The sequence below is a fragment of the Pongo pygmaeus genome, chromosome 12 (genome assembly GCF_028885625.2).
Source record: "Pongo pygmaeus isolate AG05252 chromosome 12, NHGRI_mPonPyg2-v2.0_pri, whole genome shotgun sequence".
Lineage (NCBI taxonomy): Eukaryota > Metazoa > Chordata > Mammalia > Primates > Hominidae > Pongo > Pongo pygmaeus.
The window spans coordinates 86,631,427-86,848,089 of NC_072385.2; the positions used below are offsets into that span (position 1 = coordinate 86,631,427).

The 216,663-nt window shown below is 49.9% G+C and overlaps 2 protein-coding genes across 16 annotated transcripts; one reads left to right on the plus strand and one right to left on the minus strand.

The window, feature by feature from the left end:
* Positions 1-2,024: 2,024 nt before the first annotated feature.
* On the minus strand, positions 2,025-160,398 carry TTC7A (tetratricopeptide repeat domain 7A). 9 transcript variants are annotated; one of them, XM_063649404.1, is made up of 20 exons: positions 160,199-160,398; positions 127,053-127,216; positions 120,591-120,759; positions 102,291-102,421; positions 98,477-98,592; positions 83,907-83,985; positions 82,921-83,078; positions 82,236-82,299; positions 71,380-71,517; positions 70,717-70,800; positions 66,014-66,118; positions 55,459-55,576; positions 53,970-54,027; positions 53,098-53,170; positions 48,062-48,222; positions 31,006-31,122; positions 27,408-27,505; positions 25,581-25,715; positions 16,601-16,803; positions 2,025-3,887 (listed from the first exon to the last, which is right to left on the minus strand). In XM_063649404.1, exons 1-20 carry the CDS (start codon positions 160,278-160,280, stop codon positions 3,666-3,668), a joined length of 2,475 nt encoding a protein of 824 aa, XP_063505474.1. In that variant the 5' UTR covers positions 160,281-160,398; the 3' UTR covers positions 2,025-3,665. The 9 variants fall into 9 exon arrangements, with proteins under 9 accessions (XP_063505474.1, XP_063505470.1, XP_054328899.1 ...); XM_063649400.1 differs by lacking the exon at positions 160,199-160,398 and adding an exon at positions 135,798-136,683 and having other exon boundaries at positions 66,038-66,118; XM_054472924.2 differs by lacking the exon at positions 160,199-160,398 and adding an exon at positions 135,798-136,413.
* A 1,059-nt stretch (positions 160,399-161,457) lies between these two features.
* On the plus strand, positions 161,458-175,638 carry MCFD2 (multiple coagulation factor deficiency 2, ER cargo receptor complex subunit). 7 transcript variants are annotated; one of them, XM_054473058.2, is made up of 6 exons: positions 161,626-161,734; positions 164,790-164,905; positions 166,645-166,737; positions 168,345-168,499; positions 169,556-169,715; positions 171,911-175,638. In XM_054473058.2, the coding sequence occupies exons 4-6, from the start codon at positions 168,351-168,353 to the stop codon at positions 172,040-172,042; spliced, it is 441 nt and encodes a 146-aa protein (XP_054329033.1). In that variant the 5' UTR covers positions 161,626-161,734; positions 164,790-164,905; positions 166,645-166,737; positions 168,345-168,350; the 3' UTR covers positions 172,043-175,638. The 7 variants fall into 7 exon arrangements, with proteins under 7 accessions (XP_063505475.1, XP_054328987.1, XP_054328997.1 ...); XM_054473022.2 differs by lacking the exon at positions 166,645-166,737 and having other exon boundaries at positions 161,602-161,734; XM_063649405.1 differs by lacking the exons at positions 161,626-161,734; positions 164,790-164,905; positions 166,645-166,737 and adding an exon at positions 161,458-161,480.
* Positions 175,639-216,663: the final 41,025 nt, after the last annotated feature.

Sequence of the window (216,663 nt, forward strand, 5' to 3'; positions counted from 1 at the left end):
CTAGGATCACTTAATCGTAATCCAGAGAGCAGGCACTATTCCACCATTCTTATTGTACAGATGAAGAAACGGCTAAAGAGAGATTAAGAAACTTGCTCAAGGCCACACAGCTTGTAGCGGTAGAGCTGTACCTTCAAGCTCAGACTGGTGACTGCAGTGTCACCCTGCTGTCTCCTTCACGGTGTGTGACTGCTTTGGCCCCAGGCCTGAGCACTGCATTTCCTGCCCTAGGGCTCCAGCGAGCCTCCCTCTTATCTCTTGAGTTACCTTCAGGGTGTCTCTGTTCTTTGCAACTGAAAGAGCTTGATGAAAATTCTAACAAGTTTCTGGCAGGGGACGGGTGGTGGGGGTATCGAGTCAGGACCTCCCTGACCTCTCAGGATCCTTTGGATCAATACCTCATGGGTCGGTTTCACAGGCCACTTAGGCATGAGGCTCCCTGCCCATGGGTCGTCATCAAAGTCTAGGCGGATGGGGAGGTTTGGTTAGTCAGAGGCTTCCCAAGCCCAAGAAATATTTGCACAGTGATGACATCCGAGTGCTGGGTGGGGGATAGGAGTGCAACAATGAGCACTTTGGTACCAGAAAGGAGTCTGGGTGGTGGCGGCTGAAATGCCATTCATATTTGTGCCTGCAGGAAACACTATTAATACGTAAGTGCACAAGTGGGAGCTGTGTCCTGGAAAGTGGCACGTGGGTGGAAGTCTGAGGGGGTGACAGGCAGTCTAAGGTCTGTCCCCAGCCTCTAACCCTGGTCCCAGCATGGTGGGTTTAGACACAGGAGCCAGGTGCCTCACTCTGCAGCGAGGGTTTCTGTGTGAGCACAGGGCCTGCAGATGGGCAACTGGGGTAAGGCAGTGCCTGGGGCCCTCAGCAGGTCTTCACCGCTGTGTGACTCTCCAACATTCGACCACCTTAAGGTCAGCTTGGGAAACCCTGTTCCTGTCAGAAGAGGAAGGCAGAGCCTTCCCTCCTTCCACGTTCCCTCCATTCCCCTCCCTGCAGGATGAGTTTCTAAGCCTCTCCCCGAGGCTGGCAGACACCCCCTGCCACCTAAGGTGGCCTGTACTTCTCGCCCAAGGAGGCCATGAGCTGGGAGTTAGGGTACGTGACAAGAAATTTGATACCAAGTGTTCAATCACTCAAGCTTGTAAATGTGTTACCTTAAAATAAGGCCACAGCAAGAGAAGCTGGGCACCCAAAGGCTGCAAGCAAAGCTCCTCCTTACGGGGACAGCAATGTCTGGCTGAGTGTGGCGCAGAGGGTGGGCACTGCGGGAGGCCAGGCTGCCGGGAGGCGTGGCAAGAGGGAAGAGTCCAGATGGCCAAGAACAGCCCTGGGTTTGAGGGGAAGCCTCAGGACAACTGTCTTCAAAATGAGGTGGCTGCAGCCTTGGGGGTGCCATGGTGATCCCCTGGGGTACGTGAAGAAACAGAGCTTCTGTGTAAATGAGCAGCATTCTTTAGAGTTGTTTTAATGCAGGTTATAATATCCACAGTACGTTGGTATGTGGCATAACTTATTAGGAGTGTACTGGTGTGGACTTCTCAGCAGAGGTGGCCAATCTGAACAAGGCCCAGGTCCCTCCCATGCCTCTTCTCCTAGGCTTCTTCCCTGCAGCTGAAGGTGGCCCATCAGCAATGCCCGAGGGGATCTCTGTTCAGACGTGAGTCCTGCCTTGGCCTCTCCCAGCAATGCCCAGAGGCAGCAGGGGCTTCAGGGGTCTCCCTGGACAGGTCAGAGGCCAGGATCAGCCCTGCCTGGACCCCTCTTGCCTCCTCCTACCCCCTCCAGGCTTTAGCCTAGCCTTAGCAACACTCTCACCAGCTCAAATCCACATTTTCCCAGAGGGTCCTCCCTCCCATCTTTCCTTCCCCACATCCCTCCCCAGCTGGGCCCAGGTCTTGGCTTCGATGACTTCTCTGGCCTCCCTCCTCCTGTAACAGCCCCTCCTGTCCAGGGCCTGGCTGAAGGCTGGTGTGGGAGCTACATGCCCAATGAATACACATGCTGCTTCAGACAAGCCTGCTTCCCCTCCAAGGGTCTCTTTATTCAACCTGCAAAGTCACTGTCAGCAACTTGGCCTGGCCCTCTGCTGCTTCCAACAAGGAAATGCTTAAAAGTCAGGAAATGCATTGGGTGCCTTTCCTAGTACCAAAAATTGACTATAACCTCTTTGGGCACCCTGAAATAAACCAACAGCATTTGCGTTTTCTTTACTTTTCTAACAGAATTCCAGAAAAAAAAATAGATTTTTTTAATATATATATAGATAAAAAACTATATTTATATACACACATACATAGAGATCCTTCAACCTAGAAGAGGCAAAGGATCCAGTGTCCTCTGGGGTGCCCCTTGGCCTGGCGCAGGAAAGCCAGGAGGCACCAGCTGTCTTGGGAATCATCTCGGGACATGCAGTGCTGAGCTAGTGTGCCATGGATGGGGGAGGGTCTCCAACAGCCCACTCCTTCCGAGGAAGGTGGAGCTATGACGAACCAGGGCAGCCCTCACCCGAGCTTTCCACACATCCTGAAATGCAAGCTGTACCTGATGGAACTTTGAAACTAAAACCCAAAGTACAGATACAAAAGGATTCCCTGATAGGCCTGGGGGACTGACTCCTTGGGGAAGAGTTCCAAGAGCATCATGCAGCAGGGGCCGGGGGAGCCAGTAGGGAGGACAGACACCCACAGCCCCCAGGCCTGGAAAACAGGTGTCATGGACACAGAGGTCTGCTCAGCCACAGGAGAGGGGCTGGGCTCTGTCCCCTCCTCAGGTCTCTCTCAGGCAGGGGAACCCAAAAGGCCAGGGTGAGGCTCGAATCGAGGCAAAAAAAGGGCTGTGGGTGGTGAGATGTGCTGGGGACAGTCCTAGAAACTGCCTACCTCCATGTTGGTGGCCCTCAAGGGACCTGCATTGTAGCCTAGGACCTGAAGGAGTAATGTGTTGACTCAGGGTATTAGAAAGGACTGGATCTAGCAACCACAGGATCTAAAGCCTACGGAGGCTGCTTGGGCTGGAGCACATTTCCAGGGAGATGGGGTGGGTGGAAATGGAAGCGTTAGGGCTAGTGCTCAGTACCCCTGGTCAGACCCCAGAGGCCCCAAAGGCACTTGGTAGCAGGGGGAAAGAGCAAAGTGGGGCCCAGCTGGTCTCAGGGGGCAAGGAGGGGCAATGCAGCATCATCTACTAACTCCAAGTCTGAGAAGGGAACCCAGAAATCTTATAGTCTTCCCACTTGCCCACAGTTTCTTCACATTGTGGCTGCCCTGGGCAAGACCTGAGAGAGATCCAGAAGTCTGTGCTGTGCTGAGAGTGGGGAGTGAGACCCCTCCAGACCCCAAGCCAGAGGCATGGGTGAGGGTGAAGGACAGCTGTGAGGCTCCCCGCTGCCCAGCTCTTGGGGAGCAAGTCTGGTCACCACAAAACTCTGCAAAGGCACTTAGGGTTCAAGTCAGACTGTTTCCCAAGGCACCAACAAAGAAATCCAGAAGACCCTCTTGGCCCAGCCAGGAGAACGAGGGCTGCAGCTGCGGAGGCGTTCACTAAAGATGTATTTCCCTGAGGCCCCGCACCTGATGCCACTGTTGCCCCACCCTGACCCACGCTCCCTGCTGCCTCTCCCTCTGGCCGGCCCCTCCCTCCCTGCGGCTGCAGCATCGTCAGAGCTCTCTGGGGATGATGGAGAAGGGCAGCACAGGGCTGCTGGCCTCCAGCTCAAGGGCGGTGAGGAAGCAGTCAACGGCAGCCTCGTTCTGGCCCTGGGCCTGCAGCACCTCTCCCAGGCCCTGCCATGCCTCGTGGCACGTACTCTGCCTCTCCACGGCATCACGAAGCACCTTCTGGGCCAAGCTCTTGTGGCCCAGCCGACTCAGCATCAGACCCTGTGGACCAAGCACAGGGCAAGGTGAGTAGGGGTGTCCCATGGCACAGGCATCTTGGCAACTGGGCCAAGTACAGGTGCACGGGTGGCAGCAGCCATCAGCTCAAGAGGATCCCCGCGTCTCTGGCTTGGGCACTGTCAAGTGACTCTGCCTTTCCCCATGCAAAGCCTACCTGGCCCTGCCCAAGCCCTGCTTTAACCCCAGCCTCCTGGGAAACCCACTGCAGGAGCTCTGTTCCTGCCGGTCCCGAGGAATTGGCTTTCAAGTCAACAGACCTGGCTGTGTCACACCGTTTGGGGGATCCTGGGCAAATCCCAGCTCTCTGGCCCTCAGTTTCCTCATCTGTAAATGGGAAAATCACAGCACCTCTCTCGAGAGCGCGGTGAGGTTGAAAGGAGTCAGGAGGTGTAAAGCTCTGAGAAGTGTCTGGCAGGAGTGTGTTCTCACTCAGTGGGGCCATGCTTCTCAGTCCTTCCTGCTGCCCAGAACTGCCCTTCACCCCAGGGACGCAGAGAGACTGAGGCAGACGCATCACGGGGCTTCGCCACTGCCACCAGGGAGGAAAAGCTCAAGCATGTGTGCGTGTGCAGTGGCTCCTCAGGGGAGAGTCAGATGGCAGGGGATGGAGTGCTGGGTGAATGGGGCGCTGGGTGAACGGGGGGTCTGGGTCAGGCGCAGGGAAGCTTGGCCCTGCTGTTTGGCTCAAACAACCCTGTTACCAAAGAGATAGAGGAACTAACAGGAATTGTCATAAGAGGAGGCTGGGAAGTGAAACTGGCACCTTGTCCCCTCTACATCCTCTTCTACCCACGCTGGGAAGTGGGTAGGGTGGACAGGGTAGTGAGCGGAGGGAGAGGGGCAGGGCCCCCTTTCAGCCTCAGGTCCCACAAAGGTTGCTTCATGCCGTCCCACTGATCCCTGTTTCAGCCCTGAGGGTGGCATGAGATGACAGCACGGGGGGCCCTTCTCTTGTTCCAAGACGGGAGGTAAAGCCCGCCACCGACTTCCTGGACAGGCGGGGGCCGCAGTGGGGGTGGGGAGCTGCCTTCTATGTGCCTGGAGCCCCCTCTCCAGTGCCCGCCCACTGACGGCCATGTACATTTTTAGCTGGAACATTTTCCTCCTCAGCGAGCTCCCCAGAGTTAGGCCCTCTGTTGCTATGGGGACGCACTGGGGAAGATGCGCATGCCTGGTTTCATCAAGTCCTCGGAGAGCTTGGAACACTACCAATTCGGCGGGAGGGAAAGATGGCGCTCAGGAAGCCCTAGGAAAAGCCTCTCCGTCGTCTCCAGAGGCGCTGGCTGGAGATCTTGCGGCCAGGGGGCGGGGGAGGAAGAGGCTGTCCTCACAGCGCCTCTGTCAGCCCCGGGCAAAGCCGTAGCAAGGAACCACACACACGGATGAGGCGTGCAGAGGCCAGGGGACGACAGGGTGGCTGCGGGCGGGGTGGAGCCTCAGGCAGGGTCTTCTGCTCTCGCCAGATGGGAGCGGTGCTGACTCAGGGCTGCCTAGGACCAAGGGTAGTGGCCAGGCTGGCCAGCACGGCACCAGGCCTAGCTGTTCCGCCCACATCAGACCCAAGGGCCAGACCCCAGCAGCTCACAATGGAACACGGCCCACAGGGAGGAGGGAAGGCAGGCCAGCCGACGGGCCGCCAGACACAAAATTAAGCACCAAAAATGGAGGGTTTGAGCCCTGTGAGTTCTGCCCAGGAGGGAGCAACACAGGACAGAAGGGAAAGGCCGGCCAGGCCTCCCAGAGAAGGGCAGGGCCGGAGTGGCTTCCACACGTTAAGTTTTCTATATTGAGCTTCCACATGGGATTTTGTTTGAAAAAAGGGCTCAACTGTTAAAAACAAGTTTGAAAACCCCTGATATCAAGAAGTATGTGGGTGTTTGGGAAGGGGCCAGATGTGTCTGCAGGCTGGTTTGTGTGTGTGTGTGTATTTTATTCTCAGTTTGGGAGGTTTGCAGTAACTTCCTCTGTGTGTCTGTAGAGGAGAAAAAGCCCAGGGCTTGGTGGCCGGAAGCCCTGGCCAGGTTGGAATCCCAGCTCTGCCACTGACAAGTGCTGTGACTATGGACAAATGGCCAGCTTTCTCTGAGCTGTGGTTTCCTCATCTGTAAACCAAAGCAATGAAACGGTCCTTCCTCGCGGGGCTCTTGTGAGGATTCCGCAATGCTCAACTTGAAAAATCACCGCGGGGGCAGAAAGCAAACAGCAGTGCCTTCAAGATGAGCAGAGGGTCCTTCCAGGTGGGGAGCGGGTGGAGTGGCTGATCTCTCTAGAAGCTGGGAGAGGGCATGGCTCTCTGTGGGGGAGGACTGTAGGCTAGGGTGGGTTGGCTCATGTCCCCCCACCCTGGGGTGTTGACCTTAGCACCTGAAAGGAGACACCGGGCTGGGGTCAGGCTGGGGCCCAGAGGCCCAGGGCCTGTAACAGGATCTTCTGCCACCTGCCCCTGACACCAGCCGAGTTCATGTTTGGTAGCAACTCAGCGCTGTTTGCTGCCTGACAACTGGGCAAGACACAGCCCCAGGAAGATGTGAGGTCTCACCTACTCTGGCCTGAGCCCAGCGCTGCACCTAGGACCTGCAGACAATCCTCCTGGCACCCCACCCCTCCCAGAGAACAGGCCTCCTGGGAGATGGTGGGAACAAGAACTGACATCTCAATTTCATCCAAATGTCCCAAGTGAATCCCCCATCCCTCATCCTGGTGAGGGCGTGCCCCACGCTCAGAGAGGAGACCAGATCTGAGAGGCTCCCAGTTTTTGACCATCCCTTGGGAGATGCTACGGCTGTGCTGCCAGCCCACAGGGATTCGAAAGTGATGTCCAAGTTGTTTATGGTGATCAGACATCGTACCTCCAAGGGGGCGCTTTGGGCTGGTTATAGCCACAGACATGGTTCCAGGGAGGTGTAGGGCTCTGGGGGAAGTCCCCAGAAATTCCCACCTCAGGACCCGCCTCCTTCTCTCCCTTCCTGGATGTCAGGGAGTGGGGATGTGTGGCCACATCTCAAGTGCGCGAGATTCTGCTATCCCAAGAAGCCTTCCCTGAGGACGGAGCTCCTCCTGACCACACAACCGCCTCAAGGTCACGCTTAGTTACTGTGGGGCTCATGGATGTGATCCCTGTCCTGCCCCTCCCCAGGCTGAGCGGGACAGAGCCCCAGCCTCCTGCCTGCTTTGTTATTCCCCAAAGGACAGCAGCTCAACAGGGCTCAGAGCTCAGGATGTAGCCCAAACGCAGAGCCAGGGAACCCAGAAGCACCCACACACTTACAGATGTGGACCTCTGACCAGGGATGCTGCCCACGTGGAGCTTGGCAAGCCCTGCCTCTTACGGCCACGCAGGCGCAGAACCTAATGGGACTAGGGTCTTGCTGGGGTCTGGGCGCTCACTCAGTGGGGAGCCTCCCTGTGGGACCCAGGTCATCTGCAGAGGCACAGTGTGTGGCCAGGGGCTGTGGCCTGGGAGGGGATGAGGGGAAAAGAGCCTTGCCTTTTCAGAATTCCACTGCACACCATCCCAGCCCATAAGTTCAGTGCCTGATGATGCCCTCCAAGGGCAGAGCGGCACAAAGGTCTAGGGGTGCGCATGCCTCTTCTTCCTTTGAGGGGGGGGCCTGCCCTGGGAAGCAGCCTTGGCACTACGCCAGCTGTGGGCCAGGCTGAGCCCTCCCTCCCCACCCCTGCCCTCAAGTATTTATAGAAGTTATTTTGGGAATTTTCTTTCTGAGCTCAAGGCACATTCCTGGGATTCTGTAACAGCCTTTCCAGCTGGGAAGCCAGGAATCAGCTGGAAGCTGCAGGAGCCTTCTGGTCCCTGGAGCCTGCGTTTGGGGACACCAGGGCTGCTGGGAGGAGCCTGCTCTACAGAAGGGGCCCTCCCTAACGCCACCCTGGAACATGGACACACCCTTCCAGGGAGGCCGGCATTCCAGGCCAGCTCCAGGCTCTCTGGCATTCCGGATTCTCTCAGGTGTGTCAGCCTCAACCTGTCCAACCAGACCTGGAATGGGAGGGAGGGAGGCGCCTCTCCAGGCTGAGAACCTCCCACTCCCATCACCACAGCCCTCCTGGAGCCAGGGCGGCTCCAAAGCCACAGGGTCCCACTTCCCTGATGTGGGGAGGGGAGCAAACCCTTCCAGCCCCACCCAGTGCTGGGGTGGGATGTGTTCACCCCAGAGCCCCCTGGGCCTCAAAAGAAGAGGCTCCTGCTGAGAAGAGCCCAGACTCTCATAGAGCCCAACCTAGGTGGGGGTCTCCTGGGGTAGTGGGTACCTGTCCCTTTCTCTTCTGGGGTCCTTTACAAGTGAGATGTTGAAGAACACCAGTAGGCCTCTTCAGCTGGGGCTAAGGGTTGTCTGTTTTCAGAGGGGCAGGGACCAGCGGCCAGGGGCCAGATGGGTCACATCCTGGGGGACTCTGCAGCCTGACGAGCCACCAAGAAATGGACTTCCTTGCCAGCCGTCTCCTGTGGCCAGCGGCTGGGCCTTTTCTCCTCCCCTTCCTGGGCTGGTATCGGGTTCTAGGTCTGTAGGGGCCTCTACCCATCCTGGAGCACTGCCTGGCCCAGCCCTCCAGGTCAGTCAAGAGGCTGTGGCTAGGCCTCTGGATCCCAGGTTCTAGAAGTGAGTCCCCGTGATGGGGAGTGAGAAGGGGGCCCAGTCACAGAAGCTCCCCTCTCTGGGTAGGAGGTACAGCCAAAGGCACAGTGAAGGCCAGCTTGGGGAGGGGGTTGCTGGACAGGGAGAAAGGGCCGCATTACCTTCTGTCTCCATGTAGGGTGAGTCTAACTCTTTTTTTTTTTTTTTTTGAGAAAATTGATTCTGGAGCTTAATTAAGCCAGCAGTGCTCAAGTATCATTCTGATCTGAATCTATGACAGGCTTCCTCATCAGGGTTGGTGATGGACTTCAGGAGCCTACATCAACTTAAGGTTTTCCCAGAGTCCTGAGCCAGGGCTCAGCATGTGTGCGTGTGTGGGGTTGTGCCAGCCCAGGGATAAGGTGGGTATGGAGGGGCCTCTGATCCCCATTGAGCAGGTGCTGGGGGACACACCTTCATACCCCCCACACCATGGGCCTGCAGAACCCTCTACTTTCGTCTCCTCTACTTTCCCATCAGGGAGTGTGACCTCAGGCAGCACTGGCGAGGGTGAAGAGAAAGCTCGCAATAAAATCATCTCATCAGAGGCCACACAGCCAAGACGCTCCTATTGAACTTTCCTGCCAAGCAGAAGCAAGATTCCATGTCCTCTCATGGCCTAGACCGCTCTAAGCCACCTGCCACAGCTCCGGAAATGAACATAGAGAAAGAAGCCCAGAGCTGGTGGTGCGTCCTGGACCCTGAGACGTGGGGCATAAGCAGCAGAGGCGACTGGCCCCAGGAACCCGGGACTCTGCTGTTTGTGCAATGAGCCCCGCCCAGTGTCAGGGCACCTCCAAAATGCCAGGCACTGAGTGTCATTCCTCAGCTGCTCGGGACATCCTTCCTCCTTCAAGTCAGAAAACAGATGCTGAACCAGATGCTAAACTGGCATGACGGTAGGCCAGGGCCTCCCCGGAGCCTGCCACCACAGAGCCTCTGCCCCAACGGGCGCATATTACCCAAGGTATCTCCCTCATCTCATTCTCCCCCGCAAAGCAGGCTGCCCTCCCTGTAGCTAAGGTCAGGCTGGGCCTTGCACTGTGTGCACTCTTGTCCTGTCCACAAGGCAGCTAGGGTCTGTGGCCTTGGCCAGATTCCCCTGTGGACTCAGTGAGGACGGAGTGGCTTTACTGCAATGAGTCTCCAGGGCTTGGCACCAGGTTTCCACTCCCCCCCGAGAACCAAGAGCATCTGAACGTGGCCCGGCAGCTATGCTTCAAAGTGAAAAACATAAAAATAATCCCAATGACTGGGCCATTAACTTATGGAATTATTTAACCTAATTCTAACAACAGCCCTAGGTGCTTGGTATAGCAAGCCTCATTTTACAGATGAGAACACTGAAGTTCTGAGAGGTTACAGAACTTGGTCAGTGAGTGAAGGCAAAGTGGGACTCAGGTCCAGGTCAGATGAACTTGAAGGTCCTGCTCCAACCTGCAGATGCCTCCTCCAGAGCCAGCTCTGATACTCATTTTGAAAACCATCCCAGCCAACCAACCATAGGAGAACCTCGAAGGCAGCCTGGAGGTCCCTGTCTCTGCCAGGCCCTCCCCCTCCCTGTCTTCTCAGCACCCTGCTGGCATCACAAGGAAATCTGGGCCAAAGACCCTCAATCTCACACTAAGAATGGTCCAACAGAAACCAGCCTGGTCCCAGGTGGGGCTCAGGCTCGGGCCACATGCCACCAAGTCATCTATGTGAATATAGTGATAAAAATGCCCAATGTTGACTTATCTTTTCACAGCTTTCAGTTCACCTGAGCCCTAAAACTGCTCCTTGAAGTCACAAGAGAGTCTAAATTATCATCCCAATTTGATAGGAGAAAACACTGAGCCAGTGCTATGGTTTGAATGTGTCCCCCAAAATTCATGTGTTAGAAACTTAAGCCTCAATCAGCAGAACTGAAGTGTGAGACCTTTAAGAGGTGATGAGGTCAGGCGGGCTTTGCCCTCCTGAATGGATTGATGCTGTTATCTTGGGAGTGGGTTCCTGATAAAAGGATGAGTTCGGCTTCCCCTTCTCTCACACTCTCTTGCCCCTCCACCTTCCCGCCATGGGATAAGGCAGCAAGAAGGCCCTCGCCAGATGTGGCCCCTCGATCTTTGACTTAGCCTCCAGAACTGTGAGCCAAATAAGTTTCTGCTTATTGTAAATGACTATAAAAAATATATTTTTTAAAAAGGCCACGCATGGTGGCTCATGCCTGTAATCCCAGCACTTTTGGAGGCTGAGGCGGAAGGATTCCTTGAGCCCAGGAGTTCAAGACTAACCTGGGCAACATAGTGAGAACTTGTCTCTATAAAAAATAAAAACAAAATAAAATAATAATAAATTACCCAGTCTCAGATATTCTGTTACAGCAACACAAAATGGACTGAGACACCCAGTGAGGAAAGTAACCCTCAAGTGCCCCCTTATATAACGCAGGGCTGGTAGTCTTAGGTTTGTCACCTCTCATATCTGGTCCAACCCTCCATGATGGGGGAGAGGGCCAGCCAGCAGGGGGAGGGGGTGACAGGTGAAGCTCTGTGTGGCCAGATTTCACCCTTTTGGCCTTAGAGACCAGAGCCTTCTTGTTGGAGTCCCAGAGCACCTAAAAAGGCCCAGCCCAGAGCCTCAGGGCTTGGATGGGCAGAGCTCTGGCCCTCAGTGACTCAGGTCCCGCCTTGGGAGGTACCAGGGGTGGTGGTAGGGAGGTTCTGGGGTCTTAAGATGTGCCCCCTCATGCCGCAGCCTGGGGTGAGGGATGAGAGGCTCTGAGGCCATACCCACGCTCTTGATCCTGCAAACCCACTTAAAGAATGAGGCGGCCTGCTCCACACTGGAAGCAAGAGGGAACCAATAAAGGGAAATCAATCATCGTCACTCTGTCATCAAGAGGAATGCAGATAACAATGCTGTCTTCCTGTCTTTCCAGGGGCATTTGCAGAGAGAAGAAGCTGGATCACATGCCAGGAATGCTTCAGTAACTGCATCCCAGATATTACCAAATTAGCCAAAGCTCATGCAGAGCCATCTCCCCACTACTGCTGGGGTGCCTAACAGGGAGAGGTTCTGGAGAGCCTGGAGCTCCCTCACCAAGAAGAAAGCATGAGGAGGGGAGGGGCTGGGGCAGGGGAGGGACCAGGAAACCCCTCCTCTCCAGAGTCTGCCCCTGGGAGAAGAGGGCAGAGTGCCACCCAGACACCTCGCTTACCCACTCATGCTTGAGGGTGTCGAGTTGTCTCTTGCAGTGCAGACAAGCTGCTCCAAAGTGTCCACACTCTCAGCCAAGCTGAGGGCAGGGAGAGTGGGTGGCTCTGTGGCCAGGGCTAGGACCTTCTTCAGGGGCTGCTGAAGGATAGCAGAACATGCCACCCCAAAATATGTCACTTGGGCATAAGGATTGTTTTGAGCTGAAGGCAACTGAGAAGAAGCAGAGACAAGAAAAGCTCTCTGCCCTCCCCCTATTTGCCTAAAAGCAGGATATAAATTTATAAGGGTGTCCCTCCTCCCCTCTCAATCAGGAAGGACAAAGGTTGATCACAGAAGACAACGTTGGAACCTTATCAGCCTGGAGATGGCACAAAGGAATCTACATAACAAGCGTTGCTAACTGGCCTTTGTCTACCATTAGTTTCCCATTGATTTGTCTTCCCACAATTTGCCATCCCCAGAGACTCCAAGTCCTTTTTCTTTGTCTCATTGCTTCTTTTAAATTGTATGCTCTTGGTTGAAAATGCTATGTAAGCCAGAGTTCTAAGCTACCTCTTTTTTTTTTTTTTTGAGACAGAGTCTCGCTCTGTCACCCAGGCTGGAGTGCAGTGGCGCGATCTTGGCTCACTGCAAGCTCCGCCTCCCAGGTTCACGCCATTCTCCTGCCTCAGCTTCCCGAGTAGCTGGGACTACAGGCGCCCACCACCACGCCCGGCTAATTTTTTGTATTTTTAGTAGAGACCGGGTTTCACCATGTTAGCCAGGATGGTCGTGATCCGCCCCCCTTGGCCTCCCAAAGTGCTGGGATTACAGGCGTGAGCCACTGGGCTGGGCCTCTAAGCTACTTCTTTAAGCTTTTCTCATTTTCCCTGAGTATCTCCCATGAATACATTTTATACATGTTAATAAAGTTCTGTTTGTTTTTCCTTGTTAATCTGTCTCCTGTTACCAAGATCCCAGCTAAGAACTCAGACAGGTAGAGGGGAAATTGTTTTTCCCTTCCTTACACTGGGAAACCAAGTCAAGCCAGTCATTCCCTGAGGTGCTCTAATCTCAGCTTCATGACCAACCAATGACCCTCCCACCATGAAGGTCAGGTGACCTCAAAGGAACCCCCCTCCTGGGAGGGCTCTCAATGACCCAACCATTGCACCAGTCACTGTTGGGGCTCCCTGGTTTCCTCAGGTGCCCTTGGAAGTGCCTGGTGCAGAGGGGATCCAGGGAGGTGGCAGGGCAGAGATAAGCTCCAAGAGGAGTGCAAGCTGCCGGGGGTCCCTTCCTGGCCAAGCCTTGAAGCCCTCTCTGAAGAGCAGTGTCAACCAGCGACTCCTGCGCGTTCTGGGAGGGCCTCTGCCTTCCTTCTCACGTTTCCCCATTGGCAGGCAGGCAAAATTCAGCCTTCTCCTTCTTGGCTAGAATTTTCTGCCAGTGAATTCGGTTCTGAATACCCCAGCCGAGTGGGATTTCCAGCTACTGGAGAGAAGTCTGGGACCACACTAGCAGACTGTCAGGACCTGCTCCTATGATTTCATTTCCACTGCAGAGAGCACACTTCTTTTTCTTTCTACACTTGCCAGTTTCCCGGAGGCCCCTGGCCATCCTTGAGCCTGGCACAGACGGCAGCCAGCAGGACCAGAGCCTGATGGACAAACTTGGGACAAATTCCGCTGGTTCTCTTGCCCAGCAGGGAACTGCCAAGGTGACATCTCCTTCCTGCCTAGTCTGGGTAGAAAACCCTAAGCTGAACCCAGAGCAGGGCTAGAACCACAGAAACATCCCTTATTGCATCTAGGGCACCGACAGGGGGACAGGGAAAGTAGAGAATCCGCTCTTGGCCAAAGCTTATATCCTTAGAAACATGGGGTCCCCAGCCCCTAAGAGCAAAGTCTTCAACTCCCAGTGGGCTTTCTTCAGCCTCTTGGCACTTGCCAATCCCACTCCAAGGACTAGAGGGCCAAACCCAGCACCCACACAGCACACTAAGAATATCTCCACCGACCACTTTCCAGACCTCAGGGAGTGGGACTCACCCACGACCTCAGAGGGCTTGCTCCAGCCCAGGCTTGTGGGTGGCTGTGCCCTCAGGGGAGGGGAGGCTCTCCTTCCCCTTGTACTGATCAGAGGCCAACGTCCTCATAAAGTCACAGTGCCACGGTAAGGCCAGAGTGTCCTCCCTGGGAGCCTGCCCTGACTCCACAGCAAGGATACCTTCCACATTCCTCTCTTGGTAATTATCTAAGGCTGTACCAACCTCCAGAGTTCACAAAGGCTCAGATGACTGATGGACATCTTTCCTCTACTATTTTTACAATGAATCCCTTACATAAATGTGAAACTGACCTAGAATGACAGCTAGTAGTTCCTATCATGTTGTTTCATGTTGAAGAAGATTCCAAGATCACATCTTTGCTCAGTGGGAAAAAGGTGCTGTGATTGCTTAGCAATGTCTGACACTGGTGAGGGACTGAAGGGGGGTGGGATCCTCCGCACTGTGCTTTGCCGTCTCTGGGATTGCACTGAAGATATTTACACTTTCACATGCACCACCTCATTTGATTAGAACAACACTATGGCCCAGGAACAACGAGGATTATTATGTACAAAAGGGGACACCAGGAGCATGCAAGTTAAGTGTGTCTTTTCCTAAGTCCCCCAGGTGGATCAGGGCCAGAGCCAGGATTAGATCCCAGATGTCCTGAGTCTCAGGCCAGCACAGGGAAGACACTTAGATCTGGGAACACTTGAGATCGACTCACTAAAGTGTTCAAATGTCTTTAGAAAACGAGTGCTTAGCAAATCTTCCCCAGGCTGAACATTTGCTATTCTTTATGCATATGTGTGGGATGCTGGCAGGAACAGAGCCTGTAGATGGGATGGGCTGCCCACGCAGAAGCCGACTGCCCCTCTGGTTGCTTGTAACTTTAAAAGAGGGCAGGCCTGGCTCTGACTTGCTCTAATTTCATCAAATCAGCAAGGCACCCCAGGAAGGAAAAAGGGACCATTTCAGAAACATCTGCAGGGAGCCACTCTGGACGGCTATTCAGTTACCATGGAAACCTACCCTTGGAAACTGCTTCAATTTCAGGAAAATAGCTACAAACAATAATAAGCATAAATGAAAAATGGTACACTGTTACTTCAAAATTGTACTTGTTATTGGATTCTGTTGGGTTTTCAGGGCTGAGCCTGCAGGCTCATATCCGTGAACACAGTGGAAGGCAGACACCTCTGCCTGGCTGCAGGCCCAATGATATAGCCCACACCCTCTCTCCCACTGCCCTAATCAAGTTTCTGGATGTGACCTCTGGCGAGGCATTTATCAGAGAAGCTAATGTCTAAATTAAGGGAGGAAGGAGGAAGCCTCTTGTAGAAAGCAAACATTTGCTGAGCTGACTGGAAGGCAATGCAGCCACGTGGGAAGGGACATGGATAAGGGTGTATGGTGGCTGCACGGGCTTTCTTCATCTGAGGCTGAACATTCACACAGACCTAAGTTAGAAATCTATAGAAATCAGGCAGAGGGAATAATAGCTGAGCTGGGAATTTCTGTTGTATTTCCTTTTCAAGGACTGTCAGGTTGGAAAGGACCTTATGAAGATGACCTGGTCTGGCTCCTCCCCCAAGACGTTGCATTCTCTTGGCAACACTCTCACCAGATGATTACTGAGTATGTGCCTAGACTATGCTAAGAGTTATAACGTTTTCCCTGACATGGCTGAAATCTAACTCCCTGTAGCTTCTCCTCACAGACAAATCAGCCCCCTTTTGGCAATGCCAACTCTTCAGCCATCTGGAGCCATTCTCCTGATGCCTCTGTGCTCTCAACGTGCTAGAAGATGTCAGGGATACCCTAATGGCTCTTCTCCTTAACACGCTCTCACAGGGGGACATCCAAGGTGGAACCCAGACCCTAAGAGGGAAAGATTGTTGCCAACTGTGGGCTCCTAGATTATCCTTCAAAAATCAGTTGTGCAGATGCAGGCTTGCAAGCTTCCAGATCACTATATGTATCCGGATACCTGTTCTCTGGAAGCAGCAAAGGAAAGCAGGAAAAAATGATAATCTATAGGGTCTAGTATATCACCTGTCAGAGCTGGTGCTCAATAAATGTTGCCTGGACTAGAGGATACCCACCAGACAGATAATTAAAACTAAGGTTCAGAGAAGGTGGCTGATTTACCCATGATCACCAGGTAGAGGTAAGGCCAGGACAAGAGTATCAGCATCCTGCTCCCCAGCCTCTGAGCTTCCCACAGGGAGGCCACTATGCCCTGGACACCCAAGTCCTGAGCCCATGAATGAGGACCAGGGGCTACTGGATCCTCTTAGCACCCCAGGGACCATTCTCAGTGTGTGCTTGAGTCAGGTCTGACATGACAGCCCACCCCAGAAAACCCCCTGAATCCCACCAAAGAGATATGGAACTCCTCAGAAATGGAGAAGGCAGGGAGGGTCTGGGGACTCCCAGAAAGAAAAGCATTTTGGTAACCGCCTAGAGTCTGGATTAGCCTTCAGGGCAAGGGTCTGATGGGTAACAGTGAGAGCCTTTTGGGGCTAGATCCCTTTGCAGAAACTTACAACAAATGTAAGTCACAAAGAGTATCAACCAAACCTTCTAGATTTTGTCATCAACACAGACCCTGATTGAAGGGAAATGCCCTGTGTCTACAAGAGAAGGCTAAGTATCCCAAGAACTGTCTCTTCCAACAGAGCAGGAGGGAAGCCCCCTCCCCCAGACACCAGGGAACAGCAGTAGCAAGGCACAGGCAGGCAGTGGAGTATGGGGACAAGGAGGGACAAAGGGGGATAAGGGCCCTGAGGCTGTGGGAGGAGGTGGTGGGAGTGCGGGGGGCTCTGACTCACCAGGCTATGCATGATGCGCACGCCATCTGGGTTCACCGTCAGCGCCTCCTTGTACAGCTGCTTGGCCTCCTCCAGGCTGCCCTTCACCTCAGCCAGCCGGCCCCGCATATAGAGTACTGAGTGAGAAGTGGGGAAGAGTCCCGCTGCCTCCTGGATGCAGAAACCTGCTTCCTTGAGGTGCTGCTGCTCCATGAACAGCTCAGCTGCAAAACCAGAAGGGCAGTGGGAGGTGTGAGTGGTGGGGAGTCAGAGGCATCCTGACCCCCTCCCTGCATCCTCAGAGCCGGGGAACCAGTCTTAGGTGACAAACTCTATCCCACCGAATCACAGCATGGGACACACTGACTATGGGATGTAGTGGGAACACTAGGTAACGGTTTCTGAGTGCTTCCTCTGTGTCAGGCACCTTGCTAAGTGCCAGTCAATGGCACCAAGATCGTCCCAGTTAATGCTCACAAAAACCCTGTAGAACAAGCGTTTTTTTTTTTTTTTTTTTTGAGACAGGGTCTCCTTTGTCACCCAGGCTGGAGTGCACTGGTATGACCACAGCTTACTGTAGCCTTTTTTTTTTTTTTTTTTAATTAATTTATTTAGAAACAGAGTTTCCCTCTGTTGTCCAGGCTGCAGTGCAGTGGCACGATCTCAGCTCACTGTAACCTCTGCCCCCTGGGTTCAAGTGATTTTCCTGTCTCAGCCTCCTGAGTAACTGGGGTTACAGGCATGCACCACCATGCCTGGCTAGTTTTCGTATTTTTGGTAGAGGGGCTCAGGCTGGTCTCGAACTCCTGGCCTCAAGTGATCTGCCCACCTTAGCCTCCCAAAGTGCTAGGATTACAAGCGTGAGCCACCGTGCCTGGCCTCACTGCAGCCTTGACCTCTTGGGCTCAAGCAATCCTCCTACCTCAGTCTCCCGAGTAGCTGGGACTACAGACATGTGCCAACATGCCCAGCTAATTTTTGTATTTTTTTTGTAGAGATGGGGTTTTGCCATGTTGCCCAGGCTGGTCTTGAACTCCTGGGCTCAAGAGATCCTCCCACCTCAGTCTCCCAAAGTGCTGGGATTATAGGCATGAGCCACCGCACCCCGCACAAGTACTTTTATTACCCCACTTTAGAGGAGCAAAAACTGGGCACAGAGGGGTCAAGGCATGGGACTAAGGCCACAGTGGGAGTAAGTCGTGAAGCCAGGGTTTGCACTGGGCTGTCTGACTTCAAAACCTCACGTGGGGACATGGCGTCCCCTGAGCTAAGAGCTTGCTCGGGTGACTCCAGACTCTTTTTCAGTATTCCTTCACTTTGTTCATTGCATGTCCAGGGAGAAGGGGATGGAAGCAGACCAGGGAGCTCTCTTTGGGCCCCTTGGTCTCCCAGGCAGGGGCTGACTGAAGATGGGCGTGTGCTCAGAGCCAGGGAGAACCAAATGACCCCGCCAAGGATGGGGTGGAAGGATGAGGGAGAAGAAGGTCAGGGGCAAAAGAGGGCACAAACCAGGCAGTGTCGGTAACAGCTACAGAAACCACCCCTGCGCTGATGGAGAGCTGATGGGCCAAGCCCCGGGTTTGGGAAACATTTTCTCATTAATCCTGACAGCAAGTCTTGGAAGCAGGCAGGTGCTATCATAATCCATACTTAAAAAATGCAGGTAGCTGGGCACCGTGGCTCACGCCTGTAGTCCCAACACTTTGGGAGGCCAAGGCGGGTAGATCACGAGGTGAGGAGTTCAAGACCAGCCTGGCCAGGATGGTGAAACTCCGTCTCTAGTAAAAATACAAAAAAATTAGCTGGGCATGGTGGCGGGTGCCTGTGGTCCCAGGTACTCGGGAGGCTGAGGCAGAGAGTTGATTGAATCTGGGAGGCGGAGGTTGTGGTGAGCTGAGATCGCGCCACTGTGCACCAGCCTGGGCGACAGAGCGAGACTCCATCTCAATAAAAAAAAAAAAAGCAGGCTTAGGAGGTGAGGACCCCACCCCATTCCCTCACTGAGAAAGGGCAAAGCCAGGGCTAGACTCCCCAGCAGTTCTGTGGCCTCCCTCCAAAGCAGACACACACCCCTTTGGGCCAGCAGGCAGGGGAGGATCTGTCCCACAACCAGAGGAGTAGGAAATGGGGCAGTTTCTCCAACCCAGGCAGCCCACACAAACACACATTTCAGACCCACATGGCACAGGCACACCCCACAGCAGGCACTTTAGAAGACGCGGCTCTTCGGCCTCACTGGGCACTCAGGCTTTGTCCAAAGCAGCCCCCGGGCTTGGCTGCCCACTCCTGGGGCTGAGCCTATGCTGACGGCACAGAAGGATCAAGACACAGATGGGGAATGCAGAAGGGCCAGCAGAGTCTGACTTGTGGTTTTGCCAAGAACTCTGCCTAGCAAAAGCTGACAGCTGAGGTTACCCTAGTTCAGATTATGTCTGGGGTGGGATAGAGAACAGATATGCCCAAGGGAAGCTCCCAGAAAGAGCTGGAGAAACCAAGCCCAGACATTCCCTCTTCCTGTCCCAATAGGCAGCAGGAGAGTCCTAACTAAAACCTTGACTGCAACACAGGCACTGGGGTACTTGGCACAAGCATTACCTAAGGTTCATTGTGCAACCCGAGTAGGTTGCCACATCCTAAAATACAATACTTTCTGAGTGAGAGGACTCTTTTTCTCTAGTGGAGATGAGAACTTGGGAGGATCACAGAATTAAACACAGAGAAGCCAGGCTTCCTGGATATGGGAGAGAAATGTGGGCTCTAGTCCCTGGGGACAGCCTGAAATGGAGATTCCCAAGGCAGAGAGCAGAGGAAATGGGGGCTTTGAACCCAGGGGCAGATGGCTGGTGGGGGGAAGGGGTCAAAGATTTGGTTCTCTCAGCCTCAGCTCTCCCTCTCTGCTTTGCTGTTGAGCTGCTGCTGGGGCATCTGAACAGGCTGCCCTCATAACTGAGTGCTTAACATACAACTATTGAGTACTGACTACGTGCCTGGTCTCCCCACAAAGAGGAGAAAGAGTGGGGACAGGGGTGGGAGCAGCTGAGCCACTAAACCACTTCAGAGACCGGGACAGTAGAATGACAAGTGCCACATCTGAGTGTTATGGGCACTCAAGAGGGGCCAGGTCGGTGCTGTTGGCGTGGTCAGGGAAGTCTTCCTGAGGGAGGTGGCATTGGAGCTGGAGCCTGAAGGCTGCAGCGGCCTTTGGACTAAGAGGACAAGGAAGGTGGGCTGGGCTCCACTGTGGCAGAATCCCCCAGGGTCACGAGAGAGGAGAAGCGGAAGGAAGTGTGTGGGTGTGACTTTTGCAGGGTGGCCGCTTCCTCCATCGCCAGAAGCTCAGTTTAGCTGAGGGCCCAGGAGTCAAGCTCCCCACTCCCCTGGTCTACTTGGCCCTGGCACAGCTCATTAAGCTGTTTACAACTTGCTGCCCTGTCTCCAGAGGCTGCCCCTGGTCCTTCCCTTGGGGACCCCTCATAGTGTATTCACGTCAACAGATTTTAATTAGAGGGTACCCCACATAATCCCAATCCCTCTTGCCTTGGGGCCCTGGGTCTTCCAGAGGCCAGGCCTTGCTGGGCTGGCCATACACCAGAGAGCATGTCCTGAAGAACCGTTAGGGCTGCTCCACTGATGGGCTCCATCCCCAGTTAGACAGGAAACCAGAAGACACAGACCAGAGCCCGAGCAGGGAGGCCTCCTGAGGGCTTCTGGCAGCCTGGCAGACAGTGCCCAGCAGGGCCAGCCTCCAGGGTAGGCCTCTGACCTGCACACAGGCCCAAAGGTCTGGGGTGACAATGCACCGCGCCTTGCTAGTCTGTGTCCCTGAGCAGATGCCTTCGGCTCCTGCTCGACGCTTTGCCAGCCGTGGTCAGATAGCTGCAGTAGCCCTGGGGCGCCGCATCCACCCACGGCCCTGATCCTTCCCAGCCTGGCCCTGGCTGCCAGGACCCAGTGGTGCCCACACCCATCCCAGCATCCCCTGGCCAGGGCACCACATTTTCCTTGAATTTTCATTGTCGAGGTCATCATCCAGCACGCGGGGCCTTGCTGCACCCTCAGCGTCAAGGGGTCCCTCCATTCCTTCACGCTGTCTTCCCCTTTCTGATTTTCCCTCTGCTCTCATCGTCGTCCTGCCTACCCCCTGACCTCTTATCTTGCTTGTCTGTCTCCGATTTTCCTCCTCTTCCCTCCATCTCTCTCCACCCCCCTCTCCTCTGTGCTTTCTCTCGGCAGGCTACAAATGGAAAACATCTGTTCCCTGGAGCTTTGCAAGAGGCCCTTTCATTATTTTTTTGAGGCATCCTAGTCTAACCCTGCACCCAGAGCTGGTTCCAGTCTTCCTGCCAAAGCCGAGGCTCTCCTACCCCGGGCAGGGGGATGGGCCCACTTTCCACGGGCTATTTCCACACCCCCCTTGCAGGGAGGGCCTTGCCCGCAGGCTGGCCCTGTGCTGATGAGCAGGGTACAGAGAGCCTGGGCCCACCCCTAAGGCCTCTTAGGGCCTCTCCAGGTGAGTGTGCTTCCTACAGAGACCCTCCCCCAGACTTCAGATAGGTGAGCCCCAGGGCGGGAGAGAAATAGGTTAGGCCCCCCAAAAGAATTCACCATGGCTAGCCTTGACCCTCAGTGGGGGCCGTTTGGGTGACCCAAAGGAAATAAGCATCAGACGCTCAGAGCATATGAATGCCCAGAAAAAGAAGGAAGGTGGAGAGAGGGCAACGGAGGAAGGACAGTGAAGGCCAAGGGGGCTCGAATGGAGATCGCCCAGGCCAACACAGGGAATCCAAAGGTCTCCAGGGAGTTCTCAGGTTGGTCTGAGACCCTCCATCCCTGGGACCCAGAGGGCACAAGGCAGTCAGGGGCTGCATGGGCCTGTCCTGAGAGTGGCCTCGCTGACTCAGGAAGCTGGGAGGAGGGAAGAAAAAGCTGGAGCCAGGGAAGAGGAGGACGTGGGAAGAAGGCACTGAATGAAGACAGGAAGGGGCAGGAAGGATGACAAAGAGTAGAGGAGCATGTAGGACCAAGGGTGAGCGCCAGCTTCTCCCTGGACTATGGCTTCATCATAAACACCTGCTTCAGCCACAGCGCTGGCAACCCCACCCCAGCTCCCCAAGTCTGCCCAGGAGACACCTGGGGTGGCCTCCAACTGCGGGCCAGGGCACCGGCACCAGACCACAGGAGTCTGGCATCAGGGAGCTGAGACTCAGGCCAGCTTCCCCTAAACCTAGAGAAAGCCCAGAGCTGCCCATGAGCCCTTGGACCTCCAGGGCAGGGGCACTCTCCCTACATGCGTCTCCTGCTCTGGCCCACTGTCAGCCCCCAGAGCCGTGACCTGGGATCATGGGGGTCATGGGGGATGAAGGGGTGGTTCTTGCTTTTAGGGAAAGCACCTCTCTCAACACTCAGATCCTGGAGCATCTATGGGACTCTGTGCCTCTCACACTCTCACACAGACCCACTGCCCAAGAGGCATTGCCCTGCAGCCCGTCTCTCAAGTGGGTACCATTCATCAGCTTCTCACACTGGACTCGAATTGGAAGGAGGCTTGAAGAAGGGAGGAGAGGAGGGCAAGAGTTGAGAGAGGAAGGCTATGACAGTCCCTTTGAATTCAACCAAAGAGTGAATTCACGATGGAACTTACTGCCAAACAGATTGGGATGCAATTTATCTTGAGCCAAACCAGGGGGATTAGCTCCTTCCAAAATGATCAAGGCATCTTTTTCCCTTCCTGCAAGTTTGCTGCAGCTGGTGGAGTCATTAGGCGGGGTTTGGCGGGGGGATGCTGATCGTATTCTTAGCCTGGGTCAGGTGGGGGAGGCGGTTTAGGGAGATCATTGCCCTGGTGATCTCGTCCTGGCAGCCCTCCATTCAACAGGTGCTTGGTAGATGCTTGCTAGTGATGATGGCAGCCAGGGGAGGGGAGAGGGCTCAGGGGGTGCAAATTACCCTGGAATTCTCTCATGCTCAGAATGAAAGAGCTAGGACACCTTCTCATGTTCCTTTCCTGGCTGTGGCAGTTGTGCACCAGTCACCAGTGTATTCTCCCCTTCTTCTAGCAGGATAGATCCCCTGACTTTTTTTTTTTTTTAGACAGGGTCTCACTCCCATTGCCCAGGCTGGCATGCAGTGGCACAGTCTCAGTTCACTGCAGCCTCGACTTCCTAGGCTCAAGTGATCCTCCCACCTCAGCCTCCAGAGTAGCTGGGACTACAGGCATGCACCACCATGCCCAGATAATTTTTTTGTATTTTTAGTAGAGATGGGGTTTTACCATGTTGCCTGGGTTGGTCTTAAACTCCTGGGCTCAAGTCATCTGCCTGCCTTGGCCTCCCAAAGTGCTCGGATTACGGGCATGAGCCACCGCGCCCGGCCTGATCCCCTGACTTTTAATGGGACACCCGGAATAATGACATCTGCCAGAGCCCTCTGCAGTTAGGGGCAGTCAAATAACTAAGCTCTGGCCAATGGATCATGAGGGGAGGTGATGTGTGCCAATTCCAGGACATGTCCTTATAGGGAAGGGGGTGCCTTTCTTCCTTGTAAATCATTTGCCTTGGAATGTGAATGTGGCAGAGAGTCATCCTGGACCACATGGACGACAGTGATACCCTAGGGACAGAAGAGTCGCTGTCCCAGTCAAGGCTGTCATCTGTAAACTGTTACATGAGAAAGAAATAAGCACCCACCTTGTGCAAGACACTGCTATTTTGGATCTGCTACATGCACCCAAACTGGTCTCCTAATACTACACTGCCTGACTCTGATGCAGAGCCACATTCAAAGCATTCAGATGCTGTTCTCGGAGTTCTCTTCTGTGGAGTGAATATCTAAGATAATGATCAAAGAAGAAAGGCTCATGTGCGAATGACTGAAGGGCATGTGTTTCTCTTGACATTCCCAAGTCTAATTACTGGCTTCAGGAGGGCCTTTAACCTTACTTGGAGTTATCAGCACATGTTAACATCCCTAGTATAAAGCAATATACAACCTGAGAACTGCAAGCAAGCTTGTGATGATGGTAGTAAACAAACAAGACAAATCAGGCCGGGCGCAGTGGCTCACGCCTGTAATCCCAGCACTTTGGTGGGCCACAGTAGGCAGATCACCTGAGGTGAGGAGTTCGAAACCAGTGTGGCCAACATGGTGAAACCCTGTCTGTACTAAAAATACAAAAAAAATTAGCCGGGCACAGTGGCACACACCTGTAGTCCCAGCTACTCAGGAGACTGAGGTGGGAGAATCACTTGAACCTGGGAGGTGGAGGTTGCAGTGAGCTAGACTGCACCACTGCACTCCAGCCTGGGCCACAGAGTGAGACTCTGCCTCAAAAAACCAACCAACCGACCAAACAAACAAAAAAACCCCACCAAAAACCCGCCCACCAAAACCAAGGCAAATCATTCAAACAAAGGCCTGGGAGCTCTGGTACAGGCAACCCACAACTGCAGAATCTGATCACTGTGTTATGCTGCACTCCTTAAAGCTGGTGAAGCCCCCATCATGGGTGTGAATCTGTGGGGGCTGGGGCTCCATGCGGCCCCTTGGAAGTTGGAAGTCATTATTTTAGAAGTCATTAGAATCTTAGAAGACGAAGGGAACCTTTGCCTAAGGCGAGGCCTTGTTTATTATTCCTCTGGATTTTTCAACATCCCTCTTCCTACTTAAGACCCAACAAGCTGACTGTGGAGCAAGTGCAGCCTCCGCCCACCCCCAGCACCCGAAGGGACCCTGAGATGCTAACTGGGACAGTTTCTGCATTGTTTAACTGCTCCCATGTCTAGCCTTCCTGTGAATCCTATCCAGTGTTTTTTGCAGATTCAGAACCTACAGTGGGGAGAGTGGGGGCATACTGCATACTAATGTGTCCGTATGTGAGGAACATGCAGTGGGAAACCTTAGATTCTCAGCTAACAAGCATATTCTGACTCTGACTTACCAAATCCCCACGTCCCAGTAACAGATCATCAACTTTCGGTTTCTTCTCCAACTCCCCCTGGGGACAACAGCACACCCCCATGATGGGGAAGGAGCAGAGAGGAGGGTAATCAGAGAAAATGCAAGAGGTGCTCCTGGGCCCAGAACTTCACGTGGGCAGCTCTAGGCCAAGAGGGTGTGTTGGCCTGGGGTACTTTAGGGGTCCATTTAGCCTATCCTCCTCCTCTGTCTTCTGCTGCCATTTTATTTCATTCAGGCACTTGTCATCTTTGGCTTTGGCTCTCTCTCTTTCCACTCTGATCTACCTCTCACACCACTGTCAGGGTAAATTTTCAAAACTCTTGGCAGCGAGTCCCTCCCGGGCATTCATAAGCCGGTGTTAGGACACTCGCTGTCTGTGGGGCCATGCTGCCTCTTCCTCCACCATGACTGCCATGGACGAGACGGAAGCCAAACACCTTTTGCTGAGTACTTGTAATGGCCACCCTGACTGTGTCACACATTGGCTCATTTCAGATCAGGGCTAGCCAGCTGTGGGCCGCTTTCAGAACCCAGGTCTGTGGAACTCTGGAGCCAGGCTTCCTACAGCCTGCCTCCCCAACGCTGGCTGGCCTTCAGACTCCTGGTGGCAATGGTATCACTTAGTTACCAAGAGGGACCGTCACCTGAATGGCAACCTCAAAGTTCCCAGTCTTTTCTCCACCTTCAATGAATTCTACCCCCAGCCCTCTCTTTCTTGGGGCCTCCACACCTCCCCTGTCTGAGCTCTCCAGGGTTTGAAGCCTGTTTTTGAGATTGAGACAACAGTCCATCTGTGTGGCCTTTCAGGACCTCCAATCCTCTCACGTTTGGGCTTGCTGCCAGGGAAGCACTCCCAGGCAGGAAGGCAGACACCATCTCCACTGGGCAGAGAAGGAGACCCACAGCCAGAGGCGAGGACTCTGTAACCTGTGTGGGCCTAGCAAGGAGTCCCCACCTCCCCACACTCCCTTCTCCAGGACATGGCTCTGAGAGCATGGGTGGCCTGCAGACGGGCTGTGTGTGTCACTGGTACCAGGGCACTCACCAGCCTGCAGCCAGATCTGTTCCAGCGTGGTCCACAGCTGCACGGGGCCCTGCTTCAGGACCGAAGAGGGCATAGTCAGCTCTGACATGGCCTCCTCCAGCCGGGAGGCTGCGATGGACGAAGCCCGCCGGGAGCCTGCAGAGCAAGAGGGCACGAGCTGAGCAGTGGTCAGAGGTCCACACGTTGCAGGCCCCAGGAGCAGTCATTGCCCAGCACCATGGGGAGACAGGGCACCCTGAATCAGGGTAGGGTGATGTGGCTGGGCAGCCAGAAAGCAGCTCACAGACCCACTAGGGAGGGCCCACTATGTCCTTTCACCCACAGCTGGGGAGGGGAGCTCTTTGGGGGAAAATGAGGCAGAGATCCCACTAGGAATCTATTCCTAGGAAAACAATAATGTCAGCAAAGATGCTCTTTACGTGAACACAACAGAAATGACCTCAGTGTCCAACAATAGGGATTGATTAAAAATAAGTGGGGGTATAATCATCTCAGACTCTGCGGTCATTAAAATAACAAAATACAAATACAGATATCAATGTAGAAAGATGTTCACACTATATAGTTAGGTGAAAACAAGCAAGTTACAAAAGAATAGGACCACATTTTTATAAAAAAGAAATATGGGGATTGAAAAAAGTCTGAAAGGCCATTTATTAAGGTCTAGTGGTGAAATTAGGAATGATTTTTCTTTTCTTCCCTTGGCTATTTTCACTCTCTGTTTTCACAAGTGCATATTCTCATTTGTTTGTAGAAAGGTCCCCATTCAAGGCTGTGCTGCGAAGGACTGGATAGCAGCTCAAGTCAGAACACTGCCCTCTGGAAAACCTCTCCCAGTGGCAGTTCTGGGTGACATGGGCTGCGGTTCAGGATATATAAGCTGTTGACATTTATAATTCCCATGCAGGTGAAATGTGAGCACTTTCTCTCTCTCTGTCACAGACGCAATAAAGGCTCCAATAAACTCAGGAGACCTCAGGGCAAACCACGGATGACTTCAGTTTATGAGACAAGTGTACGTGGAGTCCTAATAACTTTGTTCATGATTCTTCCCTCTTTAATTGCAAGGGAGCTACCATTCCCCCCTCCCTTAACCATTCCCTCCTGGGAGACAGAAGCTCTGCATACAGCTATACACCCCCGAGATGTGCCTCTAAAGTTGGGTGCTAGGTTTGGCTTCTGAAATCAACTCTGTCACTTGACAACAAAGGTGCAAGGCTTTGTCCACAGAAAGGCTCACGTCCACAGAAGTGAAAAAACTGAGCAATTCCACTAAATACAACTCCACTCACACTTTCTTTCCCATGACTAATTCTTGTGTTTTTGATGAAGGTGTTTTGCTTTAAGCAGGTCCTCAGTTAAAAAATGTAAGTCTGCAGTTCCTGAACTCATTTGAATTTCACAAGCCATGGGTTTCAGGATGAGTTTTTCCAGGAAAGAGTCTGCTTTCAGCTTAGAATTGTAAAGAGCTCGGTCCATTCCTTTCTATTTGACTTGATCTGCCAAGGACATTAGGTGGACTGTGGCCTCTGGCTTGAGCCTAAGGGGAAACGGTTTCTGTGCTCCACAGCCACCTTTCCAGCCAGGCTCCTCTTTCTTCACCCCCATGCAGGAGGCAGGGTTCCTTCCCTGCTCACTGCCCACTGTGGGACCAGCAGCCAGCCCCTACCCAGAGCCAAGATCAGCCCTAGAAGTTGCCCGAGCTGGCAAGGAGCCAGTGGTGGGCTTGGCCCGGCCGGGAGGTGCCCCTCTCCGTGTTGGTGCTCTCAAGCTGGGAGCGTGAGCTGTGGGTCCATGCACACAGCTGCCCAAGGAGCTCGTTCTTACCAGAGTCTGCATCATGGGCATCAGGCAAAGTCAGGTGCATGCCACTCTGCTTCTTCACGGTGAGGCCCTCACCGAAGCTGCCATCCTTTTCCAGGCCTCTGGAAGGCAAAAGAGGGCCAGGGTCCGGTTAAGGTAGAGGGCTAGCGTCACAGGGCCCGGTGAGGTAGAGGGCTAGCGTCACAGGGACTAGCAGGGAGAATGGGACAGCCTCACTCCAGGCAGGCTCTGGGGCTGTGGGTTCAGGCCCAAAGACAGAGCTGATGTCACCAACATCACTAGAGAGGCAGGAGGGATCAACATGAGTCGCATGCCACACAGGCTGAGACCTGGAAACTCTCCCACACTCCCTACTATCTTCTCTGAAGTCGGTAAGGCCAGAAGCTCCTCAGGCCAGGGGGAGCAACATCCAGCAGAGTGCCAGGTAGAGAGTGGGGACTGTGGACTGACTGCCAAGGAAAGCCTGGTCTTCACAGGGCACTAGAAGTGCTCCAACCCCCAAACCCCTGTGGAAAAAGGGCCCGGATGTCACCCCCTGCCTCAGGCTTCCATTCCTTGGGCTGCCAGCGGGTCCCCAGAGGAGCCAGCAGAGGCCCCTGGGGTGGCAGATTAAACAGTCATGGAGATCCCATCTTGTCCCCCAACCCTTGTCCCCAATTTCCCAGATCCCTGCTGCTATACTGCTGGCGGGGGAGGGGTTCCTCTTTTCACAGAGTGGGGGATGGGGGGAGCCAGGAAATAGCCTCCAGCTTAAGCCCGCCATGGCCATCCTGGGGCACAAACAGCCCCAGCCAGTGCATTCCCACTGCCGAGGAAGCCCACAACCTTTGACTCTGTCGACTGGGGAAACTTACAGAATAGAAGCAGAAGGCACAGAAGAGGAGGCAGGCCAAGCCTGGGCAAGAAGGTTTCTTTCCTTCAGAGAAGCACCAAGATGATGATCCCACAATGAATACCAGGGGTGTCCTTGCCATCCTAACTTAGGCTCACCCTGGCTTTAACTTAGGCCTGGGAATTTTAGTGGGCATCAGAGGAAACCATCTATAAAACCACAATGGCTCAGGGCTGGCTCCCTTCCTCTCCCACCCCTTCCCATTCCCAGGAGGCACAAAGTGTGGTGCAAAAAAGCCAGAGACAGGCCAGGCATGGAGGCTCATGCCCATAATCCCAGCACTTTGGGAGGCTGAGGCAGGAGGATCACCTGAGGCTAAGAGTTCAACAACAGCTTGGATAACACAGTGTGACCCCATCTCTACAAAAAATGCTTAAATTAACCAGACATGGTGGTAGGCGCCTGTAGTCCCGGCTATCTGGGAGGCTGAGGCAGGAGGATTGCTTAAGCCCAGGGGATAGAGGCTGCAGTGAGCTGTGATCGTGCCACTGCACTCCAGCCTGGGCAACAGGGCGAGACCCTGTCTCAAAAAAACAAAAATAATACAAAACAAAAAAGCCGGAAACACTAGGTTGGAATCATGGGCCACCTTTCTCAGCTTTGTGACCCTTGGCAATGCTACTTGACCTTTCTAAGTCTTAGGTTTCTCATCTTGAAAATGGTCGTTGAGAATGTCCATCACACAAGGTGGTCGTGGGGAGTAAATGAGACAACGTGAGCAGATCCTGGTGCAGGGCTGGGTGCAGCTTCCCATCCTACTCTTTCTCCCATCCCGTGAAGGGGCCTTTCCTAGGGCTCCACAAAGAGTCCATCTCCAGGACTATGCTTGGTTCTAGGCCAATGTACAGCATGGTCCCTACCTTGAAGAACCTTACAGCCCAGATGGGGAGAAGGGACCATTCAAGTTGAGCAGTTAGCAAAAACCCACATGAGAGGGTTGAATGAAGCATTTTAGAGGCTGGGTGGTTGGTGGCTCCATGAAGGAGGGGCATATGGACAGAGCCTGAGGGGCAATTAGAACATGAGACCAGCAGTGTGGGGCTGGCCCAGGCAGAGCAGAGGAAGCAGGTCAGGGAGTTCAGTGGAAGGTGCGGCTGATAGTGAAGATCTGCTAGGCCAGACCTGCAGGCTGTGGTCTTAATCCTTGGCTACCCCAAACTAGATTTTACCCCCAGTGTAGGACAGGGCTATCTGGACCAGAAGCCTGGATCCAATATCCTCCTGGCTTTCCCAGGAGATAGGGAGGATTCTTTTCTAAACTTGGGGCCACAGATCAGAAACCAGGGCTTGTAAAATCTAGTTTGGGGCAGCCAAGGAGAGGTGCTTAGGGGCTTCCCATTGTGACAAGCCCCAGCCCTGCAGTTCTGCTGCTCCAAGGGAGGCACAGGCCAGGTCTTCAATGCTGGGAGACGAGGCTGCAACTCAGAGGGGTCCCACCACGACTGACCACTTGGAGGAAGAGACAAGCAGCCATCCAGATAAGGATGCAGGAACAGAGTGGCCAGCTTCGGGGCAACCGCCTTGCAGGAGGGGAGCCTGGTTGTGCACCTGCTTGTGTGGCCACAGCCAGTGAGTAGGAGAACAAGGCCAATGGAATGCAGGTCCCTTCACCCAGAGTGTGGCCCTTGGCCTCATGCATCCAGCTGCCAGGTGGCTTCACATTCTCATTCTGAAAAGTCCGTCAACCCCAGAGCCTCCTTCCGGCAGCTTCCGCCTACTGGTCCTACTCTGCCCTGGTCTCCCAGGCCTGCAAAGTGAGGGCTGACTCTGCCCAAGGTGTTTTACTCCGTCTGATTACCCTCCTTTGTAAATTTCACTGTTAACAGACGTTCCTCTGGGGAGTCTGGAAGCCTTCTGGGCTCCCAGAGTCTCTGTGAAAACACAAATACACACCAGACTGGGGTCCCCTGAGGCCTCAGGGAGATGACACAGCCAGCTATCCCAAAGAAGGACAAGAGGATCAGGAAAAGGCAGGGCTCCTGACCTGTAGGAGGCCCTCTTTCCCTTTGGGCCGCATAGGCTAAGCCTAGGCATCCCGTTGGGTTTGAGCAAAGACTTTCTGCAGATTCAGCCTGGACAAGAGTGCCCCGCTCTGGCGCATGAAAGACTCAGATCCCAGGCCAGGGTCTCCAGCAGGAGACAGGAGGCATGAAGACCGTGGGTGACTAGGGAAGAAGGGGTGGGGCCCTTCAGGACTCCACCTCCTCCTCCTCTTCTAGACTCCAAATAGAATGAGGAAAGAAGTGACAGGCTCCATAGGCTGGAACTCAGGAGACCCAGGTTCAAGTCCCAGCACTACCACTTACCAGGCAAGTGATTCTGGAAAGCTATATATAAAGTCTCTGTGTCTGAGTTTCCTCACTGGGCTGGGAATAAAATCTGATAATGCATAAGCTATAAGCAGCTGAGGTATAAGATAAAGGAACAAGCCCAGCACCCCAGCTCCAGTGCTCGAGAATGATTTCTCTTCCTTCTTACCACTCTGAACCTCAATGTCCTATGTAGGGTCTCTATGTACTTCATAGAGGACTGTCAGGAGGTTCAAATTGGACTACAGATGTGAAAAGCTCTGTGGGCAGGAAGTTCCACGCTCTCATTCAAAAGACTCACTCTCCTCCCCATCTTGACAGGCATGGTGGCCACCCAGCTGTGGACTGTTGCCCTGGCAACCACCCTCTGGTAACCCAAGAGACAATGACGGCCACTCACCCCAGCTGGGAGAAGCTGTACAGGGTCTGCCACAGCCGCAGCATTTGTCTGCAGGTCACGAGGGCTTCCTCTGGGCCTTTCAGCACCTGCTCCAGCTTCACCTTGGTGAACATCAAGCTGTGGGGAGGGAGAGCGGCCATCAGCACACCCCAGCAAGGGCCCACTTTCACCTGGGGATCCTGCCCCACCAGGGCAGCCCCACATGCCCACCTCCCCAGCTCGCAGAAGGCAGAGTGTCATGAGGGCAGCAGCCTCTGCCATGCCCCTGGACCGCTTGCTTTCTCTCTGTGCCTCAGTTTCTCCCCATCTTGGCTGCCAAAGCATGAAGCACTCCATGAAGCATTGTCAGTGCCCACACTGCTGATGCCCCGTGTCCCCTGACCATGTGCCATCCTGCCCATCTCTGAAGCACTGTCCTGTGAGTCCTGGTCTTGCTCGGTTTGCTCTTCCTACCCACATCCTCCGCTAAGCAACACCCTGTGCCTACTGAACGTGGGACCAGGCTTACACTCACATTCCCCACAGGGCCCAGCATGGGACCTTGGATAAGAGACCCGTCCAGACAGTGACTTAGAATCCGTGAGTGAAGGTAAAGCAAGGAACTGGCAAGGAGGTCTCCTAAGGACAGAGCTTCGCTTCCCACCTTGCCAGCCACAATAGTATAGGTGCCCAAGCAACACCTCCTAAGTGGAACTGCAAAGTTTGCTTCCTGACCCTGGAGATATTCAAAGAAGGCGGTGTTATGCTTTATCAAAGGATTCTTCCTTGGATTTCCCAAAATAGCCAGCTCCCCTTATATAATCCATAGGATTAAAGTGACGTGAAATCCTTTTCAATCACCATTTAGGGACAGTTACTGTGCAATGAGAGCAAGCAACTTCAGAATTTCTTTCGACCTGAAAACCTGAAGTCCTCTGAGGTAAGACCAGTGTGGGGAGTGGCCCTTAGAATGGCTGAGAAGAAGAGCTGGTCCCACCTGGAGGCAGGACCTCAGAGGGGGTGGCTGGCTCCCTCCCTCTGCCCTGGACATAGCAGGCACAGCCAGAATGCTTCTCACAGGCCAGTCATGACACTTGCTTACCATGAGCTGGGGTGGAGCCCTGGAGGCCCTGCTGTGACTGGTGTTGGCCCTTCAGATGGTGGGGAGGTCTGGGGGTTCTGGAGGGGTCCAGGCAGTGGCTATACAGCAACCAGTATGGAAGTCCAGCCATATTTTCACCCTGGTACTGCCAGCAGTACCAGCACACACCAGCTGCCTGGGCAGCCTGCGGAGAGTTTGAACCACCGAGCGCCAGACAGCAGCACCTCCCGCTTCTCACCAGTGGTGAGTAGTGAGGCCCTTTCTTCTCAATATCACTGATGAGCAAGACCACGGTACTGTCAGGCCCTGCACTTGATCACTGCCCGGTGGTTCTACCAGCCCACCTGAGGGTAGCACACAGGCCTGCTCCATCGGAGGGTCCCCACTCAGACTGCGAAGGCTGCAGGCGCCACCTGGCAAGGCCAGGCCTGCCCCTGGCAGCTGCCCCTCTGATCTTCTCTCTCAGTTGGGCCTCTGCCCTAAGACCTGGGCTCCCAGCTTCATGAAGCCCTCTGATGTCCTTACTCTCTGCCCATCTTTCCATACTTTGTCTCTTAGATTGCAACTTGGTAGAGAATGAAGAGGGTGGAATTTGCCCCAGGATTTTCAGAAGAGGGGATTTCTGGACAAGTATTTTTCTTCCTCACTGCATCCCCAAAATGCCTTTCCTGATCCTGCACACGGGTTGCCCCCCAGATACCACCTCTCTTCTTCATTTTCATCCATCCCAAGCCTGGCTTTAAATCCCACCTCTCCCAATTCTTAGGATGCCCTGCACCCATCTTGGAACATAACTAATGACCACCTGGCTTGCCTATCAGGTCCCAAGGGCAGAAACCGGGATCCCCCAGCATGGACTGCACGGACCTGAGTGCACAGCTGGCAGGACACAGCCCTGAGTAGGAATGACCCCAGTGGGCAACTGCTGGGGACAACTGGTCTTGCCACTGTACTCTCCTTCCCCAGGTTTGCAAAGGATCCAACACTCCATAAGTATCAGGGGCCTCTGCTTTCAGGAATATGAAGAAGAAAACACAATGGCTGCCTTCAAGACAATAAATAGAGCGCTATAAATGACACATTGCCCAGAGAATCAAGGGCTGTACTTTTGGATCAGACTCAGTGCAGGGGAAGAAACAGGAAAGGGGTCTTGCTGGAGCTGGTGTTTGGTGAAAAGCAGGGTGGAGTGGGATTTGGTTGGGAGTCAGGGAGAGAGAAGAGGCTCCAGTGTGGAGGGTGGGGCAGCTGGTTGAAGCAGCAGGTGTCAGTGAGGTGGGAAAGCCCCTCCCTCAGGCAGCCAAGTCCCCTGCGCTGGGTTGGTTCCTGGGGACAGCTCCCTGGGCAGGCCAGCCCTGCTGCATTCCCCGGGCCCTCTGCAGGCATCGCCTCTTCAGCACACTTCTCTCTGCCAGAGCCCCCTTCTCATTTTCTTCATCTTTGAGGGCCGGAATGGGTCTAGGGCAGACCCGACCACACCATGTGCCTGGCAAAGAAATGGCTGAAAACTGAGCTGGCATCACAGTAAGTTCTACCAAAGGCAGGCTGTACCTTTGCAGCTGCTGACATTCCATTAGCATGAGTGGCCCAGAATGGATTTTCTCAACCCGACCACATCCTTTCTGGGCTGGGGCAAGTGCTCCACCAGTCACTCTGGTCTGATCTTTCACTCCAGGATCCTGGGAGGATACAGATTTGCTCCTGAGATTTCCTCGGGCTCGCAGGTGAGCGCCGCCAGAGGGATTTTCTTCCGCAAAGAACCCTGCCCCGTGGTCCTCGCCTTCTGTGCCTCTGTATGGCCTTCACAGCCTTCCCACTCTGGCTCCACCCTCCCTTCCTGCCATCCTCCCCATGACCTTGGGCGCTGGTACACTGATCACATGGGTATTAGCAGCTCCCTGAGCCTCGGAACAGGCTCCCGGACTCATCCGTGCTGTGCTTTTGCTGTAGCCTCTGCTGAGATCACCCTTTCCCCTCTGACATTCAGCCAGCTCCTAACCAGATGTCGCCCTCTGGCTTTCTGTGTCCCCATGGGGGCTGTGCACACCCCCCTCTAAGACAGCCTTCCTGATGTCAGGATGTGGTTATCTGTGCCTCTGCTGGCTTGCCTCTAGTTCACTGCAGAACTTTCTCCCACTCCCAACAGGGATCAGCAAACAACTCCACTCCCTCAGAAGGAGCAACTCAGCTGCTCTTCTGACTAAGGAGCACAGGCCCCCTCTCCATCCTGTCCACTGCAACGGGTAGCTGCTGCCTGCTCACCCACCTATCAATGCTTAGCCCATTTCTTCAGGAAGCCTGGCGGAGCCCTGGCATGCTGTCAGGACTGGTGGGTGACATTCTGGGGCCCTCACAGCCAGGGGGTATCGAAGCTGTGGCCACAGCCTCATCAGAACGCTGTGACTCCTGGGGGAAGCTGGGGGGAGGCTGCTGGCAGTCGAGGCTGGGGATAGAGTAGGCAAGCCTGGGCTCCCCTTCCCTTTGCTTACCTGTCTTATAAACCAACTGAGCCTAAAACACCACTTGAATAAAGGATTCTGAGACGAAAAAAACGATTTCAATCCCACGGCTCCAGTCCTCCTCCAAGATGTCCCTATGTGACCATGCTGTCCTTCTCTGAATGTCTGGCACTGTGTTCCATTAGTACTTAATTACATTGTACATATATATATATATATATACACACACACACATATACTTGGGGCTCAGGACACACCACCCTAAAATATGACTGTTTGAGACCAGAATATGCCACCCCAAAATATACTTTGGCATATTTTGAGTTGGTTATTCCGAGAAACTGCAGACACAGAAGTAGCTCTGAAAAGCTGCCCTTTTATAAAAGAAATTTCCTTTTTTTTTTTTAAAGAGACAGGGTCTGGCTCTGCTGCCCAGGCAGAGCGCAGTGACGTGATCATAGCTCGTTGCAGCCTCGATCTCCTGGGCTCAAGCAATCTTCCTGCCTCAGCCACCTGAGTAGTTAGGACTAACAGGCATGGGCCACCACACCCAGCTAATTTTTTAATTCTTTGTTAGACGGGGTCTCACTATGTTGCCTAGGCTAGTCTCAAACTCCTGGGCTCAAATGATCCTCCTGCCTCAACCTCCCAAAGCATTGGGATTACAGGATGAGCCACACTGCCTGGCCTAGAAACTTCCATCTCTCAGGGAATTCTACATTAGTAAAAGTATCTATAAAGAAGAGGGCTGCTCTTGACAACTTTTATCACCTGAGAGATTTTTATCTGCATAACAAGAGGACCTTTATTCATCATCTCCTCTCTGTCACCCTCCTATAACTTGTCTCTACCACCCGCAGGAACCCCAATCCCCTTTTCCTTTCTATAGCTCCAGATGCTATTAAGCTTCAATCATCCCGTCTTTCTTCGAATCTCATACTTGGGACTTCCGTGCATATGTATGTAATTAAATACGTTTTTTTTCCCGTTAATCTGTCATTTCAATTTAATTTGTAGCCCAGTCAAAGCCCTCCTCCCTAGAAGGGTGGAGGGAAGCCATTTTCCCTTCCCCTACTATGTATATAATCTTTTTTTGCCACCTAGGCTTAAGAGTTTAATAATAAACTCATATCAAGCTTTTTTTTTTTGAGATGGAGTTTTGCTCTTGTTGCCCAGGCTGGAGTGCAATGGCACAATCTTGGCTCACTGCAACCTCTGCCTCCTGGGTTCAAGCAATTCTCCTGCCTCAGCCTCCTGAGCAGCTGAGGTTACAGGCATACGCCACCAGGCCTGGCTAATTTTTTGTATTTTAGTAGAGACGGAGTTTCTGCATGTTGGTCAGGCTGTTCTTGAACTCCTGACCTCAGGTGATCCACCCACCTTGGCTTCCCAAAGTGCTGGGATTACAGGCTTGAGCCACCGCGACTGGCATATCAAGCATTTTTAATGTCAGACATTCTAGAATCAGTGTGCAGCCAGCCCGGCCTACAGATGGTGAAACCACCGTTTATCTTGTCCTGTGCCTCATCGTGCGTCCCCACCTGGTCTGCAAGTGCCTGCAGGCAGGGCCCCGCTGCCCTCCCCCAGCGCCTGGCGCAGTGCTGAGCACAGAGTATCTGCCTAGTCCTGGAGCCTGTTACTTGATTCCCCATAGCTGCAGTGTGGGCCGGACTCCCACAGCTGACAAGCAGAGCACTGGCCAATTCCATTCCAAACTGTCCAGAAGCAAAGTTTTCCTCCCTGTGAAAGCAGGACCTGGGGAGGAACAGTGGGCTCCAGATGTGTAAGCTTCTGGCTCCTCCTGACTGGGGTGGGGGTGGAGGGCCTCCATCCCAGGGGACAGTCACTGGGCAAGGCCAAAAAGTATCACTGAGGAGAGTCTCTGTGATCGAAATGCCAGAATACCGAAATCCAGCAGCTTTCAACATTTATGCCCTCCGACAAGAGCCACTCCAGAAGAGCAATGCTCACAGTACTGTCCTCGAGCCCCACACTGTGTCGTTACTCAAAGTGAATACACACTGGCCCAGGAATCAGAAACCCAAGCCAAAGTCCAAACTCTGTGGTCACTGGGCATGTCACAGGTCCCACACCTGTACAACAGGAGTAAAGTCACCTGTCCCATGAACTTCCACCAGGCTGAACTGTGATGACCTCTAAGCAGCAGCTGCATTCAGCTCTCCAACACACAGGGAAGGGACTCCTGCTTTGAAGCCACAGGCCGGCCAGATCCCAAGAAGCAAGTTTCTAGGCCAGGTGCCTCTGAAGGCTCCCAGAAAGCCCCGAGCTTCTTGGTCTGTTCAACTAGGCCCTTCACTCCTAGGACCTAAGACATGCTTATGACAGGAAGATGATGGAAGGAGATGCATAAAGCTACAGGAACTGGGCTCTGGGCAAAGCATGCTCACTGTGACCCCTCTTGCAAGCATTTTCCTGTTTAAGCTGTGGAAGCTCATGTGAAGTAAACACTGAGGTCTTTTAAGGCCGAACGCCCTTGCCACACCATCGGCATCGAAGGATGATGTGAAAGTGAGTGTTCTCTCTGGGAAAGGGGAAGGAGCGTGGGTCAGTGTAAACACCCCATGAGCTTGGTCACACTGCTGGGGCTAGGGAAGGACGGCTGGGTCCTGAGATGTGCCCCATCCTTGGTACTCTCTGCAGCCCCATCCAGGCCATGTGGCACACAGGCCCTGGTCTGGGCGGGGAGCCCAGTGCAGACAGAAGCTCCCTCTTTATGTGCTTGTGCCCTCGTCAGGATGCTGCCAGAGCCTTCAGTAGACCACACTGGCCACCCCACACCCAGGCTCGGTGCTCCCTCACCCACCATCCTAACCACCGGGACCTGCTGACTCCCATGTCATCTGCAAGCATGATGCAGCACCCAGGGGCACAGAAAGGCACTCAGGTGACCTGACAGAGTCAGCCCCTGCTGAACCAGGGGATATCTCAGCCCACAGGGTCTGTATGTCTAGGGCAGCCCTGATTCTGTGGAGGAAGTCAGAGACCAGTGAGGTTGGTGTCTCTGTTTCCTGTTAGAAAATGGCTATGCCACAGGCCACCAGCTTTGCCAATCTCCCCAATCGCTCCAGCTCGGGCTGATGATGGAGGCTCCCAGGAGAATGGTGGCATCTGCTTCCTCTTCCTCCTTTTCTTCCTAGCCATGCCTCACCTGCACTCCTAGGGCAGGATCACACTGCTAATGATTTGTCAAAAGGATTAAGACTTGGACCTGTTCCCATGTGAGGCAAAGATAAACAATTTCTTCCCACTGCTCTAAAGAGATCTTAGGGTGAGACTCTTCAGAACTGAGTAAATATGGCTTTTCCAAAAACTTAAAAAAAAAAAAAAGTTATCTTGTAGATAGGGGATATTTTTGTGGTGTCTCTGGCTAAGCCAAGCACAGTCCTGGGGTCAGAGGTCATCTCCATCCCCTTACCTGGGGGCACCAATCCTCACCCTTCCTGTGTGCCCTCCCTGGCTGCTCACCCCAGCACACCACTCTTGCTGGTGGGGGAAGTTGGCAGAGCAGAGCTGGCTGCAGGGAAACACACAGGCTGTGTGGGCAGCAAGCACGTCGGGTCCACATTTTTACTTTCATGTTCCTGAAAGCAACTCCCTGTAGCTACTCAGCACCTGCAATGAACACTTGAACACAGTAATCACCATGTACATAAGGAAGCCACTTCCCTGTTGAGACATGGCCTTCAGCATCAGAAGATGTGGGTATACTTCCAGGCTCTGCTGCTTCCTAGAAGTGCCTTCACCTCTGATGGTGCCTATTCATTTGCAAGGCAGGACAGTCATGGTACTGCCCAGGAGGGTTGCTGGGAGGACTAAGCGAAAGAGAGCCTGTGCCTGGCGCATGTCACCCCTCAAGAGAGGTTAGCTGTCATTCTCAGTCATCTTTGCTGTTGTCAGACCTGTCTTCCTGTGAGATCCTTCCTTCATCTGGGGGGGAACTAGGTCTTTCTTATCTTTGTATCCTTGGTGCCTGCTCTCATATCACTCAACAAATTGCTGAAGAATGGAAGAGGAAAGTTGAGTCACAAGGGCTCACCAAGGCCTGGAACACTGTGGGTGTTCCCAGGATCCAAGCAGCTCCAAGGAAGTGAAACTGAAGGGCATTCCTGAAACTCTCCATTCTTCCGGGTCCTACTGGTCCCATGTGTGCTCACTGGGCCCTGGGCAGCTCTTCTGGATCCCTCTGGCTCCTGGCCATTCTGGGAACCCTCTGTGTGTTGGGGGTTGGCGGGGTGGAAGGGTAGGAATTGGCAGCAGGTGTGGTGAATGCATAGAAAGGGGCATTATCTCTTAAAAGGACAGTAATTAGTAATTGCAGCTGATGGCTGTGCTAAGCTGTTTTAATGAAGAGTTCTATTTTTATAGAAAACATATAATTGAGTGAAAAAGCAGGCTATTCTCTGAGTCAGGCGGCCACGCCTCTGGAAAGTCTAATTCCTTGGCCAGGAGGCCAGAGCCTGCATAGTAAATGGTCCCCAGCCTGGGATGCACCAAGTCGGACTCAGTGGTGAAAAGCAGGGTCCAAGTCTGATGACCAAAGTGTCCCTCCTTGTAGCCATGTGACCTTGGGCAAGTCACAGAGCCTCAGCTTTTTTCTTTCTTTTTTTTTTTTTGAGATGGAGTCTCGCTCTGACGCCCAAGCTGGAGTGCAGTGGCGTGATCTCCGCTCACTGCAACCTCCGCCTCCCAGGTTCAAGCGATTCTCCTGCCTCAGCCTCCTGAGTAGCTGAGACAACACGCATGTGCCACCACGCCCGGCTAATTTTTTAAAAATTTATTTTTAGTAGAGATGGGGTTTCACTATGTTGGTCAGGCTGGTCCCAAACTCCTGATCTCAAATGATCCACCCGCCTCGGCATCCCAAAGTGCTGGGATTACAGGCATGAGTGACCGTGCCCAGCCCAGAGTTTCAGTTTCTTATCTGTAAAATGAGAATGACAGCATCTATTTACCCTGAGGATTGCTGCAGGACATCGTGCATATAAAAGTCCCAGCAGGGGCTGGCACTTCAGAAAGGGTTCAGTACATGTTTGCCCAAACTTTCATTCTCAGTCCCCAGCCCCCATTACGCGCAGGTGCTTACTTAGGTCCTCCGTGCCTCTGTCTCCTCATCTGTAAAATGGGAATCATGACAGTTTCTATCCCTCCTAGGGTGCTGAGAGGATTACAGAGCTAATGCAGCAAGGTGTCCACAGCAGTGTCCGGCTGGAGCCAGCACTGGGTGCATCATTGTTACTGTTATTGAAGCTCTTGGAGTTCAAGTATACCAGGGTGGTCCTGCCAATCAGCCAGCATGGGTTCTCGCCTCTGCTCCACCACTCATCAGCTATGTGATCTTGAGCTATCATCTAACTTTCACATTAGTTTCTTCATCTTCAAAACAGGGGTGCTGTAAAGACCACAAAATAGAGCAACCAAACCAAAACAACCAAACTGGGTGAGGAGTGTGACAGCACTCTGGCTGTGAGATCCCCAAATCCCCACATGGTTCTCTTCCTTCCAGAAAACAAAACAGCTCCCTCCCATTGTCTAGCAGCTGGAGGGTTCACTGGAGTGTGTTTTGTGCTTAGTGGGGGTTTCCCTACCATGGGGGTAAGCAGGCAGAGGAGAGGCCAGTCTCTGCTCCAAAGGTACTTCCAAACTCAAACAAGACATCCAACGCATTGGGAAACACAACAAGAACAGAATCTGGTACTCAATTGAGTGGTTCAGCTTTGAAGAACAGGGGCTCCGGGGACAAAGTGGACCTGAGGGGGTCCTCTGAAGATGGGCAGGAAGGGCAGACAAAGGTCTGTAGGGGAGAGAGGGGCCAGCCTGACAAGGTATGGATACCCTACCTGCACAGTAGGATGGGGCAGGGAGGGCCCTCTGAGCAGGAGCCAGCCTGCCCCTCACCCCCATTCAGGTGTGATCACTCAGACCCTGGCCAGGATGCAGGGGATGTGCTGAGGGATCTAGGTCTCCCAAACACATGGTCTCTCACCCATGTTAAATCCAACACATGCTCAGGACTTTTTTAAAGAGACAGTTCTGTCACCCAAGCTGGAGTGTAGTGGTGTGATCACAGCTCACTGCAGCCTGAACTTCCTAGGCTCAACCAATCCTCTCACCCCAGCCTCCCAAGTAGTTGGGACTACAGGTGTGTGCCACCACGCCTGGCTAATTTTTAAAATTTTTTGTACAGACGAGGTCTTGCTATGTCACCAGGGCTGTTTTCAAACTCCTAGCCTCAAGTGATCTTCCTGCCTTGGCCTCCCAAAGCCATTGTGCCCAGCCTAGAGGGTATGATTTTTAAAAGGACTCTAACAGGCCTTACCCTCCCTGAAAGGGGGAGGGCCACAGTCAGCCCCAGTTTTATTACCTTCCCAGAGACTAATCCCTAACAGAGAAGGGACATTTTTTAGCAGCTCTTCTTAACCCTAAAACTAATTATTTTTCCTTCAGTCTGGAGGATTAGACTGACCCATGTCCTTTAATCTTATAAGGCTCATGATGATCCTCCACCTCTTAATGAATTCATTTAACGTGATCTCACTTTGAAGCTTTAAAAATCAACAGCCTGAAAGCTTTGGTTTCCTGAAGTTAGCGCCTCCTTACTTCAAAGACTGTCCCTGACCTGGTGAAGGGCCCCAGGGCTGCTCTGAGAGCAGCCTGCCCCTACCCTGCAGCTGGCTACAGGGTTACATGGCATTCTTATCTGTTTCTGGGCTGACACAACTGGCCTCCGGGTCTCGGCTTCCCTCCCTGCAGCTACCTCCAGTAACCTTGAGAGGACTTCCCAAACACAAATTCCTGATCTTGAAAGACTTAAATGTAAACCACACAGTGCCTTTTCATGGCCATTCAGGGGTGGAAGAACTTCCCAAAAGAAGACCCTTAGGTCTTCTTACCTCAGGAGCAAAGGCAAGTTCCCAGCCAGGGCTGAGACACAAAGAAGCAATTGCCTTGGTCTCTCTGCCCTGTGTCAGACCCCCAGGGACCTGAAGATCTCCCACTGCAGAGGAGAGGTCAGCTCTGCTTTGTGGACACGGGCCTTCTCCCAGGGGCAAAAAGGCTTTGTCTTGGGGCTGGGCCTCCCCTGCTACAGAGAACCATGTGCCCTGGGCCAGAATTCCTGCCTCCAGCCCCTGCTGCAAGCAGAGAAAGCAACAAGTACCAGAAGGAAAGGGTTACCACCACCTTTGAAAACAAAACCTGAAAATATCTACGTTCCTTCCTCTTTCCTTTCTTTCCTCTCTTCCCCAGACAAACAAAACAACCTGTGTCACCTACCCTAGAAGTCTGAATGTAGGCAGACCACTAACTGGAGAATGACGACCATCAACTTTCACCTGCACATGTCACACAGAGCGAGGCCACAGAGGTTCTCACGGGACAACCCACAAAGGGAAATGCTGAATGTCAACTCAGCTTAGCTAATGAGGAACTGACCTTTGGGGAAGGATCCGGCGCTGCCAGTGCTTATGACTGGCTTAACACTTCCCTCTGCCACGTGGCTTGCAAGGTTCCCCCATGGCTGGTGTCCTCCTCAGGGGCTGTGGCAGCCAAACGTGTTTAATGAACCCAGCAAAGTGATAAACTATGTTTGTGTTAATACCTTTGATTCCATCCCCTCACTGGAGTGTTGGTATGCTAAGCATTCTTTTGATGTACTACAAGTCCTTAATAAGAACAATCAAATAAACACACTGGGTTTAAGTCAGAAAAGTTAACAGAAGCCCCGGGACTCATCCCCCCTGCTCATTGGAATGTACCACGAGAAATATATAACAAGCGCCACCTGAAAAAAAGGTGAGGCACGCCAGGTAGATCCCAGGGGCGCCCTTGAGCTCCAACGTTAGCCTTAGCTGAAGTCAGCCAAGGTATGGCTCCAGCTAATGCCTGGTTATCAGCTCAAACATTTTCCAAAACAGTCTAGGTTTCCTGGGGCAGAAGGCTGTGTGGTTCCATTTGTTTACAGGCACGTGCTCTGGCTTGTTGGGAGGCCCATATTATTCCTGTACTGGGGAGGGTCTCCAGGGCTCTGAAAGCTTCCCCCAGGACTTTCCAAGTCCCCTGGGACCAGTACTGGGCCAGCAGAAACTCCCAAGAGGGCCTACCCCGACCGACGGAGGTTCCGGGGGGTGGGAGGAGGTGGCCTTGTCCACTGTGGAGAGGGGAAGGGGAAATTGTTTGTTCTTCCCTTGACCTATGTATGGCCTGGGCTTTCAAAACCAGCCTGGCAGACTGCCAGGCCTGGGACGGGAGCCGTGACAGGCTGGTTATTGGAAAGCTCCCATCATGAGCTGAGGAACTTTGTTTGGTTACTATGGTGACCTTCACTACAAGCAGCCTGACTAAAGCCCAAGGAATTTGTTACCTAAAACCATCGCCCCACGGAGCCCATGGCTTCAGGAAGGACGCTTATCAGTGGCCCGTTCCCCTTTACCTTATATTCCTGCCCCTCCCTGGTCGGGCCTCCCAGCTGCCTCTCATACCCAAAACGAGAAGAAAGGACTCACACAGGCATCTCCAAGCGCGCACGGGACCTTTCACATTCCGCGGCTTGGCCTGGAACCCAGGCCTGGATAGGGAGCTGCTGCCCCCTGAGGCCCCCTGCGGGCCTGGCCTCTTGGCCAGGGACAGCCCGGCTGGCACATGTGTCCAGGGCTTAGTCAGAAGCCCACAGGATTTCAGGAAGCTGCTCGGGGTGTCTGGTTCCCACCGTTCGAGGTTTATGCTGTCCCTGTGGGGCTGTCTGTCTCTGCCTCATCACGTTTTTTGCCTTTTCAAACCCAAGCTCCACTAACTAAAGGTCATCCCACAGCACAGAAATCAAGATCCTCTTTGCTTTGCTTTCTAACCCCTGAATTCAGAAGGCTTTTCAAAAGTTCGACTCCACAAAAGCTGGGTTTTCTCCGGGAGCCTAGAGGCTGCCGGTATGGGAGTGGCGACTTCTTGTGCAGCCAAGGAGCTCACTCACCTTTCCCCAGAGCTTCCTTGCCTGCCTCTGTCAGGGCCCAGCCTCGGCTGCCGGCACCTCCTGGCCTACCTGGCCTTCCCCAGGCACTGCCGCCCTGGGGACCCAGGATACAGCCTCACGCTTGTTGGTGGGCAGCCTCCTCTCCCCTCCATACTGCCACCTTTCAAACACGGCTGTCCATCGACTGTGTGCCCTGAGTCTCACAATAAACCTCGCAAGCCAAGAGAGACAGAGCAGGTGTCTGTCTTTTGGCAGATGAGCAAACAGAGGCAAGGGGAAGAAGAGTGAGTTGCTGCAGGTGGCACAGGTCAGTGACAGACATGACTCAAGGGCTGAGACCTCACTGTGGCTCTCACACAAGGACCAGCTCACATGGACAGGGGTCCATTCCCCCACCAGTTTCCTCCCCTGTGGCAGGCCTCCCTGAAAGCGGTGAAACAGACAAAGCGCACGCCCAGCACCAGCCAGCTTCTGCCATCCCCGAGGCAGGCTCTGGGATCCCATGCACAGATGGCCTCTAACACTGATGGCTGAAAGGAGACGCCTCTAATAGGCCTCAGGCACTGGGATAGCCCTCTGTAAGGTGACTTTAAGTGTCCTGTGGATACAGATCTTGCTGGGGACGATGAGGTCAGGACAAAGGGAGTTTGGTTTTTGTTGTTTTGCTGCAGTGATATTTACCGGACTGGTTGTTTAATTAACTGCCTTGGCAACAGCTGGAGCCACACAGGGCTTCTCCTCAAATGCAGAGCAGCTGAGGAAGCAGGGAGCAGTGTCAATCGAAGAGCAATGACATTTTTCAGTGATCCCTGACCTGTAATGGACTCAGTGACATTTCCTGCTAATCCATGGGTTTCTATGCTCTGAGGTTTCATCTGTGGGGAATAGTATTGACTTATTTACAAAGAGATAATGGTCATACCCTATGGTCACTCACCATAGTTAGACGGTACATGGACTTCTCAGCCCCACCCCAGCCATATACATAGTATTATATCTCTATAAATGGTATATAGAGATACAATTTTTTTTTTTTTTTTTTTTTTTTTTTGCTTAAAACAACAGATTTATTCTCTTACAATTCTGGAGACCAAAAGTCCCCGTATTTTTTTTTTCCCGATTAGTTTTGCAGCCTTTTAGGGCCAGCTGGATCAAAACAGAGCTCCTCGGGATCCTGGAGGTGAGGAGCTCATGGTGGCTCAAGATGAAGAACCTACTGCTGCTTCCCCCCAGACCCACAGCCCTGGACAAGCAGACTGAGGAAAGTGAGGCACTACTGGGGGCGGGGCCTGCAGACCCCCAAATGCTTTGCAGCACACTCTACAGTGAGTGACAGGTTGCAGAATAACCTCCAGAATCCCTCAGGGCATGGAACTCGAATGCTTTCCTCTGACCTCAGAGCTGACTCCCCTAGGCCCCACCCTCCACAGCTCCTGAAGCCCTTGCAGTCGCTCTGCGACGTCTGCATGGGTGAGTTGTTCCCACGGCAGAGGTTCCTGCCTGCAGACACTGGCTCTCCAGGAAGATCCTTGCAAGCCTTGGGGAAGCACCCGAGACAGGGGCACAGTTACCCTGCACATTGACAAACAGCACAGTCGGCACCAGGGCTCCTCAACCTTTTTTGAGGTCGGGCTCCCTTTGAGAATCTGCTGAGAGCCATTTCCATGGACTCAGGCTTACATGCACAAAATGTCATAGTTCAGGTCCAGGGATTCTTGGAGACCCAGATGTCCACCCTTGGGCCTCCTGGGGGCAATCACCAACCTCAAGGCAGCCCCTGACCAACGGCACTGTCAGTGAGTGGAGCACTTCCTGGGGAAGGAGTCAGCACCTGAGTAAGCATGGGGGGAAGGGAAGGGTGGAAAGTGCACGTGTCGAGGCAGGGCAGCAGCGGGGGCACACACTGACCACAGGGAGAGGGACAGCTTCCTAGCCCAGTCCAAGAGCCTGGGAAGATGAACGCAGGAGGCACCCCTAGGGTGAGAGTCAAGGAAGCTGATGGGGAACTATGAGTGGGTCCCCCACACTGGGCAGACCCCATTTTCTGCCACACCTCACACACCCTGGGCTGCAGCCAGATTTCCAAAAAAGGGAGTTAGCCTCCCCACAGCAGGCCAGGGGAGCTGCTTTAGCCTGGCAGAAAGCAATCAGCTCAGAAGTCAGCAAGAGATGCTGAGTGGTGAGATGTCAGGTGCTGGGATGGAGGGGCCCCCTCAGCTGGAACTGGGCAGGTACAAATCACCTTCCTTGGCTCCATCAGAGCAGCGGTGCTCCCACCTGCATCATCGTCTCAGTTTCCAAGGAAGATTTCATTAGGAAATTCTGATGCCGAGCTGAGGCAGGCCTCTTGCTTCTCCTGTGCTCCACAGACCCAGGGTGGACAAAGAGCCCTTTCCTTTCCCCAGCCTAAGATTCTAAATCTTTCTGCTTGGCCATTTCAGTTTCCGATGAAGCCTAACTGAAGTGTAAACACACACAGGCACTCAGGCCAGCGGTAGTGGGTCAGACCGTGCCAGAGAGGTGCGAGGATGGAGCTGGGATCAAAGCAAGGTTACTGGCACTAGGAGTGGGGAACCTACATCTTTTGTGCATTTTCATTAAAAATAAAATGTTCTTACCTTGTATTACTGTACTGTACTTGGGATTAACAAGACAAGGCAACTAATCCCTTGTCCACACAGTTTTCTCTGTGTTAGGATTTCCTAAGCTACTCACCTTTGGGGGTGAAGTGACTGGAATTTTAGCAGTCTCTCTGTCTTTTTCTTTTGAGACCGAGACTCTCTCTGTCGCCCAGGCTGGAGTGCAGTGGCGCAATCTCGGCTCACTGCAACCCCTGCCTCCCAGATTCAAGTGATTCTCCTGCCTCAGCCTCCCAAGTAGCTGGGATTACAGGCACCTGCCATCACACCGAGCTAATTTTTCTATCTTTATTAGAGACAGGGTTTCACCATGTTGGCCAGGCTGGTCTTGAACTCCTAACCTCAGGTGATCCACTCGCCTCAGCCTCCCAAAGTTCTGGGATTATAGGCGTGAGCCACTGCGCCTGGCCTTTGGTAGTCTGTTGAATGCTGCTGGGGCAAGGCTCAGAATCAGGGCCAGCCACGAACACAAAAGACAGGCTGTGTCAAGTTGGCCACACACTCTGCTTACACCTGGCTGTGAGCAGTGGGGACCTGCCTAGGCCAGGATGGAGGGGGAACACGCGGGGCAGGGGTTAGTGTGGACTAGGGCAAGCAGGGCAAGGTTCAAGGGTCTTGGGGCTGCAGACCAGGCTGACCAGCAGGATGAACACCCATTGTTGGCCTTGGTCACTGGGGCTCCCCTCTTCAGGGAGGCACATTATGGGGTTTATATTTAGGAAACATTGCCACTCCCAAAGCACCTTTCTTTAGCTTTGGGGAGGAGGAAGCCATCAACAGCAGTGCTCGGCACGCTGGCAAAGGCCACAAGCAGAACTATCTGCTGTCGTTTGAAGGAGGCCAAGGGTGAAGGAAAACCTGAACCCACCCCTGTGGTCAGCCCTGCCTCTGATGGGCTGGGGATGGACAGAGGTGAAAGCCCAGTGACGGGAACCTCCCTAGGCTGGGACCACTGAAGCTTCCCTTCATCACCCAGCAATTTTTTCCTAATCCTTTGTGAACTTATTTACACGGCGTGAGTCACCTATCAGGGCAGCCAGGACTCTAGCTTCTTCCTTGCTGTCTGCAGGGGGACAGCCTTGGGCTGGTTCTAAATTGCCTTCCTTCAGGCCCTAAGGTGGAACAGCGGGAAGTGGGTTACTTAGGGGTCCCTAATCTGGGATCACAGGATTCTGGGAAACAAAGCTTGTTACACTCAGTGTCACCTGCCCTTAGGGGCAGAAGGCAGAAATCAAAAGATGACTCCCCCTAGCTCCCCTGACAGAGCAACACATCCTCTCGCCTCAGTTGGCCCAGCACGGCCTTGTTCCCAGTGTCCTGGCTGGGTGGCAGCAGGTCCTCTGTGTCCTACTACCACTTAGGCCAAGTGCAACTTAAACCCTGCTCCAAGAAGTGGGACATCTGGCTGATGCAGTAAATGAGGAAGGTGGGGAGGTATGAAGGAGCAGGACCACCTTGGAGGGCCATAACCCCTGTCTCCAGCTGCCAGCCCAGCTCATGTTAGAATCCCATCCTTGGCTGACTGTGTCAGGGCTATGATTAACTTAAAGAAGTTATTGTCATCCTGAGGCTCATGCAGAGCCCAGGGCAGGCAGAAGCAGCCCAAACACATGCATTCAAGCAGTCTCCCTTGTGGCCCATGCAGACCCCACCTCATGGGGGCTGAGGAGCAGCATGTGTACCCCATTACCCACCAGGCACCTCCTGGTGCAGAGCACCACAGCTGTCTGCTGACCCCACCCGTCCTCACTCCCGTCTCTCCACCAGGGATTGTGCATGCAGCGGGTGCTTACTTCATGTGTGTTGGCTGACACCATGGCAGGGCAGGTGTGCATGGGCACTTGCTGCAGAGGCCAGCCAGCTCCCCCCACTGCCAGAGTGTTCCCAGGGCACTCACTTGAAGTTCTCAGGGTGCTCGGTGATGGCCATGTTGACAACATCCAGGGCATGCTGGTGGTGCTTCTGGGCAGAGAAGAGCAGTGCCAGCAGGTGGAGGGCGTGGGCATCATCCTTGCATACCTTCAGGGCCTCCTGCAGCTGCTCCATGGCACTGGAGATCTGTTGAAGGAACCCACCAGCTTAGCCTTCCCCAGGCACATGGTGCCCTGGGACTCAGGAGCCAGATGCCAGTCAACAAGGGCACTCACACTCAACTCAAGGGAGCCCCAGGCACTGGGGGCACGGATGCTGCTGTGAGAAGACACCTGCCCCAGATGGCCTGGCGAGGAGGAGTCTGCTGCCACACTCAGGAATGAAGAGAGGCAGGTTTGTGGTGTGGCACAAAGGACCATGGCAGCCACCAGGAAGCACTTCTGAAATGGGGGGAGTGGGAGCCACAGGGTGAGGCAGCCACGTGTGGAAACGTCACCCTGGAGTTCTGCTGATGTATCAGGAGACCCTGACTTCCAGGAGGAGATGATGAACATGGGGTGCTCCAGGTAGGGGGTGCAGCTTGACCACAGGAAGGGAAGTGTGCAGAGGCAAGTGCCTAGATGATAGGGAGACTGGCCTCTAATGTGGGCACAGTGGGAATCTGGGACTAGAATCCAGATTCTAGTCTTGTGTTTTGTTTTCAATTCAACAAATATTTATTAAGCCTGGTTCTGGACAGGTGGGATGAGGCCAGATTATGCAGGGTCAGGAAAGCCACACTCGAAGGGTCTGGATTTGGACGTGGCCTCAGGAAAGCCTTTCCTTCCATGTGGTGGGGAGACCAGAGGTCACCACGGGTCCCAATTTTCACTGGCTTTAGTTTGCTGCCTCCCTTCTCGGAGCACTGCATGAAAGAGGGCAGGCCCCAGCTGCTCCAGTAGCCCAGTCAGTGAGCCCAGGAGGGGCTGGTGTGGCATGGAAGGGCACCTTCTACTGCTCCCGCCAACCCTGCAGGCAGGACTCCAACGTTCTACTGGATCTGGCTGCAGAGGGCACGGGTGATTTGCAGCTGTGGCCAGGGCCCCACCTGCAAGTGGTAACAAGGTTATGGGGTCAGTCGGTGCCCCAGCACATCCTATGGGGACTATTTCAGGGCTGAGACCACACACTTGCTTGGCTGCCTGCCACCTTGCCAGGTTGGGTCTCTGCCCATAGCTGGACTTATGGGAGGATATGGAAGGTTCAAGGAGCCCTTTCCTGAAGAGACCATTCTCGGCACAACACAACACCCCCAGGATGGGTCCCAAGAGTCCCCTGGATGCAAAAGACACCCGAGGCCCCTCTCCTTGCCTCCGATTCTACCTCCCCAGACCCATCTACATTCAGCTGTGGAGGTTACTACCCTCAGAGAAAAAGCTCCCCGCCCCATGGGCCCTGGCCTGCACACTCCTGACAGGGTCTGGGGAATGTTTCCACAAGCATTAAGGAGAAAAAAGAATTCTGGCAGTTACCAACATAAACTCTCTTCTTCAAAAGAGGCTGGCCAGTCCTGTGACTACAGCAGCCCCTTACGCAGTCCCACGTGACCTGTGAGGTGGCCCGCTGTACCCCTTACATCATCTCCTCATTCTCTACAAAACACCCCAGAGTCCCTGGCCCCTGCACCCTGCTGGGCACCCCTGCACCATGCCCTGCCTGAGGCAGCCCCCACCTGCTGCCTGTCATCTGAGCTGATTGATCCTGCTCGTTTTGGCCAGTGGAGGGGTCCTATATTTGTGAATACACAAGAGCTGGGTTCTAGAGTTGGCGCTGCCGCTCACTCGCCTTTGTCCCGCATTCTCTCTGAATTCAGTTCCCTTATCTGCAAATTAGGCATATGCTTTTCCACAGAAGGGTTCCAAGAGCTAATGTACATGCAAAAACGCTATCTTCTATCCCTTCCATTCTTTTCACACAGCAGAGCAAGTTAGCAGCAGAGCAAGTTAGCAGCAGAGCAGGCGCTCCCATGTGGGGGTCCTGACTCCAGGCCAAGTGCTCTTGTGTGAGCTATGCAGGCTGCTAAGCCTGAGTCTGGTGAGTGATGGGCCTGGCCTCAAAGCTGTCGCAGGTCAAGGCCAGCCCTCCTTGTGCTGTGGGTCCAGGGGCACGGCAGGGCCCAGCTGGCCATCTCCTCCTCATCCCTGATTCCTAGCACCTCCAACCTGGCCTGATTCCCCAGGATGCAGGGAATCCTCTCCCCCACACACTGCTGCTTCAGTGAGCAGTGCCCTTAGCTTGAGGTTCTGCACCCTGTAGAAAGGCTGTGACCAGGTCTGGAAAGAGAGGGTTGGGAGAGAAACTTGCGGCAGGCTGGAGGGTGGAGGGCCAGGAAGACCTGGCCCTAGGATAAAGAATCTGCCAGCTACATACCCAGGGCTGACGAGGCCCTCCCCTCTGAACATGTTCACGCGGTGATGTGGAAAGAATCTGATGTGTGGCTGACAGATAAACACCCTCTCCTGCTCAGAGGCTCTGGGGTGAGGTTGGGGTGTGGCTCCCGGCTCTGCCACTTCCCAGCTGGCACCTTAGGGAAAGAGGACTCACCTCTCTGAGCTGCAGTTTCTCTGCTACAAAATGAGGATAATGGTTAAACCTATTTCAGTGTCCATGAAGATGAGACACTATGAAAAATGCCTTGCAAAGTACTGGCGGAAAAAACACCTTTGAAGTGTGAGTTTCCCTCTTCAAGCCCCAAAGCCAGAAAACTAAGGAAGAGGACAGAACCTTCCTTCCAGCCTGAAGGCACGTGCTCTCAGGCCTGGGAGCTGCGTTAGCTCCTGTGACTCTCTCCACGTCAGGGTTCCATCCCTGCAGGAACCCCATGAGTCTCTTTTTAAGAGTCCTGCTCCTTGCCAAACCTCAGACCCAGCCTTCCATCCTTCTCGTGGGGCCTTGGGTCCCCAGTCTGCCTGGCTTCTGTGTTGGTCTCCAGCCTGGCCTCTGTGCAGGCTGTGGGCACCAGTGCCAGGCCTGGAGTTCTACCCTGGGCACCTTACTTTGTGGATAGGTCAAGGAGCATACGAGGACATTAAGATCCGCGGGGCCACTGGCTCAGCTTGTTGGTGGCCCTAAGGCTGCTCCTGTGCTGGTGACTCTGCTAGAACAGACCTGATTATCCTGGGCTACGTATCCAAATCCACAGCCATCACCGTGCCAGCCAGCCAGATGAACTCTTGGCAGGATGGGCTGGCTGGGGGCCTCAGAGACCCAGGCAGGCTAGGACTCTAGCTTACAGTCCATTCAGGGAGTTCTCGAGTTCTCTCCCTGAGGCTGCCAAAATGAGGTCTCCAAGGAAACTGGGCACTAGGCTCCACTGGCTCCACTGGCCTGGCCCGCCATCTCTCTAGGAGGATGGATGCTATTCATCAGAGTGGGATGAATAACTGAACAGGTTAAAAAATGCATCACCAAAGGTTTATCGTTCACTTGATTAGCAAGAAAAGCACTGGTTCTTTTACAGGGTACTAAAAATAAAGTTGGTGTTCCTGGGAGGGGAGGGATGCTCCTGGAGGGGCACAGAGGTGCCCCGTGCCTGTCCAAGACCTGGGGTCAGGAGTGAGGAGTGGGGACAGGGTGGGGGCGCAGCCTAGAGGTGGAGGAGGATGGAGGGAGTCACAGGGGGAGGGGCAGTGCAAGAGGAAGGGAGTGAAGCCACCAACGACAGTGGAAACAACAACCGGAATGACATCAGGGCCGTTGGGGAGAAAATGGTTGAGACAGAAGGACCTGGAGAGGGAGACAGAATGCCTCAGAAACAGAGTGACAATTCAGGTCAGGTCAGGACAGACACAGACACCCGGACAAGGGTCTAGGCATGGGGTGAGAGGGAAGGGGTCCCAGCACTCAGAGTAACTGTGACGAGAGGAGGAGCCAGGCTGACGCAGGGCAGAGCCTGGCTTGCCCCAGAGGTAGAAGAAATGCAGCTCGCCGAAGTGACCATAAGACCAAGCCCCGGCCGGTGAGCATGCTCTCAGGGCCCCATCCCCAAAAGGGTCAGGGGAGCGGGGTACCTAAACCCCGTGGGCTGTGGATCAGAGAGGCCTGGGTTCTATGCTGGCTCGGCCTCAGTGGTGTCCTCCGGTAAAAAAATGGGACTGCTGTGGCCCGCTCCTCAGAAGGTAGGGCTTCCCCAGGCTGGTATAGGGGACACAGCACCATCCCCAGCAGGCAGGGCTGCCCTACACCTGACAGCAAATACATGGGCTTCTGCGGGCTTCCCTCCATCAGCCTGGATCTCAGCCCATTTCCTGGGTGGTGCAGGCGAGGAGAGCCGCACTGTGGGAGCCAAAGGCTTGTCTGCAATCCCCGGGCAGTTAGGCGGGGGCATCGGCAGGCATCAGGGTCAAGCCACCCGAGAGGTCCTGTTTCGGAGGCTATGTGTGTGCCCAGAGCACCAGCCTGCAGGCTGAGGTGCCACAGGAAAGTAAAGGAGGCTCTGAAGGACCTGAGGTGGGGAGTCCTGGACACACCAGCATTCTCTCAGCACCCCTGGGGAAAAGGTGGGTCTGCCTGCAGAGTCATGGTGGAGGTGGTCCTGGGGCTAAGTAGTCAGCAGACAGGAGGTCCCTATGGGGCCCCAGAGGCCAGGGCCTAATGGTGGTGTCCACACAGTGAAGGAGTAGCTTGGGGGTCACAGAGAAAGCCCAACATGCAACAGCTCCATGAGCCTGCCCATTACTCTATCCCCAAGACCCTTGGGGAAAAGCCAGTGGAAGGCGAGGACACAAATAAATAAGTGACAGGTGGTCACTCATCAACATCTCAGTCCACTGAAATGTTGTAGGGGGAGTGAGGGCGGAGAACACGCCCTTCCTGTGTACCCGCCACAGCTTTACCCACATTACCTGACCTCATCCTTACTGACCCCTCTGATGAGGGCTCAAAGGGCTTACATGACAGATAAGGAAACAAACTCAGGGAGGCGAAGTCACTTGCAGAGGGTCACACAGCTGGTAAGCTGGGTTTCCAGGAGAAGATCAGCAGCCCCCGGGGATCTGGGGGTTAGGAACAGGGACAACCCACCTGTCGGACGAGGGCCAGCTGCAGCGAGACATAGAGGATGACCTGGGGGTCACTGGGCGCCAGCTGCTGAGCCCTGTATGGGGAGAGGGAGTGACAAGTCAGGCACCAGGAGTTGAGTGACTAACGTGTGACTCGGGCCTCCAGCATGCCAGCCCTGTGCTGGGCGCTATGAGGCAATACCCTGGGGGATTCTGCCAGGCTCTGCCTCAGAGGGGCATCCAGCTGGCAGATGAAGACCAAGGAAGGTGGCCCACAGGCAGCCCAAGGCAGGGACGGTGGGCCTGAGGGGGCTGGCACCTGCTGAGGTAGGGGCCATCTGGGAGGGCAGCCCTGGGGTGACAGACCCCAAAGAAGACAGACGATGGGATGAATACACATCCCACGGGCAGAGAGGGAGTGACAAGTCAGGCACTAGGGCAGAGAAGCTAGCCTCGCTGCTCTGAGCATCTGCCAGGAAATCCCTGTAGGGGCTGGGGATGGTGGGAGGGGTGGCTTGGGAGGAGCTAGAAGGAGGTGAATGTCATTTTTGAGCCCCTATTACACATAGGATACTGTGCAAGGTGCTTTTTCTGCTTTATCTTCTGTAATTACTACAACAGCAATGGGTTACTATATCCATTTTAGACCCCTGAGCCCTGGGAGAGCAGGAACCGAGCCTCGTGGCTGCTGGAGCACCCCAGAGCTGCAGGCAGGGCTCAGCTGCCTGCCCAACCCCAAACGCCTATCCCTGCTTGCTGTGTGCAGTTTCCTCATCTGTCAAATGGAGATAGAAATGTTTGTTCTGCCCACATCAGAGGGTCTCATGAGGTAAAGCTTGTGAATCTGCCACCAAAGGCAAGAGGGGCCTCTGCTGCAGGTGGGAGCCTCCTCACCTCTCCAGCGTCTGCAGTGCCTTCCGGTGCAATTCATCTTGCTTGGACTTCAGGGTGGCTGCAGGGGACAGGACAGAAACCGAGCCATCAGGGGTCACTGAAGGGCGCCGGCCCAGCCCTGCACCATCCTCAAAGCACACAGCTCTGCAGATAAAGGCCCCACCAGGGTCCCATCTGGCAAACTTCAAACTCCAGCAGCCTGGGCCAATGCCCTGGCTTCTAGCATATTCCTTGGCATGCCAGTTGCTTCTACTGCATTGCCTTCTCCACCGCCTGAACCACCTTAACCCTTTCAAAGGCCGATGCCTACAAGCATTTCACGACATGGGCATCCCACCCAGGAGGCCCAAGCCTTGAGAGAGGGGCCACCACCTCTGCCTGGCCACACACCTTCCTAGGCTTCCTGACCCACTAGGAAGTTTGAACCCAAACCAGGCACCTTTCTGGTAAACTGCATCCCATTTAAAATGCAGCAGGGCAGGTGTTCTTAGCCTTGGCTGCACACTTAACTAACTACCCAGGAAGCTTTAACATGATTGCATTCAGGCCCCTCCCAAACCAGATCAGAATCCCACTGGCGAGGACCAAGCATTGACAGTTGTCAGAGCTCCCCAGATTCGAAAGCTTAGAAAGCAACCGCTATTTGGAGAGTTAAAGGGACAAGGAGGGTGTCTTGCTCAAAGTAGACTTTGACAAAGGGGCTGATGACTCCCTCACTTGACCAGCATGTGCAGACCCAGGTGTTCCTTATGCAGGGCTCATTTATACCCGATGTCACCGTGACTGCCGCTCCCAGCAACTGGCATTTGGGGGAGGTGGGCATGGGCTGATTACTATTCCAGGTTTGGTCTGGGTGGCGGCCCGTCACTCCCCATCCCTCAAGCTACAAGGAGATGAAGGTAGATGGTTGCCTGATAGACGGGGTAAGACACAAGGCTGAGCTGGCAGGGTTGGCAAGAGAAGGCCAGGTGTGGGGCAGGAAGGAGCAGAATCCATTAGCCGAGCACAAGTAGTTACTAAGCACCTGCTGTGTACCCAGCCCTATGCCATGTATCGAGGGGGATTTAAAAGGCTCCAGAAGATCATAGCAGTGCTGAGGTTAAAGGCAGGCCTATGAGAACCAGAATGGAGACATTGTGGGGTGGAGGGCTGATGGCGCATCACAGACAGGAAGCAGGAGTTCCACAGAGAAGATCAGCATGGGCTTTGCTGGAGCTGCGGCTGGGCCTCGAGGCCCATGAAGAGGGGAGAGGAAGGCATGTTTGAGGGTGGCGACAGTCTGGGCGAAACAGTGGAAATGGGTCTGAGGGGTGTGTGTGTGTATGCACGTGTGTATGTGTGCACACATGGGCATCTCTCCCAGAGGAGTGCATGGTGTCTCTGGAGGCATGGCCTGAGGGGAGGGGCACTGGTAGGACAAGATGCCTCTGAGGCAGTTAGGAAGCCTGAGCCATCCCCAAGCAGAGGCCTCCTGGGGCCTGGCACTCACCGTCGGTGGCCTGCAGGCTATAGGTGAGACCCAGAGCCAGGTAGCCCTTGGGGAGGAACTCCCCGGCTTCCTCTCCAAGGCTGATCACCATCATGGCAAAGCGCTCTGCTTCCTCTAGCTGCAAAGAGGAGAGATAGAGGTCATGGGGGTGGGGCTGGAGTTTCCTCTACCAGTGAATGACTCCCTGGACCTGTTTCCGAAACAGAAGCCTTGTGCTCAAGGTCACAGGGCCTTACTCTCACAGGGAGAAGCTTCCCTTGCCCCAGAGATCCCAGCTCCCCAAAGCTTGTTCTGCTGAGAGCATGAACCCAAGACCGGGCCAGTTTGGGCCAGCTCCTTTCCTCCCATGGCCTCTGGAGGGGCCTGTGTCTGTGCCTGTCCTGCTCGGCACATACAGGGAAGCCAGGGCCGGGGCAGGCAGGGGTCTGTGGCTGTGCCTCAGGAACATGTGCCTTGCTGGATGTCCTCAGCCCCATGGAGCAGGCAGGCAGCCACTCTGGCCCCATCCATGAGCTCGCTCCCTCTCTGAAACAAGGAGCTCAAACTTTCAGGGGAAAAAGGCCTGGGGCTGTTTTTGTCCTGGAAGCAGGAAGGACTGTTCCAGTTGGAAATGGACCAACCGGTATGGGTCACATGTGCACACATCATCACACAACATGGGACACAAAGAGAGGGGCACGTACAAGGTGGGCCTGGGGACACTCTGGGCCCCCATAGGAGTCAGGCCGGTTTAGGGGGCAGGGGACAGCCAGGGGCCTTTGTCATGCCCACTCATGGCACACATGCCTCCAAGAAAGGCCCCCTTCCTCCCATCCAACCCAGGAAATGGCATGCCTGATGTGGTAGTGTGCCCAAGTTCATGTCACCGAAAACGCCAGTTTCCAGAGAGGGCAGGGATGCTTCCTCTGTCACTAAGACTGGCGCTGACCCACAGCAAGAGACTGAATGCCATGTGCAAACCCTTCAGTGCCACCCAGACATCAAAGCCCCCAGCCATGGGCATCTCTCCTGGTCAGAGGCTCACAGAGTCAGGAGACCAGGGAATGAGATTCAAACCCAAGTTGGCTTCTGGCCCCAAAGCCAGCGCTGCCCCTGCCTGGCCCCCATCCCTGCTCAGGCCCATCCCGCTAGCAGGAGATGGGCAGCTCTGGGTATCTTGGGGCCTGACCACAGGACACAGCTAGGAAGAGGGGCAGTGGATTCTCTTTCCCTGGAGTTAGGAAGTGAGATCATGAGACAGAGGCTACTAGCCAGGGTGAGCTATGTGCAAACTGAAAGAGCAGAGAGGAGAAAACAACACCAAGGCACAGAGAAGCCGAGGAAGCTGCATGATGACCTGGAGGGAGATGGCGGGAGAGGCTGTCTGCCCACCATGCCCGACTCAGCTGACCAGAGCAGCCCTCCAGCCACCTCATGGGCGAGCTCAAGCTGCCAGCCTGGGCAGTGGGCTGCTTCCTGATTGCTGGGCTGGCCACTAGAAGGATGAGGGTGTCTGGGGAGCTGGGTTTCTGTCTTTGGCACCAATAGGCCCGAGAACCCAGGGTTCATGGGAGGCCATAGTTGGGGAAACCCCACAGCTGTCTACAGCTCAGCCTCAGCCAGCCAGGTGGACCCAAGGCTATAGATGCTAAGATCTGTCTCCTAGGCCACGTGGCAGCAGGACTCAGGAGGGCTGCTGGGGCCTGAAGCCAGAGCCACATGGTGAGAAGAGCACTGGAAGACAAGCCCCAGACAGGCTCCAGTCCTGGCTCAGCACCTGACAGCTGTGGGGCTTGAAGAACACACTCAGTTTCTGTGTCCCAAGGTCCTCATATGCAAAATGGCAGGTTGGACCCCCGCTCCTCCCCTCTCCCCACAGCCCTCCACTGATGTTTTTGTAGCACCAGGCCCTGTGCTAGGCCTGGCTGAGGAGCTGACACAGGAGGCACACACCTGGCAGGACCAGGTGGCCCCTAGTTAAGGCCCCACTGTGTGGTGCTGACATAGGGCTACTGGAACTCCAAGAGCTTATCAGGTGGCTGTGGTTACCCCAGGAGGTGGCAGAGGTGGAAAAGGAGGCAACAAGGGAGGGGAAAGTAAGCAAATAGCACCCTCTTTTCTTCCTAATATACCCCTGGCTAATGAGGCTCATCTCACACACTATCTCAGGCATTATGAGGCTCCATTCAAACAGAAAAAGCTTTCTTATAAACACCAAGCACAAGTTATAAAAAGAATCCAGACACCCGCTGCACTGCATGAATACATGGCCATGTCCTTCTGCTCAGCAAATGCCAGCTTCAGCTCCTGCAACCCAAGCAGAGAGGGTGCCAGGAACACGGCTCAGCAAATACTGACAAAGTATCTGTCCTCCAGTTCATATACATCATATTCTAGATTAAAAGAGCTCATCATCCTTTAGCTTTATAAAGTGAAGACACACATCCTTAATGTGTCCAACTTGTGATCCACTCTGACCCCGAGATTAGTAGCATTCCTTGTCCAGTACTTGCCAGCATTGTCCACGTAGTTTAAAACCGTCTCTAAGCCTGGTGTCAGCATTTGCCTCAAATCAAAATCCCAAGGCTTAATGTACCATCTCCCTATATGGCCAACATAATTTAATTTCTTTTTTTTTTTTTTTTTAAATAGAAAATGGTGTCTCACTATGTTGCCCAGGCTGGTCTCGAACTCCTGGGCTCAAGCAATCCTCCTGCCTCGGCCTCCCAAAGTGCTGGGATTACAGGTGTGACCCGCCACATCCAGCCATAATTTTGATTTCTATTACCATACTACGAGGCAGGCTTTTTGCATGCAGAGTCATAGCAGTGATTAGGAAGGAAAAAAAGTATGATCAATTCTATTAAGTATGATAACATACAATACAATAGCACACAGTATTAATATACATGGGTACTGTAGCTGGCAAAAGGGGAGAATAACGTCACAAGAGTGGAAATCCTAAAGCCCTTGAGAATTTGACTTTGTCACCTCTGTTCTGAGGTACTATAATCCCACCCAACTCCGGAATCAGCCCCACATCCATGAGTAGGCACTTCATGCAAAGAGGCAGGGCAGTCTAGCAGCTAAGAACACAAGCTCTGGGGCCAAACACCCTGGTCCAAATCCTGGGCTGGTCACTTGCTAACCTTGGGCAAGTCACTTTGTTTTGTTGTGCTTCCTTCTCTCTTCTGTAAAACGGGGATAACAACAGTGTCTCTCCCTGGATGAGGTGCTGGGAGGACAGGATGAGATAAGATGGGGCAATGCTCACAGCAGTGCTTAAAAAAAATTAACTATTATTAATTGTTGTAATTTATATATCTATATATTTACATATGTAGATATATAACTATATTTCATATATGATATCTACTTTCTTATATGTATATAAGCTTTAATATAATAATATAAGCTTTTTTTTTTTTTTGAGATGCAGTCTCACTCTGTATCCCAAGCTGGCGTGCAGTGGCACAATTTCAGCTCACTGCAACCTTCACCTCTGGGATTCAAGTGGTTCTCCTGCCTCAGCCTCCCAAGTAGCTGGAACTAGAGGCACACACCACCACACTGGTTAATTTTTTTGTATTTTTAGTAGAGACAGGGTTTCACCATGTTGCCCTGGGTGGTCTTGAACTCCTGAGCTCAGGTGATCCACCTGCATTGGCCTCCAAAAGCGCTGGGATTACAGGTGTGAGCCACTGTGCCTGGCCAGCTTTTTTTTTTTTTTTTTTTTTTTTTTGAGACGGACTCTCACTCTGTCACTCAGTAGGCTGGAGTACAGTGGTGCGATCTTGGCTCACTGCAACCTCTGCCTCCTAGGTTCAAGTGATTCTTGTGTCTCAGCCTCCTGAGTAGCTGGGATTACCAGTGTGTGCCACCATGCCCGGCTAATTTTTGTATTGTTTGTAGAGATGGGGTTTCGCCATGTTGGCCAGGCTGGTCTCAAACTCCTGACCTCAAGTGATCCACCTGCCTTGGCCTCCCAAAGTGCTGGGATTACAGGCGTGAGCCACTGCACCTAGCCAGGCTCATATATATATATCAATTACAACTACTCATATGTACTAATATATATATACATATTTTGTATATGTATTATACAATTAATCTTCCATAGTTTTAAAAATATCTCAGCCTAAGTCTCTGATGGCAAGTGTCATCTGAGTATAGTCCTGGTTCCTCATAGCTACATGACAACTTGGGAAGTGGCATCAAAGACCCTCTGGAATCCAGAGAGTAGACATTACTGCCTGCCTTTTGTCTCTCAGCCAGATCCTTAGCCACAGAGAAGGAGTGACTCTACATAAGCATAAGCTGGCACCTCCGCAGCCCCGCACAGTCCACTATGCTGAGCTGGTCGAGCTTTCCATCCCCTATCCAGGGTCCACTCACCCCACTGTGGGTAATACACTGGAGTATTTCCTATCTTATTCTCTGATAATCTATAGTCTATTTCAAGGTTTTGATTATTTTATTTTTGAGATGGGGTCTCGCTCTGTAGCCCAGGCTGGAGTGCGGTGGCATGATTATGGCTCACTGCAGCCTTGACCTCCTGAGCTCAAGCGATCCTCCCACCTCAGCCTCCCAAGTAGCTGGGACCACAGGCATGCACCATCGCACCAGGCTGACTTTTTATCTTTTTATTTTTATTTTTTGTAGAGATGAGGCAGGGTGGGTCTCACTATGTGGTCCAGGCTGGTCTGGAACTCCTGGGCTCAAGCGACCCTTCCCACTTAGCCTCCCAAAATGTTGAGATGATAGGCATGAGCTACCACCCCAGTCTCAAATTTTTTTTTTTTTTTTTTTTTGAGACAGAGTGTCGCTCTTGTTGCCCAGGCTGGAGTGCAGTGGCATGATCTTGACTCACTGCAACCTCTGACTACTGGGTTGAAGCGATTCTCCTGCCTCAGCCTTCCAAGTCACTGGGATTACAGGTGCCCGCCACCATGCCTGGCTAATTTTTGTTATTTTTAGTAGAGATGGGGTTTCACCATGTTAGCCAGTCTGGTCTCGAACTCCTGACCTCAGGTGATCCACCTATCTCGGCCTCCCAAAGTGCTGGGATTACACGTGTGAGCCACCTTGCACGGCCTCAAATTTTTTTTTTAAGAGTTCTATTTCACAGCCCACTAATGGGCTCCACCTGCGATCCGGAAACATTGCTCTAATCAGATGGCTGCGGACTGGCCCAGCACCTGCCCTTCTGCTCTACTCCAGACGTCTTCCTCCCTGCCTAGCACCTCATGTGCCCTTTCCCGTCTCCAGACACTTCCTCCTTGTGGCCTCCAAGTTAACAGCTGGTGGCTCTGTAGTCCAGGCTGCTGCTTCTGCAGCAAGCTCAGGTTACAGCACCGGGCCCTCCTTGCTCATCAAAATACTTCTAGGGTGAGTTTCCAGAGTTCTTTTCAACCTTCCTTCTCCCAATGATACACTGCTCTTGAATGCCTTCTTTATCTAGGGCAGCCATGGAACCTTGCCACTAAAACCCAGGTGAAGATCTTTCCCCGCCTCGTCCTCTGCAATTCTAGAGTGACTAAGGGCTCCCCTGGCATTTTCACAGCACCATAGCTACCTGATGGCATCGGTGTTTCACAGCAGAAGGCGCTGAGGCACAGGGAGCTGAGCTGAAGCGACCTATCCAAGGTCACCTGTCTAGGAAGTAGCAGAACTGTGTTTCCAACCCCAGTCTCCTGATGCTGATTCACAGCCACCCTCTGTAGGGTTTCATTTTTCTCCTCTCTGACCCTTTGGAAAAGGATGCATTGAAGGACATAATGTTTTGATCCTTTGTTTTTGTGTTACATAAGTAAGGAAAAATTTCCTGTGACTTTACAAGTTCCTCTCTCTCTCCAGTGTCTCGAATTTGGTCCCTACACAGACTGGCTTCTTGCTCACACACTCTGCTAATGCCCAGGACTGCCTTCCATTTCAAGGGTTTCCTCACCTTGCAGTGAGCCAAAGAGGTTTACCCTCGGAATCTTCACCCTCGTTCCTCTCTTTCTGGGAACTACAGAAAGTTCATTTTTGAGCCTGCAGAGTTTTTAACAGCACCTCCAGTTTCTCCTTAGTTCCTTCCCACGAGCCCGGAACCTGCTGTTAGCTGCTCTACTGAAAAATCCCCTTTTTTTCCTCCCTGGGAGGAGTAGGCACTCTTTCTAATTTCTACAAGCTGGTGGCAGGAGGGCTGGCATTCTTTCTCCCCTGCCTCATCAACACTTAATCCATCTTCCTGGCTCTGCCCACCCCTGAATTTGAAAAATGAAGTCAAAAACATCAAGGCGCATCCTTTTTGTGTGCCTGCCATTTTCAAGGGGCTGTAACAGTGATAGCTACCATTCAGGTACCCACAGCGTGCTAAGCAGGGGCACTCTTCATGTCATCTCTGATATTCACAGCTACCCTATAACGGCGGACATGATTGTTTCCAGGCTACAGATGAGGAAACTGAGGCACAGACAAGGTAAATTACTCCCTCACAGTCACACAGCTAGTAAGTGGGAGTACATGGGTAGGCAGAGATTTGAACTCTACTATCTCTGCCTCCAAAGCCTATGCACTTTTCCACTACCCCCTGCTGCCCTCCTCAGGAAGGAGGTGAGAGATGGCGTCAGAGACCTTTCCAAAGATGAGCATGCCCTGTTTCCATTTTGCAACTCCTCTGCTGTCAGTGTGACACCACACATGCATAGCCTTTCCTCTTTGCCTCCTGTAAAGGTTTCAACTTTTTAAGTTAAATGAATTTTAAATAATTGGAGGGATACAAAAAAATATTTACATCTCTCTTTCCTTCTGCTGCAAAAATAGGGACCCTGGCAGGAGGCTGGGCATGCCAAGGCAGGAGGCTGCCATGCAGGCCTCTCTGATTTCAGTGCTGGCGTCACTGAGTCAGAGCCTGGGAAGCCCTCCCTCACCAAAGGGAGCTTCAGGCTAAGCCCCAGGGTCAGTGCTCTCCCATTCCAAACCCAACCCTGCTCAGCTACTCCCATCCTGGTGCAAACCCCCGAATCAGCCAGCCAGCACGTGACCATACACGTCCCTCTGCCTGCCACAATCCCCAAGAGACAACCTTGCTCTCAGACCCAGACCCGGTGTGGGGTGTCCAACAGTGGCTCCTGGGCATGAGGACAGGACATGGGAAGAGCAGGTGCTCCGCCTCTGGGCACATGGCCACCCAGTCCAGCTTCACCCAGCACAACTCGTTTTTCAAATGTCCTAGTTTCAGCCTCCCTTTCTGCAACCCAGGCCAAATTGTCCACCCCCAGATTTCTGTCCCCTGCTCATGGGGCTTGGTTGGGCCTGCTGGGGGCTGACGTGAGCCAGAATAACTGCGAAGGCAGGAGACGAAGAGGGTGTGAGCCGCCTTTTGGGATCCGTGCCCTGTCTCATGCACGAACACCCTCTGCCTGCCAGGCAGACCCATTCTTTTCACTGTGGGCCTCGGGAACAGAGAGTACAGGACTGACCCACTCTGGGCCTCCCTATAGAACTAGGGATGGTGAGGCAGGAAACCAGCAGAAGGATGGGGCCAGTTTCCAGTCCTTGAGAAGAAGGGGCTCAAACACGAAATTTGTGGGGAGCTTGTTGCCTCCCTTCTCAGAACCCTTGGATATCCCACAGCCTGCTCTCTTTACAGTGCCACCTAGGGAGCAAGAATTAGCTGCTGGGAGAACCCCCAAACCAAATACAGATCCCTCATCTGGTCTCTTCCTGGCAGGTTGGGATGTGTGTCGCTTGGTCAGTTACTAGTATAGCACCTACTATATGTAGGCTTCCTGTGGGGGAGAGGGGGTCAGAGTGCAAGACACGGCAAGTGAGCAAGTTCCCCATCTAGTTAGGAAGTCATGCACCACATAAGACAGAATTCATTGCCAAGTGAATGTGTCCATCAGCAAGAAGGAGCCATCCAGCGAGCACCAGGCACTGAACCCTGGGCTGGGGTTTCAAAGAAGAGACAGATAATTCCTGCACTCAAGAAACACAGATGATCACATTGTGATGTGATCTGTATCCAAGACAGGTAGGAGGTGCAGGGGGTGAAGCTTCCAGATCAGGGAAGGTTGCCAGGAGCCCACCCCCGGGCCACCCATGGGACATCACTCTGGCCTGTGCCTGATTTAAAACCTGGCTCAAACTAGCCCCTGAACCCAAATATGCTGCTCAGCTGAAGTTAAACAGCTCACCCTTCTCCTCGATTCTGATGACAAGTCTGCATGTTTAAGTTTCCTTTTGGGCTTTTCTATTTATGTTGTCATTGATTACTTTGCTCCTAACTCATCTGATTTCAATTTGGACTGATTTGATCCTAATTTTATTACCATGTAATCTGAATGCACATAATTACTGTAATTATGCTGCTGAGGGAAACAGCTCCTGCATGGTGGGAAGACCTAAATTTAGGGCTTCCTGGCAAGGGCGGCCGTTGGCTGGGTGGACCCACAGCTACCTCAGAGCTGGCAGCCTTGAGGGGCACAGATGCCCTCCCCCGCTACACCCCCTCAGAGATGGGTATTTTGGGTTTCATCTCAGAGATGAGCTTGAGGCCCCTCTCAGAAGCCCTAGGAGCAAGCAGCGGCCTGAGTTGGGGTCGGGGAGCCCACCTGCTCTGCACACTCTGGCTCATATCTCCACCCTCTGCTGCACGTGCTCAGCACCCATGGGCCACCTGCATCTAAAGTGCTTGCTTACAAGGTCGCCCTACCTCTGGGTGCCAATTGTCTTCCCCAAAAGACCTGGGAACCAAGGGTTCCCTGATATTCATGAGGCGGGGGAAAGCAAGCTGTGATGGAAGGGCCTGGCTTTGGCCCTCCTGTATCCTCCCTTGCCCTCTGAGTCTAGTCTGAGGCCGCCTCCTCCATGATGCCTCCCTGACCTGTCCAGCCCTCTCCCTACTTGGTCATTTATGTCCCACCCGAGGAGGAGACTTACTGTTTCCATTTTACAGATGAGAAAACTGAGGCACAGTGAGGTTAGGTGCCTTACTCTAGGGTACCCAGTGGGTGGGCAGTGAAACTCTTAACTACCTCATTACACTGCTCCTTCCAAAGCCCAGAGCCCATTACAGGATTGATCTCACGTAATTCTCCCCAGCCTAAATGACAGCATAAAGAACACGAGCCAGATGCCACCCTTTCCCTTCCTCCTAATCAGCCACAGAGGGGATGGGGCACTTCAGACACAGGGATCTGAGAACCAGGTGGAAAAGGGGAAAGGTGCTCTTTTCACCCAGCCTCTTTGTGCTTGGGAGGACTGACTCCCTGGAGCAGAGAGAAGGCGAGCCCTGCTGCAATGACGAGGTGGGGACCCAGCAGAGGGATGGGGCCAGTTTCCAATCCTAGGGAAGAAAGGTTGGAACATGGAATTTGTGGAAAGCACATTGCCTCCCTCCCCAGAATCCATGATTTGTTTGTGTACAGGAGGAAAAGTGGCAAGAAGAGTTGTAAAGGCTACTAATTATGAAGCTCCTGCTGTATGCACCCAGAGCCTGGCCCCCACTGCCTTAGAACAAGCTGGGCACACAATGGTGAGGGGGTGGCCGAAGGTGTCAGGCCAACTGGAAGACAGGGAGGCCATCTCTAGGGGAAGGGCCCACTGTAGGAGACCCTGGGCCCGGAGAGCAGATGAAAGAACTGGGGAGATGTGGGTGGGGAGGGGCCTGATATCCATCATGTGGGAGGGAGGATGCACTTGCTCTGTGTTGCTTTAGAGGGTAGAAATAGGCTGACATCAGCAAGCTGATTGGGACTGAAGAAAAGCAAAGATAATCCAGAAGTGGGCTCCCAGTTGAAGAGATACCTGCGCAGAGGCCCCATTGCTGGGGCCCAGTGCCGTGGCCCAAGAGCCCCCATAGGCCTGGAGCAGCATCCGAGCAGACCCAGGGCAGGAGGACTACAGCAAGGCGGGGGACCTGGGCTCCTGGCACTGTTCTCCTTCACTACTCCAAGCTGCTGATCTCATGGGGGTCTTCAGGAGCCTGCAACCCCCAACCGGGGGGTTAAAGGCCTCCAACTGGGGAGAGGGCACACCTGGAGCCATAGCCTCCTAACAGTTCAGCTGCCTCTGCAGAGAGCAGTAAGCAGGCAGCGGAGCACAGGGCAGGGCCCTGGAGGGCTGGAGCCAAGAGGAAGGAGAGGGGCTGACAGAAAAGACCAACTTCCCATTCCGCCAAGAGCAGCTCTGCCCCCAGAATTGCGCCTTGCAGGCCCTTGCAGATTGGATGCTAAGGTCATCTGAAGCCTCAGAAATGATGAGGCTGGTCCAGGTAACTCAAGGTCTTACCTACTACTCTGCTGCTGGGCAGGTGGGGGGCACCTCTACTTCCTTATGTTTCACTCTCTGGAGGCCACAGTTCAAGGCTGAACCGCCAAAACAGAAACCATCCTGAGTCAGGGGACCCTGCCATTGGAGGCTGGCAGCTCCTCAGAGACTTTCTCCCTGCCCAGGCCCATCTGCCTGGTAGCTCCCATCCTTTCCACCTTCCGCATGCACCCTCACATACACATCAAGACGTGCACAGCCAGCTGTTGCCGCCCTCCCCACAGGAGGCCTCTGGGCCCTGCCCTCACAGCTCACTCACCCAGTGAAGGGACCCGATGCAGACCTTTGCGGCCATCAGGGGCACGGTGGGGTCCGAGGGCCGCAACTTCACACACTCCCGCAGCAGGGACACACCGTAGGCTGACTGCAGAAAAAAGAGCAGGAAACACTGTCACTCACAGCCCTGGATCTCAAGGGCCCACAGTGGGGCGAGCTCCCCAAACAACCAAGCCTTACTCTGTATCCCTTTGCTCTCAGGAGCCAGGAAGAGGGCCAGGGCAGAGAAGCCTAGGCAGTGTCGGCAGGCAAATCCCTCCCTGGGCCTCAGTTTCCTCATCTGAAGATTAGAGGCTGTGACCCTTGCTCTTTAGGTAACATGATGACAGCTAACATGACAACGAATGGAAGGTCTCCAAAAGGAATTCAAATTTCAAGCACAGAAATTTTAGAGGTAGACAGGGGCTCTCTAAATGAGGGCTGGGCATGGTGGCTCATGCCTGCAATCCCAGCACTTTGGGAGACCGAGGCAGGCGGATCACTTGAGCTCAGGAGTTCGAGACCAGCCTGGCCAACATGGTGAAACCCCGTCTCTACTAAAAATACAAAAATTAGCCAGGTGTGGAGGCGTGTGTCCATAGTCCCAACGACTCAGGAGGCTGAGACATGAGAATCGCTTGAACCCAAGAGATGGAAGTTGCAGCAAGCCGAGATTGTGCCACTGCACTCCAGCCTGGGTGACACAGTGAGACTGTGTCTGAAACAAACAAACAAATAAATAAATAAGAACTCTGGAGGCATGGTCAATGGCAGGGGTTGGGTGTCGTATAAAGGCTGGGAGAAAGGAAGGAGAGATGTTCTAAACTGGCAGAGCCGGAGAGAACCTCCAGACAGTAATCTGAGGATCCCCCCAGGCTTCAGGGACTCAGACTGGACCTGCTGAGGATGGCCAAGTGTGAAGGAGGGCTGGGGTGGGGGGCAGCCACAGCCAGACACGAATGTTACCAATAACAGTAATGAGAAGAACAGCAGCAGCAAACACTTATCCAGATCTTGGGATGTGCAGGTATTGTCCTAAGTCTGGGGTTGGCAAAACACAGTTCACAGGCCAAATCTGGCCCTCTGCCTATTTTTGTAAATAAAGTTTTACTGGAACACAGCCATGTGCATTCATTTACATACTGTATATGGCTGTTTTCCTGATACAGTAGCAGAGTGGAATAGTTGCAAAAAACTGTTGGGCCTGCAGAGTCAACAACGTCTACTATCTGACCCTTTACAGAAAAGAGTCTGGAGACTCCTGTTCTAAGTGCATTTTAAATACCAAGTGATCTAATTTTTACAGCAATCTTATGATGTAGATACTCTGACTCTACTTTACAGATGGGAAAACTGAAATGCGGAGAAGTTAGGTAACTTGTTCAAAGCCACACAGCCTATGAATGGCTGAGCTGAGGTTTGAACGTAGCCTGGCTCTAACCACTACCCTACACTGCCTCTATGATGACCACCTTGGCCAGAAAGGAGGCCTGTTTCCCTGCACGCCCCCTCCACCGTCCCCCCCCAACCCCCCCCCCCCCCCCCCACACACACACTCTTTCTGGGCTGGAACCTTTTCTAGGAAACTCAGCAGTAATCCTCCCAGTGTGTACACCCCTGTACCTGTGTGACCTCCAGGTTTGCAGGTACCTGTGTGTAACTATGACAATTCCCATGTACTGGGCCCTACTGTGGGCCAAGCAACCCCCCATTAATTAGCTCTCATATCCCCCCAGCAACTCTGGAGGTACAGAAGGAAACGGATGCTCTGGAAAGCTTGCCTGTCTACAGCAGGGTATGAGCAACTGGAAGGTGCACAGCTAGGATCTGAATGGTCTATGTCCAGCTTGGACACCCCGCCTCCCTCCAGCTGGCCTCCCCTTTTCCCCGCCATCTAAGGAAGAGCTTTTCTCAACCCAGACGTGATAGATTTCCCTGGGCTTTGGCTCAGACTTATTAGGTTAATTGCGGGTGTCTTTGCCGAGGGTGTGCTCTGTACCCAGCACTGGGCTAGGGGTTGTGCGGTCACTCAGGAAAGGGGATGAAGCCATGGCTCTTTCCTCAAAAGACCCCACAGAAAGGGTGGGAGAGACAAAAAAGGCCACCACCCCCATGGCTCTCTCTGGAAACAAGAGGGGAGGAGGCCAAGCACAAGAGGGTGTTAGCAGGTGACCAGCTCCTGCAGGCTGGGAGACTCCACAGGGTGCCCAGTGTGGGCAGGTGCCAGGGTGCCTGAGGGGCTTGAAGGCACTGTCAGGCTATCTACCTCCTCCTGAGGCCCTGCCCTGGGAACACCACTCCAAGTCCCTCCCCAAGGCCCCTCCATCCACACCCCAGCAAGCCTCAGGCTTCTCCTCGGCCTCCTTCTCATGGCTGCTGAACTCTGGATCCTTGCCATACAGGGTTCTCTAACCCTGACCCTCTGCATTCCACCCCCTTCCACCCCACCCCCATGTACACCAAAAAACGCTGCTATTTAAGGAGCCATCTGAGGACTCAGCAGCAGGAGCAGCAGCTTTTTTTTTTTTTGTCATGCTGGTTACCTAGCAACACAGCCAATGCAATTGCCGCGCAGAGAGCAAGAGAAGGAACGACCTAAATCATGTCACGGAACTCATCCATTATTCCTGCAGATTCAACTACCCAGACTCACCTTCTGGAAGGCCTTTCGGGCACAATCACAGATACAGGCCCTTGATTCCACCTTAGGCTTTCAGCAAAGGCAAGGTCTGGCCACTCTTGAGGGCTGCCTGGGACAATCAGCCAGACTGATTTGGTGGGCAGGGTTCCCAAGGGGGGTGGAGAATGCTTTCCAGAACAATCTCCTGCTGCACTGAACACACAGTGTCTCCAGCCCATGGAGCCTCATGCATGAGCAACTGGCCAATCTTAACTCCCTGATGCAAGCCCACTCCCCGGGCCACCTTGCTGGTCTGTGAAGGAGCCAAGTCACGAAACCAGCTCCCTGGATGCTGGGATGGTGCCAGGCTGTGTCTGATCTCTCTGAGTCCAGCTAGTCAGAGGCAGAAGACTCCTTACCTCCCAGGCTATCACGACACCTTTGACTGAGCCTGGAGAGCTTCTAGGAGCCTCTCTTGGATTTAAAGCTAACTTGTATGTGCAGTGAATTTTTCTGAGCAGGAGTCCTCAGCTTGCCTTACCTCCTGAAAGGAGTCCATGGCCCACAGAAGGGTGCGAACCACTGCTCTGGCCCTAGGCCTCTCCCACCTGTACTCACTGTCCCAAGATTAGATGGGTTTTCTGTGTTTCCCGGAGGTAGGGAGAACCTGCCCATGACACTGTGAGATGTCTGCCCAGGCTCCATGGAAGCTCCAGCCTCACCTCCTCCCAGCCCTGTCCCTACTACCCCAGGCTGACTGGTGCCTTCAACACCTTCCTGTCCCCATCCCCATGGCTGGCTCGTCTTTTCCAGCCCCTTCACCGTTGCCCACATTATCTCCTTTGCCTGCAGTTCTGCAGGAGGGTTTCTCTCACTCCTTAACCCTTGGAGGGCCAGGGCCTTGCCCTGTGTTCTGAATTCTCCCTGAGCCTTGACAAGACCCTGCTGAGCACAGAGCCAAGGAGATCATGCTGTGACTTCAACATGCTCTGCGAGGTGTCCGATGTGATGGGGGAGAGGACAGAGGTTTGGAAAGACACACGCCCAGCAGATGGGGGCAGGGAAGGCTCCCCAGCAAGCCTCTCCCCACACTCAGGCTGCAGCACCTGCTCCTCTTCCCCCTCCCTGCCAGGGCCTGGCCTGCCTTGGCTGCCGAGGCCCCGAGCTGGCTGGCACGCCCTTGATGCGTGGAGGAGGCACTGGCAAGCCAGAAGGGCCCTCCTCAGAGACGGCTGTGGGGCCAGAAATGGAACGTGGCACAGATGGGCCAGGGGGGCGAGGAATTCCCTCAGCCCCATGAAAGGGCTCTGGATATTTACAGCTCCTGGAACAATCTGCAAGCTCATGCCACCTTATTTCCTGCATTCATAGCATCCTCAGCCCCAACACCCTCAGAACTCAGCTCCAGAAAGGTTTTCCTTTCGTGTCACTGCTTAAAATAGAGGCTTATGTAAGTATAATTCTGATCGGAGCAAAAAGCAGGGGTGACAGCACTGGAGCTGGGTGGATAGAGAGTGAACTCATGCCCAGTGCTCCTTGCTCCGGGCAGCGTCCCGCCAGGCCCTGTCCCCATGCAGGTGCTCCCAGCCCCATGCATCATGCAGTACTCCCTCCGAACTCCCTTGTGGGTGCTGCTGCTCTGCTCCACCCTTTAAGCTTCCCCTCCAAGGCAAGTCTCCAGTCCATAAGCAGGCCATTTCCTGATGCTATGCTCAGTGGACAGGATGAGAGCTACAGGCCACGTGGAACAATGTTCACTCACCTGGACGCACCTCATATCCACCACATGCAGTCACATTATTAGCTCTTCAGCACAGAAGATACAATGCTCCCGTGCATGTACGCACGCTCAGAGAAGAGCATCCACAGACTCACACCTGCACACCGGCACACTCATAGCTCGCACGTGGACAGGAATTCACACAAGGGGTCTGTGTGGCCCACCCCACGCCCCTCAGTCTCCCGGAGGTTCAAACCAGCTGCACGATAATCCCCACCCTCTCCCCTGGCCAGAAAAGCCCCTCTGTCCATCTCAGCAGAGCCCCCTGAGGGTGAGTGTGCAACCCCTAGCGCCCCCTGGGCCTTACCTTCCCACAAGCCACCATGGAGAGGGCCACCTGGTACCAAAGGTGAAATTCTCCAAATGCAAACTTCATGGCTCGCTCCAGGCACTGGGGAGGGGAGATAGTCAGCACTTATCCACCAGGGGTCCTCCCACCCCAGCCATCCGCACCCTTCCAGGGTAGTTACTGCCCAAGTCACTGCTTTTGGGAGGCTGCAGGAGGCCCGCACTTGGCTCCTGGGAGACACCCTGCCGAAACCCAGTTCCTGCCCCTGGCATGCTGTGTGACCCTACTCAAGTCTCTCACCCTCTCAGGCCCTCAGTTCACCTCCTTAACATGTGAATGATCTCACAGGATGATGGCAAAGAGCAAATGGAATAAGATTTGTGAAAGTGCTTTCAAAACGTAGACATGTAATAAAAATAGCAGCGAACATTTATTATTACTGTGCATGGCACTGTTCTCAGCCTTTCACACGCACTCTCCCCAACAACCTTGTCAGGTGAGTTCTCTAACTACCCATATTTCACCAGTGAGGAAACTGAGACTTGTACAACTTGCCGAGGTCAAAGCGGCAGAGCAGCCTGGCAGGGGAGTGACAGGTGGAGAAGGGACAAATGGCTGTCTGATTTCCTTTACAGACCACCTGACTCCGGAGAGTGGGGTGGGCTGCATGGCCAGCCATACCTCCGAGAGCATGACGTACTGTCCCCTTCTGCCCAACGTGATGCTCAGGAGGTCATAGATGGCTGCGGCATTCTGCAAGCTCACTGTCCGGTCCTCCTCCTGCTCCGGCACCCGGCTCAGCACCACATCTCGAGTTGCCTGTGTGTGGGACATTGTTTGGGAAAGAGTGAGGAGAGCAGATAAGCAGGTGTCTGTCTTCACAGGGCCCCCACCTTGCTGGCCCAGCCGCTATCACCTTTTTGCCATTGCCCCAAGCCAGAAAGATGGCCACACTCCCAGAAATGGCCTTTTCCCATCTCCACAAAGGCCCTCTCCAAGACAGAAAATCCTCCACCCTTAGCCCAGTTTAGGTGAGGAAGCAGTTCTGAGGGGTCAAGCTTCTGGTATTCAATTTGTTATTCTACAAAATTTCAAGCCTACAGAAAAGTTGCAAGAATAGTCTCATAACCGAAAACCCTTCCTCAATGTTCCTTTCTCTATATAACTATTATTGTCCAGGATCCAGTCGAGGATCATACCTTGTATTCAGGTGCCATGTCTCTTTAATCTCCTTGCATCTTGAAGAGGCCCTCCACCTTTCTCTCTCATGACACTGGCATTTTTGAGGAGCACAGGCCAGTTGTTTTATGGAACAGTCCCTGGTGTGTTTGCAATTCTCACAATTACAGCAAGAGTTTCGGCTAAGATGTGAAAGTGCCTGGATCGGGTAGGTGGCTCTGCTGCTTGACTCTCGGTGGGGAGGTTGGGCTGTGGCCCCCAGTGCCCTCTTCTCTTCCTCTTCAGCCTCTCAAGTAGCTTTGACAAGGACATTCCCAAAGCCCCCCTTCCCTTCCTCTCTGTGTCCAGCCCGGACCCTCTCCTGGCTCCTTCCAACCATGGAAACTCTCCTTCGTCCCTCCCCAGGGAGAGCTTCCCCACACTCAAGAACTCCGCTCTTGGCGTCCAGCGCCGAGGATTTCAGTAGCTCACAGAGTTGCCAGATGGCTGCTGGGGGTGGGGGTAGGAGAGGGAAATGTGCTGTATGAGCGGGAAATTCTGTCTAATTCCAAGAGGAGAGCTCCTCATCACCAAGCCAGAAGCTCCCCATCAAGGATGTGGGACTCTTGTGTTCTTTGGTATGTGCAGGCAGTCCCACCCCACTGCCCACCTCTATATCCTGGGGGCAACACGCAGGCTGGGGGTAAAAGAGACAGGGTGGAAAGGGAGAAGCTCCTCAGCTGCAGGAGTCATGGGGGCCTCCAAGCAGCCACAGGACAGGGACTTAGGCAGAGGACATTCTGGGGCCAGAAATGGTAACATCTCCACCCCCACTCCAAGGGCTGTGCGGGAGCTGGGCAGAGCTGTGTTCTGGGCAGATGCCGCTGGGGGCCGCCCCCAGCATCCTTCCTTCTCCTGCCCATTCCCCTCTGCCAAATGGAGCTCTCTGCTGCATCTCCCTCCCTCTGTCTGAGCCTCCTTCTGTACAATAGGACTTGCCCTCCTCTGCTTCCATACCCAGGACCTCAAGACCAAGGACTCAGCCTTCCTAACAGAATAAAAAGGAGCTGCCAGCCCTAAAAACCCAGATCTCCCTCATCAGAGCTACCCTTTCCCTCCTATGCAGCAAGTGGGCCTCACAGCTTCCTTTGGGCAGGACTGCTCTCCCCTCCTCCAGGTGAGGCACTGGAGGCAGAAGCCCAAGCCCCTGAGGCCTCCAGACCACAGGCTCTGGGTGTGTCCTGCGGTACAGGGCTGGAGGGTGTCCTCCCAGAAGCCTCCGGAAGCCAAAACACCTCCAAGACCCAAGGAAGTGACTCACCCTGGGGGACAGCTCGGTCACTGAGAGACTGGTGGCCAGGGGTTCTGATGGCTGCCCCGTTGCCACAGTTGGTGAGTGCTGCCCATGCCCCCATGGACTTAGATGGCCCAGGAGAAGGTGCCGGGATGCCCGGAAATCCCGGCAAGGCTGAGCTCTGGAGTCAGCCTGTGGAACAGGAGCCGCTCAGGAGCTCCAAAGGGTTGAAGGAGAGGAGTGGAGAAAGAAGGTGCCAAGAAATCCCCCTCCTTCCCAGTGAAGTCCGCCCACACAGCCACCAACAGGAAGAGAGAAGAAATCCTAGGGAGAGGGTTGGCAGGAGCTAGTCCCCTGAGCCAACTAGGAATACAGCCCTCGTTCTGTCCTCGGCGATGTACCACTCCACTCCGCCACCTCCAGCAGCTCCCCAGCTCTGGCCACCCAGGGTGGGGACCCACAGGGGCAGCCTCCACCAGGCAAGAGTGGCTCGGGAGTGAGAGGACGGGGGCACAGAGGCCCTGCCCATGGGGAGAACAGGAAGGAGCAGCAATATAGGATGCACATCCCCAAGTGGAGGCTGACCTGGAATTCTGGTGGGAGCAAGAGGTTATGATGGGAGCGGGTGGAGCCAGGCAGTCTGCAGGGGTGGGAAGAAGCTTGGCTGGGCACATCCAGGGTCTGGGGACCCTCCTGCCTGTCCGTGCAGACCAATCTTGTTCAGGGGATAGTGGGCCGCAAGCCATCACTATGGCCATCGGGATAAAGTCTAAACTTTCTGGGGCAGCCTAACTGGCGGGCTTCTCTCCAGTGACATGGAACCCCTTGCTGGTCCCTACAGTCACCATGGCCCATCTTCGGTCATGCTGCAGTTCCCTCTATCAACCTGGACACCTTCTACCTCCTCAAAACTCCATTCAGGACCACCTTCTTACAGCACCATCCGTGACTCATCTCACCAGGAGAGGTCAAGCCTCACCTGTCCTCCCCCAACCCAGCCCATGCCTCAGCCCGCACGCCCCCGTCTGGTTCACCAGTTCTTGTTCATGGCTAGACTCCTGGCCCCAGGCACAGCCTCACACACAGAACTTGACTCAACCTGCCTTCACAGGGTGTGACACTCAGGAGAGAAAGATTCTGGGCCTGGAGTGGAAACCTCCCCCTGTCCACCCTAGACCTTGACCTTTAAGAGAACAGTGTCTGAATCTGTGTCTGGCAGACGGAGGAGTGGATTTGCAGAACTGGGCGTTAATTGGGTCAGAAGAATAGGAACAGAAGAGAGGAGCATACTAGCAGCAGCGGCAGCAGCAGCAGCACAAATCCTCAGGCTGGTGATAGGCCCTCAATAGGCAGACAGCCAGGAAGGCTCCTCGGGGGTCCTAGGGACTGATGTGAACTGGGGCCTGTGCAAGAGAGGGCTGTGATTCCCCAGCCAGAAGCAGAAGTGGGCTGAGTGGTTACTATGGCTTTGGGGCAGGGCCGAAGTGAAATATTCCTGGTGGTTGCTGGGCAGTGCCTGTGTGTGTAACCACGGCAACAGGGCGGGGTAGGGGGAAATGGGACAGAGAAAAGGCAGGCGTGGGGGCTGGTGGGTAACCCACAGCAGAATAGAATTCATGTGCAGCTCAGGGGCCGGGGCCTCAGACACTATGGGAGCACCAGTTCCCTCCCAGCACCCCCAGCTGTCCTGCTCCCTCCTCCCTGGCTCACTGCCCTCAGGCCACATGGTGCACCCCCATGCTCTGGGAGTAGCTCTGACCTAGTCCCAGCCACATTCTTTCCCTTCCGCCATTGAAGTGGCCTCAGAATCCTGCTTTCATTAGAAAATCCTCTAGATCAAATGCAGTAACAGATGTGAATGCACTTGTGACCCTTAAAGTAATACATGAACACTAAATCTTCTCACCGTCTCTTCCTCACTGTTTTTAGAATAATGGCAGAATGTTCTCCTCTGGTTTCTCCCTGCCTAGTGTGCACTGCCATAACCCCCACACCCACCCCAAGGCTGCCCAGCGCTGGGGATGCACTGCTCTGTTTAATCCATGCATTTAATCCCAGGATTTAAACCTAGGGCTTGTGTAGTTGTCCTGCTCCTAGCCTTTGTCCTTTCGGCTGTTCTCCTAGGGTAGCCCCTCCTCGATTAAAGAACATTCACTGCAAGCCTTCTGGCAGGTCAGAAGAGGAGAAGCCAAAGAAACAACGCTAGTCCCCATACACTCATCACCCAACAGCTCAGCACTGCTAGCATAACACATTTCTGGTCTTTGACCAAGTATCCATGAAGCAAACATGGGACCTTAGGGAAAGGCCTCAGGCAGGCTGGCCCATGAGAAACCTAAGGCAGGGACTACTCTTGGTCAAATAGCCAGCCCTATGCGTGTGACATGCATTACTCTTTTTTTTTTTTTGAGACAGAGTCTCGCTCTTGTTGCCCAGGTTGGAGTGCAGTGGTGTGGTCTCGGCTCACTACAACCTCCACCTCCTGGGTTCAAGCAATTTTCCTGCCTCAGCCTCCCAAGAAGTTGAGATTACAGGCACCCACCACCATGCCTGGCAAATTTTTTTGTATTTCTAGTAGAGACAGGGCTTCACCATGTTGGCCAGGTTGGTCTTGAACCCCTGACCTCAAGTGATCCGCCTGCCTCGGCCTCCCAAAGTGCTGGGATTACAGGCATGAGCCACCGCTCCCGGCCCGCATTACTCCTTTAGAAGCTGAATTGTCACATCCACCGTCTCATCTGGCCTCACGGTAACCCTGGGCAGGGATGAAACCACTGACAACCCCCCACCCTCTGCAGATGAGGACACTGAGCCCCAGAAGATGAACTACTTTGTGTAAGGTCCCAGGGAGCTGAGGCTGAACCACCCCCCATTCCCTCAGTCGGCCAGTCTGGGACCGCTGCTGCTTGCCTGAGCTCTAGCTGCCTGGGGGCTCCTCTGCCAGCTTTTTCCAACCTAGTAAGATACAAGACTAGTCCTGATCGTTTGGGGCTGCAGGGCCACAGGCAGCACTCCCCTCCTTCTGCCCAGCCCTGTTTCTCCTCTCTAACCCTGGACAGAAACAGGGCTCCAGTCTAAGAGAAGGAAAGGAAACTACCATGTGGAGCACCTTCTGTACGGCATCTCAAAACGCTCACAATAATCTTCTGTGTACTTTCAGCCTATTTTACAGATGAGAAGACTAAGGGAGGCCAGGTAAGCTTTCCAATGCATACAAGACAAGGGGTTGGGACCTAAATTAGAGCCTAGAAATTCTGACTTCACTCCTGGCTCCTTCTCTGCCTCCAGGTACCTCCGAGGAAGTGTCCAATAGCCTCATCCATGCCATAAGAGACCCTGGGCTGGCTCTGCTTATAAAAGAACTGAAGCAAAACACAAGGCCAGGATTCTCCCATCAGGCCCTGGGTGCTGCTCCTCTGCAAAGAACATGCTCCCTGGCCAACAAGTCCAAGGCCCTGATCAACCCCATTCTCAAAAACAGGCTCTCCATTGGCCAAGGAACAAGGCTCAGGGCCTGTTGCTGCCACCCTCAGCCCCTGCAAAATCACCCCGGAAACAAGTCTCCTGGCAGCATCTGTACCCAGCACCTGCCCCCTCTCTGGAGGACACTGTCATGCTCCCCCTGTGCTGTCGTCCCCACCAGCAGACATAATTACCACTGGCTCTCGAGCTGCCAGTCCACAGAGCCAAGAAATAACATGCTCTGTGACATGTCCCATCCACCCAGCGACCCAGGCCAGGCCCACGCCAGCCTCCGAGCTCCTGCTGCGTCAGGTTCCTGCAGCAGAAAAAACAGCTCTTTCTGCCAGTTAGAGAGAGAGGCTCTCCCACCTCCACTGAACCAAGGGCTCTAAGCTGGCAGTGTTATCAGACCCTTCACCGCTTCTGCCTTCAGCAGAGCAGGGCCTTGTGTTAGAACAAACCAGATCCCAAAAGCTGAAACAATCTGTGCTCATCTGCTGAATCCCTAATGGAATCAAGCCCAGGAAGCACTTTTTTTTTTTAACTGAATGGCATCCTTAATCCAGTTTATCTCCCAATCAGACCTGAACATTTTCAAAAATGACTAAGTCAGAATCAAGTATTTATCAGGACAAAATGAGCACATATTGAACAACCAAAATGTACCAGGCACCTTCACGTTCATTTTCTTATTTAATCCACCAAAGTCATACAAGAAAGATCTTATTAGCTCCATTTTACAGATGAGAAAACCGAGGCTCAGGGTGGTAAGAAGCTCACCCAGGCCACACAGATTGTGAAAGGTAAATTCAAGATTCAAACAGCCAGATGCCCAGCATTGGGCATGGCACAAAATCTGTTAATCTGCAGAGTCCCAGGACCCAGAGACTTACCTATCCACCCCACTCTCTCAACACCAGGGCTCTGTACCCTTTCCATTTCTAAGAGCAGCAACTTGTTCGCCAGCTGAATGAAACACGGATCCAAGGGTTCAGTTTACTTTGCACATATTTTTATGTCCCAGATCAGTATTTCAGAAATAATAAAGATTCCTGTATCTCCTAGTTCCCCATCTGTCTCAGAAAATCAGGCTGGTTTGATACATGGTTCTTTCAAAAACAACAATTTACATTTGAGGTTCAGCAGGCTGGGGTCATTCCTTCTGATTTGGGGACCAGGATTTCTTCCACATCCCTGGGTACAAACTACAGTAGATGGGAGTCCATTTGGGACAGGAACTATGGTTGAACTGTTAATCATTGTCTTTACATTGCTGAGCATGGTCCCGCATGCTGTAGTTGCTTGAATAAGATTAGATGGATGGATGGTAGGCGGATGGATAGATAAGAGAATGAATGGATGGATACATGGTGGGTGGATAGACAGATGAATGGATGAATGGGTAGGTGGATGCAGGGTTGGTAGGTGGCTGGATGGATGGAATAGGGGATGGATGGAATGGGGTGGATGGATGAATGATAGGTGAATGAATAAGTGCATAGATGAATGGTGGGTAGATGGATGGATGAAAGGGTGGATGGATGAATGGGAGGTGGATGGATAAATGGATGAATGGGTAGGGGGATGCATGGTTGGTGGGTGGTGGGTAGATGGATGAATGAATGGGTGGGTGGATGGATGGATGGTGGATGAATGGATTAATGGGTAGATGGATGGATGGTAGATGAATGGATTAATAAGTGGATGAATGAATGGTGGGTAGGAGGATGGGTGGATGCAGAAATGATGGGAGGGTAGATGGCCAGAAGGATAAATGGTAAAGTGGGTGGGTGATAGATATATGAATGAATCAATGATAAGTACGTGGATTTTTAAATGCCATTTTGGCTCCAAAGACCCAAAACTAGGTCCAAAACACAAATCATCTTCAACCAGTTATATCTTATATCCCCCTCGCATTCCTGTGAAAGCATTAGTAAGGTTTCTATTTACCTCTTGAAAGACAAGGTCTCCCTCATTCATTCTGATCGCACATAGCTTGTAATAAAAACCATATCCAAGGTAGCAGCCCCACACCACACAGCCACTCCTCTGAGTTCCAAACCACAAAACAAGGAAGCCTGCAAACACCGTTTCCTGCAGCAGCTGCTCTGGATGTCCTGGAGGTGGAAGCAATGATGATGATGCCTCCTGGGTTGGCTCTGCGGAAAAAGCTTTCACTGCAGCATAATGCATTCTGCAGGTATTAGGAGAACCTAAGTAGCAGCCAAGGCCACCAGCTGCTGTTCTAGAGGTTTCTCCCCAAGCCCATCATTTGCAGCCAAACCCAGCCAACATCAAAGCGGGATGAGGAAAACCCTGCAGGTACATGGAGCCTTGGGCTTCAGCTGAGAGGTATCAGGGCAGGAGCTTGGGAGGCTGGTAGAGTGGAACCCATACCCTAGTCCTCTCACTGATCAAGAATGAGATTGGAGGGAAGGAGAATTTAAAACAAAGGCAGGAGAAAAGGCAGGTCTGGCCACTTGGAGAAACCATTCCCAGCCACAGAGGCCAGATCCAGCAGCCGGGGGAAAGGTCACTGCAGATGAAACACTAAAGCTAAGTTCATTGCCAATACTCTCCCCCAAATCCCTCAAGTTTCTGAATGTCTAACAGGCTGGGTGTGCGTAAGGGGAAACAAACCAGCCAACCCCACAAGAGGCGCCTCCTCCCAGCCTCAGTGCAAACAGCGTTTGGGCAGTGCCTCTGTTTCCTATGCCACAGGGAATCTCCCAGGACACCACCTGGCCAGCCAACCCAGACTCACCCACCCCCTAACCCCTAGTCTCTGAGGTAGGCTGCCAGCCACACTGTCTTACAAAAGGGAAAGAGCTTCTTGGAGGAGATCGCATACTCAGGAAAACCCACCTGGCTCCAAGCATGGGCCATGTTTCTGTAAAAGGCCATTCTCCGCTTGGAGGGTTTAGGGGTGGGTGGACAGCCTTAACTGAAAGGCATCTGAACTCTGTCCTGGGGACTCAGATCAAGCAGAGGCTACAGAAAATGACTTGGGAAGACAGAGCTCAGCCTCACTCCTACCAGGAGAAAAATAATGACCATCCTCACCCTGACAGGCTTGTCCCTTTTACAAAGCCCTCTGATTCCCAAAGTCACCTCCTTGGCCTTTTACACTTAAGACCAAGGATTAGAGCACTGGGCAAGGGAAGTACCAGAATGGAAGTCCAGGAGCCCTGCATCCTGGGGCTTGGAAACTGCTGAGGGAGAAGGACGTGTTCAAGTCATGGCTTCAAGGCTTATTAGTATACGACCTTGACCAACAGCCATACCTGTCCTGGACCTCATTTCTGTCATCTGTAAGATGGGAACATACAATATTAGACTGAACTATATGAAACTGTTGTTTTTGCAGGTCATAAACAACTGAAAATTGGCAATTTCATATGACTCAACATAACGCTCACCTCATCAGCTTGGAACCTCCCTAGCTGAGAAAGGACCTAACAGATGACCCCGTTTTCAGCCTTTCACCACCTACCTGTAAATTGCACTGGAAGCCTCAGTACACAAAGGCCACAAAATAACCGGTGTTTAGGCCAGGTGCAGTGGCTCATGCCTGTAATCCCAGCACTTTGGGAGGCTGAGGCAGGTGGATCACCTGAGGTCAAGAGTTCGAGACCGGCCTGGTCAACATGGTGAAACCCCGTCTCTACTAAAAATACAAAAATCAGCCAGGTGTGGTGGCGCGCACCTGTAATCCAAGCTACTCAGGAGGCTGAGACAGAAGAATCGCTTGAACCTGGGAGGCAGAGGTTGCAGTGAGCCAGGATCGCACCACTGCACTCTAGCCTGAACGATAGAGGGAGACTCTGTCTCAAAAAACAACAACAACAACAACAACAACAACAAAAACCCTGTGTTTCCAGACAGATGATTCCAGTGCAGTCTCACTGGAGGGTGAACGTGGTGAAATGGCGGAGAGGGGATGGGAATACTGGTCTGCATCTGGGGTTCCATATTTCAAAACTAGGATTCAGTCTGTGGTCAGAGTAAGGGCCCATTTTAAAAAGTAAAAAGCACACTGTTCTCCCATGAAAATCAGATGTGGCACATGGTCCCTCTATCTCCACAGCTGCTAACCAGCAAGATGGCCCTTCCCCTGGGCAACCACTTATCCACCTCACAGGCAAACATTTTAGGGCAACACCCTGGCCAGCTGGCACTCCCATCCAAATATCCACACCCTACACAGAAACTCTCAGATCCAACATGGACCAGCCCCAGCTGAGGCAGGATGCAATCCCTCTGCCCCACAGGCCAGCGCCTGTTCCTATTTGCTGGGAGGCCTGAGGCACCAGAGGCAATCTGATTACCAATGCTATCTAAGCAAGCCCTGGCATCGCATGGTCCCAGGCATCCAAGGGAACATTCATTTCTGGCTGTTCAGGGATCCAGCTCATGGGATCTTGGTTTCTTAACCTCCACATCCATACACTGCTCTCAGATGCAACATTTTTTAAAAAACCTATTTCTCAACCTGGTGGTTCCCAGCTCACCAGCTCTGATGGGCCCCTTGGTCGGAGGACTTGGACCTGACCACGTAGATGACTCCTGTGTGCTTGGCTTCTGCTGCTCCTGCCCCACTCTTCCTGTGCCCCCTTTGGACCAGTCCAGTCCATCATTCATCTTACCACCTCCTCAACCACACAGCCACAGTGCACTCTCCTTTGCTGAGCATCCAAAGTGCTTAGCCCTGGGCAAACATTCCTTGGTACCATGGCCACCATAAGTGTGCAAGCACGAGTGTGTGCGTGCATCCACATGCGTGTGGTTGCCTCATCTTCCTGCCCAGGACATGAGCAATGGGTCCTGTAGAAAAGTCTAAACAGCCAACTTCATGTGTGCTTTGTCTAGCATGATTTGTCTTCTCCTCTGCGTTCTTTTCCCATAGCATTCACGCGTGGACATCCTGCATATTGTAGTTTTTGATTAATTTACTGCCTGCTTCCCTTTACTAGAATGTAAGCTCCACGAAGGAAAGGACTTTTCTCCATTTTGTTTGCTGTGGCATCTCTGGTGTCTACAGCAGGGTCTGGCACAAAGTAGATGCTCAATAAATAGCTGTTGCGTGAATAAATGAACTCCTTCCATAGGCACGCTTACCTCTGTGAGTACTGTTATATTACAGGGGAGAAAACGGAGGCTCAGAGAAAATAAGTGATGTGCCCCAGCCCTCAGCTAACACGCAGAACTGGAACCTGATTCCATGCTTTCTGACTCTGAAGTACACATTCCTTCCATTCCCTACCTGCCATGTTCTCATATCTGTCACAGCACCCGGCACACAGCTATGTAACATTTTACTGTGGCCTTGTTGATGATCATCTTTTTAATCCCAAAAAAGGTGGGTGGGGCCTTAGGCATTCAGTCTCCACTTATTTGGGGGCAGAATGCAGGCCTCCAAATGAAGCCTTCTACAGCCAATTCCAAACCTAATGAGCAAGACTTGCCGTATGGGGGCCCAGGGCCAAGAAGCATCTACTTTAGGAGTATCCCTGGGAGACAGAGTTTGGCTAGGTCATGGGTGGCCTGTACCTGGGCCCCACAGCCCTTTCCCCACAGGGTCAGAGGGCCAGAGGCCCCTGAAGGACATCCTGGAGCTTACCATGGATTCGCTGATGAGGAGGAGCAGGAGGGCTTCCTCGATGTTGTCCTTGGGGCAGTAGAGGCTGAAAGACACAAATGACAGGCCTGGCTAGAGCACACACCTCACCAGACAGCACCAGTGACCCACCATGCCAGCCTTCTGCCCCGGAGTCAGCACCAGCCAAGTAAGGTGACCTCTTCCTGCATAATTCATGGGCACCGGATACCATATGCCCCAGAGTTATGGATCTGAAAGGCTGCGGTGGGTGGTGGCTGCTGGGCTGGAATAGTACGGATGCTCCCAGGGAGGAAACATTCCTCCCAACACCAGCACTGCAGGGAATGGCTGGGGCAAGGAGCAGGGAGAAGCCAGAACTATGCTCTGCTGGTTGGCGACAGACCGCACCTTCGATGAACGGCACAAGTGAGAGAGAGGTGTATCAGACAAGACTACTGGGAAGACAGGTAACCTCCAAATGATTTCTTTGGTCTCCGACTACCTTATAGGATTATCTCCACAACCTGGACCCCAACACCTGCCTTCTCTAGTTGATCTGGCTCCTGCTGAGACTGAGGAGGCTGGCTGGCAGTGTGCTGAGTGGAGACTGGAGGACAGCATGGGGCGAAGAGGAAGCCACCAGTGGGGACAGAACCCTGCATGAGACGTAAGACTGGCAAGGCGCAGCAGGGCAGGCAGCACTTACTTGTCTCCTTCATAGAGGTGAGGTTTCCGCAGGGCCTGCGTGGCGAAAGAACTCTCCTCCTTGCCCATGAACTCAGGCAGAGGGTGGGACAGGGGGCTCCAGTAGCACTCCTCACTCAGGGAGTGCAGCAAGACCCCCGCCAGGTGCTTGGCCGCCATCTGGCAGAGAGGGAAGCACTCAGACCCAGGCACAGTTGTCAGCTCTACCCCAGCATGACCTAGAACGCCCTCTGCCCATCACCCAGCTAAACCTGCCCCGCTTGCAACGTGCGGACCTTTGGGTAGACCCCCCAACCCCACTCCCAAGGAGCCCCCTTGCTCCTTCAGTCCCTCCAACACTGGGGCTCCCACCCCTCTGCTGGCCTCAGACGGCTCCTACCTCATCTTTTCTCTTCTTTCCTCTCCTAGACAAGAGGAGCATTTCCTCCCTCTCCTGACCCTTTGGAGCCCAGCCCCACTCTGAGTATTCAGCAGGCCCTTGCAGTATTGGGAAGAGCATAATGACACAGGCATGGGCAGCTCTCTCTCTCAGGTGCCTTTCTGATATTCAACGGAGAATTATAGCCTGAGAAGCAGCTGCGGCTCTCTGGTTTGGACAAACTAAGGACTAGGAGGGCAGGCCTGTGTTGGGGCAGGCAAGCAGGGTCAATGTTATTTATTAGGATCACAAACAAATCCCTAAAAGTTCGCATAGCACCTTGCTAGTGGTGGTAGCAAGTTTGTCAACCCAGTTTGCCCAGGGAAGGGCTGGCAGTAGATCTGAAATCTGATTTAACATGAGGGACTATCTGCAATGCTGCGGGAAGAAGGAGGCTGCACCTCCCTGGCTGCGTGGAAAAGGATGCTGAGATTGATTACCAACCTCTGCCACGAGCAGGCAGGAGACCTACTGCCACCCCTGCTTCACAGGCTCCCTGCAAGGACGTCTGTTGTCTCCCACCAAAGCTGACTCCTGAATAAGCCAGCACCGCCAGCACCCCACATTACCACTTTAAAGTTCTGAGTTGCTTTGGTCTCCACAGTCCGCAGCACCTCCCGGAGCTCTCTCATGCCCTTCACGATGTTCCTGGTGGGAGGACGGCAGAAGTAGAGTTGTTACCAGCCTAGCTTGCAAAGAAGGATGCTCTCAGCACACCAGCAGACCCCAGGAGGAGCTGCCTGCTGGAGTTTTATTTGAACACATTCGATAACTGGAGTGAAAAGTTAGAGTTGTAACACCAGGACTTTAGAGGCCCAGGACATCAACAAAAAGTAGGGAGGATCCCTTTTCCCCTAGTCCCTTCCCCTCTTTCCCCCCAGCAACTTGGGCTTCCAGTTTACCACCAAAGGTGTACCAAGACTGAGTATCTCAAACAAGGTGTGACCTTGGCCTAAGAGCCTTGGGCTGGTGTCAGACTTTCTGACCTCAGTCAGCCTCAAATTCTCCAGCTTCACTTGCTGTATCCGGTTAATGCTGGATTCCATCCTCCCCTCTCTGTCCCTGGTACCATGGCCCCAGGCTGGCCTGCCTCACCTTGGGCCTTGATGACCACACTCACCACTTCCAGTCAGCCTTCTGTGCCTTGAAATAGTTTTCAAGCTTTTAAAAGTGTGAGCCATAGTGACAAATACATCTCACAGGGCAACCCAGTATCCACATACACTTCCCTGACATAAAACCGAAGTTTCTCGACACAATACCTATCTCTCCTATGTGCAATCAACACTGAGGTTTTCCATTTTCCTTCTCCCTCTACCCGTTTTGTAACATGTTGGCTGCAGCCCACTAAATAGATCTTGCATTCCCACTAACAGGCTGTGGCCCGCAATGTGAAAAACTGCTCCCACTGCGCCTTGGGGGTCTAGTAGATGCAGGAAGGTCACCTGGATCCTCTCAAGTCCAGCCCTACAGTGGCCCCAGGGCTCACAGAATAAGCCCTCAGCGTAGCTTCCTGAGGCTGTGGCGCCTGCCCCTCACCTTTCTCCCACCTCAGCCCCCAGCACTCGAGCAAGTCCTTTCTGAATGACCGCAGTCCCCTATACCAAGTCTCGGCACTGGCTTCTTCCACTGCCTTACATGGCCTTTCCCCACTTCATCCTTCAAAAGCAAGTTCCAATGTCACCTCCTCCATGAAGCCTCCCCAGACCCCTCCCCATGCTGCCCTGCCTGTTAATTCCTCTTCTGAAGCAAGTAAAACCACTCAAGGTAATTTTCTACCTGCAGGTCTGACCCTCGCACACTGTGGCCACCTGAGGGCCAGGCGCATCGCTCCTGTGTTTCTAAAGCTCTGCCCAGCAGCTCCTGCCACGTAGCACATGCTCAGGAAAGTGTAAGGGCTGCCCTGCTCATCCACTCAGGGGGTTCCCCGGATCACACCACACAAGGGAAAGCAGAGGCTGCTGGGCTGGCGAATTCAGAAAAATTAAGATCACAGAGGGTAAAGAGCCAAAGCTGGCAGCCAAGAAAGTTACATAAGCCCCTTCTTCAATTTCATGCACAAAACAGGCTCCTGGGGGCTTTGGGGCCTGGGAGCCATGAAAGGACACATTTGCAGATCAAGTCCCTTGCCTTCTGGAAAGCTCTGGCCTCAGGACACGCAAGCAAGACAGACCCCGGTCTTCAGAGTTGAGAATGGAGACTCCTGGGGTAGGATCAGAGTTACGATGACCTTCCCTATCCTGCCAAGTGCTCTGAAGACCTGGGAGTGGCAAGCAGGACAGGGAACCTCAGACCCCTTAGAGACCATCAAGTCTGGGTGAGGTCTGTAAAATGAAGACTTCACTTAGCTCAGTGTCTCCCAGACTTCTGTAGACTGCATACCTCATTCATCATGTTTACCACTAGCTGCCTATCACCAGTATTATTATTTACGTCATACTTTTCCTTATATCTTCCTTCTTCTTTTAAGGTGAGTGAATAACTCACCTTCCCTTAGTAATAACAGAAGTATTTTTTAAAAGTTAGTGTGCAGATCACTTAAAATCACATTGTGTGTCACTAGAAGTACTCGTCCCACACTCTAAGAAATGATAATTTATTTTATTTATTTGCAGAGATGAGGTCTTGCTATGTTGCCCAGCCTGGTCTCGAACTCCTGGACTAAAGTGATCCTCCCACTTCAGCCTCTCAAAGTGCTGGGATTACAGGCATGAGCCACCAACACGCCTGGCCAGAAACGATAATTCAGACAAGAGGGCCTCAAAATGTGGTACTTGGACTAGCAGCATCCATATCCCAGAGACTTGTTAGAAATGCAAATTCTGAGACCCCCACCCAGACCTGCTGAATTAAGAACTCTGGGGTGGGCCAGGTGTGGTGGCTCATGCCTATAATCCCAGCACTTTGGGAGGCCGAGGCTGGCGGATCACTTGAGGTCAGTAGTTCAAGACCAGCCTGGCCAAGATGGTAAAACCCCATCTCTACTAAAACTACAAAAATTAGCTGGGCTGTGGTGGCGCCCGTGCCTGTAGTCCCAGCTATTCGGGAAGCTGAGGCAGGAGAACTGCTTGAACCTGGGAGGCTGAGGTTGCAGTGAGCTGAGATCGCACCACTGCACTCTAACCTGGGCAACAGAGCAAGACCCTATCTCAAAACAAACCAACCAACCAACCTCTGGGGTGCCCAGCAATCTGGGCTTTATCAGATCACCAGGGGGGTTCTGATGGACACTCAAGTCGAGAACCACTGGTTTAGGGGATGCCCTGGGGTCTTCTAGTTCTCCTAGTCCAAGAAGTCGGGCTTCAGAAGGGACAATCTGACACAGTAACCCCAGCTTTACAGCCCGTCCCTAAGTCTGTAATCTTGGGAAAGTGAGGCAGCCTCCCTAAGTCCTAGTCTCTTTTCATTTCCTCATAGTGCTGTCAGGAAGATGACATACATGTGGCCCCAAGCACACTCAGGCATGTGGCAGAGGTTCATTAAATATTCTCTTCCTTTCTCCTTCTAATTTGGGTCTTGAAGATCATATGACTTATGTTTTGTCTTATGTTAAAATTTGGAAGTTTGGGAGCTAATGAGTAGGGGGGAGGATACAAGTGCCTGCAGGGACCCTTCAGCTTTGTGACCACCTTCCTCCTACCAGCCCTCTGCCCCACAGAGGACAGAAGAACAGAATTCCTGGCAGATAAGCCAGACCCAAGGACAGGCCCGGGCGCCCCACAAGAAGCTCCTTTGGTTCCACTGAGGCCTCTCTCTCAGGAAATAACCCAGAGCTGGAGAGCAGGCCATAGGCCAGGCCAGCTAAGGGGACAGCCCAGCACCAGCCACCACCAGAAGACAGGAAAAAGACAGACTGCAGCAAACTGAGTAAAAGGACAGACCTCACGAGCTCCCAGAAGACAAAAGAACTGGCTGATTCTGGGACATCAGTCTAGGACAACCCTGGCAGCTGGGCCCAACAGCAGCAGGCTGAAGAGGGCTGGACCCCGGGGCTGCCTAGGGTCCTGTGGCCCAGAGGCGGCTGGCAGGTCCTGGGACCTGCTACCAAGAGGCCAAAGCCAAGAATGACTGTGGCCCCTTCTTTCCACTCCACCGCAAGGACTGTCCTCTCTCTGCATTGTCAAATGAGCTCAGCCATTAGCCTTTACATCATGAACGCTCTTGGACCAGCAGAGTGGCATTATCTGGAAGCTTGGGAGAAATGCAGACTCCTCTCCAAAACACACACACATACATGCGCACACACACACACACACACACACACACACGCACTCAATTAAGGAATCAGCACTGCCCCTTATGCATCTTAAATTCTGTATCTAAAAGTTGTGTCTTTTTACTACTTTCAAATCTATAAGTGATTCCAGCATATAAACTCCCAGGAATTCTTTAGCAAACCAAATAATCACCCTCAGGCATGTTTTGGGTAAATCCCAATATTTATTGAATGCCCTTCAAGAAAAAAAAAAAATACAGAGGTCCCAGTGGCCAGGGCTGTACAGGGAGAGATCTGGGGTCCCAGCTAACACTGACCTGGGAATGCCCCTCTGCCTCAGCTTACTCCTCTGAGAAATGAGAAAGCACACGGGGCTTCTCCAGGGCTCTGCAGATGGCCATGAGCCTGAGCAATCCCATCCCAGCTCTGAAGCTGCCAGTGCCAGGTGGAGCTGGGGCTTTTCCGAGCCATTGCTGGCTGCCCTGCCAGAGGCCAGCTTGAAAGATCTCTTTGTTCTTGTCTCTCATGCTGACCTTTCTGAGCAAAGCTGCCCACTTTTAACAATATCCAAACAGGGCCTCAAACAAACCCTGGCCCAGAAACAGCCTGCGTGGGGAGAAGCCAGGAAGCCATTTATTCCAAGTCAAGTAAAGCCTGGTTGGCCAGGAACAGAAAGAGAGATGTGGGTGTGACGATGGGTCAAGGACACGGCTCATCTTAGGGGAGCCTCTAGGTGGGATGTGCAAGGGGCTGGCAAGCTCCCCAGTCCCCTAGGTGGCAGCAGGCAGTGCTGCACGTTTCGCAGAGCCCTTTCTTTATCTTACTCAGTCCGTGCAGCTTCTAATGAGGTTGGTGAGGGAGGCAGGCTTCATTATCCCAGTACCAGCACAATGTGTGGTGCATAGAAGGTGCTCAAGAAATGATCACTGAATAAATAAATCCCTATGTTCCAACAGGAAAAAGAGCCTGGAAGATACCTGCCTTTCCAGGCTGTCACTTACTCAAAGGGAGAGGCAGGCTTATGGCAGGCACAAAAGGGTTCAGATTTTCCTCTCTTTTCACCCTGAGACCCCTGAGAAAGACAACACCTGTCTCTTGACCCAGCATGGTTACATTTTCTTTTCCTGGCCATGTGAACTCCAGAACTCCTGGGACTCAATTTGCTAAGTCTTTACAAAGTGCCAGCTGCCTACCAAGTGCCTGGTCATCAGCTCTGTTCACAATAGAGATTAGCCAAGTATTCTGCATACAGTTAGTGTTAAAAAAATATTTGGGGAAGACTGGGTTTGAGCTGAAACAGAGAATGAGAAACTACATGGAACTGATGGCTGAATGGAACCTAAACAGATACTAGTGCATATGGCCCTGGCCAGATGTCCGCATTCCAGGGCCAGTACCGCTAACTGTCTATGAAAGGTTACCAGCCAAAGACCCAGAAGAGCATAGCCAGTTGGCAGGTCCCAACAGCTGAACGGGTGAATCAGGGGACAAGGTCAGGTGAAGTTCAAATGGTCATCAAACTGTTCACCCCTGTCGCAGACCCAAATCCTCTGTTTCAAACAGAGGATTCCTCTTCACCCCCAGCCTCAGAATAGGGCTGCGACATTTCCCTCCTGTGGCACTGAGGATGTCATCCAGGTGCCGGGCTCTTTCCTTTCTAGTGAGGCGGGGAATGGGGGTGGGGAAAGTTGAGGAGGTGGTGCTAAGAGTAGACAAAGGCTGTGCATTCAGAGGCTGAAATGGGCCTCAGAGGTTAGCCTGTGCCCCAAAGCATGACACAGAGCACCGGGAGGCTCTCAGAACGAGCTTCACTGTTGGGTGACTGTGGCCCTGGAACCCCAGATTTGTGAGAACAGCCTGACTCCTGTCCTCCCCTAGCCCTGCAGATACCAGGTGGCTGCTAGAACAAGGCAAAATTACTGATGGAACCCCTCACGGGGGTCACACCAAACAGCAGGCTGGGCTTTCTAAGGTGCGTTTGCTGCCTCTCCAACTCGGCATCCAGCTGGAAAGGGGGAGCAAACACACACACACACACACACATACACACACACACACACATACACACACACACACACGGAAAGGGACAGTGCTTTCACCGGCCTGAACAACCTGCCAAAGCCCTGGGGAACTCCCTTAGAAAACACATCCACTCCCTTCTCTGTTGTTTGATTTTGGTGCAGTGAGCACATGTTGCTTTACTAATTAAAAAAAATTAAAAGAACAAGCACAAAACCTGCAGCCCACCTGGTTCAATGTGCATGGCCCAAGCTCACTTTGGGCCCAGAGCAAAGAATAGGTGCTGCCAGGTCTAGGCAGAAGGAAGGGAAAAACCAACTCAGAGAGAAATGGGCTCTTGCCCACTCTGGGTAAAGGAGCAGAGTCGGCTCACATTCTTGTTCTTGGGAGATGCCCAGGCACTCGTCCTAGTGCGGTTAGAGCCACTGACAGGGACAACCAGCTTCCCTGGCACTGCACGGTCCTCCTCCCCTTTCAGGCCCCCGCTGCTTCACCCCTGGAGCTGTTTCATGCAAAAGAGAACCAAGCCCATTTCTGGAGCCTCCCCTATAGTCTGGACCCTGGGCCCAGCAGCCACTGCCCGCCTCCCCAAAAAACATGTCAGAAAGGTGCCCCCTTCTGGTAACCCGGTGGCCGAACTGCCTGGGGCGAGGCTCCAACCAGAGTCCATGGCTGCCCTCTAGTGGCGGTGAGGGGAAGAGACGCCCTCCACCCCCACCCACCACTGGCTCCTTTGCACTGGGGCCTCCCAATTCCTGATGGTCCTTTCAGGCTTGTGCCTTCAGTTCTAGCTCAATTAGGAACCCTGTCATCAGCCACAGAGCAAGGGGCAAGAGCCATCTGGGGGAATCAGCTGCTGAATCAATAGGGCAAGACTCCTGGAGGAAATTAACATCCCTCAGACATCCTGATGAGGAACTGGGCAGCAGTCTCAGGCTTAGCCGGAGATGGGGAGGCCCAGGCTTTCCTGAAGCTCCAAGGAAAGCGTCTGGGGTCCAGCAATCGCAACCCACTGTACACAGTGGACAACAGCACACTCTTTAAATTAGGTCAAGTCCTCAATGGGAGGGATGAGCCGGACTCTGGGGGCGGGCACTGCCTGTGGCCATCTGGCCCCACCCTGTTCTCAGCAGGGTCTCCTTAGTCTTGCTGGCAGCTGGGTCCCCCCAGGCCCATGTGGGAATGAGCTCAGGCAGGAAGCAGGCTCCACCATCCCTCCCTCTCCCTGGGACCCTGAGGAACTGCAGCACCTCTGCTCCACTCTTGGCCTCTTGGGGTGAACTGCTCCTCAGATACTTTCAGGGTCCACCCCACCCCAGGCAGCACCCCCACCTCTCTGCCTCTTTCCCCCCCAGCACAGAGCACTGCCTGACCGTCTCCACCACAGGCTCGCCTCTGGGACGGTCACTCCACGGGGAGAGGGGACATCCTCCTGGCCACAGCTCAAACCCCGCAGTGAGGGTGGGGCATCTGGCCCATAGCAGGCACTAGGAGGCAACCCAGGACAGGAACTGAGGGCCTTTTTCTGGGCTTCATCACCTAAACCTGACTCCCCTCACGGGGTAGTAAGCTCCCTGAACACCGAGAAGGGTTTCTCCCTGCTTCCCAAACAACCCAAGAGGCCAGGAGGGCAGGATGGAACGTAACCAGCAGAAAACGCTGCCTGACTCCGCAGCCCTTTAACAGACCATTCAGAGCTGCCCGAATGCAAATGAGCTGACATCAGTATCGGACAGGTATTCTGCTTCTAGCACCTTAAGCTAAGACAGTGGTTCTCAACTGGGGGCAACTGTGCCCCCACCCAGGACACGTGCCAATGTCTGGAGCCATTTCCGGGTGTCACACTTGGCCAGGGCGAGTGGGGGGATGGTGCTCCTGGCATCTAGTGGGTGGAAGCCAGAGATGCTGCTAAAACCTACAGTGTATAGGAGAGTCCCATGATGAAGTTACCTGGCTCAAAATATCAACAGTACTGAGACTGAGAAACCCTGGGCTAAGGTATCTTTATATTATTAACTTCCTAACAACAAATGCATTAAAAAAAAATACTGAAACTGACGATTCACCTACAAGGATATCACTGTGACCAAGGGACAATGTGGTATTACACAGGCTCACTGATGTAGACATGCCATGGGCAGGCTTTGTGCTGGGCGTGGTGCCATGGGCTGGACAGACCCAGCTTCAGCACCAGGCTCATGGAGTCTACACCTGTGAGCTCTGACTTTGGGCAAGTTACTTAACCTCTCCTTTCTTCAGTAAAATGGGGATTGTATTAGTTCCTGCTTCACAGGATTATACAGAAAGGCATTTGCATTCTATCTGGCATGACGTAAGTATTAAGTATTCAACAAATATTAGCCACAATTACGAGGAAAGGTGCACAGAAATTATTTACAGTCCAGCCACACAGGCCGCAACTCCAGCTCCTCTGGGCTGGATGGGCCACAGGAAACAGACAGAAGGGCTGAGTAACTGCCACGTGTCCTGGGACTGCTACTTACACGCCAAGACTTTCAAGACTTTCAAATGTTTGGGCTGTTTCCTTGAAAAGAAATGATGACTCAATTTCTACCCCTCTTCAGGGTGGTGAGGTTGGGGCAGGGTGGAGCCAGGATCCTGGCTGTAAGGACCAAAACGTGTGCCTCAGGAAGAAAGAAGAGGAAGGGAGGGGGTGGAGCTACAGGAACAGAAAGTGACTGAAAGCACTTGGGCTTTCTCGGGGGTGATGGTCAGTCAACACCTCCACCCACTGCAGCACTGCATACCCACTGACCCACAACCCTCATGCGTGGCCTCAGCACAGAGTGGAGACAGGGGGAAGCAGGCTCTAGGGAGGGTGGGACCACCTGCAAGGAGACATCCTTTGAGAATGGTGATTCAGGGTCCCAGAGGGGTGGGAGTCAGCGCCCTGTGGATCAGTTCTATGCTCCCAGCTGTCACCAGGCCCTGGCTTCTCCCACACACCCACGGGCTGCCCAGGCTGTCCTTCAACGCCCCCAAATTTGGAAATGGCATGAGTTTCCAGGCCGCTCAGGCCCGAAGCTGGAATCCCAGTGGGTGAGCTCGGGCAAGTGGCTCAACCTCTCCAAGCCTCCCTCACTAGTGAATGGGGTCACCTGGCCTTCCCAAAGCACTATACACCAAGCACATGGTCCAGCCAGGCCCCCAGCAGAAGCATGACTGCCGCTGGTCTCTCTCCCTTTCCCTCCTGGCTGTCCTTGACGTTCACACTAAAGTCATACCTGCAGAAAATTCAGTTGTGGGGAAGGGGAGCAGGCAGCCCCTAGAGGTGGCTGTGGGGGGGCTCTCAATGGAGAGGAAGTTAACAGCTGTGAAAATACTCCAGGTATTTTGCATTGCTTCCCTCTCATTGGACCCTCACACCCTCTGGGACATGGACAAACAGAAGCCCCATCTTAGAGGGGAGAAAGCCAACTAGAGGGGCAGAGGGGGAACCTGTTCAGGGCCACAGAGTGGCCTCCAACCCCAGGGCCTCACCCTTACTTCCTCCAGATGGCGAGGGCACCCACCAAAGTTTTCACACCAGAAGCTGGGACACAGCACCTGCAGGGCATGAGCATCCCCAGGGGCTCAGCTCTGTAACAGGATTCCTGCTGTGGGCAGTGTAGCCTATCAGATAAGACCACCAGCTAAGAAAGTCAGCCGGGCCCTGTGCACAGAATCCTGGCTCTACCAAGGACAAGTCACTTTTGTTCCCCATGCCTCGATTTCCCATCTGTGAAGCAGGGATGCTAACTATGGCGCTTCCCTCAGGGAATACTGGGAGGACTAACAGACATGCAAGTGCTTGGTGTGAATTTAGCACTTCCTAAGTGCATGCATTATCCTAAGAAATATCTCTGAAATGGATGAATGAAGGAGACAGAGTATTTTGAAATTAGAACTGTCCCCTCCCCACGAAATCCACTCCAGGAAGCTTTCATAGATAAGAACAGCCCCTCTGGCCTTCATGCCTATACAGGTCCTTGCGAGGGAGGGAGTGCAGGGTTCAGCAAACTGTTTTCTCTAAAGGGCAAATAAAGACAGCAAATTTTACAGACTTTCCCATAAGGTCCCAAATGCAGCTACTCCAGTCTGTGGTGAGATTATACGTAAATGAAGGGGCATGGCTGTGTTCTAACAGAAGTTTATTTACAAAAAAACTGGGAGCAGGCCACCCCTGCCTTACAGGCACAACTGCCCCAGGTCCGCGCCGGGCTTCATAAGTCACTGAGGAGTTAGAGTGGTGACCCCTGCTCCTCTCAAATCTCTGCAGGCAGAGCTGAGGACGGCCTCTCTTCGGGTCCCCCAGACTCATCCCTGGGAGCTCACAACTGGCAGTGGAAGACAAGGGGGCTCCAAGCAGCAGCCATCGGGGAGTGGTGGTCTCCAGCTTCAACTGCCGGGCCATGAAAACAGGAACCAGACCTCCAGGCCACCGTTTCTCTGAAACCAAAGCTCAGCAACCGAAAAAGGATCAAAAAAGCAGGTGGTGGAGGTGGAGCCAGGCAGCTGTGCTTCTCAGTGCCCCTGGGCCGTCCTCAGCCCCATCTCTGGCACAGGTGGTCCAAGCAGCCCAGGAGTCCATGGCGGGCCCTACCCTTGCGGGTGAACTGCCTCGGCTCTCCCAGCCTCCACATCCACATATTCCAGAGACACCATCACCTCCCTGGCCTACCACTTGAGAAATTACAGAAAGAAAACAAAAGGTGACTCATATTTGGGCCAGCAGCCTGTCCAGCTGTGGACTACACAAAAATAATAAAACAAATAATAATACTGGCTTTGATTTTCCTTTTCCTTTATTTCTATTTTTATTTATTTATTTATTTTTTTGAGACAGGGTCTTGCTCTGTTGGCCCACACTGGAGTGCAGTGGTGGGATCATGGCTCACTGCAGCCTCGATCTCCTGGGCTCAAGCAACCTTCCTACCTCAGCCTCCCGAGCAGCTAGGACCACAGGTGCACACCATGATGTCCAGCTAATTAAAAATAATTTTTTTTTGTAGAGACGGTCTCACTATGTTGTCCAGGCTGGTCTCAAACTTGCGGGCTCCAGCAATTCTCCTGCCTTGGCCTCCCAAAGCTGTGGAATTACAGGCATGAATTCCAGGCAGCTGTCATCTATCAGGCACCCTGGTGGATGGGTGGGTGGGCCTTCACATATAATTTGATCCCCACAACAACACTATGAGAAGGCAAGCACGGTCCTTACCACCACCTTACAGATAAGGAAAGCAGAGGTTCAGAGAGCTCAAGGGACTTGCCCATGCACACACAGGCTTGTCATAAGAGCTGGGATTCACTCCCAGGTGTGCTGACTCCACAGCTGTGGTTCTTACTCTCCTGTCTGCCAGGCATGAGGAGAGAAAGGGAGGCAGCCTGTTTCCCAGTACGGGCCCTTCCAACCTATTCTTTTTTTTTTTTCTTGACAGAGGGTCTCACTCTGCTGCTCAGGCTGTAGTGCAGTGGCACAATCACAGCTCACAGAAACCTCCGCCTGCCAGGCTCAGATGATCCTCCCACCTCAGCCTCCCAAGTAGCTGAGACTACAGGCGCATGCCACTAAGCCTGGCCAATTTTGTTTATTTTCTGTAGAGACAAAGTCTCCCTATGTTGCCCAGGCTGACCTCAAACTCCTGGACTCAAGCGATCCTCCCACCTCAGCCTCCCAAAGTGCTGGGATTACAGATGTAAGCCACTGCTCCCAGCTCCTTCCACCCTATTCTTTCCATTTGGAAGATAGGGACTCGTGCGTGCCTGTCCCCACAACCGCAAGGGCAGGGTGGAGAGAAAGAGAAGAGGGCACAGGCCTCCCCTGGGCCAAGGGTCCTGCTGGGGCAGGACTGCCTCCCCAAGGCCCAGGTCCACCTGCCTGCTGCAGTCATCACAGCCACTGCCTCCTGGAAGTGACCTCACCACAGCCTGTTCCACATTCTGGACAAACAACTCCACCTCCTTCTCTTCCAGGCAATTGAGAACTCAAGCTCAAGGTTATTGATAAGCAGCTCCATTGGGCAGGGATACCTGCTAGATGGAAAAGCTGCCTGGGCCAGAACCATGTGCTTTGGTCAGAATGCTCCCCTGGCAGTCCCAGAGCACCTGGAGACCCACTCCATACAAGGGCACCACATCGAACAGTCAGCAGCTTCACAGGCCTTTGCCGCCTCCTAGAGATTCACGGCCCACCTCAGGCTCCGGTTCTAGAGAGTCTCAGAGGTCTTCAATCCATTGTTTCCCAAACTTATTTGGCCATGGACCCTCTCCTGCAGATTCCTACTGTCCTACAATCCTCAGCCTCATCCCACCCTCTCTGCCCCTCCCAGACTCCTCCCATTTCCCCTGCCCCCACCAAGGCCCAGATCAAGCCTGACCTGCCACAGTCCACTATGTGCCCAGCCCCACATAGCTCTGAGCCCACCTGCTCCTCAACCCCCACATCGAGCAACTTTGTGGGGAAGGGAGATAAGCAGGAAGAAAAGAGGCTCACAGCTAAGCCTGGGTGGAAAGAGCAAGCTACAAGCAGTGTGTCCTCTAGGATACTATTTTGTCGTGGTTGTTAAAAAAAAAAATACATCTGTGTATCTACACATAGAAAAACACAAAAGATGTATCAAAATGTTTAAAGTAATTATTTAAAGTGGGGGGGGATCAGCAAATTTTTTCTGTCAAGGGCCAGAGAGGGGCTGAAGGTTGAGCTGATCACCAGTGGCCAATGATTTAATACATCATGCCTACATAATGGAGCAGCCATAAAAACCCAAAAGCATGGGCTTGGAGAGCTTCCAGGTTGCTGGACATGCGGCAGTGGTGCACCCAGAGGGGCCCTGGACGCTCCGCATGCCTTCCGCATACCTAGCCCTATGCGCCTCTTCCACCTGGCTAGGCTGTACCATTTTACGTGGTATTGTACACCAGTCATCTAGCAAGTAAACTGCTCTCCTGGGTTCCATGAACTGCTCTGGCAACTTATGGATCTGAGAAGAGGTCGTGGAAACCTGATTTGTAGCCAATTGAGACAGAAGTTGTTGGTAACATAGGGACCTGCTACCTGTGACTGGTATCTGCTATGGAAGGCAGTCTTTCATGGGACTGAGCCTCTGTGCCCCTCCCAGACTCCTTCCATTTCCCCTGCCCCGGCCAGGGCCCAGATCAAGCCTGACGGTTAGCATCAGAGGTGAATCTAATTGTTGGAAACCCAGCTGGTGTCAGAGAACTGGTTGTGAGTCGTGGAAAAAAAACCCACATTTGGTCACAGAAATGACCTGTGTTGTATTGAGTATAAAGTAGGGCCAGGCACAGTGGCTCACGCCTGTAATCCCAGCACTTTAGAAGGCTGAGGCGGGAGGATCACTTGAGTCCAAGAGTTTGTGACCAGCCTGGGCAACAAAGTGCAACTCCCTCTCTACAAAAAATACAAAAAATTAGCCAGGTGCGATGGTGCATGCCTGTTGTCCCAGCTACTCAGGAGGCTGAGGTGGGAGGATCACCTGAGCCCAGAAGGCGGGAGTTGCAGTGAGCCGTGATCACACCATTGCACTCCAGCCTGGATATCAGAGGAAGATCTGTCTTAAAAAAAAAAAAGAGAGAGTATAGGGTAGAAGAAAACAGTAAGTTTGCTTTATCCGACTAAACAAGTACCATATGCAACAATCACGTATTCAAAAGCATGTAATGAAAAGAATGCATAAAGTGAAATATAACAAAATAAACAAAATAAATCAAACTAAAAATGGCACACAGGCCTCAGAGAACTCCAGGCAGTCAGTGACAAGAAAGCTGTGTGAGCCTGACCTTGGTTTCCTTGTGTGTGAGGAGGTGGTCACACCTACTGGGCCTGACCCATGGCCATGGAAGGCTGAGTGAGGCAGGGTGTGACCACGCACAGGGGATGGCTGCACTTGGCACCTATGGGTCCGCTCCTCTCGTCAGTGATGTCCTCCAGCCCCAGCCCATCGTGTCTGTGAAAGGTTGTAATGATGCAGAGGAAGGGGCCCAAAGCCTCAGCTGCAGAGACAGGCAAGAAACCTCAGCTCCCGCCTGGGAGTCCCCAGACTGGTGGAGATGTTGCCAGCAGACAGGACCAGTTGCGGAATAGCCTTGAAGCGACGCTTGCTGCCAATATGCACTCCTCATCTTGAAGCTTCTCCTTCCCCTGCTACCACCCAACACACCCCATGAAACAACCACTCCTGGCCTAACAACAGCCACCCCCTGGATTATTCAACAAGGCAGGTCTTGCTTCACCCAGGAGCAAAACCCTACGGAAGGCATTCCAGGCACTACGGTTCTTAGGTCTCAGATAGGTCAGTATTCCAGGGACCCTCAAGACAACCCACAGGAAAACAAGCACTTCTACTGCCTCATCAGCAGGGACAGCCACAGCCCCAGCGTGATGCCAGAACTTTACTTCTACCATACTTTCCCTCGTCCCTCACCACTCCTTAAAAGCCGGAATGAACAGGAAACTGCCTTCCCATTGGGTTTTTGGGGAACGTGAGGCTCAGAGGAACCAAATAACTTCATTCACACTGCAGACAACAGTAGACAAAACCAGACCCACTGGCCAGCTCACTGTCCTTTGCTTTTTCAACATCACCTTCCAGATGCCCTCCACCCTCCCCTCTTGAAATGCCCACTCCTGTTTCTGTTCTTGGCAGTCTCCCCTAAGCACACACAGGCTTTATTGCTTCTGTGGCTTCCTGAAGCGTGGCCCTTCCCACTAAGAACGCCTCTGCACACTCCTGTCTGACAAGATGTGACACAAGCCAGTTCCCACCGATCCTCTTGGGAGAGCACGTGTGCACAGGCCAGAGAAGAGGGAGAGCAGCCTTAAGGCCACGTCAAAAGCCCCAGCCCAGGGGAATCGTTCTCCCATTCACTTAACTACCAGTGACCTACCCCTTCTTCAGGTTTTTCACATAGGCGCTCTGGAGGGCGGCTTCCAGGAAGTAGGTGAGCTCATAGTCAACCGGGTGACAGCCTTTCAGATGCCTTGATGTGCTGTTATTTGTGGTCTGGGAAGGGGAACAGAGAGAGAGCCATTGTCTCAAAGTTCTGAGGCAGAGGGTCACTCAGCAAGAGGAGGTGGCCTCATCACCATCCCAGTCCCAGCTGTTCAGGGGCACATTGTTGCATTCTCAGACCAGGCTTAATCTAACTCGCTTTAACTCAAAATATGTCTAAAGCATTCTTTCCCCATCCAACTGTTAGACGCCCACAAACCCTGTGTCTTTTTTTTTTTTTTTTTTTTTTTTTTTAAGAAACAGGGTCTTACTATGTTGCCCAGGCTGATCTCAAACTCCTGGGCTTAAGCAATCCTCCCACCTCAGCCTCCCGAAGTGGTGGGATTACAGGCATGAACCACTGCACTAAGCCCCTAACATTCATTCAACAATCACAGAGCTTTAAATTCATTAGCTCATTTAGTCCTTAGAGCAGCTCTATTAGGTAGGAACTGTCATCATTTCCATTTCACAGGTGAGAACAGAGAGGGTCTCTTCCTGCCCCAAGGCCACTAACGTGGCAGGTGGTGGCAGAGCCAGGCAGTCAGGTTCCCCTCTCCACTCTTACCCTCTACTGCAGGAGGACTTCCCTGTCTGTCCAGAGCCATGCTGAGCACCCACTCTTCAACCAGACAGCACTCACTGCCTGAGCACATGGTAGAGAGACCGCTTCACGCAGCACTGCTTCCCTGTTCTGTGTATGCAAACCTCAGCTCCCACCAGACTTCACTCCCACAGGACAGGAGCTGTGTCTCCTGAGTCTCACCACTGTCCATGCCGCACCTCCAGTTAAGGAAAGAGAAAGGGAAATGAAACTCTTACAAAATCGCCACCCAAGCCCAAATCTTACTTATGCCTCACAACAGTCCTACTGGGCTGGTTTCGTTTGCATTTTACGGATGAGGAAACTGAGGCTCAGAAAATGTCTAAGGTCAAAAGTGTCAATTATAGACGTGGTGGCTCACGTGTATAATCCCAGCACTTTGGGAGGCCGAGGCAAGAGAATCGCTTGAGGCCAGGAGTTCCAGACCAGCCTGGGCAAAAGAGTGAGACTCTGTCCCAATCAATCCACCAATAATAATTTAATGCCTAAGGTCACAAAGCTGGTGTCAGTCTGGACCTCAAACTCAAGCCTAGCCAGGTATGGATTCCAGGCTATTTCTACTATATATCAGTTAATTCATTCCACAAACATCTGAGTGCCTGCTATATGCCAGGCACTGTACTGCCCCTCTCAAGCAAGCATGGAACGTCAGAACATCCAGAGAATTCAGACCCCTCTGGTTCCAGGAAAAGCTGAGGAACAATTACCTCATTAACTGAGCTGTCGCCTAAAAGCCTCAGCTCTAACAGGGTCCTCCAGCCCAACCAGACAGGCCTGCCTTCTGTATACCATTTCCTTTGTCTAATCTGAGGGGAAAAAAAATCAATGAGGCATCCAGCTCCTCTTTCAGAATTCAAAGGAGATTTAAGAGAAGGTCTTAGTTCCTCAGAGGTTGGGACTGGGTCTCAGGAGGGACACACAGTATTTCTGAGGATGTACAAGATTCTGTGGCCTGCCCTCCCTCAACTTAAGATAACAACTATAGGGTCCCGTTTGTCTGCCCACTGCTACCAGGCACTGATTCCAGCCCTGGACATCATCATCAGACCTTTGACAGGGATAGTACAGTGCCTGGCATTATAGCTCATCGCCTTAATCCCCTTTTGAAAGTCCAAAGCCTAGGCTTCCAGCTGAGCAGCAGACTTTATCTTTTCCATGAAAGTTTCCTCCCAACCACATGCAATGCAAATATGAAAAGCTCCTAAAACACTACTACTGTCTAGCAGTGACCCATTCCCCCTTGGTGGAGGTCAACTCAACCATGCTGAGTCTCTAAGTGGCCCCTGCCAAAGAACGGGCACTCAAGTCCTAAACTTGCTGAGCCCATCGGTCATTTCTCCTTTCTTCCTGAAGTCCAATCAAGCAGACATCTTCTAAAGCAGTGGCTGTCAGCAGGGGGGTGACTTTGCCCTCAGGCGACAGTTGCCAGTAACTGAAGACATTTTTGGTTGTCACAACGAGGGGGGATAGTGCTACTGGCATAGTGGGGAGAGGCTAAGGATGCTGCTAAACATCCTATAATATAGACGGCAGCCCCCCGCCCTCACCAACAACAAAGAATTCTCCAGCCCCAAATGTCAACAGCATTGAGGTTGAGAATCCTGCTCTAGGGGAAATGACCTGGCCTGGGGTGGACTCTTCCAAAATGGCCCATCACAAAAACGGGTACTGGACTGACATTTTGGCATCTGCCAAGGCAGGTGAGGTGCAAGTGTCTCCTGGGCTCTAAGTCTCTCGGCCCATGACCACCTCCTCCTTCAGGGCACCAATCCTAATCTATGCTGCTCTAGAACCTTCCATCTAACATGTTAAATTATCTATTCCACAGAACACCTGAGCATCACCCCCAATATCTTCCCCACGAGTATTCACAGCCACACTCCCTGGGTTCAAATCCTGCCAATACCACTTATTAATGAGGTAAACTCTGGGAGGCTAACTCGTCTTCAAATCTGTTTTCTTACTTGTAAAATGGGAATGACAACAGGGCCTATTTCATCCAGTCAGTGTGAGGGTTAAATTATAGAATGAATGTAAAGTGCTTGGAGTTGTGTCTGACACAAAAGCAGGCACTCAAGAAGGGCTAGCAGGATCTCTGTTGAATATAGTTGCCTGTCCCCTTGGCATTGAACCAACGGCCCCTCATGGCATAGTATTAAGATGTGGAGGGAAAAAGAATAAAATGGAGGCTGGGCATGGGCCTGTAATCCCAGCACTTTGGGAGGCTGAGGCAGGTGGATCACCTGAGGTCAGGAGTTCAAAACCAGCCTGGCCAACATGGTGAAACCCTGTCTCTACTAAAAATACAAAAATTAGAAGGGCTTGGTGGCAGGCGCCTGTAGTCCAAGCTACTTGAAAGGCTGAGGCAGAAGAATCGCTTGAACCCAGGAGGCAGAGGTTGCAGTGAGCTGAGATCGTGCCACTGAATTCCAGCCTGGGTAACAGAGCAAGACTCCATCTAAAAAAAATAATAAATAAATAAAATGCATAAGAATTAAAAATAAAAGTAAAAAAAAATACATAAAAATAAACCAGAGCCTCCCAGAAGGGGAAGGGCTGGGATACTTATCACAAACACTGCTAACACCTGTACTTGATACCCTGCAGACAGTTAACCCAGACCCACCATAGGGAGTGGGGAGGGATGGGGATCTGAAAACTGCCAGAGCCCTGCTGACCAGCTCTTTTACCAGCCTCTGAAAGGCTCGGAGAAGGAGTCCCAAGATCCTGCTTCCTCACAGGACCCAGGGAGGAGCTTCTGGGACACCGAGAGCAGGGAAGGATGTCCAACTGCAAGACTCAGGCAGACTCCACCCCTGCCAGGGAAAGAATGGTGAGCAAATGATTCAATCTCCTAAAGCTCATCTATTAAACATCCTAGCAGATGGGCATGGACTCATTTATCAAACTATTTTCCAGTAAAGAGTCTCATTCTAGTGGAATCAGTATACTATAATGGGTTTTCCAACTATGAAGTAGAGTGTCTTTGGGGGACAGAGAAGGTGACTTCTAATTAGCACACAGGTGACGTATGGGTTTAGTGGGATCCATAGACATAGGTGCTCAATAGAGAGCAGCTCCTACCACGGTGTTATTTCCAGCTCACCTTCTCCAATTCCTGCAGGAACACCTGAGCGATCCAGGAGGCCCTCTCAAAACAGGTGATCACTTCCTCCTCCCTCTCCGTCAGGCGGAAGCGGGAGGCGATGGAGTTGGGTAGGCGTTCCAGAGAGAGGCCTGCAGGAGGAAGAGGGTGCCTCAGACCTGCCCTGCTCGGACCCCCTGACTCCAGGCCCTCCCCATGGGTCCAAGGTGGGCTCATCCGAGGGGGCACACACTCTGGTGCAGCCAGGAGGAGGCGGAGGTCTGCGGAGGGGAGGGAGGAAGCTGAAGCAACGGTGGTGTTAGCAGTGGCTGGGAGTAAGCGATGGAACAGCACGTGGGGAATCACACTGCATCACCCCAGCCCAACTCCCCGGGGAAGCCACTCCTGACCCCTCCTCTGTAACGCAGTATCCCCATTTTTCTAAGCGAAAGAGAATGAGGTTTTTAAAAAATATTTATTTTTTTCTTTCCTCTTTCCTCCTTTTCCCCAGTTCCCCATTTCCTACTTAGCTCTTTAGAAATGCAATAACCTTTACCTTCCTTTCACCAGACACTCCCTACACAGCAAGCTTATCCATGTGCTGACTTAGAAGCTCCAGATCCAGAACTTACCCACCAGAAGACTGACTCTAGAGACAACAGTCAATTTACATCCTAATGTGTGACTGAGAGGGAACTCTCTCCCAACTGGAGAGTATCTTGAAGCAACGCTCACTTTACAACCTAGCTCTGCCCGCGATGGTGCCAGCTCGACCACCTGGTAGGTAAGCCACCAAGGCAAGTCATGCAGACCCTGCACTTGCTCGCTCCCTCCTCTGCATGGCATTCATGCCAAGTACCCCTTTAAAAGCCCCTGCTTTTTCCCCAGGAAGTGAAGTGGTTATCTTTAAAGGCAGGAGCCTGTACCTTTTCCCCTAAGCTAAGCTTTGGAATAAAGTCACTTTATTCCAGACCTCGCTCTTGTTAACTGGACTCTGCAAGTGGCGAGTGACTGAACTGTGTTTCAGTTACAATTTTGGTGGCCCCTATGAGGACTGCAGCACACTTTGGACAATTGAGCCTATCAGCCTGGTTTCACTACCAGGCAAGGCGGGGGCTGCCTGGGAGCACCAGCTGCTCCTGGCTACTGGACTCCAGGATAGGAATGTTAAGGGGATTTCTCAGCAGCTGCCAAAATGTTCCTGTTTTGGGGAAACCTCCCTTTCACCCCCTGGCACGACATCTGCTGCCTCCAATGCTTCACTGGTACAAAGAAAGTGACCTCTGAAGAAGCCGGCAACCTTGAAACTGGGTGAGCAAGTTGGACTGTACCCAACTTTTTTCTGTCTCTTCTGGGTGTCCTGGGACTTCATTCTGTGCAGACTTGGCCACTACTGGCACCATTTGGGCATTTTGAGCATTTACATTTGTGTCACTATAGGAACTCAGCTGCCTGTGAAGGTATCTGGAGCTGAGGCAGGGGGTTCAGAACTCCACTCAGTCCCTCGACTGGGGATTTTGTTTGGAAGCACGCCGTTTGTTTGTGTGAATGTATGACTTTGCGTACAGGCTTCTTTCTTTCTTTCCTTAGCTCCCTGCGGGTGGAAACAGTTCACCTCAACCGGCAACCTGTGGCAGTGGGAGGGATCCATCCTCCGCCGCACTGGGCACTGAGGCCCTCCCTGACAGGGGATAAATGAGGGTAGCAAGGGTTTCCCTGCACCATGCGGTGGCTGGAAGGCTCTCGAGCTCCTCTTCTGCCACTGTACTTTTTCCTCTCTCTTTCCATTCTCTCTCTGATGCCACTCCTGGAAAACCTGGCTGCACTGCAAAAGCCAGCCAGATATTCCATACTCTTATCTCCTTCATAAAACGTGACGACAAGTTTCTCCCCTTCCCTTCACTTTGCTGTTCCACAAGCCTTAATTTCAGGGGCTCCATTCTGCTCCTGGGCCTTGGATTTAAAGAGGGAATAGGATTGGACATGGGCAACAAGGTCTCTGTCCCCTCAAAGAGCCCCTCAGGGTGCATTTTGGTTAAATGAAAAGCATACAGTTGTGAGCCCATGACTAGGAAAAAGAGGATATTTTACCATAATACTATCTGGACCCAATACCACCTGGGCCACAATGAATTCTGGCCTGAAGACGGGGTTACTTGGTTACATTTCCAGTTGTTAGAAGAAAAACATCCACCCTCCTGGTGCTCACCACTTTCTACACTATATTTCGGTCATCTCTGGCCAGCTCTTCTCTCCCCAACTAGCTGATAGCTCCATGGGGGCAAATGTGAACCTTTTTGGACAACCACAACCCTAGCACAGCACCTCACATAGTAGGTGCTCGAGTTATGCAGCATTTTACATGCACACTTCCCATGGAACCCAACAGTTCCTCCCTGCAGAAGTTACCCATGCTCAGATCTCTGCCTGCAGGGGACATCCACTTTCCCATTTATCAGTAATAGCACCTTGCTCTCCTTTTGACCACCTCTCTTGCAATCTCAGCTGATCATGACAGCCATGGCAATCAGCTAAGTGTAGGCACATGGCCTAATCTGGGCCAATAAAAACTAGTCTCAGAATTGTCACTCTTTCCACTGGAGTTGTTAAGCTGGTACCAGACATCAGCTTAGAAATGTTAGAGAAAACCTGCCTTAAAACGAAGTCTACACAATGTGAACATAAATAACACTACTGAAGTGTACATTTAAAAATGGTTTAGATGGTAAATTTTATGTTGTAAGGGGCTTTTTCACTGCAATTTAAAAAATTTTTTAAATAAAAGCTTCAAGGCCAAAAACAAAAAGCTCAAAAAATAAACACAATCTGTAAGAAACACAGAAGGGATATAGCATTGTTAGCCTTACTAGAAATTAATGCTGTACAGAAAAACAACTCTATTTGCGTCAGGTTACTTTTTTTTTAAGACAGGAAAAATACTGAATAAACTCTTAGTCATGAAAAAAATGAAATCCATGCAGAGAAAAGGTACGACATGATGGAGAAGGGTGGATTCCTAAAGAGACTGAGTACCTAGATCCAGCTTTGCCTGAAGCTCTACCTGCTGGAACTTTCCAGTGTATGAGCGCCATTAAATAGCTCCCATGTCTCCTCCCTCCCTCCCTGCCTCCCTCCCTTCTTTTTTTTTGTCACTTGGAGCTAATATAGACCTGACTAGAGAGTGTTGTCCTTCTGAACTATTGGTTCCCAACGGGGAGAGTCAATGTCTGTCTCATCTTTGCGCCCACACAGTACTTTAGGTACTTTACATGTAGTAAGTAGAGGCTCAAGATGAACTTACTGAAGGGATGTATAATAGAAGAATCTTCAACTGTTTCCTGCCCTATAAGCCCCAACATCCACCTAATGACCAAGTCCTCAACACTTCAAACCTTCCCTTCCTCTCTTCCTACTACCTTATTTCAGGTTTTATCTCCTAAGTGGATGACTACATAGGCCTCCTAACTGGCTCCCTGCCTCCAGTCTCACTCTAATCCCCAGAGGGATCCTTCTAAAACTCTCCAGGGGTCCACACTGCTACAGGGTAAGGTCCAACCTCTGGAAGCTCCATACCAAGCCCTCCTGGTATCAATTCTCCAGCCTCATCTCTCGCCTTACCTGCCATATCCACAACCAACCTCCTGCTCCCAACTGCTAGGTTGTAGGATGCCTTCTTGACTTGCTCAAGTTGTTCCTCCTGCCTGGAATGTATCCACCCCACCAAGTCTACCCAAAATTACTGTTCACATTCTGACCCACTAAATGCCACCTCCTCTACGAAGCCCTTCCCAATATTCCCTGGTATAACCAAACATTCCTCCTTTAAGCCCCAGTCTATACACATTCCTGACTCACCATTTCTTATACTTATTTGTTCATATGTTTCCCCAGACTGTAGGCTCCTTCAAGACATCAACCTAATCGTGTTTACTTTTCTACCACCTGGCACACAGTAGGTACTGGACAAGCATTTGCTGGCTGGATGAAAAAACACAAGCCTGGGCATGTCTGACAAAGTACAAAGTGCTCTGCAAATATAAGGTAAGGAATTATTATTGTTTTTCTTAGCCACATTCCCATGCACACAGATTCAGTGACCTTGTCCCTTTGCCAGGCTGGGGTGTGACCAGATCCAAAGTTCGGGTGCCTTGGCCTGGAGGAAAGCGGGCAGAGAACATGAAGGTCCTTGCTCAACACAAAGACCCATGTGCCCAGGTCACTGGGTGTCAACGACTGCCAAATGACTCACAACCAGGAGGGGGAGGATCCTTATTCCAGAGGACTAAAGGGGGAAGAGGAACTGAGAAAGAATCAAGGAGGCAGGCCTCGTTGCTCACTGCCAGAGCTGGGTCAGCCCCTGCTCCCCAGACATGCAGCCTATCCACCCTGCAGGAAGGTGGGGCGAACCTATGAACTGTTCAGAGGCCTGGCCCAGGAGACCAACTGCAGGTGGCAGGGCACAGCCAATTCCAGGGGACATAGAGTGGATCTGTTTCAACACAGCTGCCTTGTGGTCCCCGGAGAGATGTGCTGAGGCTGGGCTCCCTCCTGCCACACCTCCGGGTCCAGCACTGGGATGGGTGATGCCAGCTACTGGCAAGTTCAAGCTGCCAGCCCCAAGCCTCCAGAGGGCTGGCCACTGCAAAGCTGTGAATTCAGGAACAATGGTCTGTGGGCCTCCACCTTCCCTGTGTGGCATTTGTTCCTTCCACTCCCAGCAGGGGCCTCCCCACCATGCTTCTCCAAGAACCCCAAATCCCATCCTTCCTGAAAGCTCAAAGCAGGCCAGGCGAAGTGGCTCACGCCTGTGATCCCAGCACACTGGGAAGCCCAGGCAGGCGACTGCTTGAGCTTGGGAGTTTGAGACCAGCTTGGGAACATGGTGAAACCCCGTCTCCCCCAAAATAGAAAAAATTAGCTGGGCTTGGTGGCGCACACTTGTGACTCTAGCTACTCAGAAGACAGAGGTGGGAGAATCGCTTGAGCCTGGGAGGTGAAGGCTGCAGTAAGCCAAGATTATGCCACCGCACTCCAGCTGGGTGACAGAACAAGACCCATCTCAATTTAAAAAAAAGCTCAAAGCAAAGCCACCTCTTCTCCGAAACCCTGCCAGGTAGAGTTAAGCCTCCCTGTGTCTAAACCAGTTGAACAGTCTGGCTACATCTCCTATGTATGTGCCCTTTTGCTGCATTGTCATCATCCTCTCTACCCATTTCCGACTGATCTTTGCACCCCAGTGATGGCCAGGGCCTAGGGTTTAGGAAGCATGCAGATGGATGCGTAGATGAATGAGCGTATTCATGTAGCCAAGTGTACAGCCCAAAGGAGTTCCTCCCTCTCTACTTAAAAAATATTTCGTGGGCCAGGCGTGGTGGCCCATGCCTGTAATCCCAGCACTTTGGGAGGCTGAGGCAGCCGGATCACGAGGTCGGATTGAGACCATCCTGGCCAGCATGGTGAAACTCTGTCTCTACTAAAAATACAAAAATTAGCTGGGCATGGGGGCACGTGCCTGTAAATCCCAGCTACTCAGGAGGCTGAGGCAGGAGAATCACTTGAACCAGGGAGTCGGAGGTTGCAGTGAGCTGAGATTGCTTCATAGCACTCCAGTGTGGGTAACAGAGCAAGATTCTGTCTCAAAAAAAAAAATTCTTGGAGAATTCATAAACAAATTGTGGTACAGTTATGTAACGGAATACTACTCAGATTTTTTTTTTTTTTTTTTGACACAGTCTCGCTCTGTCGCCCAGGCTGGAGTGCAGTGGCGCGCGATCTTGGCTCACTGCAAGCTCTGCCTCCTGGGTTCACGCCATTCTCCTGCCTCAGCCTCCCGAGTAGCTGGGACTACAGGCACCCACCACTAAGCTCGGCTAATTTTGTTTTTGTATTTTTAGTAGAGATGGGGTTTCACCGTGTTAGCCAGGATGGTCTCGATCTCCTGACCTCGTGATCCACCCGCCTCGGCCTCCCAAAGTGCTGGGATTATAGGCGTGAGCCACCGTGCCCGGCCCAGATTTTTTTTTTAAAACAAACTCTTATATACACATAACACAAATGAATTACTTAAAAATTACATTGTGCAAAAGAAACCAGACATAAAAAAAATGCATACTGTATGATTTCATTTATTCAAAAAAGCAAATTAATCTATATCAATAGAAAATAAGGCCAGGAGTGATGGCCCACATCTGTAATCCCAGCACTGTGGGAGCTGAGGCAGGGGATCAATTGAGCCCAGAAGTTCGAGACCAGCCTGGGCAACATAGCGAGACTTTATCTCTTAAAAAAAAAAAAACACACACAAAAACAAAACAGTGGTTGCCTGGGGTGGAGACCGATTAGAAAAGAGCCCAAGGGGACTTTCTGTGGTGATAGAAATGTTCTGTATCTTTATTAGGGTACTGGTCACATGGATATTTACACTGGCCCAATTCATGAAATTATACAGGTAAGATTTGTACATGTCACTATATGAAAATTTATCTAAAAATAATGGAGATAATGCCTTTTTGAAGGGAGCTGTCATGATTCAGAGAAATAAAAGTTCAAAGTAGAGGGGTACATTCACTGAGGCAGTCCTCTATAAAGCAATTTCCAATATACACAGGGCCAAAAAGTTTCTGGAGCTGGCAGTGGCTTTTCCTAAGCAAGTTTACAGCCCAGTCACCCAGTTCTGCCCATAAAAAGGGGCCGGGAACCTTGTATTTGTCCCCTGGTTGATAAGGTCTATTTTCTTGTCCACAAACATCTGATTGGAAGTCCACCCAGGTACCCCAGCCTTGGGTTTCTTTTCTTTACCCTCTGCCCCGTGAGCGCTTCTGCACAAGCGGCCAGACCACAGCGCTCAATCCAGGATGAAGGTGGGCTGCCCTGCGCCCAGTCCTTGAGAGATCGGAGGGTTGTAATGCAGCCCTGTGGGGCAGGCACTGCCTTGTGATTCCCACCAGCAAGGGCCTTTCTGTGCCAATACCCAGCTGTAGGAGAGGACCCTTGCAAGAGGAGGACTTGCTTTTTCATTAACTCAGAACTTTCGATTTGGAGCCAAGCTGATCCTGGCACAGCCTCAGGCCCAACACCAGGCTGGTCCCAGCTCCTTCAGTCTGAATGACTCATCACATCCCAGGCAGCCACCCTTCCAAGAAGCCCCACCCTTGGAACCCTGGAGCCTTGGGCCCTGGATGCAGAGGTAGAAAACAGAAAACTTCCTCAGCAACAGAACCCCTTCCCTCCCACCTACCCAGCCTGTCAAAGGGCATGGGGACAGCTGCAGCACCCATGGAAGATGAATCCCAGACTTGGGTACCCTGCAGCCAGGGGAAAAAGTGAAAAAATGCAATTCATTCAGCTCTTGGGGGCAAACTGAAAGGCCAGGTAGGAAAGAACCCTCACAGATCACTCTGTTAAAATTAGAACATTTAAAAATAGAATTACCATATGATCCAGCAATTCCACTTCCAGGTATATACCCAAAAGAATAGAAAGCAGGGTCTCAAAGAGATATTAGTACACTAGCATTTATAGCAGCATTATTCACAATAGTTAAAATGTAGAAGCAACCCAAGGGTCCATTGACAGATGAACGGATAAACAAAATGGCATATATACATACATACAATACAATATTATTCAGCCTTCAGAAGGAAGGAAATTCTGACACATGCTACAATATGGATAAGCCTTGAGGACATTTTACTAAGTGAATAAGCCAGACACAAAAAGGCAAATACTGTATGATTCCTCTTACATGAGGTACTTGCGTAATCAAATTCATAAAAACAGAAAATAGAAGAGTGGTTGCCAGGGGTTAGGGGAGGAGGGAATGGGGTGTTGCTGTTTCATGTGCATAGAATTTTGGTTTCGCAAGGTAAAAGAATCCTGGAGATTGGTTGCACAATAATGCAAATGTTAGAAGAGTTCAGGAGATTGGTTGCACAACAGTGTCTTAGTACCGAACTGTACACTTAAAAGTGGTTAAGATGGTCAATTCTATGGTATGTCTATTTAACACATTTTTTTTTTCTTTTTTGAGACAGAATCTTGCTCTGTCACCCAGGCTGGAGTGCAGTGGCACAATCTCAGCTCACTGCAACCTCCACCTCCTGGGTTCAAGCAATTCTCCTGTCTCAGCCTCCTGAGTAGCTGGAATTACAGACACGCGCCACCACGCCTGGCTAATTTTTATATTTTTAGTAGAGACGGGGTTTCGCCATGTTGGCCAGGCTGGTCTTGAACTCCTGACCTCAGGTGATCCACCCGCCTCGGCCTCCCAAAGGGCTGGGATTATAGGCGTGAGCCACCGCGCCCAGCCAACACTATTTTTTTATGAAAAAAAACAAAAACAGGCAATTTGGCTTCTGTATCAAAGTCTCCAAAAAATGTATACTCTATGATTCAGTAATTCTACCTTCTAGGAATTTATCTTGGAAAAAAAAAAGAAAAAAAGCTGGGGGTGGTGACTCACACCTGTAATCCTAGCACTTTGGGAGGTTGAGGTGTGAGGACTGCTTGAACCCAGGAGTTCAGAACCAGCCCTGGCAACATAGACCCCATCTCCACCAAAAAAAAAAAAAAAAGTGATGTATGCAAAATTTAGCTTCAAGGATATCCATTTCAGTATTGTTTATAATGGCCAAAAAAAAAAAAAAAAAAAAAGATTTAGTATACGGGTCCAATGATGGGACTTCACAAAATTAGAACGTTACAATGAAATGCTATGAACTTACTTACAGTGACATAGAGGTGTACTGAAAAATGACTCATGAAATACTAACTTTTTTAAAAAGCAGATTATAAAACATGACCATATGAACTTACATTTTAAAAGCACATATAAGCCTATAGGGAAAAAAGACTAGAAAGATATACCTCAAAATGTTCACAGAGTGCTAAGTCTGTTTCCCCAAATACAAAATGGAGTTACTAATAATGCCTAGCTCGTAGTGTAGCCATGATCATTAAATTAGATGAAATATTATAAAGAGTAGAAAGTATGCTGGCCGGGCACAGTGGCTCACACCTGTAATCCCAACACTTTGGGAGGCTGAGGTGGGAGGATCATCTGAGGTTGAGAGTTCGAGACTAGCCTGACCAACATGGAGAAACCCCATCTCTACTAAAAATACAAAATTAGCCAGGCGTGGTGGCGCATGCCTGTAATCCCAGCTACTCGGGAGGCGGAGGCAGGAGAATTGCTTGAACCCAGGAGGCGGAGGTTGTGGTGAGCCAGGATCGCGCCATTGCACTCCAGCCTGGGCAACAGAGGGAGACTCCACCTCAAGAAAAAAAAAAAAAGTATGCACTTAGAAAATATTTTCAAGTGATGCTCATAATAACCTCTTAGGTAGGGGTTTAACCCTTCTCCAGAGTTACAAATAAAAAATCTAGGCGGGACATGGTGGCTCACACCTGTAATCCCAGTACTTTTGGAGGCTGAGGCGGGCGGATCACTTGAGGTCAGGAGTTCAAGACCAGCCTGGCTAACATGGCGAAACTCCATCTCTACTGAAAATACAAAAAATTAGCTGGGTGTGGTAGTACGAGCCTGTAATTCCAGCTATTCTGGAGGCTGAGGCAGGAGAATCGTTTGAAGCCGGGAGGCAGAGTTTGCAGTGAGCCGAGATCGCATCACTGCACTCCAGCCTGGGTGACAGAGCGAGACTGTCTCAAAAAAAAAAAAAAAAAAAAAAATGAATCCAGGGAAAACAGATGAATTCCAAGACCCCTCAGCTAAAAGCATCAGTGTCGACTAGCTCCAGGTCTCTGGCTGGATGAGGCCTGATCCCCTAGCAGCCTGCTCCTCCTTCTCCATCTGGAAGCCAGCCTCTCACCTGGGTCCAAGACAGCAGTGCCACAAGGACTGAGCTCCTGTCCATGTGAGGCACACAGCCCACACCCCTTGGAGAGGGAAGCCAAAATCAACAGTGAATTCCTGCCATACCAAGGCTAAAAACACAAAAACCAAGTATGCTATCATATCCTGTCCTGGAAGCAGCGTAGGGTTCTTTCTTTTTAAAAAGTTTTAATCAGCCACACAATTCCAGGGGACAGCAGAATACCTTGGGGTTGCACTGATCAAAAGAGAACAGTAAAAAAAGAAGCTCATCTTCAAAGGGCAGGGAGAAGAGAATCTGCAGATCATAATCCTTCTGGCTGCTGAGGGCATTTCACCTTTTGACTCTGCACAGCAGCTTCACAACCTAGCATGTCACTGCAGTGCACAGTTCATGTGCACGAGGGTCAGGGCACCAGGACCTCCCTGGCGCTGGGTGTGAGGTAAAGGAGAACACGAGCCGGCCAGGCTGACGCTGGGGGCAGGACCCGTTCTCAAGGAGCCTGTGCTCCATCCATAGAGCCACAATGAACCCTAAATTAGGCACCAATGACTAAGGTCTGCCAGGTTCAAGGTAGAATGAATGGCTGGAGAAATGGGAGTCACTCTCCATGCCATTAGCACACTGAGCTAGTGCTAGAGAAATGGAAGAGGCCCACCAGAGCTTGGAGGAGGCTGAACCGGCTAAAGCTGGAGATGTCCAAAGAGCAGGCCCCGAAACATCCTGGATGCCAATCAAAGCCAGGGAATAACCCTTAGAGCTCAGACCAACAAAAAAGTAGCAAAATTTGTTACTCTGGATCCACAAAGGCTTCATCCTAGTCTAGGGCCCAGACCCCTCAGCTCCAGACCCTAGAGAAGATTGCCCTAGACAGCATGCTGACCCATAGGTGAGCCTGATTTGAGGGGGAACAGGCTGTGCTGCACCTCATGGTGTGGTGACCCGCAGCCAAAGTTCTAGAAACCCAGTGAAGAGAGACACCCTGAGCCTTACTGTGGGCTCTCTGCTCTGGGCCCTCACACTCATTCCCAATCCATCCCACACACACCTCCTCTTGGCTCCAAGAAGTATGATTACACTGCACCTCCAAACAAGCCACCTCCCCTTGTTTCCCCCAGGGCTTCCCTTTGGCCTTCCCTTGCTGGAAGGCACCTCTTCCCCTCAACTGTAGGTGATTCATCCTCAAGTTCAGGCTCACCACCCAGCTCGCCTGTGAAGGACCCACAACTAGCTGGATCTCACCTCCCTCTGCAAGAGTGCTTCAATCGAACAAGCCCGAACGCTGGAGTCAGAAAGAGGGACGTCCACAGCCTGACCCTGCCACTACTGGTGTAACCAGAGGGTGAATCATTTCTGCCTGCGCTCTGGGGTTTGCCTCCATGCCTTTTACCTACTTTCGTAACCGTACCCTGGTTTTCTTTGAGGAACCATTCCCACATCTCAGTCCACAGGATTCAGGTGGGGGATATCCCACCCCTGGCACCAGCCCAGTATCCTAGGTGCTGGGCACCACAATTGGCTCCAGGGTGGGCATGAGACCAAGCCAGGTCCATGAGACGCTTCCCCAGGCACTCTCTCCTTCTGAGGTTGTGGGTGCCATGCTGTAAGAACCACGTACTCCTGGAGCTGCTGAGGAAGACCTCAACAGACCTCAATAGCTGAGCCCCCAGATTCAGCTATGCCTGATGCCATGCTGCTCCAACAACTTTCTAGTTCAAGGGACCATAAATATCCAGTCCCTCCTCCTTTTTGTTGCGACTTTCCAACTAGTTGGAGTTGCACATTTGTCATTACAACCGTAAGTCTGGTTATGCAGAAACTGATCCCCAGAGGCATGGTGTCTGAGGGGACAATTCCTGAAATACAGGATTGGCTGGGCTGAGGTCAGGTGGGGCAGTGAGGACTTTGCCATCTCCAAGCTAAGAAACTGGAATTCCAGATACACAGCAGCAGCACTACCGGCTGGAATGCAGCCTATTTTGTCTTGAGGTGAGACCTTGGGCATGTGGTAGAACACTTCAGGATACTGGCCTATGCCGGATGCTTCTTGGGGCCCAGGCTAAGCCCTATAAAAATAAGCCTTACAAGCATCACTCCTGGCAGCCCCTCTGAATAAGAAAGCTTTGTCTGTATAAAACAATGCAAGACAGCTGAGAGTGAAGTCAGATAACTGGAGTTGAAAATTCTCTGTCCTTGCTGAAGGCAGTGCCAGAGGAGACAGGGGGACCAGACTCTATTAGGAGACAAGGCTGGAAAGGCCTGAATCCCTCCCCATGCAAACCTCACATGGACCCCCTGCTGCAGCTCTCACTGCCCTGCGAGAGAGCCAGGGGTGGGCGCCTGAGAAGAGCCCTGAGGCCTGCTGCTGAGGGACAGACCCTCGAGGCCTGGATCTAGATCCATGGACTTGAAGGCAACACAATCTTTATCTCTAGGTTCTCACCCATGAAGATGATGCAATGCCAATTGCCCAAAGGCTTATTACTACAGAGTTTTAAGGAGCTGTAGAGGCAGACAGACCCCAAACCTGGCAAACAAGACCTTGCACTGTTCAACCTATCAGGTTGCGGAGCCACCGCACCCAGCCTAGATTATTTTTTATTAAGTGTTCTACTCCCATCAGGGGCTGAGCTGTCCAGAAGCAGCAGCCCAGAGGGAACTCTTCACAAATAGCCCTTTCTGGTGTCCAAAAAGTCAAGAGTCAAGGCAGAGCTTCCCATGGGACAGAACTAGAGACAGCCATATGGCCGAGACACCACGGCCAGGCAGGAAGTCTGCCATACTGCCCCAGTGAGCCATGGCAGGAGCAGCAGACCAGCCACTCTGGGGTCTTCCAAACAGCTGCTTCTCCTGGAGCTGCATCCCTCCAGGAGCATGCTTTGCTCACCCGCCTGCCACTCCCTCAAGGGAAGTGACCCTAACTTGGCATCCCCGGCAGGTAAGTTTGCTGAATCAACTGCTGACAAATTTTACTTCCTCCTGTGGGAGATGGGCCAGAAGCCTTGGGGGATACAACTGCAAGAGGTCAGACACTCGGTGGAGGAACATACTGACCCCTAGCTGGGGAGAATGGACGTGCATACTGATCTGAGGTCCAAGTGAGCTGGGAGGAGGGGGACGATGCTGCAGGCTGAACAACCAAGGGAAGCTCTCAGCACAGGACGCACTGAACTGTGTCGGAGGAGAATGTAAGGACACAGCTATGTGCAGAGTGAAGAAAAAAGGCAAGGACAATGTCCCAAGAAGAAGTGAAGGGAAGAACTTCACAGATTATATTGGACACCAGGAGCAGACCTCATTAGGCTGACAGGTGGGGCTTCAGGAAAGGAGAGAGGGAGATTGGTTGAGGGTACAAAAGAAATGACCACTTGTACTCAAGAGGCTTGGAATTCAGTGGAAGACAGGGCTCACAGCCATGAGCACATGGAGTCAAATGCAGAGGGTTCTGCCAAGGCAGTGGGCAGCACTGCAGACAGGCCATCCTAGAAGGGCCTTGAAACCAAAGCATTCTAGATTATTTTTGTTTTTTTGAGACGGAGTCTCGTTCTGTCATCCAAGCTGTAGTGCCGTGGTGTGATCTCGGCTCACTGCAACCTCCGCCTGCCAGGTTCAAGCGATTCTCCAGCCTCCCAAGTAGCTGGGATTACAGGCGCATGCCGCCACGACCAGCTAATTTTTTGTACTTTCTTTTTTTTTTTAGTAGAGACAGGGTTTCACCATGTTGGCCAGGCTGGTCTCAAACTCCTAACCTCAAGTCATCTGCCCGCCTCAGCTTTCCAAAGTGCTGGGATTACAGGCATGAGCCACCGCACCCAGCCTAGATTATTTTTTATTATTTTTAATTAATTAATTAATTAATTAATTTATTTATTTATTTGAGATGGAGTCTCGCTTTGTCACCCAGGCTGGAGTGCAGTGGTGCCATCTCGGCTCACTGCAAGCTCTGCCTCCTGGGTTCATGCCATTCTCCTGCCTCAGCCTCCCAAGTGGCTGCGACTACAGGCACCTGCCACCACACCCAGCTAATTTTTTGTATTTTTAGTAGAGATGGGGTTTCACCTGTATTAACCAGGATGGTCTTGATCTCCTGACCTCGTGATCTGCCCACCTCGGCCTCCCAATGAGCTAGGATTACAGGCGTGAGCCACCGCGCCCAGCCTGATTATTTTTAATACAGAGTAAATGGATGATGTTCCCTTTTTACCAAACAAACAAGAATGGTAATGGAGCTGTTTCATCTGAATATATGTCACCTGCACCTGGAATCGGCTGGGAACATTTCCTTTCCAGGGCCTTCCCCTGATCTGACATGGTTGGTCAGGGGTCAGTGGGCTCACAGGGGGGCCATGGCAGGGCCTGGGGAATAGGGTAGGAGAGGAGTGGGCTTCCATTCTAGACCAAGATGACGGATGTTAGGTTGAAATATAAAAGCAAATTTTCTGAACAACTCATCCACAAATACCCAAAAACAGCCCTGGGAAAGCAAATGCCAAGAAAATGGCTGCAGGGCTTTGCCAGGGCTGTAGCCCCTACTCAAGCCAGGGCTGAAGGAGGCCCAGAGAGGAGAAAGTCCTCATCTGTTTGACCCATCTTGGAGGCAACTGTAATCTGCCTCCCAGCACCCTCTGGTGGGCTCCTCTGTTACAGGTGGGACACAAGCTTTAGAGACATCCATCTGGCCACCAATGCTACTTACAGGCTGCATGAACTTCCTCAGCTTCTTCATCCTTAAAATGGCCACCTCCCATTTACAGAATAGAGATGAAGATTAACCATCAGTCAACAAATATTTATTAAACAAGTGTTCCAGGGCAGTGTCTCACCAACTGTAATGTGCATGTACATCACCCGGGAAAGTTGTAAGGTGTAGATTCTGATTCAGTGGGTTTGGGGAGGGCCCCTGCAAGCTCCTGGGTGGTGCACATGTGATCATCCTGCTTCCCCCCATTCCCCTACATGCACATACATCAGAGACATACATCAGAGGCTCAGCTTCCAGAGGGATGGGTCTGTACCCCACGTTTCTGGGAATGCCACCAAATAACAGGTGTATCAGAGGAGCTCAGGAAATTGGTACCTGGGAAATGAAGAACCAAACAGGGGATTCTGACAGGCAGGGGAGGCTCTGCCCGGGGCCATAGGTGACTTGGGAGCAGCTGACCACAGGACAGGGCATTACTGAGCAACAGGTCAACATGATGACTTCTCTGCAGCCAGGAGCAGCTGAAGGCAGGACCAGGGAAGAGGTGATTCTTCTTCCAGAGCCTCCAGCAGGGCCCAGCCCACCTCCCAGGCGCTAGCAAGAGGCCCTAAAATCCAGTCTCCTACTCCTGGCTGGACCTGGTCAGTCTGAGCACATGTGTGACTCAAATGTTAGGGGACCAGGAATGCTGGTGGCTGGGCACAGACCACCTGGACATGGAAACAATAGGTCTTCCCATGAAGTTGTCTTATTTTTCTATCTTAGTGGGGAACATGTGTTTTTTCTATTGTTTCTAAACAAATGTGACATGGACAATAACTCTTTTCCCCTCAGAGGAGGTGGAGATTATGTACTCCCCCACACCTTATATACACAAATATGCATGTGATGTCTCTGCACTCTGGCTAAGGAAAACCCAAGACTGCTGCAACTGCCCCTTCACTCAGGCTCCTGGGTTGATGTCTAAAGCCTCCCCGGGAATCAGAAAGCATCTTTGGGTGTAACACACAGAGACACATTTCAGAGGAAGGCAGGGCCTTTGTGAGTAACGCCTCACAGGGTCACAGTGCAAGTCCCTCTGCTGTGATGGGGAAAGAGGGTGAGGGGAATATGTTTTTATGTCTTTTGAGGGTGGGGGCGAAGAGACACAGGGCCTGCTCCTGACTCCCCTAAAAAGAACAGCAGCTCCATGTTGGAACTGCTCCACACTGGGGCCCCCACAGAGCCTCCCAGCCTGACAAGCTCAGGCTCCCCTGTGACACACAGGCCCTGTCCTCCTCCTCCAGCCAGATGTGCCTGAGACCCAGACTGCCCACCCCCTGAGAGTACCAAACAGAACCACAGAGCAGACTCCTGTGAAAAACGGAGTCAAGCCATGGCCTAATAGTCTGGCAAGGAGTGCTGAGTGTGGGTCAGTCAGGCTCCTGCAGGCAGCCCAGCGTCAAACGGAGCCCAAGACCCAGAGGCTGCCTAGGAAGGAGGACTCCAATTCAAATACACACTAACTGATGTCCTGGGCAAGCTGCTTCCTTTTTGTCAGCCTCAGTCTCCTCAACTGTAACATGAGGGCTTGGCCTGGATCACTTGATTCCTTTCATCCTAGGATTCTCAGCAACAGTATCATAAGCTCCAGCTGCCTAAGTTCAAATCCTGCCTCTGCCACTTCCTGTGAGACCTCGCATGAGTCACCTCACTTCTTCCAACCTTAATTCCTCATCCGTGACATAGAATGAGGGGAACGCCACCTCAGAGGGTTACAGAGGGGGCTCAACGAGGGCCTACCTGGCATGGAGGGGGGCTGAATAAATATCAGCATTCTGTGAACTCTTGTGGCCCCTGCTGCCACCACCCTCATGCTCACAGACGGAGTCAGGACCAATGACCAGTGTCCTCAGCCCCCGAAGGGTGTGGCCTCTACTCTGCATGGGAAGACCCACCGGATCCCCCAAACCCAGGCAGATCAACATCATGCACACCCTGGTGGCCACGTGCATGGTCTCAAGCACACACAGGTCAGGCAAACCTCAGCATGCTGGGCAGCAGGCGTGGTCACTGCAGCAGGACAGGGAGGAGGACAGGCACAGAGGAGGCAGGCAAAGGGGAGGCCATGTGCAGTCACTGGGGAACGGGAGCTAGTACAGCCCGAGACTGAGCAGCCCGCGCCGGCTGCGCCCGGCTCCTTACCTCCCCTGCAGGACCTCTGACCACCGGGACTGTGTTCCCCCAAGAAGCTGGAGGCATGCTGGAAAGAGGAGAGAGCAGGAGACAGGGGGCAATCTGTCCTGAGCCAGGCTCAGGAGAAAGTCCCGGAAAGGAAGCCCGAGGAAGGGGGTTCCGCTCAGGGCGTCCATGGCTGAAGGGGTTTCTAAGAGACCCGAAAGACCCAAATGCCAAATGCAGATCACCCCCAAGACTGGCCTGTGCCAGAGGCGCAGAGCGGGGGATGAGAGAGCAAAGGGAGAAGACCACCCACAGACCGGGCCGTCCCAGAAAGGCACCTGCCCTCCCGCTGGCTGGCGCTGGGTCCACCCACAGTGACCATCTTGCCAGGTTTCCTGGCATTGTGTGGACCCAACAGAAAAGGGATCCAAGGATCTTGGGTGGGTGAACCCCCTCAGAAGTCCCACCAGCCAGAGTCAAGGAGGGTGTGCCCTCCACAGATGTCACAGTCACTCCTCCTGGGACCCAGGGGAGACAGGGGAAACTGAGTGTGTGTTGCAGGGCCTTGGAGGACTCATATTCCAAGGCCAGAGTCAGAGCATGGAGGTTCTCATCCTGGCTCCACCATGAATCTGGGTAACTTTGGGCAAGTTATCCTCTCTGGGCCTCAGTTTCCCCACAAGATGGAGAGAATGTCCCTGTCTATAATAGAGGGTGTCACATACTCTACAAATGCCAGGCACCAAATGCCCACTGAGCCACAGGCATCTTTTCTAGACTTTTCTCTGGGGGTTGGTTTGTGCTGCACTAGGGAGACGATCAAACATCCAAGATTCCGGAGAGCAGGCTGGGCAGAAGGGCTCCCGCAGCCAGGGATCCAGGGAAGAAGGAGCCTGAAGCACAAAGTTTGGGGTAGGATGACTTTAACATTGAACACATTTGGGGTCCAGTTAAATGGCACGATTTCCCCAGCTGGGCTGTCCACAGCCCCCTCATAAAATTCCTACATCACCGACCCGTGTCCCTAAATCCCCTCCAGAGCACCCCTTGACCCTGGAAGGCTAAGAGCTCCTCCAGGAACTGGTTCTGACCTGTTCATCACTGGGTCTCAGCCCCTGCTCCCTGGGCCACTCACAGCAGTTATTTGCCCGACAAATAACTGAGGAGTGGTAGACTCCTACAGCATCCAACACCTGCTCTCCAGCGCCAGTCAGCAAAGCCAGCCTGCCAGTGAGAGGTCATACTTTGTAAACCTTTCTCAACCTTGCTACACAACTCTGCTGATGACTCTTGGTCATGGTAACCCTGGGAGGGCAGGTATTACAACCGTATCTTCCAAACAAGTAAACTGAGGCCAAAGGAGGTGAAGAGGTGATTGCCCAAGGGTACACAAAGTAGGGTAATTGTTGTTGACAGAGCCAGGGCGAGAATCTGAGTCTCCTAACGTCCCACGCACCAGGCAATGTCAACATGGCCGGTTGCCACCGGCATCCACCTTGGACACCAGTGCCAGGGCATGGGCACTACCAGGGGTGAAGAATCTGGACACGAGCCCAGCAGGGTCCTGGGAGTCAGAGTGCAACGAGCCGCACACAGTGGAGGGGAGCCCAGGCTGGCGCCCACAGCTACCTTTGATGACAAAAGCCTCCGACAGCAGCCGCATCTGATACAGGGGCTTGTTCTCCATGGACATGTCATCAATCCCGGCCCGCGCGTACATGCTGATGGCATCTCGGTATGAGCCCTCCACGTAATGCAGTTTGCCCAGGATCAGCATGGCCTCACACATGTACTGTGGCTGAAATGACAAGGACATGTTACCAGCGCCTGCCCCAAAGGTACCTTAGGGTGAACACCCCCCACTGAACCTGGACCCTGTTTGCCTCAGACCTTGCTCAGAACTCCCCTCCTCCTCCAGAAAGCCTTCTTTGATGCTCAAGCACATGCCGACAGCTCCCCGCTCTCACCCATGGTCTGCAGCCTACATTGTGGCTCTCAATGAAATTCTCCTATGAGTCCCTAATTGTTTCATGTGTGTGCATTTTATGCCCCCAGCAAGACTCCAGAGACCTTGCAGACTAGGCCCTGTCTTCCCTCTCCCGAAGCCCCCCAAAGACTGCAGCCCGGGGGCCACTCAGAAGCTCAGGCATTTATTCTAAACACAAGTGGGAAGTCAGAGATGGAGCTAAGTTTTGTGGAGCCCCAGGCTTCTCATTTTGGGAGTCCTCTTGTGTACATGTATATGCAAATCATAATTAGGTGAAAGGCCTTTGAAACAGCCTGTGGGGACCCTGAAGCTTATGCCTCCCTCCACAGTGGCGGAGGGACAGATTGAGGAGGAGAGGGCCTGCTGCGTCACTATCCTCTTCCTATCAGAAATGGGTCAAAGTGCAGAATCACGGAGGCCAAGAGTTGCTGAATTTAAACCTGTTTTCTTTTCCTTCCTTTTGCAAAAGCTGCTTACATCTCAATCTCCACCCCACAGAGGAACTCTCAGGGCCTCCCTTAGGGCCTGCAGTGGTCTGGTCAGCCCTGATCACCCCTACTGTGGCTTGGGCTCCTGTGCTGCTGCCTGAGGGAGGCTGTGCTGGCCCTGGGCTGTGCCACCCTAGCGCGTGAGTTCTGACCTTGAACATGGCCCCAGTTCTTCTTGTGACCTCCCGCCTCTTCAGGCCATTTGCTCTGGCCCCTGCCTCTGATCCTGTCCTCAGCTGGCTCACAATGCCTATGGGCCAGGCCCTGGGCACTGCTCCTGCCACACAGGCACCAATCTGTCCATAAAGCTCCCCAAAGATGCAGCTTTGGTCCCACCCCTGGCATTAGTCACTGGCAGGAAGGTGCTACCCCTGTCTCCCTGCAGGGAGGTAAGAGTCTGGGGTCCCTGTGACCCCAGGGCAAGCCTCCAGCACTCCTTACCATCTACTGCCCTCTCAGAGGCCAAGAGAAATGAAGCATGGCACAGACAGACTCCGGGGAAGCCAAATTCACCTTCCCAACTGGTCCTTCTGGCTTTTGTAAATCCACATTCCTCTTTTGCCTGTGCTTCCTCAGGTCCCCTTCTCCCTGGCCTAACCAGATCCTCTTCTATCCTTTGGGGCCTTGCTCAGGCCCACCTTCTCCTGAAAGCCTCCTTGACTACCAGGGAGCTCCCTTCAGCTGAACTCCTCCAATGTCTCTACCAATGGGCCCATTCAGCCTCTGCATGCCTGACCTGCTCTCTCTATTAATTAACTCTCCAAAGCTGAATCTTTTGAGGGGATTTGCTAGTCTCCCCAGATAGGCCACCCACTCCCTGGGCCAGGGCCCCAGATGACACATCCCAGAGGTATGCAGCCCATAGTCCTTCCAAGCTGGGCAGTGACTCTGCATTCCCTGCACTGGTCTCAAGCCACAGGCTCATTTCCTCCCTGCTTGGGCTGCGTCTTCCTCGTGGGTGAGGGAGAGATAATAACACCTACTCCTCACCGCCTATCACAGCAATGCTGAGGGCATTAATAGGGCAAAGTCCAGAAAAGAGCTTTGAACTTTTCTTTGGAAAAGAGCAAGATAAATACAGGGTATGCGTAATTATCATTATCCTGCACATGGAGACAAGGGCAGCAAGGCAGAGAAGGACATTTCAGGCATGCTGATGGGGTGTGGCTAGTGGCGGTTCCTGGAGGACCAGTGGCAGTTTACAACAGAGCTTCCACCAAGCTGGGGAAAAATTAGACAATGCAGGGCATGTTTTATAAAGCCACATTTACACTATTTAAAAAAATGCTCGGCCGGGTGCGGTGGCTCACGCCTGTAATTCCAGCACTTTGGGAGGTCCAGGCAGGCGGATCATCTAAGGTCAGGAGTTTGAGACCAGCCTGGACAACATGGTGAAAACCCGTCTCTACTAAAAATACAAAAATTAGCCGGGCGTGGTGGTGGGTGCCTGTAATCCTAGCTACTCGGGAGGCTGAGGCAGAAGAATTGCTTGAACCCGGGAGGCGGAGGTTGCAGTGAGCCGAGATCGCGCCACTTTACTCCAACCTGGGTGACAGAGCGAGACTCCATTGTCTCCAAAAAAAAAAAAAAAAAAGGCTCTTAGTTCTGAAAGGATATCTATCTTGCCCTTCAATGCTAAACGGTTTTTCTGTTATAGCACAGTAAGAGCAGAAGATGGTATCATTTTGCTGCTATTTTTTGCTTCTTAATGTCCTTACTTGGCAGCATTAAAAGTCCACTGCACTCTGTGACTTTTGAATGCATTTGAATGTGAAATATTCTTGGTCTATTAGTCCAACAGTCAGGGAACGGAACCCCTTGCCCAGTAGGAGGGTGCCACGGGGGAGGTCGCTTTACCAGGGGAACAGTCCCCTCTACTGTGTGGATCAGCGCATCGCCTACTCCTTTTGTGCCTCACTGTCTCTGTCAATAAAAGGGGAAAAAGGACTTCATGGAGATACCCAGGTATGAGGAAAGAAGGGATGAGGAAATACTTCACAGACTAACGTGGGAACTATTAAAGTGGGGGTGTGATCACCATCTTTCACATGAATCCAACTTTCCCAGTCATTATTTTATTTCCACCCCAGTATTCTGGGAGGCAGCACCAAGAAATGAGAGACAGCATTAGAGCACGGGCTGTAGACACCAAAGGCCTGGGTTGTGATCACCTTTCTTGGTTCTCAAGAGATGGGGCTTGGCAGGGCACAGTGGCTCATGCCTGTAATCCCAGCACTTTGGGAGGCCAAGGCAAGAGGATCGCTTGAAACCCGGAATCTGAGACCAGCCTGAGCAACATAGTGAGAACCCTGTCTCTACAAAAAATTGAAAAAAAAAAAAAAAGAAAAAGAAATGGGGCTAATAGTAAATACCGTTGCAGAAGGTTCCTTGGAGGCCTGCATGGGATGGTGCAAAGCCTCAACCAAGTGGAGAAGAGAGCTTAGGACAAGTGGCTTGTTTTCATTGATCTCCACACAACTCAGCTGGACAGGGTTTTAGACATCACCAAGATGAAAGAGTTTCAAGCTTTCCGAAGGAGGGGCCTCAGGGCCCACCTCTCCCAGCTCTCCTTCTCATCCAGCAGAGCTACTTGGATGCACAGGAATCCACCTGAGACTGCATCAACTGCCAAGAAAGGTCACCCCAACTACAACCTGATCTTTGAGGGTGAGATAGAGAATACTACAAATGATGGCTGGGCACGGTGGCTCATGCCTGTAATCCTAGCACTTTGGGAGGCAGAGGCAAGAGGAATGCTTGATCCCAGGAGTTTAAGACCAGCCTGAGCAATATGACAAGACTTTGTCTCTACAAAAAAATTTAAAAATTAGCTGGGTGTGGTGGTGCATGCCTATAGTCCCAGCTACTCAGGAGGTTGAAGCAGGATGATCACTTGAGCCCAGGAGGTTCAGTCTGCAGTGAGCCATGTTCACACCACTGCACTCCAGCCTGGATGACAGAGTGAGACCCTGTCTCAAAAAAAAAATCCCACAAATGACATTTAATATGTTATTTTACAGATCAACATTAAGTTTTTGGCTCTGGCCTGGATAACAGTAAATTTCTCCACGTTATTGGTGCCTATGTATGTCTTTGTTTAACAAAATATGGTACAATTTGTATTTAATAAAACCATTGTCACAATACATGTGGTTACTATTCAGCCAGTACAAAGAATGAGACCATACTGGCATGGAGAAAGCTCTAAATAAAACTTCTTAGTGAAAAATATGTATCTTACAACTCTATGAAAAGAAAAATCTGTGGGTATATATGTTTGTAAATGCAAAAAGAAAGGCATAGGAGATGCACATCAAATACTGACCAGTGCTCAACTCTGAGGATAGGTGTGGGTATGAGGGTGAGGTTGGAAAACAAGAACTTTTTTTGTGTGTGTGTGAGACAGGATCTTGCTCTGTCACCCAGGCTGGAGTGCAGTGGCATGAACACAACTCACTGCAGCCTCAACCTCCTAGGCTCAAGTGACCCTCCAGCCTCAGCTTCTTGGGTAGCTGGGACCACAGGTGCAAGCCACCATGCCTAGCTAATTAAAAAAATTTTTTGTAGAGATGGGGTCTCACCATGTTGCCCAGTCTGATGTCAAACTTCTGGCTCAAGCAATCCTCCTGCCTTAGCCTCCCAAAGTGCTAAGACTACAGGCGTGAGCCATAGGCCAGCTGGGACTTTTATTTATCACTCAAATTACTTATTTGTTGACTGGAATTTTTACAATAAGCCTGAATCATGTTTATTTTTAAAACAATTTTTAAATATTTAATTTAATATTCAATTATTAATTTAATATTTTTAAAATGAAAAGAGGTCTTGGTGGGAAAAGCTTGAACCCCACCAATCTGGTCCAACCCTTTTGACCAGTAGATGAGAAACTGGAAGGTCTGTGGGGTCAAGCATGCTCAGGGTCAGGCAGCTATTTTAACCCAATACAGACCTCCCAGTGCTACAATACCTGTCAAGGAGCCTAAAAGCAGTAACCTTAAACTTCTAGTACACACTCCCCTCTCCCCTGGCCCTTTCCTCCCTTACAGAAAAAGCCCTGCACATCCCGGCCTGGTGTTCCAGTCTGCCCTTACTAGCCCCAAAGTACCTTTACAACCTTGTCTAGATCCAGCCCCAGAAGGATCCAATTCTAGTACTGCCATTACTCAGAGTCTGCTCTCGCTTATCCCCAAAGAGCATCCCCCTCAGACTTGCTTCCTCATGGATACCACTCCTATCACAGTCCACCTTGGAGGAAGGCTATTTACTTGCTGATAGGACTTATCTTCCCAAGAGAACTGCAACCTCCTTGAGGGCAGGCGTCCACACTGGATTCGTCTTGATTGCCCTCAGAGTGCACAACACAATGCCCTGCACACAGTACATTGGAATAAAAGGTTTAAGGAAGTGAATATATTACTTTGGAATAGCTCTTTAAAAATCAGCTGGGCGCAGTGCCTCACTCCTGTAATCCCAACGCTTTGGGAGGCTGAAGTAGGAGGATTGCTTGAGCCCAGGAGTTGGAGACCAGCCTGAGTAACACAGCGAGACCCTGAAGAAAATAAAGACAGAAAGACGAAAGAAAGAGAGACAGAGAGGGGAAGGAAGCAAGGAAGGAAGGGAGGGGGGGAGGGATCACTTCCTCTTTGAGTTTTTTTTTTTATCCCCTCCCCCTCGAGTTTCTAATGACATACCCATGTCATTATTATAGCTCAGGATACATTGTAATCTAACACAGCCACAGCCTCAAACTTGGATGCACATATGAATCACCCAGGAGAGCTTGTTAAAACGCAGATTCTAATTCTTAATTGCATTTCCTTTTTTTTTTTTCCGCTTAATTGCATTTCTAACCGGCTCCCTAATGATGCCTACACTGCTGGTGGGTGGACCACATTTTGAGCAGCAAAGTCCAGAGAAAGTTGTGACTATACTCCTTCTGGGAGGGAGAGGTGGGTCCTCTACCTCCCTCAGTGTCTTGTACTCAGTAGGTGCTTGATAAATGCACGTGGACTTAAATGGGCTTGCCCTGTTATGGAGCTCTTCTGTCCCTAGCCAACTCTGCATGTTTGCCTGTTTCTAACTAGGTCACAGGTTCACTGAGGTTTTATTTCCCTGAGAGCCCCCTGACCCAAAGAGCCCAAAGGACCAGGCACATATTAAGTCAACCAAGCACTGTCCAACAGAAATATAATGTAAGCCACAAATGTGAACCACATGTGTAATTTAAAAATTTCTAGTAAGATTTTTTTAGTCACACTGAAAAAGGTAAAAGGTGAAATTAATTTAATAACATGTTTTATTTAACCCAATATATCCAAAATATACCATTTGAACATGTAATCAACATAAAAAGTTACTGCTCTTTTATATTCTTTGTTTTGTACTAAGTCTTTGAAACCTTGTGTATGCTTTATACTTACAGCACATCTCAATGTGGACTAGCCATACTCCAAGTGCTCAAGGGGCCACGTGTAGCCAGTGGCTACTGTAAGTGCAAGGGCAGCTTGTAAGAGAGACTTGTTGCTCAGGTGACCAAATGACTCAGGGAGGACTGGACAGATGGGAGGTAAGACAGATGAGGAGAGGAGCTCTCAGGCTTGAAGGCTGATGACTTACCGAGAGCCTCCCATGGTTAAGGATACTGCTCAGATAATTTTTGGCTTCGCTCATCTTCGGCTCATTCTTCTCCAGCAAAGGGATGGAGTCTTTTATTTTGGTGTGGTTCTCCTTCAAACACTGCTCCAAGAGGGCCTCAGCCAGCAGCAATTTCCCAAAGTCATCTGAAAAGCAAAGTAGGGGTCAGAGCAGCAAACCCTGAACAAGGTGGATAATGGAGGGAGTTGCACACTCCTGGACCCACCTAACCATCTATACCTAGTACATGAATGGCTCAGGTCTGAGAAAATAAAGGCACATTTTCCATAAATTTCAACAGCCTTTAAAGAAAAGACACAGGTATTCTACTATGGTCACAATACAAACTGCCCCTTTGGATTTATTTTCTGCTGTAGTTTAATGGTTGGAAAGACAGAGTTCCCAGGACTTGGGGACAAATTCCCAGAATTTCAGAATTTAAAATAAGGGACAAAGTCATACATATGCTGTGCTGTGGATAATAAGTTCTTAAACCAAGAAGAATTCTCCCCAAATGACTGAAGAGAAAAAGTACATGAAGTGGCTTAATAATGTACTTTCACATGCTCCTAATTTCTATATAACCATAATTGGTTTTCTCCATTTTTTAGTGTTTTTGTTTGTTTGTTTGTTTTAAACAGAGTCTCACTCTGCCACCCAAGCTGGAGTGCATTGGCATGATCATGGCACACCCAGGCTCAAGTGACCCTCCTGACTCAGCCTCCCAAAGTGCTGGGATTACAGGCGTCAGCCACCGTACCATCCAGTTTTTAAGGTAATTTGACATGACTCAGGATAACTTAGCAGCCATGGTAGAGTTAGGTGGGAAGCAGATCTACTTGTTGCCAAGGCAAATCCTCAAACATGTTGAATACCTGCATTTTCTGGAGTTCTCTCACATATAGGGTATACCCGCAAATGAGGGTAGCTCATTTGCATCCCTCACCACCTGGTAGGTGGTTTTATACTGCTTGGTTTAGTGAGCGCAGGGGCTCGCACCTGTAATCCCAGCACTTTGGGAGCCCAAGGCAGGCAGATCACTTGAGGTCAGGAGTTTGAGACCAGCCTGGCCAACATGGCAAAACCCTGTCTCCACTAAAAACGCAAAAATTAGCCAGGCATGATGATGGGCACCTGTAATCCCAGCTACTCGGGAGGCTGAGGCAGAACTGCTTGAATTCGGGAGACGGAGGTTGCAGTGAGCCGAGATCGCACCACTGCACTCCAGCCTGGGCAACAAAGTGAGACTCTGTCTCAAAAAATAAAAATAATATACTGCTTGGTTTATTTGCTGCCTCCCTTTACCACACTGAAAACTCGTCTTGTGACCACTAGATTCCTGCTACCTACAGCAGAGGTGGCTCAAGCATGGGAGCTGGGTGTTCAGTGTGCAGGGTCTGAGGTCAAGATGGTTTCACCATGGCTCTTGGGTGGCTGTGCTCATTGCCCCGCCCAGCAACTGGGGTGAGGAGCAGGCCCACCATTCAATATAAGCACCGAGTAAATACCTGTTGAGTGAATCGGATCCTCTCAACTATCCCACAGGGAAGCCATCAGGATCAGGATCGAGAGTTAAGTGCCAATCCAAAAACATCCCTAGGAATGCCTGCTTGGTGCCATCTTTTTCAAAGTGCTCTTTTTGCTACCAGTACAGTGTTCTCAGATCTACAGGGCTGCCATTCCCTCCTCACTCTCAGGATACCACAGTTTGATAACATCTCATAGCCACTGGTCCAAAACTGTATGCCTTAGCTGGGCACAGTGGTGCAAGCCTGTAGTCCCAGCTTCTTGGGAAGCTGAGGTGGGAGAATTGCTTGAGCCCAGGAGTTCAAGACCAGCCTGGGCAACATGGGGAGACCCTGTCTTTAAAAAACACAAAAAACTTCATGCCTCTGAAGAAGAATCTCTCACCATAAGGGAGATTTCCCACAGAGAACGGTTCTAAAGCCCAGAATCCCAAGAACACCATCGCAGGGGAGTTTCGTTCTGAAGGCACCTGTTACGGGATCCTTTGCTACATACCTCATGACTTTTAAAATTAACATTTTAAGGAAATGGTCAAAAAAGTACCTGGTTCAAACTATCATTCATTGCTGGCAGACTATAAGTTGGTAGAACCTCTAGGGTAATTTGGCAACACACATCAAAATTATTTTTGCACATCCCCATAGACCCAGTTAGTCAGAGCCACATTCCAGAGCTGTGGGCCTTGGGGAAAGTTGCTGCCTGCTTCTAACCTGCTTTGCCTCTGTAAAGCCAGGGGTGGGGTTTGAAGTCAGAGCCTAAAGAGGGAAACGCACCCCTCAGGACGTTGGCCCCGCCCCCCCAGCTGGTCCCCACCTCGTTGCCCCCTTTCCTCTGTGCACTGGCAGGACTCGCGCCCTTGGGCCACCGTGCCACCAGACACAGCACCATCAGTGGCCATCCTGTGCACTCTGCCATCCACCTGCCCGGACCAGAGCTCCTCGCTTGGTTGAGCTGTTTGGTTGGATACTTTCATGCCAAGAGAAACCAGCTTCCTCCCCAGAGCATGCCCCTTTGGACCCAGGCAGCTCCAAGTGCAGCCGGCCATGGCCTGGTGCGGGTCTCTCAACGCTTGTGATCCAATACCAAGGAGATGAGTGCAGAAACTTAAGAGTACACCTTTAGAAATTTGACAGAGTAATTTTAAATCTGTTGAAATCTAACACTAAAAAATTGGGAGGTAGTACTTTGTGTATTTTTCTAGTAATTGATTTTTATTGTACTTTATGAAAGTATCAGAGATAACAGATTGGGAATTTATTTTGAGACAGGGTCTCTGTCACCCAGGCTGAAGTGCAGTGGCACGATCTCGGCTCACTGCAACCTCCACCTCCTGGGTTTAAAGGATTCTCCTGCCTCAGCCTACTGAGTAGCTGGGACTACAGGCACACGCCACCACACCCAGCTAATTTTTTGTATTTTTGATAGAGACGGGGTTTTACCATGTTGGCCAGGCTGGTCTCGAACTCCTGGGATCAAGTGATCTGCCCACCTTGGCCTCCCAAAATGCTGGGATTACAGATGTGAACCACTGTGCCTGGCCAGATTGGGAATTTAAAGAAAACAAAATTGATCCTTCACCACATATCTCTAAACCATAAGAGTGACTGGCTACGAAAGAGGCACTAATATTTGTTGAAGGCTTAGTATGGGCCAGATGCTTTTTTATATAGCATCATTTCATCTCTACAGCCCTGAAAGGTAGGTATTATCACCATTTTATAGATGATAATAAAGATAGGAAACATTGTTAGGGTCACAGCCAGTAACAATAATAAAACATAACAGAGCTAAAAAATACCGTCTCTCCTGCATCCCATGCACAGCAGAGCTGCTGGTAATTTCAAAATAAACAACAGTCTTAACAACTTAAAAGAGTACGTTAAAAGCTAGTTGTAAATACAAGGACAGGGATAAGAACTCTCCTTACCTTCATATACCTGTGACTTTCAGACTATTTTGTTGATTGACACTTCAGGTCCTTCTCAGAAGGCTTTCCGCCTGCCCCTTTCAGCCCCCAACTCAATCTACTTGTTGTTTGTTTACCAGACACTCAGTAGGCAGCAGACATTCACTTTCTTTTCCTCCTTTGCTCAACTCTCCTCTCCCTGCCCTACCTCTCTCTTGCCTTCCTCTTTTCTTTCCAACTATTCTCAACTGTCCAGTCTATGGAACTGAAGGATGTTTCGGAATTAGAAGTTCTAGACTTTTAGTTGTTGAATAGGAATTCAAGCCTGGTGTGGTGGCTTATGCTTATAATCCCAGCACTTTGGGAGGCCGAGGTGGTAGGATTGATTGAGACCAGGAGTTAGAGACCAGCCTGGTCAACATAGTGAGACTCTGTCGCTACACACAAAAAAAGTTAGCTGAGGTTAGAGGTACATGCCTAGAGTCCCAGCTGCTTGGAAGGCTGAGGTGGGAGGATGGCTTGAGCCCAAGAGTTCAATGCTGTAGGGAGCCATGACTGTGCCACTGCACTCCAGCCTAGGCAATAGGGCAATACCTCATCTCTAGAAAATTAAAAAAAAAAAAAAAAAGAATTCAGGTGGATAAAGGCTTCTCTGTCCTTCCAAAGGGAAAACAAGTTGCTTTTTATCATCCTGTTGTTCGAAACCTACTCCCTATCCCAGTTCTGGTGAGGTGCTGCAGCTTCTCTCTACCCAGGGGCATTTAAGAAGACCTTCCCATCAGACCGATAGTGAATCTGACTCTGGGTGCTGATTATGCAGCCCTGCTCAGCACCTTGCCCTCAACAAAGCCCCAAAGCCCCACTTACTGGCCACCCAGTCTCCCAACCCCATCGTGTGTGGAAGGCCTCGGTGCCCACCTTCCTTACAGCCCCTTCAGCTCACATCCCCTCCAGGCCTCTCCAAGAGTGCCAGGTCACAGGGATACCCTTCAAGACCCCATGTCTGGATGACAGTGATCCCCTCTCCACAACCCACCCATTCACAGTCAGGAAACGTTGGTCTAGCCAGCCAGGCCAGGGTTCAGACCAGGCCCTTCCCCGCGGGGCAAACAGGCACAGTGGTTTCTGCAGCTGCTCACCTCCCCGGACTATAGAGGGCTGGGACCTGCCAACCACAGCCAGGAGGAAAAGGCTGAAACCAGCAAAAGACCATCTGCCTCAAAGAAACCCCTTCTAACTGAAACTGAAGAAATGTTCAAAACAATCTCCAGTCTTAAAAAGAAGAAGAAAAAAAGCAGGGCGGCAGGGAGGGTGACTACAGATTAAGAGAAACTCAAAGACTGAGCACGGTGGCTCACACCTATAATTCCAGCACTTTGGGAGATCAAGGCATGAAGATTGCTTCAGTCTAGGAGTTCAAAATCAGCCTGGACCACATAGTGAAATCCTATCTCTACAAAAAATAAAAAAATTAACTGGGCAGCTGGCCACGGTGGCTCACGCCTGTAATCCCAGCACTTTGGGAGGCCGAGGCGGGTGGATCATGAGGTCAACAGATAGAGACCATCCTGGCCAACATGGTGAAACCTCGTCTCTACCAAAAATACAAAAATTAGCTGGGTGTGGTGGCGCACACCTGTAGTCCCAGCTACTTGGGAGGCTGAGGCAGGAGAATCACTTGAACCCAGGAGGCAGAGGTTGCAATGAGCCGAGATCGCACCACTGCACTCCAGCCTGGCGACAGTGAGACTCCATCTAAAAAAAAAAATTAACTGGGTGTAGTGGCATACACACCCGTGATCCCAGCCATTTGGGAGGCTGAGGCAGGAGGATCACTTGAGCCCAGACTGAAATGAGCTATGAGAGTAAGACCTTGTCTCTAAGAATAAAAAAAAATTAAAAACAAAGTCTCAAGATGAGTAGAAAACAGGTATGTAATAAAGCAAGCACAGTAAAAGGTTAATAGGTACACAGGTGTTCACTGCAAATTTTTTCGACTTTTACTGTATGTTTGAAATTTTCATAACAAAATGTTGGGTGGGGTACAGAGACCTAACCTAACAATCAAGTGCAGTATGTGGCCTAATTTGGATACTGACTCTAATAAACTAATTGTAAAATGTAATTGTTAGATTTTTGTAAGGTGTAATAATGGTACAGTGGCTATATTTTTAAAGAGTTCTTATTGCTGGGTGTGGTGGCTCATGCCTGAAATCTCAACACTTTGGGAGGCCAAGGTAGGAGAATAGCTTAAGCCCAGGAGTTCGAGACCAACCTAGGCAACATAGCAAGACTCCATCTCTACAAAAAAATTTGAAAATTAGCTGGGTTTGCTGACGTGTGCCTGAGGTATGTTGCCTGGGCTGGTCTCGAACTCCTGTCCTCAAGTGATCCTCCCGTCTTGGCCTCCCAAACAGCTGGGACTACAGGTGTGTGTCACCATGCCTAGCTAATATTTTTTGGGGTGGGGTGGGGGGTAGAGATGGGATCTCACTTTGTTGCCCAGTCTGCCCTTCCTTCTAGTCAGGAGGCTGAGGTGGAAGGTTCCCTTGAGCTCAGGAGTTTGAGTGTGTAGTAAGCTATAATTATACCACTGAATTCCAGTCTGGGTGAAAGAGCAAGCTCTTGTCTCACAGAAAAAAAAAAAAAAAAAAAAAACCCCAAAAACCAGAGTTCTTATTTAATAAATACATACTGAAAAATTGAAATGTGGAGGAGAAATGGGTTGAGTATAGCTCAGACAAGACTTCGTGAGTTCGTATCACTGAAGTTGGTTGATGGATACAAGGGACTCATTCTTTCATGTTCTTTAATGTTTTGAAAATTCTTCGTAATAAAGTTGTTTTTTAACCACTTGGATGGGCTCTTTGTTTTTATATGAACAAACCCCAGCACAGCAAGCAGGACTCTGGGGTTCCCCTGCTCCATCCTGACCAAATCTAGACCGGATGTGAGTGAGAAGACAGTAGCAAGCACCTTACCCCTGGTTGGGTGGCGAGGAGCAACCTTAGACAGGAAAAGGGTACAGGGGCCTATTCTGCTGAAGCATCTCCTGATCTTTCATCCCCCCAGACCAGAAAGAGTCCCCACAGCTCATCTTCCCCTTCTGCCCCTCTGAATCTACCTCTGGGAGCTACTTTTCGTTTCTGTAGGAAATATCAGACACCGCTGGAACTCAAGGCCTCAGTAAAATGGGTTGCAACCCCCTGCCTCAGAACCTCTCCCAATTCTGTAACTGTGGAAGCTTCAGATCACTGACTTGTAAGAGTCAAACAGGCCAGGTGGGATGTTAAGAATCTCCCTTCAGGGCTGCAGGCGAGTCTGTATCAAACCCCAAAAAAGAACAAGCTCTCAATCCCTTGAGTGATCAAGGAACCCTGTAGAGAAAGGACCAAAACAGCAGTCAATCCAAACAATGCTCTACGCATGGGCTTTGGGAGGCACTTGTTTTTATTCCTCGTGTTTCTGTGCGTGCATATGCATGTATGACTATGTGTCCCAGTGTGAGTGCATGCTCTGTGATAGAGTATCTGGATTTAACTGGGAGAAAAACCATTCACAGACCCCAAAACTGGCAGGAGAGACACTGCTGACCCTCCACCTCCTTCCTTATACTGGCCAGTTCCCACAGTGAAGCCAGCCCAGGCTCCGTGTCCCCAACTCTGACACTAGGAGACTTGGTGGCAGAGACTCAGGCTTGAGTACAGGCTTTAACCACATACACATTATATGACCTCTCTTGGCCTTGGTGTCCCTATGTCTAAAATGGGGACAATAACTCCTGCCCTCCTAATAGGGTTGTTTACAAAAATTTAAAAAATAGAGAAAGCGGCCAGACGCAGTGGCTCATGCCTGTAATTCCAGCACTTTGGGAGGCCCAGGTGGGCGGAATGCTTCAGCCCAGTTCGAGATCAGCCTGGGCAACATGGCGAAACCCCGTCTCTACTAAAACTGCAAAAATTAGCCGGGCATGGTAGCCAGCACCTGTAGTCCCAGCTACTTGGGAGGCTGAGGTGGAAGGATCGCTTGAGCCCAGGAAGCTGAGGCTGCAGTGAGCTGAGATCGCACTACTACACTCCAGCCTGGGTAACAGGGAGAGACCCTGTCTCAAAAAAAACAAAAACAAAAACAAAAACAAAAAAACAACCAAAAAACCCCCACAAACAATTGCCCTCCGATCACTTTCTTGCCTCCCCATTCACTGTGGGAGCTCTTCAAGGGCAAGGATTTTGTGCTGTACATCTTTGAGAGGTAATAGTGCAAGTGATTTAAAGGATGTACTCAGAAACCTGGGCACAAATCCTGGTTCCACAACTTATTGGCTAGCTGATCAAGTTATTTAGTTGCTCTGTGCCTCAGTTTCCTTATCTGTAAAGTGGGACAAACAAGAGTACCTGCTTCACGGGGTTGATTAAAGTGCTCAGGACAGTGTCTGGCACACAGGAAGCACGAAATAAGTGTTAACTATTACTATTACTATCACGATCTGTCCCTCTCAGAGCCTTCCACAGGCTGGGCAGTCTTTAATAATTCTTTATATCTGTATTCATTTATTCCTTGCCTCCTTCCACAAAGCCTCCTAAGTGATTGTGCCCACAGAGAGGACTCAGGGAGAGTAAGCTGAAGGCCCCAGGAACAGGATTTGAGGTTAGAGACTGGGGCGGGGTGTTCCCCGCTGCCACATCAGGGTGCTTTCCCGCCCCAGCACAAGAGCCCGGCCCAGCCAAACCAGCCCTACTGCTAAAGCCACCGACTGCCAGAGCTGGATGTGTCCCGAGATCGCCACAGATGAGGAAACTGAGGCTGGCCAAGCCTCTTTCCCGTTTCTCCACCACCCCACCCTGGAGCTCGTCAAACCCTCGCCCATCTGCTGCGGACGGAGCTCCGTTTTCAACTTTACTTGCGAGAACTATGGACAACGACGAGACAGACACACTTCACCTGATGGAGTTTAGGGACACCCCACCCTCGGACCGCGGTGGGGGGCAGAGTCCAGCCAATGCACTGATCTCATGATGTGCAGATACCACCATTTCACGGTAGACGGAATTAGCCACATTATCCTAAAGGACAGAGAGCAAAAGCCGTTCCTCTTCCCTCCAAGCCCCCAAACTACATGTGATTTTTCTCTCGCGGCAGAAGGACCTTCCTAACTACCCTGGCTGCTTTTAAGACCAGCACAGTGGGCTGGTAGGCGCCCGTTGCCGGCCGAGGACGGTCTGGGCGCGCTTCCTGGAGGAGGCGGTGCGTTTCGCGCGCTCGCTGCGGGCGAGCCAGCCTCTTCCCTTACTCACCGGTGTCCGGAAAGGTGAACGCTGCGCTCGGGGTGCCTCGCCTGCTACCTCCGCCGCCGGGCATGCTCAGCGTCTGCAGCTGCCGGACCAGCTCCGGCATGCGGTCCCAGTGACCCTCGGCGCGGCAGCGCTCTAGCTCGCTCTCCACCTTCAGGTGGGAGCCGTGCGCGCCCTTCGCAGCCATCTTCTCGCGGGCGCTGTCATGGAAGGTGCGGCCAAGAAGTGGAGACCCGGCCGGGGGCGGCGTCCCGGCTGGGGCGCACTCGCGGGCGGGGTCGACGGGGGCGCAGACGGCAGCCGGGGCCCGGGCGGCAGCGGGGGCCCGGGCGGCGGAGGGCGGGCAGCAGCAGCAGCAGCACCCAGCGCACCGCCCGGCACCTCCGGGCTGCGGCTCCGGCTGAGCGGCCCGGACGCGTACAGGAGCAACCTCCGCCTCTGCTGTAGCAGCTCCTGGCGCTGCCGCCGCCGCCGCCGCTGCAGCTGCTGCCACAGCCTCCGCCCCGGGCCCCGGCGCCGCCAGCTGCGGACCCGCCCCTGGCCGCGGCTCCACCTCCGCGGGGGCGTGGCGAGGCCTCGGCGAGCCCGGTTCGCTGGCTGCCAGCGCGGCCACAGCAGCCAGGCGCGCGACGGGCGCTCGCGGCCCCCCGGGTACCCGCCCCCCGCCGCTGCTACCGCCGCCGCCGCGGAGTCCGAGCTCACTTTAATCCCGCGCGGAGCCCGGGCGCCCAGGGGCGCCTCGCTTCCCGCCCCCTCCCCATCCCATCGGGGCTCTTGGCCTGGGAGACCACCGCCCGACGACCTGGCTTTGTGTGGTGGCCCCGTCACCGCTGCTGCCCCTGACACGTCACAAAAATGAGGAGAGGCCGGCCGACGGGCCCCAACCACGACGACGAGCCTCCCGGGAGCTGGCCTGCCGCTGTCCGCCCGGCCCTGTTGCGATGGGGGCCAGGCATGCTCGCGAGGACCACAGGCCCGTTCCCAGGCCCGCGACTCTCTGGATGCCCCTCCGCTGGGAGCATTTGTATTTTCTTATTTTAGCGGAGTTCCTCTTTCCAACTTGACTTCCCTAACCCGTTGACCTGTCCTCTGTGGAATCTCTGTTGCCCTGGATTTCTTAAAGGCTTTAGGCAGTTTCACCAACTTGGTATTTATTTATTTCTTCATCCTGGTCTAAGACTGTGATCAAAGCTCTATGGAGCGCTTAGCAGGGTTTAGCCCAGGGCTGTGGGGTGCCCAGAAGTTCACAGGACTACGGGGCGTGGCCTAGCGGGGGCAGCCGAGGTCCACCCTTGGGGGAGACCTGTTACAGGGGCCCGGCCCTCCACTGCCTCCGCAGCTGCCTCCGCAGCTCACAGACCGGTGCTGGAGAAGCCACAGCAAGACCCGAAACCAAAAACCACCTGCATTTAAGTGACATATTGTATGGTCCAGACTGAAGACCCAAAACACAGCAGGGTCAGGGCAAACTTTTGAGCAGACTCCTAAGAGTTAGAAGGTGCTCGACGTCCTCCCTCTGGAGTCTTCACCACTGCCCTGTTTTTGGACAACTGTAACTGAGGGAAGGTTTTTACGTCAAGCAGAACCCAGGCTCCTAGTGCATAGTCCCGTGTGGCCTTTCACATGAAGCCACACAGGGTGATTAGTTGAAGACAGTCTTCCTGTTCCCACCGACCCCCGACTCCCATGTGGAGGCCCTCCTCTCCGGGTTCTAAATGCAGCTCCAGTCCTTGTTTGGTGGGCAGGATTTCCTAACGGTGGGTGCTGCTCTGAGCACCTGGGCTGTTCTGAACCCCCAGAGGCCAGGAGGTAGATGAAGGGAAGCTGAGGCTGCTCTGGCAGTTGGAATTTAGAGACAGTTTACTCAAGCAGCCCGTAAACTCCTGGCTTACTCCAGTCAACTCCTCAAGCTGGCTTTTTGTTACCCTTTGGCTGCCTTTGATGGTCACCAGAACCGGATTTTACTTGGAGAGAGAGGTTGGATTAGGGTGACCCGAGAACACACTGTGATTTGCCCCACGCCTGGCATTCCTGGGAGTCAGCCCTGGGGCAGGGAGTGAACAGCAGGGTTGATAAGAGGGAGGCGACCTTGGCAGAAATAAGACCTCCTTTCCTGCCTCTTTTTCCTAGTCCTTTGCCAGCCCTGCCTCCAGGTTGTAGAGCACCTAGTGAACTAACTGTAGAGGGAATCACTGCTTGTTGCTGTGAGGGGGTCACCAATACTCATATATATGTGGGCATAAAGGAATGTGGGGAGGAACAGTCTTCATGGCTCACATGTGTAATGAGCTCTTCCTCAACACACGCCTGACCCCTTCACAGCTATTTTCCCGTAGGGACAAAACCCCAGCCCTCTGATGACCAACATTTCTCAGCGGTGTAAAAAAACTAGGAACAAGAACCCACTTCGGCCTCCCAAAGTGCTAGGATTACAGGCTTGAGCCACCGTGCCAGGCCAGTTTTATTCCTTCCTTAGTACCTTGTTTTAGAGGCTATTGTACAATTTTGGGTAGAAGTTTAGATGGGTCAGTCTGAACCTTGATGGGTTTAGCTCCTGTAGAATATCAGTCAAATTTTTCCTTTATTTTACTATTATTTTTAATTTATTATTTTGTTTGTAGAAACGGGATCTTGCTGTGTTGCCCAGGCTGGTCTTAAACTCCCAGCCTCAAGCGGTCCTCCCACCCTGGCCTCCCAAAGTGCTTTTTTTTTTTTTTTTTTTTTTGAGACAGAGTCTCGCTCTGTTGCCCAGGCTGGAATGCAGTGGCACGATCTCGGCTCACCACAACCTCCGCCTCCCAGGTTCAAGCAATTCTCCTGCCTTAGCCTCCCGAGTAGCTGGGACTACAGGCGTGCACCACCATGCTCAGCTAATTTTTGTATTTTTAGTAGAGACGGGGTTTCACTATGTTGGCCAGGCTGGTCTCAAATTCCTGACCTCATGATCTGCCTGCCTTGGCCTCCCAAAGTGCTGGGATTACAGGCGTGAGCCACCCCGCCCAGCCTCCAAAGTGCTTTGATTGCAGGTATGAACCACCCACCACACAGGGCCCATAGAATTTTTTGACTGTAAGAGAACTTCAACTTAATGCTTGATTTACACACTAAAGGACTAATAAATCAATATCCAAATTAGCTATGACCTTATTATGGACAGGAAGGGCCTCAGGGACTAGAAGGAAAAAACCTTCAGGAGAGCATGTCGTGTGGCAACTGCATTCACGCAATGAATCCCTCGATATTAAGTTATTAAAGTATAGTGTCACAAAGTAGAAGAGAATGCCCCCTCGGTTGAAGGTCTGAGGCACGGGTTTAGGCTGTGGCATAGGGAAGTTGTGTTGAGGATTATTAGATAGGCGTATGACCCAAGAAGTTTACTGATATTAAGGAAAAAAAGGTATAATAGTGATCAAGTTTAAGATTGATATTTTGTTCCTATATCCATCAAGTTTGTAAGGCTGTCCTTTACGTTTTAGAGAAATGTTTCCTTGTGGGTTTAAAGGCTGAATGAGAAATTGAACACCTTCATTGGTGACTTGATTTTTTCTTTTTATTTAGTTTCTTAATTCTAGGGCTCTTTCAAAATGTTCAAGGAGGTTTTGGAGATCTGGCCATGGGGCTGTTTCCCATTCTAGTTTTTGTTTGCATAATAAATCCATTTCTGGTTTAAGGCCCTTCACAAAAAGAGAAAAGAGTCCCATCACATCTGCTTCAAGATCTACTCTAGAATTCTGCCACTAGATAGTAAAGGACCTAGCCCTGAAGTCTCCATCAGACTTTTCTCTTTTACATATATATACATAGTATTTTTCTTCAGTCCATGACCTGCTGAACAGACTTCTCTCTTGACAAAGAACTAATTACAGCACATTTTGCTTTCACAGGGAAGACTGCCAATAGCCTCCAAAAGACCTTGACTAACATTCACAGCTTCCCCAAACCACTTCAGCTTCCTATGCAATCCATGGTCTTTGAAATCACCGCTGGGCCAGGCATGGCGGCTCGTGCCTATAATCCTAACAGTTTGGGAGAAGGAGGCGGGAGACTCACTTGAGTCCAGGAGTTCAAGACCAGCCTGGACAATCTAGTGAGACCCTGTCTCTACAAAATAAATAAAAAATAATCATTGGGGGGTTTTCCATTCTGACTTTTTCATCCAATGTTTTGCATCTGAGGCCCCTACTGGCATATAAATGAATTGCTATAAATCTGGCTACTCTGGATGATATATTCCTAAAACAATTCGAAGTCCCATTTAGGCCTTGCAGAGTGTTTTACGACGGCTTTCAGCTAAAAATGAAAACAGGGCTTAAAATCCACCATATATATTTTTTTTCTATTCTGAAGTTAAGTGAGCTTTGGGGTATCTAGCCAGCCAGGAGGAAAGGGGAGTGGACCCGAGGAAGAGAAAAGGGCAGAGGGAGATGGAGGGGCGTAAGGGTAGGGGAAAAGAAATAGGTTTCAGCTGTGATATTGGGGCAGGGGAGGTCTAAAAGATAGTTTTAAGTAGTTCAGCTTTTTATTTTGCTTTGGCCAAGAAATCTGTTAAGGAAGTAATTTTGGGGGCTGGGCGTGGTGGCTCACTCCTATAATCCCAGCACTTTGGGAGGCCAAGGTGGGCAGATCACTTGAGCTCAGGAGTTCAAGACCAGCCTGGGCAATATGGCAAAACCCCATCTCTACAAAAAATACAAAAATTAGCCTGGCATGGTGCGCTGGTGCCTGTGGTCCCAGCTACTTGAGGGGCTGAGGTGGGATGATCGCTTGAGCCCAGGAGGCAGAGGTTGCAGTGAGCTGAGATTGTGCCACTGCCCTCCAGCCTGGGTGACAGAGAGCCTATCTCAGAAAAAAAAAAAAAAAAGAATTTTGGAATCCTGTTTCTTTTGTATGCTTGCTCATGCTAATGAAAAAAACGAAGACCGCTGGATGTTTGGAATTGTGTTCACTCTGCATTCTAAAGTGAATACTTTTGTTCATATCAGAAATTCCTCATAGTGGCTACCGTAATTCTAAATTATCTTTGGGTAAATGATGATGCTATCTAGAAAAGTAAGTTACACATTTGGGTGACAGCATAAATACATGCAAGAAGCAGAAGTCTGGCCTGAGGAAGCCATAGACAGGTTGATATTAAGACAGACCCATAAGAGTCTGCAAATGGTGAGCTGACAGTTGCTTGTGTATCCTGTGGCTCAGGACCCCCCAGCCTCATAGCTAGACCTTGTCCAACTGTAACCCTGATGAATTTACAGTTCCCAGCAGACAGAGGGTCCAGAGAGATTGTCCTGAATCAACTCTTAAAGACAAAATAAGACACGTGTGAGAAAAGTTCTCATAAAGTTTTGATCAGAGACAAAATTTGTCCCTGGGCCAGCTAAGGGACAGACTGAGACCTACACCTGTCCTCTTCACTAAAAACTTTCCTCTTACAGATGCACAACAAAAAAAATGACAAGGATGAACATAGACAAATAGTAGCGTTGCTAGTAATAAGGCAGATATCCACCAAGGAGAAAAGATTTTCAAATACGGTCAGATAATCAAAGGGTTCTTTATTGGTAGAAGAGAAAATAGGCTCAGTATTTGGGAAGCTAAATACGCAAATATATTTATTTCTTATTATTTTTTATGTTTTTAGAGACAGGGTCTTGCTCTGTCACCTGGGCTGGAGTGCTGTGGTGCAATCATAGCTCACTGCAGCCTTGAACTCCTGGGCTCAAGCCATCCTCCAGTCTCAGCCTCCCGAGTAGCTGGGACTACAGGCACACGCCACCACCCCTAGCTATGTTTTCTAATTTTTTAAGAGACTGAATCTTGCTATGTTGCCCAGGCTGGTCTCAAAACTCCTGGCCACTAGCAATCCTACCACCTCAGCCTCCCTAGACTCTAGGATTATAGGTGTGAGCCATCACACCTAAAAGAAAAATTAAAAAAAGAAACTGGAGCTTGGGTCCAATACAAGACTTGCATCTCTCATTGTTTCAGTCTGAAAGAACTCCAAGCAGGAAGCTTAAGAGCCTCAGAGGATCACCCTATTTCCGAGTCAGGGGTCTTGGACTGCAGTGTTGAGGAGGTCTCAGTTGGATCACTGCGGTCCTCAATAATTGAATGCTATCTAGAAAAGTAAGTGTACACATTTGGGTGACAGCAAATACCATCAAGACAATTTTTGTGATAATGCAAAGCTTAGCTTGTTCTCATGGCAGGAAGGGAGAACACTACCCTGACAGAGTCATAGCAGTATTTGGAATAGGGAAGGCAAAGTTGGAATAGTTACGAAGTGTTGGGGTCTGTTTTTTTTTTTATTTTTTTGGCTTAAGCTCAGTGGCAAGAAAGGAGTTTATTTTAAAGCAGCTCTTCCAATGACGGGAGTTGATGAGGACTGGGCAAGGATCATGATATGATAGTATCATAGCTCACTGCAGCCTTGAACTCCTGGGCTCAGGATGAAGGAGTGTGGGGAGGAACAGTTGTCATGGCTCACATTTGTAATGAGCTGTTCCTCAACACACGCCTGACCCCTTCACAGCTCTTTTCCAGCAGGGACAAGATTTCAGCCTTCTAGTGACCAACGCTTCTCGGGGGTGTTGGTCTAGTAATCAAAGGCCTTAAAGACCAGTAGTCTTAGGGCTGGGCGTGGTGGCTCACGCCTGTAATCGCCACACTTTTGGAGGCCGAGGTGGGCAGATCACGAGGTCAAGAGATCGAGACCATCCTGGCCAACATGGTGAAACCCTGTCTCTACTAAAAATACAAAAATTAGCTGGACGTGGTGGTGCACACCTGTAGTTCCAGCTATTCAGGAGGCTGAGGCAAGAGAATCGCGTGAACCCAGGAGGTGAAGGTTGCAGTGAGCCGAGATCGTGCCACTGCACTCCAGCCTGGCAACAGAGTGAGACTCAGTCTCAAAAAAAAAAGAAAAGAGCGGTAGTCTTCATACTTTATTCCAGGATTGGGATTGTTGGGACAGGGCAAAGTGATGGTTTTGAAGTGCGGGTTTTTTTTGTTTGTTTGTTTTTGTTTTTGAGACGGAGTCTCCCTCTGTCATCCAGGCTTACTGCAACCTATGAGGGGAGGGTTTTTAAAGCGTTTTAGGGAATAAAAAGCAGTTTGAGTCTATCTATTGAAAAGTCACAGGCCGGGTAGGGTGGCTCACACCTTGTAATCCCAGCAATTTGAGAGGTTGAGGTGGGTGGATCACTTGAGGTCAGGAGTTGGAGACCAGCCAGTTCAAGACCAGCCTGGCCAACATGGCAAAACCCCGTCTGTACTAAAAATACAAAAATTAGCTGGACCTGGTGGCATGCATCTATAATACCAGCAATTCAGGTGGCTGATGCACAAGAATTGCTTGAACCCGGAAGGCAGAGGTTGCAGTGAGCTGAGATTGTGCCACTGCACTCCAGCCTGAGCAACAGAGCAAAACTGTCTGAAAAACAAAAGTCATTGAGTTCATTTAAATGGTTTCTTCTGAAAACTTCTGCAAAAAACGATGAAGTTATTTACAACTTTTTCATCCGGGGTAAGAGTTTCCTGCAATAGTAAAGCTATGTCAATGTCAACAGTACCTTAGGTGTAGATGGTTTCTGTTCTTCCTGTGTACTGACTCAAAAATTTATTATGGATGATTATTATGACATTCTCCTCACCTTCATCAAATCATTCTTATACTAGTTGTCACAGTGGCTGTGAGTAGTTGGGCTGCAGGTCACCAAGTGCTCCCAGCCATCAGAAGTAGAGCAGCAAGCCTAATGAGATGCCCTCCCCACCTCCACTCTGGCCTCTTCTTTCACACTTACCATGTGGGGTCCCCTAGAGCCCTGTGTTCCCAGCACATGCTAGATTTCTGACCAGTGCTCTGCCTTTTTTATGACACTTCACCTTGCTGTCACCCCAGAAATCCTAAATTTAAATATGAATTAAACATTTGCTTCATGATCAACAGTCATTTCAGCCACTCAGATCATCAGTATATGTGATGTAGAGCACAAGGACAACTGCCTTCCCAATTTTATGTAGTCATGTGCATGGCTCAGGATCTTTACATTCGGAAATCAACTTTTACTCATTACCATGATCATTGGCTGAGAGTATATCTTGCTCATGGTAGCTTATGTCTTACTTAATTTCAATACTGAACCAGCTCTCCCAGAATGTTGACATTAAAACTCTGCCAGGAGCTGGCTATATGGTCTTTTCCTTTGACAGCTGCCAGAAAAACTACATGTAATCATTACGCTAAGAGATGAAGTCCTACAAAGGCAAGCTTCAAAATCATGAGTTCTTTGTGCTTGCACATAGTAGACACTCAGTAATTATTTGTTATATTAATTTTAGAATCTCAGAATGTTGAAGATTTTCCCACACTTGGGAGATGAGAGCTTTAGGGTGTTTTTTATCCCCAGCCACTCACTTCATGATTGAGATACCAATATCTCTCCAGGCACTACCCTCCCTCCCACCATCCCAGTCCCTTCTGTTCCTCGGGGTCCCAAGTGACTCCTAATTCTTGTTAGTGGCTTCTGTGTCATTTTGCAAGACTGCTACAATGGGCCCCTCTCCAGAGCAGGAGCCCATGATTTCTCCATCTTGCCCAGTGCTGGTTCTCTGCCCAGCTACTGCCATCCTGAGGGAGAGAAGCCATCCCAACCCACAAGGGCTCAGAGCCTTTTCAGTGCAGCTTAGCTGGTCTGGTTTTAAGTCCCACCACTCCTAGGGCTAGCCTTGAGTGGCCACTCAGAGATTACAGCAGTTTTGAGCCTTAAAATTTATCTTTGCTCCATCTGTTTTTTTTGTTTTTTGTTTTTTTTTTTGAGATGGAGTCTCACTCTGTTGCCCAGGCTGGAGTGCAGTGGTGCGATCTGCGCTCGCTGCAACCTCTGCCTCCTGGGTTCAAGCGATCCTCCTGCTTCAGCTGCTTGAGTAGCTGGGACTACAAGCATGCACCACCACGCTTGGCTAATTTTCGTATTTTTAGCAGAGATGGGGTTTCACCTTGTTGGCCAAACTGGTCTCGAACTCCTAACCTCAGGTGATCCACCTGTCTTGGCCTCCCAAAATGCTGGGATTACAGGCCTGAGCCACTGCACCTGGCCTCCACCTGCTTCTATATTAATCTTTCTTTCTCTTTCTTTTTTTCCTCTTTTTCTTCTCTTTCTTTTAAAAACATTTTTTGTTGTGAAAAATAACACAAAAGAAAGTGCATAGATGTAATTATTATACAGCAAACTCTTATTAACCATCAACTAGGGTCAATAAATAAGGTTTCAGGCTGGGCACAATGGCTCACGCCTGTAATCCCAGCACTTTGGGACGCCAAGGTGCGAGGATCATATGAGGTCAAGAGTTTGAGACCAGCCTGGTCAACATGGTGAAACCTCATCTCTACTAAAAATACAAAAATTAGCCAAGTATGGTGGGGGCACCTGTAATCCCAGCCACTTGGGAGGCTGAGGCACAGGAATTGCTTGAACCAAGGAGGAAGAGGTTGCAGTGAGCCAAGACCCCGCCACTGCACTCGAGCCTGGGTGACAGAGCAAGACTCTGTCTCAAAAAAAAAGAATCCCAGAAGCCCTACATTGCTTTCTGATATCTTTTCTCAGATTTAGGAAGTTTTTTCTATTCCTAGTTTGTTAAAGGTTTTTTAAAAACATTATGATTGAAATGGAATTTTACGAATACTTCTTTGCACTTACTGAGATTGTCATATGATTTTTCTCCGTTAGATCTATTAATATGGTGAAATACTTTGATTTTCAAAGGTTAAACCATCCTGACATTTCTGGAATCAACTTAGTTGTATTAATTTCCTATTGCTTCTTAACAAATTAGCACACATTTAAATGGCTTTAAACAACATGTATTCATTATCTTAAAATTCCTGAGGTCAGAAGTCCAAAGTGGGTCTTACGAACTAAATCAAGGTGTTGGCAGAGCTGCATTTCTTCTCAAATCTACTACTGATAATTTGTCAGGGATTTATCAATTTTATTTATTTATTTATTTATGTCTGTCTGTTTTTGTTTTTTCCCCCAAAGAACCAGTTGGCCTCTAGAAACATGAAAAGGGAAGATCAGTTCTAGAGGCCAGCTGCATTCCTTGCCTGGTGGCCCCTTTCTACATCTTCAGAGCTCATCACTCCAACCTCTGCTTCCATGGGCACCTCTACTCTCTGACTCTGACCCTCCTGTTTCCCTCTTAGAAAGACTCTTGTGATTATATTGGGCTCATGGAGATCATCCAAGATAATCTCCCCATCTCAAGGTCCTCAATTTAATTACCTCTGCAAAGTCCTTTTTGCCATGTAAAATAACATTCAGTCTGAGCATGGTGGCTCATGGCTGTAAGCCCAGCACTTTCAGAAGCTGAGGCGAGAGGATTGCTTGAGGTCAGGAGTTCGAGACTAGCCTGGGCAATATAGCCAGACCCTGTCTCTATTTAAAAGACATTTTTTTTTAATTAGCTAGGCATGATGGTATATGCCTATAATCCCAGCTGCAGCTGAAAACTGCAGTGAGCCATGATTGCACCACTGCACTCCTAAATAAATAACATTCATAGATTTCAGGGATTAGGACATAAACATCTTTGGGGGCCATTATTCTGTCTACCACATTGATCAATATGTATTTTCCTTTTTATATATTGTTTGACTTGAATTGCTAATAAAATATTTTGTTTAGAATTCTGGTATTCATGTTCATGAGATACGGCTAAATTTTCTCATCTGGAACTGTCTTCATTGGCTTTTGGTCATCAAAATTATGATAGCTTTGTAAATTAATCGGAGGGTATATATATATTTTTCTTTTCTCCAAAGAGTTTGTATAAGGCATTATTTTTCCATTCAGCTATTTATGGGAAGGTTAAAAAATACTGATTGGATTTCTTTAAAAATTATAGGACTTCAGGCCGGGCGCGGTGGCTCACGCCTGTAATCCCAGCACTTTGGGAGGCTGAGGCGGGCGGATCACCTGAGGTCAGGAGTTCGAGACCAGCCTGGCCAACAGGCTGAAACCGTGTCTCTACTAGAAATACAAAAATTAGCTGTACGTGGTTGCAGGCGCCTGTAATCCCAGCTACTCAGGAGGCTGAGGCAGGAGAATCGCTTGAACCTGGGAGGCAGAGGTTGCAGTGAGCCGAGATTGCGCCACTGCACTCCAGCCTGGGGTACAAGAATGAGACTTCGTCTCAAAAAAAAAAAAAAAATTATAGGACTTCAAATTTCCATTTCTTCTTTGGTCAATTTTTGGTAAGTTTTTTTTTTTTCCCCTAGGAATACGTTTCATCTAGCTTTTTACATTTTAGGCATGAAGTTAATTATAAAATCTGCTTATCTTTTAAGTGTTCATAGAATTTATAGTGCTATTTGAATTTTCATTACTGGTGTTCGTATTCATTATTTGTGCATTATCTCTTTTTAAAATTTTTCTTGATAATTTTCCAGGGATTTATAAATTTTATTACTTTTTAAAAAAGAACCAGTTTTTGTTTATAACGATCCTCTCTATTACATGTTGCTTTCCACTGCATTAATTTTGTTATCTTTATTATTTCATTTATCTTATTGTATTCAAGTTTCTTCTGTACTTACATAACAGTAGGGAAAGGTTAGGTTATGATACACAGTAAAAAACTCCCCCCGAAAATCTCAGGGCTTTCACCAACTTAAGTTTATTTCTCACTCCTGCCACCTATTCCACCTAGCTTGGCTGAGTTTTTCTCCACATTTCTTCACTCTGGGGCTCAAGCTAGCAAAGCAGCTACTGTCTAAAACATTGACAATTATCATGGCAGAAGGAAAAGAGATGATATGGTGAACCATATGTTGATTCTTAAAACTTCTGTCTAGGTGTGACACATAACACTTCTGTACATATTCTACTGACCAAAGGAAGAAATATGACTCAGCCTAATACCAATGCCCAGAGATGGGCAGTGAATCTTTGTGAATAATCATATAGCATCCCATATCTTATTTTTCTGGCTTTTTGCAATTCAATCTCAGCTCATTAATTTTCAATCTTTCTTATTTTTAAGATACATGCATTTAAGGATATATATTTCTGTGTTAGCTGTACCCCATAAGCACTGATACACAGAAATTTTGTTAACATTCAGTTCAAAAACTTTTTTACATTTCCTTTATGATATCTTATTTGACCTACATGTTATTTAGAAGTGCTATTTATTTATTTATTTATTAATGTATTTTGAGACAGGGTCTTGCTCTGTTGCCCAGGCTGGAGTACAGTTGTGCTATCATAGCTCACTGCAGCCCCAAACTTCTGGGCTCAAGCAATCCTGCCTCAGCCTCCCAAGTAGCTAGGACTACAGGTGTGTACCACCACATCCAGGTAGTTTTTAAATTTTTCCTACTGAGATGGGATCTGGCTATGTTGACCAGGCTGGTCTCAGAACTCTGGGCCTCAAGCAGTCTTCCTACCTTAGCTTCCCAAAGCGCTAGGATTACATGCATGAGCCACTGCACCCAGCCTAGAAGTGTTTTGTTTTTGTTTTCGTTTTTTCTTTTTTGGGGACAGAGTCCCACTCTGTTGCCCCAGGCTGGGGTGCAGTGGTGCAATCTTGTCTCACTCCAAACTCCACCTTCCAGGTTCAAGTGATTCTCCCACCTCAGCCTACCAAATAGCTGAGATTATAGGCACCCACCACCACGCCCGGCTAATTTTTGTATTTTTAGTAGAGACAGAGTTTTGCCATGTTGGCCAGGCTGGTCTCAAAATCCTGACCTCAGGTGAACCACCCACCTCAACCTCCCAAAGTGCTGGGATTGCAGGCATGACTAGAAGTGTTTTTAAATTTCAAAATAAATGTGGGTTTTAAAGCTTCCCCCCTACCCCCCGGGTGTAACTGCATTATACCAGTGAATAAACTTTATATGATTTCAAACCTTGGACTTTTTTTTTTTTTTCTTTTGAAACAGTCTCACGTTACCCATGCTGGAGTGCACTGGTGCAATCACAGCTCACTGCAGCTTCAACCTCCTGTGTTCAAGCCATCCTCCAACCTCAGTCTCCCAAACAGCTGGGACCACATGTGTGTGTCACCACATCTGGCCAATTTTTATATTTTTTGTAAAGACAGGGTTTTGCCGTGTTGCCCAGGTTGGTCTCAAACTCCTGAGTTCCAGCAATCCACCTGTCTCAGCTTCCCACAGTGCTGGATAGAAGTGTGAGCCACCACACATGCCCCAAGTTTTTGTTTTTTTTTTAAATTTCCCTTTCCACCACCTGAGCTTGAAAGAGGGCTTTGAGCCTCACATGAGATTCTAGCCTCAGTTAACACCCTGACTTCAGTCTTGTGATACTGTATGGAGGACATAGTTGATCCCGGCCTGGAGTTCTTTTTCTTTTTTTTGTAATGTTTCTTCACAACCTGCCTGGATTTCTGATCTACAGAACTGTGAGATGATAAATGGGTGTTATTTTAAGCTGCAAAACTGGTAGTAATTTGTTATGCAGAAAGAGAAAACTGATACAAGTCTGGGTGCAGTGACTCACGCCTATAATCCTGGCGCTTTGGGAGGCTAAGGTGGGCAGATCACTTGAGCCGAGGAGTTAGAGACCAGCCTGGGCAACATGGCAAAAACCCATCTCTACAAAAAATGCAAAAACTAGCTGGGCGTGGTGGTGTACACCTGTGATCAGCTACTTAGGAGGCAGAGATGGGAGGATCACTTGAGCCCAGGAAGTCGAGGCTGCAGTGAGCCATGATCGTGCCACTATACTCCAGCCCGGGTGACAGAGTGAGACCCTGTCTCAAAAAAAAAACAAAAAACAAAAAACAACAAAAAAACAATATTAGTGTTTCTGCTGGTGGATAAATCACTCAGTTTTTTTCTAAAAATGTCTTCTCACGTTTACTCTTGAAGGATATTTTAGCTGGCTGTAGTATTTTAGGTGAGCAGTTTTCTTTTGCACTTTGAAGATATACTGTTTTCTGGCTTCCACTGTTCCTGTTGTGAGAAGTCAGCCATCTGTTGCTCCTTTAATAATAATATTTTTTTTGCCGGGCACAGTAGCTCATGCCTGTAATCCCAGCACTTTGGGAGGCCAAGGCGAGCGGATCACGAGGTCAGGAGATTGAGCCCATCCTGGCTAACACGGTGAAACCTTGTCTCTACTAAAAATACAAAAACAAAATTAGCCGGGTGTGGTGGCGGATGCCTGTAGTCCCAGCTACGCTGGAGGCTGAGGTGGGATAATGGTGTGAACCCGGGAGGCAGAGCTTGCAGTGAGCCGCGATCACGCCACTGCACTCCAGCCTGGCCAACAGAACGAGACTCTGTCTCAAAAAAAAAAAAATATTTTTTTCTCCTCTATCTTTAATATTATTTTTCTTTGGTTTTCTACAGACTTATTTTAATGTGCTTAGCTTAGATTTCTTTTCATTAACTATGCTTAGGATTTGTCACTCTTTTTGATCCTGAACTTGTAATCTTTCATTGGTTCTGGAAAATTTTTAGATATTATCTCTTCAAATACTGTCTTTGCTCATTCTCTCCTCTCCTCCTGTGACTCCAACTACATACAAGTAAGACCTCACTGAATTCTCTGTGACTCTTATCCTTTTGTATTTTCTATCTTTTTGTCTCTCTTCATTCTAGATACAATAGTTTCCTCTGGCATATTTTCCAATTTACTGATTCTCTCTTTTTGTGTGTCTAAACTGTAGTTCAATTTATCCCTTATATTTTTCTGTCCACAAATTTCTATTTAGTTCTTTTTTCTAATGTTATGTTACTTTTTGTAGCTTTTAGCTCCCATGTCAAAACTTTTAAATTTGGCTTTTATTTCTTTGAAGATAGTAAGCAGTGTTTAACAACCTCTGTCTGAGAATTCCAGTGTCTCAAGCTGTGTAGGTCCGTTGATTGCTCTTTCTTCTAGTTTGTGTTCATGCTGTCTTGTTTCCTCATGTCTAGTTGTCTTTAATTGTGTAGAACATTGCATTTGAAAAATTATTGTAGGAATCATTTGACGCTTAGGATAATTTTATATTCTTCTGAAAGGACGTCCAGTTGCTTTTTCTAGGCACCTGGGGGGCTGGCTCTACCAATCTGAAATCACCTTATTCAAAAAATCTGGGCTTGAGAGTTTCTCAACTCAGACCAATTGACATTCGGCTGTGGTCCATGAGAAGGCTCATCTATTCACTCCTCTATTTTATCATAGAGGGAAGTCTTCCTTGACTCTCCCTATCCTCACCATAGGCTTAAGTGCCTCCACTGTGTGCTCCCATGGCAACCTGGGCTCTAACAAGCATTTACCATTTACCATATTATTTTACATTCTCTCCCCATCTAGACTGTATCTTGAGGATAGGGAGCATCACTTACTCCGATCTCCACTGTTTAGCACAGTACCTGGGCAATGGCATATACTCAGTGTGTGGAACTAAATCAAAGTTAACTAAAGATGTCTCCCTGACCATCTAGCACTGCTCCACTCTGAGGAGATGGTAAGGCTTCAGTAAAGTCTTCACGACTCACAACTGCTCTGTGTGGGAGGAGATTCTTCTGTGGAGGGAATGCTAAGAAATGCTGATTTCTGCATCCTCACTGATGAGGGGGCAGGGTGGGAAGCAAAACAGACACAGAAATAAGAGACTAAGGGCACCTCAAGTGAGTAAGTCTCTGAGAATGAGCAGATATTACCGGACGAACCCAACTTTCCAGGTTAAGTCTGATCCCATTATACCCGACCTCCAAAAAATAAGATCTTAGCTGACACCTGGGTGGCACTGTTGTAGTGTATCTAAGAACTCAAGGCAGAATGGTTTTTAAGAAAGGAATCTTGTGGAACTGGTATGCTGAACACATAGGAAGTATGGGTTGTATCCACAAAAGCCACTTTATTTTTATCGTCCATTGACTTTTAATCCCTTTCAACGGGGGTTAACATGGTCTTTCCCTAGCCAGAATCAATTATTAATGTTGTTTAGGGAAAAATGAAAAATAAACATGGGTTTTTTGGGGGGAGGTGGCGGGGAGAAGTCAGCTTAGGAACTGGTTTGTGAATTGCCTTTTCACATCAAATGAGTCAGCTGATACAGTCAGGTTAATTTATTCTGACCAGGCATGTGTCAACATATTATTTATTTATTTATTTATTGAGACAGAGTCTCACTTTGTCGCCCAGGCTGGAGTGCAGTGGTGTGATCTCGGCTCACTGCAACCTCTGCCTCCCAGGTTCAATAGATTCTCCTGCCTCAGCCTCCCAAGTAGCTGGGATTACAAGCGCCTGCCACCACACCCGGCTAATTTTTGTATTTTTAGTAGAGATAGGGTTTCACCATGTTGGCCAGGCTAGTCTCGAACTCCTGACCTCAAGTGATCTGCCCACCTTAGCCTCCCAAAGTGCTGGGATTATAGGCATGAGCCACTGCACCCAGCTCAACATACTGTTAAAAAAACAAGTGGGTGTGGTGGTGCATGCCGGTAGTCCCAGCTACTCAGGATGCTGAGGTGGGAAGATCGCTTAAACCCAAATCTAGCCTGGGGAACATAGCGAGACAACCTCTATCACTGAAATAAATAAATAAATAATTGAAAAACAAGTGCAGTGCAACGAACAGATCTGTATTATAGAAAAATACTGAAAGCTGAATGGCAGCAGCCCATATTCCTAAAGGCCAATTTGTTGAAGGATTAGTTAGTTCAATATCCAAGCTACCCCATTTGCCAAATGTATGATTTACCAAAAACTAAGAGTACTCTTGAAAATATCCAATGAAGGCTGTGGCAGGGTGGGTCACGCTCATAATCCTAGGACTTTGGGAGACCAAGGCAGGCAGACTGCTTGAGCCCAGAGCTCGAGTCCAGCCTGGCCAACATGGTGAAACCTTGTCTCTACAAAAAATACAAAAATTAGCCAGGTGTGGCGGCAGTGTGCCTGTAGTCCCAGCTATTCCAGGGCCTGAGGCAGGAGGATGGCTTGAGCCCAGGAGGTTGAGGCTGCAGTGTGCTGAGATCACACCACTGCGCTCCAGCCAGGGTGACAGAGTGAGACCCTATCTCCAGGGAAAAAAAAAAAAAAGAAAATATCCAATGAATAGTAAGGTACTCTTATGAATATCACATGGAATATTTTTATTCAAGATTTTCTTCAAGTTTTCTTCTCATATTCTATTCAAAACACTCATACTCAATATATTTTATAATTTTTCTTTAGAATATTATTATACTCAAATACAAAATATAAATTCTTCACAAATATGATTATATTCCATAAATGTAAAACCCAAGCTTTCAGTTAATTGGAGAGCTAAGCTCACAAGAAAGCAGGGAAAATTCTCAATATTCAAAAAATTAAGAAGGAGCTAACTTAGTGGAGAGAAGGGAAGAATGTTGATAAGCTGATACTAAGGCTTCCCTGGGGGGTTTACAGTTTTACCGGTTTACAGGGACTTTGAGATTTTTTTTTTTTTTTTAGTTCCTTTAGTTGGGTTTTTTTTTTTTTTTTTAAAGAGACAGGATCTCATTCTGTCACCCAGGCTGGAGTGCAGTGGCAGGATCATAGCTCACTGCAGCCTTGACTTCCTGGGCCCAGGCGATCCTCTCACCTCTGCCTCCTGGGTAGCTGGGACTACAGGCCCACACCACCATGCCTGGCTATTTTTAAAAATATTTTCTATAGGCCGGGCATGGTGGCTCACGCCTGTAATCCCAGCACTTTGGGAGGCCAAGGCGGGTGGATCACCTGAGGTCAGGAGTTCAAGACCAGCCTGGCCAACATGGTGAAACTCCATCTCTGCTAAAAACACAAAAAAAAATTAGCTGGGTGTGGTGGCAGGCGCCTGTAATCCCAGCTACTCTGGAGGCTGAGGCAAGAGATTTGCTTGAACCTGGGAGGCGGAGGTTGCAGTGAGCTGAGATCATACCATTGCGCTCCAGCCTGGGGGACAAGAGTGAGATTTTGTCTCAAAAAAAAAAGTTTTTCTATGGAGACAGGGTCTTCCTATGTTGTGCAGGCTGGTCTCAAACTCCTGGACTTGAGCGATTCTCCTGTCTCGGCCTCCCAAGGTGTTAGGATTACAGGCATGAACCACCACACCTGGCCAATTCTGAGTTTTAATGGAGACTGCAACAAGGGAAGAAATTTTGTGTTAAAAAGAGTAAAGAGACAGATCTGATACTTTCACATATGGCTAGGACTCTCCAAGGCCTATACCTTCTGTGATACTGTGAAATAAATATTTGGTCTTTGACCCTGTTTTCTAGCACACAACTCCTACAATCCTTAAAGACGCCACAGTGATGTCTTCTTTTAAGCTAATGGTTGACTGATGGCTGGCAGCCCCCAGGTAACTTCAGAATGACAGCTCTTTACTGGAAAGACCAAGGTGTGATTAGAAGGTTTGGACTCTCAGCCCCACTTCCAACCTCCAGGGAGGAGAGAGGGGCTGAAGGTTAAGTTGATCACCAATGACTAATGGTTTGGTCAATTGTGCCTATGTAATAAAGCCTCCATAAAAACCCAAAAGAACAGGGTTTGGAGAGCTTCCAGAGAGCTGAACACATGGAGGCTGACAGGAAGATGAATCAGAAGACATCCACGGGCCAGGAGGGTGGTGCACTCCAACTCCATGGGGACAGAAGCACCTGTGTTCAGGACCCTTCCAGACCTCACCCTTTATATCTCTTCATCTGGCTGTTTATTCATATACTTTAAAATAGCCTTTGTAATAAACTGTAATAAAGAGGGGTCTTGCGAAACCCATCTAGAAGCTGTTCGGTCAGATGTTTTAGGGGCCTTGGACTTGTGACTGGTGGGAAAGAGAGGGCTGTTTTGTAAAACTGAACCCTCAACCTGCGGTTTCTGAGGTTATCTCTAGGTAGATGGCATCAGAACTGAATTGAATTGGAGGCCCCCCAGCTGGTGTCTGCTGCAGAATTGATGTGCTTGCTCCAGTGTGGGAAGAGCCCCCTGCCCCTCCCCACATTTTGGTAGAGATGTCATCCGTGCTTTTGTTGTTGAGTGAGAGAATGGAAGAAACTCTGGGTGGTTTCTACCTCTCACACCTTCAGGGATTGAAGTACATATGAATCAGAAACAAGATTTGCAGAGATGCACAGACAAACACAGTAAAGCTGTATATCTTGGCCTTGCCCCTTGACTGGGGAAAAAAAAAATTTCCCTGAGCATTTATAATTACACTCTGCCCGCGCTCAGGTCTGCAGTTTAGTCTAATACTACCTATATAAACCAGGAACCCACAAGTTAAAAAAATAACCAAAAATGTATAGCAGGCAAATAGAAGCAAACATCAAAGCTCTTTGAGGAAACACAGCCTCAGCCCAGGCCACATAGGACTCCCATAGACAAAGCCCCACTAAAAATGAACTCGTCATCAAAAATTATAAAAATGCTCAAGGAAATAATCCACCATGAGTAAGAGCTGAGAAATTCTGAGGAGGAAATGGTATAAGCCTAATGCAACATTATAGTATCAGCCTGGCACAAATACTCCACGGTTAAAATCTCCAGGTCATCAGAATCTATAAGTAACTAAAGTTGTTGTTTGATGACCCTAGCCAGTCTGCTCAAGGGCACACTTCACAGACTAGACTCTTTGCTGGATGCCAGCTAATCAGCTTTCCTCCACTCAAATATAAAACCAAAAAAATCCAAAAACTTATCGTTCCCAGAATGTCTTTAGTTTTTTATTGTTATCTCTCTTATTTCTTACAGGGGCCCTCACCCCCCAACTAGTGTGGGTCAGCTGCACAGCAGGAGGTGAGCACTGGGTGGCCAAGTGAGCATTACTGCCTGAGCTGTGCCTCCTGTCAGTGTCAGATCAGCGTTGGCAGCATGAGATTCTCACAGGAACGCGAACCCTACTGTGAGCTGCGCATGTGAGGGATCTATGTTGCACACTCCTTATGAGAATCTAACTAATGCCTGATGATCTGAGGTGGAAGAGTTTCATCTTGAAACCATTGTCCCTCCCCCCACCACTTCCATGGAAAAATTGTCTTCCATGAAACTGGTCCCTGGTGCCAAAAAGTTGGGGATTTCTGCCTTACAAATCCTTTTTTTGTTGATAGAGTTTAATGACTATTTTCTTTAAAGTGAGCATATCATTTGCATGAAGATAACTATTGTCTTTAAATTATGCTTTGACAAGAGACAAAAGAGTAGACACTATTGCAGGACTACAGCACAAGAACTTCAGAGAACAGAATGACTAGACTATTAAGACAAAGTATGCTTCAAATAACTGAATTAGACTTGCCCCTGAGTATTTCATGTTCTGGGATGCTATTATAATGGTATTTTAAGCATTTCCATTTCTACTTGCTTATTGCCCATATATAGACACACCATTAATTGTATATTATATCCTATGGCATTGCTAAATCAATAGCTCTAGTAGCTTTTTTCTACATTATTTAGATTTTCCATGTGCATGATCATATTATCTGTGAATAAAGATAGTTTTACTTTTTCTTCCCAGTCTGTATGCCTTTTATATCTTGTTCTCTAATGGCTTAAAGCTCTAGTATAATGAATATACTAAAGCACTTTCAATAGTGTTGAAGATGGACATCCTTGCTTTGTTCCTGATATTAAGGGAAAAGCATTCAGCCTTTCACTCTAAGAATATTAACTGTGGGTTTTTAACAGATGCCCTGTCAGGTTGAGAGAGTATCCCTCTATTTCCAGTTTGCTGAAAGTTTTTTTTTTTTTTTTATCATGAATAGGGATTAAATTTTGTCAGATGCCTTTTTAAAATTATCATATAGTTTTTCTTATGATCATATATTTATTTCTTTAAGTACCAAAGGAAAAGAATTCTGAAGTTTTGTAGACAGCCACATTTTCATTTTAATGTGAGAGTAATACAAATATCCTGAGGCAGGGGAGACCTCAGAAGTTTGCCACACAAAATTCATAATGAAAATGCCTTTGAAGGAAGTGTTCAAGTAGACAGGCAAGTTCAGGAGAAATTTCAAGAGATATGGGATATCAGGGTGATCAAAATTTTTGATAAATTTATCTTTTTTTTTTTTTTAAAGGCTAAGACTAAGGCCAGGCATGGTAGTTCATGCCTATAATCTCAGCACTTTGGGAGGCTGAGGCAGGCAGATCACGTGAGTTCAGGAGTTTGAGACCAGCCTGGCCAACATGGCAAAACCCCATCTCTACTAAAAATACAAAAAATTAGCTGGGCATGGTGGTTGTCGCCTGTAATTCCAGCAACTTGGGAGGCTGAGGCAGGAGAACTGCTTGAACCCGGGAGGCAAAGATTGCAGTGAGCCAAGATCACGCCACTGTACTCCAGCCTAGGTGACTGAGCAAGACTCTGTCTCAAAAAAAAGGCTAAGATTGAAGAAGAGAATGTTTATCTAGAATAACTAATGTCAAAAACTCCAAAGAACAACAACATGATGAGAGAGGAGAGGGAGACAAAAGGGATACTAAGGAATGCTAATTTATGTGACTTAATACATACATTATGTATTAATGTATACATAATTAATATATATACCTTCCCCCAACATGAATTTGAAGAAATCAACAGTCAGACTTTTCATTAGGAGTGATGTGTGCTTTGATAAACTCAGGGACGGAAGAAACAAGGTCATCAAATGCAGATGGCCATCATTTTCACCACCCCAGTTTATAGTATATCTGAACTCAGAACAACACAACACATGCCAAAATTCCAAGCTTTGAACACCACAGTTCACTCTTATCAGAAATATGAAGAAGGGAGAGAGAAATACAAAGCCCCATCCCAGCTGACAGGGGAGCCTAGAACATGCAACCCATTGAGGTCACCCTCATGCAATGCAAGGGTGACAGAGCAAGACCTTTTCTCTAAACAAAAGAAACTGCAGTTTCTTTGGTGACAGTGTATTAAGTTCTCAGTTGGAGAATCTGGAAGCCGCATCCTTGTTTTTTCCTCTACTTGTGCAGAACGCACACCTTTTACATCCTACTCCCTGTTGGAAGGAATTCCAGGATTCAGAGATGACCACAGGGCTGAACAGCAACAGACTGTTGTTAACCAGGCTTGAGATTTTAGGGACACAGGATTACCTCAATCATTTGTTAGACTTCTGATCAATTTCACGTATAGTAATCACAAATAACTTACCGAAAGTCTTATTTATTTATTTAGAGACACAGTTTAGCTCTTGCTGCCCAGGCTGAAGAGCAATGGTGCGATCTTGGCTCACCTCAACCTCTGCTGCCCGGGTTCAAGCAATTCTCCTGCTTCAGCCTCCCAAGTATCTGGGATTACAAGCATGTGTCACCACACCCAGCCAATTTTGTATTTTTAGTAGAGACGGGGTTTCACCATGTTGGCCAGGCTGGTCTTGAACTCCTGACCTCAGGTGATTTGCCGCCTCGGCCTCCCAAAGTGCTGGGATTACAGGCGTGAGCCACCACACCCAGCCTATCTAGTCTTTAAATTGTTTTTATTTAACATTTTTCTATTTATTTTTCCAAATAAGTAATATATAGTTTACAACATCAAAGCAATACTAAAAGGTGTAAATTGAAATCTTATTTTCACACCTATTCTCATCCACTCTGGAATCCCCTACATAGGTAAAACATTGTCTTGAGACAATTCAAAATAGCTGAGGAAAGAGATGCCACCTAGAGGCCATTCTGGTATCTTGGGATGGCCGTCCCATCTCCTGATAAAGCCACCTCTTTGTCTCTACTTGTACTAGTTTCAACCTGAGTACACAAAGTAAATGGGGTATTTCAGCAAGGTTCCAAGTTATGAGACTCTTGATTGCAGGTAAAGAGATCCTCTCTTACCTAGTCGTTACTTTCTTTAATCTGCTTTCAAATCAGTTATTTCTAATGTAGAGTTGCCCTTCTCTTGAAAGAGTTTGCTGAAAGCTACCAAAAAAGGCAACACTCACTAATGTTCCATATTGCTCATGAGGTTTCTCCAAAAATATAGCTTTGGTTGGCATGTGGCCTGTATCCAAGGTCCAGTAAGTGACAGTTTCACTACTGCTTATAAGGGTCACCAACTTTCCAGTTTGAAATACAGTCTTTTAACACTGGCTACCTTAACCTCCGGTTAGCCAATTCCATATTTTAGTGTCTTGTTTTTAGCATCCTGCTTCTGGTACCAAATTATTTGCCTGTTAGGAATGGGTTCAGCTACAAGTTACAGAACACCCACCTATAAAATGGCTTAATCAAAGGTGGCTTCTCACTCATGGACTACAGTGGGGCAAGAATGGAAGCAGGACGGTCAGTTAGGAAGCTCTCTCTCAAGTAGTCCAGCAGCATCATCTACTACTGGACTCGAATGGTTTAGTGGAGGTGGAAAGAAGTCAAAGACTCAGGATATATTTTGATAGCATCAACAGGCTTTGCTGAAGGATTTAAAGGTAAAGGGATGAGATAAATCAAGAACAGCTCGTAGAATTTTAGCTTGAACAACAGAATAAGTAGCAGTGACATTTACTAAAATGGACAAGACTGAGAGAGGTGCAGGTTTGGGGGTGAAAATCAAGATTTTGGGGGGACACATTAAGTTTGAGATGCCAGTCTGACATTCATATGGAGACGTCAAGTAGACAGTTATTTACAGGAGTCCGGAATTACACAGAGAGGTCATTGTCAGAGAGACATATTTTGGAGTCATCTATTTATAAATGGTATCTAAAGCACAGGACTAGGTAAACTCACATAGGGAGAGTGGGTAGAGAATGTGACTCAGAACAGAACCCTGGACACTTTGATAATTATAGATTGAGAAGCCAATTAAGAAGCCCAGGAAAGGATAACCAGTGAGGTAGCAGAAGGACCCAGAGTGTGTGGTGTCAGAAAACAAGAGAAGAAAGTGTTTCTAAGTGGGAGTGGTTGGCTTTGATAAAACAGTGTTGAGAGGGCAAGTAAAATAAAAACAAGAGATCAAAGAGACCACTAGATTTGCATGGAGATTGCAGTTTCAGTGGTATGGTGGAGGAGAAAATACAGCAAGTTTATATGTTGATGGGAATTATCTGGTAGAGAGGGAGTGACTGTCGATTCAAGAGAGACATAACAGAGGATATAACATCCACAGGAAAAAAATGAAAGCACTGGCTAGAATGAGGACACTTTATCCATCTACCAGACACCAGCTTCTTGACACTTCATTTGTCTTATTTGTATCTCTAGTAGCTCCTAGTAGAGTGCCTAGTACATAGAAGATATTCAAGAAATGTTATTGAATTAATGAATAAATGAACAAAGGGAGGGGTGGATGAATGCATGAAGAGATGGATGAATGGCAGATGCAGGGTAGAAGCAGGAACTAGATCAAACTAATCCAAAGTTCAGAGTAAGGAAAGAAGAATGGGTCTTGAATTAATAGGGTATCCTCAAAACTTAGGGATTCTTTGTCCCGGTGCGGTGGCTCACCCCTGTAATCCCAGCACTTTGGGAGGCGGAGGTGGTGGGAGGATTGCTTGAACCCAGGAGTTCGAGACGAGCTGGGCAACATGGAGACTCTTTTCTTTAAAAAAAAGGAAAAAAAAATTAGTGATTATGGGATTTTTCTCTGGGATAGGGGTGGCAGATTTCAATCTCAGATGAAGGTGGGAAAAGGAATGAGACCGTCAATGGCAGTGGCGTTAGCCAACTTTCAAGGCATCTAACTACTCAGTCACTTTCTTTGTCTTTCCTGTCCGGACCCAGGCTCATTCGAAACACGATTATGTACCTTTATGGACAGAAATGGGAGAAGGGCTTTAAAAAAAACGACCGTCCTGCCGGGCGTGGTGGCTCACGCCTGTAATTCCAGCACTTTGGGAGGCTGAGGCGGGAGGATCAAGAGGTCAGCGGTTCGAGACCAGCCTGGCCAACATGGTGAAACCCCGTCTCTACTAAAAATACAAAAATTAGCCGGGCATAGTGGCACGCGCCTGTAATCCCAGCTACTCGGGAGGCTGAGGTAGGAGAAGAGCTCGAACCTGGGAGGCGGAGGTTGCAGTGAGCCGAGATCCCGCCACTGCACTCCAGCCTGGGACAGAGCGAGCCTCTGTCTCAAAACAAAACAAAACAAAACAAAAATAAAACGACCGTCCTACACTCATTTATCCATCAGGTCAACAGATACTCACTGAATGTTAATCTTGTATAGGAGCACAGGTGTAAGGGCAGGATTATACAGGGATGATGTATTCGTTTCCCTATTTGTTCATGAGTCTGTTTTTAAGTAATCTGTCCTCTCTTGAATGGCAAAAGCTGCTGATTTCACGAACGGTACATGGAAGATAGTATTTGAACTGGGTCGCACAGTCTTGCTGGGACTCCCGTGGAAGCGAACGCGTACAGCGGCTGCCACAGCTTGTGCAGTGGAGCGGACAGACGCTGGAAGCAGGCCAATCTTGAAACGTAGGGTCCAAGGCCGGCTCCAGCGTGTTGTCGTCGTTTCATCAGGAAAGAATTAGCATTCCTATTATCTTTCTTCCCAACTTGCAGCAGGACGAACCAAGAGACCTGAACCAAGAGCCCTGTATAGGAGAGGGGGAGCGGAGTTGGGAGCCAGCTTTGGGGTCCGCCCCATCCGGATCCGCCACTCTACGTCGCACGTGGAACTACGTTCCTGAGGGCTTCCGGGGTTGCCTAGCAACCTGCCGGGCCCCTAGGGCGTCCAGCGGCCCAACTGGAGTAGAGCCGAGTGTCGCCCTCGGGAAAGCAGGTAGAAGAACTGCGTCAGTCCTTCCAGTGCTGGGCGCGGGCCTATTACACGTGGACTCACGCGAGCCGTTCTCACAGCCCCCCGCCGCCGCCAGCGGGAGGGGCCCGGCGGCGCCAATGGGCGGGCGGCAGGGAGCGCGCGTGCGCAAGGCAGGTCGTGGGGGGGCGGGGCGAAGCCGAGGAAGAGCGTTCTGGGGACGGGGGCTGGTGAGGCTCACGTTGGAGGGCTTCGCGTCTGCTTCGGAGACCGTAAGGGTGAGTGAACTAGCGCACCCTCCGCAGCGGGCGGGATCCAGGCGCCTCTCTTGTGGGCTGGAGGCTTGGGCTCAAGATGAAAGGCAGGAGCAGTCTGGGGGCGGGGGCTGGGCCCCCAGGCTGTCTCGGGACGCTTAACCGGCTAGGAGCACGGCCTGTCTCCCGGGGCGGAAGCCTGTGCCCCACTGGGGGCTCTGGAGCCAGACGGGGCCGGCTGGGCAGATCTCCGCCCGCTTCCCTGGTCCCTGGGGGCCCGAGGATCGGCCTGTGGGACCAGCTGTGTCGGGTGGACACTGCTCTTGGCCCGGCCCAAAAGCAGCGGGCCGGAGGCCTTACTCTCCCTCTGCTCCTTGTTCCCCCTCTCAGGGAGACCACAGGTCCTGTCGGGCCCGGCGGGGGAAGCTGATCTCCTGTTGTATTCCCTCTCTGGGCATGGCCATCCACCCGGGTGCCCAAGCCAGAATTGGGTATCATTCTCAGTTGCTGCACTCCTTTACCCACCCACATCTAATCCCTCGCAAAGCTGTCTTGGATACGTTCATTCTCCAGTCCCATCCCACTGCCCTACCTAGTTCAGGCCACCTTTTCTTCTCTGGACTACCTCGGTGTCTTCCTGATGATCCCTGCATCTCTTCTTCATCCTCTGTAGTTTGTTCTATACAGAGAGGCTAGAGCCATGGTCTTAAAACAAAAATCTGATCATGTCACCAGAAGCGTCCCCCCATTCCCTTACCACCCTTTGTTGGATTCTCATTGCTCTTCCAAGCTCTTGAACGGGGCTTGCAAAGCCGTTCATGACCTATCTTCTTTTAACTTTAGATTCATTTGTCTCGACTGTACTGTGTCTTTAACCATACTGAATCTTTTTTGGTTCTTAGATCAGAACAAGTTCCTTCTGGGCTTACATGTTCCTTCAATATGTTCGTTATGTCTGAGGCACTGTCCTTTGGTTGAAATAATCCTTCTTATCCTTCATGTGTTATTTCAGGTGTGAGTTGGGGATTTCGTGGTACCCCATGGGTGTCTGCCTGCTGGTCTCTCTTTTCTACCAGGTTGTAATCTGTGTGAGAGGAGTTTGTCGAGGTCATAGTACTATCTTCAGTACCTTGTGCTGTTAGTACGGTCATTAAATGTATAAATGAAGCATGGGTGCTCCTTGGGCTCCCTAGATGAACAAATAGATCAAGTTATTAATATTAAATGCCTGCTTTTTCAGAACCAATTCTCAACCCTCATTCCGTGTAGAGGTTTCTTTAGCTTAGGAAGGTGGTTATTTTCTTGCCTTCATTCCAGGACCATGACGGGGGTAAGTGAGAAAGTACTGGTCAGTTTTTCTTTGGCATTGGCTGTGGGTACAGGATGTCTGGATGTTGGTGAGTGTGGCTGCTTTGGGTTTGAATTCTTAACCAAGGGCCCCTTGAGGGAGAAGCTGCTACTAGCTGCTGGCAGGAAGGCTGGCCCCAAACTCTTAGTGCTGATAGGACTGATGACACACCAGGAGGAAAGGGTTGGGCCAGGTCAAACCACTGGAAGGCTCCAAAGGAAGTTCCAGCTAAAGCTAGATCCGCTGTGGGATAGTGAACAATACACCTAGGTGCCAAGACTCACTTCCCTGATTCAGCGATGAGCCAGGTCAGCTCAGCAGAGATCAGTAAGGTAAATGAGAGCCAGAGGAGAGAGGGTCCTGACTCTCAGAGAGGGAGGAAAATAGAAAAATGGAAAAGGAGAACAACCTGTGATCGTATGTTCAGGTCAAATGAGTGTGAGAGGCTGCAGACTGAGGTCAGATGAGAGAGCAATTGGTCTTGGCTGGAAGAATCCTGAGGTGACATTTGAACCTGTCCTGGAAGGAAGTTGGAGATGGACAGATGGAACCAGTAGGAGTGGAGGCTGTGGTACAAGAGGAGGCTAGCAGAGCAGGAGGGGAGCATTGTGACAGCCAAGGCACTGGGAGGCGCACTGCTGCTGATGGTCCAGCACTGCCCTCCCAGGACTGAGGCTGCACCTTGTGAGGGCTGTCTCAAGGTATGGGTTGTGCCCTGAAGTCCCTTTGCAGAAATTTCTCCTCTGTTGGGTTTTTCTTCAGCCTGGCCTTTATAATTTCCTAAAGAAGGCCAGTGAGCTGGGGCTTATCTTCAGGCTGTTTGCCCATGGCCTTGAGCTAAGTAGTTAGAGCATGGATGATGCAACCTGTTATTTGGGTAGAGGGAGTTGCTTATGCTTTCTCTTGACTGTCAGCAGTTTAATTTGTTAGGTGGCAGTTAGATTCCCTGTTTTCTATCTTTCCCTCCCTCGCCTGCCTTCCTTCCTTTCTTCCTCTCTCTTTTTAATTAGAGAGGGAGTCTCGCCATGTTGTCCAGGCTGGTCTTGAACTCCTGGGCTCAAGTGATTCACTTGCCTTAGCCTCTCAAAGTATTGAGATTACAGGCATAAGCCACCATGCCCAGCCCGATTCCCTGTTTTCATTGTACCACTTGGAGGATTTTTTTTTCTTTATGTTTATTGATTTGGCTTTTGTTGCATTCCAATGATTAGAAACCTGCAACAGCAAACCAAAATGAGACAAGTTCAAAATCAGTGGTTCTTGGCCTTTATCCCACCTCCCTTAAAGAAGGGATATTTTGGACTCATAGTTACTACATGATTAATCACTTGGTCGCTTTTTGGTGTTATCTAAATAGAATTTCCCCCACCCCCAACACACACACACCAAATTGATATACTAAGCATCCAATCACATAGTGGAGGAAATGGTGCCATGAGTTCCATGATAGATATCTCCAAAAGGAAAGTTTCATCTTCAGTTACAGTGACATTAAAAATTGGTGGCATATCTGCAAAGGTGGTAATCACCCCAGCTCCCCAAGGACCATGGCACACAGGCTAAGAACCAGCAGCTTCTGTTCCAGGCACTGTGCCTGATACTGGGAATGTGGATTCAGTCCAAGTCCTCTCGAAGCCCATCCAGCAAAGGGCACTGATAAGTAATCAGGCAGGTTTTCAAGAATTCATTCACACACAAGAAAACAAAAGAAAAAAAAGAATTAATTTGCAGCTGTCATCAGCTGTGGACAGGAGCCTTCTGAAGGGAAGCACTTGGGAGCCTGCAGGAAGAATACCTACGCCAGACTTGGAATTGAAAAGTCCTCACTGGAGAAAGAAACATTTGATGTAAGTGAGTCTGAAAGGCTTGGGAGGAGCTTGATTCCCTTCTCTGATCCTTCCTGTCCCAGAACTCCAAGATGTGTGGTCAGAACAAGTTGTTCTGTTATGGCCGAGGCAGTCACTGCTAGGAGTAACCTGAAACCTTGTTTTGTGGTACCAGGTACAGTGGCAGTGGCCTTGTCAGGGTCTGGACACTTTAAAAAATTTTTTTTGAGACAGTCTCACTCTCTTGCCCAGGCTGGAGTGCAGTGGTATGATCTTGGCTCACTGCAACCGCTGCCTCCTCTGCCTCCCGGGTTCAAGCAATTCTTGTGCCTTAGCCTCCCAAATAGCTGGGATTACAGGTGCACACCACCATGCCCAACAAGTTTTTTTTGTATTTTTAGTAGAGACGGGTTTCGCTGTGTTGGCCAGGCTGGTCTCAAACTCCTGACCTCAAGTGATCCGCCTGCCTCGGCCTCCCAAAGTGCTGGGATCATAGATGTGAGCCACTGTCCCTGGCCAAGGTCTGGGTACTTTTATTTGGTAAAATTGGAAGTGTAGTTTCTGACTGTTTCTGAATTATTTTGTGGAGATAAGAATTAACCAGAAACTCCTTTTGTATCCGATCCATATAGTATTGGGACAAAATTATGGGATAGATTACACTGAATACATATTCATAAAAAAATAGCAGATCTCGGCTCACTGCAGGCTCTGCCTCCAGGTTCATGCCATTCTCCTGCCTCAGCCCCCCAAGTAGCTGGGACTACAGGTGCCCGCCACCACGCCTGGCTAATTTTTATTTTTGTATTTTTAGTAGAAACGGGATTTCACCATGTTAGCCAGGATGGTCTTGATCTCCTGACCTCGTGATCCACCCGCCTCGGCCTCCCAAAGTGCTGGGATTACAGGCGGGAGCCACTGCGCCCGGCCGAAAATCACAATTCTAATCTCATGTCTCAAGATAATCTTTGTTATCTTGAGATAGTTTGTGTAGGAAATACACATTTTTATTTTACAAAAGTGTATTATTCTTTATCGCTTTTTTGTAGCCTGTTCTTTTTCATTCAATATATATTGAGCATTCTTTCCTATTACGTATGACAGATTGCTTTTTTTTTTTTTTTAACTATGGATATAAAAGGTCTGAGGTGGCCAGGCACGGTTGCTTTTTTTTTTTTTAAACTATGGATATAAAAGGTCTGAGGTGGCCGGGCACGGTGGCTCATGCCTGTAACCCCAGCACTTTGGGAGGCCGAGGCGGGTGGATCACCTGAGGGCTGGAGTTCGAGATCAGCCTGGCCAAGATGGTGAAACCCTGTCTCTACTAAAAATACAAAAATTAGCTGGTCGTGGTGACACGCACCTGTAATCCCAGCTACTCAGGAGGCTGAGGCAGGAGAATTGCTTGAACCTGGGAAGCGGAGGTTGCAGTGAGCCAAGATTGCGCCACTGCACTCCAGCCTGGCGAAAGAGCAAGACTATGTCTCAAAAAAATAAAAATTAAAAAATAAAAGGTCTGAGACAGATTGCATTTTGATGTCACTGTTTAGAAGTAGACTAGATTCTAGGTGCTTTTTAGCACCCTGAAAGTTTCTTCCTTTTTTTGGTGGTGGAGGACAGGGTCTCACTCTGTTACCCAGGCTGGAGTGTACTGCAGCCTTGAACTCCTGGGCTCGAGCAATCTTCCCATCTCAGCCTCCTGAGTGGCTGGGACTATAGGGGTGCACTGCTACGCTCAGCTAATTTTTTATTTTTTGTAGAGATGGGGTCTCGCTGTGTTGTCTAGGCTGATCTCAAACTCCTGGCCTCAAGTGATCCTCCTGCCTCAGCCTCCCAAAGTGCTGGGATTACAGGTACGAGCCACCATGCCTGGCCTATCCTGGAAGTTAGACATCCCAGTGACTATTGTCCCCTTTAAGGAGGGGGCCATGGGAAGCAATACTGGTAATGGGAAAAATGGATTTGGGAAATTTTTCTAAGTGTTGTAGGGTGGCACACTCACACTTTCAGGGTTCTGCCCTGAGAGCCTTTTAGGATGGGTAAGAGGGACTATAACACCTCTACCTCTCAGCCCCAGGCACAGAGACAGCTGCAGCTTCTGAGCTGAGCCCTGTGTGTAGCATGTAAAGGGGATGACCAGTGCCTTATGGTTTGTCTTTACCACTGCTGGTTTGGGGCTGTGGACTACAATTGGCCTGTTAGAAATCTCTGGCCTTGTTATCTAGCAGAATCTGTTTTGCCTTTTGGGAAGTGAGTGTTCGGTCAGGTCTTTTGTTTTTGTATGTAGGTCACCTGGCTGTCCTTCACCTTCCTTTTTGAGGTCAGTCTGTCAGCCCTAGGACAGACCAAGACTTTCCGTTGAATCAACAATTAAAGGCCTGCCTGACCCTTGGCGGGTAATACTGGTGGGATTAAAGTTCTCCCTGCCCTCCGAGAGCTTGCTCTATAGCTGACTGTGTCGTCTTGTTGACCACAATTCCAAGTGTGGCCAAACCCTGTGAGTCCCTGATGGAATCCTGATTTCTCTGTAACCTTCCTTTCCAGTGCCCGCTCACCATGGTTAAGTTACTTGCCACTGTCACCACCCAGGAGGTACAGAACCTTGTCCACTGCCACAGACCTTGATCTGACCCGCCTTACCACTTCCCTTGGCTACCATGCTCCCGCCTCTAGTCTTGCTTTTGCCACTTCATGCCTTCCCCACTGTGCCGCCACATGAGTCATTGTGAAACCAAGCTCTGATTTCACCTCCCATTCATGAACTGTAAGTGACTCTCCTCTCTTTCTCTGCAGGAGATGTCAAGCCCTGGCCTAGTGTGCAAAGCCATGTCCAGTGCAGCCTGTCTAGCCCTTGGAGCCACCTCTGTCCTGTCTGCTTCCTACCCTCTAGGCTGCAGCCCAGCTGAACTACTTGTAGTTTCTTTCCCACTTGTGGGCACCTGCCACTCTGCTCCCACGATTCCTGTGGTCCTTCAGTCCCTGCATATCTGTCCAGGCCCAGCGGAAGTGTCACCAGCTCAATCAGCCTTCTCTGATTTTCCTTCACTCAGAGGGGATTTCTTCCCCTGAACTCCTAGAGGGTTTTCTCTTTCTCTGATAATCTGACATAACTCGCTGGCTGCCTTTCCTGGTGCTCTTGGTAGAAAATATTTCTTTCAGTGGACCGTAGCTTCTGGGAGGCAGGAATAATCTTCCAGTCCCTTCAAGCTTTCACGTGTTGCTTGGCACTCTGCAGGCACTTCAGGAAACCTCATGAGCCTTCTCCTGCCATTTGAGTGACTTGGAGTGCCCAGGGTCATCCCGCAGTCTCAAAGCAGAGCTGGCATTGGGCCCTGTTTGACAAGCTCTCTTCTTAACCTCACTGCTTCATCAGGTTTCCCAGGATCATACCATGTCAAGCCCTGAACGAAACCTTTGCTCTGATGCTCTGCCTTCCTCTTCTGTGTTTCCCATCTCACAGATATTGATGACCATGAGATCCCTGCTCAGAACCCCCTTCCTGTGTGGCCTGCTCTGGGCCTTTTGTGCCCCAGGCGCCAGGGCTGAGGAGCCTGCAGCCAGTTTCTCCCAACCCGGCAGCATGGGCCTGGATAAGAACACAGTGCACGACCAAGAGTACGTATTCAGCCCGGGCTGTGGTCCAGGGGCCTCCCTATCATCTGCAGCTGAGCCAGCGGCAAGGGCACGCTCAGTCCTCCTTTCCTTCTTCCTGTTTCTGTGGCTCCTTGACATTCTTCAAGGGTGATTCTTATTCTTTATTGCCACCTATAAGTCAGGTATTCTTTTTTCACCATCGTATCACAGGTGGAAGATCTTTAGGCCCAAATGGGGCACATTACTTGCCTGAATCCAGTCTCTCCGTTTTTTCACCACAGATAGTTACACACATACAAATAGACACACAGGTACACATACACAGTCGTAGTAGCGGAATCCAGAAAATAGCTAAGGTTTCTTGACTATAACAAGACCTTTTTTAAACCAACACATTCAAACATTGAATCATTTGTTGCAGCTTTTGTCTTGGGCCAGTTAGCCTCACGCATTATACTCGGTTATCCTTTGTTTTTAAGGCTGGGTGCAGTGGCTCACACCTGTAATCCCAGTGCTTTGGGAGGCTGAGGCAGGTGGATTGCTTGAGCCCAGGAATTCGAGACCAGCCTAGGCAATATAGGGAAAACTTGCCTCTACTGAAAAATTGCAAAAAAATTAGCTGGATGTGGCAGTACATGCCTATGGTCCCAGCTACTTTGGGGGCTGAAGTGGGAGAATAAACTGAGCTTGGGAAGTTGAGGCTACAATGAGCCGAGATCACGCTCCTGTACTCCAGCCTGGGTGGCAGAGTGAGACCCTGTCTCAAAAAAAAAAAAAAATTGTTTTAAAAGACATATTTTTAAATTGATGGCCTGAAAATCTTATAACAAAATTCTAATAATAAAGAGGAAAGAATACCCTAATCCTGCCAGCATAACAGATGGGTCTATTTGACTTTTCCTGCTCCTCTCAAGGCCCTGTCTATCTCTATGTAATCCTCGAGTGTGGTCTGCCACTGCTGGTGTTTGTTTTTCTGAGCTGGAGGAAGTTTAAGATCTTGAACTTTTCAGAGTCCTTAAGATTTCAGCATGATCCCAGTATCTGTCAATTGGCCTGAACCTGACTGTTGATTTTTAGGCATATCATGGAGCATCTAGAAGGTGTCATCAACAAACCAGAGGCGGAGATGTCACCACAAGAATTGCAGCTCCATTACTTCAAAATGCATGATTATGATGGCAATAATTTGCTTGATGGCTTAGAACTCTCCACAGCCATCACTCATGTCCATAAGGAGGTAGGTCTGGTGGTGGCTTGGGGGACTGTATCACAGAAAGGTTTCCCTTTGTTAATTTGGTCCCCAGTCTTGTTGACTTGTGTTGTCCTTATGTGCCAAGAGTGCTGCTTCTCCACTGGGCATGGTGGCTCACATCTGTAATCCCAGCACTTTGGGAGGCCAAAGTGGAAGGATCACTTGAGCCAGGAGTTCAAGACCAGCCTTGACAATATAGTGAGACCCTGTCTCTACAAAACAAACAAAACAAAAATAAAAAAATTAGCCAGGCCTGGTAGTGCATGCCTGTAGTTCTAGGTACTCAGGAGGCTAAGGTGGGAGGATTGCTTGAGTCCAGGATGTCGAGGCTATAGTGAGCCATAATCATGCCACCGCACTTCAGCCTGGGCAACAGAGTGAGGCCTTGTCTCAAAAAAAGAAAAGAAAAAAAAGGTGCTGCTGCTTCTTTCTCTTCTGTGTTCTGCCTCTTTCTGTCCAACGATCCTTCCCGCAAAGGATAACTTGCTGAGGCAGAAGTCCCAGGGCTGGGCATTTGTATCTTTAAGTGCTACAGGCATTTCTGTTACACACCAGAGTATGAGAGTCAGTGCCTAAAAGACAGACCGTATTCAAACTGCAGAGCAAGGGAGAAGTTGTTTGGGAAGAATGGTGAATTGAGACCAAGGGATTCAGGGACGTGGCAGTAATTGAGGTCTTGTGTGATACTGTACGGTGCTCCAAAGTTTCTGAAGCCCTTTCAAGTAGGTTAGAGATCTCGTTGGATCTTTGCAACATCTTGAGTAGGCAGTGGCAGGCATTGTTAATACTTCCATTTTCAGTGGTGCGTGCCCGTAGTCCCAACTACTCATGATGCTGAAGTAGAAGGATCACTTGAACCTGAGAGGTTGAGGCTGTGGCAAGCTGCGATCTTGCCACTGAACTCCAGCCTGGGCAATAGAGCGAGACCCTGTCTCAGAAAACAAAAAACAAACAAAACCCTCCCATTTTCTAGGTGAAGAAACTGAAATCAAGATCTTGTGCCAGGCTAAGCACAGTGGCTCATGCCTGTTATCCCAGCACTTTGGGAGGTTGAGGCAGGAGGATCGCTTGAGCCCAGGAGTTCAAGACCAACCTGGGCAGCATGGTGATATCCCGTCTCTACAAAAATTAGCTGGACATAGTGATGCTTGCCTGTAGTCGCAGCTGCTGGGGTGACAGGGGGTGGGAGGGTAGTGGGGAGGAACACGTGAGCCTGGGAGGTCAAGGCTGCAGTGAGCTGTGATCGTGCTATTGGACTCCAGCCTGGGTGACAGAGTCAGACCCTGTCTCAAAAAAAAAAAAAAATCCTTGTGCCTCCACATTGAATGTCATTCCCCTTCTGCCACACTGCCCTCTATAGAGAGGAAGCAAGGCAGAGTTAGCCAGGTGAGTGGGGTTACATTGGCTGCTAGGACTGCAGGTGGGGTTTGAAGGCAGCAGGGAGCATGAATGATTTTGCACAGGAGAATGGCATTGTTTAGGGAAGATCCTTGGCTGTGGGAGACAGACTGAAGGACATGAGGAGAGACTAGTGTTAGGCAGAGGAATTAGGGCTCAGCAGTCCTGGCAGATGAGGATGGTGGTGGTGATAGGAGAGGGAAGGGTGAATGTGGGAGATGTGGCAAAGGAAGAACCAGCCAAGGATGTGAACAGCCTCAGCCCACTACCCCTGCTCTTGGAGCATGGGAAATACTTTCTCCTCAAAGATCATAACAGGTTCTGCTGATCGGCAGTGCCTTCTTCCCCTTGTTTTGATGCCAACTTGTTGTCCAATTCGTCACTGTTTCTATTTTATCAGGCAAATTTGTGCACAGAGCTGACCCTCAGGAGGACTGGCACTTTTCCAATTAAAGAAGAATGAGCTGTAATGAAACAAATAAGCAAAAGCCTATTTTGAAGGGCCATCTTTTAACTGGCAAATACAATTTCTAAACTGGATTATGATAAATTGACTCAATAATACATATTCTCTCTCTATATATCTTGATTCCTAGAAGTAGCCCCATACTCCATTGAAAGTTTTTGGACACATATGAGCATGGACATTTTGTTGTTTTGTTTTTCCTTTTTTTTTTTTTTAATAAACAGTGCCATGAAAGAACGTGGATATTTTGGACGTTAGCTAAGCACTTCTTCCGGTAAAATGTGCAACTCATCATTGTCTAATTTGTATTTTGTAGGAAGGGAGTGAACAGGCACCACTAATGAGCGAAGATGAACTGATTAACATAATAGATGGTGTTTTGAGAGATGATGACAAGAACAATGATGGATACATTGACTATGCTGAATTTGCAAAATCACTGCAGTAGATGTTATTTGGCCATCTCCTGGTTATATACAAATGTGACCCGTGATAATGTGATTGAACACTTTAGTAATGCAAAATAACTCATTTCCAACTACTGCTGCAGCATTTTGATAAAAACCTGTAGCGATTCGTTACACTGGGGTGAGAAGAGATAAGAGAAATGAAAGAGAAGAGAAATGGGACATCTAATAGTCCCTAAGTGCTATTAAATACCTTATTGGACAAGGGCTTGCTTAAAGCATCTGTATTAGTCTGTTTTGATGCTGCTCATAAAGACATACCCGAGACTGGGAAGAAAAAGAGGTTTACTTGGACTTACAGTTCCACGTGGCTGGGGAGGCCTCAGAATCATGGCGGGAGGTGAAAGCCACTTCTTACATGGCAGCAAGAGAAAATGAGGAAGAAGCAAAAGCAGAAACCCCTGATAAACCATCAGATCTTGTGAAACTTATTCACTATCACGAGAATAGCATGGGAAAGACTGGCCCCCATGATTCAGTTACCTCCCCTTGGGTCCCTCCCACAACACGTGGGAATTCTGGTAGATACAATTTCAAGTTGAGATTTGGGTGGAGACACAGCCAAACCATATCATTCTACCCCTGGCCCCTACAAATCTTATGTCCTCACATTTCAAAACCAATCATGCCTTCCTAACAGTCCCCCAAAGTCTTAACTCTTTTCAGCATTTACCCAAAAATCCACAGTCCAAAGTCTCATCTGAGACAAGGCAAGTCCCTTCCACCTATGAGCCTGTAAAATCAAAAGCAAGCTAGTTACTTCCTAGATACAACAGGGATACAGGTATTGAGTAAAGACAGCTGTTCCAAATGGGAGAAGTTGGCCAAAATAAAGGGGTTAGAGGGCCCATGCAAGTCCGAAATCCAGCAGGGCAGTCAAATTTTAAAGTTCCAGAATAATCTCCTTTGACTCCAAGTCTCATATCCAGGTCATACTGATGCAAGAAGTGGGTTCCCATGGTCTTGGGCAGCTCTGCCCCTGTGGCTTTGCAGGGTACAGCCTCCCTCCTGGCTGCTTTCACGGCTGGTGTTGAGTGCCTGCGGCTTTTCCAGGTGCACGGTGCAAGCTGTTGGTGGATCTACCATTCTGGGGTCTGGAGGACGGTGGCCCTCTTCTCACAGCTCCACTAGGCAGTGCCCCAGTAGGGACTCTGTGTGGGGGCTCCCACACCACATTTCCCTTCTGCACTGCCCTAGCAGAGGTTCTCTCCCTTGCCGCTGAGAGGGCCCCTCCCCTGCAGCAAACTTTTGCCTGGGCATTGAGGCATTTCCATACATCTTCTGAAAACTAGGCGGAGGTTTCCAAATCTCAATTCTTGACTTCTGTGCACCTGCAGGCTTAACAGCACATGGAAGCTGCCAAGGCTTGGGGCTTCCACTCTCTGAAGCCACAGCCCGAGCTGTATGTTGGCCCCTTTCAGCCATGGCTGGAGTGGCTGGGACACACAACACCAAGTCCCTAGGCTGCACACACATGTCAGGGGCTGCCCTGACATGGCCTGGAGACATTTTCCCCATGGTGTTGGGGATTAACATTAGGCTCCTTGCTACTTATGCAAATTTCTGCAGCTGGCTTAAATTTCTCCCCAGAAAATGGGTTTTTCTTTTTTATTGCATAGTCAGGCTGCAAATTTCCAAACTTTTATGCTTTGCTTCCCTTATAAAACTGAATGCCTTTAAAAGCACCCAAGTCACCTATTGAACACTTTGCTGCTTAGAAATTTCTTCCACCAGATAACCTAAATCATCTCTCTCAAGTTCAGAGTTCCACAAATCCCTATGGAACTGGCAAAATGCTGCCAGTCTCTTTGCTAAAACATAGTAAGAGTCACCTTTACTCCAGTTCCCAACAAGTTCCTCATCTTCATCTGAGACCACCTCAGCCTGGACTTTATTGTCCATATAGCTATCAGCATTTGGGGCAAAGCCATTCAACAAGTCTGTAGGAAGTTCCAAACTTTCCCACATTTTCGTGTTTTCTTCTGAGCCCTCCAAACTGTTCCAGCCTCTGCCTATTACCCAGTTCCAAAGTCACTTCCACATTTTGGGTATTTTTTCAGCAATGCCCCACTCTACTGGTACCAGTTTACTGTATTAGTCTGTTTTCACACTGCTCATAAAGACATACCCAAGACTGGGAAGAAAAAGTGGTTTAATTAGACTTACAGTTCCACATGGCTGGGGAGGCCTCAGAATCATGGTGGGAGGCGAAAGACACTTCTTACATGGTGGCAAGAAAAAATGAGGAAGAAGCAAAAGCAGAAACCCCTGAAAAACCATCAGATCTCATGAGACTTATTCACTGTCACGAGAATAGCACGGGAAAGACTGGCCCCCATGATTCAATTACCTCCCCCTGGGTCCCTCCTACAACACGTGGGAATTCTGGGAGATACAATTCAAGTTGAGATTTGTGGGGGGACACAACCAAACCATATCAGCATCCTTTCAAGAATATTAGATAATTGGAGCTGAGTACTCAGGAACTTGACTGTAGTAGAATACTGCTAGTTTCTTAATTTTAATTCACGTTACCTGAAAAGTAAAACAACAGGCTTTGCCAAGTGGATGCTTTTCAGTAACAGTGAAGGAATGGAGTGAATGGCAAATGTTTGCCCTGGTGGTTCCTATCTCTTCAGGTAAACATGGTCAGTATTCTGCAAAGTTCCCCTGGCCTAAATGATTACTTGCTCTGGGCAAGTGGATATTTATTAGGCTATTTCAAAGCCGCAGCATAAGAATGTCAGCCTAGCCACAGAGTCTGAGATTCTGAGTTCAGCCTAGCCACAGAGTCTAAGATTCTGTATCCTCTGACATTTTGGAAATGATACACTACTGGCTTAAGTGATGACTCTTTTTCAGATTTTCAGTATTTTATACAACTACTGCCACATCCTTATACTTTATTGCTTTTCTGTCTTCAACCTGGGAGAGACCTTGAATTTAAGTGTGTTCTCTAATCAATAGTGTTTTAGCTTTCTTAATATTTCTATTTCACTCTTGTTTCTAAGGTTTTTTTATTTGCAGTTTAGGAACTTTTGAGAATGTCAGGACTTTATCAGCAGGGGTAAAACTACTACCTGGCCTAGGCTAAGTAGGAAGTGAAAAGATAATTCACCAACGATTAATCAGATAGAAGTTCTAGTCAGGAGGGATATTGTTGAAGTTACCTCTTTTAGCCTAGATACATGAATTCTTTTCAAATCAGGAAAGATTAGAAAAGGAACCCAAAAAACCCTTTAACAGTGTGAATCTTAATAGTATTTGAAAATGAGAAGAAGCAGCAGATTGTAAATTGGTTTATTAGATGTGATGGACATTCTGTAATAGAAAACCTGAAACGATGATTGAATGGGAAAAAGAGACTACATAAAATTTGCCGTAAGATGTATACAGACTTATTTTCTTTATTAAAGTATTATAAGAAAACATATGTATTTGTAAAAATGGTTTCCTGTGTCAAGTATTTGTGCAGTCAAAGCTGACTTGTAAACTATTCTTGTAATAGCTCATTATTTTGAAAGATTTATATATGACGAATTCTGGATATATGACCAATAAAACTGATGAAACAAAACCTCGAGCAGTTGATTTTGTTCACATCAGCTTCTTCTCCTGCCACATGCAGGGTGTGTTTAATACAAATGTTCACATGTGCCTGCTCTTACCATAGTTCCTGTGACTATCCTCAGCTATACCCTGCTCCTTTTGCAGGAGTAAATTCTCAGAATTCAAAGTTACTTTCCCCTTTTAGGCATTTTTTCTTCTGAATGAAATCACTTTTGGATCTTCATTCTCTGGCCAAATTTAGATTATGACACCATTCTCTAGGAGAATGCATAGCGTTTTCCCCTGGTCTGGCGACTATTTTTTAATTTGATAGCATTATTGAAAACATACCAGACCCAAGCAAAAAAACAGTCTCCCCTGGCATTTTGAGAAGACACACTTCTTTCTGCCTTTTAAAAGGAAATTATCATTGCCTCCCTCCCTACCCTCTGAGACCCTGGGACCTTGCACTGACCCTTCTTCATCCAGAACTGCCCCTCTGGGTGGATCTAGTGAATGGGCTCACAGTTGTTGGCAGCCGGGAGAGGGAGGGAAGCAGATCCTCAGATAGTGGAATCACCCCATCAAACAGACAAGGCTGGAACACCTTCCTTCTCCACAGCTGGCTGCTGTTAGTAACTATTCCATGCTGGCCTTTGTGGTCCTTGCCTGCCCTTCCTTATAAAAAAATTCTCCTGATGGGAGAGGTTCCTGGGACATCAGGGACACAGCATGATGGGCCCTTCCCTGCATATGCCCTGTATCTCCCACACGTGAGGCCTTGGCTTCTTGTAGCCTGCCTCAAGAATTCTTCAGAATGCATAAGGAACATCTCTGCACCCCAGTTTCCTTTTCTCTAAAATGGAGGTAAGTATATCCAGCAGAGGCAGCCTTACATGAGGAAAGAGCACAAGCTCTGGACTCAGGCATTCCTGAGTTGAAATCCTAGGCCTGTTGCTTAGCATTGAAGTTTCTATACTTCAGTTTCTCATCTATAATATAACTATAATAAAAGTTACCTGCAGAGGATTAACAGGATTAGCAAAATGAGAGAAAGTAGATAAAGCACCTAGTGCTGTGCCTGGCACAGAGTAGGTGCTAAATAAACAGTCATCGGTTCCCTAGCCTGGCTGAAGAGCCTAAGCCCCTTCCTCATTGAAAACTAGGGGCTGGAGGGGCTTTGAAGAAATTGATGACTCTTTAGGGGCAAGGTTCAAAGGGTCTTCTCAGCTTCTTACATTCCTCCATATAAATGCTGAGTGAATGAATGGATGAATTAATGAGTGACTTCTCTCAAGGAGGAACTAAGGGTCATGGCAAGTACAATGAACAACACAAAAGTATTGACATAGGAGCCAGACCAAAGGAGTTTGTGGTTTACCTGGTCTGACAGGTGACTTCTCTGTCTCTTCAGAATACTGAAGAAATTGAGCCAGAGAAACTCTCAACTTGGAAATACCAAGCAAAAGAGAGTGGGAATGAGAGACCATGGTGAAAACAGAACAGCAATGAACTGCATGTGATCACAGCAGCCAGGTTCGCATGCCCTGGGAATGAGGTCAAAGGTTCTTTTTCTGGAGAAACTGAACTGCCCCCAGGGAAAGGACCTTCAAGTCATGACATTTAGGAGTTCCTATGAAAAATCTGGCTGGCCTCCTCCCCCAGCAGAGAAGCCGCCAGACTGAGCCCTTCCATGCCCCGATAGCATCAGATCAGCTTTCTAGTGTCTCACACTTAAATCTAAATGGATTCTTTAGAATCATAAGACAGCTGAAGGAAAGCATTTTTTGTTTGTTTGTTTTTAGACAGAGTCTAACTCTGTCGCCCAGGCTGGAGTGCAATGGCACGATCTTGGCTCACTGCAACCTCCGTCTCCCGGGTTCAAGCGATTCTCCTGCCTCAGTCTCCCGAGTAGCTGGGATTACAGGCGCCCGCCACCATGCCCAGCTAATTTTTGTATTTTTAGTAGAGACAGGTTTTCACTGTGTTGGCCAGGCTGGTCTCAAACTCCTGACCTCATGATCCGCTCACCTCGGCCTCCCAAAGTGCTGGGATTACAAGCGTGAGCTACCGCACCCAGCCTGAAGGAAAGCTTTAACGTGAAACAGAAATCAAAACAAACAGAAAGGAAACATCAAGGAGATAATGCAGGGACTAGAAGATAACTTTTAAAAATTATAATCAGTATCCTCAGAGAAGTAGGACTTCATCACATCCATGAACAACATTCAGATGCCAATAAAAAAAGGAACAACTGGAAAAGAGAATCTAGAAATAAAAATGATGATACCCCTCCCCCATGCTTTTTCTTAAAAGGGTTAAAGCATAAGCTCAGGGAAATCTCCCAGAAAGCAGAACAAAAAGACAAATAGATAAGTGATAACAGAGAATGGATGAGAAAATAAGAGGATCTATCGTGGACATTTAATATCCAATCAATAGGAGTTATCAGGAAGAAAAGACAAAATGCGATAGGGGGAGGAGAGTAACCAAAACCCACTCAGCCTGGAATGAGAAACAAACGGGTCCAGGAGGTGGGAACGTGAGAATTTTTTTGCCTAATTATGAACTGGCTTCAGACCAGACCAAGTCTAGAGCTCACCCTGCCACCAGGCTCTGCTCTCCTCCCCATCTTCAGATCTGCATTCTCCGGCTCCGCGTAGGGGCAAGATGGCGGCGCCCGCTCCAGAGCATGCCCCTCAGCTTCAGAAAAAAAGCCCATCACGGCACACCTATGCAACACACCTGTGCCACGGCTGACCTAGAAGGCTCTATGGCATAGTGCTAAGAGAATGAACTCTGGCGTCAGACTATCTTGGTATCAGTCCTGGTTTTGCCACTTATTAGCTGTGTCGCTTGGGCATGCTACTTTGTGCCATTGTGCCTCAGTTTCCTCATATGACAATAGGGATAATAATGATGGTATCACCTCATCTGGCCACTGTGAGGGTTAATTGAGTTAACATAGTAAAATCCTAACAACGAAGCCAGGATAGAGGAAGCACTTTTTCAGCGACAGCCAGCATTATTATTCTCAGTCCACCCCTGGACAAATCACTGAGGCCAGGGCCATGCCACATGGGCCAGTTGGCTCAGGCCTTGGTTATGTGCTGCGTCCTGGATGAGGGGCTGGAGCCCCACTCGTAATAAAATGATTGACAGTGGGGAGGAGGCGTTTCAGAGAAGGAAATCCAGGTAGAATTACCGGAAGAGGCGGGTGGGGAGCTGCTGCATGGGATGCCATAGGATGATTGGCAATGGACTATTCGCTTCTTTCAGAGAAATCTCCTTCCTCCCCGCTATCTGGTATTCTGGCATCATGGCTCTGCTGAGGCCATTATCATACCGTATTGGAAGGCTCAGGCTTCAGCAGAGCAGTCCAGAGGGCCGTGGGCACCGTATTCTCTCCTGTGCCCCCACCATCAGCAAGAGGGGAAGCTGTGTTCCCTATTCTTTCTGTCAGCACATCATCATCCAGTTTTGCCCCCTGCCTGCCGAGAATCACTCGAACTTACCTCCCAGGAACAAACAGTAGTTTTTAGACACGATCTCGTCTAAAACCATTTTAGGAAAACAAAAATTCTTCAGCTATGCAAGGGCCATTTGAGCCAATCTACACCTCTCAACATCTTAACCCAAAGCATCTGCACTGGGGTTGCTTCCCCTCACCCCAGGCATTCCTTAGTAGGGAGGAGTGCCTGCTTTGCAGGCGGCAGACTGACAGATCCTTTCAGGGAGATGCTTCCTGAGCAAGTGGGAAGGTCTGCCTACAAAAATTAAGTCACCCACCCAAGTCCTACAGCCAGGAAGAGAGAATGGAAATATGCCAAGAAGGCGCATGAGAGATGAGATGGGAGGCAAACGGGAAGGTCAGCAATGTTCTGGTCTGTGCCCAGGATTCGATGGCACCAGGGTGCTGAATTGCAGATGGGGACAGGACCGGGAAAGTCTACAGGATATTGTGTGAGGATGAACATTTAGCAGGAGAACTCAAGGGAGGGGAGTTTGTATGTCAAATGTAATTGATTTTTACAGTAATGCTCTTTAAAATGTAAAAATGTGACATCTTTTCCCACACGATGCTTGACTACACAGCTGTAATTCACTCTGTCACTCTTGGTGCTACAGGAATAAAATGCTGGTGTTTTATTATTAAAAAACACACTTTCATTAAAGATCATTTGAAAATACAGAATACAGGAGGGATGAAAATACAATCTAATTGTCCAATATAGCCACTGTATTATGGTCTGTCTCCTTTTGATGTTTTTTTCTGTTTCTATTTTGTTTGTTTCTTACATAGTTGTAATCGTGATATTTATACAATTGTATGTTTGTTTGTTTTATCAAAGGCATGCTCATGCATAAAACCTTTTCTATTTTTACCATTATTTCTTGAGGAAATTGAGTTACTGAGGTTTGGGCAATTTTAAACCTTGGTCAATATTGCTAAATTGCTGTCCCAAAGAGTTACTCTAATTAAAACTTCATTCACATAGTATGTAAAGAGGCTATTTCCTTTAGCTAGACTCATAGCATATCCCAACAAGCATTTCGCTAAACATAGAGCAATGAGATATTAGTGCTTTTAAATTTCTGGTCACATTAGTGCTGTATACACCAGCACTATATATATCTACCATTTTATTCAGTTGTGTGTTTATTTGTTGATTCATTCATTGGATATTTATTGTGTGTTTGCCATGTAACTTCTTTGGTCTAGGCTCTGGAGTTAAATACCTTCTGAAGAAGAGAACAAGAAAAAAGACTTTTTGTTTCTAATGTTTATTTTTTGTAGAGACTGGGTCTCATTGTGTTGCCCAGGCTGGTCTCAACTTCTAGGCTCAAGCGACCCTTCCACCTCAGCCTCCCAAAGTGCTTGAATTACACGTGTGAGCCACCATGCCCAGCTTAAAGTCTTCCCCTGAGAGTATTTTCATCAGAGGACACAGATGTATTTTTGCATAGCATCCTCAATAAAAAGAGCTAAGTCACATTTCTACCTCAAGAGAGAATTCATTATATTAAGAACTCTATCTATCTATCATCTATCTATCTATCTATCAATCATCTATCTATCTATCATCTATCTATCAATCTATCATCTATCAATCAATCTATCATCTATCAATCTATCTATCCATCATCTATCAATCTATCTATCATCTGTCAATCTATCATCTGTCTATCATCTATCTATTATCTATCTATCTATCATCCATCTGTCTATCTATCATCTATCTATCTATCTATCTATCTATCATCATTTCAACCATGGAATTAATAGCAGAAACCATGAACATTATATCTGAACTTTTTGGATCTTTAAAAACCAAAAGCAAAGTCCTAGAAGGACTTCTGCTTCTAGGAAGATGGAGTAGAGGCACTTCCCCCTAATTTTTCTTGCAAATTACAACAAAAACCCTGGACATTATAAAAACAACAACAAGAAGATTCTGAAAAGTGGAGAAAATAAAGCAGACTGTCCAGCAACCTTGCGACCTGAGCAACAACATGGCAGTGAGTTCCCCGGTTTTTCCTTTTGCCTCATATATGTAGACTTGGAGCTAAGGAAGCAGGAGCTCAGAAACACCAAAGGATGTAGAAAGGCCCCAACAAAAACTTGCTCTCTCTACGCAAAGGATGAAGAAAACGACAAGCAAGACAGAAAGCTTCTAGATAATAACCACTTTGCTCCAGCCAAACACAACAGGAAGGCTGCGGCCCCACCTGCATCCACGGCAGCAGAGTGGGGAGCCTAGACTTCCACCCTCACCAGGCCTCGCCAAGGCACCCCTCCTTCTTTCTGCTATGGTAGCATCAGAGGAGGCCAAGGAAGGAGCTGGGATTATCCCTGGGTGGTAACGAGCCCCCCTTCTGCCCACGGGGTTAGTGGAGAACATACAAGAAGCCTGGACCCCTAACTGTCAATAGGGAGGCTCCCCTCCCCTTCCTGCTGGATGTTGTCAGAAGAGGCCTACAGGAGAGTCAGGACTTTCAGCACTGCCCAGTGATAACAAGGTGATGTTCACCACAGTGTCAGGAGAGACCGCTTGGGAGCCCAAACTCCCACCCCTGCCTAGCAGTAATGAGGAATCCTTTCCTTGAGTGTCACTGGAGGCAGAGCAGGGAGCCTGGACACCTGTCAGTGATACAGTGGCACACCTCCTTTCCCCTGCCAGAGGGGTGTCCTAGAATACCAGCTAAAGCAGAAGGTTTACATAAGATCCAGTCTTATAACATATTACAAAAATATTCAGGTTTCAGTAAAAAAAAAAAAAAAAAAAAATCACTCTTCATACCAAGAACCAGGAAGATCATGAATAAAGGAAAAAAGATGTCAACACTGAGAAAACAGATATCAGAATGATCTGATGAAGATTTTAAAGCGTCCATAGTTAAAAGTGCTTCAATGAACAATTATCAACATATATAAAACAAATGAAAACAACACATCTCAGCAAATAAATATAAAGAAGATATAAAGAAAAGTCAAATAAAAATTTTAGAACTGAGACATACAATAATTGAAACAAAAACTCGGTGGGGCCGGGTGCGGCGGCTCGTGCCTGTAATGTGGGCACATTGGGAGGCCGAGGTGGGTGGATCATGAGGTCAGGCATTCGAGACCAGCCTGGCCAACAAAGTGAAATCCCATCTCTACTAAAAATACAAAAAATGAGCCAGGTGTGGTGGCAGGTGCCTGTAATCCCAGCTACTTGGGAGGCTGAGGCAGGAGAATTGCTTGAACCTGGAAGGTGGAGGTTGCAGTGAGCCGAGATCATGCCACTGTACTCCAGCCTGGGCAACAGTGCAAGACTCCGTCTCAAAAAAAACAAAAACAAAAACAAACAAACAAACAAAAACAGTGGATAGGCTCAATGGCAGAATGGAGGGGACAGAGGACAGAATTAATGACCTGGGCGACAACAATAGGTGTTCTGACCAACAGAGAGAAAACAGACTGAAAAATGCATGCCCAGAGCCTTAGGGACCTGTGGCCTATAACAAAAAACCTAACATTCCTGTCATCAGAGTTCCAGAAGAAGGGGAAAAAGAGAGTGACTGAAAAAAAAAATACTCAAAGAAACGGATGAAAACTTCATAGATTTGACAAAAGACATGAAGCTATAGACTTAAGAAGCTGAGCAAAACCTGAAGAGAGTAAACTTAAGTAAAGCTACTCCAAGACACATCATAGTCAAACTTCTGAAGACTAAGGACAAAGGAAAAAAATCTTAAAAGCAGTGCAAGAGAAACAACAGCTCACATATAAAGGAAAAACAATGGAATGACAGCAGCTATCTCAACAGAAACCATGGAGGCCAGAAGGAAGTGGCACAACATTTTTCAAGGCCTAAAAGAACTGTCAATCCAGAATCCTATGTCCATTCCAAATATCCTTTAGGAATGAAGGGGAAATCAAGATATTCTCAATTAAAGGAAAACTAAGAGAATTTGTCCCTAGCAGATGTACCCTAAAAGAATGGCAGAAGGAAATTCTTTTATTTTTATTTTTTTATTTTTTGAGACAGAGTCTCACTCTGTTGCCCAGGCTGGAGTGCAGTGGGACAACCTCGGCTCACTGCAACCTCTGCCTCCTAGGTTCAAGCAACTCTCTGCCTCAGCCTCCCCAGTAGCTGGGATTATAGGTGCCCGCCACCACGCCTGGCTAATTTTTGTGTTTTTAGTAGAGATGGGGTTTCACCATCTTGGCCAGGCTGGTCTTGAACTCCTGACCTAGTGATCCACCCACCTCGGCCTCCCAAAGTACTAGGATTACAGGCATGAGCCACTGTGCCCAGCCAGAAATTCTATTTTTGTTGTTGTTCTGTTTTGGTTTTGTTGTTGTTGTTGTTGTTGTTTTCTTAGCATCTACATTAAAGGTGCAAACTGAAGGAAATTCTTTAAGCAGAAAAACAATACATAAGAGAGACTTAGAATATCAGGAACATGGTAAGCAACAATATAGATAAACACAACAGACTTTCTTTCTCCTCTTGCATTTTCTAAATTATGGTTAGTGATTGAAGCAAAAATTGTAACATAGTCTAATGTTATAAATGTATGTAGAGATATTTAAATGGGGGGAGGGTAAAAGAATGTAAAGAAAAGTAAGTTTTCTACATGTCACTTTAAGTAGTAAAATGACAAATGTAAAATGGTAGAGTCACCCTGGAAAACAATTGGCAGTTTCTTAAAAAACTAAACACACAACTACCATATGACTCAGCAATTGCATTTATGTTCACACAAAAGCCTGCACATGAGTGTTTATATCAGTTTTATTTGTGATAGCCAAACCTGGAGACAGTGAATGGTTGAACAAACTGTGGCACCTCTGTTCCATGGAACGCTACTCAGCAATAAAAAGGAGCAAACAGTAGAAAGGAAACAAACACGTTACAGCCTGGATGAATCTCCAGAAAATTATACTGAGTGAAAAAAGCCAATCCCAAAAGGTTACATACTGTATGATTCCATTTATACTGGATTCCTCAAATGACAAAATTATCGAAATGGAGAACGTATTTGTGGTTGTCAAGAATTAAGGAAGGGGTGGGAACAGGAGGGTATGGGCGTAGCCATCAAAGACCAACAGGAGAGATCCTGTAGTGATGGGGATGTTCTGTTCCTTGACTGCACCTGGGTCAACATCCTGGTTGGGATATTGTATTATAGTTTTGGAAGATGCTACCATTGGGGAAAACAAGGTCAAGTGTACGCAGGATCTCTCTCCATTATTTTTTACAACCGCCTGATAATCTACAATAATCAAAATAAAAAGTGTAATTTTTAAAAAAGTGTTAAGGCCGGGTGCCGTGGCTCTATAATCCCAACACTTTGGGAGGCCAAGGTAGAGGGATTGTTTGAGCCCAGGAGTTCAAGACCGTCCTGGGCAACATAGTGAGACTCTGTTTCTATTTATATTTTTAAAAATTAAAAAAAATTAAAAAGAAGTGTTGAAGGCAACATAATCTTTTCAACACCACAATGGCAGTTTGAAACTTCAGCCCTCTGGGACAGTATCTCACTAGGCCCATTACTTGGTGTTTGGCCCCAGGGACTGTATCGGTAGTGCCCTTGATAAAAGCCTGTTTCAGAGGTTTTCAGAGAATTGGCTTTGCTCTGACAAAATCGAAAGGAAACCTCATCATTGGGCATTTTCTGTCCATGGATTTCCAATTCCCCCCTGGGTGGCTAGGGAAGGACTGCAGGTCATGCCTGTCCAGAGTGATGAGCCCTGCTGCCCAGGGAGGGGAGGGAGAGTTTGAGGGGGTGATGTAGGGCTGGCCTCAGTGGCTCAAGTCCCACAGGACTGAAGCAGGCTGCGGGTCCCCTGCCCCCAGCTGAGGGTACAGCCCAAGAGGAGTGGATGGGGCATGGCCATTGACGGCAAGCCTGAAACCAGAGATCCAACAGGCATGCAAATCAAGGAGATCTTGGGGAGAGATCCTGAGTCTCTTGCATGCTAGGGAATCAGAGTGCAGGAGGTAGTAAGGGCTTAGCCATGAGGGGGTCTCAGGTGTCTGTAGTTAAATTCCTGGGCTCTGGCCGGTGTGAGAAGGGAACAAGGTAACCGTCTCTAAAGGGACAAAGATGTGGTGGATGCTAAGCCAGGTGCCCCTGGTCTTTTCCTAAAGGGTTTTGGAAGTGCCTGTTCTTGTAGCCTGTGGGTTAATGGGAGCCCAGGAACCCATCCATGACAACCTCGTCAACAGCCCAGCCTTGGGGTCCTGGAGCAGGTCACGGGATGGGAAGAAGGTGGAGCAGAGGCCAATGGTAACTGCACGGAGTCCAGCAGGGGAAGTCTAGGGCCACAGTTGACCACCTCCCCTGCCTCAAGGTGGGGCCTCCAGGCTACAGCTCGGGCACTTGTGTGCCTCCCTCTCTGCTCTTCTCACAATTCATCCCCTCCAAGAAAGCAGACCTGCCCAGCCTCACTGACCAGAGCTTCAGAACTAGGCCTGGATGCCTACCCAAGCTGGGCCAACACATACTCTCCCCTGGGATTTGACAGGGCCTGAGGAGCACAGCGGCAGGCAGGAGGCGTGGGAAGGCACAGGAGTGGTAGAGCTCCGTGCCCTTGCTACTCAATGTGTGGGCCACATACCAGCAGTGTCACCCAGTGGTTTATGAATGTGGAACATCAGGATCCACCCAGGTCAGCTGCGTCAGAATCTGCTTTTTTTCCTCCAGATCCCACAGGACTAAAGAATCTACCTTTCAACAGATCCCCAGTGACTTGCATGCTCATTTAAATTTGAGAAGCTCTGCTCTGGAGAGGTTCCACAACACTTATCACCAAGAGGCCTGAGCTGCCCAGTTCCTGCTGCTCTGAGAAGGGGGATTCCACGCTCCCTTGGATTCCAGTGACTGCCTGTTGAATTGCCTTTTTCTAACTCTGGCTAGCTTGGTTTCTGTATTTCTTTCTTTTTTTTTTTGAGACGGAGTCTTGTTCTGTCCCCCAGGCTGGAGTGCAGTGGCGCAATCTCAGCTCACTGCAAGCTCCGCCTCCCAGGTTCACGCCATTCTCCTGCCTCAGCCACCCGAGTAGCTGGGACTACAGGCACCCGCCAACACGCCCGGCTAATTTTTTTGTATTTTTAGTAGAGACAAGGTTTCACCGTGTTAGCTAGGATGGTCTTGATCTCCTGATCTCGTGATCAGCCCGTCTCGGCCTCCCAAAGTGCTGGGATTACAGGCGTGAGCCACCGCACCCGGCCTCTGTGTTTCTTTCAACCAAGAAAACCTTATCAATGCATATGGGCAGGTCTGGCGGGGACAGTATGATTCAAGGAGAGGCTGACCTTGCCCAGAGCATCAGGCAGTTTGCCATACAACCAAACGCCACCCACAGAGAGCTAGTCCTTTGTGTTCATGAATGTTTTGAGTCAGAGGAAAAAACAAATAGGCCAGGTGTGGTGGCTCATGCCTGTAATTCGAGCACTTTGGGAGGTCAAGGCAGATGGATTGCTTGAGCTCAAGAGTTTGAGACCAGTCTGAGCAACATAGTGAGATCTTGTCTCTACAAAAAATAAAAAATTAGCCAGGCATGGTGGTATATGCCTGTGGTCCCAGCTATTTAGGAGGCTGAGGCAGAAGGATCACTTGAGCCTGGGAAGTTGAGGCTGCCGTGAACTGTGATCACACCACTGCACTCCAGCCTGGAGGACAGAGCAAGACCTAGTCTGAATAACAAATAAAATAAAATAATAAATAAATAAATAAATGCTCTGAGTCTTGTTAAATGAAAATCCTCCTGAAAGTTTCTAGTCTTTCATCCTTTAGTATGAAGTACCTTCTCAGATTCTTGCCAAAGAGACCACTTTCTAGGTTGGATGTAGGAGAAGTCACAGAAACCTTTCTATTTTTACACTTTGGTTAAAGGCCTGGCCCTGCTTCCTCAGAGAAGGCCTGTATTGAAATTGCTCTGGGGCTCTCTTTTTTTATTTTTTATTTTTTGAGACAGGGTCTTGCTCTGTCGCCCAGGCTGAAGTGCAATGGCGCAGTCTCTGCTTACTGCAAGCTTGCAACCTCCACCTCCTAAGTTCAAGGCAGTTCTCCTGCCTCAGCCTCCTGAGTAGCTGGGATTACAGGTGCCCACCACCACACCCAGCTAATTTTTTTTTCCCTTGAGATGGAGGCTTACCCTGTCGCCCAGGCTGAAGTGCAGTGGTGCAATCTCGGCTCAATGCAACCTCTGCCTCCCAGGTTCAAGTGATTCTCATGCCTCAGCCTCCTGAGTCGCTGGGATTACAGACGCCTACCACCACGCCTGGCTATTTTTTTGTTGTTGTTGTATTTTTAGTAGAGACGGAGTTTCACCATGTTGGCCAGGCTGGTCTTGAACTCCTGACCTCAGGTGATGCACCTGCCTCGGCCTGCCAAAGTGCTAGGATTACAGGCGTGAGCCACCGCTCTGTTTATTAAAAGAGAGCTCCTGGGGCTCTCTTTTAATAAAGTGCAAAGTTCTGTGTCTTTTCTCCTCTGGGAAGCCCTCTCTGCCTAGTCCAGCCATGGTCACCTGTCCCTTCTCTGAAGCTCCAGAGCAGTGATCCTTTACCTTTTGTGTGTGTGGACCCCCTTACAGAACAATGTTTTCAAATGCATAAAATAAAAAACAAAGGATTTTGAAGAAATTAATCATATTAAAATGTAGGCATCAAAATATTTAAAAATGAGTGATTTAGTAACATATGTGCTTATTATTTTTCTTTTTATAAGCCTTGGTCAGAATATATGTGCTTCCTAATTAGCATAGTAAGATCTAGTAGCAGGTCTACCAATCTCTTGTCATTTCTTTTTTTCTTTTTTTTTTTCGAGACAGAGTCTTACTCTGTCCCCCAGGCTGGAGTGCAGTGAGGGATCTCGGCTCATAGCAACCTATGCCTCCTGGGTTCAAGCCATTCTCATGCCTCAGCTTCCCAAATAGCTGGGATTACAGGTGTGCGCCACCACACCTGGCTAATTTTTGTATTTTTAGTAGAGATGGGGTTTCACCATGTTGGCCACGCTGGTCTCAAACTCCTGGCCTCAAGTGATCCACTTGTTTCAGCCTCCCAAAGTGCTGGGATTACAGGCCTGAGCCACGGTGTTGGGCTCAATCTCTGTAATTTCAAAATAGTGATGGCTCTGTCGCCCAGGCTGGAGTGCAGTGGCGCAATCTCGGCTCACTGCAAGCTCCGCCTCCCGGGTTCACACCATTCTCCTGCCTCAGCCTCCCGAGTAGCTGGGACTACAGGCCCCCGCCACCATGCCCGTCTGATTTTTTTGTATTTTTAGTAGAGACGGGGTTTCACTGTGCCGAAGTTTTTATCATCAATCCTGACAATCATTGAACCCCTTAGTTCTCTTAATACAACATTTGTCATTTGCAGGTGAACCACTAGATGGCAGCAGTGTCCCACAGAATGTCCTTTTCCAGGCCTTAGTATCCCATCCAGGGTTTTTACGTGTCACTTCTATTTCATTCCTGCAAAATCCAGGAATGACTCCTCTTCACCTCTCCCTGTATCAAACGGCCACCAGAAAAACTCCACAACACACACACACACACACACACACACCAAAATCACTCGAAAATGAATAAGAATGTGAAAAGAATCAAAACGCTCAGACTGATCTGCCTTGGAGAAAGGAATTATCAGCCTTTCCCCAAACAGAAATGATGGCCAGAAAAGGGAGAGGTGACGGTGCTGCTGTGGACCCCATAAACCCTAAGCTGTCCGAAGCAGTTTGCACCTAGACCTCAGAGAGGGAATCCACGCCCTGTCAGCTCCCGTGACACTGTGCTTTCTTGCACCAATACAAATACCTCCTGAAAAATTCCAAACTGGTAGCAGCTGAGCAAATGGGAAAAGGCATTTTCTCCTCCCTTTCATGAGGATGGTTACCCAGGGGAGACGGCCACCCCAGGGGCGGCAGTGAGTGTGGATGAGCAGATGAGTGACATGGGATTCAATGGCACACAATCTGAATTTGGACAACTGGGTAGATTGAAAGGGCCAGACCTCGAGGGAGAGGGAGGGCGCTGACTGCTTTGCTCCCTGGGGCTTCCATGGGAACATGAATCCTTTTTTTTTTTTTTTTTTTCTTTTTTCTTTTATTATTATTATTATTATTATTATTATTATACTTTAGGTTTTATGGTACATGTGCGCAATGTGCAGGTAAGTTACATATGTATACATGTGCCATGCTGGTGCGCTGCACCCACCAACTCGTCATCTAGCATTAGGTATATCTCCCAATGCTATCCCTCCCCCCTCCCCCTACCCCACAACAGTCCCCAGAGTGTGATGTTCCCCTTCCTGTGTCCATGTGTTCTCATTGTTCAATTCCCACCTATGAGTGAGAATATGCGGTGTTTGGTTTTTTGTTCTTGCGATAGTTTACTGAGAATGATGATTTCCAATTTCATCCATGTCCCTACAAAGGACATGAACTCATCATTTTTTATGGCTGCATAGTATTCCATGGTGTATATGTGCCACATTTTCTTAATCCAGTCTATCATTGTTGGACATTTGGGTTGGTTCCAAGTCTTTGCTATTGTGAATAATGCCGCAATAAACATACGTGTGCATGTGTCTTTATAGCACATGAAAAAATGCTCACCATCACTGGCCATCAGAGAAATGCAAATCAAAACCACAATGAGATACCATCTCACACCAGTTAGAATGGCAATCATTAAAAAGTCAGGAAACAACAGGTACTGGAGAGGATGTGGAGAAATAGGAACACTTTTACACTGTTGGTGGGACTGTAAACTAGTTCAACCATTGTGGAAGTCAGTGTGGCGATTCCTCAGGGATCTAGAACTAGAAATTCCATTCGACCCAGCCATCCCATTACTGGGTATATACCCAAAGGACTATAAATCATGAATCCTTAAGTTTTAATTTCAGCAAGTCCTCCAGAAGTTACCAAAGCTGAGAAAACTCTCCTGCTACCATTCCTCTTCAAAAAGTCTGAGAAAGCTAAAAGCCCAACGGAGGTGAGAAAATAAGGAAACTCTGCTTTTTAAAATGTTATCCATCCTCTTGCAACACAAGCACCAAAGAGAAGTCAGACAGGTTTATTTATTGTCAAGCCTTGAGAAACAGACGAAGATAGTAGTGCTGTACAATTCTATTTTGTGAACTATTTTTTTTTTTTTTTTTTGAGACAGGGTCTCACTCTGTCACCCAAGCTGGAGTGCAGCGGTCTCAGGTCACTGCAGCCTCGACCTCCTGGGCTCAGGTGATCCTTCCCCCTCAGCCTCTCAAGTAGCTGGGACTACAGGCGCATGCTTCCATGCCTGGCTAAATTTTGTATTTTTTCTAGAGACGGGGTTTCACTGTGTTGCCCAGGCTGGTCTCAAACTCCTAGGCTCAAGCGATATGCCTGTCTTGGCCTCCCAAAGTGCCAAAATTACAGGCAGGAGCCACTGCACCCGGCCTGGTGAAAACATTTTAATATCTCCAAGGATCTCTCCATATTGTGAATGGTATCAGGAGCTTCAGACTTGGGATTCAAGTCCCAGGCAGGGTTCTTACTAGTTACATGGCCTCTCCAAGCCCCAGTTACCTTTTCTGTAAAGTGGAGAAAGTCTGGCACCTACTTCATTGGGTTGTTTTGGAAATTAAATAGAAAGTGCATGGTGCAAAACCTGGGGCATTTATTGATGACTAACTAATAAGTTGTCTATTTTGGTATGTTGCTAGGTGTGTATTCATTCAACCAAGCCTGCTGGATCTCTGAGGACATAAATTAAGATGAGTAAGACCCAACCTCAGGCTTCAAAGAATAGAATATTTACTGTGCTATTGTAAAACTGGGAGATAAAGGAGTGTATATACACCCACTGATATCATATTTCATGATTCTTAGGTGTAATTTTTCATAGTTTAACATCTTTGACAACAGTTTTTATTTCTTGGTGGTAAAAAAAATAATGATGTGACTTACAATCAGTAGAATCTTAGATTTGGTGAAAAGCAACATAAGCATAAAGAGAGTTTAATGATAGGGACAGAGCGATCAGCTTACCACCATGATTCAGCCCATAGGCACCCAGTCAGAATTCCAGTACAGGGGACAGCTACAGAATGCTGTCTTCTGTCTCCTGAGACATGTCTGCTCTTCCCTGCAGTGCTTTTGGGAGACAGGAGTGGGAGAGGCCTTTGATCTCGCTGCTGAGGGCTGGGTGGTACCTAAATTACAGTGCATGTATAGGTCTTTGTCTAGAATGCAGATCCTCAGCCCCTGCCTCGGAGGATCTGGTTAGGTTGGTCTGAGGGTGGAGGCCTAAGTGATCCAACCAGCTCTGGGTCCTTCCTGGTGTGAAGGCATTCTTTGCTTGGGGAGGAGTGTCACTGCCCTGGGCTCAGGAAATGACCTTTATGCGAAATCAGGAAACCTGAGCTTGCATTCAAATGCAGCTCCTCCAGTAGTGTGCGGAGGCTAGCTCATACCGGTGGGCACGAAATCAGCCACAGTGGGAGCATTTACACCACGGTAATGGGCAAGCTTTTTTTTTTTCTGTCTCTTTCTTCAGAATCAGTTTACCAGCACAGAACTGCGACTTTTCTTCAGTTGGGTAACCTTGAAGATATCACTGAAAATCACTCCGAGCCTGTTTCTTTCCATCTGAAAGGGGATTATTATATTTCTCACCTCACAGAGCTGTGGAATAAATGAGTCTTTAAGTATGAGAAAGCATCTAGCCCAGTGCTAGGCTCTAGTGATTAGTAGTTTATTCTTTCGCTCTAGAAGTTTTCTATAATGCTTTCTCCTTGGGAACTTACCAGGGAGAGAATGAAATGAAATGAACACACTTCATGATGAAATTCAAATGTCAGTGTGGATGATTAGCATTTAGCAGGAAGGATAATAGTAACTTTATGTAATCTTTTACAGTTTAACGAGCTGTATTTCATGTGGCATAACCTTACACCACAAACATTTTCCAGATAAGGAAACCAAGGCTCATAGAAGTTGACTTGCTCAGAGTCATGTGGTGTTTAAATGAGGCAGGAACAAAAACTTTTGATGTACTGCTGTCCCTCAGTATCCATAGCAGATTGCTTCCAGGACCCACCCCCCAAGGACATTGTGGATACCAAAATCCATGGATGCTCAAGTCCCTGATAAAAAATGTTGTATTATTTGCATATAATCAATACACATCCTCCCATGTACTTTAAATCATGTCTAGATTACTTATAATACCCAATATAATGTAAATACTATGTAAATAGTTGCTAAGTTGTGTTGTTTACAGAACAATGTTGACAAAAAAAGTCTGTGCATGTTCAGCACAGACAGGATCCATTTTTCCCCTGAATATTTTTGATCTGTGGTTAGCTGAAATCCACGGATGTAGAAAACACAGATACAGAGGGCCAACTGTGCTCCCCCCATCCCATCCCATGACAGTAGAGCCTGTGTACAGAGACCTGGGTGGGTAGGTGGTGTTAAAACAAACCTAATACCCAAACCGACAAAATTCCTAACCAAAGCTTAAAGTTTAGTTGGAAAGCTTAAATACCCACATGGGAATCTCCTGAGGATGATGACCAAGTCAAGCCCTGGAGGTCGCCGTTGGCAGATGGGCTAGTAAATTCCCTTGCACAGACACATCGAGGGCCATGTAGGATAGTCTCACATCCTTCACACTAACCACCTGCACAGCCACCATCTTCCTTGACTGGATTCCTTGCCTGCATTATGGTTCTCCGATCGTCACCCCCATCTTTGTAGAGAAAAGCAGCACTCAGGCTGAAGCAGCATTTCTTTCTCATTCCCTTGGCTGTACTTAGCCTCTCAGTTTTTTCCAAGACAAACATAAAATTCTTGCAAGCTGAGACTGTCCACCCTGGGTGTGAATGCAAATAGTGATTTATTTTTTGGTTTCTCAAAGTCTGAACTTTACTGCCCAAGCTGCTTATAGACTTATGAGCTGATTAAAATAAAGGAAAAGAAAACCTTTCCCAGCTGAAAATATGCCCCGGACCTTTCCAAAGTTTAAGTGAAGTTGAAATTCAGCAGCAGTCGGGCTGCAGTTGAGAAAAGGGGCTTTGAGCCAGATCCAGCCTTCCTAGTAAGAAGGTGGTAAAGGGTCCAGCCTTGTAGCTCCAGGAAAGACAGTATCTTCCCTTTAAAAGAGAAAAAGTTAGCTTTCAAAGTGGATTCTCTTAACCTTGGGCTTTGTGGAAAAGGTAGAAGCAGCTACCTTCCCTTTCTTTCTTCTTCTTGTTTTTTTTTTTAGAGTGGGAGTCTTGCTCTGTTGCCCAGGCTGGAGTGCAGTGGCACGATCTAGGCTCGCTGCAACCTCCGCCTTCTGGGTTTAAGCAATTCTCCTGCCTCAGCCTCCCAAGTAGCTGGGACTACAGGTGCCCACCACCACACCCGGCTAATTTTTGTAGTTTAGTAGAGACAGGGTTTCACTGTATTGCCCAGGCTGGTCTCAAACTCCTGAGCTCAGGCAATCCACCCGCCTCAGCCTCCCAAAGTGCTGGGATTACAGGTGGGCCCACCGTGCCTGGCTCCTTCCCTTTCTTAAAGGAGTATGCCACTACAATTCAGAGTTCCCACCATTTCCCAATTATTACTGCCACTCCACTCACCTGTAGAATAGACATCCATTAAAAACTCTTTCAGCCTTAAAGATTCCGTGATTAAGATATTGATGATTCATCCACATTTTGAAATACAAAAAAATCATTTTGTTCAAAAATGCTTGCTGATGTGGGAAAATGCTCACAATATAATGCTCTATACAGTGCTGGTACTGGGAAGTCATGTACTAAAATGTGAACCATGGTCATCTCTGGGCTTTGAGATCACTAGTGACTCGTGTTTTTTTCACTTTCTGCATTGCATGTCATTATAATTATTAGTTTCTCTCTGACACTCGACACTCGGGGGGAACTGTAAGCTGAGTACAGGGTGTTTGACTGCTGTATTTCTTGATGTATCCACATCCCTAAGAACCAGAAGGCACTTGATACATATTTATTGGATGAATGACTGAATGAAAGCCTTCTTGAATTCAAAAAATCACTGCACAATGAGCATACATAACTGTTGAAGGGCAAGGGAAGCAGTAGATGTAAATATTAATTTTAAAAAAAGTGTGTTCTGATGAAAATTCATACCCTTAAATACTTTTGATAGAAAACAACATCAGAAACAAAAACCCACAGAAGTTTGAATATTGTGTAATTAACGAAATGTTAAACAGGGCTTATCCTGTCACATCAGTTTCTAGGAGAAGATGTCAAGTCCAGGAAACTGTAGGCTGGCATCTCCAGCCATGGGGAGTCTCCCAAGAACACACCGAATCTTCCCAAGAGAGTCAGTGCTGAACACACCTGAGAATCCAGAGCACATGCAGTTTAGGAGCCAACTGAGGCCTGATTGGGCTGGGAGTCGGCAGGGGCGATGTTTAAATTGGGTGAGAGTTTGGACCTTTGATATGCAACTGAACTAGACTTTTTTATTATTGAAAATGGAGGCTGGGGGCAGTGGCACACGCCTGTAATCTTAGCACTATGGGAGGCTGAGGCAGGAGAATCACTTGAGGCCAGGGTTTAAGACCAGCCTGAGCAACACAGCGAGACTCTGTCTCTACAAAAGCAACATATATATTTACATATGTATATATAAATTTTAGTATATACATATGTAAATATATATGTGTTTATATATGTATATATGAAATACATATATATATAGCTGGGCATGGTGGCACGCCTGTAGTCCCAGCTACTAGGGAGGCTGAGTTGAGAGGATTGCTTGAGCTCAGGAGGTCCAGGCTGCAGTGAGATGTGAGGATGCCACTGCACTCTGCCCTGGTTGACAAAGGGAGACCCTGCCTCTTCCTGCATCCTCCTGTTCATCAAATGAATGGATTCACCTCATTATGTGATGAGAGTCACTGTTGCCTTGAGGGCACAGGCACAGCCGCCTTTACCTCTGTGTCACTAGCTCATATGGGCAGCACACTGCCCAGCACCATCCTGGTGCTCCTCACATGCCTGAGGTGGTCTGCAAATGTTTGTAAATGGAATGAATGGGGATTCTCAGGCAGGTGGGTCTGCTGCCTTTGGATATTTGATGAACGGCAGAGGAAAAAGAGAGCAGGACCAAGAGGACGTGTGCACATGTGATGATGGCATTGAGGGGCAACAGTTGTGTGCAATGGTGGGAGCCCCCAAACAGATCCAAGTTCTATGAAGAAAAATAGAATTGGCGAATGAGGCCCAGCAAAGAACTAAGCGAATGAGAAATGTATGCATGTGAAAGAGGCAAGGACAGACGCTGGTTTGCTGGGCCAACAGGTATTGCCTCAACTTCCAAAGCTGACAGTGGTGAGCAGAAAACTAGTGCGATCCCCACGTGGCTCCCAAGTGCCCTCTGGGTCTCTGGGCTTGGATCGGATACAGCTTCTGCTCCCTAAGATGCTACACCTTGCACCCTGGCCTCCTCCCAGGGTCTCTGTTGCCCACGGGGGCTGGGAGTCAGCAATCTGGCTTCATGTACACAAGCCACATGGTCAGCTTCTCCTGGGCAGGAACTCTGTCCTATTTCTGATTCCCTCCCCAGTTTGCTCTTGCTAATAGCTTGCTGCTTGGTTGATTGGCCAGGAAGGGTGAGGTCCATTTGGCTTTCAACCTCAGCTGTACATGAGAATCACTTGGGCAGGTTTTAAAGTCTAGGGCTCATGCTCCACCCAGATCAATGACATCAGACTTTCTGGGGTTGGCGCCCAAGCAACAGTATGTTTGAAAGCCCCTCTGCCGTCCTTTCCTCCAGAGTTGCTGCCAATGAGCAGCTGAGGTTGAGAGCTAGGGGTTTACCTAAATTTGGCTCTTTATGCTGCCTGCCCTGGCCTAATCCTGCTCTGGCCAACCCCGGGTGCTCCCTCCAAAGGCTTTCCCGGCAGGTGGGAGCTGAGGTGACCCCCGCTGGCTGTCCAGGGCAGGCTGCCTCTGGCTGTAGAAGAGGTAACCATGGTCACCAGCCTGCGTGCACTGATTTCTCACAAGTGCAATTTATGAGGCAAAAATTTCTCTCTCTAGAAAAGTCCCACGCTTCGGTCATGAAGGGTAATTGAGGCTTTTAGCTTCTGCGTCACAGTCGTTATCCATTTCCTCATGAGCCTAGTGGCTATTGCCCACAGGGATTTAAGTCATATTCTCGGTCAATGAGTAACAGAGAGGATATGAAATGGACATCCAGGCCAGGTGACTCAGCCGGGATCCCAGAGGCCCTGGCGAGCATCTCTTCCCAGACCCAATCCCTTGGTTGAAGTTTAGAATGGGCCTCTGCATCCTTGTCTGTAAAAGGGGGTGAGCATGTTCACTTTTTGAGGTTGTGATGAGGGTTAAGTGAAGTAATAAATGGGTAAGTCTGGCGCATAGTGAGAGATGGCTCATTTCAGCCACCTGACCACTGTTTTCCATTCCATTGCCTCCCCCATACTCCATGGGGCCCAAACACCTGCACCAGCACACAGTTCATTCGCAGCAACGGCAGAGTAAATGCTTGGGAACCGAATTCCAAACAGCTGTGAGTTAGGGTTGGCATTGCAGGATTTCCAGCCCATGCCCTGGACCTGCCAAGGCTCCCTGTCCACCCGTCAGCATCAGCACACAGTCCAGACAACGCCTGCACCTCCTCCCACCTGAGGCTGAATGGCCCATAACTCCCAGCCTGCCTCCTCACCTCATCTGCAACCTTGTGTGGGGTTGGACCTGGGAATAAAATGTTTATTATTCTTCGTACTGACAGATAAGGAAACATGCATCAGAGGAAGTAAGCTATTTGGCCAGGTCACAGAGTCAGTTTCTCTTTTCCAAGTGTTTTTCCAGGGCCATCTGCATTCAGGAGCAGGGTGTCCCCTGGAGGATCCTCCCCCCTTTCCCTGGGGCAATGGAGCCTGGCAAGGAGAGAGCTGGTGCTGGGGTCAGGGTAGCAGTTGGAGATGGGGCAGCAGGGCACCTGCGGATACAGCATCGTGCACCTATGAGCATCTGGAGTTGGTCCAGGCCAGGTCTACTGCTCCAATGCAGCACAGACACCTACTGACCCAGAAAAAAATGGCCAATTGCTGACAAACGAGTGAGTTTTGTTCCCTGGAAAGAGCCCTGGAGTGGAACCAGAGACACCTGCATTGTGATTTCAGGGCTGCTCCTGGCGATCTCAGGACACTGAAACAGTCATGTTTGGGAGAGAGCATGGGACGGGTATGGCAGGGGTGAGAGGTTGGACTAGGCACAGGTGGGAAGGGTTCCTAAGCCTGGCTCTACCAGTTACCGGCTGAGCGATCTTGGGCAGAGTTAGCTAACTTGCTGTGCCTCAGTGTTCCCATCTGGAAAGTGACTATCTCTGGAAAGTGACTATATCTGGAAATTATGTTTGTCAATGAGTTGTTATGAGGATTAACTGAGTTAATACATGAAAAGCACTTGCAAAGTCCCTGGCCCAGAGCAAAGCTCTGTGTTTGCTATCATTCTAACATTCATGAAGGTGCTGGCCCATGGAAGGTACTTGTTGCTCAGTGAATCTGAATTCACTGGCTCTTTTCCAGGGAGCAGGAGACAGCAAAGCCCTCTGTCTCCAGATGCCCCGTCCCACGGCCCCATGGTCCATGTCCACAACCCAGTTCTGCCTGGTCAAGGTGGGCAGCAAGGTTCAGGCAGCCCTACCTGGTTTCAGATTTCAAGCATAGAGGACATTCTCTGTGCGCTTTTTGTTTGTTTGTTTTGTGTTGTCTGGGTGAAATGTTGTGTTATTTTTGTTGTAATTTGCATTCTCCTGAATACCAGTTCTACCCTTCCCCCACCCCACCACTTTATTTATTGGGTTCCCTTCTAATTTCAACCCAGAGACATATGTAATTTTGCATAGCATGTGACATGAGCTTTACAGTTTACAAAGCACCCTCATACATAAGAGCTAACCCAGTCCTCACAACCAGGAGATGGAGGTTTTCTTATTGTCCGCATTTCACAGAGATGTGGAAAGTAAGGCTAAGACATTACAATGATGTGTCTGAGATGCAAGTGGCCTTAATACAGATCTTCTAATATCCAAGCCTGTAGTGTCCCCTGTTCACCAAAATACCTGTCCCCTGGTTTTCTGCATAGCTCTACACACTTATACATTTTAAACGCTTTTCTTACCTAATATTATTTTCAGAAATGTGGTTACTTTTTCTATACTACTACTCTAGTCATCATCTGAATAGCTGCACAATTTAAATTTTAACTTAATTTACTCAGCAGCTCAGGTCATGGCTCAGGCCACTCTGATTTTGCTGTATTAGAAGCAGTGCTACTGCAAACTTTTGGGGCCAGAACAATTTTCTTCTTCTGAATAATTAAAAAATGACATTAAGGATTCAACAAGTATGAATTTATGCCTCTTGATTCACCTTAGTGTTACTAAATAAAAACCCTCGGCCTATTTACTCATTACCCATAAATGCATGCATTGCTTCGTTTAGCCATCCGTCCGTCCATCCATCCACCTACCAACCCATATATCCATCCACCCACTCACCTACTCATCCATCCATCCATCCATCCATCCACCCACCCACCGTCCATCCATTCACCTACTCACCCATCCATCCATCCATCCATCAATCCATCCATCCACCTACCTACTCACCCATCCATATATCCATCCATATATCCATTCATCCACCTACCCATCCACCCACCCATCCATATATCCATCCACCCATCGATATATCCATCCATCCATCCATCCATCCATCCATCCATCCATCCATGCATCCATCTACCTACCCACCCATTCATATATCCATCCATCCATCCATCCACCCACCCATCTATTCATCCATCCATCCGTCCACCCATCCACCCACCCACCCACCTACTCACCCATCTATCCATCCATCTATATATCCACCCAATATATGCCTAATTTCCTCTAAGCCTTAAATATATTGCAGAAGTTCCAAAAAAGTGTACATTCTGACATATGTGTGTGGATGTGGGAATAGTGGGGGAGTTCCCTACCCTCCATCCTATTCCCTAGTGTCTACCCTTTGGCTGAGGGACTTTTCTTACAGTAGTCCCTGTCGCTGCCCTGGCCACCCCTGCCAGCAACATGTTCCCAGGCTCTGCCCCCACCTCACTGCCCTCAGCCGACTCCCTCGTTGATGCTGGCAGTCCTGGTTCCCTGGACTTTCCTTTGCTTATTTTGGAAGGCCTGGTCATTTAGCGGCAGGCACTGCAGTCATTTGGTTCCAGCTGTTTCCCTCGGGCCTGGCTGGTGGATGGTCTGTGCTGGAGACAGCTGGCCTGAGTCGGGGGAAGTCAGGGCCCTGCGGGACAGAGACCAGCAGTAGCTCTGGGACATGCTCAAAGACCAGTGGCCTATTATGGGAGAATTGACTGGGGCAGGCTTGGCTCCAGCTACCCCTTGTGGCCTTTGAAGGTCACAAGATATTTCTGAGGCGCTCTGCTTTCTCCTGCCTACAGCCTGTAGCCCACCCAGCCCAGGCGGACACTGTGTGTGTGTGTGTGTGTGTGTGTGTGTGGTGTGGTGTGTGTGTATGTATGTTTGTATGTGTGCGGTGTGTATGTATATGTGTGTGTATGTATGTGAATGTGTGTATGTGTGGTGTGTGTATCTGTGTGGTGTGTATGTGTGGTGTGTGTGGTGTGTATGTGTGTGTGGTGTGTGTGAGTGGTTTGTATATGTGTATGTGTGTTGTGTGTATATGTGTGTGGTGTGTGTATGTGTGTGATGTGTGTGCATGTGTGTGTCGTGTGTGTGTATGTGTGAGTGTGTCTATGTCTGTATGTGTGGTGTATATGTGTATAGTGTGTGGTGTATGTGTGGTATGTATGTGTGTGGTGTGTATGTATGGTGTGTGGTGTATATGGCATGTGGTATGTGTGTGGTGTGTATGTACGGTGTGTGTGTGGGTGGGTGTGGTGTTGGCGCCAGCATGTGAATGTATGTGTGGTGTGTCTGTGTATATGTGTGTGTGAGTGTGTGTATGTGTATGTGGTATGTGTGTGCTGTGTGTGTATGGTGTATAGTGTGTGGTGTGTATGGCATGTATGTGTGTGTGTATGTGGTGTTGGCAGAGGCGTGTGAATGTATGTGTGGTGTGTCTGTGTATGTGTGTCTGTGTGTGTGTGGCATGTGTATGTGTGTGGTGTGTATGTGTGTGTGGTGTGTGTGTGGTGTGTGTGGTGTGTGTGGACTGTGTGTGTGGTGTGTATGTGTGTATGTGTGTGGTGTGTGTATATGTGTGTGATGTGTATGTGTGTGTATGTATGTATGTGGTGTGTCTCTGTATGCGTGTGTGCATCTATGTGTGTATGTGTGTGGTGTATATGTGGTATGTGTGTGGTGTGTGTGGTATATGTGTATGTGTGTGTGGTGTCTGGTAGGTGTGTGGTGTGTATGCGTGTATGCGTGTGGTGTATGTGTGGTGTCTGTGTGGTGTGTGTGTAGTGTATGTGGTGTGTGCATGTGTGTGTGGTGTGTGTGTACGGGTATGTGGTGTGTGTGGTGTGTATGTGTGTGAGTGGGTGTGTGTGGAGTGTGTGTGAGTGGGTGTGTGTGGAGTGGGTGTGTGTGAGTGGGTGTGTGTGGTGTGTGTCTGTGAGTGGGTGTGTGTGGTGTGTATGTGTGTGAGTGTGTGTGCACGCGTGTCTGGGGGACATCAGGAAACTCTCCAGGAGACTCTTTTCTCCAAGAGAATCTTGGCAATGGGTTTTTTTAAAATTTAAAAAACCCTCCATTTGTTTATTAAATAGGTAAAATATTGCCAAGGTAGAAAATACTGATAAGGAATCTTAAAATCTCTCTGATTCCACCATCTAGCAGTGCCTGGGCTAACACAGGGCACACTCTCCTCTAAGGCACTAGTGTGGCTACTGCGCAGGGACATGGCTGGGTGGAGGAAGGAGTGAGGCTGGAAGACGGGGGTTGGGGCCAGATGGTTCTGTGTCATAGATGGAGAGACAGAAGCCACGTGAAGAAAGAGCATGAACCTTGTCCTCAGACGAGGTCAGAGCCTAACTCTGGCCACTCCTTAGCTCTGTGACCTTGGACAAATTACTCAGCTTCTCTAAGCGTTCACTTGCTCATCTGAATGAGAACAATCATGTCCACCTTGCAGGACTGAATGAGAGCAGACCTATCTTGTGCCTGACATGTGGTAGAATCTATTCGATAGATGTCAGTCCCTCCCCAGGGAGTTTGGATTTTCTCCTGCGAAGCTATATTTTGAGCAGCAGAGGGCAATGTTTATTTCTTATGACGGATGAATTGACTCCTTTAAAAGCATTTGCAGGATCATAGAGGCCAGTGTTGGCTCAGGTGTGAGGGAATATGCACTCTTACAGGCTGATGGAGAGGGAGGAGTTTCACTGGTACAATCTTTTCTTGGTGGTTAGGTATTGTCAAATACATTTAGAAGAGCCCATTGGTTAGGACTGAGCTCCTGTGTTAGGATTGGACAGACCAGACCAAAATGGAGTCACTTGTGCTGAAGCTCCACCCCAGAAAGCCGAAAATAAGTTGTTTATCTGAGCTTCCCAGAAATCAGGAGAGTGAAAGATAGTAGCCAGATTGCCAAACAAGCCTCTGTTTTAACCCTATAAGGAGAGTAACTTTAAAATGACCGAGATCCACTTTTTGTTCACTGTGTCTCCTTTCCTCAGCCCTTTTCTGTCTATAAAGCCAGTGTCCTCTGTTCGGCTGTTTTGAACACTCATTCCAAAAGAGGTGTTGTCCGATTCATGAATTGCAAATAAAAAACAATGAAGCTCTTTAAACTAGATTTGGTGTAATTTTAATTTTTTTTTTTTTTTTTTTTTTTGAGACAGTCTCACACTGTCACCCAGGCTGGAGTGCAGTAGCATGTTCTAGGCTCACTGCAACCTCTGCCTCCCTGGTTCAAGTGATTCTTGTGCTTCAGCCTCCTGAGTAGCTACGATTACAGGCTCACACCACAATGCCTGGCTAATTTTTAGTGGAGATGGGGTTTCACCATGTTGTCCAAGCTTGTCTCGAACTCCTGGCCTCAAGCAATCTGCCCGCCTTGGCCTCCCAAAGGGCTGGGATTACAGGCATGAGCCTCTGCACCCGGCCTAATTTTGTCTTTTGACAGTGTTATGCATCAAAAAACTTTTTAAAAAAAAGTCTACCCTTTAGTCCAGCAATGCTACTGTAAATAACTTATCCAGTAGAGATGATCAGTCCAGAGGCATTTACAACACTATTCATTCATAGCGTTGTTTCAACGCAAAAATGACAAATAAGTATCCAACAACAGGGCACATGCATCCACCTCTGACACAACCTTACCATGGAAACACAACTGGTCATAAATGTCAATGTACCAGTAACTAGTATGTACCAGTAATGTACAGCCAGGTTTATTCACATGAAAAATGTAAAATGTTATTGAATGAAAATAGGTCACAAAAGAAAGGATGCACAGTATGATTTCATATTTGTAAAAAGTTGTATGTACCCGCATTGTATAAAAATTTTTTGGAAGGTTTCCAAGGCCCTCATCCCTGGTTTAAGAGACACCCTCGATTCCTTAAACTAAAGAATGCCAGCCATAGAGGACTTTAGTCACTGGTAGTCAAACATGTCACAAGCAATTCAGAAACTAGCCCCTCTGCCTGCAGCATTCGAGTTCCCCAGAAGGCACCCCCGGCCGCCACATCATTGGAGTAGAAAGCAGATGCCTTCCTGCCTCAGTTTCTCCAGGATAGGGTCCGGAAAGCATGTGAAGGAGACCAGCTATTCTTTACCTCATAAACTGAGGGGAATTCAGGCTTCCACAGAGACAGGAGAGACCAAGATTAAGCCTGGCTCTTTCCTCCTAAAAAGAACAGAAAGAGACAAGGTCAAAACTGGCCGTAGGACACAGCTGTTTGGATTCATCAGTCCCCAGGCATTTATGAGCACCATTACGTGCGATGCATTTTGCTAAGTGTAGAAAGGTCGCAGAGCCAGAGTTCTTGTCCTTAGGGAGTTCATTCTAGGAGGAAACAAAAATAACCTTGATGTGACTGGTAAGAAAAGAGGGAGGTGACCTAGAGGGGGAAGAGGTGCCGTCCGTGGGGAAATAGAGAAAGGCCTCACTGAGGAGGTAACCCCTGAGCTGATCTTGAAGGATGCAGACAGGATGGGGGATAGATGTTAAAATGGGACAAATGGCATGGACAGAGGAAGAGGCTCCCCGCTCAGTTTCTCTGGGTGTCTGGGCATCTAGACATTCATTCTCTCTAACAGCAGCACCTTTCTGCTTCCAGCTCACAGAGTGGGGAAAACAGCCACCCAGAGCCCTCAATTTACATGGCTTCCAGCCAGCGCAGTTGGGCCAAGGCTGGAATTGTAGTCCCAATTCCAATTTTCCATGTCTAATGCCCACTCCTAGCCTTGTAAATTGTGTCCAGGTGAGGGAGACACTGTATGGACAAGATCCAGAAATCTCTGTGGCTCTAACCAAGAGGACTGGTGGGTGGAGGGCATTTCCCAGGGAAAAAGAGTGGGGTGGGGTGCTGAGTGGACAGCCCCTAAATCTCCATGCAACCTTAAAGGGATGATTCCAACCAGAAACTGATGTCCATATAGCCCATGTGCCCTGTTATCTTTGACACACAAGCTTCTGATTGAAGGACAGTAATTGTTACCCCAAATGTGTTAGGAAATAGTAATCTCCCAGATATAGGCTGTCCCATGTGCACTTTGGGCTGCGGGCCCAAGCACATGGGTGTATGTACACACACATATACACACGTATACACACACATACGTGCATACACATGTGCACGCACCAGTCCACACACCCAGAGCAAGAGGAGGAACTCAACTCCTCCTGCAGTCTGTCTGCATCTGTGAAGGATCACCAGCACAAACAATGCAGGGTGACTCATCGCCTGTGACTAACAGGCCTGCGGGTCCTAAGGTCCTCAAGGCAAATGTCTCATTATTGTCCTTTTAAACCTTCAATGATGGGGGTCTCTCTAACCTGGCCTCCACCTCCAATCCAGAGCAGCCTGGAGGGAGAGAGCTCATTCAGTTAGGAGGGGAGGGGAGAGCCTAGAGGAATTCACCAGATCTGTGCAATGGGGCGGTGGCGGGGGTGTTACTTTGTGAGATGATTTACTGAAGATGTGCTTCAACACAGCACTCTGCACTGGAAATTCAGAACAAGGGATAATTTCCCCACAGTCTATTTCCTGGCATCTTTTCAGAAATCCATGGATGGTGCAAAGTAAGATTGGAGTGTTGAGGGGGAGGAATGTCTCAGGGGGAGCAGAAATTGCCAGTTTAAAAGCCATCATCTCCTGGGTGCAGTGGCTCATGCCTGTAATCCTGGCACTTTGTAATCCCAAAACCATTGCCCTGCCAGTGGTTTTGGTGAGCACATCCACCAGCAGATGGGCCTGTCCAGGGTCCCAGTTGTGGAGTTGGGAAAGCATCTATTTATTCAACAAAGGAGGAACAGGAAGACCAATGTAACTGAGGATGAGGAGGAATGGGAGACAGATTCAAATGATCCATGTAAGCCATCCTAGAGGCCTGCTGTAGTTGGGATGTGATTTGTGCTCACCAAATCTTATGTTGAAATTTGATCCCCAATGTGGTGTTGGGAGGTAGGGCCTAGTGGGAGATGTTTGGGTCTTGAGGATAGAGCTCTCAAGAATGGCTTGGTGCTGTTCCCAAGGCAATAAGTGAGTTCTCACTCTGGTAAGAGTAGATTAGTTCTTGCAAGAGTGTGCTGTTATAAAACCAGGATCCCTTCAGGCTTTGCCTTTTCAGATACGTCCATCTCCGTTTTGACTTTCCACCATGTTGTGATGCAGCACAAAATCCCTCACAAGGAGCTGAGCAAATGCTAGATGCTAGCGCAATGCTTATTGAACTTCCCAGCCTGCAGAACCAAGAGCCAAATAAACCTCTTTTCCTTGTAAATTATCCAGCTTCAGGTATTCCTTTATAGTAACACTAAACAGTCTGGGAATGCTTAGGAGTGAGAACTCCAGGAGAAAGACTATTTCCTACTAGTCTTAGCAGGTTAGGATCAAAAGCTTTTCTAATTTGAATGAAAATTAGGAGAAAATGTGAACTTCTTCTGAACTTCAAGCTTATCAAGGGAGATCCTGGTTGCTCACCTAATGCATCACATAGGATAGGCCAGGTTATGCTAAGTCACAAACAGCTTTAGAAAATCTTACTGATTCAAAACAACAAAGGTTTCTTTTTTGCTCACAATGACATGCTCATCACAGATCTTCAGGTGCTCAGCCTGTCCTAGTCAGCCAGAGGGCCAAGCAGCTATTATTTGGCACTTGGACAATTGTCACGGAAAAGAGTATGCTGACTTTAAAAGTTTCCACCTGGAAGCAACACTCATTCTTTCCGCTCATGTGGCAAGTCACATGGCGCCACCTAACTTCAAGTGGGCAGGGAGTAACCCCTTTCAAGAGTCCAGAGGTGGGAGGGCTGGAGTATTTGTGAACAGCCCTAATAACTTGCGTGCTTAACCAGAGCACATGGCATGCAGCAGGTTCCTGGTACAGACTCTATTGACCTCAGGAATTCCGAGAAGGGAGACAGCATCATGGCTAGATTCAGGGAAATCTTCCTGGAGGAGGTGAAGTCTGAGGTTAACTTTGAAGGACAGTGCAGCTTTAGACCTATTAGATAAGGAGGATGGGCCAGAGGGAACAGCCTGAGACCGTAGATTTAGAAGGAGATCAGGTCTGGAGGCCATAGTAGTTCCGTACTTACATCTTCTCCCAACCCTGGTCTCTTTCAGGCTCCAGGACTCTTGCTGGGAGGGCAGAAGGAAAAGACTGGGCTGAGGCCAAGCAGAGATGAAAGTTGTTTTCAAGTATTAACCTGATCAGGAAAGGAGAGTTGGTGGAGACCCCTCAACATCCTTGGCCACAGGCCCATCACACTCATACTCATCTCCAGTGGAGTTCCAGTTCAGAGAGGGGGTCTAGCCAGACTGGCAGCTGTGCTGTCTGTCCCTCACTGACTTTTTCCTCCAGCAGATGGGCCCCAGGGCCCCACTGTCAGGCCATCCCCAGAACGAAATAAAAGCATTTTTATGAGAGAAAGAGACAGAGGGGGAAATGAGTCCTAGGTTTCTCTGCTAGTCACTCACCCAGAAGAAGCACCAACTGGGGGTCTTAATATAGTCCTATGGACTGAGTACCAAAGATAGAAGGAAAGACGAGGCCTTGCTTGGTGATGTCCTGGCGTGGAGGAGATGTGGTCCTTCCGTTTGAGTTATCCTCAGGCAATGCCTTCAGGGTGTTCCTGGTCTTAAAGGGAAGACAGAACTTCTCTGCATCCTGTTTCTCATCCTTCATAGCAATTAATTGAAATTGGCAACAGGAACCCAAGATGGTCTGGGAGCAGGTGTTAGGAGGACTTCACACTCCTCCCAAATGGGGCCACTCACAAGAGAAGCCTTAGACTTGGCCTATCTAACTGCTGGGTTATTGCAAGAAATAAATGAGCCCTTTGATAAGAGAGTGCTAAACAACAAAAACAACATTAGTAATAGATCATTCAAAAGCCAGGGCCTGCAGATTGGATGGCTTGATGTCAAGGCCGTGAGGGTGGTTAAGGACTGGACTCCTCACTTTCCCTACAAGTGGCCGCCCAATACTGCCCTGGTGATGGGTAGTCTTCCATGGGGCCAGCTCCTGGGGGATAAAAGAGGAGCCACAGGGCAGAGGTGAGGAATAAAAGAATAGAGTGGGATGGCTGAGGTGGGCAGGATGGGGATGGGTAGGAAGCACAGGAACTGGAAGAGAATAGGGCAAAGCCCCTCCTGGGGTTGAGAATGGGAGGGGGCCCAACAGTTGGTTCTAGGGTGGGTAGGAGATGAATCACAGTTCTGGGATGAGGGGGTAGAAGTCTGGTATATTGACCAGGGGGAGGACTTGTGGCAGGAGATGGAAATTGCGGTGAGCTGTGTGCGTTTCAGATACACAGGGACAGCCAAAGGCAAGAGTGAAGATGGTCACAGCCTGGAGCAGAAGGCTGGCCTTCCCCAGGCTCAGACTCTGATGCCCCCACCCCTCTGCCTCCGAGTCAGGCTCACAAGCCCCGTGGGAAGCTGTGGATGCTTCTGAGGCACCAGAGGGGCTGGGTACTGCTGAGGAGGGGAAGGTGGGGCTGGGGAGCAGGCAGGGGATTAGAGAAGGAACAGAGATGGGCTCCAGGGACTGGGCAGTGAGCTCCGTGGTCTCTCTGTGGACCAATATCAGGGCCAGGTTTTCACCCTCCGTAGAGCTATGTGTCCAGGAGCAAAGAGCTGCTTGGATCTTCCTCAGAGCGGTGCATGTGCTAAGAGGAGGAATAGAATGGCTTCTGCCATCAAAACTGTCCCCCTTCCTTCTCTCATCCAGTCAGCACTGGATGCACCTTGAGCGGAGGAGTTCAGGGATGCTCACCTGGGATCTAGCCAGGAGAGGGCGTGGTCTTCACCCCTGCAGGGACCCTTAGGCGGCCAAAGATCAGGACTCTAGTGCTCAGACTTCAAAAGTGAGCACAAAGGCATATAATAATAATAATAATAATAATAATAATAATAATAGCCACACATTCTTATCTTGTGCTTGGCACTGCTCAAAGGACTTTGCAGCTGGAATCCCACCACAACCCTGCTATTGCCACCCATGTTTTACAGATGGGGTACTGGGCACAGAGAGGTGAAGGAATTTGCCCCAGGTCCCAGGGAAGGAAGGGGAGCAGCTGGATTCCAACCCAGACAGCCCAGTTTGTGGGCCTGTGCTCCAACTGGACATGGACTGATCTGCTGGAGGGCTTCTGCTACAGCCAGCAAGTCCTTCACTCAGAAGATGCTGCCAAACTTGGGGCTGGGCACTGCTGGGGCTCTGGGATCAGTGCCCTGGAGTCCTGGGCTTAGGAGTTTGGGGAGGCCAGCCAGGCAAAAGGGCCCTGGGGGTCTGAGGTAGGCAGGTCAGCTGAGCAGGGCTTCAGGGTGCAGAGGGAGGGGCAAGACATGGTCACAGGCAGGGAGTAGGGGCAAGGAAAGAGTAGGAGGGAAGAAGGGAGGGGGACTCTCCCGACAGCAGATGAGTGAGTTGGGAGAGCTGGGGGTGAGGGTTAAAATGACAGCAAGTGCAGGCCTCATCTGGTCTATAAACAAATAAAATTGGAGCCGCAGTGGGGTACAAACAATGTCCTGGAGACAGAACAAGTTGCCACAAGCCCTGAGTGAGGCTGGACAAGGGTGGGCTTGGGAGCTGCTCCTAGCAGATGCCTTACTGGGCCACAGTGTCAGAGACTCAGAACATGTGGTAAGTTCCAAAGAAGAAGCAAATCCTCTAGCCCGTGGGCTGCCTGGAGTTGGGGACGCTGGAAGTGGGAGAGAAGGACCTCCTCAAACTCGGGCAGGCTCTGACCTTTAGTGAGGACTCAGGAGTCTGCGGGGACACTGTCCAGGAGGCAGACAGGGAGCTTGGCCTAGGAGGCCAGAAATGGGGGGCTCAGGTCTGGCCCTGCTCCGGCCTGTGAGGGACCTTTTGTAGTTCGCAGCCTCTCTAATCCTCACTGGTGACATGGGCACATGGACTATAACTATTGCTATTATCAGAATTATTCTCATCAGTAGAGAGCCTTCCAGGGAGCCCTGCTCAGGCATCTGGGCTCCTCCTGGCCTCTGTGGGCAGGACCACCCTGACACCCCTGTGTACAGCAGGGCTTCTCAACCTTGGCACTGGTGACATTTTGGACTGGAGGCTTCTTTGTTTTGGGGGCTGTCCTGTGCATTTCAGGAAGCAGAATCCCCAGCTTCTACCCATGAGATGCCAGTAGCACCCCATCATGAAAACCAAAATCCTCTCAAGACTTTGCCAAAGGTGCCCCCTGTTGAGAGCCATGGGTCTAAAGGGAAGACAGGTGAAGATGAGCCAAGGGGCTGCACTGGCAGATCCTGGGGTGGGTCCCTTCATCTCTCCCAGGTCCTCAGTTTCCTGCTTCTTATTATGGGAAACAGAACTCTGGGCCTCCAAGACAGAAGGAGAGCTGCTGTTTGAAACCTGGAAGCTGTTTTAAGTCGGGTTGGGTGGGCTGGGGTACCAGTAACTATCACATCAGGAGAGCGCTAGGAAGGAGGCGTGTGGTCAGGGACACCTGCGTGCTTTGCTCCCACATGCTGCTCCGCCTCATCCCTGGTGCTCCTCTCATCTTCATTTCAGTTCAGACCCTTGCAGTTTTCCTCTGTACTATGCTATTTCATAATGACGTGCCTTTGCACATTCTATTTCCTCTGCCTAGAGAAGTTTACGTGCCTTGTCAATCTGTCGAACTCTTATTCATTCTTCAAAATCCAACCTAGGAACCATCTCCTCTGTGAAATCATCCCTGACCTCCCTGATGGAGTGAATTGTTCCCTTCATGGACCTTGTCTCTTGCCCTTCTCTCTCGAACTCCTGGCCTCAAGCAATCCTCCCGCCTCAGCGTCTCAAAGTGCTGGGATTACAGGCATGAGCCATCATGCCCAGCCCTGCGCTTCTCTCAGTAAGATTTTATTGCCTGTCTATTCTACTAGACTCAGAATTCCTGGAGGGAAGTTCCTTGAGTTCAATGACACTCAGCACAGAGCCAGGCATGCCGATCAGCCCAGTCAATATTTGTCGAGTTGAACATAATTCAGAGGCAGACGGAGATTCAGCCCATTAGGAAGGCCGACGCCTCTGCCAAGGTAGGCTCTGACTCGCTGCGGGAGGAAGACTGCCCTTTCTCACCACAGGGACTTGTAGGACACCCCAATATAAACTAACGTAGGAATCACAACAAACGGTTCATGGGGCACCAGCTGGTCCCAAAAGTGGAATTCTAGAACCTAAAATTGCAAAGGGGCTCTGAGAGCCAACCTTCTTGACAGGCAAGGAATCTGAGTCCCAAAGAAGTGACAGGCCCTGCCGTAGCACACCCAGGTAGTTAGTGACTCAACCGGAACAAGAATGTAGGTCCCTGCAATCCCAGCTTGGGGCTTAGGCTGCCTCAGAAAACAAGCTGGGCCAGGAGCAGTGGCTCACGCGTGTAATCCCAGCACTTCGGGAGGCCGAGGCAGGTGGGTCACCTGAGGTCAGGAATTCGAGACCAGCCTGCCAACATGGCGAAACCCCATCTCTACTAAAAATACAAAAATTAGCTGGGCATGGTGGTGGGCACCTGTAATTCCAGCTACTTGGGAGGCTGAGGCAGGAGAATCTCTGGAACCCAGGAGGCAGAGGTTGCAGTGAGCCAAGATCGCTCCATCGCACTCCAGCCTGGGCAACAAGAGCGAAACTCCGTCTCAAAAAAAAAAAAAAAAAAAAAAAAAAGCTGACCCCCTCCAAGGTGTAGCCCTGACTCTGAGGAGCTACGAGGTGGGAATCAGCCTCACACATCTGCACAGTGGGAACAGCAGCACCTGCTTCCGAAGGAGTCGGTAAATGTAACGAGGCACAATGACAGCACACAGTAGGTCTTCACTAAGGTGAGGTCCCCCCGCCACCCCCACTTCCTGCTCCTCCCGAGAAGGTGCCAGCACTGAGGGCCATTGTACAGTTCAGAATCAGGAAGTTTGTCACAGGCGAGGAGCCAGGGTTTACAACAGGAACTGCTGTTTCCTGAGAACGCGGTGTTCCCAGAGGCCAGCCCTCCCCACCTCTCTCTGCTCAGAGCCCATCCACCCCCACTCCATCCCCACACAGAGTCACCCATTACTGTATGTTCAATGTGTGCTTTCAAATTTGCAGCCCCAGCCACAACCTCCCTCCCAAGGACCCAGCCCACATTCCCCCCGGCCAGCTGGACTTTGGCCTTGGCTATCACATCCTCACCCTAAAGACCGAAGGCCTGAAACCAGGCTCTGGTCTGCTATGGGACACATGGGCAGTTTGTCAGGAGCTGCTTCCAGCCCTTCCCTGCTACCCTGGGATCACTAGACTTGTCTACAGAACATGAAAGGATTGGATCTGAGTCCAGGTGCTTTGCTAGCTCCATGGGGCACAAGAAATAGCTGTCTCTCCTGCTCTGTGCTCCTCCTCCCCATAATCTGCCTTCCAACCTCCAGCTTCTTATCTTTCTTGGACTTGTCACCCTTACAAAATTCAATGCTTTTAGGGTCAGTGGCCACATGCCAGGGAAGTGGGTCTTTCAACTGCAAACTCCCAAGGGCCAAAGACACAACCTTTTTATCTCCAAAGGCTCAAGGACACCACTCACCCTCCTGTTTCTTTCTTTCTTTTCTTTTAAAATTTCTTTTCTTTTTTCAGTAGCTGCCACTGTCCACTCCAGGTGTCATGGTGATATGGAGATGGCTTTAGATGCATATTCCATCAGAGGACCCAGAAGTACTCAAATCTTTCCTAACCCCTCAATCCATCACAAAAAAAGCAAAGCAAAGTAATAGGATACCTTGTTGCCAGCTGGGGCTTTGACCCCCCTGCGCCAACCTAGGAAGCAACGCTGTGGCCACCTTTCTCCTCAGCTTGTCAGGCCCCATAGCCTTGCACCAAAGAAGCTCTTTCTCCTACGGCCACACCTGAGTCTCAGGTGAGCAAAGGCCAGCACCCAGAAGCAGCAGGTGCCTCGATGTGTGGGCCTTCGTGGCCCCGGTGGCCTGCCAGGGAACAGACTCAGGTTCACGCTGTGTGAATGGGAGTTGGCTTGCAGCAGGGGAAGAAGAAGGTGCGAGAAAGAGATGTCTCGGGCTACTTGGAAACAGGTGGGGGAGGAACATCGAAAGAGAAGCACCTGCTGTAAGGGAGAGCAGCCCCTGGGCTTTTCCTCCCTGTACTCTGCAAAGTGGATGAGGTCTGGGGAGCCAGCCCCAGGCTCAGTACTGCCCTGGTGGAGCCGGAAAGGGGCCATGCCCATGTGCACTGGGGTTTTTAAACAGGCACGGTGACCCCACCCACTAGTTCAGTGACCCAGTGGACATCTGAGTTGGTCCAGGAAGACAGTGAGAAGGTACAGAGAGACATTTTTTTCCTGCAGAAGGCCATAGCAGCACTCCCTGCCCTACTGGGCCTGGCTTGCTTCTATGCGGTGACTTTGAAGGCTATTCTCCTTTAACAGGTCCCCCCAAATCTCGATGGAGAATCAGGTAGCAGACAACATACGTCACAGATGCAGGAGGTTGGGAGGGTTCTACAGACCCCAGCTTCTTTCCTTAGAGAAGGCCCAGGATGCCTGGTGACCTCTGGAATCCCGGCATTGTGTCCTACTTGGTGATGTCCCCTTCCCACACCTCAGAGTATTCCTGATTCCCACAAATTCCTCAAAAAAATGACTCACATAAAATGAATTTGCAAGCAGTTGGCATAGTGAAAAAGGGTGGGCTCTCGACTCAGATCTGGGTTGCAATTTCCACTTTACTGATACCTAGCAGTGAGACCCTGGACAGGTTCCTAGCTCCCGCAGCCTGCGTTTGCTCATCCCAGGGGATGGGGATGTTATCTCCTGGTGGTTGTGAGGATCACTGTGGAGACAACCTGTAGAGTGTCCAGTTGCTCTGTGAGATGCTCCAGAAGTGGTAATGAGCAGTTACTCCAGATTTAAAAAGGAACTCAGATAGTAGTAATAAAAACCAACATAGGGAGAGTACACATTTTATGCCAGACACTAAACTAAGGACTTAAATTGAATCTTATTTAACACTCAAAATAGCTCTACGGGGTAGATACTATCTATTATAAACTGAGTGTTTCTGTTTCTGAAAATTCATGTTGAAACCCTAACCCCCAATGTGATGGTGTTGGGAGGTGGGGCCTTTGGGAGGTGATTGGGTCATGAAGGTGGAGCCCTCGTGAATGGGATTAGTGCCCTTATAAAAGGAGGCCAGAGATCTAGCTAGTTCTTTTTCCACTGTGTGAGGACACAGAGAAGTTGGCAGTCTGCAACCTGGAAGAGGCCCTCATCAGAACCTGCCCATGCATGAAACACCTCGATCTTGAACTTCTACCCTCCAGAACTGTGAGAAATAAATGCTTGTTGTGTAAACCACCCAGTCGATGGTACTCTGTGATAGCAGCCTGAAATACTATTTCCATTTTACAAAAGGAATTTGGGACACAGAGAGGTAAAGAACTGGTTCAAGAGCAGAGCGAAGACTTGAACCCAGAAATACTGACTCCAGAGTGGCCATTTTAGGAAGAGATAGCAAGAAGGGGCAGAAATGAAGTTGGAGAACTAATCAAACATGGCCCAGAAGTTTGTCTGTTCTTAAGGATGGGATCCCCACTGACACATATGGTAAAGATCTCATTTGGGAGGAAGCTCCGGGAAGGTAGCCCACCCCATCCCCTGTGTTTGCAGACCTTGCTCTCTGAGCCATCCCAGGTGGGTTTTGGGTGGAGGGAGTAGTCTCTCCTGTCTTTTGGGGTCTCTGTTGAAATAGATCATTAACCTCTCACCCAACTCTGATATATCCCAGGCAGCTCAGACCCAGCTAGTGTGGGAGGGGGTGGGGGCAGAGCCTGGCATCCCTCAGAATGTGGAGGGAAAGGTCTTCAGTAGCACACATGCTGGGAGTTTGAGCCAGCAGCTGTGATGGCAGCACTGCTGACTTGCAAAAGACATCTGTTGGCATGCAGGCATTGTGAAGGAAAGCTTGTAATTGCAGCTATAAATCAAATGCGGACAGAGGAAAAACTGTCAACCTCCTTGGAGTTATTTTGTAGAGAAGAGCAGAAAAATGCAGCTGTGATGTGATAGCTGGTCTGGCGGGATGTTGGCAGAGGAGGGATTCCTGGGGCCATGGTGGAGGAGGGGGTCCCCTACCTCAGAAAGCATTGCTGTGCCCTTCACTTTCAGGATGACAAAACAGCCGGACTCCCAGAGGAAGAGGCCCCTCCACCATGGGGGCTGTCATGGGAGCAGCTGTGAACTAAGCCCAGTTTATCTTTAGCATCCTTGTTCTCTTTCTGCATTTGAGTTCTGGCTCTGCCACTTATAGCTCTGTGCCCTTTGGCAAGTCACTTAAAGAAAATAACTCTATGTATTGAGTTCCCGCTATCTGTTAGCTCCTGGGGTTGGTCTTCTCAGCTGGAGTTTACCTTCTTCCTCACTAACAGAGACTGATTTTATTCGGGCTTCCGCTTTCTCCCAGCCAGCCCTGGGCTTTAGCCCAGCTGCCGCCATCTCTAGCCCCTGAAGGTGGATCCCGATTGGTTCAAGCCAATGAGAGCCATTCCACTTCTCTTACCTGTGATTGGCTTAGGCATGGTCTTGTGACCCAATCCTGGCCAGTGAGATTCAAGAGGAAGTCTATAAGGGGTACTTTGGGAAGGTTTCTCATTTCATTCTCCCGAGACGCTCTGGATATTGTGCATGGAACCACTATAGGCATCCAGCTGCCAGCCTGAAGCTGACAGCAGCACTGAGGATAGCATCTGGGTCCTTGATGATGCCATTGAGCTGCTAAATTAACCTTTTCTGGAGCTAGCCTACCTTGCGGTTTCTTGTTATAGGAGATAATAAATTTCTTATTGGTTAAGCCCCTTTGAGTTGGGTTTTCTGTTAATGGCAGTTAAAAACATCCCTACTGCTTCTTGTCTCACTGAAAAAGGGGTAGGAAAAGTATGTTCTCTCTCCCACATTAGACGATCCTATAGCTGGGTGGCTTGGTCTCTGAGGTGTCATTGTCTTATAGCTTTCACATAGCAAGCTGTCCCTGCCACCACTCAGGGTGCAAACACATCCCTTTGATGGCAAGATGGGTGGGCTCATGTTACAGCCATTTCGCCCTCCCAACACGCAGCCTGTTTTGCTGGATAAGGCCCATTATGGCAGGTCTGTTCTCTCAGGCAGATGAAGTGATCTGAGGAAGTGTTTGTCCGATAAATGTCTCTCACTGCTTGTTTTATGAGTTATTTGGTATTATGAGATATGTTACATGCAAGCTTGTGTTGGACAACATCGATGAATTATTAAGTATCCACTATCTAGTTTTGCCTTGGAATGTCTTGTGCTCCCTGAATATAAGATGAGGACTGAAAACTCCACTGATCCCTCCTGGGTATCTCTGGCTTAGTAATAATGAATGATGGGGACGCTGCCCCATCTGGGACTCTCCCAGCTCAGCTTTTGCCTGAGGGAGGAGCTGATTAATATGGGACTGATTAATGTGGGATACTTTCTGGTATCAAAAAGAGGAAGATTAAAGGGCTATACCTTCTCCCTCTCCCCCCCACCTCCAAGCCAGACAGCTGAGACCACTGAGATGCTTGTCCCATGTCCACTTCTGAGATGCTGAGCGGGAGGAGTGCAGCAGTGGTCAGAAAAAGTCCATTTCTGCCCAAGAGGACTCACAGCCCTCATCCCTTATTTGATTAACACATCCTAAACAAGTAGGCTTCTGTTAAAACCCTGGAGGTCAAAGAATTCAAGTCAAACAGCTCCCAGAGAGGATTAGGAAGACTGAAAATGGACCGTCCCCACTGCTGTCCACAATTAATTCCTTCTAGGGAGCTCTGTAAGTCCTAGGCTGAATCTGGGAGTCGCAGATGCCCTGGGGAGGTCAGGGCTGCAGGAGCTCCGAGTCCAGCTAAGCCCCAGTGGGGTAAGAAAGATCTGCTCGTTTCAGGACCAGCCTCATCAGCTTGCAGACAGAGGTGAACCTCAGCCAGGAGAAGGCAGGGAGCTCTTTTGGACTCCACACGACCGGTCCTGTCGTCCTCATGAGGGCTTCTTGTTGCTTATGAAAATAGATCTTGTTTTCCTATAGGCGGTAAGTTCTTTCCCTGCTACCTTTAGCTAGAAGGAAACTCAGACCAGCAACTCAGACAGCAGCCTTTGGAATCTGCCTAGGTTCAAATCCTGCTGCACCATGACTATCTGCGTGGCCCTGGGCTTTATGTGAGCACTCTGCAACTCGGCTTCCTGTCTGTACAATGTGGAGATCACAGCGTCCCTCATGGGGTGGCCAGGAGTGTTAAAGAAGGTGGCACAGGAGCCCATTCGGATGTGGCGCATAGTTGTGAGCTACTATGTGGGTATCACAAAGCTGGGCTCTCTCCCAGGACTTGGTGACCTGGTTGCTTTGAGGTTTATCTGCCCCCACCCCATCTGTCAGACACACCTGCATGTCTTGTGCTCAGAGCCCTGTCCTGACTATCATTCCGCCCTCGTATGGGCTTTGTGAGGAGGGTGGTCCTGTGTTAATGTTTCCATTTGAGCAATTTCCAGAGGTTAAGAAGGTTTGGGGACAGCTGAGCATGTGTCCCCATAGCAACCCTGTGAAAGGGGGATGAGTATGTCTTTAGAACCCCCCCATGTGGTCCTGCCTGCGGTCCCCATGAGAACAGAGGAGAACAGGCAGCACCTCCTAGTCTGCAAAACCAAGGTGTGGAGGGCCAGGGGCTGAGCAGGGAGGGGCTGACAGGGAGGGTGGGCTGGTGGACACTCCTGGGGCACCAGAACAAGGGCTCCAGCCACCGAGAGGGAGAAGGAGAAGGGCTGGGGCAGGCAGCCCACAGCCTCACCTGTCTCATCCAGTAGAGAG

Excerpts from the sequence above, each read along its gene's own strand:
- TTC7A (XM_054472924.2), bottom strand. The coding sequence starts at position 135,981 with ATGGCTGCGAAGGGCGCGCACGGCTCCCACCTGAAGGTGGAGAGCGAG. Across the intron at positions 70,801-71,379 it reads AGTACGTCATGCTCTCGGAG|TGCCTGGAGCGAGCCATGAA; the intron begins GTATGGCTGGCC and ends TCCCCTCCCCAG. Across the intron at positions 27,506-31,005 it reads TACAGCTTCTCCCAGCTGGG|AGGCCTGGAAAAGGATGGCA; the intron begins GTGAGTGGCCGT and ends TTTGCCTTCCAG.
- MCFD2 (XM_054473012.2), top strand. The coding sequence starts at position 161,597 with ATGGGCGGGCGGCAGGGAGCGCGCGTGCGCAAGGCAGGTCGTGGGGGG. Across the intron at positions 161,735-168,344 it reads CTGCTTCGGAGACCGTAAGG|ATATTGATGACCATGAGATC; the intron begins GTGAGTGAACTA and ends CCCATCTCACAG. Across the intron at positions 168,500-169,555 it reads AACACAGTGCACGACCAAGA|GCATATCATGGAGCATCTAG; the intron begins GTACGTATTCAG and ends GTTGATTTTTAG.